At 38.2% G+C, this 215,307-nt stretch overlaps 3 protein-coding genes across 19 annotated transcripts; 2 read left to right on the forward strand and 1 right to left on the reverse strand.

Annotated features, from left to right (window-relative positions):
• The first annotated feature begins 504 nt into the window (after positions 1-504).
• Positions 505-50,855, forward strand: BTAF1 (B-TFIID TATA-box binding protein associated factor 1). Of its 7 annotated transcripts, none has more exons than XM_080620635.1 (38): positions 505-842; positions 9,080-9,203; positions 10,183-10,297; positions 10,797-10,943; positions 15,191-15,354; positions 15,626-15,762; positions 16,407-16,518; positions 17,759-17,827; positions 21,967-22,056; positions 23,472-23,567; positions 23,804-23,980; positions 24,519-24,659; positions 24,778-24,902; positions 25,875-25,995; positions 26,081-26,185; positions 26,781-26,930; positions 27,537-27,679; positions 27,851-28,025; positions 28,516-28,719; positions 30,826-31,255; positions 32,279-32,469; positions 33,467-33,620; positions 33,713-33,822; positions 35,831-36,032; positions 36,421-36,569; positions 39,231-39,383; positions 39,903-40,024; positions 40,108-40,275; positions 40,461-40,538; positions 40,619-40,748; positions 41,377-41,518; positions 41,685-41,815; positions 42,215-42,340; positions 43,121-43,273; positions 46,676-46,887; positions 47,045-47,204; positions 49,983-50,153; positions 50,396-50,855. In XM_080620635.1, exons 1-38 carry the CDS (start codon positions 829-831, stop codon positions 50,540-50,542), a joined length of 5,538 nt encoding a protein of 1,845 aa, XP_080476761.1. In that variant the 5' UTR covers positions 505-828; the 3' UTR covers positions 50,543-50,855. The 7 variants fall into 7 exon arrangements, with proteins under 7 accessions (XP_080476761.1, XP_080476762.1, XP_080476763.1 ...); XM_080620636.1 differs by having other exon boundaries at positions 35,831-36,011; XM_080620637.1 differs by lacking the exons at positions 46,676-46,887; positions 47,045-47,204.
• Positions 50,856-73,919: 23,064 nt separating this feature from the next.
• Positions 73,920-165,978, reverse strand: CPEB3 (cytoplasmic polyadenylation element binding protein 3). 9 transcript variants are annotated; one of them, XM_080620313.1, is made up of 10 exons: positions 165,916-165,978; positions 157,134-158,038; positions 133,471-133,630; positions 121,335-121,391; positions 105,250-105,417; positions 103,339-103,428; positions 84,701-84,819; positions 83,282-83,396; positions 80,424-80,605; positions 73,920-77,684 (listed from the first exon to the last, which is right to left on the reverse strand). In XM_080620313.1, the coding sequence occupies exons 2-10, from the start codon at positions 158,025-158,027 to the stop codon at positions 77,457-77,459; spliced, it is 2,013 nt and encodes a 670-aa protein (XP_080476439.1). In that variant the 5' UTR covers positions 158,028-158,038; positions 165,916-165,978; the 3' UTR covers positions 73,920-77,456. The 9 variants fall into 9 exon arrangements, with proteins under 9 accessions (XP_080476439.1, XP_080476438.1, XP_080476435.1 ...); XM_080620312.1 differs by having other exon boundaries at positions 165,807-165,920; XM_080620309.1 differs by lacking the exon at positions 165,916-165,978 and adding an exon at positions 165,269-165,892.
• Positions 165,979-166,049: 71 nt separating this feature from the next.
• MARCHF5 (membrane associated ring-CH-type finger 5) lies at positions 166,050-198,486 on the forward strand. 3 transcript variants are annotated; one of them, XM_080620319.1, is made up of 7 exons: positions 166,050-166,326; positions 166,551-166,716; positions 185,664-185,866; positions 190,355-190,455; positions 194,203-194,386; positions 194,822-194,988; positions 196,153-198,486. In XM_080620319.1, exons 2-7 carry the CDS (start codon positions 166,661-166,663, stop codon positions 196,267-196,269), a joined length of 828 nt encoding a protein of 275 aa, XP_080476445.1. In that variant the 5' UTR covers positions 166,050-166,326; positions 166,551-166,660; the 3' UTR covers positions 196,270-198,486. The 3 variants fall into 3 exon arrangements, with proteins under 3 accessions (XP_080476445.1, XP_080476443.1, XP_080476444.1); XM_080620317.1 differs by having other exon boundaries at positions 166,054-166,326; positions 190,325-190,455; XM_080620318.1 differs by lacking the exon at positions 166,551-166,716 and having other exon boundaries at positions 166,057-166,326; positions 190,325-190,455.
• Positions 198,487-215,307: the final 16,821 nt, after the last annotated feature.

Below are 215,307 nucleotides of genomic sequence, written 5' to 3' on the forward strand. Positions count from 1 at the left end.
GCCGGCGGCGTGGCGGATGCGTCCCCTCGCAGGAGGCGCGGCGCTGGGCGTACTGCACGCCGGGAGCTGTAGTCTCCTCGATCCAGGCGTGCGTGCTGCAGCACTGGGCGTAAACTGAGGCGCAGCGCACCTCTCCAAGTGGGGAGTGCCGCTTGAGTTCTCCGAGTTCTCCGTCCCCTCTCCCGCCATGCTGGTGGGGGAGAAGCACTACCACACTGCAGACTTTTAAGGAAAAGCGTATACTTTGCGTTCTGATGCCTCTCCTCTTCCCTTGGGATGAGGGACTGGAGCGCTCTCCTTTGACTGCCCCCCATCCTTGCAGATGGTACGCCCCACTGAAGGCTGGCGCGCCCCCTCAGCCGGCTCGGCAGGCTCCATGGCCGGTCCTGCTCAGTCCAGGCGCTGCGTGAGCCCGCCCTCTTTGCTCTTAGAAGCTCTCTCTCCATTGGCTGCGGGTGGACGCTGTTGCCAATCAGAAAGCCGCTATCATGGAGGAAGGGAATAAATACAAGATGGCTGCTCATATAAAGCCAGGCACTGGGCTTCGCCCTGGCGATGGGGGAATAGAGGGTTTAACTCGCGCTCTGAGGCTTGTGCACCGCTCCTGCCCGCGCCGCTGCTGCCCCGCTGGGGGAAGAGAGACTCTGACCGTTGCCGGCCACAGCTGCGCTCAGCCGCTCCCCGCGGGTCACCGGCGGGGCCGAGGCTGGGTGCGGCGCCCGAGAGGCCTGAGCTAGGCCCTGCGCCCTTCTTCCTGGGAGAGCGGCGCCGGCCCCCCCGCTCACTGTCCCGCCGCTCGCCTCCAGCGAGTCCTAGCTTCTGGCGGCCATGGCCGTCTCCAGGTCGGTAGGAGCCGGGGAGGGTGGGGGAAGGAGGGCCGGCAGCGGCAGCCCGGAGGCCCAGGCCTTCCGTGTGGCCCGGATTCGGGGGGGTGGGAGTGAAGAGGTTCTCCCTCTTCTCGTCTCGGGAGCCTTCCAAGGCCTCGCCGGGGCCTTCACGCTCCTAGGCGGCATGGGCCGCCTCGGTGAGATTTGGAGTGGCTGCGTGCTTCGGTGCCTGGCTTGCTTCCTGGCCTGGTCCTTCCCGGACCTGGCGCGCAAGGAAGCCCCCTCCCTTTCTCAGGCCGCAGGGGCTCTGTCTGGGGCGCCTCGGGCTCTCTGTTGAGCTCGACGCCTTCGTTTTGTTGGGCAGTGCTTCTTTCGGCTTAAGCTGCTAGGGAATAGGCGGTAATGATACCGAGTCTCAAGAACTGTTAAGAAACCGTTTCGCTTTTCAGAGCCCTTAGTTGTAAAGTAACCGAAATAAAATAGGCTTCCATGGAGAAAAGTGATTACTCTGTTCTGGCTCTGTCTCAAGATGTTGGGTAGTATCTGCTTACACACATGTGCGCTGGGGTGTGCCAGCGTTTTAAGTGTTCACAGATAGAGGTATGGCTTAATAGAGCTGTTTTATAAAAAATGCTGAGCACAAATTCCTGCCATCTCTTTTTTTGTGCGTGTCTGAAATGGGCACGTTAAGCTTTCTGACAGGATAGTTGAAAGGAAACAATGAATCCAAATTAACCTTGTGATAGATAAGCTTCAAGTCATGTGTTAATAGTATCTCTGTAGTTCGAAGTACTCTACCAAAAGTAAATTCTGTTTCTGAAGCTGTGTAGGAATAACTTTACAGTTATGTAAAGTAAAAAGTAAAGGTGTGCACACTTTTACTGGAAATCCATTGTTAATCAAAATTTATAGCAGCAATACACCTTTTAAGACTTCTAGTAGCAGGTGTTTTAGCTTTGTAGTTTCTACAGAGTGTCCTTCATCTTATTTTACTCTTTATTTTTTATCAGCTTGTTCTATATTAATTGGGTTTGGGTCTAGAAAAAAGTTGGCTCTGGTTTCTTTAAGGCTTTTTTGTTTGCTTGTTTGGGATTTTTTTCTTTTTTTTCCTTTATTCTTCCCCAAAGCTGTCCATAAGAATCTGGAAGTAGTAAGGATTGCTGTGACAAGACTACCATGTATGTTAAAATACTACTGTAAGCCACCATGTAAAATAGAGTAGCATTGTAATTACACTAGGTGTGGGGCAGTCTGCTTAAGTAATTGTGCTAACATACATGTGATATGGGGGCTAACTGGAATATCAAGATACAGCTTTCAGCTGTATGCTCAGGTGGTGTCTACTGTAAAGATTTGTTTCAGATTCAGTTACCAGTCTTTCTGTAAAGCCACATGGCCTTAGTGAAAAGCAGCAGTGCACTATGCAAAGATTCTGTAATGCCTGTTTGGTCTGGTGACCAGCAGGACAAAAACCTGTTTTGGGTAAGACCCAAGGTTCGGTGTAGAGCACTAAAAAAGTTGGTGTGTTAACCATGATAACATGACACATTGCTTTAGAGTACAGTTTTAAGATCAAAATGTATATAAGTTGAATACAAGGGATAGAACTTTAATAAAGATGTTGTAATACCTGTGAGTTTATAAAGAATGGTTCCAATTCCACATGTAAATTAGGTAAAAGAATTACACATTTTGGAGTGTTCTAACATCTTGGTTACTCCTGGCAAACTGTATTGTTTCTGTAATTGTAAGAAGTGATACTGTGTAAATGTGGCCTTACACATGTTTTTTAACAGACACAGCAAAACCAGCTCTTATCCCTTTGAAGTTACACAGCAACTGGACCAATGAACCTTTTGGCTGATGGACCATAGGAATGCTGATTATATAATGTCAGTGTTGCTTTTGTAAAATAAAAGTTATCTTCCCCTTTTGCTTCAGCATTGAATTTCCAAGGTCCTTTCCTTCAGACATACCACAGATAATTTTGTACGCTTACATACTACATATCTGTGTTTTTGTGGAGGGTGTAGTTGTTCCAGCTTCTGTGCCAGCTCCACTTAACTGTCGAGATCTGCACTTGTCCTTTAGGAAGTTAGTTACATTTTATGTTTTTGAAGGTCCAACGTAATACTTCATTGTTGTAGAATGATTCTTAACTATACAAGTGTGGAGAGCGTGGAAGAAGATGGTTCAAATTAAATCTTTCTCCAGGGACCATAGGCTTTGCTGAGTGCGTACTAAGCCTTGATATTAATAAAAAGCTTCATTAGGGTTAGTTCTGTATAGTAACCATCTTAAATAAAAGCCATTTATTGAGGGGTATTTCTGTATCTCAAAATAGTAAATTCAGGGGTTGCTTTCCCAGTAAAGTTTAGTTTCTGCTGTTTGACCAATTTAAAACCTTTCTTAAACCCCTATTCTGTTCAGGAAGATCTAACCAAATATAGGGAATGCTTTGAAATACCTCAAAATCGGATTGAGAATTTGAAGCTTTGCTGTTAATAAGGGCATCTTAAAAATAATTGTCATTGATCTATAATCTGTTGACAAAGCAGAGTCTATTTTATTCTGCATTATATGTATACATGTTTGTTTTAGCAGATTCTGCTTTTACATGTATCAGCCTGACTGAAGACCTGCTTTTATGTACCACTTCGGTGATGATACACTAGAAAACAGACCCAAAAGCAGAATAGTAGATACTTCATACCAAAAGATGTTGCAAAATAGTTGCTCTGTATATGCTCATCTCTATGGTAGTTCTATGCTGAAAAGGTTAGCTAATGAGCACCGTCCTCCAGAAGTATGTATAGGTGTGTGGGAAGGTTGGTGTTCTTTCTGCGAGTGCACAAGCTGATTTGGTAGGCTTTATCTCCTGTCTCTGATCTTGAAAGTATGAAGTAGTACAGTGTTTGCATAGCTAATTAAAAAAAAAAAAATAGAACTGAGAAGGAAAAAGGGAAGTGAAGAGTTTTGCTTCAGCTTCATTCCTACAAGGTATATGATCCAAGTGAATACAGTGGCTCACAAGTGATCTCTTGAGATGCTTTAGATGAAAAAGTTATACTGCCAAGAAAATGACAACACTCATGGATTACTCAGAGTGATTAAGTTTCAGTAGATAATAAAGTGTTGATTGTCCCTTTCAATATCTAATAAAACTTTTTGTCCAGTTTCTTTAATGTGGTCAGAGGCACCTCATGTATTGTTATACCACCAAGGCTGTTAATATCTTTCCTCTATTTTTGAGCACCTTCAAGTATGAAGGAGAATAAATCTTTTAAAATGTGATTAAATGCACAAAGCTGGTAAGATGCATTAAGAATAAATTATTTCAGTAATATTTCAATAGTTTATCTTGAAGTTCACCTTGGAAGACCTTAAAGACAACCTCTTCTGGGTATTTTCAAGACAGTTCCTTAAGGAAGTATAGGAGAGCATAACAACTGTCTGCTCTTGCAAGCTTTCTTGATTTGGTGCTTGTAATTTTAGTACTAGTTTCTAGAGTCCTCAGTGTTTTCATTTAATTGGATTTCTGTATAATTGGCAATATGTAGATAAGAACCTAGTTTTTAGTTTAAATAAGGTCAGAAGGTTGTGATAGTAAAGCTCCTGGGAAATAATTTGGCCTCATGTTCTTGGATTTTGACATGGAGGGCTGTGACTTCTCAAGAACAAATGGCTGCACTGGCTGGCATCATTACATTATAAAACATATAAAACATTTCAAGTTTATTACTGCATCATTGGGAAGTTGAGGTTCTTACCAAGATACCAGAATTATCCAAACATCTCTTTTATGGGCCCTGTGTACCTTTTGGAAATGTTCTTTTGGGGTTATCCCAAGCTTTCTGAAGAAAGAATTTAGCTTCTGACCTGTTGGAAGCTAGTGCTTCATGGCTGCTCTTGCATGAAAAACAGGAGTTAAACTGAGCAAGAAGTGTGTTTCAGTACTATTTAAAGGCATATGCCTGTATCATTAGAATAACTAGATGTTCTATAACCAGTGTGATTACAGCAGTTCTGACTCAAAAGAGGGGAAGAAAAGTGTAACTCTTCCCTGGTTGATGGAGATGAACTTGCAGACCAGGACAGTGGGCTGCCTGCCCTTTTGCTGTTTGTGGGACGGAGCACTGGCACAGTCATGGGGAGAGGGAGAGCCGAAGTAGTATGTGCAGTACTGCCCAAATGAGGTAGAGATGTAGAATTTCTCAGACACCTAACAGACTGAAATGAAATTTGAAAGTCAGGTTTGCATTTTGATGAGAAGCTTAACCTGATTCAGCAGCTAGAACCTGAATGCTCACCAAGGTGTTCCCCATATAACTTGTTAATACATTTCTTGTATTAGTATGTCTTTACAGCTATTTTAATTTTCTACTCTTTCTCACCGTTTTTGTAATGTGATTGGTTGTATGCTTTTGGGCTGCTGTGTTTGATGTAGATACACATGTAATAATTTACAAATAAAGCTTGTACTGCCTAATATATTATGTGATTATATGATATGAAATATGCTAAGTTTAGCATTCCGTTAGCTTCTGTGTGCAGCATACAATACTGTGAGCAGTGTGGTCATGGAGGTCTTATTTTACTCAAGATGTCCCTTCCACTGCTCTGTAGGAAACAAGATTATTTCTCTTGCCCACAGCCCCACCTTCATAACTACTTTGAAGTCTCCCACCTATGAGAAGTAAAATAATCCATTCTTTGTGTTTTATCACACTTTTTTTTTTTTGTTCTGAATTCTGTTCAGTGATTTTTCTCCTGCTTTTTGATTGTATGTTGGGAAGTTGTTTACTTGATTATTTTAATGATTTGTGTATGCTTTATTAGGGGTTTGATTTTTTTGAGCTGTGAAGCTGATCAAACTGGGATTTGACCAAATGATAAACCACCACTGAAGGACTATCAGGTCAAGAAGAAAAGCTGAGGCATCTCCTTTTGTACTTATGTTTAATTTCACCATGGTTGTCAACCCTTGTCAAGTCTAAATTTTGATTTATCAATGTTTTCTATATTTCCAGGCTATTTATGTACCTAGAAACCATGCCTGGAAGGAAGCTCCTGGGTGTTGAAATATGATTTATACTGTAAATACCAAAGAGTGTTCCCTTGCCTTCTAATGGGTGCTAGATAACAGTTTTCCAAAGCACTCTAGGCAGAGTTTGACATTAGAGTGTGTTGGGGACTATGCTACTGAGGGTTTTTTGACAATTGCACAATTCTCATGGGTTATAGGATATGCTGGGGTAATTGTGAGCTGTTCTGTACCAGTTGGCATTTACTGTCAGTGACTGCTCCCTGGCCACCTGAACATACTGGCGCACACACGGAGAGTCCAAACAAATCACTTCATTGGCAGCAGTGATCGGTTCATAGTCCCTTTCAAGCCTCAGCTCCCTGAAATCAATAAACTGGAAGCTTCTCCATCTGAAGTTCTGTGGGGACCCAATCCAGTCAGAATGCTTACAGTGAGATGATGAGGATCTTTATACAATTCAACTGTACACGTCTTCTTTTGGAAACATTTTGGAGATACTGATGACAACTTCTGTATCCTGACCTGGTAGTTAACTATCCAGGTACTAGCTTTCTAATGCCTCTATTAGAGCGCTTCACTCTGCCACACTGATTTGCACTTCAGTGTTAGGTTTGTGAACTGTGTGAGCCACACAGTGCTCTGCATGTAGCACTGTCTAGCATGAGAGGCAGAGAACCACATGCCATTAGAAAAGTCTTAGTTCTCTTTGGCTTTAATTACTAGTTTAGAGATTGTTAGTCTATTCTGAAAATGAAAACCTTGTCAGAACTTAAGAAATTTCTTTCCAAGCTGCGGGTCCTCAAAATTAATCTGTTTAGCATTTTGAGTATTCTTCATTTGTAATGAAGCTAAGAATCAAAACTTTAAATTAAAAAAGCGCTAGTGCTGCTTATCACTGGCAGCTTCGCAGTGGTACCCTTCCAACACTGAAACCTTCCTATAGTGATATGAGACACCAGATTTTTTTGTTCTATTTTGCATTTGTGTGTCAGTTAAGCATATTACAATTTAAAACCACAAATTACGAACCAAGCATACTGCAGGTTAAAGAAACCCAAAGGAAGTAAACAGCTGTATTTTGTAGGTAATACAGCCTCAAAAAGTTGTGTGTTTTAGGAGTGAAGATCTAGTGTTGTAATAAAGATTGTAATTAAACTAGAGGTTTTTTGAGGGTAGGCAGTCATAGTGGTTTCCTCCTGTTTCGAAACGTGAGGAATTCCAGGTGAGGAAGTGGTCTAAATTGCACTTTCTGCTTGAGTTTGGAGATGGGGAAAAAAACACACCACCCAACTTTGATAGTTGAAGGAGTGGGTGGTGCTAAATGGCAAATGAGTATGGAACATTGAAGTTTCACGGGGAGATGAAGAATGAAAGGGGTGAGAACAAGCAAGTTGGAGCAAGCTGTGGTTGCTCTGCAAGCTGGCGTATTTTGTACTGAATAATACTGAATGCTGCAAATCAGGCTGGGTTATTACTGTCAAGTGTACTAAAGAAAAAATGCTGGTAAGTAAGTATCTGGTATGTTCCTCCTGACTAGCCCACTCTCAGTGTTTTGGAAGAGTTGGATCTGTAAAGCTTTTGCTTTTCTTCTTGACTGTCTAATCACACAGAACAACTGGGGTAGATATGTTTAGATTTTCATCTTTATGTAACTCGAGAACAATTTACAAATTAGTAAATCACAGCAATTTGAAACTCCATTTTTATCTACAGGAATTGAAATGGGTTCACCTGTTTTAGTAGTAGGAAGAAAATTAGTTCAAAGCTGGCACTTACCAAAAGTGTGTCTAAGATAATAGAATAATTTAAAATACTGTCAGGTTGGAGTTTTTTAATCTAATGATAATATTTAGCCTAGTACCTTCCATTGTGAGAGCATTTGGGGTTTGAAACTGTATTTCTGACATTACTGCCTTGGCTGTGTAGCACTGTTGTTTCTAATGCATTGTAGCACATTACAAGATATTCTCAGGAGTAAGTGCAGCTTAAGTGTGTCAAAGCAAATAAAAAATCCAGTGTTGTTGGAAAGACTTATTTTTGGGTTTGGTTGCTTTGGTTTTTTTAATGATCGGAACTGATGTTTAAGACAATTTTGGTAAAATATAATTAGTAGCAGCACACTAACAATCAAAACATTTGTGCTTTCCTATATTTGCTCAAACCTAGGGTATGTGTTTATGAGGAAGGTTTGTTGTTCAGGGAAACTATCCCTATTTCATTAGCCTGTGATATAGGTGAGCCTCACTGCTGTGTAAATTCCAGCTTTGTATTGCAATATTTGGAGGAGTAGTTTTATGATTAAGGCTGGAAGGAATAATTCTGATTGTGAGTTTAGAATCTGTCCACATAGTACATTCAGTAATAACCTCATACTGCCCAATAACTAATAGATAAACTAGGCACCCTATGGAGAGAGTTCTGTCCCACTTAAGTGGGGGTAGTAATGAGCGTTTGTTTGTTACTGCCATCATTGATTTGATTAGGTAGGCTCTATTTTTACATGCTTTTTATATGATGAAGAGTAGTTAGCTATTTCTCATTTAATGCTTCTGAAAATACGTGATTAAGATCTCTTTCACCGAATACAGAGTTACTGTGAAAAAAGATCTGCTGGTTAAATTCCTGTATTTCCTGGAAAGGCCAGAGGTGTTGGATTCTCTCAAAGCTCTAAATACAACAGCAGGTTTGGTCTTTTATATTTCAGGTAGTTAGGGAGAAAATATGTGAAAAGTAAAAATTTGTGGTATAATGGAAAAGCAGAGTTTGATATTATAAATGACTAAGTCTTCAAAAGAAATTATAGTGCACAACATGAGCAGTTGAGCCTTTTGCTTTCTCTGTCAGTCAGAATTTGATGAAGATCATTTGCAGCTTAACAGTATTTAAGATGGAAAATGTTCTATCACAGAGCAAAGAAGGGAACAAGTTAAATTTTCCTTGTAACTGCAGATTTTTAAAAACTAATGTTTCTGACAGTTTCTATAATTTTTTTTTTTTTTTGCTTACCAAATTAAATATTCTTTTAGAACAGCTATGCTTACTATTAGAAAGAAGTAAGTTTGCCACCCTGTCAGTTGACAGTGTTCATGCCAACATTTCTTCTGTTTGCATGAGATAAACTGAAAAATGTGGGGGAATATTAATAGAAATGGGCAGCTGAACTATGAATAGCATAACATTTTGGGGTTTTGTCAATCATATTTAGGCTTGATCGTCTCTTCATTTTACTGGACACCGGTACAACACCAGTAACAAGAAAAGCAGCTGCACAGCAACTTGGGGAAGTAGTGAAACTGCATCCTCATGAACTGAATAATCTCTTATCTAAGGTAAGCATCTCTTTTGTTTAATTTTTCTAGTACTTTAATGGTGAGAATAAAACTAGTTTAAAGGTGTGTGGGTTCTGTGGGAAGGAGAAAAAGCATAGTAATTGAAGAAAATTAAGAGAGTAATTCTGTTAAACTTGCTGTTTGATTAGCCTCCAAAATAGTTACGTAAGTGAGGTTTCTGTTATTAAGTGTTTGCTGTAAGTTCAGATTTTCTTCTATAAAGAGAAACTTTACTGCCTTATAAAAATTCCTGATTCTGCCTTTAAAGATTGTTATTTGTGTGAAACAGCATTAAAAATATAGGAGGCTGCATATCTTTAAAAGGGCTGGAAAATGGAAAGAGATTTCCATTAGACTGAGACTTCAATCTGGCCAAGTCTAGTAAAAACAAAAATAGCCTGTGGCTGACAGCTGGAGATGGGTGAGTGACCTTAATTCTACTCTTATTGAACAGATGCCCTCACCACAATTGATGGTGCCAACAGAGTCACCAAGAAATCATGAATAGAAAACCACTTTCAGAGAAAGAAAGGGTTTTTCTGGATTTGAGCTAGTGCTGAATTAGTTTAGAAGAGCATATATTGCTTCAAGTGACCCATGTTGTCCCTCTTCTTGGGTTAAATGACTTCAGAGTTTTAAGGTCTATTAAATCTCTTTTTGAACACTTCCTTTTAGAAAGAAACAAAGAAAAAAAAAAGTCTTGTTCAGTAACTGGAGGAAATCAAAGTCAAGTTTGACTGAGGAGAAGAAGTATATCTTATAAATTCTTAATGTCTGGCTATGGCAAGATTTCTCCTAAGCAGTGAGCAATAGAGAAGGCTGCTTGCATTTCTTTGGCTTTATTCCTTGTACTTTTTTGTTGTTGTTTTGAGTGTTGTCTTAATCCATAGCATAAAAAGTGAGTGTATTTTAATAGAGCATAATAGCTGGTGGATTTTGTGAGAGTATATTTTAAACATTTATTAATCTCTCCTTAAAGGTGTTAGTGTATTTAAGAAGTACGAATTGGGATACCCGTATTGCAGCTGGCCAGGCTGTTGAAGCAATAGTGAAAAATGTACCTGAGTGGAATCCAACACCAAGATCAAAACAAGGTATTTCTTAAAGGAATTATATACCATTCATTGTTCATCTGATATGAAGCTTTTTAAGGCAGCTCTGTCATTCGGTTTCTTTATGAGCATAGACTTTTTTTATATGCATGGACTGTAGTAAACCTCTTTAGCTTTAGAAGTTCGTACTCAGTTACAATGATATGCCTGACCATTGTGGCATTGTGAGCCATATGCAGTTCAAACTGCAGGTTCGCCATATGTACAGAGAAGGCCTAGTGGTGTGTTAATGTACAGGACTTAGAAAAGCTAGATTTATCAAGGAAAAAAATTCTACTCAGTTAAGTGCATTAAGTGAGCTTTTTCAGTCTGTGTTTGTGAAACGAAGCCTTTGAACTTCATGAATCAAAATGCTCTATGTCCGATTCCTTTAGAGGAGAGAAATTACTTCTTCCTCTTTCTCTCACTTAATCTTCTGCCAGAACTTTGTACAAAAATTTCTGCAGGTTGTCCTTAATATTGTTTTCAATGTCCTATCTAGAACCAGGCTCAGAAAGTCCCATGGAAGATTCACCTTCAACGGATCGGTTGCGTTTTGACAGATTTGATATATGTCGGTTGTTAAAACATGGTGCATCTCTTCTTGGATCTGCTGGTGCAGAATTTGAAGTCCAAGATGATAAATCAGGTACATCTTTATATTTTACTTGCAGACAAGACTGATTTGAAAAAGTTTGTTGTGGCAGTACTATGAGTTTAGTTATCCATAGTTTCTCAGAATGCTAGGAAATAACAGAAGAGAGTACTCTCCAGCATGACTGATTTGTATCATCTTAAGTTAAACAGCAATTTTGGGGGATGGGTGTTATCATAGAATCATAGAATAGTTAGGGTTGGAAATGGACCTTAAGATCATCTAGTTCCAACCCCCCTGCCATGGGCAGGAACACCTCACACTAAACCATGTCACCCAATGCCTCATCCAACCTGGCCTTGAACACCGCCAAGGATGGAGCACTCACAGCCTCCCTGGGCAACCCATTCCAGTGCCTCACCACCCTCACAGTAAAGAATTTCTCCGCTATATCCAATCTAAACTTTCCCTGTTTAAGTTTTAACCCGTTACCCCTTGTCCTGTCACTACAGTCCCTGATGAATAGTCCATCCCCATCATCCTTGTAGGCCCCCTTCAGATACTGGAAGGCTGCTATGAGGTCTCCACGCAGCCTTCTCTTCTCCAGGCTGAACAGCCCCAACTTTCTCAGCGTGTCTTCATACGAGAAGTGCTCCAGTCCCCTCATCATCCTCGTGGCCCTCCTCTGGACTTGTTCCAACAGTTCCATCTGTTCCACCAAAACTGCACACAATACTCCAAGTGAGGTCTCACGAGAGCAGAGTAGAGGGGCAGGATCACCTCCTTCGACCTCCTGGTCACGCTCCTCTTGATGCAGCCCAGGATACGGTTGGCTTTCTGGGCTGCAAATGCACACTGCCAGCTCATGTTAAGTTTCTCATCGACCAACAACCCCAAGTCCTCTGCAGGGCTGCTCTGAATCTCTTCTCTGCCCAACCTATAGCTGTGCCTGGGATTGCTCCGACCCAGGTGTAGGACCTTGCACTTGGCATGGTTAAACTTCATGAGGTTGGCATCAGCCCACCTCACAAGCGTATCGAGGTCCCTCTGGATGGCATCCCTTCCCTCCGGCGTACCAACTGAACCACACAGCTTGGTGTCATCGGCAAACTTGCTGAGGGCGCACTCCATCCCACTGTCCGTGTCACTGACAAAGATGTTGAACAAGACCGGTCCCAACACTGATCCCTGAGGGACACCACTCATTACCGGTCTCCAGCCGGACATCGAGCCATTGACAACTCTTTGCGTGCGGCCATCCAGCCAGTTCTTTATCCACTGAGTGGTCCACCCATCAAATTGATGTTTCTCCAATTTAGAGACAAGGATGTCATTTGGGACTGTGTCGAACGCTTTGCACAAGTCCAGGTAGATGACGTCAACTGCTATGCCCCTGTCCATCAGTTTTGTAGCCCCACAATAGAAGGCCACCAAATTGGTCAGACAGGATTTCCCCTTAGTGAAGCCATGCTGGCTGTCATCAAGCACCTCCTTGTTTTTCATATGCCTTAGCATGCCTTCCAGGAGAATCTGCTCCAAGGTTTTGCCAGGCAGAGAGGTGAGACTGACTGGTCTGTAATTCCCCGGGTCATCCATTTTCCCCTTCTTGAAAATGGGGGTTCTATTTCCCTTTTTCCAGGTGTCGGGAACTTCACCTGACTGCCATGATTTTTCAAATATGATGGACAGTGGCTTAGCAACTTCATTTGCCAGCTCCTTCAGGACCTGCGGATGGATTTCATCATGTTCCATGGACTTGTGCATGTTCAGGTTTTTAAGACGGTCTCGAACCAGATCCTCTCCTACAGTGGGCTTAGGGTCTTCATTCTCACAGTCCCTGCGTTCGCCTTCGAAGACTTGGGTGGTGCAGTCAGAGCCTTTGCCAGTGAAGACCGAGGCAAAGAACCTCAGCCTTCTCTTGTTTGTTCATGTGTTCTCTCATTAATTAGTATGTGTAGAGTGGGAAGAGGAGAGTGTAAACCCAAGAGAGGGAGCAGAAAAAGCAGTATTAAGGACTCCTGTAGGACTTCTGTAGAACTTCTGTAGACTTTTAAGAGATGCAGGAACTATCACCACTTACTCTTCATTAAAACAGCATTTCCATATACAGTAGTATGAAACCTTCAGAGTATAGAAAGATTGAATGAGAAATACTATGATAAAACTGTCAGAGTTGGAAGGTCAAATATCAGTGCCTGTTTGATGTCTTCAGTTTCAAGTGATTTGTCTGAAATATTTCTGCAACTTTTAGCTTAGTGTTGGTTTATATCATTGTAATAGCATTTTAATCTAAGGGGTTTTTTTGCTATTACTGTACTTCTTAGCTCTAATTCCAGTCCATCATCCAGTTTCTGCACCAAATGAAATTATGCTATAGATAAGAATCATCTCTGACTGCATAGCCGCCCTGATTTACTTGTTCCCTGTGTGTGATGCGTTCTGTCCAGTGTACACAGATCACTAGCTCAGTGAGGAACAGAACCTATGGCTGCTGACTCTTAAGCAGTATCCTGTCTGTTAATCCTGGCTGCTGTTTTATTGCTTGCCATATTTTATGCTAAGGTGGTGTACAAGTTTCATCTCTTCTAATGAAACTCTCTCTGTCATCTAACCCTGCCTGGTTGCTTCCCCCAGTGAGTCCAGCAGAAGAAAATGTAAGCTTCCAGCTCAGGTTATCTGTTCAGAAATCAAGTAGATGGACTAGGACACTTTAGCTCATAGAAGTCTGACATTTATCCCAGTGTCATACGATTGCACATAAATAATTTTATGAATTAAAATAAATGAAAAAATATAATACAGAAAACTAAGGAAATGAAACAAAAATTAGATTCAGTTGCTGCATTTTGGAAGTAGGTGATCTTTAAGGTCCCTTCCAACCTTAACCATTCAATGATCTTTTTTTAACTGGTGGGAAAATGTATATTCTCTTCATTTTGTAGCAGCTTTCCTTTTCAAGTAAGTAGCCAACATAATTGCACATAAAGCAAGTTAAATAACCTTTAGAGTTAGTAGTCTTTGACACTTTTTCCTAAGATGAACTTGTGAAGGATAAAATATTTTTTTAGAGAGTGGAAGTTGTTTGTATTTCCCTGCTTGCCAGTTAAATGTTATTAAAAAAAAACAAACCAAAGCTAAAAAAACCCCAAAACAACTTATTGGTGTAGATATAATTAAGTACTAATTACTGCTCCACCTGGTGTGTACCCCAAAACTCTGCCAGTATTGTTCACCTGCTTGCAAGTTTATGTGTACATATTTGCCCCGAGCCTCCCCTTCCTCCCCCCAAAATCTCTTGACTGGCTTCTGTACCACACGTGTAAAAAGAGAGTAAAGTCTGAGAGCCCTACAAGCCATGAGTTTTGGTTTACTTGAAGGGTTTATTCTACTCAGGCACTTAAAATATTTTTTTATGTAAATGTAAGTGCTCCTTAGTCTAGGTGTTCAGTAATGACAGTGTTGAAGCTTCACAGCATTCTTGAGGTAGCTTCTATTAACTTCCTAAATGAGCCTTGCTTGACACAGGAAGATTGAGGACAGGATTGTAAATAGGCTCCAGCATCCTAGGAAAATCATGCTTATGCTTCAGTCTACATTGCAACCAGGAGTTAGTGTGAGTAGAAGGAAAGGAGACACCTGGGTCTGGTCCATTTTATGAGGAAGAACATCCTAAGAAAACAAGTTCCGACTCATCTTAATACAGGGTATTGGACTGAATATTATTTGAGGGTTTTATTGGTGGTTGTTATTTAAATCTATGTTTCCCAACAGAAGATAAAGGTTAGGAGGAAAAGAAACCTTAAAAAAAAACCAAACACCCAACCAAACCAAGCACCCCCCCCAAAAAAAACACCCCAGAAACTGCCAAAATCAGCTGATCCACAGTGATACATGTGCTCAGTAAAAAAGTGCTAGCTCTTGAATCAGTTTCTGGACTTAGGTTTTTAGTGTGTTCATTACTTTCACAATACACTTTCTTAAAAATGCAGGGAAAACTGAAGTTTTTTACTTCTGTCGAACAAGCGTTATTTAATGAACTGCAGGGGAGCTATTGCTTAAAAAATGACCACTGTTTAAGTACTAGTGTAGCTATAGCAGCAGAAAAGATCTTCCTAGAAGACAGCATGATTCAATTTAAGAGATTGTAGATGTATTAGCCAAGTACAGTGTAATTCTATAACCTTGGGCTTTATGTTACTTCATTGAGCAAATCTTCAATAATACATCTGGTTGGAAATATGACACATCTTCCTTTTTAAAAAACACTATGGGTTTTTTTTGTTTTGTTTTGGTTTTTTTAGGTGAAATTGATCCTAAAGAGAGGATAGCAAGACAGAGGAAACTGTTACAAAAGAAACTTGGCTTAGATATGGGTGCTGCAATTGGAATGAATACTGAAGACCTGTTCAACGATGAAGATCTGGACTACTCTCCTTCTTCAGTTTCACTAGTAAACAAACAACCTGTAGGTAAAACCTCTGGCTGCAAGGAATAATACAATGGGTTTGCTTTATTTGTGCTTCTGCGGTTATAATCTTTATATTTGAAGTATGACGGTCAACATCTGGTATGGTTTGCTTTGGTTTTCTGAATTCTTACACCCCATGGTTGCGTGTTAGTATTATTTGATGTCAAACTGTTACTCCTGAGTGTCAAGTGGAGGTTGAGAGCAGTGTGGGTTTGAGAATTTTTAAGGACCTTCATTGTAAGATAGTTGACAATGAGTTTTCTTTCAGACTCTTCAGGCTGCCGAGTTAATTGACTCAGAATTTCGAGCTGGTATGAGCAGTAGACAAAAGAATAAAGCCAAAAGAATGGCTAAGCTATTTGCAAAGCAAAGATCCAGAGATGCAGTGGAAGCTAATGAGAAGAGGTATAATAACGAATTGGTTTGCTTTTATTTCTGTTAAATCACAATTCAAGCTTATCTGTTGAAAAACTTCTTACAGTCTTTGTATCTTAATCTTTTACATGCTAACTGTGCTGATGGTAAAAAGCTGTACTTTTTCCGCAGTGGAGCTTTGTTAAGGACCTGGCTTCAGAGAGATCTTGAAATGGGTTGCTACTATTAGTTTGTGATTTCCCCCTGTTGTTAAATAGGGCTTGAGAATAATGCATGAAAAGAAGGGACTTAAGAAGATAATAACTAAAAATTAAATACAACATTCTGATGTATGCTGTGTTTCTCACTGTAGTTTATAGTGATGTTTTACCTACTGTGTTTATAACAAGCAGTAAACAAAATTCTTTCCTTGATTTTACTACGACTTTCTATGTTTCTTGGAAAAGGCTGAGAATAATTGCCAATCTTGGACAGCATTCTGCTGTCTCCTACCAGTAGATTTTATATTTTTTTTTTTTACATGTAGACTTATCTACTTTATGTATTTCAGTGTTAAACCTCTTGGGTGTGTATTCTTGCCACACTCTATTGTATTTGAACACTTCAGCTGTAGAAGTAATTACTTCCCCATAAGCATACTTTCCCTTCCTAAAGTTATACTTGTTCCTTCTTAGCAATGATAGCACTGATGGGGAACCAGAAGAAAAGAGAAGAAAAGTTGCAAATGTTGTCATTAACCAGCCTCCCACAGACTCAAAAGCATTGGTAGAAAATGCTCCAGAAGAGGTATGATGTGTTGTTCTGCTGTTTGCAGGAATGATCAAGCAGTTTATCAGTGATGGAAATGGAAACTTATTTGTGCTCCCAAATTCTTTAGTCATTTTTACATTAATAGAAATGGAATAAAGAATGCTGTTGCCAGCTTTCATGTAATGAAACAAATAAGCTTCAAACTGTGTATAGTATTCATATTTAATCCATTGGTGGCAGTTTGTGACACAAATGAACCTAAGCAGATGGATTACAGGTGTCAGACCTGGGTATTAAGCTGTAAAACTGCACTAAACGCTTAGACGATGGGATTACACTGAGCCATAAATAATTTGATCTAAATATTCATGTACACTTTAAATAATCTTTGCCTTACTTTAATTTTGCTTAAGTTAGAATTAAGTTCTATCTTTAGTAGTTGAAGATTTAAATAATTACCTTAGTCTTAGAAAATCTTGCATTTGTTTCAATAGGCTGAAAAACTGAAAAATTGAGAAGTGCTAAACCAGAGTGCAAATGGTACATGGAAGCTTATTTATCTTGTTCAATCTGTATGCTACAAAAATAAGGGCTTTTTCCAATAATTAAAATTCTTAGTAGTTAAATTTTCATTTGATAAACGATGACTGGAAAATGAATTTGAGAGAGGAATGATAACTGCAGGCTGAATAGCTGATGGTTGCTACCCCTTCAAATGCTGTGAGTGTGTGAACTTACTCATGTTAGTATCATAATTTCCTTTCCACGGCCATACAGTTCCCTTGTAGGAATTTTTGAAATAGTGGATATGCTTTTGGTTTTCAAAAATGTGGAATGTGTTTTGAGAGAGGGTGTTTATTACTGCGTTAGTTGACACAATTTGATTATGTAGTGTAATTTCAAACTGAGACCTGGCCATTATATTCTTTATAGGCAAAGTTCTTAAACTTACAGAATCACAGGGGAGCATAAGAAACTTTGCTTAATATTCTGTCTTAGCATGGTTCCTAAAAGGAGACTGGATTCAGAACATAAAAATTAATTACGATAGAGAAGAGGTTTTACACTACTAACAGACAAACTTCATAAGCTTTTTAAAAGATCCATTGCCAATCAGCAAAGCTTCTGAAGTGTGGAAGAGAGTTGTTAGGTTTTGGGGGAAAATACTTAATCTGTTGGAAGTCTTTGTCACCTTCACATATCTAGTGTCATACAATATAAGAAGTGCTTGCCTGGTGCCTTTCTCTTTTAATCTTATTTTTTTTATGATTTTTAGCCAAATGAATGGCCTCTGGAAAGCTTCTGTGAAGAAGTGTGCAATGATCTCTTTAACCCTTCTTGGGAGGTAAGATGTATGTGCAGTATCTACGGTGTAACTGTAGATTAAAAAAAAGGCTGCAGCAGAAGCACAAAAATTGTACGTGTAGGACTTCAGAGCATTTTGTTAGATACCAAAAATTACATCAATAAATACACATTACATAGCTGAGAGACAAGTCTGCTTTTAGAGAATTTACAGAGTTTTTAAAGACTCATTTAAAGTATAAATGAAAACAGATGTGTAATGTAGACTCGAATGGACAGTGGGAGATATGGAAAAGCAGTGATTATAAAGTGAGAATTCTGGAAGTATTGAAGTTCAAGCAAAATAAAAGGACATGAATCTGTGGTCATCAGATTAAGCAATTAAAAGAGGTTTAGATTCATCAATAGTTTGAGGAATATTGTACAAGTGTTGCTGATGACAGCGACATGTTCGTCTAATGCTAAGCGAGTAGAAACGGTAGGGGAATCATTCCTTTTGTAGCAGAGGGCAGGCTACAAATCATTAGTTGTTCTCTTCATTTATAAAAGAACTTTTGATTTTTTTTTTTCTAATGATAGTAAATACCAACGGCAAAAACTTATGTATTTGGTTGCCTAGAAAACTGATTTTCAAGATTCAAAACCTGTTCTGCTCAGCCTTCTATTCAGTCCTTATACTATTTTCCACAAACCTTGATACCCGTTCCAAGCAAAAATAGGAGGTAGCTGCCACTAGCTTCTCTTCCTTGAGCAGAAGATAGAAATAACAGTTGTCAACTAACTTCAATTTTTAAATTAAAAAGTTGATCTTTTGAATGACCAAATGTTAGCACTAACTGTAACATACTTTGGTATATCTGTAGCAGAGTTTCAGTGATGGGCTCTGCCCACGTGGACATGAAACTTGGAAACACAGAGGTAGGTCGTATGCAGCCAGCCCAGTTATTTTGGGCACAGAAAAAGGATAATTGTATTTGTTTGGCACATCTCCTGCATCTGAGCTAATAATCCTCCCCTTATTTGAAATCTGGCTGTTTGCAGTTGAAGCCAAAGTCCACTTGTCTTCTGGAATGTAGATATATTTGCACAGCTTTCTTAGTAAATTTGATGTAGAGTGAACTCATCTTAATTAAGGAAGTAGTTCAATCTAGAATCATTATTATGGTATGTTCTGGATGGAAACCAGGTTAAACTACCTCAAAATACATGTTTATAAAATTGCCCTCTGGCATCTTCTTGCAATGTCTTGAGGCAGTCTGAATGACTAATTCACATTGCTTGCCTCGCTTATAGGCAGATGAAGTCAAGAAAGATGAATCCTACTACTGGTATTTCCGTCATTTGTCTTGCTGTTGTTTTGTGTTTGCAGAAGCTGAGAAGTTAAATAATGAACTGTTCCTCTTTTGGCTTGTAAAATCTAGCTCATAAGCAGTCTTGGACCAAATAAACAAATGATTGGTGTATTATGAGCAATTAAGACCTAAGACTAGGCTTTGTGACTGTTTTTACTGGCTTACAGCTTTTACTAACAGCCACTGAGCAGTACATGTAGGATGTATAGGCTCACATTTTATCTAAAATACTCTAAGGAAGGACCTACCAACTACTTAGTTCTGGTTGTTATTATCATGAAATGACATACAATAATTTTCTGCTAGCAACAAGCATGTATGTGAAGTGTCCTTAAAAAAGAAAAGAAGAGTAAGTTCTGCTATAACCTATGTAAAGGCCTCTCATTGAAAACCCAGTCCAGAATTCTGCTTTTGCAACTTCTGTAACTATTGAGTGAGCTTTTCTTGATGAGCCAATTACTAGTGCAGGTGTGTATCAAAAGTACCAGCAATGGGTGCCTCTGTAGCACAGACCTTCTGGTCTCCTGCCATTTCTAAAACTTCTTAGTGTGTTCAACTGTCCATGTGTGGTGGGAACACAAAAGTGGCTATAATTTGCCTTCTCGTATCACTTGTTCACTTCTAATATTTAGGCAAACAAGGAAGGTTTGTAAGCTGTGCAGGATAGTGATTCTCAGAAGTTTGTTTGGCAGATCCCAAAATATTCAGTGGGGATCCAGACTCTCTTTAAAAAATATGAAGAGCTGTAGAGAAACAGAAATGTAACACATAATACAAAGAGAATACAGAGTGTTTAAGAAATATAAGAATATTGCTTTTCTTATAAACTGACTAAAAATATAATACCTGCTAGTTGCTCTTTCTGAAAAATAATGTCTTATAGTGAGATAAAACTAAATGACAACTCTTCATTGGTTACATTGCTACAAATTACATTACCACCCAAGTTCTGGAAGGCAGACGCGGGGACTGTGAGAATGAAGACCCTAAGCCCACTGTAGGAGAGGATCTGGTTCGAGACCGTCTTAAAAACCTGAACATGCACAAGTCCATGGGACCTGATGAAATCCATCCGCAGGTCCTGAAGGAGCTGGCAAATGAAGTTGCTAAGCCACTGTCCATCATATTTGAAAAATCATGGCAGTCAGGTGAAGTTCCCGACACCTGGAAAAAGGGAAATAGAACCCCCATTTTCAAGAAGGGGAAAATGGATGACCCGGGGAATTACAGACCAGTCAGTCTCACCTCTCTGCCTGGCAAAACCTTGGAGCAGATTCTCCTGGAAGGCATGCTAAGGCACATGAAAAACAAGGAGGTGCTTGATGACAGCCAGCATGGCTTCACTAAGGGGAAATCCTGTCTGACCAATTTGGTGGCCTTTTATGATGGGGCTACGGAACTCATGGACAGGGGTAGAGCAGCTGACGTCATCTACCTGGACTTGTGCAAAGCCTTTGACACTGTCCCACATGACATCCTTGTCTCTAAATTGGAGAGACATCAATTTGATGGGTGGACCACTCAGTGGATAAAGAACTGGCTGGATGGCCGCACGCAAAGAGTTGTGGTCAATGGCTCGATGTCCGGCTGGAGACCGGTAATGAGTGGTGTCCCTCAGGGATCGGTGTTGGGACTGATCCTGTTCAACATCTTTGTCGGTGACATGGACAGTGGGATTGAGTGCACAATCAGCAAGTTTGCCGATGACACCAAGCTGTGTGGTTTGGTTGGTACGCCGGAGGGAAGGAATGCCATCCAGAGGGACCTTGACACGCTTGTGAGGTGGGCTGATGCCAACCTCATGAAGTTTAACCATGCCAAGTGCAAGGTCCTACACCTGGGTCGGAGCAATCCCAGGCACAGCTATAAGTTGGGCAGAGAAGAGATTCAGAGCAGCCCTGCAGAGAAGGACTTTGGGGTGCTCGGCGATGAAAAACTTAACATGAGCCGGCAGCGTGAGCTCGCAGCCCAGAAAGCCAACTGTATCCTGGGCTGCATCAAGAGGAGCGTGACCAGCAGGTCGAAGGAGGTGATCCTGCCCCTCTACTCTGCTCTTGTGAGACCTCACTTGGCGTATTGTGTGCAGTTTTGGTGTCCTCAACATAAAAAGGACATGGAACTGTTGGAACAAGTCCAGAGGAGGGCCACGAGGATGATGAGGGGACTGGAGCACTTCTCGTATGAAGACAGGCTGAGAAAGTTGGGGCTGTTCAGCCTGGAGAAGAGAAGGCTGCGTGGAGACCTCATAGCAGCCTTCCAGTATCTGAAGGGGGCCTACAAGGATGATGGGGATGGACTATTCATCAGGGACTGTAGTGACAGGACAAGGGGTAACGGGTTCAAACTTAAACAGGGGAAGTTTAGATTGGATATAAGGAAGAAATTTTTTACTGTGAGGGTGGTGAGGCACTGGAGTGGGCTGCCCAGGGAGGTTGTGAATGCTCCATCCTTGGCGGTGTTCAAGGCCAGGTTGGATGAGGCCTTGGGTGACATGGTTTAGTGTGAGGTGTCCCTGCCCATGGCAGGGGGATTGGAACTAGATGATCTTAAGGTCCTTTCCAACCCTAACTGTTCTATGATTCTAAATATGATAACAATATCTTCTGTGCTAGAAAATAGAAGCAGTTCTTAATTGTTTCGTCCGCAAGCTGGGACCTAAATAGGAAAAAATGGGTTTGTTTTGGATGGATTAATTTTTAAGTATATCAGTTGGTCTAATCTTGAAACATTTCTATGAAGACTAAAGTAGAAGTGTTTTAGTTACCCAGTGTGGCTTTTATCTTTGTTCCTAAATATTTAAATTTTTACTTTCGATTTCACTTCCTAGGTTCGACATGGTGCAGGTACTGGACTGAGAGAGATACTTAAAGCTCATGGTAAAAGTGGCGGTAAAATGGGAGATAGCTCTTTAGAAGAGGTAAGTTTCCAATCATGTAGACTTAATATGTTTACTTAAATGAAGTTTAGAAAACAGACTTCTTTAAAATACTTAACCTCTACTGGAGGTGGCTGATCAGGGAGAATATAAGCCATGAGATTTGTCTGCTCAAAACAATCTGGATGAAATCATTGTATGCACTATTGTATGCACAGTCATTAAGATGTCGACTGTGTGTAAAGTTACTAAACACTAGCTTCCATACTAGAAAATACTGGTTTTGAGCACACCCTTACCATGACTGAAAGTTAATCATGTCACTCTCGTGAAGTGTCTCAGGCCATCTTAAGTAGTTAGGTGACTCATAATCAATCTGCTTGCTTTGTTATTATGAGAAAAGTTATTTAAACAGCCTATTTAAAAGGAAAACACTTTTTCAAAATATCCCAACAGTAACAGCTTGTTTATTAATAGTGAATCTCATGAGATTCATACTGACTTCCCTGCTGTAAAAGCAGCTTGGAGAGCTTGTGTTTTAGAGTGTGAAAGAATGAGGAGATACATTTATCAAATGTAAATCAAGCTACCTCAGCATACTATATATATAGGTAAAGCAAAAGCTACTATCTCTCCTTGCTTCCACATGGTTAAGTAGTTGTTACATGGAGATTGCAGGGTAATAACACATGCTACAATGGTAAGATACTTTAAACATTTTCTCACCTATTTATGGGAAGAGTATGCGTACTCCAGGCTAGTTTCAAAGGCTGCTGTGCATGCTGTATGCAGGCTGTAATTCTTTGACATATATGGGAATATGAAATCCACAATATGATTAAAGTTTTGTTTATTAAAGCAATAGCTTTCAAAGGAACTGGTGGTCTAGTAGGCAAACAGTGGAGATGAGAAGGATAATGTCTGAGCAGTTGCTTCTATGGGCTTTTACTCCAAGATTCAGAGTTACAGAACTATTGGGTCTCTTAACAGATTGCAGACAAGCTTGGTCTAAATTGTTTGTTAAATCTGGAGGAGACATGGCTGAAAAGCAAGTTCCTTTCACTGGGTCTTCCACAGCGATGTACTGCTTCATAGTTCATGTTTATTTGTAAATTTTCTTCAAGCATATTAGTTGACTTGCCTTGGATGTATTGACATTAGTCAGTATGGATTAGCTGAATGACTCTTACCTTTGAGTGCTGTGTATGTTAAATACTTATCTGTCTACCTTACAGGGTGCTCTCTAGCCTTTTGATAAAGCTACCTTGTTAAATAAGATGTTTATTTAAGCCAGGTGAGCTGAATTAGTGCTATTTTGCTTTGACTATCTGAGATGGCTATACTTAATCAACTTAAACATGTTGCCACTTCTCTTATAAATTTTAGCTAAAGCAAAAATATCAGCAATCCTTTATGAGTAAATACATTCAAGGTGTTCAATTTTTCTCTTTTTACAGATGGTTCAGCAGCATCAGGAGTGGCTGGAAGACCTGGTTATTAGACTCCTTTGTGTGTTTGCATTAGACAGATTTGGAGACTTTGTTTCAGATGAAGTAAGTTGTCTCTGAACAGGTAGATCAGCAGGTTTCTTTGGGAGACAATACTGCAGCAGGTCAGCTACGCTTTGTACAGTGCTACTACTTGTAACTGCTCACAGATGCTTATTACAAAGTAGCTGAGAGATTTTATCTTGTCTGTATAGCAGTTTTGGTCATCTGACTCTACTCTTACTGATTTCTAAGTCAGATTTCATACAGAAGTAACCGTTTTATGATTTACTTTATCCTAGGTGGTGGCACCAGTACGTGAGACTTGTGCTCAGACTTTGGGAGTAGTATTGAAACATATGAATGAGACTGGAGTTCACAAAACTGTGGATGTTCTCCTGAAGCTGCTAACACAAGAACAATGGGAAGTGAGACATGGTGGTCTCCTAGGAATAAAGTATGCTTTGGCAGTACGTCAGGTAATAACCCTCATGACAAATTGCTGAGAGCTTTGGAACAAAAAGCCCTACTTGAAGTAGAGGATGTGGCTGAACAGTACATAGATATGATAAAGCAAACTTGCTTGCACTGCAGTCTCATGCGAGTTATAAGATGTGTGACTGCATTTTTATGTCCAGGCTGCAGAAATCTTCACATATATAGCAAAATTGTATTGTTGTAATGTGCCAAGTTACATTACAAATATGCTTGTCTCGTTTTGGTGATGCTTTCATGTGTGAGGTTAACACTGCTACAAAGTTTTAGTGTGTTCATGCTACTATTTTGCAAACACTGAGCTTTGTTTATATACAAACAGAGCCAGGTTACAGTTCATTCGAATTTATAACCTAGGTTTTAGGATATGAGTGGTAACTTAAAATATTTAGATTGTTGTCTTGGACCTGTAGCTTCTGTTTTATGCAACAAATGGATTTATTCCCACACTTAGAGTACATCTTAATTGTTTCGGGTGTTACATGCTTTTAAGTTCAAAAAAGCTTTTGATCTTTTTGGCAGGACTTGATTAGCACTTTACTGCCTAAAGTGCTGCCTGCAATAATTGAAGGTCTCCAAGATCTGGATGATGATGTCCGAGCTGTTGCTGCAGCATCTTTGGTACCAGTAGTGGAAAGCCTGGTCCAACTTCAGTCTCAGAAGGTGACTGAATTGTTTTCCATCAGTTCTAATGGAAAAGTTCGCTTTTGGTCTGAATGAAGAAAATAATGCTTAGAGCCAGCACTTTTTTTAAGATTACCTCCTCTGCTTATTTGTGTAGGTGCCTTTTATTCTTAATACCTTGTGGGATGCACTTCTGGAGTTAGATGACTTGACAGCTTCCACAAACAGTATCATGATCCTTCTTTCTTCCCTCCTGACTTATCCTCAGGTCCGCAAATGCAGGTAACTTTTTCATTAGTATTGCTTCACTATTGCACGTTTGACTGTCCGGTTATTTTCAGATTGGAATGATCAAAGTTGCTTTCAAATTGCATACTAAGGAGATGCTTGATTTAAATCAGCTTTGGAATTTTACTCTTGCTTTTCCTTAAAGTGAAGGACAGCACTTCTATATTCATTACGTCAGTAAAAGGCAACAAAATAATTAAAAGGTACTAGACATTGTTTATGTATGTTGTGTTTTTTCTTCCTCTCTCCATTCATCTTGAGTATTTTAGTAAAGGATATCAGCTCCACTCATAGTTATCCTGCCCACAGACTTTGTTTGTCTGCTTCATGTTGACAGACTCCAAACTGCATACTTTAAAACACACACATGTATCTATAGGACTTTGTTATTTGAATAGTTCTAAAGGAGCTACAAATGTGAAAATTCACATCAATAGGACAACCAGTAATTCTGTGACTGGTAGAAGATAATGCCTAGTTCATATCTGTTTGGGACTCTGTCAAATTAGAGGAATTGCTTGTTGGTATGTTAACAGTTTTCATAATCCACATGGTAAGCTCACAGCATCTGCACTTAAAGGTAGATACTTTACACATCTACCTTTATCATTCTGTATGATTGCCACTGCTCAAGCTGGTTTTTGCCCAAATCCAAAATTAAGAATGAAGTTGTCACTAACGCCATCTTTAACTCAGCGTGTCCTGCTTGCATTAGTTGAGGTGCAAGCTCCTGCAAAAAAGATCCAAGCTTGGTTTTAATTATTTCTAAAATCATAACAAAACCAAAACCCTCATTTTTTGCCTGAATACTTTAACAAAGCCCAAAGTATAATCTGAGAAACAACATGGTAAAAAATACATGCTTGAACTGTGTATCTGAAGATAAACAAAATTAACTTAGCTCTGTGTGTTTATTTTTGGGGGTTTTCCCTCTTATGGCTTCTACGTCTCCACTTCATGTACTAGTATTCAGCAGTCACTCACAGTTTTGGTCCCACGTGTGTGGCCGTTCCTGCATCATACTATATCTTCCGTACGAAAAGCAGCCCTGGAGACATTATTCACACTGCTGTCCACCCAAGACCAGGTAAGAATTTAGTGTTACTGGTGGTTTACTATGATATGTATTGGAATCTGCTTGATCATATGATAATATGATATCCTTGTTTCAGAGCTCTTCAACATGGCTGACTCCAATTCTGCAAGACATGTTGAGGCACATATTTCAGTTTTGTATCTTAGAAAGCAATCAAGAAATTCTGGATCTTATTCACAAGGTATTTGCATGACTTACGACCTTCTTGTATATTGATGATGTATCCTGCTCTTTCATGTCCTCTGCACTTTTGTACAGATAAAGAATAGTGTGTTCATGTTAATTATTTTGTAGTTAGCCTAAGTGATGTTTTACTATATAGTGAAGGAGGATAGAATCATTGAATGGCTAGGGCTGGAAAGGACCTTAAGATCATCTAGTTCCAACCTCCCTGCCATGAGCAGGGGCACCTCAAACTAGATCATGTTGCCCAAGGCTCTGTCCAACCTGGCTTTAAGGGATGCAGCGTTCACCACTTCTTTGGGCAGCCTGTTCCAGTGCCTCACCACCCTCACAGTAAAGAACTTCTTCCTTATATCTAACCTGAACTTCCCTTCTTTTCACTTGAACCTGTTACCCCTTGTCCTGTCATTACAGTCCCTGATGAAGAGTCCCTCTCCAGCACCCTTGTAGGCCCCCTTCAGATATTGGAAGGTTGCTAATGAGGTCTCTGAGCAGCCTTCTCTTGTATGGTTCCTACAGTTTATCAGCACATATATGATATTATGTAGACCCATACAAATTTGTCATGATTTCCACTATCGTTCTTTCCCAAGGTATGGCTGGAACTGTTAAACAAGGCATCTGTACAGTATGTGGTTGCAGCTGCTTGTCCGTGGATGGGAGCCTGGCTCTGTTTAATGATGCAACCATCTCATTTGCCCATTGACTTAAACATGTTGCTAGAAGTAAAAACCAGGTCAAAAGTAAGTGAAATGTGACCTCTCTAACTATTCTGGGGAAAGTGGGAAATTGATAATTGATTAGCTGTATATAAAGGTGCTCTAAATGTGTTAGAGGGGAGTGGTGGTACCTTTTTACAACTCTAAATGTAGCCTGTCTTGCAAACCTCGAGTTTGTAGAGCAAAATGGTTCTTGTCAGGTTATCCATGAGAACTCAAAGTTCTATCATGCAGCATGTTCCCTGTGAATCTTTCAGTTGTTCCATATAACCATCATGGTTTCAAACCCATCTGTTTGAAGGACTGAGTTAAGTCTGAAAGCATTGTGTTATTTCTGAAAACGTGCTGAAAAAGTTTTCCTTTTTCTTCTATGTGGACTCAGTTTATCAGCCAAATGTTGAGTGTTAATTTTAATATTATCTTGAAGGAACCATAACATGCATTTAATAGAACGACAGAAACTACTAGTGGAGAAGTGATTTACAGCGGTCAACTACTTTATGTAGAGTCTGTTATCCCAGAAATGTTCTGGCTTAGTCCAACTTCTGCAGAGAATGTTACGGAATATGAATTCATCTTTTCTATCACAAACACATTTTACTTCCACTCTCTCCCAAATTTATTCCATAGGAAAAGGCAGGTGCTAAACTGCGTCAAGGTCAAACCCAGAATAAGGAGGTGATTCAGGAATATATTGCTGGGGCAGACAGCATCGCAGAAGATCCAGCAACCAGGGATTATGTTGTCATGCGAGCTCGGATGATGGCAGCAAAGTCAGTTTACTCTAAATCTTAAAAAAAGTATTTTAAAACAATTTATCTTTTTGGTTCTGTGGTGCTTTTGCTAAAATCTAATTATGTAGACATATTTGGCATCTTCATTTTGAATCGTTAATTGCAGGGTAATTGTAACACCGACGTGACTTTTCTTTCTCTTTCTGTCAGGTTGCTGGGAGCACTTTGTTGCTGCATTTGTGACCCAGGTGTAAATACAGTTACTCAAGAAATAAAGCCAGCTGAATCATTAGCTCAGCTACTGCTCTTCCACTTGAATTCTAAGTCTGCCTTGCAGAGGATTAGTGTTGCATTAGTAATCTGTGAGTGGGCAGCCTTGCAAAAGGTAGGGTGTTTCTGCAGCAAAATTAAATTTTACTCACTATGCACAGCTTGTCGTCCGCTACTTAGCTTGAAATGAAATTTCAGTTAATAAGCTATAATCGTACTTACACATCTAAATACTAAAATCTTGATTGTAGGCAATGGGGGAATTCATTACTCGATAGCTGAACAGCAACTGTTGGAACTATGAATCAGTAAATATGCTCACATTTCTTCTACAAATGTCTGTTCTCAAGAAGCATGTTATTTAAGGTCAAGGCTTTCTTTTAACATGACTGTCTTCCCTGTTTTCAGTGTCTCTCCTTTTCTAGTGGCAGACTTAAGGTTTTGTTTGTAAGTTTTCATATCTGGATTACAAATATTAATGGCCCCTCTGGAAACGGGATTTTTTTTTTTTTTTTGGTAGATAGATTGCCCTTTTTAGTGCCCAAAACTGAACAACAGAAGTTGTGATTACTCTGAAATAAAAATGACATCTTTTCCTGTTATAGGAATGTAGAACTGTGGCCGTTTGTGTGCAGCCTCGCTTACTTGGGGTGCTTTCTGAGCATCTCTATTATGATGAAATTGCTGTTCCTTTTACACGAATGCAGAACGAATGTAAACAGCTCATCTCATTGTTAGCCGATTCACACGTTGACATTGGAAACAGAGTAAACTGCAGTGTATTTACAATAGATCAAGCTAATGAGCTGGTAAGTAGAGGCATGCCTGCCCTTCCTTCAGATTCTGTTCGTGTCTTCAAATACATCTTCAGCATAATTATTACACAGATGGCAACTTTCAGAAATAATGTAGTGACTTTACACATCCTTTGACATGAAATATGTAATGGATACTTAACTACTTCCTCCGTGGTGTTAGAGATGTGCTGAAAACTGAGTACAATGCAGGTAGATACTAGAGAAGAAACTGACAGTGTCCTGATCCCAGGTTGTAGATTCACCATTGAAATCTACACAGAAGAAAAAGCAGGCTGGAACTCCTTCAAAAAATGCTGTCAAAAGACTAGTAAATGAACTGTGTAAATTCTAGACCTTCTCCCCACCAACTCCCAAGCGTGTGGTTTAATGTGTGGGGTTTGTTTGTTTGTTTTTATTTTTTTCTTTTTCCTGGCTGTTCAATTGTTTTGTCTTTTCTTAATCTGAAAACATCAGTGTTAGATGTGCTAATGAAAGGTAGCTCTTGACATTAAAAGCTCAGTAAACAAAAATAGATCTGATAATGTTGGGGCAACAAATTAAAAGGTTTTTCTTCCAACCAAAACCTGACCTCTTAAGCAGAGAGAAAGATGGGTACAGACAGATGAGGATGTAAATGAAGAGCTTGTGGATTTGAGAGCCTGCGAAGTAAAAGGAGACTGGGGTGGGAGAGGTGTGTGGATGTAGGAGGAATGAAGGAATGCTGATAGATGTAGTGCATCTTGGAGAGGGGGATTAGGATCCTGGATGTGTTCGTGTATGCAGCTTGGATGCTAAGAGTAAGGGAAGGTGTGAGTTCCTACAGTTACGGCCATGACGACATGACTATAGCATGATAGATCTTGAAATTCTCAGAGGGTAGTATTTATGTATACCATGCAGTAGCTTAACTTGGAAATCTCAACATACCTCTAAAGTTACAGACAATTGTGTATATGGGCTGAGCGTATTTTGGCAGCCAGTCTGATTGTGACTCCATCTACAGTGAATAAATTTGCAAGGTAGGGACAGACAGAATAATGTGAGCTCGTAGTCTGTGAAGTACAGGAGTCTTCATGTACCTCAGTTGTTTGCTCTGGAGTCTAGTGATAGGGCTGCTTGACCAATGCATGGGTATTTTTCAAGAGATCTGCATTCTGAATTAGAAGACTTATTCCATAGCCATAGGAAATAGCAAATAGTTATCTTCTGCGCTCTTTCAGCTCTTCAAGTTTTCTTGCAATATGAACACCAAACCTACTCTGCATTGTAGTATGGGTCTTCGTGCACTAGATGGAAAAACTCTGTGCTCTTCCTTCCTATTCATACTTTTTGCATCCTTTGGTCATTTCAGTCATCAAGGTCATGTGGAGTAGAACCTGAGGTATCTATAGAACAAAGCAGTACAAGTCCTGTTGTTGAAAGACCTGACCTGAACATTTAAAAGTAAAAGGCAAAAACAGAAAAAACCTCTCAGACCAACCCTCTCAACAGCTGCTGTCATCTTTCCTGTACTTAGAGGCCTAACCATCCTATCAGCAGAAGAAGTTTAGCATTTCCATGATTCCATGTTGCTTTTAACTTGTTTCCTGTGAAAGATTTGAGTAACAGTAGTCAGCCAGTAGTCAGAGGGTATGGCAAGTCCTGCAACTACTGGGGTTTGCTGCGTTTTTCCTTACATTTTTATCCAAGTTTCTCTTTCCTCAAAAAGAGCATAGAAACAACTTTTTCACACAGGGGCCCTTGCACATCCTTTCTGGCCTTATGAATCCATAGCATATTCTACTTTGCTTATCTGTCATGTGCTTATGTGTTGCCAGAGTATCTGGATATATCTGGCAGAAATAGGACAGTCTAAATTTGGAGGAGAACATCTCTTTTAGCTTTCAGAATCTAGACTCAAAATGTTCATAATATGCCTAATTTTTTTTCCCCTTGAGCTGCAGTTGAAGATTCCAGAAACTACTTTTTGCAGCATTTCCTGATATTTGTTGGAAAAATAGAAATGATAATACCTGGTAAAGTGACTCGTGTTCTGCCAAGAAAACCATGGTTTTCAGAGGATATCCCTGTTTACAATAAATGAAATGGATTTGTAAGTTTTTTCTTCATTTTTGTTAGGTTACTTCTGTTTTCAATGAAGCGACATCATCCTTTACTTTGAATCCTAAAATTCTACAGCAGTTGGATAGTAAACGGCAACAAGTCCAAATGACTGTTACAGAAACAAATCAAGAATGGCAAGTGATGCATCTGCGAGTCCATACATTTGCTGCATGTGCAGTTGTGAACTTGCAGCAACTTCCAGAAAAACTAAATCCTGTTATAAAGCCCTTAATGGAAGCTATCAAAAAAGAGGAGAATACACTTGTACAAAACTATGTGGCTTCGTGTATAGCAAAGTTACTTCAGCAGTGTACAACAAGATCTCCTTGTCCCAACTCAAAGATTATAAAAAATCTCTGCAACTCCCTCTGTGTGGATCCACATCTGACCCCTTTAGCAGCATGTCCTGCACAGCCTCAGAGCGGCAGCTATGAAAACTCAAAAGGTATGATACCTGAGACTGCCAAGATTCCTAAAAATGCTCGTGCTTTTCTCTGAACTGTTAAAATGGGTATTTGAGTGCTTCTTGTTTTCAGTGTTTTTGAAATGCCAGCAACTGAGCCTTCATTTCTTAGTAATTATTTCATTTAGGTATCTTAAACTACACGCTGTGTGCAACTAACGATGTGTATGGTTTTCAGAAAATTTATGTTAAAAACCACCTTTGTCCCAGTTTTCGGTTACTTGCTGTTATTATCCACTTACGATTACATTTCATTTACATACATTATGAAGCTTTTCATTGAAATTGAATAAGTATGGAAATTAGAGTAGCCTGTTAGAAAAAAACCCTTGACTTGTGTTACGTTCCATGGGCTAATACTAAGATAACAAAAGATGAGTACAGTCTTTGAATTAACAAATAGTTCTATGCACCCTGTTCCTGCTGTTCCTTGCTGAAAACATATAGATTGAATGAACAATACTAAGACCTTAATACTGTCAAAGATTCTAACGTGCTTTAAGGTTTGACCATTATACATAGTACTTTTTTGTAAAGTCAGAGTAGGGTAATATCCATGTCTGATTGAAAATTAAGCTCATTAGCATAAATGGAAACATCAACACATCCAAAGATACTGATAGCATGCTCTTGTATCATGGTAGAAGTCATAAACTATTTGTAAAGGACACAGAAGATAAGGGTTTTTTTAAACTTTAGAATGTAACATATTGTCTTACACAAAAAAATCTTGTGCGAACTTTTTATATTTGACTGCAGTTTTGTTACCTGTGTTTCCTGCTAAGTAATTTGTGTAGCAGTTTACACACTTCAGTTTTGATGCCAAGGCTGTAAATGAGCTCTGAACAGAGTAACTCTGTACTTGAATTTTCCATCCTTGAGAATGATGACATGTTTTAGTTTTTAAGGACATTGAGATCTGCAGATGGCTTGTAGCTAGCTATCACTTCTTCCTATGTTTTAAACTGCATCTTAAATTGTCAGCTCTTCTTTCTCTTCCTTCAGGGCCCAACTCTGATAAAGATGGGATGCATCATACAGTTACTAAGCATAAGGGAATAATTACACTTTACAGGCATCAGAAAGCTGCTTTTGCCATCACAAGTCGGCGAGGTCCTACTCCAAAAGCTCCAAAAGCCCCAGTTGTAGATCTCCCTCCTGGCAGTAGTGGAAGCATTCCTACAGAACTTGATGAGGTAAAGTTCAACAACTTGCATTGGCAACTTACATATCTACACACACACCCCCTCACATTATTTTTGAATTCACTGGAGTTGACAGCATTATAATAGGGATGTCCAGGATTTATTCATGAGAGAAAAGAGTTGACATAAAGTTTCGATGCAAGCAGCATATGTTTGTTGATAATGATGTTTTAAATCTTCAGTATGTCAGTAAGAATGTTAGTAACTCTTGAAATATTTCACATTTAGTACAATTTATTAATATCTCAGTACAAATCCATGCAAATGGATTTCCCCAAACTGTGCTGGGTCCTTACCCATGTTAGTGCTGATCATCTTGATGCACAATAGGTGCTCTGAAGCATTAAGAAACGGTATTTGAAGTATGACTGGTTTTAGGATGTATGTATGTGTGACTTCCACACTTGATATGCTAAATTTTTTGTTACTTTTTCATCATATAAAATGTCAGCATGTTTTAATAAGATGCTAGTCAGGACTGTGATTCCTCAGCAGTGTTGTGAAGTTTCTTCCTAATTGTTGAAGTGATTTTTATCCATTCCATTTTCTGAAGAGGGTGGGAGAAAGAGAAAGGGCTTAACAAAACAAATACTGCTTTTGGGAAGTCTTGCTAGTGTGTTACTGTTTGTGGTGTCCCTATATTGGCAATATCTGAGGTTCTGAAGCTGGAACCAGTTGGAAAACCTCCTGCTGAAATGGGCCTGAGTCAGCACAAGCCAAATCCCAAGATTTACAGGATTTAAATAATCTGCTACAAAAAACCTTTTTTTTTGTCTGTTTGGTTTTACCTGTATAGGTAAATAAGTAAAGAAATAAAATAAAGAATAAAGTAAATAACTTGCAAAGAAAAAAAATGGACCAGCAAATGTGTTGTAAATAGCTATAAACACAGTCAGAATAGAATGCCTATGTAACAATGGGAGCCTGTTTGAAAGTAATTGCTATTCCTAAATCTGTCCTTCCTGTGTTTTAAATTGTTTAATTCTAGGCTCAGAAACCTTATGTTGTACAGAGAAGAGGAGCTGAATTTGCCTTATCTACTATAGCTAAACATTTTGGTGCTGAAATGGCAACGGGATTGCCACATCTCTGGGATGCTATGGTTGGTTCATTAAGGAACAACATTCACATAAATAATTTTGGTAATTACCCTTCTGATTTAAGCTGGGGGAGGGCTGGGAGGCTGGGGGCAGTATGTCAGTCTTGAACTGAACACCTTTTCTGTTTTTAACAGACCGAAAGTCCTTACTGGAAAAAGGAGATGCTCCTGCCCAGGAGCTAGTAAATTCTTTGCAGGTCTTTGAAACAACAGCAGCTGCAATGGATACTCAGCTACATCCTCTGGTAATTATATTTCAAAGCAGCTTTTTTGTAGGAAGCAATTCAGTCTGTTCATTGCCACTGTTTTAAATCTTTGTTTTGTAAGGCTTCTTTTTAGATGTTTTCTTGATTTTGCTTAATTAGTGTTCTTATTCATTTGCTAGCCTGCCTGTATCCTAGTCTTGATGAACTGAAGACGTAGCCTTCTGTCCTCAGCAGTTCAGCTGTTATGTTCTAAAGCTGTTTTTTCCCTGTGTTCTGTAGGATGTTAAATTCTGTATTTATTTGTCTAGGGTTGTAGAATAAGCCCACACATAAATAAAATCAAGCATCTACCAACAACTTAGCCTTGGCCTACCTTCTTCAGATGGTCAGATGCCCAAACAAGATTGTGTCTGAAGCCTGAGTTAGGATAATACTTACGCTATTTTATTACATTGAAACCAGCATCTTGACTCTGCTTTGTTCTAATTCCAGATTTCCTAAACCTGAGGAACAGAGTGATAATATGATGCCTTCTCTTTGTTAGTGAAGTACAGATAAAAATGGTGTTAAGCTACATTATGTGGCTGACTGAAACAGGTTGACTTCTAATAGACTGACATGTAGTTTATGTGGCCAGAGTAGGGGGCGAAATGGTGGTAATAAAACTGCCCAGTTTACTGCCTGACTACTGTGGAAAAGGCTGAAGGTTGTCAGAAAGGCTCCCTGTGCAGCGAATGAAAAAGTCATGGGAAACTTCAGTTTACCCCCAGGAAGACTGGATCTCAGGGGTTTTTAAATTATTTATTTTTACACACCTCTCAATGTGAAAGACTTGTCATCTTGCATGCAGTAATAAGCTTTGAACTGCCTATTTCTGCTCAAGAGAGAGATTGTGGAGTTAGGAGAGTTTTACGAAAGTATCAGTAAAATACTGGTAAAAAAAATAATAGAAAATTAGAAAGAAACAGAGCAAGAGGGACATCATTATGCCTGCATCTGAACACAATTTTCAGTATTAGCTTATCTGCAGTACTATATTTCAGAATAAATATAGTAGCAGTGGAAGAGGCATAAAAGGAGAGCAACAGGGTAATAAAAATACATGGAAAGACTCTCATGGAAGGAGTAAGTAGACCAGAACTTTCGAAAGGACATGATGGGAAAGGATGCGTGTAAGGAATGGATGTAGCGTTCTGAGCAGATGGAGGAGATTCATGTGGAACATATGGAATTGTTTGTTATCTATTTAAATACTGAAGTGATTTTGAGTGAATTTAGCTTATAAAATAGAAAGGGTTTTCTAATACATCTACATACTTTATACATATATATGGTCTGTAGTTAATGTGTAGGTTGTTTTGGGGGCTGCTAATACTGTATACATATTTAAAAAGAAAAAACTTCCATAGGAATTAAAAGAGGGTGGAATTGGCTCATCAAAGCTAATATTTAAGGACTTCCATGCTAGGAAAAAACTGACCATCTCTTTAAGATATCTGACATAAAAATGTGTTTGTGCTGATGAAAAAGATATGTACATATCCACGTGCTTCCTTGGGAAGGTGGGAATTTCTTTCTGGGTGTCTTCTTGTCACACAGAGTTAATAAGACTCCCAACACAGAGCTCATCTCCCTAAACATAAATGGGAGGAGGCCAGGATGAATTTGCAAGCTGGAAATTTTTTAATCTGTGTATCTGTATTTAAGCAATGACTTTTTTTATGAAGCTCTGAGTACTTAGTACTGTATTTTTCCAGTGTAAAAAAATTCCTTAATTACCAAGGACGACTTTAATTTTCATTTTGTCTAAAACCCTAAATATTTTGTTACTCAGAATTTTAACTGTACTGGGGAGTAATACTTGTTGAAAGTTCAGTTGTCATCTTCCACAAGAATTTTTCAGTTCAAACAATTAAACCTTGTGAAGGAGCCATTTCAGGCATTCTTTGGGAGGCAGCAGAGACTGTAAGACTGCTTAATTGAAAATTACTCAGTAATTTCTTTATAATTCATATTAATCTTTTCTCCATCCTTTTCTTCTCTTCAGTTAATACAGCACTTGACTCATCTTTATATGTGCCTTCAACATCCCAGCACTGCAGTGAGACACATGGCTGCTCGTTGTGTAGGTGTTATGAGCAAAATAGCTACCATGGAAACCATGAATATCTTTCTAGAGAAAGTTCTGCCGTGGTTGGGAGCAATAGATGACAACACCAAACAAGAAGGTGCAATTGAAGCACTTGCATGTATCCTTGTGTGAGCATTCAAAAATGTGGAAACTTTGCTTAAGTTTAACAAAAACTGCCTGAAAAAATGGGAGGAGGAATTCAATAAAATCATAAACTATGTTCCTCCTGTAAGCAAGAAATAGAAGAAGCTTTCATTTCTATTGCCTTTAATCAAATTTTGGTGGAGATAATTCTGTGCCTCAAACCATGGAATTCACTGGGCCAAGTCTGGGTGGATGAGACCTCTTGCTCTCTCCTCTCCCCACCCCATTGCTTTGTTAGTAGAAATCTTGTTCATGTAATGTATTAATGACTTTTACCTGTTGAGTGGGAAATCTGCTAGGTATATATTCATGTCAGACAATCCTGAACTGGTGAAAACTTATTTCCTTAATAACTGATTCAGGTGTAATGGAGCAGCTGGATGTTGGTATTGTTCCATACATTGTTCTTCTAGTGGTTCCAGTTCTGGGTAGAATGAGTGATCAGACGAACAGTGTACGTTTTATGGCTACTCAGTGCTTTGCAACACTAATTAGACTAATGCCTCTTGAGGTAAGCTGAAATTGTAAGTATATTGCGTATGTGAACTGTCCTCTATCCACTGTTCCACCAGCCCAAAAGTCCAAGCTTCTGGCTTACTAAATGCTGAGCAAGTAGCTTTTTATAGATGTTGAGTCTATATCAGATATTTGAAGATGTCCTTTATAATGTAAAATGAGTAAAATTGGACCCTTTGTTAGTAATTTTCTAAATAAATGTTGAAGTAAAATTTCTCTTTATAAGAAACTGTGTACATGAAGTTAAAGTGTATACTCATTTATCTTCTATGTAATGCTGCTTTTGCTAGTTTTATCTCAAAAGTCTCACGAGTTACGTGTGTGCTCACTATGCGTGCTTGGTGTTGTGTCAAGTCCCCCTCTGGGGACTACAAGGCTTCCAAGTAACTTATTTTCACCACCAGATGGTAATAGAAGACAGTTCAGAATTTGTTTGCATGTTTCTAATGAGGAAAAAAAAAACTTTTGGTTTAATAGGTTCAGTATCTTCTGTTATCACAATTTTAAATTTAGTATAATAACCTTAGAATCTGATAACTAGCAATCTGCATTAAATGAGCACTTTCTGTATGCTTACACTGAAATGTCAAAAAAAGTTAAAAGTGAGCAAAGTAGAAATTAATTTCTGGCATGCTGCTGTTTATTCCAGTACTGTTCACACCAGTGCTCTTCATATGCATCTGGGTACTGACTTATGGGATACATATAACTTAGGTTATTAGATTTTTTTTTTTAAGCTATTTTAATAGAATTTAGTGAGCATCTCTTAGAAATGTAGAATACTTGTTTTATTAATTGCATACGTGTGCATGATCAGTTCATGTTTCTTTTGCATAGTCATTCAAGAACTCCCTTAAGTCTTCACTTTCCAGTTAAGGAAGTTCAGTATTAGATATTGAAATTTATTTAATGTCCAGTCTGTGAGTGAAATAGGCTAATAATGAGTGAAAATACCAGTACTGTTGTGGAACAGTCTTTTGAATGCCAGCAATGTTAAATGTTAGGCCAAACAAGGAATATAAATTGGTAACTGTAGAGGGGTTGGAGTCACCTTGGTGGAAAGAGTAGGGGGTGGACTGACAGGGACTGGGGAAATATATGTTTTATGAGACAATACCTTATGAAGGCATCCTTTTTTGAGGTTGAAATAACCTTATTACTAAGTTTTCATAGTCAAAATGTCATGAATGCTTTGTGTCAAAAAAAAACTTACAGAGTGGTGTTTTATGGATACTGTTTTACTTTCTTAAATGTGAAGACTTTTTAGGGTAGCCTTGCAGATATTTTGTAAGACAAACTCTTAACAGCTTTCTGTAGTTATAGTGGTGGTATATAAGAAAAGAAAAAAAGAGACTCTTTCAATTTCATTTCCTTGAAGCATGACTTTTAGTTCCGTAACAAAACAAAAGAGTCTAGTCTTCTGTGTTTATTGCTGGCATTTTATATACTGCCTAAAATGCATGACCTGAATTCAGCTCCTGGATAAGTAAAAGTGATAGAGGTCTGAATAAGCTTTGAGTTCCTAATCTGTATCTTTGTGTTGGTTTCTCACTCTGAGGAATTGGAAACAATAGCAGTTAAATGGTTGGGAGAGCTTAGTTTGCTCAGTTTCCTGTACCTTTATTATCAATTTCATTATTCATTCAACCATAAAGGTGAAAATATGACTCAGAGAAGGACTGCAAGATAAATGGTTCAGCTTAATCTGTCCTGTTTTATTGATAAGCAATCATACTGCAAGTTGACAATATACTTGAACAAAATTAACTGGCATGGTATTCACATTTCAGACATGTTATTTTCAAAGAGAGGGTAGGAAGAGAAGTTGAACAATAAGCTGTTGCCCATGTGTATGTGCATCTTAAATACCTTATTGGAGCCCTTCCAACATCTGAAATCTGGGTTAGTTTTCCACCTTCCTTATTAACCACGTACATGGTGGAATGATAGAGTTTTTCTTCTCAGCCAGGAGTGCTCCCCAAGTGATTAGTAACTTGGGTTTTGAAGTAAAGCTAACTGAAGATGGAGGTGGCCCAGAAAACTGAGATGACAGATGTGATGATGGGAGAATATTACTGTCTTTTTTGCTGTGATATGTTATTAGCAAGCAAGAATGTCTGAGCATATTTGCTGTCCATATACCCTCCCACAACAGATGGGTGTCTGGCCTGGTAGCGGAAGTACATAGGAAGCCAGTGTCTGCTGCTGCAAATCTGGAGGAGTTTAGGTTTTTCTTTTTCCCAGGAGTTTCCAACTGCCTGAATTCATTCTATGGCTTCCAGTATCACTTTAGATCTAATTCTGCTAATATCTGTGGGAGAAAAATACATCTCACTTGGAATAGTAGATTTTGGCAAAGAGAAATGGGTGTCAAAGAATTCTTTAGCCAGCCAGATAAACTCCCTGATTAGAGGTAGAATAGCTCAATCTTTGTAAAATCTTACAGGCATAACCAAGATTTCCCATCTTCTGTGTGATTCCATCAAGCTTTTCAGTATGTCCTTTGGAGCACTGAGCTTGGATTTACACAACTGAGAAGACTGCAGATCTTTGCCACCTGTTCATTTAAAATGTCTAAGCTAGTATGACTTTTTCTCACTCTCTGTGAATTAAGTACTGTAGCCTCTACATTACTGCTTTAAAAATACTTTCCTAGGCTGGTATACCAGATCCACCAAACATGTCTGAAGAATTAATCCGAATGAAAGCTAAAGAGCGTCACTTTCTGGAACAATTACTGGATGGAAAAAAACTGGAAAACTATAAAATTCCAGTACCAATCAAAGCAGAACTCAGAAAATATCAGCAGGTACTAACTTATACTTTTATTTTAAAAAAGCAATATGTTCCAGTCCGATATGATTTTATGGAAGGGGAGGAGTTGTTTGGGTACTGGGGTATTTTGCTTGTGGGTTTCGGGGAGGGAGAGGTGTTTTGGTTTTAGCTGTGCAGTATGTATCTTGCATTCTTGGGTAAGGAAGAGCAAATCAAGTAATACATACCATTTATACAGTTTTTCTTTTCATGATACAGTTTTTTCCCCTCTCTCATCTTTCTCAAGGAATGGCCAATGTGCTGTGCCTTGCTTAGACTGATTGTAGCTGCTCTCCACTGCAAAGCCAGGTCCCCTTGTGCTGTTCAGTCACTTCTGTTTCTCCCTTTATTCCCCTCTGCTGTGAGTGAAGAGGCTGTAATGGATGCATTTATGGTGGGAAACAAGCTTCTAGTTTGACAGTGATGTATGATAGAACATACAGCTGTTTGAACTGAAGATGAACTAGCCAAAAGCCAGTTCTTCTGAAGTGCTCTTTCTGTTTTCCAATTTCAGGATGGAGTGAACTGGCTGGCATTTCTCAATAAATACAAACTTCATGGAATTCTTTGTGATGACATGGGCTTAGGGAAAACTTTGCAGTCCATTTGCATTCTTGCAGGTGATCATTGCCTCAGGTAAGTGTAAACAAATAGCATTCTATCTTAAAGATACTCTATGAAAAACGATTTTTTTCAAACTTGTTTTTATATTCTTTAAGGGCTCAGGAATACGCAAGAACAAAACTGGTGGACAGTGTCCCTCTTCCCTCCTTGGTGGTGTGCCCTCCTACACTCACAGGACACTGGGTGGATGAAGTGGGCAAATTTTGCTCAAAAGAATATCTTAATCCTTTGCACTATACAGGACCTCCTACTGAGAGAGCAAGGTAGTGTATTTTGCATTTATGACTTGGGTAGAGTAAAATACAACACAATTCTACACTTTACTGCTGCTACTGAAGCATAGTTTGTGGCATGGTAAAGCTTGTGATGGTACCTTTAAAATCTGAAATAATAACACGTGTAAGGGACATTTTATTATCTCCTCTATTTTATTTTATTTTTTCGTAAGATTACAGCACCAGGTGAAAAGACACAATCTCATAGTGGCTTCATACGATGTTGTGAGAAATGACATTGACTTCTTCAGGTAAGAATTGGTTTGTTTTCTGAGGTTTTTAATAGCTTAGAATTTTAAATGGTACTTAAGTCTGTATTCTTCTTTTCCAGAAATATTAAGTTTAATTACTGCATTCTTGATGAAGGCCATGTAATAAAAAATGGAAAAACAAAACTGTCAAAAGCAGTAAAACAGCTGACTGCCAATTACAGGATTATTCTTTCTGGGACACCAATCCAGGTAACTGCTTCTCTTTTCCTAAGGAGTTGGGTGAGTGGTAGGAAACAAGTGAGACAGATACATTTTGCAGTCTGATTGTGCTTTTTATTAATCATCTTGTTTGAAGTGTATACATTTTATTAAAAAAGAAAAAAGAAAAGCATTTCACTGCTGAATACTTGAAACTGCATCTTTTCCTTTCCTAGTATACCCATGTATCAGGGAATAGGTGCAGGATCCATGGTACTAATGGGAGCTCAAAAGTTCGCAACAAGACTTTCTCTATCACTTGTTCTATAAGCAGCAGGCAAGGAAGGGAACCCCAGGCCTTGGGCTTTCTCCTAATGACTTGTTTGTGGAGTATCTGTCTAAGGCCACTCATGTCTCCTGGGGTTTGTTGTTGAGTGTGGCTTAATACATCAGATGCAGTAGAAAGTCTTATGTGCCAAAGTGTAGGTGGAGGTCTTCTGTAACTTAGTTTGATGAAAAAGCCACCAATTTCCAAGAACTCAAAAGTACATCTCAAAGTGTTCTGTTTGTAGTTTTATAGGCAGTGTTAAATAGTTAAATAGGCATGGAAATGTTTGTGATAACTTGTAACAACTCTTTACTTCTGAAAATAATTAAAAAAATGTTTTGTCTATGTCAGAACAATGTCTTAGAGTTGTGGTCATTGTTTGACTTCCTCATGCCGGGATTTTTGGGTACTGAACGCCAATTTGCAGCTCGTTATGGCAAACCAATACTGGCAAGTAGAGATGCTCGAAGCTCCAGTCGAGAACAAGAGGCTGGTAAGGATCAAATGTTAAATTTTCGTTTTCTTGTTTTCTTCCTTTAAATGAGAATTGCACATGAAAAGAGAAAGTGTGATCAGTTGCAGTGTAAGAAATAGGAGGTGAGAGGTGGACATTTCAAATTTTTTTTCCCCTAAAATGCGGCTTCTGTTGTCTCCTCCAGGGGTTCTTGCAATGGAAGCACTGCACCGCCAGGTTCTGCCATTCCTCCTGAGGAGGATGAAAGAGGATGTACTGCAGGATCTTCCACCCAAAATTATTCAAGATTATTACTGTATTCTCAGTCCTCTGCAGGTATGCTTAAAAAGTGGCTGGAAGCTTAGTGTTTCCAGCACAGTTAAGACCACAAAGGAACCACTTCTGTATTCCTGGGTCAGTCTGATGTCACCTCTGACATTCTTTGGGACCATGGGACTAAAAGGTTTTTTGAAGTATGTGTTTTAAAACTAATATCAGTCCAGTTACAATAGAGTATTTCTTTAGCTTAATTTCTGTCATTGTTCTATAATAACATCTTTCCAAGCTGAAAGAAAATTGCAAGAGATTGGACTGTTAATATTGATCATGTGCTCCGTGTATAGTTTTCTTGATTTATGGTAGTTCAGAACTTTAACTTGGAACTAAAATCAAAAACTGGCTGTTTCTCTTATTTCTGTCTGGGAAAACATACTCATTCTCTTGTCTGCTGTACAGGTTCAGCTTTACGAAGATTTTGCCAAGTCTCGTGCCAAATGTGATATTGATGAAACAGTTTCTTCAATTTCACTGAATGAAGAAACTGAAAAACCAAAGCTTAAAGCTACAGGTCATGTGTTTCAGGTACAGATGTCTTTTTAATTTTTACTACGTACTTCATTTATCTCTGGTTACTATTTCTAGGTTAATAAAAAATGAAAATCAAATTTCTAACTTGTACATTTATGGCCATATGATCCAAGTAAAATATTTAGGGTTTGGATCAGATTGTCTGAAAGTGATGTACAGCTATTATGCTTTAATTATGTTCTTGGGTTTTAAGTAATATAAAACTGTCTTACTTCTTAATATGTTGCGTTTCACTGGTGTTCAGCTGTTTGTGGATCTTAGATACTACTTTTGATTAAAAACTGATTACCAGAAGTGCAAAACCTCGAAAAGAGAGGGAACTAATTTTGGTTTTATTAGTTGTTACAGTACAAAATTAAGATACTAAACCATGAACAAAATAAGTTTCCTTAAGGTTAGATCTGAGTTTATGAAGGTTCATGATCTTATGGAATTGCAGGTTAAGTCTTGGCTACTTGGAAACAATCATTCTCAAAGCCTCAGCTCCCAAACCCAGCTACTGTATCCCACACTCACATGATGGTGTGGGAAATGGTAGTATGTGTACTTTTCTTGCAACAGGAACCAAGATCATGACACACTTAATAGTTATTTGATACTGGTCTAGTTAACATAAATGTGTAACGTTATTGTAATGAAAATATATCCTGAAGTCCAAATTGTGGAATGTAGCTGAGTAGCCCCTATACTTTATAATCAATTTTGTTCATCATTTTTTTGTAACTACATTATTACTAACTATTTCTTTGAACTTCATTTCCTAAACAATTCAAGGCACTGCAATACTTAAGGAAGCTATGCAACCACCCAGCATTAGTGTTAACAACCCAACACCCAGAATATAAAAGAATTACAGAGCAACTCGCAACTCATAGTTCATCCCTTCGAGACATCCAACATGCACCTAAGCTTTCTGCTTTAAAACAAGTAAGTAGATGTGCATGTTGTGCCTTAATTTCTAAAATGTATCTTTACTGATGTTACAATTTTAAAAGTTTAAGACTTCATCAATATGAAAATTATCTTAAAGCTCAGTTAACTATCAAATGAAATAGAGTACAAGGGTTTTTTAGACATATATCCTATTTTTTTCTGTTTAATTCAAGGGGGAGGAGGAAGCACAAGCTTGCTTCAAGATGATGTTCACATAATTTTTGCTGCTTTGCCAAAAAACTTACTTTTACTGTTTCTTACTCCTACCCCTCTTATTACAGAAAAACATTTATTATATGGGAGACTGTTAGCTCAGAAATGTTAGATTGCTTTACATACTTACGTTCTAGTTTAAGTAAAACAAAATGAAGAAAGTGACTATTCTGTTGACTCTTAATTTTTCACTTTGACAGGAAAGCCAAACTTTGCAATATCATTTAAGTGACTGCCCCAGACTTCCTCTAAAGTTTGTTTCTCTTATTTCTACTTTTAACAGTTCATCAGTGTCAATGTTTACATAGAATCATAGAATCATACAATAGTTAGGGTTGGAAAGGACCTTAAGATCATCTAGTTACAACCCACCTGCCATGGGCAGGGACACCTCACACTAAACCATGCCACCCAAGGCCTCATCCAACCTGGCCTTGAACACCGCCAAGGATGGAGCATTCACAACCTCCCTGGGCAACCCATTCCAGTGCCTCACCACCCTCACAGTAAAGAATTTCTTCCTTATATCCAATCTAAACTTCCCCTGTTTAAGTTTTAACCCGTTACCCCTTGTCCTGTCACTACAGTCCCTGATGAATAGTCCATCCCCATCATCCTTGTAGGCCCCCTTCAGATACTGGAAGGCTGCTATGAGGTCTCCACATAGCCTTCTCTTCTCCAGGCTGAGCAGCCCCAACTTTTCTCAGCCTGTCTTCATATGGGAGGTGCTCCAGTCCCCTGATCATCCTCATGGCCCTCCTCTGGACTTGTTCCAACAGTTCCATGTCCTTTTTATGTTTAGGACACCAGAACTGCACACAATACGCCAAGTGAGGGCTCACAAGAGCAGAGTAGAGGGGCAGGATCACCTCCTTCGACCTGCTGGTCATGCTCCTCTTGATGCAGCCCAGGATACAGTTGGCTTTCTGGGCTGCGAGCGCACACTGCCAGCTCATGTTCATTTTTTCATCGCCGAGCACCCCAAAGTCCTTCTCTGCAGGGCTGCTCTGAATCTCTCCTCTGCCCAACTTGTAGCTGTGCCTGGGATTGCTCCGACCCAGGTGTAGGACCTTGTACTTGGCATGGGTAAACTTCATAAGGTTGGCATCAGCCCACCTCACAGGTGTGTCGAGGTTCCTCTGGATGGCATCCCTTCCCTCCGGCGTACCAACCAAACCACACAGCTTGGTGTCATCGGCAAACTTGCTGATTGTGCACTCAATCCCACTGTCCATGTCACCGACAAAGATGTTGAACAGGATCAGTCCCAACACCGATCCCTGAGGGACACCACTCATTACCGGTCTCCAGCCGGACATGGAGCCATTGACCACAACTCTTTGCGTGCAGCCATCCAGCCAGTTCTTTATCCACCGAGTGGTCCACCCATCAAATTGATGTCTCTCCAATTTAGAGACAAGGATGTCATGTGGGACAGTGTCAAAGGCTTTGCACAAGTCCAGATAGATGACGTCAGCTGCTCTACCCCTGTCCATCAGTTTTGTAGCCCCATCATAGGAGGCCACCAAATTGGATAGGCAGGATTTCCCCTTAGTGAAGCCATGCTGGCTGTCACCAGCCACCTCCTTGTTTTTCATGTGCCTTAGCATGCCTTCCAGGAGAATCTGCTCCAAGAGTTTGCCAGGCACAGAGGTGAGACTGACTGGTCTGTAATTCCCCGGGTCATCCATTTTCCCCTTCTTGAAAATGGGGGTTCTATTTCCCTTTTTCCAGTTGTCAGGAACTTCACCTGACTGCCATGATTTTTCAAATATGATGGACAGTGGCTTAGCAACTTCATCCGTCAGCTCCTTCAGGACCCGCGGATGGATGTTGTCAGGTCCGATAGACTTGTGTACGTTTAGGTTTTTAAGATGGTCTCGAACCAGATCCTCTCCTACAGTGGGCTTAGGGTCTTCATTCTCACAGTCCTTGCGTCCACCTTCCAAGACTTGGGTGGTGCAGTCAGAGCCTTTGCCAGTGAAGACAGAGGCAAAGAAGTCATTAAGAACCTCAGCCTTCTCCAAATCCAGGGTAGCCAGTTCTCCTGATATCTTCCGGAGGGGGCCTACGTTGTCCCTAGTCTGTGTTTTATTTGCTACATACCTGTAGAATCCCTTCCTGTTATCCTTAACATCCCTAGCCAAGTTTAATTCTAACTGGGCTTTAGCTTTCCTAACCTGGTCCCTAGCTTCCTGGACAACATCCCTGTATTCTTCCTAGGCCGCCTGTCCCTGCTTCCACCTTCTATAAGCCTCTTTTTTCCTTTGAATTTTCCTGAGCAGCTCCTTATCCATCCAAGGAGGTCTCCTGGCCCTCCTGCTGCACTTCCTTCCAGTTGGGATGCAACACTCCTGAACTTGTAGCAGGTGATCCTTCAATAACAACCAACAGTCTTGGGCCCCCCTGCCCTCTAGGGCTATATCCCATGGAACCTTACTAAGCAGGTTCCTGAAGAGGCCAAAGTCTGCTCTCTTGAAGTCCAGGGCAGTGAGCTTGCTGCACGCTCTTCTCACTGTCCTGAGGATCTCGAATTCGGCCTGTAACCTTCCATTCCAACACTCCAGTCGTAGGAGCCATCCCACCGTGTTTCTGTGTTGCCTACTATATCATACTCCTGCAGTTGTGCACACATCTCTAATTCCTCTTGTTTGTTCCCCATGCTACGGGCGTTTATATAGAGGCATCTGAGCTAAGCTCCAAATGAAGCCGGCTCATTGGCTGGAGCGGCTGGAATATCTCTGCATTGCTCCAAGCATTTATTGTAGGTGCTGGCAACTGACTGTGTTGGGATGGAATGATGCCCCCCTCCCCCAACACATCTAGTTTAAAGAAACCTTGACCATTCTGGCAAGCCTCCTACCAAAACCACTCTTCTTTGCCAGACTAGCTCCACCAGCCCCCAGTAGACCTGGCCTACTAACTTGGGTCCCATGTTCAAGACACCCAAACCCCTGACTATGACACCACCCTTTTAACCATTTATTAATCTGGCCAATCCTCCTAGCTTTTTTAAGGTCCTCCCTTGTATCCTGGAGAATTGACGAAAAGACAATCTGAGCTTCAGAGCCCCTAACCACCTCTCCCAGGGCTCTGTAGTCCTTCTTTATGTTCTCCATAGTAGATCTCCATGAGATCTACTGTCATTTTGATGATATGCTTTAATGCTCTTTTACTTTTAAGCTGCTGCTAGACTGTGGTTTGGGGAATGGTGGATCTTCAGAAAGCGGTACAGAAGCTGTTGTGGCCCAGCACAGAGTACTTATCTTCTGTCAACTTAAAAGCATGCTGGATATAGTGGAGCACGACCTTCTTCGACCTCAGTTACCTTCAGTTACTTATTTACGACTAGATGGCAGCATTCCTGCTGGTCAGAGGCATTCCATTGTTTCCCGGTAAGCATATCCCTTCACAAGCAATACGAGGAACTATAGTGAGCTAAATTATTTATATGGTATGAAATTGTTCTTCAGTCTGCCTCAGAGCAGTTGAGGTTCACAAGTTCATCATTTATATGAAATTTACCATACTTAACTTTTTTTGTGTGTGCAGGTTTAATAATGACCCATCTATAGATGTTCTTTTGCTCACAACTCATGTTGGTGGACTGGGACTTAACTTAACAGGGGCTGATACAGTAGTGTTTGTGGAACATGACTGGAACCCGATGAGAGACCTGCAAGCCATGGATCGGGCACATCGCATTGGGCAGGTGAACAACATTTTAATTTCCCATAAGATTCTTCCCTTGCTGAACTCCTGTTTTTTGAATTGGGATAAGGTTGTAGCATATGAGAACTGATGTCTGAAAAGCTTCCATTCATACTGCTTCCTTGCAAGTATGCCAGATGAAGTGTGTACTTTCTTATCCTATCCTGAACTTGGTATGCCTTCTAATTCTGTACTATCTGAGCTGCTGAGGAGGGCGCAGGGACTGTGAGAATGAAGACCCTAAGCCCACTGTAGGAGAGGATCTGGTTCGAGACCGTCTTAAAAACCTGAACATGCACAAGTCCATGGGACCTGATGAAATCCATCCGCAGGTCCTGAAGGAGCTGGCAAATGAAGTTGCTAAGCCACTGTCCATCATATTTGAAAAATCATGGCAGTCAGGTGAAGTTCCCGACAACTGGAAAAAGGGAAATAGAACCCCCATTTTCAAGACGGGGAAAATGGATGACCCGGGGAATTACAGACCAGTCAGTCTCACCTCTCTGCCTGGCAAAACCTTGGAGCAGATTCTCCTGGAAGGCATGCTAAGGCACATGAAAAACAAGGAGGTGCTTGGTGACAGCCAGCATGGCTTCACTAAGGGGAAATCCTGTCTGACCAAATTGGTGGCCTTCTATTGTGGGGCTACAAAACTGATGGACAGGGGCAGAGCAGCTGATGTCATCTACCTGGACTTGTGCAAAGCCTTTGACACTGTCCCACATGACATCCTTGTCTCTAAATTGGAGAGACATCAATTTGATGGGTGGACCACTCGGTGGATAAAGAACTGGCTGGATGGCTGCACGCAAAGAGTTGTGGTCAATGGCTCCATGTCCGGCTGGAGACTGGTAACGAGTGGTGTCTGTCAGGGATCGGTGTTGGGACCGGTCTTGTTCAACATCTTTGTCGGTGACATGGACAGTGGGATTGAGTGCACAATCAGCAAGTTTGCCGATGACACCAAGCTGTGTGGTTTGGTTGGTACGCCGGAGGGAAGGAATGCCATCCAGAGGGACCTCGACACACCTGTGAGGTGGGCTGATGCCAACCTTATGAAGTTTACCCATGCCAAGTACAAGGTCCTACACCTGGGTCGGAGCAATCCCAGGCACAGCTACAGGTTGGGCAGAGAAGAGATTCAGAGCAGCCCTGCAGAGAAGGACTTTGGGGTGCTCGGCGATGAGAAAATGAGCATGAGCTGGCAGTGTGCGCTCGCAGCCCAGAAAGCCAACTGTATCCTGGGCTGCATCAAGAGGAGCATGACCAGCAGGTCGAAGGAGGTGATCCTGCCCCTCTACTCTGCTCTTGTGAGACCTCACTTGGCGTATTTTGTGCAGTTCTGGTGTCCTAAACATAAAAAGGACATGGAACTGTTGGAACAAGTCCAGAGGAGGGCCATGAGGATGATCAGGGGACTGGAGCACCTCCCATATGAAGACAGGCTGAGAAAAGTTGGGGCTGCTCAGCCTGGAGAAGAGAAGGCTGCATGGAGACCTCATAGCAGCCTTCCAGTATCTGAAGGGGGCCTACAAGGATGCTGGGGATGGACTGTTCATCAGGGACTGTAGTGACAGGACAAGGGGTAACGGGTTAAAACTTAAACAGGGGAAGTTTAGATTGGATATAAGGAAGAAATTCTTTGCTGAGAGGGTGGTGAGGCACTGGAATGGGTTGCCCAGGGAGGTTGTGAATGCTCCATCCTTGGCGGTGTTCAAGACCAGGTTGGATGCGGCCTTGGGTGACATTGTTTAGTGTGGGGTGTCCCTGCCCATGGCAGGTGGGTTGTAACTAGATGATCTCAAGGTCCTTTCCAACCCTAACTATTCTATGATTCTATGAATCGCCCTTCAGGGGCGGAAGATATTCAACTGAGACAAGAAACTTGAAGAAAAGCCCCCAGAGGGTTGTCCTTCTTTGATGCCTGGACAGGTGTCCTGGGTTCAGCAGCAGCAGTCAGTTTTTCTTCTTTTTAGTAGCTGGTGCAGCGCTGTGGTTTTGACTTTCGGCCTGGGAAAATTATTGATAAAGCTGATGTTTTCAGTTACTGGTCAGAATGTTTATCCTGACCAAGGACTTTGTGAGTCTCATGCTCTGCCAGGGAGGAGGAGAAGCTGGGAGGAAGCAGGGACGGGACACCTGACCCAAACTAGCCAAAGAGGTATTCCATACCACAGCACGTCATGCCCAGGATGTAGAACTGAGAGTTCCCGGAAGGGCTGGATCATGGCAGGGTGGGGGTGAGGTACCAGTTGGTGGGCGGTTGTATTCTCTTCGTTATTTCCTTTATCATTATTACTATTAGTGGTAGCAGTAGTGATTTGTGTTATACCTTAGTTATTAAACTGTTCTTATCTCAACCCGTGGGAGCTGCATTCTTTTGATTCTCCTCCCCGTCCCTCCAGGAGCGGAGGGAAGAAAGGTGGGGGGGGGGAAGTGGACTTCGTGGTTCTGATTTACGGCCTGGGCTTAAACCACGACAACAGGGAAAGAGTGACTGCTGTTAGTCTCCCTCTACAGCTGTAAAAAGCAGTGAATTCTTAACTTCCTGAGTACAGATGCAATTGCAGGTGCCTCTACTGTATGCTGGCATAGTCTCATTCTTTTAATCTGACATCAGACTTACTGAGTAAAATTACTGAAGGGTAACTTCAAGCCAGACTGCTTCCAGACTCTCCATGATGCATACTAAAAAGTTATGCTGTCTTGAATACCTAAATACCTATGATATTTTTATCTTTTTAATTTTGTGTGTGTGTGCTTTTTTTTTTCCTTTCAGAAACGTGTTGTTAATGTATATCGCCTGATAACCAGGGGAACTCTGGAGGAAAAGATCATGGGTCTTCAGAAGTTCAAAATGAATATTGCAAATACAGTGATCAGTCAAGAAAACACAAGCCTGCAGAGCATGGGAACAGAACAGCTTCTTGATCTGTTCACTCTTGACAAGGTAAAAAGCCATTTTACAAATGCCTACCAAAAATAAGAGTAAGCTTAGAGAAAAGCTGTGCTTTGAAATGTAAAATTTGATCACACATACACTAGAGGTTGGAATGATGGATAGTAGATAGCTCTCTGAAAAACAGAAGGATGTGCTGTTTCCCTGAAAGAACTGTAAGATTTTGAAGATTTTTGCATATTCCTGAAAATATTATTTGATATATTAATTGACTTCTTTTTTTTTTGGTGAAGGATGAAAAAACTGAAAAGGCAGATACCTCTACCTCTTCTGGGAAAGCATCAATGAAATCAGTCCTTGAAAACCTTGGAGAGCTATGGGATCAAGAACAGTATGACACTGAATACAGTCTTGAAAACTTTATGCATTCATTAAAGTAACCATCATATATTCATAATTCAACTGCTGCTAGTTCACATTCTTCTGCTGATATTCAGCAAACTTCAAAGCATATATAGTGAACCTTTAGCTTAATGTGTAAATAGACTTACTGAAAGAAGAATCTTCAGAAGAGTGGCACTGAGTACTGTCACCTGTTTCACTGGGGAGTTACTCTGTCTTAAACATTTGCACTGTATAAAAACTTTAAATGTAAACATCGTGAGGTGGTTTGAATTTTACTTGTTCTGAACAGCTACAAATTCTTTCTTGGTAGAAGAATAAAACAAAGTAAGTTTTTACATATGTTAACAAGTGTTCCTTCTGTTTGAAGTTGAGTCCACCATTATTTGTTTCTGTATCTATAATAGTTTTGTACAGTTGTTTCAGTGAGTACTTCAGGTTGTTCAGTGTATATTTTTCTTTTAAACACAACTTGCTTTTATGATGTATTAAAGAACAGTTTTCAACTTAAAACTTTTCAGATCATTTCAGGACTTACATCACCAGAGGCAAAGTCTAGAAGCCTTGAAAGTATTGAATAATTATCTGGCGCTAGGTGTGTGCACCCACCTTTGTATATTGAGTATAAATATATTATGCTCTTCAGTCTTTTGACACCATCTTGAGAGAACAGCTGACTTGAACTTTTTAATGTAATGAGCTATATGAAATACAGGTAATGGCCTATTTGAGGCCATGTTTGCATCCTGTTAGCAGGGGTGTACTTTTTTAATTTATCTATAAGGCTAGAGTATAGCCACTTTGAGAGATGCATGTATTCAGTATGTTTCAATCCTATATATTTTTTTGTAACTAAAAGAAGAAATGAAATATACAGATAGACATTTTCCAGAAGTAGATTTTACACTGTCTAGGATTCTGAAATCCATGCTAAAGTGACTGTTTACTAAACTGATGCATGATTTAAAGCTTCTTAAAGGAATAGGGAATACTTTTTTTTCTTTAGGAGAAAACATACATAGAGGATACCTACATTCAGTTTGAGGTAATTGAATAGTTTAAATGGTGTAATAAAGATAGTAAGGGACTTTAATAGCAGTGAGTGAGAATAATATGGCTGTATGTTACACAGCTTTTTATATAAAGGGAGGCAGTAGTAAAAGTGTGTTTCTAGATGTGCATATGTACCAGTATATGCACTTTTTATAAATATTAAATTATAGATAACTTACAGCAGTTGTCTGGATACATAGAATATATGTATAAATATAAAACCTAAGGTTTGTAGCTTGCTGTGTGCTTAAGCATCAGAGCTTAAAAACCACCAGAGACCTCAACTATGTAAAATAAGATTGTTTTAAAACAATATATATAAATCAAGACTGTTCTGCAGCATTGGAGATGAATTTATGTCACATTTCAGTAGTTCTGAACTGCCATATTGTAACTAAATTAGCATTCCATGAAAATAAACAAAACTGGGAATATGTAACTTGTATGTTGTGTATGTCCACATTTAAGTTTATTCTGTAGTGAAGACTTTCACTGTAGCTGACTAGGTGTAAATACTGATGCTTTGGGAAATTACAGTTGGATTACTAGTAGTATTCTTAGTCATTTCTGCCTTCATACATAAACATTTCTGTTGTGCTTTCAACTGATAATGCAAGCAGGGGGAGAGACAAGATGGGTTTGGAGTTCTGTTGCAGAGAAATTATAATGCTGGAATACTGGGTACTTTTAAGATAGCCTGGAGCAGTATTCTGGTGATAGTGTCCAGAAATAATGTTTGAATAAAGAAACCTCTTATTTAGTTATAAAACACTGCATATGTTTTTCTTCAAGAGCTTTATTAGTTGCAGTGGTAGGAAACTGTGTGGCTCCTGTTGGAAAAGAAATACACAGCCAAGGACTGCTTTAAAGCAGTCATCACATTGAGGTCACTATGCAACTATAATACTCGTAGTGATGGCTCTCTTGGATATGACATCAAAAAGACTTCTGCACCTGGAAAATGAGGGGAGCAAAACCTAGAATAAATTGTTTCAAGATTATTACATGTACTGACTGATCATAAGTGTTCTGTGAATTAACACTTTCAAAATGAAAACCAGCAGGAACACTGCACCAAGTATATAAAGAAAAACATTTCCAGTTAGTTACCTTAATATTTAACTATGAGCATTTTTATATTTTTCAAGCTGGCAGACCATTTACCAGGATCTGGCTTGTTAGTGCATTTTTCTCACTGGATTCACTTACAGCAAAACCCAAGAAAGAAACATGCTCTTGGAATGCCTCTGACTCGCACTGACCTGTTAAATGGGTATCCAACTGGACTGGACCAGGATCTGGGCTGAAATAGAAGTGTTTTATTTCTAGGTTGAAATACAATCTTCAAAGATGATAGTACAGGGATGTCAGGTTGTCAGCGCCAACAATTTCATTCTAGAGCTCTGCCCCTGCTGCAGTGTATTACTTGATGACAACTGCAGTTCAGTCATCGCAGGCCCCAAAAAACATGACCTGTGAATAGAACCATGCACACCCAAGGCTTGATGAATTGTGTGTAATTTGCACTGAATTACTACTCCGTCTCCTTTATTTTAATGGTATCAAAAGAACACCAAAGCCATACCTCCAAATTAATGTGGTCCCAGATTCAAAGTGTGCTAATTTGTGAAAACTAAGTACCTCTGACTGGTGGGCTGGAAGAAGTTCTTTGAAACAACTATTCATAATGGTGCTTTTCAACCAAATTTTTAAGGATGCTTGAAGTCCTACTTGAAACTAAATGGAAAACTACGTTCTTCAAGTCATGCCTTTTGAAGTGTCTTTTAAACTAAGAATTCAATGTGACAAGTCTGTCTTTCTCCATGTATTGCATCTTTGGAATTCATTTAAGCAGAAAGCTGGTTTTCTGCAAATGTTTTTTTTTGTTTGTTGGGTTTTTTGGGGGGCTTTTTTTTGGTTTTGTTTTTTTTTTTTTATCCTACTCCCTAATGCTTTTGGAGGAGACTGGTGCACCACTGACCTCTCATTAAAAAAACTGGATGGATGTCCAGCTGAATGAAGTGAGAGGCTGGTTTTCAGAATCTGTAGCTTCTGCACAGATGGAAGAGTCCAAGAGCCTGTGAAAAAATGAGCAGATCTGCTGCTTAGCACAAACAGGGCTAAGACTGAATTTACACCGACTAAAAAGTTGCCACTTTAAATCCATTTTACTGTGTGTGTATATATATGTGTGTGTGTGAAAGACTAAACAAACTAATGCTAAACTGCCAAATCTTGAATATTTTAAACAGAAGAAACAAAGTGCTTAATAGCATATAACACTAGGGAACATAAACATGGATTTAAGAACCTTCTTAGGTTATCTTTCCCTTTCCTTCCCCCAAATCTTAAGGAAGTCACACATTCAAAACCTGTGCTGCTTTCTTAGCTTATATTGTATCAATAGCTAACTTAGTGGTTGGGTGTCTGTCATTAATTTATCAAGTAATCAATAAACATATGCTCTTACAGACGATGACCTGCAGTTAGTTTCTTTTAAATTCAGACCAGGATTTGCTAATTCGTAAGAGGAAAATTCCACATACAAAAGGAAAATGTTTGCTCCTCTATTTCCCTTTTTAGATGACGGAAGGAAGTCAATCCAGAGAGCAACAACTTCAATGCCATAAATTCAGACTCGGGTACAAAAACTGCAGCAAAAGTAGGGAGGGGTGAAGTGCAGATATGGGGACAAAGGAAGAATAATAATCCTGCCAAAGGGCTGTTCCAGGAATGTGGCAAATTGAACTAATCTGCAGTTTAGTCAGAGGCTCAGAAATAGCTGAGCTATCAACACACTCGCCATGTCTCCGATGAACTCTGAGTCCCGGGGCCTTTGCAGGGTGATGCTGTGCTGTCTATGCCAAGTCTGTGCCTGCCAGAGATTTCCCATATGTCAGAGTAATTACATTTCATAGTTTATGCAGGCTGGCTGCTTAGATATTCCTTCAAGAAAACAGGAATACTTCCCAGTATACTGACAGCAAGTGATTTGAGTGCTAGCTGTGGTATGCCCTTTACTACTGTTTCTCTGTTATTCCTCTTTGAATAAATATTGTTCTCTGCAGATACACTTTTATGTATTCTGACCCTGTTTCACATGACTCATGCTGCACTTATGGCGATTTAATTATCAATCACAGCCTGGCATCCCAGAAATAAAGACTTCAAGTAGAAATCTGTTAGAAGCCAAGGAAACGGCTACTGCAGATGTTCAAATCTAATTGCTTTTGCAAGTTAATAAAGAGAACTTGAAAAAGTCAGTTTAATTGTGCACAATCTCTCCCACAGCCAGAGAAGGAAGCCATTAAAAAGACATCAACCCCAGAAAACAAAGCAATCTGCTTCCTGCCTCTCTTCTCAATCAGAGCTGTTTCACGTAGGAGAAAACAGACTTTTGACTCTGTGCTACCAAAACAATGTGGCTTTAGGAAAATGCTGCCCCCATCTCCACTTAGTCCAAATTATAAAACACTTCTGAGACATTTGCAACTGTTAAACTTTGGTGCCTCTATCTCACAAGTATCATCACCCAGAACACAACAATCTTGCCAATCAAACTAAAAGTACTGACATGCTATTTCCTGTTCTTTGGAATCTTTGGATACACCTATATAAACATTGTTCCTATGCGTGCATAGTGTCAAAATACTGCTCATACTCATTCTCCTAGGAGAATGTATTTTCAAGAGGCTGCAGACAAAAAGCATGATGCACACTAACCAAACCAACAGTCAGTGCCAGCCCATCAGTATTTGTTTACGATTAATTTAATGCTCACCCACTCAGGCATCATATCAGTTAAATTATCAGTTCATCTGCAAGCCTGAAAGGAAAATGTGGCAGAATTCAGAGTTGATACTTCTGTTGATACTTCCTTTGCTGCCCTATGAAGAGCTGCAAGATGTGATCAGCATTTCAGGCTTCTCAGGGCCGGCACAGTCAGCAGTAGTTAATTATTGTTTATAAAATGCAGAACTGTGTGTTCTCGCAGTTACATCACTCTTTGGCTGTGCCTATTATTTCCCAGACGAAGAGCAAAGCAGCAAACAAAGCAAGAAGAGTGGGGAAAAAATACCATGACAGTTCACATGGGCTGCGCGGCGTAAGGGGAAGCAAAAGAGGAGGAAGGGACATGAGCTGCACTTGCCATCAGCCCATCTTCCAAGACACATTCTGGTCTATTTCTCCCAAGTTCCTACCGTTCAGCATTTTTTGCCTCCAATACAGACGTGGTCAGAGATCCCGAAGCCACCACAGAACCACTGTGTAGAAGACTGGAATGCCTTACCTCTGGGAGCCTGATGAACCGTAGTCCTCTTCCCTCTTGAGCAGGAAGAGTAGCTCCAACCACCAGTGCAGGCGCCTGGTGTGCCAGCACCAAATAAGATGCAAGTTTAAGCTTAAATGGCAGAGAGCTTCTTCTTGCATCTGCACAGAAACCTGGAGAAACCACACCACTTACACACAGACTGCAAGGCCTGAGGCTGGCTGTGAGGGTGCAGCAGGCAGGACTGCCGTCATATCTTCACCACCCCTCATGCTCCAGCGAAAATAAAAGTAGCAATGGAGTAAAAGGCCGCAAAGCCGCGGTCTCTCACTCGCCCTCCCCCGGTGTGCCCTGCGGCCCTCACAGGCGGGAGCACGAGCCGGCAGCGGCGACACGGTCGGCGCGGCCGTTAGTTTGCGTTGGGCGGCACGCGAAGCCCGCCCTGCCTGTTGATCTTTCCCGAAGCCGCCGGCCCAGCTCCAGCCCCGCTGCCTGCCCAGGTAACGCCACGTTCCTCAGGGACAGCGGAGGGGTGGGGCAGGGTCCCCCCGCCAGCCCGTGCCGCTCTCTGAGGCACCAGCAGTCGCCGCCGCTCGGGGCGAGCTGGCCTCGAACCACCGCAACAAAACCCAAACCACCTCAGAATCCAGGGCAAGGCGGGTAAGCTGCAATACTGCTCTGCTGCAGCTAGAAAACCCAGGGAGCGGCTAGCACTCCAGTGGGTTTTCCAGTGTTTTTGCAGCCCTGCTGGTAAAACAGGGGTGCTTGGCCCGAGGATGTGGCCTGTGTGCTGTTGAAGTGTTTGTAGATCAGCAAAAATGGCCATTTTCTTGTGTATTTCATCTGTTTCCTCACAAGTGAGGATCAGTCACAGTTTGGGGATGTGCTGTATGCTTTGAGTTTATTTTTCTATTCAAAGTCTCTAGAGGTAGGGAGACTTCCTCCCTGTTTCGTTAGCCTGCTGCTGATCTGTCATCAGCCCATAAGACTTGCATCGGTGGTAGAGATGTATTCAAGGCACTAAATGGCTTTTGCAATTATTAGATGCCTTTATCAGTTTTGCTTCGGCATTTAATCAGCCACAAAAGCTATTTATTGCCTCATAAACTCCTCTGCACAAACATTATCCTTTAATTAATCCCTGAAAATTACAAAGGCTGGTAAAGTAACCTGGTTTTCACACCACACAATGACGCTTAGGAGAGTTTGTCGCTGTTTTCCCTTTCACTTTGTTTTCTGATAGTTGCCAGCTGACCCAGTCAGACAGCTTGTTAGGCCAGCTAGTAGCAATTTAGCAGCATGGCACAGGTAACAAATACCAGCCAGATCACTGAGCTGTGAGCATTATTCACAGCTGAGAAGCTTCAGAGATGAATAAAAGTTAAACCCTAATTTAACTCACATTAAAATTGGAAGAGCAATCTGAACAGCATGTGGCTTCAGATCTAAATGATGTTACAGACTCATTAAAAGATTGGAGGACAGCTGCTAATTAGGAGTATTTGAAGCTAAGGACACTGACAGAAGTAGGTCTCTTGCATACTGAAGGATTTCAGATGCATGCTTGCTTTGTATATAATGAATTTTTGTATATCAGCACTCAGAGATTCAAAGCAGCTGAAAAGCATCCATATCTATGGCTAGAATAACTCAATATCTTAAGATGTCCGCAGAAAAATGTTTTCTAGCAGGAATAGAGGGTTTTTTTACAGCACACACACAAAGTTTTGCTATTTCCACATACCTCAACCCATACCTCTAGCAGAATCAGGTTAGTTTTAAACTCAAGCAGTTCACAACAGAACAAAAATGTTAGGCGTTGAGTTTTCAGACTACTATCTGGCCATATGAGGACTACATATAGCTAGAAATTCAACAATCTTTTTTAAACTCACTGATTCTATCAGAGAGCTTTACTGGGGAAGAAGGAAGCTAGAAATATTCCCCTTAGGTATTTGGGAGTTTGCAGTGCTGAGGCCTACCTTCCCATGAAGCTGCTACAAATTCTTCTGGAATTAGAATCATAGGATCATAGAATAGTTAGGGTTGGAAAGGACATAAAGATCATCTAGTTCCAACCTAGGAATTGCCATTGCCTGCTTGGAAACGTGATATCAAGAAAGAAGATATTTTCATACATTTATCAGGGTTAGTTAGTGAGTTGCAAAAAGGTGTTTGGATCATGTAATCAGCCTCTACTCTGCAGACCTACAGCAAATGTTTCATTAGTTGTGAATTATATTTTAGGAAGTAGTTAAGTGATGCAGGGTATAGAGTTTGTAGCTAAAGTAGTATAAATTTGATAGAACAGATGAAGTACAGGAAGGGAGGTTGCTGCAAAAAATGTTACAACAAATTTCCCCATCAGCATTTAAAGTTTCAAAAGAAAATTCGAAAAGGAAAAAAAAATATCCCTTGTGTTTGGCAAATGGGAAAAAAGAAAGATAAGTGGAAAAAAAAATTGTTGCCTCCTGTGTCTCTTATGGCTTTTTATTTTTCATCACTGGAAGGAAAAAAAAACCCAACAAACACAAAACCCCTTGACCTTGCTCTAATGCTAGCTCCCAGCTGCTAGGGAATTTACATCTCCTGTGGCAGGTGCTAATCATGGTGAGACTAAAGAGCAGTTCCACTTTGGTGACTCTTTCTTTGTGTTAGTAGGTGGTAGCATGGTCAGGACTTAAATTATAAGAGATTATGTTTTCAGAGACGTATTGAAAACTCCAACCCAGTAATTATGTTTTCCAAAGTAGTCCACTTGTGCTGTGTTACTGCTGGAGACATTCTGCGACCTGAGTGATGTGTTCTTGGCTGCCTGAGTTTCTGAAACATAAGTATAAAAAAAAAAGTAGGTGGATCCTGTTGTGTCTCTGCAGTGGTGAGTACAGCAGCAGTTCAGGTCCCAGGCTAGTTTGGTCTCAAGAGCAAATACACAGGCAGTTTTACACATCCCACAGTGCAGTAGCACCTTGGTTTGTATAGTCCACAGCTCATTGAAAAGAAAATAACAATAGTAAAAAACAGAAGTGGGACTTGGGGAGTTTGTGGGGAGTTTGTTGGGAGTTAATGTAGGTAACCAAGTTACTCAGTTCTAATTCAAGATACAGCTAGACAAAGTGTGATAGTGAGGACAGTCAGGAACAGCAGTGTTGACCATTCACAAGCCTGTACCTTGCCCTTTGGCTAGAGATGAGGGCAAAAGTCCAAAACCTGTGAGCTAACCTCACCTAAGAAATGCTGGCAGAGGTCCCTCATTACGCCAGCTTTGGTGTTTCTAGGCATCTAATTTCTGCTTTCTCATATGCCTGTGACTTTTCTGAGCAGGTTGTTATTTTTGTCTTGCCTTAACCAAAGCTAGATTCAGAAATAAGTGCTCCTCCTCCTTGTTGTATAACAGGACACAAATACCTGGTAACAGCTGCTATTCTTTTCTTTGAGACTGCAGCTGAAGTACCACGGGGAAATAGCTGTGCTGGTCTCCCTATTTGTCTTTTTACTGACTACAGTGCTTGTTCAGCAATGTTAAGGTAAAGGCAAGCAACCCACTAGTGTAAGAGTGGATCCATGTGGGATTCCTTTCTACACTGGAACTCTGCCACAATGCAAAACAAATTCAAGTATCATAAGAAGCAGAGAGGGATCTCAGACTGCTCTCTGTAGTCTGGCATTTTATGTGCTTCTCAGGGGAGAGACTATAGTTGTGTCTCTGCATCATGAACGGTTCAGTTTAAGCACATTAAGCGAAGCTAAAAAAGGCCTGGTAGTGCAACTGCTACTTACGTATAGTTAAAAAATCTCCTGACTGTCTAGTGGACACAGAAACAAAACAAACATAAGGAAGTTTGTTTCCTTCAAAGTACATCACATCACTCAAATTTCTATTAAGCTTCTTTTAAGTGTAAATTAAGACTATTTCTATTGTTTCAAAAAGATGACAGCATCCTGCCCAGTCGGCCAAAGAAATGATAATGCACTCTTACAGCCATTTGGCCTGCAATGAGGAAATCAGTCTTGTTAACTCTCCTGCTAAGAATAAAGCAAGACAAAAAGTTAACACAGGGGTCAGAGTTACATCCTTTAGAATGTAATTCATCAAACACGCTAATAAAAACACCACTTCGTTATCATATCATTAATATGCTGGTTGGATCAAAAGAGCTTGAAGAATAGGAGCAATCTCACCATATTAACCCTAGGACTTGGCAAGATAAAGAGGAGCTGAGCGGTACTTGAACAGTCTTCATCGCTGAACTCGGCCTGCCCCACCATAAAACCTCTCATGAGCAGGAAGCTGAAGGTAGTCTCTTTGTGAGTACCACCAGCAGGGGGGATTGTCTCCTACAGCTCTAGCAGCAGTGTGGTGCAAGAGGCCGACAAAGGCAATACTATTATTCATGTTTTATTTGCTACAAACAATGCATTTTAATCTGTCTACCAGAAATCAAGCCATACTGAGTCATAACTTGTGAAGCTGGATCCCTGAATTATTCCTAATGTCTGAGCAAGCCTTTTTTTCCTACTTCTGCCAATCTGATTTGCAATCCAAAGGGGTTCGTAGTGTTAACATAAGTATATTGAATAGGTTTTGACTAATTCAGTCTCAGTTGAAAATGAGTGTGTATGTATTTCTGAGAAGAAGCCTGTTGTATTGTTCTCTTCTGTGTACAAGGTTTGTTTGAATACTGTCATAGTCTTTATTGGACATCATAACTTTGTTTTTGAAGCATAGTCCTAATAAAATCTAGTGCTGGGGGTTGGGAGCCAGTTAAATGTGAAACAAGCATAACCTCTTTACCCAACCTAAGTGATTATTACAAGTGAGACCAGCACATTCCTGGCTTGCTGAATGATCTCAGACAAGTAATTTATTTTTGGTACTTCAGTTCCTTCTATGTGCTCTGTTTGTTTTGCCTACTTAGACTGAAAGCACTTCAGGACAGAATCTGACTCTGCTTTATTTAATGCCAGACCCAACAAAGCTCTCTTTTACTCTGAGGACTTCAGACACTGATGAAGCATTAATACTTTAAAAGACAATTACCTTTAAATGGGAATTTATAGCTTGGCCTGAGAAGGAAGAAATTTTACTGCTCTTCCCTATCTGCTGATTAATATGGTCTTGGAAAGGAGGAGAATGAGAATTTTTCAAACATTGTAAATGTTCAAAATACTTGCAAAGTTGTGGCAGACTCTGAAAAAGGTGGATTGTGAGTGGTTAGTTTGCATTTGGCTGAAAATCAAATTAGCTTCATTGATACCTGTATGCCTCAATAACAGAAAAAGCTCAGGAGAGGTTTAGTAAAATTTAAAGAACTCTCTGCCCTAAACAGATGCTCAGGATTACTTGTAAAATTTAACCATCAAGTGCCTCAAGGGAGAGGAGTGGTAATATTTAGGCTGTAAACTAACTAAGCAAATCAAAATAGGCTTTACTTTGAAGAATTACATAAATCTTTCATTCCTTCCTTTATATTTTTGGTTTTGTTGGGTTTGGTTTTTTTTCACAATAGCACCTGAGAGTCCCACTCAACATAAAGGTCAATGTACAACCCTGACACAAAAAGACTGTTGTTCCTCCAAAAAGTAGTTGATCTCAGGGCACAGTGAGGGGGCAAATCATGTGGTTTAGAGATGCCTGGTCTGACTACAGGTTCAAACCTTTTTGTCTCCAAAAGTTCTTGTCATCTCAGTTCTGTCAGTTGATCTACTTCTTAAATTTATTTATTTATTTTTAAACTTGACTCTTTTAATAGAGTCAGGTGCCTTCTGTAGTAGTTAGATGAATAGCTGAGATGGGTGGAACTCTGGCAGAGATGTGGGATTAAGTATCCAAGGAGTGGAAGCCTCTCAACATGATAAGCAGCAGAAGACACAGCAAATGAACATGCACTGATTAAGTCAGCCGTGATCTCATGGGCATGGGAAAATAAATGCAGTCAAAAATTCCTTCTCACTGATTTGGTGCCAGGCTGTGATGAGGAGGAGCACCTGCGAAGATAGTCACTGTTGAGATTATGTTGGCCTTTAATTTCTTTTAAAAGCTAAAGGAAGTCCCACCAAAATTATTTTAATTAACAGAGTGACTGATGTAATCACAGAAGGGCACTTTTAAGTGCTTCATCCCACTTGTGGTGTACAAGGAGCTTTTAATGTAGGTGGTGCTCAGAAGATTTGTGGCTGCCAAAATGTCCTCCATAAGCAGAAAATATTTCTGTCGTGGGAGTGGTCCAGGTGTAGATAATCTGTTGGTATCATCATGGTGGATTGTTGTAATTCACCTTCTAGTTCACTAACATGCATTCCTAGTAATTGTAATTATTTGAGAAATAGTACTAGGTCATTAGACCTCCTGATCTTCAAGGCAGGTTCACTGTTCACTTGCCTACAGTAGATGACCTTTGAAGGTCCCTTCCAACCCAAACTGTTCTATGATTCTGTGTAGAAAAAGGTAATACCTCATAAATCCAGTAAGTTAGGACCTTTAGTGGGCTGTTAGATACATGTTAGATAGTTGGAGAATCCTGAACCTGTACAGTGTCAAGGGCAGTTAGACGTTTTCATACTTGGCAATGCAGCTTCACTAGCTAACTAGCAAGTGGACAGCACACTCCTGAGATCTTGCCCTTCTTTAGCATGTGAGGGTATCACTTGGAATTCACACTTGTGTGTCCTTGCAATCATCTAATTTTTTTTCTTTTTTCCTAAATATGTCTATATAACTGAAACTGTTCTCATGAATTGTGAGAAAAGGCAGAAGGTGCAGCTTCTGGGTTGGTGGAGTGAAATGAAAGTGTGCAGAGGAGATCTACAAAAGGACTTGCTCTTTGGATTTTGGTACTGTTAAGGCAGGTACTATATACTGACCTGTTCTGCTTTGCCAGGACGGGTAATTCTGGGTCTGTGCAGAAGCAGCTTTAGGCAACTTAGTCAGCCAGAGAGTGCAGACATCTTCAAGGTTATACAGCAGCTGAGTAGGAGTTTTCAAGAACAGGTTTGGACTTTAATTTTTAATTACATCCTTTTTTTATTTTTTTCAGTTTGGCCCTACAGTGAAATTTGATTAAGGCAGTATTAAAGGTTTTCCACACCAACAGTTTCACCTTCAAAGGCATTTGCAGTTGTGACCTCAGACACTGTCTCTGTGTTTCACTTATTTTTCGTTTGCTGACGGAGGGAGGAATTCATGTTCGCTGTTCATAAATAGGATCATGCCAGAGAACATCCTGATTCTTTGTGCAGTCTCTCTACCTGCAGTCTGTCTGCTTGATCTACCAACCCTGAATTTTCACCTACCCACATGATTTGATAAGGGGCAGGTTCTAAATTTCTTTCTGAAATTAGCTACTGAATTAACAACTCTCTCTTTTAAGTGCCGCAAATGGAAATGAAGGGCTAATTCCCTGTGCTGTGGTGCTCAGACCCGAATTATGTGGCAGGCAGTCTAAGTAATGCGCATGATATTCTTAGAAACCATTTTGATGAGGTGTCACTACATCAGCCAGGAGCAAATGCAGATGAAAAGCTCAATAGATAACAAACTGGAATTCCCTTCAGTCTGAGGTTCATGTCCTCATTCAGGAGTTAGATTTGGAATCTGCTTGTCCCGGATATCATCAGGTATATTTGGAAAGCACGGACACAGCTGTCCAGAAAATCTGAAAGGATTGCTGGCCAGTTCCTTTTTTTTTTTTTTTTTTTTTTTTTTAACAAGGTGCATCTGGCTTTGATGTGCTGCAAATACACCTATTTGGTCTACATCCAGGTCAACAAATGCCTAGTTTAATGTTTAGCACTAGGTCCTTGATAGCCTCTCAGTCAGGGGCTTCAGTTGCATCTTAATGGTACAGGTCTTTGTGCAGGTTCAATAGCAGAAACATTGGTACACAGTGGGGTAGTGACTATTTTGGCTCACCATGTCAGATATAGCCATTGGCCCCAGTTTGGCAATTACTTCAGTGTGCATGTAATTCTAAGCACATAAGTAATTCCAGTCAGTCAGGCTTGTGTTTAAAAGTTCATTGCTGACTGGGGAATTGCTGGCTCCTATTGCTCTTCAGATCTTGGCTCCCAGGAGTCTTCCTCCAGATGTAACAGCGTTTCTGCTTTACTCTCTTGTGGTAGAAAACTGGTAGCCTGCTTTGCTCTGTCAGCACAGACAGTGAATCTGCTTTAGGTACCATCCCGTGAGGATCTATCATTTATGCATTGAACAGATAACTTGATGGGAATAAACACCCTATGGTTAATTTTGAGAGGCTAAGCAGTATGTATTGCTAAAGCTGATGCTCTTTAACTAGTGTGCATGAAAGTGCACCTTAGCAAATTGGCAAAAATTTTACACAAGCATTTTTGGGAGCTTACTCTTCAAAGTTCAGAAGTTTACAGAGCCTAAATAGGACAGTACAGAATAAGAACCAAGAGACATGTTAGAAATGGAATTCTCTTACACTGGGATTGGGAAAGAAATGTGTAAGCTCCTTTGAACTAGTTGAACCAGAACATGAATCTACATCACCTCCATGCTATATATGACATAGATATTGTTTAAGGCTGTAAAGGAGAAGATATAGCAGAAGATATAGCAGCTTAACCCTTTGGGAAGAGGAATGACTTTTGGGGGCATTTGTAGGGAAGAGACATGTATTTAAAGCTATGTTGCTATTCCTTGTCCTGATTAAAAATATAAATAAATAAAATAATGGATCATTCACTTTACCCTAACCTACATGAATGAGGGAGTTTCTCCTTTCCTCTGGGCAGTGATGTGTCAATCATCTTTCTTTTGTACTCAGTTGTGCTAGGAAATGTCACCAGGCTTTCTGCCACTGGCTGTTAACCTGAGATGGGATGTAGAATAACAAGGCTCATTGGCTGTACAGGCAGCACAGGCAGCTCCTAAGCTCCTACAGTACTCCCTATGCCTTTCAGTTGTTTGTAACTACAGAAGGCAACTTCATATCAGAGGTGGTCTGCCTAGATTGAGCACCTAGTAGCCTGTGCACCAACCTTCCCGTTACATTCTAGCTTCAGCTCTTCCTCCAGGCACTGGGAAACACCACAAGTAGCTGGGGAGTTCTGGCAGCTGTAGCTAGTGTCTTCTCTACCAGAAAATCCATACTTGTTCCCAGGTGCAGCCCAAATATCTCCAAGCAAAGCAGGAAAAAGCGGGGAACAGTTTATGACAGTGTTTTCATGGCTTCTGTTTGGACTTGATGATCTTAAAGGTCTTTTCTAACCTAGCTGATACTGTGATTGTAAAATCAGAACATGTAGCTCTAAGGGTTGCATCATACTGGTATTGCTCTCTCATTTCCTCAGCTGTGCAGTCCTGCAGTTGAATCTTCTGTTCATACTTAAGAGTGAGAATGGTCTGAGGAGACATGTGTGCAAGGGTCTAGATCATAGCTGGGACTTTGCTCACAGGGAGAGAACTGACAGATGATTTTGGTCATCTTCCGGTGCCTCAGAAGGGATCTCATGTTCTTCAGATCCAGAGAGAAGCACAGTCTTCACTGATTGCCTTGTCCCACTGCCAGGATGAGGCTATAACAAGTAAATGGCTTGGTAATAGGAGGAGTTGCAAAAGGGCCCCAGGAGTCCAAGCAGGTGGTACAGCTGGTGATGACAGGTTTAGTCTGTGGGAACAGTATGTGTGCTTGTGCTGGAGATAGCCAGGGAGAGCTCATTTTAGCAGGAGCTAGGCAGACTCACAGTCACATGGGCCCTGGCTCAGCTGTAGAGCCCAAGCCTTAGGAAGCTGAGAGGGCAAAGTTTTCAGAACTTGCGTATTACAGCTGAGTGACTCTACAGCCCACTGACTCCCTTTCCCATGGGGTCTATGGTGTTCTTCTCATAGCCCTATTTCTGCAAGGATCAAAAAAAAAAAAAAAAGGATAAAACCCACCAAAACTTATAATCTGACCGTGTATTTCTTATTGGCTCAGGAACTGGGCAAAGATTCAGTTTGAGTATTTGATATGAAGTGTTCACTTCTGGCTAATGCTATTTCTGTTACATCCTTTCTTCAGAGCTTGATTTAGGAGAACTCTGATAGAAAGGCACTGGCACTTGCTGACTTCGCATTAGCTCATGCAGGATTTTGAATGCAGCTTAATTCCTCTGTGAAAAGAACTGACACAAACAATCCCCATGAACTCTTCACACTTCACAGAAACACAAGTGAAGAGATTGATCCATAATAATTAGGAAATTGGGATCAAAAGCAGCCAGGCTTAGCCCAAACTGGTTTGCTCAAAGGCAATACTGCAGCTTATAATATGCAACTTAATTACTAGAGAACATCATTTCTGCAAGTGAAGACAGTTTCCAGAGTGGAAAAGCTGCTATAAATACAGTTCTAAATTCTACTCAAATTAGGTTAGCAGACCATGAGTTTGGATACTATTTAAAAGAGCGAAATGAGAATCTCATGTAGTGATCTCCTATTTCAGGCATCACTCCTCTGTGGAAAGGCCATTGTGACCTTTCTGGCCTCATATGTCATTCAGAAACAAGAAATCAAGAGCAAGACAGAAATGGTGTTCCTTAAACTCATTTCCCAAACAGAAATCTTTGTGTTAATTTAGAGCAGTGGCAGGCATCTTGTGTTCAGAGCCAAGGTTGCTCTGTCAAAGGCACACTGAACTATGCTTTCTATGAACAGTTTTTATGCCTTAGATACTGTGTTAACAAAAGGCTGGACTGCAAGACAGATTCATCCTCTTCCACACTTTGCCGCTTTTACTCTTCATACACTTAATCTACACTATGTATTCTGTATAGGGGAGCCCAATCTCATAGGATGGATGTGACTTTAAGATTTAGGGGGTTTATATATTCTATGGGAATAGTCTGACAAATGCAGGGGATTCCATGTATCTTAGCATTTGTTTTCATCTGTCTCTTACAGCCCCTAGCTTCACTGAGGATTAGCTATCAACAGCCATTACACAGCACTGAGTTAGATGCTAAGAGTTACTGAGTTATATAATGGTGTAAAGATTTGCAGACTCAGTAAGTCATGTCTCATCATGACTAGGGTTTTTTTTTTGGCCGTCTGGCTATGTAGTCTATATTAAACTTTTTTCAGGGCAGTGATTGAAGTAGTATTGCTGAAGGTATTTTAGCACTGAAATTTCCTGCTACCTTAGAGAATTTTCCAGAGCAAAACATTACCAATTTGCTGGCTGATTGTTGGAAAAGTGTGTCACAACTGTGGGCTTTTACTTTGTTTTAACCAGAGAGAAAGAGACCGTTACAGTTTGTCATGTTTATGTCCTATGTGCTGGTGGGGTAGTGCTTTCATTACATGCACATAAAATAATAGTAATTCTCTGCCTCTGAACTCTATTGCCAGAAAAGAACATTCTAGCTCTGCATTTGCTTTTTTTTTTTTTTTTTTTACTTGTTCTTTTCAGGGTTGTGTGCATGGTTTACATTATCACTTGTTTCATATTTTACCCCATAGGATGCAGGTTCCTCAGCACTTTGAGGCTTTACTGTCATTTTCCTCTGTATGGCACATGTTTTTTCAGTGCTGCTTGGAGTAAATTTTTTCTGCTGTGGTCAAGCATCAATAATTAGCATCTTTGACTAGAACAATATAAGCACCTCAGTTGAGAAGAGGAAAAAAGGGTCAATGTCACAAAGCCAAATCCACAGTTACGTTGGTGATGTGAATTTGAGCATCACTGGGTCTAATTGTTTAGTTTGTAGTGGCCAGAGCATAATCACTGTCCTTGAGTTAGGCACTTGCACAGTGATTGTGATGTAGAGGTACCCCAGGTGCTTTAGCATCGGCTAATGAAGTTGCTTTTCAGGGTGCACTATCATGCAGAGCATTTCATGCTCATGACAGTAGAGCTAGCTTGTGTTATGCTGCCTGAAGCTGGAGAAAGGCTATTGCTTTCTGTTGTTCCACTTTATGTAGAACAAATCAAGACTCTGTGGGCTAAGAGGGTGAAGCAAAGGAATGACTTACTAATTGAAAGGCTTGAACACCCACTTGGGAGGGAGAAGTTCCCTTCTACCCTATTCCTAAGTGTCATAATGGGTATCAAATTCTCATACTTACTTCTGCCAGAGTCACTGACTTTTTTCTAGGTAAAACATTGATTAAACTACAGATAAAATGAACTGTTTAACCTTTCTCCATTCCTCCTCACCTCACCTTCACTAGTGTGCACTTGCAGGTCACCAAGTTCAGTTAAGTAAGTGATTTCTTAAGCTAGAACATGTTTAGGTAGCCTGTAACACAAGAAAGTGGCCAGAGTAACATTAATGTTTTGTCTAAAGCTGGAATCTAAGAGAACTAGGTGAAAGTTGAAATATTTTCTTGTGAAGTGGTATCCCACTGAAGTCTGTAAGACAGAATTCTGTCTTCAAATGAATGGGAACAATATTCTATCCCTGATGTTATATGCATTCTTTTGGCCTTGGTATTGCATACCATTTTGATGAGCAAGTGATTTCACATCAATGTGTTCAGAATATAAAGGGCTTTGTTATACAGAGGTAACCTTGGTTGCATATTGTCTAAAAGTATATTTTGTAACATATAGCAAGTTCTTAAGAGAGGGAAATGCTTTTGGTTTTGTTCATTCACGGTTGATATTTTCCTTTTGTCATTGCAAGCAGCAGATGAAGGGATGTAAATGTACATGCTCAGAGGTGAAACTGTCCAGGTTGGAGCTGTGAAAAATAATAACAAAAGGTAGTGATCAGGGGTCAAGCTCCCTCCTCCCCAGCCAGCAACAATCCACAACCTAGAATATGCATCATGGTAGCACCATCTTTTAAATGAGAATTCAGTTGCCTTCTAGAGTAAGTTATAGCTATGCTGAGTTTTATCCCTTATGAATGATTGCTTTAGGCAGAATCCTCCCCATTGTGCAACATTATCCTAACTAACATTCAGGTATCACTTTGATGCTCTGTGATAGGTTAAACCTTGTGGAAATGGCTCAAAGAAATGTTACTATTGCTTTTCATCCATTCATAAACTGGTGACAAATGATGAAATTAGAGGAAAACCCAAACAACAGCATGCAATCTAGTCAGGAGTAAGAAAAGTAGAGGCAGAATGAGTAGCAGGATGTTTCTAGCATGTGTGTATGCTCTGATTCTGTGATGTGGGCTCTGACTACAATAATATGCACAAGGGACAGTCAGAGGGATTAGTTACATTATGAACAAGATTTTGCCCATCTATCTCTTAGAATTTCATGTATTTTTTATTTGATTCAAACTGTGCTCTGTAGTCTGACAATGAGATTAGAGGTCTGTTTGTAACTTTGAAAGAAAAGATCTTGCAGGAAAGATGAGATCATGAGTTGCATCTTTGCTACATTTTCTGTCAGTGTTTTGCAGTATTATTTTGAATATGAACTGTACCAACTCTCTCTTACAAGCTCTTGTGTCAATGAGAAGCTGGCAAGGAAGTCAAGGTGTATCAGAGGGCACTATCTTCTTACATGTAACTATATGAACTACTATTTTGATTATTTATCTTAGTGGTGATGCTTATGCTGTTGCAGAGACCAAAGTATGTGTCACAAAATAGTTAGAGAAGTTGCTACAAATAATGAAAAAGGTTTAGTCCTTGCTCCATAGTCCAGGAAATTTGGAAAAAGGAAATTGTAAAAATAAAAAAACCCCATCCTCAAGTGTTTTAACTACTCAGGCTATTGGATAGAGGAGAAATATACCTCTACACCTCTGTCTCCTTTATGTGAAACTGGGCCCAACAAATATGTTTGCAAGTGTTTTCTGTGTTTAGGCTTGCAGGTAAAAAAAATTTGCAGGGAACTACCCAGAGAATCTTGGGTTACCAAACAATTCAGAAGTGTTAAACAGTTTTGCATATTCCTGCTTACAAAACATAGACCCAAGCAATGCTAAGCAGGAGCTCAAAGGGGATTTTAGGAAGTTGGTAGCAAATAAATATCACTCAGACACCTAAAAGTAGCAAATGGATGCCTGGGTTTACTGATTCAGCTCTAAGTGCCTCCAGTGCCATGGTTGGCTTGGCCACACTGGAAAGTGCTAATGTGCCGTGAGTGAGGTGGCAGGCGACATGCATTCTGGCTTAACTAACTGTAGCCAGGGGTCTGCCATATGACCTTATACTTGCTGATAGTTTTATTTCTTCTTCCAAAACAGGAAAAGGGATAAACTGGACTTCTATCGTGTTTTCTTCTCAAATTACTCTAGGTACAGTTTGTTATCCCAAAGTAAACTTTGCGAAACCTTGCTTGCCACTGGGGAGAGAGAGAGAATTCATTTGAACAGACATAGTTTGTGTGTGCATCTGGTGCATGGAACTTTGTCCTACATTTGTAATAGAACTGAGTGGCATAAGGTTTTTTTGCAAGTCACTAGTATAGTTTTTATGAAAACAGATTAAATATGTTGCTTGCTTTAAACCCCATGCTCTTGTTGATCCCTAGGAGAGAATGCAGCATTTCTTTCCCCATGCTCATGCCATTTAGCTTTTGCCAGACATGAGGAAAACAGATTATGGCTTTTAAGAGCTAACCTTTGGCTTTTCTGCAGGTCTGTATGAGAGGTGACATGTTGTTTGGGTGCCTTGAGTACAAAACAGTTTAGCTTAGCAGCATAGAAGCCTAAATAGATTTAATACACAAGCTTCAGGAGTCATATAGGTAGCTATTTTTGTTCATTTTAAGCCTAGCAAAAATTACACATACAAACCAGAAGCAAAAGAGGTCATGCAGCTTTTTGGACTTAAGTGCATTGGTCTAAATTAAATTGGTGCAACCTTTTCTTTAATGCAAGCAATGGCTGAGTTAAATGCTGCTATCAGCTGGAGAAGGCAAATTCTCAGTATCAGCATCCTACAAGTGGCATAGCTTACTTTATCAGTAATGTAGTAATGGAAGGATTTTGGATTAGCAGTTCCAGCTTCCTCCCACAATTGTTCTCTGTTACAGAGGATGGGGGTAAACCCAGACTGAACTTGTCCAGATGGACCTGAACCACTGTATGGTGACAGGCTACAATAAGCAGTTTGACATTCATTAATGGAAGGTGTTTATAAGAACTCCCTTCTCAAATTTAACTCTGAAGTAACCTATAAGTAGCCTACAAGTTCTCACACATTTATTTACTATTAGAGTTCCTATTAGAGATCCTTGTCTTGTAAAACCACTTGTCCAGGAAGAACAGTCAGTGGACCATTCTCCTAAGAGTTATTGTTCTTCACTAGCAGTGCCATCAATTTTTCTTGCACAGGGTAATGTTAGGATAAAGTAGCATAACACAAGCCACAGGGCTCTTCTGCACACTAGGAAAGCATGCACACTACTTAGCACACAGCCTCATCAGCTTTTCATATTGTTTCCAAAGGGCGTTTAATTTCTAGCGTAACAACTGGGCAGTTCCTGTTTAAGTGCAACATGCACATTGAAATCAGCCTGTAATTTCAAGTGCTGACAGTTCCAGCAGGGTCGTTGAGCTGCAATTATGTAGCCGCTGAAAGCAAGCAGCAGTGTACAACATGTGTTGTTCCTGTGGTCTTCACTTGCCCTGACAGGGCAGAAGTCACATTTTTCAAGGAAACATTCTGTAGGGTTCTGAACAGCTGTAACACTGAGCTTTGTCTCCTTATTCTAAAACTAGAAACCATCAGAAACCAGTGCTGCAGTGCTTTTTTCTTTTTCAGGGGCTCAGTCTAATCCGTAACCTGCAGCCATTGCTGAACTGCTAATACAGGCTCAGTTAGCCAGCAATTCTTCTTAAATTCAGAGAAAGTAATGTAAAAGCTCCTTTGTTCAAGGCACATGATGCTGCATTTGGTGGGGAAAACCGCATTCTCAGAAATATTTCCACAGTATATATTTTTGTATTTACCTTCGGCTTAGCATAATGAACGCCTTATCTGGGGTGGCTTTTTCATTTTAGAAAACTTAAGTAAGTGGACCATATACTTGTATTCTAAAATAACCAGAAAAGACAGTTAGTGTGCATGTAAGGTGTGCATTTGCTTAACCTTATCTAGTACAAAGAGTTTTTCAGTAGAAGATATGGGGGGTTGGTTGTAGCTTGTTTACATTCCCATAAGGCATATCCCAAGATTTCCTTAGCATGTGCAAAGGATGACAAATATCAGTACTTCATACAACTATATTTAATAAGTTATTACAGAAAAAAATAAAGTCCAAACTACAAAGTTTAAGCAGTTGTAAGCAATAGCAGCATTGAGCTCCATGTTTAGTCACAGTACTGCAGTTCCATACAAGCATTAGTCCAAGCCAAAAAGGAAGAAGCCTTGTTAGAGTTACTAGCAAAAACAATCTAAGAGAACATGTAATAAAAGATACAGTACATTTAAAATTAGTTGAAAAACAAGTACAGAGATCTTAGCTGTGAATGCTCTAAAAGTTATGTCCATTATTTTGACAGTAAAATTACAAATATCTAATACTTTATACCCCAACAGAACTACGTCCAGGAAAAAAGAAAAGAAAACAAAAAAAAGCCCAAATTACCTCCTGTTAGCACCCTGGTTTTCTATTTACTGCTAAACGTTTGCTCCTGAAAATTTAAGTGTGTCAGAATTGTGTGACCAATGTGATTTCTGACCTGCTACCCATTTGGGGTATAGAGTAGTCACTAACATGAATATAAAATACTCTGTGGTATGATAGAACACTATAGCAGCAGAGATTAAGAAGTTTGGTTTAAAAAAAGGCAGGCAGGAAAAGAAAAAGGGGTTAGCTGACATCATACAAACTAGCATAAAAGCAACTACATACAAGCCAGGTTAAACAAAAGAGACATTTCTACAAATCTGTGACTAATCTTTCACTCATACCTTGCAAGTAGAGATGTCACAATACTGAAATAGTAACATGGGAGCTTTTCCCACTTAAGCGCCTTTTTTTTTTTTTCTTTTTTTTTTCTTTTTTTTTGACTACTCTAACAGATAGTGAAATCAGCAAAGTTATTTGCTAACTGCAGAGTTGCAATACAATTTGTTTTAGCCCATGCCTTGCTAGCAGGCTATAAAATACAAGCATGTAGGCAGAAATATAAGCATAAACATTGTACCACTTAGCAGGAATTTTTTATTCCCTTTTCATTCCTTAATCTCCTTTGTTTGCAATTTGTGTACATTCCAACCAGTAGTACCTAATTTGAGTCTAAATTTTACTTCACTATTTGATCTAGTCTATACATTACTTACAGAACTGAACACACAGAGGATACGCAATAGACCAACTCTGGACACATTTCCGCAAGTTACAGATGAGCCACTCTAACACTCTAGCATATGTTGGTCTAAAAGGTCATCGATAACTTGTCCAAGTAATTGTTTTGTCTAGAGAAAGTCATTGTATGCCCTGTTTACGCAACACCAGTTTTAGTCTGGATTGTTCAAGGTGCCAGAACAGAGAGTTGCTGGCTTCAGAAAGGGGTTTCTGCTGGCTGCAAGGGAAACAAAGGTGATGGAAATGGAAGTGAAGTGAAAGGTGTTTCCATACTGGCACACTTGGTGTTGCCAGCACAAAAGAAAAATAAAGGACAAAGACACAAGAGAGGCAGAGAAGAACGGAGAAAGACAAAGAAGCTGAACAGATGTTCAGAAGTGGTGGCAATATGGGTTACTGCATTGCTACCAGGAAATGGCCATACTATATTTTGCATTAAGTGGGCAGCTACCGACACGATGTGGTAACTTCCTTAGAAAATGATGTGGGTACCTACAGTCTGCTCCATGCTGCCACCGATAAACGTATGCAGGAACAAAGTTGTGCAGGAAAGGGTCAATTCAATAAATAACACGGTGGCAAAATACAATGAAGAATATATATTTTAGGAGGTTCAATCTAAGACTATTGAAAAGAGAGTCAAGTTCATGACAAGAAAAGAAATGGAGCATTATGCTGAATGGGCAGGGTCAAAACCCCGTTGTTTCAATAGATTTAGTTCCTTCTAATGGCAATAGTATTTCATCAACACTGGTGGTGTATAAATCTAGACAGCGAACTGGTACTGTGACATCCCTATTATCTCCCTAAATCATTTTGATAAAGGAAAAGGCTTTTCAAAATATCACATTTTTTCTGCTTCATTCTGTCATTTTATTGCCCAATTCTTTGTTACAATTTTCCAATCACTTTACATAACCATTTTCATCATTGCCACACTATTGTAAACCACATCAGCAAGTTAATACATAAAGCTTTGCATTTCAAAAAACTAGACACTTTAGTAACAATATTACAAAGATTTTAGCTTCAAAAATAACTGAAAATGAAAAAAATAAACTTTTAAAGAATTAGCATCATAAAATTAATTTATTCCAAGTAAAAATACAAAATAATATTAATGACATTGACCAGATATGAAAGTCTCTCCCAGAAACAACTATATTAATGGTTGAGAAAGCACTCCTTAAAGAAAATACGAAATAAAAATGAAAAATATGTAAATATGTTTAATTTTTTTCTTAGCAAAAAATCTTTCTAAAAATAACAATGAAAATTTGTCTCAGTACAAAGGCTACATTACTATTGAAAAAATACCAGCATGAAGAAAAGGTACATATTTGACAGTAGAAAAATGATTTTAGTGAATCACAATGTCTAAAGTCTGCAATGAAAATAAATCTGCAATAAAGATTTATGCCATTTTTCTTTTCATTTTTCTTTTTTTTTTATACAAACAGTACAAACAGTATTGCACATAACAACAAATAGTCGAGGTTAGGTTAGCCTTCAAAAAAATCGACTAGTTCAAGTCTCACATCAGAAAAGGCCACAATAGGACCTGTTGTACCCAGGGGCTTCTTAGTCAAGTTGCAGTTCAGAACTCCATATTTTAAAAAATAACTTTTTTTGAAGGACCCTCTTTTAATATAACATATTAACAACTTGGGGCACATTCATTTACAAAAGAAAAGGGAGCATGTCATAATTTAATAAACTAAAAAAAGTTCTCTTTAAAAAAATACAAACAGAAGAACTCTCACAACTCTGGTCAGTCGTGCATAATCACACTTGATTATAAATATACAAATTAAGGGAAAATAGTTTTTCACCTTCTATTCACAACTTTCAGCACCAAATGGAGTTTGTGTTTACACCTGTTCTTTATGATGATTTCATTTAGATTTAATCCAACATTACGGTATATTGTACATTTTCCAGCTTCTCTCTCTCTCTCTCTTTCTCTCTGGGGGTATTTTTCTACATGAAAGAGGGGGATTTCTTCAAAAAGGTTTAGTTCTTTCACATAATTAGGTAGATTTCTGTAGGTTAGCTATGATCTTTAATATTACAGTTATAAAGCTCTAACTTCTTCATTTTCAAAAAAACTCAAATAAGCATGAAAAAAATAAAGTTACCCATCTGTTAAATCATTTTTCTTGCAGAATTAAATTAATATATATTTTTCTGAATAAACTTACTTAGAAAATATCATTTTCTTTCCTATATTTCAAAATTGAGGTATTGCAAAAGATCATGTCAGTCAGAAAGCATGCCTTTTTCTTTAAAAAAAAAAATCATCAGCCGACTGTTGAAAACTGTCTAGATACAAAAAGTAGTGCATAACAAAATGTCTTGTACAGATGAAAAAAAACAACAGAAAAGACACCTGGGCTGGGAAAAGCAATATCACAAAACCGCCCAGAAGTAACTTCAAAAGGGATAATTATAATAAGCATTTTAAACCAGTAAAAAACTATTTTTCTTTTTTTTTTTTTTTTTTTTTTTTTTTCCAAAAACAGAAAAAATCCTTTCAAAGCCAATACTCGCAACTAAACATTGGGAAAAACAAATTACTAAATTAGACACAAACAAGGACATCACAACAAACAAAACCCAGAACATATAAATCTACTATGCGGTGTCATCCAGTCAGATTGTCCCCAGAACTGCAAAACCAAAGGAGGAAAAAGAAAATAATAGTGTACACATTCTCACAATCATTAGTATATACCAAGTGTGTTTGTAGTTTTATGCTATCTGCAGCCCCATAGTTCATGCTAAAAAAATGTCCACTGTGTTAGCAGGTCTTAATTGTGTTCAAGCTTCACAGGATACATCCAGGGATTAGAGAGAGAACGCCACATCCACAGAGCAGACATCTCATGTTACTTTTATATGCAGACATTTCTTTAGCACCACTTTGTTTCCTAACTTTCTTAAATGTGCCTAGTTTATTAGTTTGACAGACTATATAATCGGTAGTGTATGTATGCTAGCATGAGCTCTTTGGTTTTCTGGACAAGGTCTGCAGCTACGTAAATGATGCAAGCATTAGGAGAGAGATTGTAACTAAGAGCTCATTTCTGTTTATGTACCTGTTATGAACTGTCAAAAACGTGTTAATGTTGGATACAGAGGCTTTAACAGTTAAGTTTGATCACAGTACTAGACATAATCACTTTACTATATAAAATAAATTGCACGATATATAACAGAGCACCGCAAAGTACTTCATCTACCATCCACAAATTTGTTTTAAGAATATCCTACAGCTAGTTTTATATTGGTTGTAATATAGGTCATTCTGTAATGGGCTGATCCTAATTTCAGAAGCATTACATTTACTGAGGCATGCCTTCCTCCAGTCAGTAATCAATTCGTTTTGTTACTGAGTATTTTGTAGCCTACGTAAATTCATAATTTGTGCATTGTGGGCAGGTTTTATATTAGACATATATAAAATTTATTGCATGCAGCAACCTGATTAAGTAAACATGCAGTCAAAAAATATTGACCTTCCTTGGAAGCTTTTCTGTATGCTATACTGATCTCCTTTCAGCAGCCATCACTATTTTAATCACATATCCATTTTTTAATTGATACCCTAGCCTGAATAGAGTATTATGGTATTAGTAATACCATTTTAATAGCAGCACAAGCTATTGCAGCATACATTTACATAACACTAAAAGACCTAACAAAAAAAACCAAAAACAAAAACCCCCAACAAAACAAAAACAAACAAACAAACAAAAAACCCTCAGCAAAACAAAAGAAAAAAGTCTGATCCAGCTTATGAGGTATCATCCTTACAAGTCAAAATGGAGAGCAACTAAAGGCTTATTTTCTTTAAGGGTTATTACTATTCTAAATGACCCAAACTAATGATTGCTGAATATCTGTTTAAGTTTTTGCTACATCTGCCACCTACTTGTGAATATTACCTTTGGTAAGTCATCTGCTAGGGGCAAGTCTAAATTTCTGAAAATAAGTGCATGCTCCAGTTTAAAAATAAAAATAATTGTAATTATAATAAAAAAAAAATCTTTATCATATACACATCAGCCCAGTGAAGGCTGATGAGAATGGCAGTCTACATAATGTCACTAGTGACAAGTCTTGTGTAGGAAATTAAGGTACCAAGCAGATGTTTGTGTGAATCAAAGTGCAAAATCAGTACAGTTACACTCTGCCGGTTTGTATTATACTGGACGCTGAGTTCAGTAATGTGACTGTAAATAATTATTATAATAGTAATAGTAATAAAAAGACCCATATCTTCATTAAAGTCGCGGACGAATGCACAGATTTCCAGAACACTAAGCCCTGAGGCAGCGCTCTCTTTTCACACAATTTTATCTACTCCAGTACTTGTTGCTGGGGGAGGCCTGGGGTTCAGCTCCAGCGGAATGGGACGTGGCGGGGCCGGTCACCTCCCTCCTTTACCAGTGGTTTGTGGAACTCACGCCCAGCACGAGAATGTATGCTTGCCCAGCAGTATTCACAGTAATACTGCAAACAGGTAACGTTGGCACAAAAGAATGGAGCAAATTTTCCACCACAGCGAGTGCCCTGGCATTCATCACACATCTGATCATCCAGCACGTATGGCTTCACTTCCACCTGCACCAGGAAGAAGAAGAGCTGTCAGAAGATTACAGAGTTTTGCTAAGTATGAAAAGAAGGAATGGTATTTTAATTCATTTGACTTTTTTGACATCAGTTGAAGGTTTTCAGCTGATGCTGGATTAACCCAAAGGCTGGTAGTTAAATTTTCATACCACTTTACTTGTAAGAAAACCTCAAGAAAAAAGGATGTGTTTTGGTAACCATTCAACATTTCTTGGAAAATTTAGGCATGCAAAAGTACTAAGATGGAAGTACAGTAAAAATAGCATCTCTAAAGATTTTGCTGCTGTCTAAGAAGCCTCCTGGAATGTGAATACAGTTGTGACGGGGCAGGGTGTGAGAGAGCAGCATTTAGGAGATTTAGCAATTTAGGAAAGAAAAATTATGAAGAACAAAATTATACTTCTAAAGTTCAGCTGTCTGGTGAGTTTCAGAGGCTTTTCCCAGAGAGTGTTTAGGGGGCTTTTTCCTCCTCCCCCCACCTTTTTTTTTTTCTTCTTGTTATGAACTGCACAATTTGGGACAAGACTAATAAATGAAGATTCCATTAAACAAGATTAAATGCACTTGTATTAAATACTCTGCCTTATGCGGACAAAAATCCATCTGTGGCATTGTCACCAATTATAAATAGACTGGAGAGCTGCTGACTTTTGTCCTACACTCAGTTGTAAACATCTTAGGACTGGAATTTTTCTTGTTTTTAAAGCGCTTGTGCCAAACCCAGCAGTATTCTGATACCTGACTCGGCATTTGGAATAGTACTATTACAGAAGCTGACAACATATGAGTTCTCTCCTATGTGCCTGCTCCTAAGAATCAAGCCTACACATTCAAATTGAGCATTTATTCATTCTGGGGAAATCATTAGTTTATGCATGCGTAATTCTTATGCTATTAAGGAAAAACAGAATGAGCTATTAAGGAAAAACAAGAAACATATTATACAAAAAAGCTTTATGCAGAATTTTACTTCAGCATATCCTGACCCCATTTCAGTAAATGTAACTCATTTGAAGTAAAGCTTATAGAGGGAATTCTATTTCTTGCCTATGGAAGAGCTAGAATCACTACTTCATTTTATTTTATGTTATTTTATGTTATTTTTTATTTAATTTTTTGTTAAATTACATTATACCACTAGTGCTGCATGGAGCAAGTCTGAGTAACTGCCATTTTGCATATCAGATGCCATACCACTAAAATTAGAAGCATCACATAAAGTAAGACGGCACTGTTTCAAATGAAATTTCCAAAGCATGAATTGTGAAGGTCTGAAATAGATTCTCTTTCTCACACCTTTTCTAGTTTTGGTGACTAGTGACACGATTTTAAGAAAGTATGCTGTACAGCTCAGGGTTTTTGATCTATTGGATTTAAAAACTAATATTTAAGGACTGATTAAGGGATTTCATACTTCTTCTAACTCACAGATAAACCTGTTTTAAATATAGATAAAAAGATAATGAAACAGAAATTATCAATCAGTAACTGGGAAAAGTACTGATGGATGGAAAAAAACTACCAGCCAGCATCATTTGTGGCTCTACCCTAAAGCTTAGAAAAAACCCTAAGTTTTTAAGCATGGCTGATATATAAATCTCAAAGGGTTCAACACCGTGATTAAGATTCCAAAATTAATCTTCGTCTCTCTGTAAATTTTTTTCAGAAGCCAACAGATGAGAAATACTTCAGAACAGCCTTGTCTTAGTTACAGTCATGACGTAGAGTAGCACCATAGAAAGTTTGAAGACTTAAAAGTCATGACCTCACCTAATCTGACAAAAAGTTCAGATTTTTAAAGAGAAAGTAAAAATAGCCAGGACTTTACAGCTGTGTGATTTTATCTGTACACTGCACATAACAGACACAGCCAATACTTGTCAATACTATTTTTTAAGAGTTTTCTATCAGATTAAGCAGAAAACAAGCCACCCCTATTGTAAAAATCCATAGCAGCAGTGCATGCTGTGTGTTCTTTGAATAATTCTAAATGCTGAGTCCCCCAAATAATAGGTGTTATTTGTACAAGTAATAGAGAGATGAAGAAAGAAGGTCTAACGGAAAAAAGTATCTTGGAAATTAAGGAGTGTTTTCTTCTAATGTCTTCAAATTCAGATTTCAGTACGTAATTTCACTTGGTACTTGAAAAGCCCTTTAGAAACCAGGATTTCATACTGAACAATCCCTTCTCATTTCCTCCCCTTTTACCTATCAAGCATCTCTTGGCATTTGGGTTTGGTTAAATAATTTTCAAAACTTCTGAGGTCAGCATTACCTATTATATGTATGATAAAGCTGTGATTTAGGCACCTCAAGTCTAGATGTACATTGTTGAGAAAAAAATGTTGCCTAATAGCAGAAGTGTCAGAAGCTGTGTAAGTAGCCACCAAGTAAAAGCTGTTGATGTACAGTCAGCAAACATCCAAAGGAGGAGGAAAAAAAGCTGGGAAATTCTATGGCATTTAACCTTCAGAATTCAAAACAAAATGAGAATAAATGAGCTTACAACCAAATATTTTCTGGTTTTAGGGCTCAATGTTATTTCAAGATGCTTAAGGTGCATTTTTTCCACTCTGCTTTAGCTGCTTAAATAAGCTTCTAAGTAATTAGCAAATGTCATCTGAAGAACAGAGGTTAGTGTTCTCCAACACAATATTAATGTAAAGATGTTTTTCATTTCTGTACAGTTTTGTGAGTAACAACCATTCTGTTCCATGCCATTTTACTTACCCGTTTATCAATGTCATTATGTTGGAGCTGGACAAAGCGAGCGCTGATAGCAGCAATATAGCTCTGCTGATTGGAGAAAGCCACTCTACCAGCACCTTTTGGATACTTCAGCTCTGGGTCTGTATCAATGCCAGCATAGCAAACACCTCCATATAAACGGTCCATAATCATTGCCAATTCAACTGCAAGAAGTCAAGTGTTAAATAGTATAGATTTAACATAAATAATAGTGTTGCATTTGCTTTGTTGCATAAAAAAATCCCCCACTGTTTGCCTTAGCTACTTGTCTTCCAAAACCTAAAATAACAAATCCAAACCCTGGTTCTAACAGAATGAACCAATCCTACACAAACTATGGTAAAATATAAAAGCGAAAAGCAGAATCTGTAAAAACAAACTTAGTATGACTGAAGTGCGGGGAAAAAATGCAGAGTTACATTGTTAAAGTAATTATCAGGTCAACTGGTTTAGAATTTATCATATTGAAAATTAAAACTCTGGTATCTGGGATTAGATATTCAGGATGTCCCCAAGCTTCAGCCAGGCTTGTTAATGCTAGTTTACATATAAGATCACTCAAAGATATTCCTGTATTTAGAACCTGGTACATTGCCCTAGCTACTAAGATTGAAAAAGACATTAGGGAAGTGTTTTACATTTGCAACAAAAAGCAAGCCTACATTTTAGGTGCAACTTAGTATTTTTGTAGAACATTAACTTGATGGTGGATCTTTTAAAATGGTTTGGTGCTTTTTCTGACACTTAAGAATAACTCCAAAGAAGTTATAATTCAGAAAATAAGACAGGCTGAATGCATGGTTGAGGAAACATACAGGAGGAAAGTTAAGGGAAAAAACTGAAGGAAGTGGAGAAGAGGCAGGTAAACTATGCCAAGATGTGTGATCACCATACCAAGTTCTCTGTAAAACTTGACAGGCAAACAAATTTGTCAGATGGGTGAGGGACATACCCTCACAAAGCAAAGACCTGGGACCTGTACAGGCTCTGCCAAGTCAGCCTTATGCCAGTGTGTGAAAACACTTTCAGTAGCAAGTAAAAATTGAGCTACCCAAGATAAAATGAAAAGGATATACTAAATATTGAAATCCTTTCAGTTCTCACAGAATTCTCACTAGTTCGCTATATATAGAGACAGTTTTTAAACAGAGTATGTATGTGTGTTTGCATAAATGTGTGTGTCACATTAAGGGAAGAACATATGCACATTTGTCCATTTGCAACAAGCAAACAAATGTCTAACTCATTCTACCAAACTAGGTAATATTCTTGCTGTAACCAGGAAGGGAAAACTATCAGCATAATGTAGTGACTAGTAGATTCTTCTACTTTCTAATGAGTTGGAATCACACTTTAGGTGGTGATCTCAAAAAAGTGACAGGATGGAATAAACATCAGGAACATCTAAACACCTGGTAGTTCCGGTAAGTCACTCTTGCCAATAGACAAAGACTATACAGGATTCCAGGGCAAGGAAACCACGTAGTGTTCAGACATCTTAGGAAAAACTTCTGTGTCAGGTCTTTAAAGTTGCAAACAAGAAAAACTGGAAACTATTTGTCTGATTTGGAGAAGTTAACTAAAGACATCATTTATCAAATATAATGCATTTCAAATGTAATCTATGATGGGACAAATGACATACAGGTTTATAAAGACTATAATTAGAAATGAGCTAATGTTTAATTGTTACTATTTACATAATTACTGTCTTATAATTATGCCTTATTTTAACATGGTGAGGAAAGTGAAGTCTGCCAAGAAACCTGGGCTGGGAGAAATCTTACTGACAGCAATGGCTGGGGGACTTTGTGCACAGCTTTCCAAAAGGATTTGAATTAGAAGAAACATCAAGTGAGGAGCTGAAGTTCTAGTGGGGTGAAAAGTGGCTACCAGAGGAAAGAGGAGTACTGGCAAATCCAATCCAGAAGTCTTTCTTCCAGACAATGACTGAGGGGCCTTGTCTACCACAGCCCTGAAAAAATAGGATTAGATTTGAGAGGATGAAAAAGAGAAACCATGCGGCTGACTTGGAGTGAGGATGGAGAGGGACTACTAACAAGCGACGGCTGACAAAGGATGGAGCTAGGAGAAATGTTTCAACTTGCTTCATGACCTTGTCATTAGCTCACCAAGAATATAAAAGTTAGGAAGAAAGAGTGTTGGCAGCAGTACTGAAAAGGGGCTTTCAAAACAAACTGGAGGCTGCCAGGACTGAGATACATCTTTCCTCTGGCCAAAAGCTAAGGGGTCTTGTCTACGGCTCTGCAAATGAAAGTGAATAAAAAAGGTAAAGGGTGAAGAAAAAAAGATACAGAAAAAGAACTGCATCAGGAGCAGGTCTGGAAAGTGGTCTTCAGAAGAGTGGGGCCACCAAGAGGCAGGGGCTGGGAGAAATTTTTCTCTGGACAGTGGCTAAGAGGCCTTATCTGTAGCTCCAAGGGAAAATTAGGCTTAGGGTTGAATAAAAGGGAAAGAGAAATCATAGAACTGCCATTGGAATTGGATTGGAATGGGGCTAGGAGAAGTTTGTCTTGTAGTCAAACGAAAGGAGGACTTGTCTGCATCTCAGCAAGTCAATCAGGTTTAGGATTAAGATGGTATGTTACAAAAACAGCCAAGTTCTAGGATATTATGCAAACTTGGGAAACTGTGTCTACTGGAAATCCTAATTAGTAACCTATCTTAAAGATAAAAATTGTTCACAGTTTGTATTTTGTAGACAGGAAGACTTAGCAAGTGATAAATATTTGGAAGAGACATACAATATGTACATTTTCTCATCTTTTCTGCTAGCCTGGAACTCCCTACTACATGCCCTATGTTTTCCTTCTACTCACCAGCTCGGAGGGGCCGTGGAACTCCTCCAACAAAGATAGTTTTTCTTGGATCCAAAGGCTGAGACCCATCCATCACAAAGTCACTGTCACTTAGGTTCCAAGGTCGAATTTGCACCTGTATTAAGGATTGGTTTTAGTAGAGAAATCTGGCAACTCCATTAAAATGAAAAAAACAACTGCCAAATCTTTCTATGATTAAAGATACAATTTTAACTTAGCAACAGCAGTAAATTGGTGGTATAGGTACCAAAATTAAATTTGAGAACACAGTATATCTAAAGTGTTTGAAAGAAAGTGACAGTTCATTTATCACCTCTAGAGGCCAGACTTGAGTTAAATCTCATCACTACAAACTCCTACCTCATTAACTCCCTGCCCCTGATCGCCATTATAATAAGAAATCTGTGAAAGGACTTTCAGAACATTTTGCTGTGTATGTGTAATTGCAGTTTGGGCTTCCGGCTTTCCTGACATCACACACAGTGATCCAAAAATTTTAAAGCACTGATAGAAGTGGAGGTAAAACTAATTTCTGTGCTTGGATACAAAAGGAGTTTTTATAATGTGTGAATGCTCACTTCTGTTAAGCAGCAACACAGTTGATAAGAAATGCTTAGTTTACAGAGAAAAAATAGTGTTCCTAAGTTATTTGGATAAAGCTGTTCATCCATCCATTTTTTGATCCTAGAAATCATATAAGCACGCTCACTGTGCTATAATACTGGGTTGTTCATTCATCTGTACTAGCTTTGTAATAGTGTTTTTTAAAGGCAGCATTTTTTTATCTAATCATATTTCTCTGTAGTTTTCATCTAATCTGATGTATTCATAGCCACAAAGAAGACCAGCATTAAAGAGTGTTAGAGTTGGTATTCTATTGTTTCTACTGTTCATGTCATCTATTCTGCTATAGCTGTCTGCATTACTTGTTTTTATGCTGCAGTTTATATAAGGTAAATGAGACCTAAATTATAATTTGATTAGCTATTGCATGCAGAAAAAATACTAAGTAAGAAAACTAATGATGTACAGGGGTATTTGAAGCTATCTGTATTTTAACTGGGGGAGGAGGGGAGTTCCTTAATTTCATTCATAAGGCTTTCTTTTCTTTCAAATAATACAGAGGAAAAAAATTATAATCCAATTGTTTTACAGCTAATATTTTAAAAGGATGCATGCTCCTGGGAGATACCAGAAGTATCAAATATAAATGTTAATTGAACATGACATTTATCAGAGAGTAGCAAATGTTAAAACCATGTTACGCTGATATAGAAAGTCAAATCAATGTAACAGCAAGGACAGCAACAGGAAATGGACAAGTCAATTAACTGTATGTATTTCTTTATTTATTAACTGAAAAGACTAACAGCAAATGGGTTAGCAAGCAGCATAAGTGCCACGGCATGAGCTACTTACTGGTTTATCCTTGATTGTGGGACTTGACACACACAGGTAAAGTTTCCCATCTTCTTCCAGGCAGGCATCTATCAGAGCTTGTACAGAGCTTTCTTCCTGGAACAGCAGAAAGGCATAACCTTGGAAAGGATAAAGGCACAAGAAAGAAAAAGATCAGATTAATTTATCAAGCATTTTTTTAAATAAAGAAAACCCCAAGAACTGAGTAAGATACACAAATTACAAATGACTGATAAGGCTGTTAGTCTGTTTTCATAAATTAAATGCAGTGAGTACCCACATACAGTATTCATTTCAGAATGGAGACAAGAATGTTTGCAGCATAAAAGTGTGTTTATTTGATTAATTAAGGATTTTGAGCAGTGAAAATACAGGCTAGTGAATAAGGGGTTCTTATTATCCAGCAACTGTATCTGAGCTGCTTAGCAGCAGTATCTGCTGGTATCAGTGATTACCATCTTACAATGGAGGCACCAAGTTTCTGTTTATTCTATACAATGAATAAATACTAAAAGAAAGTGGACAGGTAAACAGATAAATAAACTTCTATGCTTACGTACTTAATTATGAAAAAAATGCTTACCTAAAAACAGTAAGCATGAGCAAAAAAGAATGGCATGCATTGTGCTTTATTCTGTGCTTTTTATTTAAATATAAATAGCAACCTGCTGTTGCAGTTCAAAGGAAAGAAAGAAGTCCAGTAAAAATTGCTCTTAGTGACTTAGAATTTTAGGACTTTAAATTAGCCAGTAAAACTGTGTGTGGCATTCAGTGCTCTTCTGAGTGCAGCTGGCAAGAAAGCTTGCTTCACTTTTACTTAATGTTGTTAAGTTTGAATGAAGATTTGACCCAAGCAGTCCATGCTTTTGCTACCTCCGAAGTGAAACTAATATAGCACACTCTATATACTAAGCAGAGCCATCTAAAGACTGGCTGCTAGACTTGAATACAATCTTAAGAGGGCTTTCTGTCGAGCATGCATTGATTGCTCTTTTGCCCCATAATCAGTACAACTCAGTTTTCTCACTGAATGTGAACATGTTGGCTTTGACCTTTATAATTTGGCATTTAGGTGTTTTACAGGCTAATTCTTTTCTGTAAACCTGCAGCAATTAGAGGCAGCTGGGTTTTGAGCAGGGACTGCTAGACTTCTTTTGCTTGATAGACTTTCTCTGCCTAAGACTCTTGACAGTGCCTAAGACTCTTGACAGTGGCTCCATGATGATATATAGTATTTAAATTATGACAAACTTTGATATAGCTTTACACAGTCTATTTGCTATTATTATTGTAGTGACTTACCCTAATTTTTCAGAATATTGAGTGAATACTATTTTACCTGTCCTTTTTAGATAAATAATACACAGCCAAGATTTATGAAAAAAAAAAAAATAAAATAAATTTAAATTAAGACAGACATTGAAAAAGCATTTTCCTCTGTTATTATCTACCAAATTACCTCTTCCCCTGCTATCTCTAGTCTTGTGTAACTTCTCAAAGAATGTTAAATTCTATGCAGCTGTTTTCAGAGACAAGAAAAGGTTTGCGTTAACAACACAGGCATAGCCCAGAACACTTCTAGAAAGGTTTGCCCAAGAAAACAAAATAGTTTGATCATTACTCTTGATAGCAAACAAGGAACCTGCATACCTAGAGTTGGAGTGAGTTAAAGATGCTAGTCCCAATGAAAAGTGACTTTTTAAGTAAAACCACTGGTTCCCCCTCTAGCAGATGTAAGTATCTTAAAACAGGCCCTAAAGATATAAACACACTTCAACATTTTAGTTTTAGATTTTATGAAACTGACTACATTAATTGAGTATGAAAATAGTTAGCTCACAGTCACTATTACTTTTAGCGTTAGTTTATTTTCCATCTAGGCACTTGTTATTCCTCACTCCATACTGTCCCTTCTGATTACGTTCAAAAACAAGAGCAAAAAACTTTATACAAATTAAAGTATCCTTAGTTTAGCAGTTCTTTCAACCTTATAAAATGCTCCAGTCTGAAAAATAAATGCTTGGAAAAGACTACCACAGCAACTACACCTCCAAAGCCAACTGATCATACTTTATGGTTCAGCCCAATCCTTGCTTTGTATTTTATATAAAAATGCCTTGTAAGACATATTCGCAGAAAATGCAGTGCCAGAACTATGAGTAAGAGTACATGTACATTCTTGAATACTTTAAAATAATGTTTTACAATATATTTAAATGAATTTAAACATTTAGGATTTATCTTCTGACCAGACCATAAGATTTGAACTCTAAAAAAAATTGAATTCTGTCTATTTCAGACTTCTGTAATCTTAAAACAGCAAAATATTGGAAATCTCTTTAACAAAATGAAAATTGGAAAATGCTCATTGTGTCTTAATGACTTAGCAAAAATCTGGGCAACAGCTTGGGATGCTTCTTTCTTCTGTGAAGCTTTTTCAGGTTTTTCTGGGTCATGCTAAGAGGTTACATCTGTGGAAACTGGAGTTGATAGTCATTTGAGGGTACAGTAAATGGTATGACTGTAATTTCCCAAACCAGTTTAACCAGGTACTTGTTAATTTTCTCTGGCTGCTAGATTACAAGAGCAGTCCATGTTAGTAAGAATTTAGTTTTCTAACCTGGAGCTAGCGCCTAGCATGAAGTTTAATAAGCGAACATTTCCTCAATTCTCTAGACCTCAGTGGCTGTAACACTGCTGCCTGCTATGGAGTCAGTGTGGCCCCTCTAAAGACATACAGGTCTTTAGACACAGCAGCAGTCTTCAATTAATCTAGACAAGTAAGGAGGCTGGACTAGTATGACATGATGTCCAGCATTAATTCAAAACCTGGTGACTGCACATCTATCTCCCAATTATTCAAGAACTTTTGATACTCAAGATTAATGAAGATTACACTGAAACACAAAATAAGTAACAGAAGCTCAAGATAACATAAGGATCATGTAGAAGCTGATATTGACATGAAAGATATCTGCCAAAGTTAAAGGCATCTTTACTGATCTTCTAGAAGCACATAGGGATGCAAAAACCTCAAATTCAGAAAGGTACTCTGAACTCAGATTCTAGCATAAAAAATTAAATTGGAAAATACCAAGGTCAGAACTGACATTGCATGAAGAATTATCTCACACTAGATACAATGTAATAATGAAATAACTTTTTTGCACAGGAACAAAACACTATTTTTAATATCTTCAGCCACAAATTAAAGAAAACCCAGCACACTAATCTGTGAATTAACAGTAATTAATTTTATTTTTCTGTCAGTTATGTTTAAATGCTATGTTTGGCTATAACTTTATAAAGCTCTGACAGTATTCCTTCCTGAAGAGATTCTCAAAAATGTCTACTTTAGTCATTATATCCTGTTCTAACTGGTATTTCTATTCCTATTTGAACTACAATATGAGATGAGCCTAATTCCCCAATCTAATCCCCAAAGTTTTACTGAAGTCGGTTCACTTCCAACATTCAGAATATTGGAGAATTATAGGGACATCTAGGTTTAGAAGAAAGTTAATCCATGTTTAAAGACAGTAGGTGAGGTAGAGTTAGTAAATTTCCAAAACAAAAGTGGATTAATTCAAAAAAGTTCAATTATTTAGCAGAGAGTTGCTTCAAATTCCTCAGCATTGTATGCTTCAGCACATTGTCCTCTCTGTGCATCACAGGTATCATGTGACTTAAAACATACTTTTCTTTCCAAGAAGTAAAGACAGTTTGATGAACTTTAGAACTTTAATCCTCTGCAGCAGAGTCTTGGTAGCATGCAGTGGTAGTATGCTGCAGACAAACTTCAGCTGTGATCCTTTCTTACCTGGCCAGACATTTTAAAGATTGGAGGGCTCAAAGGACTGGTCCTGACTTAGGTTCCACAAAGTAAAACAGGCGAGATAATTAAAGCCCCAGAAAATAGCAAGGTACTTGACAACAGCTGACTATTCTATATACACACACATATGGCCTCTTGGCAGAGCAAAGGCAACGCAGCTCCCTCTTGGCTGTTGGTACATCACGGTAGTGCTGACAGTAAACACTGCACTTGTAATTCACTGGAAAACGGTAACAACCTATTTTGCTGTAAGAAAAGTCACCACATCTTTTTAAAAGGGTACAGCAGAGGGAAAGTGAGAAGAAGGTTAATCTCCCTGTATTCTGAAGCACAGTGTAGGAGCTCCTCAACCTTGAGCTCAAGGATTCATTATTTGATGGAAAGCAGTACAAGAACTAAGCTCCTTTGTACACGTCTCATTCTGACATCTAAACAGTGACACAATTTCCATACGAAAGGATAATTTAGCCCAGTTGGTCTAATTTCACTTAACCTTGCTGAGAACGAACTGGAACATCAGGCATACACACTGTGTCCCACAAGCTTGTAGCAAGGTTGTCATTTGAAATTCAAGATACACTCAGACCTACCATATAATGTTGCTATAATCTGAAAAGTACATTTTTGCCAGCCTAAACTGTCTGGAAGATCTCCAATTCAATTAATATCAACATAGGCCTACCTTCCCTAATGATGGGACCTTTCTGTATTACTGAAGGCCTACTTTGTAATAATGCTTCAGTGACCTCTTAAAAAAAACATGCTAGATGGGAAGTTTATTTAGGCACCTGTACTGCCTGTTCTTACAATAGCAGAATCTTGATATTCATACTTTTATGTTAAAACCTGGCATGTTAGTACAAATTACAGACAATCACAGAATAGTTAGGGTTGGAAAGGACCTTAAGACCATCTAGTTCTAACCCCCCTGCCATGGGCAGGGACATACTGGAGTTTTGGCCATAAGTGCATCACGCATGTGTTCTACCCATTCTTCCTCAACGTAATTAGAGCAAAAACTACTTGTGAACCTTTATTAGGGCAGAATGCATATTAAGTCTATCAGGCAAAGGAGAAAATTAACTTATGGGCCTTGTAGACACCATTCAACTTAGCAAGACATATTGATAGAATTTATAAGAGAAGAGTACCTCTTGTCTAGACCAAAATATTTCTCAAGAGTTAAAGATGACCCAACTTCATGCTTTTCATGGCTCACCAGTGTTTCAGAGCATTCATGAATAAAAGATTGGGGGGGGGGGATGCTGGGGGAGAAAGTAAGAGATTAAAAAAAGGTTTTATTCTGTTAAACCTGGTAACACCTTCCTTGTACAGCTTCATCGTTAGGCACAAAGTTTGGTGGTGTGAAATAAAATCATTGACTGTGTTCTGTAACCCATGGGAGAAGGCAGGAAAGAAGATCCATATACTAGAATTTTTGCACTCCTTTCAGTTGCAGTGATTAATTACTAATGTTACAAGTGCTAAGGTTGTCTGAACAGTCTCTAGTTACTCAAGTGGTATAGGAATATTTCAGAACGGTGCTAATGGAGTAGCCACACAGATCTCTCCCTTAATGAAGTCCAGAGTGGACTGAATTCAATTAGAAGTTTTTCTTAGAAGTTTCAGTTAATTGTGAGTTAGTTACATCTCCTTATAGTAACTGAAGTTAATGCTCATTTTATGCTCACCTTGTGAATACTAAAACTAATTCATAAGTTAAGATCTTGCATATGTACGGCTCTTCAGCAATACATAAATTGCTGTTGAAATACATCCACCATGAGCTGTGCCTTCTGGTACAAAGCCAGCATTTTGGCATTCAAATGTTATATAATCAGTAGGGAAAGATTAACCTATTTCTGGCTCTTAGAAGAGCTACTTAGAGGGGCTACTTTAAATAAAGAAAAAAACGTCGTGAAGACTTACATACAAAATCTAAGCGTATTTGAATATCTATGTCAGAAGTCTGCATATCATCTATTATTTCTTATGTAACTGACCTCAAATCCGTAATTCCAAAAATTCCCAAAAACACACTTACAAAATCAGATATAGAAATCATATTCTAAGGGTCATGTGTTTTCAGTTTTCAAGCACTGATGTTGGGTGACAGGAGAATGAAGAGGACTTTCTCTTCTCTTTACATACTGCATAGCAGGTCAGAACAGTGTTCGAGTCATCGCACATACTCATTTCATATGCAAAATGGAAGAATTACTTGAAAAAATTTAAACTACCTTTGAAGGACATTTTCTTTCATTCTGTCTTTTTAAAGCTCAGACAGTGTCTTCTCTGATGGTTTTATAGGCTCAAAAGTTACAATAAAATCGACCATCCACCTAAGTTCTCTCATGAAAGTATTTCTACATATATATATCTACTTTGTATTATTATGTAACAAACAATATGGAGTTAAACTGGCAAAGAAGACGAATGTTCTAGTCTCATGTTATTGGGTTTATTGTTAGATGGTTGAGATGGCTACCTCCAAAAAGTAGAATTAAACAGACTTAATTTTTTCCATGAAATAGAAGTAGCACTTTTTTTTAGCCCCTGGATTTTTAAAAATAGTTTTGCATTTAATTGTGGTTGTATTTACTAGAACTTTTAGAATAAATTTGGTTTAGAAGCCCGCACCAAAGGAACATCTAGAAACAGTGTGAACCAGATTTCTAAATCAGTTAATGTGACGACGCAAGATCATTGCTCAAAGTTGCCCTTAGTAATCTTATTACAAGATGCTTTGAACACGAATAAAACACATTTCTAAACCTGAAGATGAAACAACTATTAAAAATGAAACTCATTTTTGAAAAATAAAACAATCTGAAGTGTTAAAAAATGCAGACTTTCTTTAAAACATTGCAGTGACATGACCGGAGTCTCAAAAAACATCAAAAGGCTTTAAATACTTTAGAAACCTCAAAATAGAAAGGGCTGTAATCTCACTTAGCTACTGCAGAAGAGTGAAATTATGTATTAGTCAGGGCTGCAAAGATTAATTTCTTTTAGTCAGTCTAATTTTAAATAGCAGTGTATGCCCCAGTCAGCTGATTCCTTTCTCTAAAAAACAAAAGGTGTATAAAAAATTTGAACAGTTTTTTGCATCTCAGTGAGACTCCTATTCATTTTTACGTGTTTTCTCATGAGTACCAGACTGAATAGTCCAAAATGTAAGAAATTCTCCATATGCCACATTAAAGACAGGTTTTTGGTGGGTTTTGTTTGTTCTTAATTAAAGGTATGTACCATATATCCTCAGTCCCATTGAAAAATAATTGGATTGTGAATCTAAATAGCAATTACATGAAGTGTACATAATTAAGTGGAACACAAGATACATATCCAGAAAATTAGCAAGCAAGGAGCTCATATGGAAGAGTCGAATGAAAACTGAGGTTCTCAGGTTATCAGTAGCTTCTGTAAAATAAACTGCATGTCTTCATAATCTCAATTTTACCATTAAATACTCCCCTCAATGAGAATACTAGAAGAATGGAAATTAACATTTAACTCTTACTACTAATGATCTTACCATATTACAAACAACAGAGAAGTCAGAAACCTCCTAACATTGTCATAAATATTATGGAGAATTTTTCCCCACATCTTCAATTTAAATGAAACAAACAAACTAAAAAATCCACAACAAAACCCCCCACCACAGAATGGCTGCTGGCTCCATGAGGATGTCTGCTTTATGATGACATGGTATTATTTCTGGGACATGGGAGAGGTGCCCCAGTGTTTCCTCTGCACTTCTGTGATGCATAGAAAGGACAACATTCTGATAGTGCTGTAGTGAATACATACAGCTAAAGATTCATGAAGTTCTTTCAATTCCAAAACACATCAAGAAGCAGAAAGGATTTGCTTGTCATCTCTACTTCAAGTCTTTCTCTGCTTATGGGGAAAAACCAGTATACACACACCATCTCAGCCTGTCCTGTAGTAAAAATATTCCTACCCACCCGTATTGAAAAAGAAAACATTGAAATGCTTTTCCCTCTCCCCACTAAAAGAATATTCAACAAGTGTACAAAAGCTTCTCCTTTTTATCCAGCATTTTACTTCTACACTACTGTGAAACACTGCAACAGTAAATTTACAGGGTTGTCTCCTCTTTCAAAGGTCACAGGAATTTAAAACTTAAGACTGCAACATGATCTATAGCAGCTATAAACCAGAATTAAAGGGTATAAAAGCATAAAAGAAAGGCTGTAACATATAATTTGGTTTATTGTAGTTATAAGAGTAGTCACATGAATTAATCATATGACAAAGACTAAATTTCTGATGAGGCAAGAGCTATCTTTGTCTCTGGGTCAGCATGTGAATGTTGTTATAAATGTGAATACATGTTTTTTCATGTACTCACATTCATAACAAAAAAACCCAACTAAATTCAGAATTTAATTTTTCAATTCTAGTTTTCAAGGGCAATAGGAAATGGTGACTGCTCTGGGCAGAGAAGCTTATTGTCATCATCTGGAGGGGGTTAGGTCTGCTGCTGCTGCTTTTGCGCTGAACAGATGGCTGAAAAGAGATCCATTTCCAAGTCTGAACAAAACCTGTTACTCTTCTTCACAAATAAGCCAATTGCCAATCCTACTCCAAGCAACCTTAACATAGAAGAATTCTAGATAACTATAAATCTGCTTGATTCCAGCTTCTGTCATGCATAGTGTCAGCATAAGGTAAAATAAATTCAACACAAAGATTTTTATTGGGAAAAAGCAAAGGTCCAAACATCAAGGCTACATTTTAGCTGAAATCAGTTAATTTTAATTAATAAAATTGGATTTGGGGTTTTCAATACCAATGGTTTTAATTTTAAATGATAAATTTTTCTTTAAAATTATTTTTAAAGAAGAAAGGAAACAGCACTTACTAGAGCTGTGATGCACAAAACACTTGGGACTGTTGACAAGAGCTTCATTCAAAGTAAAGGACTTCACTAAGAAAGAGAAGCTACCCAATGTCATTTACATAGACCAAGGCAGGAACATATTTTCTTATTTTGTATGATTCTAACTCTCCTGTGAGCAGATAAATAATCTGTGCTTCACAGTGAGTGACTCATGCCCAGAGAGGAACTGAAGTTGTAAGACATTTCATAAGACCAAATGCAGAGCTTTGGTACTAGGCTGTGACTTTCAGTCAAGTAGTCAATTTGTCAGTTGCTGCTGGGATGCATTTATGGTTAATAGCTTAACCATCAGGTTAAGTTTTCAGGTTCTAGTTGCTCAAGTTTCTTTCTATATAGAAAAGATGTAGCTTGAAAAGCCTGCCTTAATAATGGGAGGGTTTTCCAAAGCTTGATTATTCATAGCTACAGAACAAACTTCTCTGCCTCAAAACAAAACCAAGTTTCTGGTTAGTGAGAGTTTCATTTTCCTGGGACAGCAGAATTAAAAACAAAAAAAATCACAACAACAACAAAACAACTACTGGACTTACCAAATCCTCTAAGACATGATGGTTTTCATTTTTTACAATGAAAATAGCACAACTGCCATTGGTAGACAGCAAGCTACTGATGATACTATATCAGTATAATCAGTGGTATAACCACATCAGTGGTACCAAAACTAGGCAGAATTTTCATGATATAATGCAGATAAAAACTGCCAACCACAGCACCGAGACATCAGAGACACCAGTTCTTGGCTGCTCCCAGTTTTTGGGATTGGAAAGAAGCATATACACTGCCTTGGACAGAGGCATCCACAGCATCATTCTAGTACCTGATGCATTCCCACTGCCAGTCCTAACCTCTGATCTGAGAGAAGAGAGATATAATTTGGGATATTGCATTTACTAAATTGCTGATTTATATATTCAGATGATCTCACACTGATTTTATATTACTGTATCATTATCTTAGGGGTAGAATTGTGTGATCACTGTAGTGATCCTAAGAATGGAATATTATAAATTTGGAAGAAGAATTTGGTGCTTCATTAATTATTAGCATAACAAGACACAGCACAAGCTATTAGGAGAGCACAAAATATTCTCGAGTCCTAGTTATCACTATTCAAAGCACTGCTTTTATCCTGGAGCCCCACAGATCAATTCATACATTTCAATTCACAAAATGAAATAAAATGCAACATTTAATGAAGTTAGTATTTAGATGGGGTGTAGGGACACAAACCACAGTAAAATTGCCTTGGCTTTAAAAGTGCTTCCATTTGACAGCAGTGGTCTGGTTACTTCCTATAGGTAAGTGACAGAAAGCTTTTTCTGTACTTCGATATGTTCAAATTCCAGGTAGTGCTTTCACTGCTGCCTTAAACCTCTTTTTTTTAGTGTCTTAGGCATTAGTGGGTTTTGAAAGAAAACTTAGCTAGATATTGTGAACTGACAGTCATTCAAATGAAAATTAGCAGCATTTTCTTTAATTTGTGTACTATGAAGTGACAATAACAAAGGGACATATTTTCAGTGTGCTTAAGTCTTTTAGTCATTATCCAATACAAAAATTCAGTATAAACAGTAGCTGTATGGAATTATTTAATATACTTCATTTTACCTTAAATATCCATTCACTGTTTAAATGTATCATTAATAACAGACTTCAATATCAGAATTCGTATTTTCTTCCCCATACAAACATTTCAGAGTAGCTACAAATCCAACAGGAATCCATGCCAGACCATATTTTTACCTTCTGAGTAGGTCATGCGAGATGTATATTATAATGCTTATGTCAAACTGACTCACTGATTAGCTTGCACAAGTATGTTCAATTAGTATAGCATTTATCAAACTAATATTTCTTTACCATCCACAGAAATGACAGAATTCAGAAATGAATGCATGATTCAGTACTCTCATTTAGGAAATGAGATGAAGTCAGTCATCAAGCTCTATGAGCTTGTTTCACTAAGTATTTTGTGAAACTAAGCTTTCCTTAAAGCACCTGCATCTCCTGAAGTAAAGAGCTAAAACAGTTAACAGTTTGAACTTGACCCTGTTCCTGATTTGGATAGCTGGTGATTTATAAGATTCATCTTTGATAAGATAAATTCATAGGGCTCCCCATTTCTCTTTGAGATCATCTTTAAGACCATTAAGATTTAAAACCTGTGATCACAACCAAGTCCAGCTTTATTAAAATTAATTGCCCAACAAATAAAAAATTCAATTTGATGTAAGTCAGCGTCAGTTACCTACATACTACAGAATACCCAAGACATACTCCCGAAATGCATCCTTTTATGAATTCAAAAGATGATGTCCAAAAGAGGCATTGGTAAATTTGTCTGAAATGGTTTTGGGTTTTCTTTGGCAAGCATCAGTTCATCAGATGACTGCATCATTGAAGCAAACACTTGTATAGTTTCCATTTAAGCCAGAGGTATATTTAGACTAAATAAGTCAGAATTTCAGGAAGTTCTGCAGCAGGTAACAGCTGCACAACAATGAAGAAAAACCCATGGGCACTATACACAGCTAAGTCACAGTGACACATCCCAGTCAATTATTTCAGCATCTGCCCAAGCAAATTTACTGCAATGGGTAGTCCAGGAAGTGGATGCTTGGAATTGCTATTTAGACAGAACCTACTGAATTAGGCATTTGACAGAAAGCTTGTGATGATGAGTAGTGACTAGTAGATGCATGAACCAGACTCTAATCAACTGGGGTTAGATTTTGGAAGCAGCAATCCCATTGAGAGAAGCCTTAAATATCAGCTATGACTTAACTCAATGTACTCTTAATAACATAGACAGTTCGTGTAAAATATAAGAAATGCCACTGCAACCTTAATGCTTCCAGGCAGTGAGAGAGAGAAACCAGCCTGCTTCGATGGCATATGACCAACAGAAAAGCATACAGATGATTTATGGAAACCCTGTTCTGGAAAAAGAATATTATGCAACTCCAGCATGTGGCCTTTAGTTTTGCCTAGAGTCAGGAGGCTTATGAAAAAAACCCCACCTATCAGCAGGTACAGATGCAATGCATACAAACTTCAAAACTGGCCTTTCTGGAAGCAATGGATGTTGCCCAAGTATCTGTCCTCATGTAACATACTACCTAGCACATCAGGCCAAGCAAAACTGAGAGACATTAGATACAATTTAATAGAAAAGGGATACATAATACTGCTGGCCAGGATAGGGGCTCCCAAAGTGCATCTCCTTTAATTGCCACCAGATAACCAATTGGGTCTTTTAGAAACCTGTATTTTTTATGTGGGAAATTCAAGGCCTTTTGCTGAGACTGCTGACTGAGTTATGAGACACCCCATCTTCTTCCAATGATCACAGAGTCCAGCAAAAGTATCTAGAATGTAATAATGTAATATAGCAAAACAACCTTCTGTATTGACTTCCGGCTGGCTCTGTCAAAAACTTCTGAACAGCCTCTGAACAGTTACAACTACAAAACTCTTCTAGCGATTTATTACTAATGCTGTAAAATGAAGTTACGTGGTTAATTGCAGTCAACCCCCTGATTACATAAAAAACTTTCCAATACAGTCAGCTAAGAATGAGGCTCCCTGACAGATCCCAGACACATCCAGGCTGAATTTGAAAACATCACATGGGATTGTCTTCACAGGTTTTTTCTGGAAACTCTGAGGACTAGCACATTAATGAGGAAGACTGTAAAAACAAGGTGTTTCTCTAGCAAATCGGAAGTGCAGCCACGAGAAACTAGACTTCTCTTCATCTTCAGAAACCAAATACTAAACTCTCCATTTCATGTGGCTAACAAGCAAGTCTGACAGTAAAATTAATCATATTAGTAAACTTTATCATATTAGCACTGGTAAAGCTACTCTAGGACTATCACAAGCTGTGAACTCTCAACTTTTGAGGCAACATAACTTTTCCTACTTAAATAATCTACTTGAGCAATAGCAGAACGTAGGTGATGGACAGCTATTGAAATTATGTCCTGTATGACACATTGGCCCCAAATGCGTATTACTTATTCAAAAACCCAGAAAAGTTAGTATTTTATTTGTCTGTTGTACACATACAACATAATACAGTACACAGACATCATATTATCCATTGCGATTTGACTGTTCATCCTAAAAATGTTATTCATCTGAACAAAAGAACTACCAAAAATGGTGGGACGCTGGTGGATGAGTGTCCTGTAGACTGAAAGTCAACTTGAGGACAACTAAAAAAACCCCAAACATAAGAGAGGGATAAATTTCTTTATAGAACAGAGATCTAAATCTGGACAACAGCTGCCTTTTGTGTTGTAGCCAGAAAATTATTTGCTTTGGGCCTGTTACATAAAATCTCACAAGAGACTATTCCACTTAGGAGAACGTTTACCTCTAGAAAAAGAAATTGCAGATGGCATAGTTTTAGGAACAAAGATTCTCTTACATGAAGCAACATAAGAAAATTCTATGCAAAACCAATCGACCTTATGTTGCACGGCTACAGAAGAGCAGATCAGTGTGCACTGCATTTTGCTACCACACCTTTCGTGAACAGCACTGATATGAGATTGTACTGCCCTACTGTGGGAACGCACAGGGACTACAGATTACATACACAGCCCCAGATGTCAATGGGTGAAAGACCGATATTGCACACATGTGTTGGAAAAAACGTAAACAAAGCTTAAGAATTATCTTGCATCACTATTTGCCACGTAATTTATTTCTGGAAAAGGAGTATCAGCTTCCATTCTCACAAATGTTTTGTATGGTTTTTACCATACAAAAATTGGCTAAGCATTTTATGCTGGACTTTGGTGGTAAATTAAGCCAAAGCAATTAGTTTCAGTGCAATAGATTACTGTCTTTGGACAAACCACACCCCTTCTTTTTAACATGGCTGATAAAATTAGAATTATGACTCCATGTTCCTGTTGCCACTGCAGTGGCAATGGAATTAACAATGCAAATGGTCCTCATCCATGAAATCAACATCAGTCAGAAGACTACCAGCAATGGTGTTCCCATCTAGCGTTCCCTTAGAGATCATCAAGAAGCCTCATGCAGTTTGTCCCACCAGTTGTTTTAAATTTAAGTATGAGAATCATTTCATAATGTTACTCTGTGAAACTCTGCACACACTATTCTCTTCTTGTGATTCATTCACCTTTACTGTCCCCTGGAGCAATAGGGACAGGAGTGCTTATTTTTACCAAACAGCAGGGTAACTAACCAGAGAACATGGGAAACGCAAGAGGATGAGGCTGCTGCATCACACACCTAAACCAGCTGCAAGGCCAAAGCATTCCTCCTGCTCCAAACCCATCCTATCTCCAAGCTCTGCCACGCTTCATTTTCTCAGTCTAAATCTCATGCTTATCCAGACATCAGTTCTCCTAAATTCAAAGGAACAGTGAAAGACTTTTGCATAATTTTTGTCATTTTAAAATACATTGTGCAGCTTTTATTGACTGCTAGAAAAATCACAGTTATCACAAAGCAAAACTAGTAAAGACTTTTTTTAAAGTAATTTTAAAGCTGGCAATCTATTAAAAAAATTAAAAGAATGGTTTTGAAACAGTTGGTACCATTTGTTTAATAAAAAAAAGAGGAAAAAAGGACTGCAGTTAGCATAAGCATTGCTTAACTCAGACCAGCAAATAAGTTAAAACCCCATCAATTTCTTTTTCAGTAAAATATGATTTTTCTGCATTTTGCCAGAGAGAAATAGGCTGTGCCATGGTAACGTGTAACTCCATCTGATAACATTCTTTACTGCATATTTCATTATTTCTCAACATCTCATAGGTACTCAAAAAATACTTAGCCACAAACCACATTTAATTCCCCAAACCATATGGTGAAAGCCAAGTAAACACATCACAAACTGGGCATTTGCTTACATAAGACCAACACATGGCAGTTATAATTTTGCCAGTTCCGTTCCGAACATATTTTCAAGAAGGGGATAATGGATGACCCGGGGAATTACAGACCAGTCAGTCTCACCTCTGTGCCTGGCAAACTCTTGGAGCAGATTCTCCTGGAAGGCATGCTAAGGCACATGAAAAACAAGGAGGTGCTTGGTGACAGCCAGCATGGCTTCACTAAGGGGAAATCCTGCCTATCCAATTTGGTGGCCTCCTATGATGGGGCTACGGAACTCATGGACAGGGGTAGAGCAGTTGACATCATCTACCTGGACTTGTGCAAAGCCTTCGACACTGTCCCACATGACATCCTTGTCTCTAAATTGGAGAGACATCAATTTGATGGGTGGACCACTCGGTGGATAAAGAACTGGCTGGATGGCTGCACGCAAAGAGTTGTGGTCAATGGCTCGATGTCCGGCTGGAGACCGGTAACGAGTGGTGTCCCTCAGGGATCGGTGTTGGGACCGGTCTTGTTCAACATCTTTGTCGGTGACATGGACAGTGGGATTGAGTGCACAATCAGCAAGTTTGCCGATGACACCAAACTGTGTGGTTCGGTTGATACTCCAGAGGGAAGGGATGCCATCCAGAGGGACCTCGACACACTTGTGAGGTGGGCTGATGCCAACCTTATGAAATTTAACCATGCCAAGTGCAAGGTCCTACACCTGGGTTGGAGCAATCCCAGGCATGGCTACAGGTTGGGCAGAGAAGAGATTCAGAGCAGCCCTGCAGAGAAGGACTTGGGGGTGTTGGTCGATGAGAGAATGAACATGAGCCGGCTTCAGTGTGCGCTCGCAGCCCAGAAAGTGAAATGTATCCTGGGCTGCATCAAAAGGAGCGTGACCAGCAGGTCAAAGGAGGTGATCCTGCCCCTCTACTCTGCTCTTGTGAGCCCTCACTTGGAGTATTGTGTGCAGTTTTGGTGTCCTCAACATAAAAAGGACATGGAACTGTTGGAACAAGTCATCAGGACTGTAGTGACAGGACAAGGGGTAATGGGTTAAAACTTAAACCGGGGAAGTTTAGATTGGATATAAGGAAGAAATTTTTTACTGTGAGGGTGGTGAGGCACTGGAATGGGTTGCCCAGGGAGGTTGTGAATGCTCCATCCTTGGCGGTGTTCAAGGCCAGGTTGGATGAGGCCTTGGGTGACATGGTTTAGTGTGGGGTGTCCCTGCCCATGGCAGGGGGGTTGGAACTAGATGATCTTAAGGTCCTTTCCAACCCTAACTATTGTATGATTCTATGAAACAAGAAAATACTGAACTTTGCTGTAAGTCCAGACACTGCCCACTGGCTTGACCCTACAGACACGAAGGAGTAAGGAAACAGGCTGTCCATCAAAAGGGCACAGATGTCTGTCTGGAGGTGATGGCATATTTTCAGAAAGAGCAGGGCTCGCTTTTATTGCCAGTGGGCACATTCAAGTAGGTGGGAGAAGCCTTGGAGGCCAGGCTTTATTAATGTGTGAACAAAGATTAGCCTCCACATAATCTCCCCTGCATTTCAACAATCCATTTTTTCTCTTGTTTCCCTTTGAGATTGCTAGCACACAAAAACCAACTCATTCTCTCCTCTATAATTTGTCTTTTTCTTTTTCTTTTTTTTTTTTTTGGGTCATATTTTTCACTTGAATCATATTCAAAATGTCAGAGAATTTACAGATTAGCAATGCAACATGGAAATAAAGTATCTAGAAAAAGGTAGGGAGAAAACATGAAAAAGGTAGGGAGAAAAAATTCATGAGTATTTGACAGCTGAATAAGCCATGTCACTGAATTTTGCACCAAGCATAATTTCAGGTATCTCTTTTCATTTCATTGTATTTTTTAAAGACATGCCTGATAATGCATCAAACCAGCTTAAAATAAAAAAGGTTGTTAAGACAATTTTAGTTCTAAAGTAACTTCTAACGAAAACCAGCAGTGGAGACATTTTATTGTGGTGCTTCTTCAATGACTCCATAACAACTTTGGAAAATAAGTGCTCCTTATAAATATATAATAGACTAAAGCGCTGGGAAAAAAATTATAACACACATTCAAGCTTTACCCTTTGACTGCTGGTCAAAGACATTCTGTCTTCTACAGTGATGCTGCCTCTATGGGATTCAAGTAAATCAAGTACATTTGACCTACGAAGCTTAACATGACTGTAAGTGAATCCCAAAGACAGGAATGCAGGACGTATGATGCTGCAGCCCTGACTGATAACTAAGAAGTAAGTTATAAATAAATCTGGAACAGTTGGGATTGACTGTTGTTTAGCACTTTCAGACAGCCGTTCAGGACAACTGGCAGGGGCTTTGAAAGTTGTTTCCTATATTAGAATCACGACAAAAATAGATGTGAGGCTGCATTCCCTTGTCTTCTGCTAAAATAGATCTTGCTCAAAAACATTTTTACATGTTTGGTGAGGTATAACTAGTCTCCTGTCAGATACAGAACTAGATCATAACTGGATGTCCCATGTTGACCTACCATGAATAGTTACTTACTGAATTAATAAGAAAAGAAGTGGAGATTACTAGGAGATATCAGGGACAAGAAGAAGCTGGGTTTACTGGTTTGGTTAGGTTTTTTTAACTTTTAAGTGCAAGTATAATCCAAACTCATGAGCCAGGAAGACCCTAAAGACCTCTAAAAATAAAATTAAAAGGGAAAATCATACATTTTACCAATTTTCCTTAGGAATATATGTGGGTTTTTTGAAGTTTGGGGTGTTGCTGGTTTGGGGTTCCTTTTTGCTTCTTCTGTTTTTAAATTCAAGAAGAGATTATGCATAATAACTACTCTCAGCAAAGCTGAGTTGTGAGAAAAGAACAGGAAAGAAGCAGCATGGATGCGGTTTTGTTCTGGTTTTAAGTGCCTCAAATACTGTTTGCAGGGGAAGAGTTTGTCACAGTTATCTTGCCTCCAGCCCTCCAGTTTCCAGATAAATTAAGATGGCTTTTATTTGTGTGGGTTTTACAGTCAAAATACATCTATCAAAATACTGTAGTATTAGCTAGTCCACTAACTGAACAGCTCATTGTTCTGCCAAAATATGCAGTGCCCTTAATGAGCAATCAGGAGCTTTCAGGGTCAGTGAGAACAGAAAATCTTAACATATAGATCATAAATTCTGATTAACTTCATGTCACAGTTTCAGATCACAAGTGAACTCCCAAACTATATGCAAGAGGCACATGTGACTGAGAACAGAATGTCTATAGTGTAACACAAAATCGTAGGAGAGACTAGGATACAGTAAGAACAATCTGATCTTGCATGTATCAAGATCTCCCAAACAGGTTTCCCATAAACTGTTCCTTCTCAACCAGAACAAGTCTGCATAGTATTTTGCTGACACATGCGAAATTGCCTCACCTGTACACACACTCTAAACCACCCTGAAACAAATCAGCTCCAGCCTACAAACTCTGTGACTGTGGTGCACAATGCCATCTCTCTCAGCAGAGTTCCTTGCTGCAGTTCAGCTCCCTGTTGCAGACCTTGAGCCTTGTTGCAGACCTTGTGATTCTGAGCAGCATCACAGCTTCTTGGGCCAGAGCACATACAAGGCGGACTCATACTTCTCTACAAAATACTGCATACCCAATTCACCAGTGACTTCCAGCTACTATGCCTATAGTTTCTACAGTATGCAAACTGCAACAGAATCTGCACTAGGAAATTTGTGCAACTTGCCTTCTAAAATAAGCCTAATATAAGTTAAGGCATGATTCGAAGACTCCAGGCTTGCTAAAAAGTACACATGCAGGACTACATTTCAGTCACCGAATTGTGTTTTTTTCCGTCACTACAACTGCTGAAAAACATGCTTATTGAAAGAGATAAAATTCGTCATGAAGAGTCAAATCTTTTCTTTGTAATGGATTGCCACATTGCAGATGTTTCCTTTCACCAGAAGAGCCTGCATAAAAGTATCTTAAACTAATTACCTTTAGGTGGAAAATACGACTTGCTTTCAGCTTTGTGAGGCCAGTCCACCACAAGAGGTCCAAACCTACGAAAGCTGGCAGTGATCTCATCTACAAAAAACAAATGAGGCACCTTAGAGAATCTGAAGACTGACAGTGGCAAGTAAAAATTCTTACTTTCAAAAATCCCCAAAACCAAACAGACTATTTTCTACACCTATGAAGAAAAAGTAATAACTGCAGTAGTGCACATAGAGGATTGCCTAAATATTCTTCCATCTTCATGCTATACACAGCTGCTTAAGTAATCTTACATTCCACTAATGCAAGCTTGCAGCAGGATTAAAAGCAAACATGATCTATCAGAAGTGAAAATGCTTCAGCTGCAATATATTTCTAATTATAGTCACAAAGCAGGGTCAGATGCAGCCACATGAAACTGACAGAGGAGCTACATATCAGCATGGCCACTCTTTGCAGCATGCCTAGAAAGCAAACTGTGTCAGGTCATGTGACTGTGTGGACCTCATCCCCTCTGGAAATCTGCCTTGAATTACCAAGTTATTTCTTTGCATTTTAAACATCAATTTAGTAACACTGAGGGACACACATCTCAAACTATCCTGTAGGACAATTCTGTTCTACATGCAAATGCTTGAGAAAAAAAGAAGTGGTGTTCTTTTTTAAAAATCTTTTTTTCCATCAATGTATTTCTTTATGTACTTTAAAGAAAGAATTACTTTAGAACTGTCTCTAATGTGACGCTAGAGAGATCAGAGCAACAATCTGTCAGAAGAGTTTGAAGACTAAGGCAGTGGTTTTCTAATTCTTTGCTTGCTGTTTGAGTTGCGTTCAGTTTATCTCACCCCATGAGCTGTTCATCAGATTTTCCAAGTGACTACAGCCACAAATCACATATTGTGAAACGCAGGAGCTGAAGGAAAAAAGGCATTACTGGAGTAGACCTCTACTACTAATGGAGTAGACCTGCTGCCAGAGGCCCACGTTACTTCCTTGCAGGGTAGTTTGGGCATGTATTTTTATTCTGAGTGACCCAGCAACCAACATTCACATCAATTGTACCTGTTGGCCTCCTGCTTCTTACAGCTGGGGATCCAGATTACCCAGCAGTCCCTGTTATCAACAGTCCTGTAACTCGTGATGTGACATGGGAACTGTATTTGAGCTGTTTGTAAACCACAGATTGGCGACTCATACAATTTATTTATGAAAATTGCATGTCACTTAGGATTCAATTTAGTAGATCAGACTCAGAGATCCCTCTCTCCATTATAAGGCCTCCTCAAATTCCCTATATATGCCAACTGAAGCCAGATAATGGTGAATTCCAGCTGTACTATGAAAAATACAACAAAACCTGTCATTTTGGTCTGGGAGTCAGTGTGGGTGGGGGCACACACAAATAGAGCAGAAATTGACTGGGATGGAGAAAAAACGTGACCATACCTACTAAGCTCGTTATTATTTTGTAACCATATTAAGTGCACTACATGTGTCAACTGAACACTGCCTATATGCTGGATATAAGAGCTGATTAAAACCTGGTTTATTTTGGTAAGGACTGTATTAACAAAGTCCTTAAAGTCAAACACATCTTTTTAAAGAAACTGGGAAACACTAGAGTGACAGTAACCAAAAAGTTCCCTTTTTCAGCTTTCCCACTTTACATACATGGGAACGCTTGCTGCTATTGCAGATTAAATGACCTGCTATGAAGGCATTTCTGTCTCCATCTCCTCTGATCTACAGCAGAAAAGAATGTCAGTTAAATTCTGAGGTGTTGCAGGTGGTGGTGTTTGCTTTAAATAATGCCATGAGCACTACATTTGTTTTTAGGAAAATCGGACCTTTTTAAAGTAACTGTATGAAAGCCAATTCCCACACCTCACCGATGTAACTTGTTCACAGTACCTTCATCAATGTCAGGAGGAAGACCTCCAACAAACACCTTTCTAGAATAGCGTTCCACTCTTTCACCATTCTGACAGCGTGTTGGTGAGCTGAGACCCGATGATAAAGACTGATCACCATGACTGTCATCGAGGAAGCCATCTTCAAAAGGAAAGAGTGAAGACCGACCTGTAACAGATTTTGTAGTATCTATAGTTAACGCTGTTTCCTGGAGAATTAAATATTTCAGTAAAAATTGTTATTATTTTACTTTTAATGTTTTGCTTTAACAGAATTTACATAAATGGGCCCAGCTAAGTGGTCCAGTTATCCAGATGATGTCCATTAGTATTGCTTCTATTTTTCCAAGACTATATTATTCTTACAAGACAATAAACCTAATATAGCTTTAAAACAAACACTTGCAAATGACTAACAGTGAAAACCAGACAGTTATCTGATGCAATTGTATGTCATAACTATGGAAACAACTTTTGTAAGATTTAAATTTCAAAATAGTTCTTAGGGATTTAAATCTTCCATAACAGATCTTGAAGGAATGATCTTTAAGTGCACGACAATTTCCTTCAGAGTGCTTTACAGGATCCTAACCACAAGGGCTGCATCACTTCCTCCTTAAGTGAATAGAGGACCAGTCTGAATAGGGGGAGAAACGGCAAAATAAACACAGAAGAGCTTTGTGTTGTGGATATTAAACATGTAGGTGAAGCAAGATGCTTATATAACAAGAAAAAAAAATCTTTAAAATCTTGTTTAATAAATTGCACTTGAAGATGAAAGTTGTCTAGGACAGCCTGTCAAGCGTTAAAACACCCTTTCAGTAATGAATTAGCAAAAAGCAATATAAATGGCTGCTACTCAGTTTGTTAATGAAAATTTATTTAACTTGTGATCATCTGATGCAATTAACTTGTTGCTTACTACCAAAGTACACATACATTACCTTAAAAACAGATTTATTAACCAGAAGATTAAGAAATATTCGAAGTTTCTATATAAGCAACACTAGAACATGCCAACTTCAGAATGCAATAATTCCTTATAGCAGAGTTGAAAATTAAATCCTGCAATGTAGAGAGATGTCTAAATGGGAACACCATCTCAGCTCTGTGAATGCCAATTGTCCCCTCATGTCATGTAGGATTGCTCTCAGGGATGCAATTATGATTATTTGATACAAATAGTTTATAGGGGGCACATAATTTAATTCAAAGGTAATGGATCACATGAAACTGACTTCCAGCAAGACCTAAGGAAGAATTAACGCCATACTCCTATCAACAGCAAGGGGCAAGAAGAAAAATCAAAACATGCAAAGGGACAGTATTCAGAAAAATGTATACACTGAAAATATCAGTAATGGAGTCTCCAGCAGTAAAGGACAGATTACAAAAAGCAGCAGCAATCCCAGCAATCCACCATATGGAAAAGAAGCTAACAACAAAAACAAGCGAAAATGTGATTGACACAGAACATCAGTCTGATTTTTTATGAGCATCAAGCACTAGAAAAGTCTTGATTAGAAAGAGTATATAAAATGCACAACATTGAGAGAGATCTCAGATACAAACATCCACTGAAGCAAAAAATCCTACTGTGCTTTTAAATCCTACTGTGCTTTTAAGCACCAACATTAAAAAAGGGTAAATGCCACAATCAGAGAAGGATCTACACTTTAAAGTCTAGTATAACTAGCTCTCAAAAATGGTGGGGTTAGAGCATAAACCAGGAAAGACTATTTGATGAATATCCCATTAATGGACAAACAGGTCATGCACAGATATAAACATGAGCATTTCAGCTTAAAAGAGAACACATGCGTGAGAGAAATAATAATTAGGAAGGCTACAACTGCGTAAAAATATTGAATCAGAAAACCCATTGAAAAGTAAGAAACGAGAAAATATCCATAAAAGACTGACGTTACTAAGAAGCTAAATAATCTTTTAATTCCCACGCACCCCCCAACCTACCTTCTTGTAAATAAAACAAACATGAGCCATTAGTGGAAACTGACATACGAAATTAATAGATGCCAGAACGATGTGTTCAACTAAAACACAGGTGCACAGAGGAGGCTGAACAAGTGCTGAGTTCTGAAGGAAATAATAAAAATGCACAGCAGCTTAAAAACGTTAATTTCTCCTCTTATGCCAAATGACTGACAGCCTGCAAGCACTGTACTCAAGTAAATGCAAAAGATGACCTAAAAATTTATAATCACATGTATGAAGTATATATTTAAAATAATGGAAAACATACAGACAAGGGAATAGGGAATAACTGTTCACTGTCTCTTCCAGTAAGGGGAAAATAAAGTGCATTGCATACAATCAGCACGTGGCAAGACTGAAAGCAAGTCAAGCTGTGGAACCCCCTGCCATAGGCTTCTTAGGATGCTGGAAAGTTTATGTAAGTTCAAAAAGGGAATGAGCAAGAACATTAGAAAAACCCATTCTGAAGCAATTAATATTGAAACATCACATCAAGAAACCCTCAGAGGCAAATCTCTGGGAGAATATTATGGGAAAACCACTAGATGCCTTATGTTTTAGTCCTGTGCCCTTGTCAGTGCAGCAGAATAGATTTTGCGTTGATTTCCCATAGCTGTGCTGATATCTATACCTGAAAAACTGGTTGTAAAAGTTAAAAACCAGGTACCTAAAGCAACATGACTCAACAGCTCTAACCACGATACCTACAAGGAAATGCTCACTCTACTCAAAGAAAGCTGGGGATCAAGCAAAGAACTGATAGGTTATGGCAAGCCCCAAGAAATTTCTGACAAAACCTTCCCACTGAAGATGCTTAGTCACAGTGACATAATTAAATGCTAAGTACAATATCCACATATAATAAACATGACTCCCTGCACAGATATGCCTCTGAGTACTCTGCATATTACAACAACAATGCAAATGGAAAAAACAATAGTAGAAAGAGATATGAGAATATTTGATATACAATGCATCATGTTTTTAATAGACTGTTGTATAATTTCATGTTTCTTAATGTTAAGAAAGCTCAAAACAGCATTCTAAAATTCAAGGTAATGAAAAAGTATGAGTATTGCAGACTTTCATATTGTATGAATAAGGCAAGTCACAAAACCCCTAACATGAATGACAAGACACACACACACACACACATAAATCTACTTATTACTACAGAAAAGCCTGACTTTCACACAGGAAACTTATTATGGAGTGAAACATGCTTTTTGGTAGAGTGAAAAAAAGAGTATCTGAAAGCCCAGCACATTCAGAACTTGTTTGCCCTGTTTTGTCATCACTGTAATTCCTATAAAACAGCCTACACTGTATTCATCACAATTACTGCCACACCACTCTATTTCACTTCTACATGTAAACATGCACTGCAAGCAGGTAATAGTGTCCTATTCCCACCTCCTTCCCTACTTTGGTGCCATTTGATTAAGCTGGAAAAGCTTGCCACAACCTTAAAACGAAATTAAACTGTTTACATGCACAGGGAGTATACAAAATTATATACTCCACATACTTGCCAATTTGTTTCAGTGCCATAAGACCACTGAAAAAGTATGAGTTTTAGGATGCTTTCAACATCTAATCTGTTATCATCAACATCAACATCTGTTAACAATAGCCTGTTCTATGGAGGCAGGGAAAAATAGGAAGGTAAGTTAATGGGGAAAACCTGACTATTTTCTTTTTGTTTAGCTGTCAAACACTAAAACCAGCTTTGACCAAAACCACCTCAAATTCTACATTATTATCTGTGCTAGTGTAGCTTTTATAGCCTACTACCATCCATACAGATGTGTGAACTGCAAGTTACTTGTATGCTATTGGTTTGCTTGTACGGCTAGGTTTGTCTCTAGGTTTCTGCACAAACCCGGTGCAAATTGTACATTTTAAAAAGGCAGCAATGTCACATGCACAGCTGTCACAGAACGCACATGAAAAAAGATGATAAAATGAAGTTTAATGCCAAAGTAGCCCAGACAGATGGCACTGCCCAACTCTAATTGTTAGAAGCTGCAATCTTCACTGTTATTTTCTCAATTAAAAATCTGCTTGTGTAACCAATGGCACATAAATGTAAGCTATATTAGTAGCTTTCTTGGTAGTCAGCAAGCTTGCTATTGTCCATGTTTATTAATCTCTCAGAATAAACTTCTATGCAGCACTGAACGTTTGTAAATGTTTTCAGTCTGCTTTTATTTTTTAAGGCTTGTCTATGATAAAATAAAGTAAAATGTGCTCAAATGTTGTATCTTTTATTATCATCATCATCAATATTCACTCTTGAGGACAGTTACTAGTATTGGTATTCACAAGGTTGTATTCTAAGGCTGATTCTACCTCCAATGTAATACTCAGGTGTGATATTCAGTGAAAGATGTTCCATCTAAGAAGAGAAGTATTTTTGAAATGTTCAATACACTAAATATTGCACTTACACCAAAAATACAAAGCTGAGAATAATCTTTTTTGACCACTATGCATTTCAAGTCATAAATGTGTGTCATGAAAGAATTTTTACGTTGTCATCCTCCAGTTCACTAGTAATAGCAACACACTTGAAGTTATCAGCTCAAGATCACCATTGCTTTAAGCTATTAAAAGGGAGATGTTTTGCAAATGAAAAACATGAGATTGATTTATACAAAGCAACTGATCAAATAATGTTAAAATTGGTAACATGTTATCATAAGAGAACTAGATATTTATTTCTCCCACTATTCAGCAAACAAAACATTTAGTAAATACTTTTACCTCTTCTCCGCCCATAGCTCCTGGCTGCATGTAAACACAGAAGAAAATTGTCGGTACAGCTGTCATTAGATTTAGCTCCAAAAGCAAAGAAAATGTAACTTCTACCTCTTCTCTTTCCCCTCCCACCATAAAGAAGGAGAAGACATTCAAGAAGTGCAAGATGAAAATCAAACAACCCAAGACAAAAGTCTGAAGATGACACAGCCAGGGGGAGGAAGAAAAAAAAAAAAGGAAACATACCTGCTGTGCAAGTTTTCTACATAGCAAAGGTATTTAAAAAATCAGGCATATCAGGCTTACAGTACTATAAAATAATAATTTAGGATTATGGTTTTAAGAGGCAATAAACATAATAAACAGTAATCCTAATTAGAAAAATTCATTTTGGATTTTATTAATTAGTTGTGGAGAGCATATCTTTTGATTATGTTTCAATTTAATTAATTAACAATCTGTAAATACCAAAATCCTACGAAAGCAATATGAACTCAATAGTCACAGTGTTCAGACGGGTAAAAACAGATTGACAAAACATCTTTGTCACTACCAGAGTTAATACAGCATTTCAATGAAACATGCATCAAAGGCAAAATCCACAGCATTGTCATAAGTGCAGAAACTATTTTGTGGTTTCAGGGGAAATGAAAAAAAAGCAGCATTTTTTATCTGAAATTTCAGAACACTAAAAAATAATCTGGAAAACTGTGTCTTCTACACAAGGACCTTGTTCTGTTACAAAAGGTATCTGTGGCCTTCCAAGGTAATCAAATGTGGAAGGCTAGGGATCAGGTAGAGTTAGTTTTTCAACAGAAAGTGGTCTTAGGCAATAGCTAACAACAGAGCCTTTGTTTCTTTCTTTCTCTCTTCATTACAATACTATTTGTGGTGCTTCTCCTTCCCAACCCCATCTCTTACTTACAAAACTAACACCACGCCTTCTGGTCTTACACGGGTTTTAGGTGTGATTCCTTTAGCTCTCCCTGCAATCCCCCTTAGTCTACTTCATCTCGTTCCTGCTCCCTCCTTCTATATCATAAGTGTTCTTCACCATGAAACTTTCCATTTTTCTACATCCATCTTCAAAACCATGTCTTGTGGTGTCCCACCATACCCCTCAGCTTTCCCTATCCACTTTTCTTTGGCGAGCAATTACATGATGGATCAATTGCAGATAGTTGAGAACTACTCATCTGCTGACTGGAACCCTGGCTGTCACAGCTGAGTGACCCCAGAGGCTACCCAGAGCAAGGCTGAACCTCCTTCAGCACAAGCATTAGTAACCTCTCGCCTACCCAAGCAGCTTCTTCTTCAAGCCCTGAAGAAACACTGTCTCAGACACCATACACCTGCATCTTTTCATCCCCCCACTGAAAGAGCAAATACATGAGTATTTCGTTAGGGGGATTAAAAACTTTAAATGGCTATTAAGTTAAACATGATGCAGTAGAAGCTGCTTGTGTGAACAACTATTCAGCCACAGTGTAGTTCGTAAGTCCTGAAACAGACTCTGCCTCTTGCACAGCAAGCAGTAGGGAGAATTAGTACTAGAGCTGGCATTGCATCAAGAATAAAACAATCCTCCTCCTTTATAGTCACTGCTAAAGCCATATGACTTATTATGAAGGCAAAGAATCACTGTCAGGCATCACATAGTAAGTCCTTGTCTTGATGACTGCCCATATACCAAAACACAAGCATGTATCAAGGTATAGCTATCAGCATGTTTTCAGAGTAATTTATTTGAAGGAGGTCTCTCAAACAGAATGCTACCAATCTAAAAATCAAATATAGATGCATTACTTCAGTATGAAGATGACTTCTATGTTTCTGTTTAAGAAAAGGAAACTATATGCTGAATGTAAACATTCAGGTCTGAACAAGAGAACAGTACATGTTGGCAGAAATCTACCACAGCCTTCTGTATATTTTAGAATAAACTTTTGCCACTGATGTATTATAACACCTCTATATGTTATACTGCACTGTATAATATTACTTTTACCTTATTTATGCACTCACACACATAATCTTTATGTTCATAAAAGAAGTTTTACTGAAGGTATATTTACAAGTGCCTGTAAATTCTAGAGGGAAAATATTGCAATCCACTTAAGCAGGAAAACAGCCTAGTCACAGCTTTTCCTGATTTAAAATGACATCACATTTAAACACCAAAAGAACGTCATTTTCACAGAAAACGATCTCCTGAAATGTTTAGAAACCTAACATAAAAGTGATTCCTTCCTATACCTCACAGGGCATGATGGTATTAATGAAAACATAAGCTGCTGTAAGAAGTGATATGCACATTTTCCCATGTAAGCTGTGAAATTGCTGCAAGCAGGCACTGATCAGTTGTGCAACTCCCAGGAGGATCACCACCCTGTTAGTGTTTCTCCATCCCTTTGCAACTTTCTTTAACTGACAGGTAGAAAGTTACATAACCAATGTCCCAGATTGCATGTACTCAAATACAAAGGAACAATACACTCTTTTCTACCCTCTGATAACTCTCCCAAAACTATTAACTCATTTCATCCCAGAGACTGAGTTAATTTTTATAAACAAGAAAAAAGCCTCCCCAAGCCCCAAATCTTGCAATGCAATTAAGTAAATTTAGTGCTAATGTTACTGGAATTTCCAAAAGCCTGCAGCTAAGATTACCCATTTCTGCAGTAAATCAAAACACACTGAACTGCAATGCTCATATTTTAACTGTCTCAAAGTTATATGAAACTGATGAAATTTTTCTTTTCCTTTTTTTTTTTTTCTTTTTATATTGCTTTATTATAATATGGGATTGGATTTGCCCATTGTATATGAGTCAAATAGCATTTCAAGGTAATATTAAATTTGTTTCCACATCACAGCTAAAAGTGAATCTGATCAGGGAATTTCAAATACAGAAATAAGGGACACCACTTATTTGTATTATCACATTTTATGGAAGGCTTAATAGAAAGCATTTTGAAATTTTTAAAAACATTCTTTCTTCACTGATAGTACTTATCTTGTTCACACAATAATGTGTCCACAATATCAAATACACACATTTCAAGGAAATCTTAAAGACATATCTTAAATTGACTTAAAATAGCATTAGATTTGCAATTTTGGAGCTAGAACGGCTAAAGGAAAGTTTGTTTGACAAGACTGAGAACCGCCTTGATTTATGAGGTACCAGAATCCTATTTCTAACTTGGAAACCTCATTTGCAATCCTGAAGCAATCGGCAGTTCAGAACAATACTTGCTTTAGGACACTGAGTTGTCCAATTATTTCCTAAGATCAAAAAGGAAAAATACGTCAAGCTTTTTCTTTTGAATACTGGGTCTCTGAAATTCCTAAGAGATTTGGAAGTTTACAAGTGAATTGCAATGCCAGTGAAAATGAATTAATGAACGGAGAGGTGATAAAATCAAATATAACTATGCAATGTATCTTTGCTGTAACAGTATTTCTGTAGCACACACCTTGAACTCATTGAAGAACTCTTTTTGCTAAAGTAATGAAAAGCAAATTACCAGAATAAACTAGGAACTCTTTTTATATCATTCAATTACATTGACTGAGACCAGGTATTCATGTGCATACAGCAAGAAACACAAATGCAATAACTGCATGCAACATAATCAGAATTTTTATCAACTGATTTGAAGATTTCCTTCGGGTCATAACAAAATTTTGAGATGAGACATAGGAATATTGTATCTTTGTAAAGTACTTGACTGCTTTTAAACTTTGGGCCACATATTCAATTAGGAAACATATTAGGAATATGTTAGGAAACATTCTTTACTTTGTTCATTTCAGTCAATTCATTTGCTATAATGTACATAAAGTTTATTTACATCTTTATGATTTTAAAAGTATCTGCCATTCACCAAGTTGTCTTACAGTACTCATGTGGAAGAATTATAATTGCAATTCCAGCAGAACAAATCAAAAGGTTTATCTTTGATCACACTGTCAGTCCATGCTACCCTGTCTAAATGGTCAAGGTTATCTGACAAACTGTCAAAACTTGGTGGGGGTGAGAAAAAACACTGAATAACAACTAGGTAAAGAAAATTTTCTTTACAAAGTGGCTTTTTGTAGTTGGAGGTATATGAAAGGAAGTAGCTAAAGCAGAAGCAGTTTGAGTAACTTAATTTGTAGCAGTCAACCTAAAAATTATGTGCACATGACAATAAATCCAACATTTTTACTAATTAAACTAGGAATCAAGCTTGACAAGAACTGTTTGCATACAAACATGAGGCCAATGTTTTGACCAGCATGAATTTACTGCATATAAAACACTATTTATTGAATAATAATTTCTGGATTTATCTACATAAGAGACAGGCTGATAAATGAACATGATATGCTAAAACTCATTAAGTCATGTGCATACAAGTATGGGGAAAATTAAGACCTACATTTGAGAGAATAAAGAATTAAACTTGGTTCACTATATTAACTTTTGGGTTCCTTGCCATGGTATGTATGTGCCGAGATTTATGTACACAGAAATCCATTTGCTTCTGAAGAAAGTTTTCTATATATTATTCAACTGTTTGCAGAAAACTAACCCCTCTTTTTCAGGGTGTAAAAATAATTTTATTATTTTATTTTAAAATAATAATAATATATAATTCTAAAATAATTTTATTTTAAAATAATTTTATTATTTTATTTTATTATTTAATTTTATTATTTTTACTTCATGTTTCAGCTTTTGAGATTTGAGGGGCTCTTTTTCATGATGAGCAGTGCAATAGAATAGCTTAAGAAAATGCTCTTTCTTACCCATTTTCTGCAGCTAGAAAAACTGTCCACAAAGAACAAGACTTCTATTCTCCACTCTTTTTAAAGAGGTCTTTGAAAGAAAACATATAATCCAATAATTTGGATTGGGATGAATTATTGCTCATCTAAGAGTGGCTGAAAAGGTGGTTCTCAATTTCCACTGATTGATGGGCCCTGTGATAACCTGGTGATATTAGCCTCAACAGTCCCTTCTGGTTCACCTTTTTTTCAATGCTAGCAATGCATTACAACAATCCCCCTGATAACATATGCTGACATACATATACAAGTGAACCTCATCATCAGAAAAATCTACATGCAAGCTGTATGCAGTTAAGGCGCACACACTGGACCTCAAAACACTTGATCAAACATGTGAATTGCATTCAATACTCAAAACTATTGCTTAAACACCTTAGGCCTTCCTTCCTTGGGCATACTGAGCACACAAGCATCTGTGCAGGAGGGAAGGCTTGTCTATTTCCATTTTTATGTTTTAGTCTAAAAAATAGTTAAAGATAACAGATTTCTAACAGCCAGGTAGATAGGAACTACCTTAATATTGCTTCCTATCTACCAAACCTAATTCTGGACTGCTGTCTCATCTCTTCCAGCATCATATATAATGCTTGTGGAACAGCCTGGCAAATCTTGTTCTTAAAATTCTGCAGAAACAGATGGCACTCAGCCACAATAGAGAGCATCACATAGACGAAAGGAAGGCACATTCACTGGTGAGGTTATGAGGCAGAAAAAGTGGTGGCAAAAAAAACCCCATAAACAAAACCAACAAACAAGAAGGTAATACAAAGATTAAAAGGAAGACAATTTAAGAAATCTTCCTCTGCTAGGAAAAGACTTCAGCAGTGACTGATAAGAGATACTGTTACTTAAGGTAACAGTCAGAGCTTACCTCAGAAAGTGCAGGCACTTGCATAAAAAAACTGAAGGGAGGAAAAAGCATGTTTTATTGCCCCTCTGCCCTCCTCCCTGCCCCCATTTATTTTAATTGAACAGGTATAGAAGGGACTCAGTGATATCAGCTAGCCTGCTTCACAGTTCCCAAGGCAGCATCAATCCTAATTGCTTGTATAGCTGGCTCTGAAAAACTTAACAAGGTTATGTGTGAAGTGACAGTTCACACATGCTGAGACTCTCATGAACACAGCTGCCTTAGCTATGTCATGCTTTGTATCATTTTTTCCCTCCAGTTAAATACTCTGATCTCTTCACAATTAAATTAGGTGTAGTTTTGAAAGCCTTATTAGCTCTCTCAGTGCCTTTTATTCCTTTCTGTTACTCCTTATATATTAATAAGCTAGTAATACATTAACAAAAGAACTTGGGAATTGGGCTAAAGAGCTCAGCAAATTTCTATAGGCAGTTACCAAACTATTAGAAGATACTGATGCCTCTTTAAATTTAGCCACTCCTTTTCCCAGAATATTACCACTTTTATTTGCTTTTATTAGCTATTAAACTGTCAGCCCAAGATTTTGCAAGACAAAAATAATTTAATAAACCTTCTATTTGGAGCAGTTCATTTCAAGGTATAACAATAGCACTGGCAAAAACTTAACTATAAAATGCTACTTCAGCAGCTTCATTATATCTAAACACTGTATGTGTTTGAAAGCAATACATCAGAATATAGGAAGAGCCAAGCACAACCACTCTTAAGAAGACAAGGCAATTTTAAGACAAACAGAAGCATGAAAATAAAAAATTAAATTGTTTTGCTGCCACTACCTTTTCCATCATGGCATAATGACTTCCCCACGTAATTATTACCTCTATTACTAAAACATAGTAATGTTTTAGTATTTTGGTTTGAAAAAATGTCTACACAAACATCTAACAAGGTGCCCCAAACCCTTGTATTAATGTATTTTTCAAATTATTTTACCCAGAACAAACAGAACTAAATCAAAAGGAGCATGACCAGCAGGTCGAAGGAGGTGATCCTGCCCCTCTACTCTGCTCTTGTGAGACCTCACTTGGAGTCTTGTGTGCAGTTCTGGTGTCCTCAACATAAAAAGGACATGGAACTGTTGGAACAAGTCCAGAGGAGGGCCACGAGGATGATCAGGGGACTGGAGCACCTCCCGTATGAAGACAGGCTGAGAAAGTTGGGGCTGTTCAGCCTGGAGAAGAGAAGGCTGCGTGGAGACCTCATAGCAGCCTTCCAGTATCTGAAGGGGGCCTACAAGGATGCTGGGGAGGGACTCTTCATTAGGGACTGTAGTGATAGGACAAGGGTAACAGGTTCAAACTTAAACAGGGGAAGTTTAAATTGGATATAGGGAAGAAGTTCTTTACTGTGAGGGTGGTGAGGCACTGGAATGGGTTGCCCAGGGAGGTTGTGAATGCTTCATCCTTGGTGGTGTTCAAGGCCAGGTTGGATGAGGTCTTGGGTGACATGGTTTAGTGAGAGGTGTCCCTGCCCATGGCAGAGGGGTTGGAACTAGATGATCTTAAGGTCCTTTCCAACCCTAATTATTCTATGATACTAATGAAAAGATGAAAAGACAGTCAGATGGCGAGCAAATAGTACCAGACCTCCCAGATGACACATTTTCACATGAGACAAGAATGAACATTGGAAGTAGATGGAACATTTGAAGCCAAACAGCAGTGCAAAATCACAGTACAGAGAAGCTTTAGGAAAAACAAAACTCCAGCATTTCACAAAGGGGTTTTTTTTTTTCTCATTTCTTGGTTTAACTACCTTTAGAATAAAATATTTTTTACACAAGTTTGGTTTACAATCCCAGCACTACAGTTCAGCACTTTCTTAGAGAGATCACACACCCTGGTTTATTTCCTATTTTTTCACCTGCTATAATTCTCTCCCACTGAAGTTTATAATTGATTTTCTGGAGTTCACAAGAAGCATTAACAATAACTCACTACCTAGCACATATGTCACTGTCTACATGCTGATCATTTCATCTGCTTCATATAACTAATTAAAAAGGAGCGCATACTAACTCAAGAGAACCTTCAGTGTTCCCCAAATAGAAGCAATAGCTGTAAGAATATGACTGCAAATACAAGTCAATACTAGCAAGACAAAAGGATGTACAACACCTTTGCATTAATTTTGGCAAGCAAATTATTTTATTTTCAGGTTTTGCTTAGTACTGTGAATATAACTCCTAATTTGTACTGCAAACCTCTACTAAAAGCATCATCAATAGCTGGCTTCTCTTTAAGTTTAGACCTGAATTTACATAAACAAAATCAATAGTTCAATTTATGCCACATTTCCCTAGAAATTACAGCCTCAATTGTGTTTAATAAGGTGCTGTAGATTAAGATTTATAAAAATTCTTCTACTGTTTAGCTCAGTATGAATAGCATTATTAAAAAGTTAAACTGATGGTGATTGAACACGCTATTTCAAGTAGAGAAATTTCTATTAGAGGTAATACAGACAAAAGCTATAGCTTTTTCCCTTTGCACACTGTTTCAAATTTAAGTATCTGCATCTTCCTTCTGCTTAAATGCTCTTTAGGATTATGCTCAGATCTCTCTGAATATTATAATATTGCATTCCTCAGTAGAAGCCTAATTCTGATAGAGAACTTCAAGTGCCTCTATAATAAAAACATGCTTATGCACATGTGCAACAGTTTGCATACGTACACAAGCATAATGCCATTAACGGCAAGAAGAGATTCATCATAATTACGCATTTTAAAGTAATCTCCTCTACCTCACTAATTTTATTATTTCAGAAGTCAGTGCTTTGAGATGGTGATGATTTACAGCTTTGCACAATAATGAACAAAATGGTGGTGGTATGCTCCACATTAAGCCCTGCCAACTAAGCAACAGCTTCCAAACCAAACAATCCCCTTCAACTTTTATTGACTGTAGCTCAATGAATGTCAGGAAACTTGCCAGTTTCAAAAGGCTATAATCAGTAAATAAGAATACCAGCTGAAATATAGGTGAAAGTGTTGCCATAAAGGATGAGACATAGCTAGAGATGAACACGCCTCAGAAATCATCCCCTCTCCCTACAACACATGTAGTAAAGTTTTGCGTTGCTATTGGCTTGAGCCTATGTTGCCTTCCAGCTCCAAAAATCTGTATACATTGTTAGCAAGAAACTAAGCTTTAAGTAATAAATCTTAAAGATTATTACAGTGCCTTTGCAGGAAAGGAGAAAAATGCTTATGTAGCAATGACTATAAATAGAATGCAAAGGCTGTATTTGCAAATTCAGCAGTGTTTGATTTCACAGAAATTATATATAGATGTAACAAGTATTATGATTTAAAGAAGTTAAGTTCTTCAAATTGTTAAAAAAAATGACTGGGATGAATTATCTTTGTTAAATCTTATTTTTGTTTTGTATTTTTAAAACCAAATCACAACCATTCCAGCACAGGAAAGAATATTTCTTCTTGGACTAACTTTCCTTAGTGTATTTCCTTGTGACAAAGGTAATGGATCACACGGGAATTACATAGTTCTAAATTCCTCAGTTTTAGGCATACAAAAGAGGATTTAAATCACAGAGAGTAATTTTTAAGCTTATGTACTTGAATACTTGCTTTAACTCTCAAATCTTCAAAGATTTAAGAGCAAAATCCAACATGTTTCACAGTATAACAATTCTAGCTTCTGGGCTCTTAGTAATGGCCAAAAATGGTGTGGCTTCATCTAGCCACATCTTCACCATAGATGGAGGGAATAAGAGATGCAAGAAAGGGAAAATACATGGGAACTTATCCAAGACTTTTGGTTTATGCTGAATTTCATTCAAAAGAAAAATAAGTACTATATTCTGCTTATGCCCCTCATACAGCTATACTAGTATCTTAATCATGACCAGGACTATAAGTGCAAAGGATCATTATTTTTCATAAACAACTGGATTACATAACTGTGCAAAAATTTCAAAGGAATTAGGAAGAAATATCTTCTGGGATTTTATTTCCATTAAAAAGGCAACATTATTTTTTTTTCCCCCTTAGGTTTATCTAGCAGCAACAGCAACCACAATAGAATATATTCATCCATTTAGGACAAAAGTGAGTTGTCCCCAAATGAAACAACTCTGATTTGATATAGTGCAGTACACATATGGAGCATTGCTTTTTGGACCACTTTTTCATTTCTGTCTTTCAAAAATCTTGGTAAGACTTTGTAAGAAGTACTCCTGTATCCTCCATAGTAACTGTCAATTTTTAAAAATAACTCAAAATTCAATCATAATTTCCAACCTTCACAATCATATTACTGTTACAATCAGCTTATTGAATTCCCCAGCTTAGAACAACAAACACATTCAGAGGCCAGAATACATGTCAAACAGCAAGTGACTGTACTGTGTAGATCTTATTTACACACACGCACACTCACATGAACACATAAAGTCGTTAATTGAAAGGAACACTTCTCCCAGTTGATTACTTATTTCCCATAATCTCATGCCCATAAGAAAATGGGGTACATATGCTTTACTGTCACAACAGAAACTGCAAAATATCTCCTCATTATTAAGTGTATAACTATGAAAAAGAGCACAAGCAAAGTCTCATAGGTTCCAAAAGCTGGCATCTAAAGCCAGATCTTAAAACCCTTGCATCTTGCCTATTACAAGGTTTCAGATCTTCATATTTATAAATTATCTTTTAATTCTGTTTGGTACTACACAAAAGAAGGTAGTTTTCAACTATATGCAGTATCATTTATATAAACGGTGCAAAGGCAAAAAAAAAAAGAGGTTAGACAATTAATCCTAACACCTCTGATACAACACTGCAAGCAAAACCAGACATTTCAAAATAGTTAGCATTTTTTAGGATTAGATGGACAAAAACAATGCTTTGATTTGCAGAGTTCACTTCTACATTATGCTGGTGATGCCTAACACCCACTCCCGCCCTCTACATGCTACAAGGCTGTCTCTAGATCTTTCAGAACCATTCTGGCAGGTTTTCTGAATCTGCATGTTCATGGCTGGATTTTTCATTTATTTTCCAACACAAACAAAAGCAATAATCTTTCAGTGAAATTCAGCCCCACACTTTTTTTCTCATTATTTAGATGTCTAAACATTCTGCCCAGTGGTGTCTACATAACGTTTTAGGGAAACCAACAAAGTAAACTCCATCAGTCAGTGTAATTGTATGCAAAACTTGTAACAACTCATCCCATCAAGAAGAAATACATCTGGAGAGATATAAAAAAATCAAAATTACAGATTTAACACACATACATGCCCACAAAAGAGGGAACAGAGACTGCTTTGCAATGTTATCTATAGCAAGCATTATGAAAATTCCATTGGAATGCAAAACTATTATAAAGTTGATATAAAGAATTACCAAAGCTACGAATAAAATCAAAGATGCTTGATTTATGAAAACAATTTTGAGAATGTACATAAACTTCTATGCAAATATTACTACATATTTATGTTGACTGCACGGCTACATAATAAGTCTAAAATAATATTCAACATTACAATATTAGTCATTAGATATTAATATCAGTCATTAGATATTAACTACTTACTATTAAGAGCCATGATATTGTCTGTTCCTGGATGATGGAAGTTTATTCCCATACGCCCTGCAATGTAAATAAAAGGTATTTTTCAATGTTTTTCTTTCAAAACTGAAATTCAATAATATGAAAAACTGCTAAAAGGGATGAATAATCAAGATAGCTCAATCTTCCATCTACCAAAGACAACCTTCCAAGAATACACATTTACAATATTTAACACTGCAGTACCTTTATTATTATGTACTTAAGATATTGAAAATCACAAAATGAACTACGAAAATGATTTTTTTTTTTTTTTTTAATACAACCCTTTGCTTTGTACTAGGAAAGTATTATGCTTACCCTTTCAAAACAAGGCCTCAAAGTTCAACCTTGCTGCAGTTATGCCAGTTATAGTACACTTCAAATAACAAATACAGTATTTCAAAACCTCCACTTAATTGGTAAAAATAAATCAGTGTTTTCCATACTACCTGTGATACCAGGAGCTCCCAAGTTAATGGATCACTGGAGACAGAGTGCTTACACTGGTTTTGTATTATTTCCCTAAGAATGTGCTATTGCTTACTATTTGAGGTAAGACATTGGGTTGGAGGGACCATTGTCATGGAGTACATTCATATGTACTATGAAAAATACTGATTCTTGACCCATAATACGGGACTATCATATACAGAAGGTCCACCATGACATCCAAATAAATTCTGCCGGTGCCAGTTTCCAGGAAGCTGGAGAGATGCAAAATAGTACTTATTTTCTCAGGTGAGATCTAACAATGGAAAAGATGGCTTAACAAGATCTCTGATGACTTCAGGAACTGGAAGTAGGAACAAATTCACACATGGTTACTTTGTTTCAAGGAAGACGGTCCCCAGAAATCTACTTTTACCATCAAGCCAAGAAATGGGCCAACTGTATTAACTGTTCAGATTAGTTTTAGATACTATTTAACTGAGCTGAACTATTCAAAACTTCACCTAAAGAAACTTTGTAACAGGACTTTAAGTAAACCACCCTCACCCCTCTGTAAACCGATCTGAAGTCTTTAACTGGTGTTAGTCCTTGTTTTGAAAAAGATACAGAAGGATCATTATAGCCACATAAAAATTATTTCAATTAAGTAGCATAAGTAACTTCAGTTACTTACAAATGTTGTAATCCATTTCATATGCTGTCTGTATCTCTAGATTTGTGGCTAAATTTGGGAGCTAAGGAAGAAGGCAGTTTACATTGGCACTCAAATATGGGAGCTCAAGACCCACAAACAATACTGAAGAACCAATATACAAGTGAAGTTCCTGTACTTCTGCAAAACCCAGTTTTAGCAAAAAAACTTCTGGAAAGCAGAACTAAAGCAAATCTTCTCAAATTAGTTCCTATCAATAAGTGAAAGCCTTCTATTCCCAGTCACAGAGACTGCTGTGTTAATATTCTTTCTGAACACATTCAACATGAAGTTTCAGTACAATTGTGGAACTAAGTCACAAGCAGTTTAAGAAAAACAAATATGCATTTTCTTCACATTATAATTTTCTCATTCTTTTAGAAAAAAGTCCCACCACAATAAGACTATGAAGCAAACAGCACCTCCAGAAAGAAGTGGTGGCAGAAGGAAGGTAAATAAAACCTCAATTGTTACTTTCCAATTCCTTGAACAGAGCTTTTTAAAGACATCTTCATTAACTACTTCAGATTTCCTAATGACAGACAAAATTCTCCTATACACATTTTCACATTAATCTGGCAGAAACATTAAAGCTGCTATTATTTCAGTTTATATAAGCTTGTGCTAAAATATTTCCAAAATCTTGCCATATGGACATTAATTTCCTTTTCCTTAATAGCATATTAATAAGCATAAGGTTCCAGGCATTACTTGTAAAGAGAAAAGGTGTATATATAATAATCTATACTTGTAACTTATACTTGTAAAAGGAAAAAAAGGAACTTCCATAAAAAAAAAAGAGTAAAATTTGAATGCCTAATGCTTGGATGGGCTCTTCTATTTTCCTTTGCTGAAGCTGAAATTCTGCTGTTTTGACCAGCTTCAGAAATAGAATCATATCTGTGACATCTGGGTTTGGTTTTTTATCTCCCTCCAGGCTGTCACTGGACCAGGTGCTGCTTGTGTGACATTTTGTCACCTGCCCTTGGCCTGCTATTTTTAAACAGTTCTTGTCAGCTATCTTTTAAGAGGAGCAGAAAATACAGAGCAGCACAAGCAGAAGGACATGTTGTCACACTGAGCTAAGCAACAGTGTGGGATAATTCTGTGCATCTTCAGAGGTTCCCCAAAGCAATTACATAGAAACAAATTAATGGGATGCTTTCAAAACACACCTGCATTAAAAGCATTCAAAACAGACTGGTAATGCACCAATCATAAGACATTTAGTTACCAATAATTACATAGCCTTTCATATTAACTACATTTTAATATCTTGCTGTTTGAAGCAAATTCTTTCATTGAAAAAGAGGTCATATGCAGATTACAGAAGTGCATAATTATCTAAGGAACAACAAGAGAGCACAAAAAGGAAACTATGAGTTTATCCATTTAGAGTTGCAATGTAAAACTGTGAAATGTAATTAAGAATATGAACTTTCAAGGACATATTTGGGTTAAAAACAGCAATTATTATCAGAAAATAATTTTAAGAAAAGCGCATGTATGTTACCTGGACCTTTACAAAGTCTATATAAGCACACATTTCTAATTATAGCTCTAAAATAGAATCTCTTCTTGAAATTTCTGCTTTTTAAGAATCTTAGACACAATAAGCAGAAACACAGAGTTAGAGCACGGAAGTTATGGACTCCAGCACTTCACTGAAGTCATAAATAGGAACTCTTCCAGGAACAACATCCCAGTACTTGTATTCAGTGTACATCTGCCGTTTTCAGTTTGTTATCTTGGTTTCATAACTACCTACTGAGTATATTTTCAATTACATGCTTTGGCAACACACACTGATATTACTGCAGTTGGGCTGCAATAATAATCACTCTTTTACTTATGTCTTCTCAATTCCCAATTTAAAAAAAAAAATAAATTATTCCAGTTGTATAATTCTTGATCTTTAAATGTTTCAGAATATAAATAAGAGCTTAACGATTCTTGTATAGACCAAGCCGCTCTTTTGCATATCTTATGTCATTAAATTCCTTAAATTCTCTCTCGTAGCAGCATTTGGAGAGACTTTTCTTGCTGGACTGCCTAAGTGCTCTGCTGCATGTCCAATATCATGCTTGTCATGGCAGACAGCCTGGCTCCTTAAAGCACATGTCAAACATGTGCATCTTCTTTTCTGTATTATACTGGAAATAAAATGATGTTAAATGGAATTTAATTTCACCTCATTCATTGTAGAAGAGAGTAATGATTTTGAAACAATTCTGAAATCTTTCCAATAACTTAAGGAGGTACGCCCTTTCCACATAAGAATCTCTTTATTACATCTTTTACAAATAGATAACCTGATTTCTTTTAATTGCTTAGATTATTTCAAGTTACATGAACACTTCTGAGAAAGAATGTTATTCCAGAAACAACAAATCTGGATATCAGCACACTTCTACCACTATTCAGTTTCTTAACAATGTCTAGAGCCAGGCTTGTCTATAGTGGTCTCCCTAATCTCAACTTTAAAATCCACTATTTTTAGCAGATCTTGAACCTTATGTGCACAATCTGTTTACAACTAAATATAAAACTTATCTTTGACTTAATCCTTCTATATGTATGCTGGTATTACCATTATTTTCCCATGTCTGAAGCAAACACCAGTGATTAATCAGTTCTAGATTTATAACTAGTGTTTTCTCTTTCAGAGATTTCTCAATTAATTTACTCTTTTTATTCATTTTCTCAAATGCTCTACAGTTTGTTGAAATCAGACTTGTGAAATCCTAATCAGCTCCCAGACATGAACACTCAGTGAAGGATTTTTAAGATTACAGTTACCTATTCTCATCATTTTCATGTCACAATCAACATTCCAAGAAACAATGTTCCTTGGTTATATATTGAGTAAAACTTCTGGCACTGTTATACCTCATGCCCTTCTCCAAGACAGACCACTCACCAATTCAGCAACTGGCATTTGGCATGAGATTTGCTAGAAAATGTCTTGAACTTAGTGGGAATGAGAACTTCCTCTCACATATTCCTTAAGATCATTGTTGGTATCAATTACAAGTTATGACTACAGACTCCAGTGGCAAGGTCAAATTAAACTGCTAACAGGGCTAGATCCTTCCCTAGTAATAATACCTCCTTTATCATTCTTGTCTACCTAATTATTTCAAAGTTGGTGCCAACAAAATGCATTACAAAACAACAACAGTTATTTCCATGGATAGGTAGCAAGTGGAGTAGTGCAAAGATTAGACACACAAAAATGTGCAAATATCCAAGCAAGACCAGTATTCCCTCAAGCATCTGAAAGAAGAAGATTATTTTGACCCATACATGTTTGGGGGTCTAGTTTACAGCACAACCTAACACCTCCACACACACACCCCCATACCTTAAACCATGAGTCTTGGCTCCATGATTCACAAATGGCACAAGATTCAGGAGCATGAAGCATGTGTGTGTATATGCATGGATATCTGTATATAGGAATTTTAACCACTTTTACATGACTAGACCTCAGACCATTCTCTCTCCTATCCTTTCAAAAACAGACACCTGAAAGTGATGCTACATTAACTCAACATAAATGCCCACACATGCTTCTCAAAACATCTGAAAAGCAAGAACTGTGTAAGCAAGCGTCTGTGTAAAGAATTATAAAAATAAAAGGTAACTCCCTGAAGAACTTTGTTAGTTCCCTCCCTTCCTGCTTATTTTTAAGTCTATCTCCCATATGTTCATATCCATAATTTAAATACCTACTTGGGACTTAAATATTTTTTACACCTTACCATACTCAGCAGAATAAAAACACTATTGTTTGCCAGAAGGAAAATACGAAGCACTATTACTGTGTTTACACATATATATTTTTACTGTGCAAGCACATATTGTGACAATGTGAATAAAAGTGTATAATCATCAGCTAGAATAACAGCTGAGAGCAATAAAGTTTGCTGATACTTCTTCCTATCAGGACTAAACAAATATATGCCATCAGTAGAGAAAACAACCTATAAAACGTAACAACAAATACACTACTATGAAATGCACTCTTCATAAGTAAATTACATTGCTCCAATAAAACACAAAGTTCTTGCATATATTTGAGTAGTGCAAACATTTTCAGCTTGAAAACAGTTACATTTCCAAAATATTAGTACTTTAAATGCAACACCTGATGAACATGAAAAGAAAACTGGCTTTACTTGTAAGGGGTAGACAAGTATATGTACACATATTCCAATACTACATATAGTTCTTAATCTTTACTCAAAAGAGCAATATTGATATTCTTATTGGCCAGTTTGGGGGGAATAAACCAACCCAATATGATAAGAGTTTTTCGTTAGCAATCCATTCTAAAACATACAAACCCTCAAACAGTAGAGAAGTGAGAAGGAAAAAGTATATAAATACATGAAAAAGAAAAAAAGGAAAGAAAAAGAAGAGAAAGAAAAATTAGTATCTGTTACCACCACTCCTTAAACTAAACAAAGCAAGCACAAATTCCCCAACAATCTTGTCCAAAACAGATTCAGCAGGTCAAAGACAAGGACAAGCTGGGTGCCAGCAGCACATTAAGAAGTATGATCATACTACATGATCACAGAAGAAAGCACTTAAGAAATATGAACCATTTAATGGCCATTTTGCACTGAATTTAAAAAAAAACCAAACAAACAACAAACACACAACCCCAAAACAAAAAACTAAGGAGAATTTTCTTAAATAAGCAGAGTTTCAAACTGATAGAAAACAGAATATGTTTCCTGTAAAAGGATTAGCTTGAGTGGCCTAATTTAACACACAGAGATGTGCAAACACATCTGTCTGCTCATGCTGGCTTTCATGTGCATTTACAGAAGGGTGTCTGATGAGCACTGAGATCCTCAGAAACAGTGTCACAGTGCACTTTTTTCTAATGAGAGTGTTGCAAAAAGCTCTGACTGGGGAGCACCATTTCTAGGCCTGAGATGACAACATTTGTTCTATTTGCACGACCTTTGTGTTCAGCTGCGGACTGCAAATACAAATACAACCTGTTCACCTTCACTTTTCTCAGGTCACATCGCAAACCTACTGCTTTGCTTACGAAGAGTTTATGAACAATTAGAGCTGAACAAAATCTGTTGGCATGCATTGAAGTTAACTGAAGATAAAGATGAAAAAGTAAAGTTCCATTCTATATGTATTACATGTATTATATGTATCTATATGTATTATAATATTGTCTAAACTGCATACAATCTTCAAACACTGCTGTATAAACAATATACAAACATATTGTATAAACAATACAATTAAGTTAAAGGTAAAAAGGACATATTAAATTTCACTTAGTTTTCATATGACCTGATACGGTCTTTACGATAGTTAAAAAGTAGTAACCCCAGTAAACTCAGTTTCCTGCTGTGCAAATATATGGGTGTCCTTCTTATTAAGTATCGAAAATTTAGATAAAAAGCTTCCCCACAGATGCTGTTTCCACGTCTGAACTCTTGTATATTTATATTCAAAGTCTCAAACAACCTCAGAATAACAAATACTAATATAGTCAGGGAGTACGTACATTCTACTGAAATGACATAATTAACAGATATTTTATGTATTCTTCTACAGTAAAACATCCATTAGTTTTAATAAAGCCTGCTCTTGAAATTCTTGTACCTGTGTTGTCTCCAAATATTCGTACTTGAAGATGTGTCACATTGATACTTTACGAAAACCTCAGATTTTTTTGTTCGTTGGGGATTTGCACATTATGAAGTTTGTTTCAATTCTGATTTAGAATAAACCCCAAATATTAGTTACCTTCTGTAACAGTAAATTTCAAATAAATATTTCAAGGGGATGTGATTTCTCTCGTCAATTTAATTTCAATTCAGTTTCATGACATATCAGTAGCACATGTGCATAACATATGATCTAACACAGCTGAAATATTTTATTTGATTATTTAAAAATAGAAGAAAGGCAGCTGCTACTTACTACTGATCAAAATATTTTTTAGAGATCAGAATGCCTCTGTTTGTGTTGTAATGCAATACTTTGACATGGATAAACATATTGCAACACTGACATATTACACCATAGACAGGAGACACTTTGATGTAGGAAAGAAATGTTTTAGTCAGTAATAAGTAGCATGTACCCAAAGTTATTCTGATAATTCAGTTCTGCCCTACAGCATTAGGTAGAAGTAATACATACATACCAACAAGTTATAAAATACACCCTTCCCTTGCTAAAGCAAAACCCTCTCCCATGTTTTTGTAGTGTGTGATATATATTACTGGTAACTCAGAAAATAAATAGGACAGTTCAGGAAAACATCTCAGAAGACACTGCACTGTTCTGTCACACAGGCCTGGTTATGTGACAGGGAACACCGGGAAAAACCAGATACCTTGGCCATATACAGTAATTTGCCTTTAATAAGAAGTTTAACAATTCCCTTACTGCACTTTTTTCCTCCTTTTGAAAGGAGAAAAGGATTTATGAGTATTGCCTCAAGGAAAAGAAAGATGTTGAAGCTGGTTTTGATGGCAGAGAACGCAAGTAAGGAAGTCTGCCTAACTGTCTTTGGAGAAAAGAAAATGAGGCTTCCTTTTTAATGGGTTTACATTCTTTAGATCTCAAAGAATGAAAATGGCAAACAGTTTATGAAGTCACACAGTTCCCTGACTACAAGGACAGAAAGATAGAAACCTACACCAGGGTACCCCTATCTTGCAGAAAAAGATGAGAAAAAGAAATTGGTTTTAGACAAACAAAATAAGAGCTGACACTGAACAGCTTCTCCCAAGATGGCACTCAAGATAAAATGCAACATGGATGGATAAGCTGGTAATTTATCCAAGTCCAGAAGCCCCAGAGCTAGGTATCAAATCTCTCTTACTGCAAGAAACACACAAAAAAACCTAAGTGACCCTAGCTTTCCCAGTTGGAGAGCACCACTCCAGCCTGCCAATCAGACTGAGTTAACACTCACTCAATGTTAGTAATTCAATATTGCAAGACTGAGGATCAGTTAGTTTCTGCTGCACTAACAATCCATCAGCCTTTCTCTTGCTCCACACTTGAAAGTAACACCCCAAAAAAAGTTGCTTAATCACATGCCCTCTCAAGGCCAAGTGGATCATGCTTTAAAAAAAGTGACCTACTCTGGTGACCTTGAAATAAACTGAATTTCCATAGCCTTCAGGACAAAGTCTGATCACACCTCAGATTCAGAGAAAGTATGAAGCTTCAACTACTAAGAACAAGAGGATAGACTCTTGTCACCCCTGAGCTTCTTCACTACCTCCACTGAACAATGCAGAGCATGAGGAACTTATATCCCACAATCAGATGAAACACATCACAGAAACATTTTAATTTGGTCTTCACATTAGAGTATGTTACTGTTAACCCCCATACACATTCTAATTTAAAGCCCTTGTTCTACATCCAAGATAATTACTTTTTGTTTCAAATATCTGCCGAGATGTGAGTAGGCACATATGCCAAGAGGGACTATGTTCCAAGCAAAGTTTCAACCCTCAGATAAACCACCTGCAATAATTTTACTAATGAATACATATGCAACAGTACTTCTAAAAATACTCATTTGCTGAAGACTTTGTCACCAGCAGCAGGCTGAAATGATCCCAAAATAGCTGCACTGGCTTTGTAACATGCATTGGAGGCTCCAAAACATGTATAGCTTTTCTAGAATTAAATCTTCCTGTGTTCTCAAGATCAGAGGCTTTTCATACTGATCTTTTCACCCCTTTTGCTTAAAAATTTGGATAGTAAATACAAGGTCAACTGACATGCAAGTGCTGTTACCTAAAATTGTTCGACAAAACAAGACTTGTTTACCAAAAGGTGAACAATTTAAAAAGTCATTTGAAAGCCATCTCATTTTATCTGATCACTTGTTAAACCAGGACTTTTGTGGTTCTTTTACCTTCCATCTACACAATAAAAAGCTGCACAAAACCTGAGAGACGACAGTCACAGATGCCAGCAGAAGGAAGGATTTAAAGGAAAAAACCCCATACCTAGTTTACTATGAAAGACAAAGAAGGTTAAATGAAGAGGAAGTAGCTCTGAGAGTTGGTTAAGTTAGTAAGATCCCAGAAAGAGCAGCTGAAATTTTGCACAAGATGCATCCACAGAGGAATGTCTAGAAGGAACTGAAAAAAGAAAAATTAAGCTGAAGTACGTAACAATTACTTAAGAAACAAGCAAAAGCAAGCAGAGGCAATCACTTACTTTCACAAGGTGACTGCAAACTAAAACGAGCTACTACTTTAAGGAGGAGAGCCAGAGCAGAGTGGGATAAGTAAGAAAAAAGCAAGAGAGCTTAGAAGACAAGATTAAGTGAAATCTGAGGAAGGTACAGAGAAGGACAGCAGTTGAAAACCTTCTGCATCTTCAGCAGAGAAAATTGGAGGTACAGGGAAAGAGTCAAGATCAATTTTCATGGAAAAGGCAACAATAAAAATGCAAAAGAAAACAATTGGACAAGTGTATCAATGTTTGCAGAAAAAATAGGTTTTTCTGAAAAGGATTCTGTTGAAATAGTAACTCTGTTTAATACAGAGGAAGACAACACATCTTGGAAGGGAGAATTAATATCCTGGAACAGTCGCTGCTATGAATGTTGCCAGTCATGCTGCATAGTGTGAAAACAGGAGGAGAGGAAACTGCACAGCAGGTCAAGGCAAAGCTGGAGGTTAGCAAAGTAAGCTCTGTAGTCAGAGGGAGGAGGAAAAGAAAGCAAGACAGGGAATTAACTGTATCAATGGGAAAAAAAGACAGCTGGGGCAAAACAGAGAGAGGTAACTAACAGTAAACAGTATTTCTCCAACAGTTACTGGACTGGAAGCTGGAGGAGAGCTAAGTAACAAGGCCAGAAGGCCAAAACAGGTGAACAGCACTGAGTGAGAAAATGAGATAGTTAAAAAAAGCACACCTAGTAAGTGACAGAAGTGTTTGTTAGAGCAAAAATAAAGCTAACAGGTCCACTGGCAAATGGAACAAATAACTCAAACTTTCAATTAACATCCAACTCTTTGGTTTTACTTTTTGAGCACAAACAGTTCCTACTTCCCTCAAATATCCATGTAAGGTAGGCAGTTTCCTATATAAATTGTTAACCTAGTAGAGATGAAAATATTAAGTGTGTTTTGGAAAGGATACTTTTCTCAAAAATTAAGAAGATACTTTATGAAACCAAGAACTTCATTTCTACCTCATGCAAAACACCAACATTAAATAGCATTATGATCCTCAGGTGCAGCTGTGGAATATGCCACTTGCAACACTTACACAGGTTAGCTCAGCTGAGTACTGGAAAGTATTCTTGATAGAATGACCCAACAACATAGAAGAATTAAATATTTTCACCCATTATTATTTTATGTGCTAATATTCCTATTAAAAAGATAAATGGTTTTAAGGAAACAAAATTGCACTTATATGATGTTAAAGTCTTTTTCTAGAGTGCTACTTTTCTAATCCTATCTTTCTCATTTTCTCCCACATTCATGTTCATATGAAAATTCAGTCTTTAAAAAAATAGTCTCTATTTGTATATTTAAATAAATATTGATTTAAAAACATGGGAGTTTTAGCTAGAATTAATAGGTTACAATAAATGCTTAAATCTGCTTACAAGAAATTGGGATTTTTTTATTTTTTTATTTTTAAATATCAGCTATATGAAAGATATGCAGCAGAAATCTCAGTTTTGTTTTTTGTATGTTTTAGGTAAACATTATTTTGCAGAACTAAGGTCAGAATAGACATGAGACAGTATTTCTTGCCATTTCAGACATCTGAATAATGGCTAAAGACAGATGAAGGATACAGCACAGCAAATTTCAAGATAACAGTGGAGAGCACCAGCTTAAAAGCACTGAGAGCACAGAATCCAGTTTGGTATGGTTGTAGGAAAGAAAAAAAAGAAAAAAATCTGTATCCAGAAAGACAGTGAAAAAGGCACAAAACCTTAGACCAATAAAAAAATATTTTTCCACATGTAATATGTAACCAGGGAGGTGAGCAAATGATCTTAAGGTCCTTTCCAACCCTAACTATTCTATGATTCTATGACATCGGGACAGTGTGTATATAAGCATTACCATAGCCACACACAACTGGATTTCTTCTCCATCAATTCCAGTGTCCTGACTTCTCAGTGTTTCGTAATCATATCTATTTCCTTTGTATACGGCTAAGTATTAGCTACCGTCTTCAAAGTGAGCAAGAATGCATGTAAGCAAGAATGTGTACCTATTTTTAAACTTAACCAATGAAAGAATAAGAAGAGGAGTGTGCAGGTCAATCAGGAATATTCGTTCATTGAAATGTTGCCACCATTTTTCACTATTCAATATCAGCTAAGTATTAGAAATGGTTTCATCTCCGATGCCACAGCTGGTAGAACAAACGCAGTTTAGTAGCATAAATAATCAAAACTTTCCCACCATTTAACAACATCCTAATAGCTTTTGGTTCCCCTAACAATTTGAAATCCAAATTAAGATACTTAAAAAAAAAAAGGAAAAATAAAAAAAACCCACAACACGTCAACAAAACCTGAAACATCTGTAGAGAGTGACTGTTTTAGAACCCTGTATACTACCTGATGATCCAAAAATAAGAGTCACATTAACTTTGAACAAGATATTGAAGAAACAATTGGACTTCAGTTTCACTACACCTTTTCTGAACTGAGTGACTGCAGCAGGAGACCCAACTATGCAATTTGCTGATACACAAAACCAAGTTTCAGAAATTCCAGTTAGCTGTTACGATGCTTGTGCATTCACAAGAAATGTATGCAGATTTCACCTGCTCTTCCTACAGTACAGATGATTATCTTAAGATGGGAAAACAGAAGCTTTTCATAACTGACAACTCATTCATTAGCAGAAAGTTTATAGCGAAACTGAAAAGCTGATTTTTGTTTAAACACCAAGCAAGCATGGACATATGAATATTCCTAACCTGTAAAATGATTCCTCCACATTATATCAGCGAAACTCATTGGTGGGCCACTGGGAGGGTAGTGTTTACCTTTCAGAGGCTCATGATCAGTCCTTATCATATCCATTAAGGAATTTTCCAAAGAGTGCAAGTTAAAAGTGTCATAGGGCCTATTCCGGTCCTAGAAGAGAAGAAAAAGAAAAAAAAAAAAAAAAAAACAAAAAAAGAACAAAAAGAAAAATGGTTTTAGAAAAAATCATTTTCTAACACAGGCTCATTTCTTATTTTATAAAACTTCAGCATCCAATTCTACATTTCTTCTTGATAGAACTTTTTGTATTACAAAAATAATTGATAAATACAAGCCTACAGTTGTGAAACTGATATCCTTTCATTTTGCAATTTTCACCAGTACAGCTAAGCAGGAGGCTTTTTAATAGTCTTCAAAATACACATACAAACAACAGTTAATTCTAAACATTGTAATTTAATCAGGAACTTAGACATAAAGCAGTAATAATGTTTACATTTGAGAAGTTAAATTGTTTCAGAGTTCAGAGATTTCTGTTTTGCAGCTTCATCGTCTGCATCACAGGGCTACCTCCAGATCAGAGCAAAAGCAAGCAATGCTCAAGATGCCAGCAGGCACTTTTATTCCAGAAAGCACCAAGCAATTTTTCAAACATCTAAAATGAATCTCACAGAATTAAATTTTTACACCAGATGCAAAACAAAAAAAAAAGCAAGCTAGGATATGCAACACTTTCATACTAGGGCACTCAAAAACCTGAGCAAGGGTTGATTCGTAATAAATTTTCTCATTTTAAATTCACTGTAGTTCTGCTTCTAGTTTTTAAGAAAAAGCAAAACAGAAAAAGAACAAACAAAACCAACACCAACAAAACACCCTAACAGAACACAACAGAGCAAAAAAAAAACCCCAACAAACAAACAAAAAGCAACAAACCAACCTACCCACAACCAACCTTTAGCAAGCCTATGAAAATAACCAGTTTCAAAGGTCAGGAACAATATTATAGAGGGAGTAATCTTTTCATGCTCATGTATCCACAGTACTGTACACAACGGGGGAACATAACAGAACAGCCCCTTGTAGTCAGCCAGTTTCTAAAAAACATTAATTTTCTTATTCTTCTCACTACTATTAAAAAAAACCAGTAAAGAACAAGTATCTAAAAGAGCAGTTTTTCTTTGTATGCTGTAGTAGGCTACAATTAATCAAGAGTGGAATAACATTCTACTGCGCAAATTGAAGCCTTCATTGTAAAATGCTCCCAAAATTATGGAAAAATGTTTTCCACATACTGCTTTCTGCAAGATAATCTTCCTGCTTTAAAGAATACAATTTAAAAATCCTCTGACAAAAAGCAGCAATATCCACCAAACGTGTAACAAAATTTTTGTCTTAGTATAATTTCTCTTGAGCCCTCTTAGATTGTCTTTAAATAAAACTAAAGAAGATAATAAGTTCACTGGTATAATTAAGCTTTCTTTTAATACTCCTGTTCTGGAATTCAAATAAATGCACATGTTATTAAGTTAGCTGCTACAGAAAGCTCCAAAATAGAGATCATCTTACCACAAAAACCTCATGTTCCCACAGTCTGCCTACTCTAAACTGAAGATTCAACTTCCCTTCTCCAACATGTCAATTTTCTACAAGTGAACTAGCACTATACTCTTCACACATTTATTTCATCTATTTAGCATTTTTTTGGCAGTCAAATATGATGTACAAAGAATAATACTTGATTTCTGTTAGAAGCTATACTGCGCATTAAAGTTGAAATGAGTTCACTGATTCTCAGTTTTCATTGTTGATGATTTTTAAGTTTTCTTCAGCTGCTTAGAATGCCAGCACTTGGATGCTGTATTTAAAAGTGTACTTGTTCATCTATCCAAGCACATCAATACATACCGAATATAAAGTCAAACTGATGCCCAGGAAATCTAAAACAGATATTGAGGAAAGAGCCTTCCAAAAGAAACAAAGCAATGTGTAGTATAAGGGTTTGTTTTATTTCATATTCACTTCCTTAACAAAAATGCAAGGCTAGATAGAAAAGAAAAAGTATAACTTAGATGTAAAAACATGCCATTCTTGTGCCATATTAATGACTTGATCAAATAGGATCTGCGTTACTCCCTCAAAGCAAGAATTTTAGTTGTCTTTTTCTATTTGTTTTTTATAAATACATTTTATATACTTGTGCTGTGAATACAGGAGGTCAGGTGTTACAGTACTGAAGTAGGGCACCTTTCTGAAGAAAAAGTATGAAAGTAAACATACAGTTTATATCCTAAATAGGGGTGGGGAAGTATTTTTCAGTTAGATCAGTTCCCTGATCTGGTTTACTATACAGCTATAGCAGAGCTGAGCTGGCAAAACCAACACTTGCTGGAGAGCAAAAGGGCAGGATTGCTACTTTTGCCACAATGATAGTTTGTTCCAGCATCAAACATTCCAGAAATTACAGTCTTAGAGGTCAGAAGGAGTGAGTTCAGAAGAGGACACAGCCTGCAAATTGAATGCAATTGTCCTTTATTAACATATGTATGTTATATTTTAAGTATGCTACTATAGCAGCAAATCCCTGGGAAATCCTACTTTGTTCTAAAACTTCCAGCGGAACTGTGCACATGCACACATATGAAAAAAGGGACAAAAAAACCACAGCAACGAAGGCAAGGTTATACGGGACAGGTTTGCTAGAATGCAGGATCTTTCTAACCTTGTAAGGGTTATACAAACCTGCAACATTATTAAATTAGACCCACATTGGCCACAGGAAGATCAACTGAATCAATCCCCCTTTACTTAGGCAATTGGAACACTTCCCACTATAGTACTTGAGCAAAGAAGTACATAAATTTAGTAAATGAAAAGAAACGTAATAAAAGAAATTCAGTAAACAGAAATTTAAACAAGAAATTTAGACAACAGATTTTTACAAATATGTTGTGGCACATGCAAGTATAATGCATGCTGACTACAGATTTTGTAGGGTGGATGACAAAATGAACAAGTCAGAACTAACATTCTAGCTCCTAAGTAAAAGGGCTACTACAATTATTCTTAGTAGCTTTCATTTCAGTAGGAACTCATTTGTACTCGGCAGATTTCAAGATTGTTTCCTAAATTCAGCAATTTCTTCCAAGAAGGCTGGTGCTTCAGCACACACATGCACAGGATGATGCCTCCTTATTTCTTCACATGAACAGGTTCTCCTGGTTTTGTGAACTGATACTGTTCCTTTTCCCAGATCTGCCTTTTGCATTGTTTCCACAGGCTACCGATATACTGCCAAACAATCCCAGCTACAGAAATGATTCATAAAGAGAACTTTGCAAGGAAGTTCTTCAACACCATGAATGGAAATCAAAATATAAAATACAGGATGATAAAGCAGAATAAAAAACCTTGGGAAGAAGTTTAAAAATCCAGCAAGTCCGGAAAATCTGCTGGGATCATCTAGAGAAGACCAAGATCCTAAGACCTACTTAGATAAACTACATTATGAATAAAAGAGACATTTCTAGCTACAAGGCACTGCCTTTGGCTACACAGCAATCACTAAATTAGCAAAAGATTAAGCCCAGTCCATCCATGTTGGACTGTACTTTTGCTGTGTATAGACAACAGCTCCTTCCTTGTTAGCTGCTAGTGTAATATGGCAGCATATTTTAGTTCTTATGATACTCTAGTCTCGAAAAACAGCTTAGTAATAATAACTCTTAGAGAATATATGGGTCCCAGAACTTTAAATCCCAGGCCTTTGGCCTGTATGTTAATCCATGACACAGACTTCCTCAAGTGCAAAGTTAAGCATAGCGGAAAATCACAAATGCATATGCAGGATCAGATTTTTGAAGGATCACAAAACAAAATGGAGCTTTAGTTGAAGTTTACCTTTAAATACCTTACTTGTAAAAATGTCACAAAATACAGTGTCTATAATCTGTTAATTTAAAAACTCCCAAACAGTAACTCTGCCAAAAAAGTTTAGAGTCAATACACTAAAGTACAATGAGAAAATACAGTAATTTGCATTTTACACTGTTATGCATAAGTATTATGCAAGTCTTTAATTACACAACCATAGTAATTTTCCAGAGGTCTCCAGTCTCCATTCAATACACATAATGAAGCAGCTCCAGGAATGAATCAGAACAGTGCTTTGAAGAGGTCTGTTTATCTCTAGGCTTATTCCAGGAGATAGCTGAGGTGTAATCAGTGTGTCAGCAAATCCCAGGAGGAGAAAAGACATTCTTAAAGTTAACTTACTTATGAAACAAAGACTACTTAGCAGTACCTTAAGTATGTAATTGACATGTATGTGTATCATTTGAAATCAAAATAACTTTTTTTTCTTTTTCATACCCTGTAATGTGGTGTGCTTTGTCCTGCCCCCTTTAGACTCACAGCACGGGCATGTAAGGGCAAGGCATACCTAGCATTACTTCATTTCCGTCCCAGTAGATACACAAACCATGTCTTTACTGGTAAGAGGGACAGGTAAAAAATGAGAAAATAATATGACTACATTATGAATGATAAAGCCAAGACCAGATCTATAGCTAGGGCCATAAAAGGTATTAAATGGACCTTAATACAGCCTGCATTCCTCACTACTTTTTTCAGCTTGAACAGATAGCCCAAAGTAATTGGAGTTTATGAACTAAAACAGGAAACGACCAACATATCCCATAGCAGAGACATTGCAGAACAAGCACCTTGCTCTAAAAACTGAAGCTGTATTTGTGTTTTGTCTCTGCAGAGGACTACGGCAGCAGAGACATCTGACCATTAATTAACTTAGCTGCAGGTACACAGTGAAAAGTCTTACTCTGAGAAGGCATGTCAGGAATCTAACACGTTGCCCAAGCCTAGCTATTGTCCATCTTCAAAATCCTTAACCATGTATTTTTTAATTCATTGAATCTTTGTTGGCATGGTCATCTGCAGCATAAAATAGGCATTGAGCTGAGATACACCTGATTTACCTATTTTTCAGTATGCAAACAGCAAGACCTCTGATAGCTAGACCCTTCCATAAGATACATTTTCCTGTGTCTATGTATTTCAGTCCATCTGCTAACTGACTTCCTATTAACTTTCCAAGCATCCTACATTCTTAACAATATCTCAGTTTCAGTAATTTATTCCAGTGCTCTCAATTTTCATGCTGCCCTACATTTAAGCTTCCTGCACCAGTGTGTGGCACAACACAACCCAACTCTGCCAAGCAACAAGATGGCCTCCACTCACTGAATATTAACTGTTTCCAGCAGGATAACAAAAACTCCAGTTAGGCTCGGAGATGTCTCAGCTTTTTTTACTTACTAGGTTCTAGGATATTTTATGTAGTATTTCAACCTGAAGAAAGAGATGACATCCTGGGGAACAGCTAAAATTCTTATGGCTTAACTTTCCTATGACTACAAACTTCTTCACTGTGGTCACTGCTGCGTTTCATTCTTCTGGGCCTCATATAAGCCTGGATTTAGCTGCACAGGATTGCTAAGCATAGCCAACTAAAGCTGAAGTCAATGGAAGCACAGCTTTGAATAAATAGAAGGTAAAACGCCAGCACTGTTTTAAACTGGGCTCACTCACTCTGTTCCAGCACCTGCAGCACAGGTCAGCACTAAGAACACAAGGAAAACCAGTTTGTCTTGCTCCAACACCCCAATCCGCAGTAAAAACAGCAACTGCAAGAAAAGTATTATGGAAGTTTGGCTTGGGACATGCTCAATCTGCCATGATGGTGCACATCAATGACCACATACAGCAAGCTCTAATTACTCCCTGAGCAGCCTTTAGCTCCTAGCAGCTTTAGCTGTGATGCAATCTCACTTGCATTCTCGGTAAATTATGAAAAAATAATCTTTCAAAAAACAGGAAATCTGAGGAGTACGGTCACATGGCAAAGTAAAATGATCACTTTGCAAAAGAACTGAAAACCTGTAAATAGCAAGAGTTACTTCCTTTGCAGCTTGGGGCTGGAATGCTGCCAACAGCAACATGACTGACAACACAGATGCATGCAGAACTAGAATAACCAGAAATTTCAGTAATTTTTTCTTTGTATTGGACTTCATAAAAATATAAAATAAAATTACACAAATAAGAAGGCATAAAATGTAGATAGAAGAGAAAAAAAACAGTAAATTTGTCTATGCCCATGATAATGATTATTACAGCAGTTACCAAGTCTTAAGGGAATTTTATTTTAATTCCACTTTCTTTTTTGATCTTTCCAGTTAATTTTGGATAGTATTAAAACTAAGCTGGATTTATTATGTTCCTTTACTGGAACAAAAAGGGTTATGTTCTCTCATGTTCTCATTGCTCCTGGAATGCCCATAGAAGAAACACATCAACTTCTCACAGGTTTGTTCCTCCTCACTACTGACTGTAGCACATTTTACTTTCACAGGTGTTCACAAGTTCAGTGGGCAAAAAGTGAATTTTTTTAACCTTGTTCAAAGAGCTCTTAAGAAAAACAAGGAAGTCTAATACAAATATAAAACCATATCTAATTGTGTATGGAAGAGTACAGAAGCATCATAATTTGAAGAACAACATTTCAGAACTCTAGTTAACAATATTTAATAATCTTTTCTGTGCTAGAAGATCTTTTACAGCTAACATGCAAGAACTCAGATTGAATCCAAAAGCCTTGAAAATTACCTACTCAAGCAATTTTTTCACAAAGAAAGGTAAAGGTCGAATTCAAACTTCATCTCCTTATAAACTCTGATTTCTAAAATGTTACAAGAAAACTAAAATCTTTCAGAGAAAAGTTTGCAATTTTTATTTCCAAATGAACTAAAAAGCACAGAAATAGGAAGAGATATAACAGGCTTTGTAATTCTATATATTATTCAGTTTATGGTTGTTTTACTTTGCAGTTAAAGACGAGATTCCCTTTTTGTACACACTTAATATATGCTCCAAATCTTAATATATGCTCCAAAACTAAAAATGCTAATGCTTTATAGCCTTAAGATTTGGCATCATAATTGCTTAAACAGAATATCCTGACTAGTTACTGAATATTCAATATTTGCTGGCAAACTGCAGCAAAGAAAGTAATAGAATTTGCATTGCCTTTTCCTAAATAAAGATGGTAGCTACATGGCAGACTGAGAGGAAGACATTAATTTTTTCCCTGATTTAGGCAATTCACGTTCTGGAGTTGCAGACACCAAGCCACAATATGGCCCTAATGAGTACAAAAGGGGGGGGGGGGGGGGGGGGAGAGAAGAAATGGATATGAATTTCTGTATTATATTGTTCATTTCTTTCATGAGAGCCTTACTGAGCAATATTCAACTTACTGCGTTCTTTGAAACACCCATAGCTGTTCTTCCAATACAGACTTTTATAATATGCCAAGCACACTCCTTACATTAGTGTTCTTTCTCCACCTCAGATTCAAAGAAGTAAAGCACCTAGTCAAATGCTTAAATCACCTAACATAATGCTCAAATAGGGAACAGTTTATTACCAGCAAAGAAAAATAATATTTCAAACATCTTCCTTTTGCCATCAAAACAGTTAGACAATGTGTTTAGAAAAACCCTCAACAAACAAAAACTCCACAACAACCAGAAAGTCAAAAGAATCTGCAAAACAGCTATTATTCTTACACCTATCACACTACTGTAGGGAATGATCTGATGACATTACAACTGACTGAGCACTCAATGACAGGATTTATGTTTAGTCATATTTTGTACAATGTGATGCTCTAGATAAAAATCTGCTCATCAGTCCTGCTGCTGAATGCATCTCAAAAAGCTGATGTATCCACTTTCTATTATAGTTACTGATTCCAACAATAAATTATTCTAACACTTGTAAAATACAGGATTAAAGTAGTTACACCCAAGATGATCATCAATTCACAAAAACAAGCAAGTGGAAAAAAAAATATGTCCGCAGCAGAATTTACAAGGCCATTCATTATACCCTTCAGCTATTACAATGACATAATTTAACTGGTTCATTGGCCTGCTGTGCAAGAGTTCAACACCGGTAAGTTACCTTTGGGCTTCTACCTTTGAGGCCTTGGGTGGCATGGTTTAGTGTGGGTGTCCCTGCCCATGGCAGGGGGGTTGGAACTAGATGATCTTAAGGTCCTTTCCAACCCTATTCTATGATTCTACCACTCTGTTCAGTAAATGATGCCTGTGTCCCATAGCAAGGAAAAACTGACACTGACCTAAGAACACCTCGCCAGCTAAATCAGCCCGAGTTAAGGGCAAACCTCAAATCACAAGATGAAAGCACTACAAAGATGCAAAAACTGTGCACAGAGGAGAAGGGAGTATTGGGGACACTAGAGCATAAAAGGGTCTGAATGATTATGCTTTGCAGTCTGGACCACATAATGTAAAAGACAGTAAAGACATATTGTATATAAGGTAGCTACTGTCTCAGATTTATAATAGAAGCAGTCTGTCTCATAATATTATAGGACAATGAGACAAAATGGGAGATAGAAGAGAATACAACTAATAAGTGTCAAATAGATGTCTGAGCACCACTGTCCGCTGCCATTTACTATAGCCACCACAGTGAAGGAATCTCAAGGATTTCTCTGAAACAGAAACAGTGGTTTTGTGTACAGTTACTGTACATCGGTGACACAGGATATAGGTAAGCTTAAAAAAACAAAAAGTGTCACAGGAATATTCAAGCCTTATGACAAACAAAATATTGTCCTGCCCCCAAACTCACTGTGCTTTTAAGAACAACTTGACCAAAATAGTATTTAACTGGCATATTTCAAGTCAGGCTCCTGTTCCATTACTGTTGTGCTCAGGAAATAGTGCCTTCTCAGAAAAAAAACTTGTGGGTGCCAGAAATCCAAATACCTATTTCAACAGAAAAGGGGCAAAACATTTCATCTGTTCATACAGGACAGGAGCTTCACCTATTGGTTTGGAGAACTACCCTCAGAAAGGACAGTAATTTTGCCATTTCAATGCCAATACAACCCTTTACCTTTAAAAGAAAATCAAGATAATGTAAAGTATAGTGGGAATAGTTGGTCAGTAAGGGGGGGCGGCAAGATGAAAAGTAGGGTCCTTTACCAGTATCTACATACATCCCTAAATCAGGCCACGAACACTCTCAACGAAAAACAGCTCCCAGAGAAGACAAGGAGGTGATCTTTACAATGTAATGTCACTTGGCATCCAGCAGGATTTAAAGAAAATGTTTAACCTATTAGCTGCCATATACTTTTAATTACTAAAATTACTAAGTTGTCCAAGTCATAACTTCATATTATTACAGAATTATTAATATGCATGACAAATTGTGGCACAAGAATTGTACCTTTAAAGAGGTACACACAAAATTCCACTTTGACACCTTCTTCCTAATGAGGATTGAGAATAGTTAGGCAGCAAACCTTCTGCATCTTGAGACTTTACCAAGAACATAATCTAACATAGAATCCCAAGCATTATAAGAGCTAAACTGATTAGCACAGGGCAGATTTAGTAAAGATTGCTCCAGACATGAAAAATGTCCGGAAAGAAAAGCCTGCCTAACTTGCAATAGAGTTTCCCTTTTCTGCACAATAAAGATTGATAGGCACCTTAAGAAATGTTGCAAGAAGCAAAGAACCAGGATGATCAGCCACTTAAGTACATTCAGGAAAACCGTAAGAAGTCAGCACAAATATGTTCAACAATGAATGTCCAGGGAAAAGTCTATCAGGTGGGATGAAAATAAACAAAAACATTTTGGAAGAAGTCAGGAAAAATAATGTAGCCTCCATAATCAGTCTTCACATAAGGGGAAATCAGGTAAACAGGGGTAAATAGTAAAGACAGGTAAACAGTAAGAGACAAAGCAGTATCATCTATCCAATTCAATAATATCAGGTACATTTGAAGACTGTAATCAAAAGGAGCCAGAGCCAGTAAGGCACAGTTAGTGGAAGAACTAAAGCTAGTCCAAGAATGTCAGTACTGTGTATATCTGACCAGCAAAAACAAAACAAAAAAATAAACATAAAACTAGAACTGCAATAACTAAGGCAGGATATGGAACTATATATGACAAACACTGTTTCTAGTTTTTGTGACTGAAATTCAAGGATTGCTTCTCTAAGAAATACAAAGCAGAGATAATGCAGCATTTATGACGCAATACACTGGATTTCTGTTTCTTGAAAGAATATGATACAGTTGCTTTAACAAGGACTTCAATACAGCATTTCACAGTGCTACAAACAAACTAACTACATAAATGGGGAAAAATGGTAATGAGTGCAATTGAGGTAAGGAAAATGACAAAAAGCGAAAGAACTGATAGCACTAAATGAGAAATCTGCTGAAGAAAAGTTACTAATGGAGTTTGCCTTTAGGCAAATCGTAAGACCAACTTTATCAGTAAGGTTGGTCATTAAAGTAGGAACACATTAATAATATTTACAACATATGTATCATCAAGACAGAGGAGATCAGCTCATCACACAGAAAGAATTGAATTAATCTGAAGAACTGCAGCAAAGCAGGATGATACTTAATAGCAATGACTACAACGTCATGACCTCAACGACTCAATTTTCACTATAAACTGGGACCTCATTAACCAGAAAAAAAAAAAAAAAAAAAAAAGGCAAAAAACACAGAAAGCAGACAGACAAGAATCAGTTAATTTCTGGAAAATTATAAACCACAAGTATAAATGTTAGGTGTGAAAAGGTAAACAAAATTGCAGGTTGTGTGAAACCTGATACTTCTGTTTGGGGGACTTTTGCACCTATCTACATCCGTATTCATTCAAAAAAAACCCAACCAAACAACAACAACAACAACCACCTCACACCAACTATTTTCATTATACTTATTTTTTTAAATTATTCCACTTCCTCTACATGCCCAATGGAGCCAAGGACCAAGAGAGCTGTATTTTGAAACACTGACCAGTTCAATTTTATATTCAAACAAGGCTGCTACGTAAGCAAAATAGCAAGAAAATTTTCCACTTTCTCTAGAAAGTGAAGCCGTTCAAACAAACTGTAAAACCTAATACAATCCACTTTCAAATCACAGGTACAGCTTCATTTATTACCAGCCAAAAGTAATAGGAACCACCAAGCTGGGGACCCTTACTGTCAAAACGTCAAACCCAACCTAAAGTTCACAAGATTTTATTTGCAGAAATTCTCATCCACAGAAAGTCAATGGGCATATTGCCATCTTGGATTATTGCATATGAAAATGCCACAGCTTCATCCTACTTTTTCCTATCCCCGACTTCTGTTTCCTCCACCCTCGTGTTCTGCTTTAGTCTTCTTACTGCTGCTACTTAGGGCTTTGCGTGTTTTAAGAAAAGCCCTTGCAGTTAGTGTGAGAGGTTTCACTGTTTGTGTGGGAGGATTTTGTTGTTTGGTATTTTCTGTTGTTGTTGGGTTTGGTTTGGTTTTTGGCTGGTTGGTTGGTTTTGGGTTTTTTTGTTTGGTTTGCTGGGGTTTTTGTTTGTTTGTTTGTTTTAAGTGTGGCAGGAAGAAACAATATGATCCCAGAAAGAATACATGAGTAAGAGAGTTATTGAGTGAGATGAAATATTAGGTTAGACTATTACAGCAATCATAATTTAAAACTAAAAGGTATCCTTATGAGTAGCTGAAAGAAAATTTCAAAACCACAAAGTATGTTATAAACATTTGACAGACTTGGTTATTATACATCTTAATGGTTACTAAGCATATCAATAGCTGGCATTAGATTTGGTTATAAACCATCTGTTAATGTGCTGGACCTTTACAGCTACTGTAAAGGTCACACAGTAAATAGTAGTAACAATAGCTAGCTACATGTTAATTCATTTATGCTTTTAACAAATTTCCTTCACAAAAAGTAAAACTATGTATTAAGGATATGCCTAAAAAAGCTCTAGTAGTACTCTGGAAAACACTTCCTTGGGAGACCAGAGAGAACATGGGAGTTCAGTAGATTTAAGGTTTCTGAAGTATGATGTAAGGTCATATAACATTTCATGATTGTCTGTCACATGCTGCTAACTCTCTACCTAGTTTCCAGCTGCTTAACTCATGCTTAACTTGACAAAGAAGTTCAGATCTCTTTTACATTCTAGGTATCTGCCTGAAAAACTAAGCAGATAAAAGCTCCCTTGGACATCAATCAATGCGCTACCAGTAAATATATAAACAGGAATTGCTCAGAGCAATTCAAGAAGACCTTGTCACACCTGCATATGAGATTAAAAACCAAAGATATTACTCAACATGAGAAAAAAAATGTGTTACTTGAACTAAAGCACAAGTACTTTCTTACAAATAAGGGTTAAATTTTCCAGTCAAATTATCTTCATCTTAGCACTGCCTTTTTAATACTTAATTTGGTGGTCTGAAAAGATCGATTTGTATCTTTTTTTAGGTTAATAGGAAAGAAATAGCAAAATTTGAAAGTTAGAAATAGAACAGAGAAAAAGAATGACTGGATAATCTTGGTCATGTCAGTGGAAGCTGAGGCTTGAAAAACTGAGATTATCTAAAATTTCATGGAGCATCTTGCAAAGCACTGTTCTTTGATACTCTAATTTAACAGAATGAATGTGTAACCCAAACTAAATGTATTTTTTAATACTGTCTTAAATATCATCACAAAAAGCAATTGTAAAATAGGGCATAAAGAAAAAAAACAAATTCCATAAAACACCATCCTGGGGGAAAGTAAAAATATCTCTATAAAGTATAACATTCAGTATTGCTGAGCTAAGAAGATGGTCCAACAATACCTGGCACAAGCTCCAAAACTATTCACCCATTCCATGCCTTTTTTTTTTTCCTGCTGTTTAACAGTCTAAATTCTTTCACGGTAAGAATTGTTTGATACGTACATTGTATGTGATATAATTAAAATTAAATAGCATTTCACAGTTAGATACCAGTGAGAAGGTTTTAATAAAAAATGATTACTGAATTTACCAGGAAAGTAAAAGAACTGTCAACCTGGGTTTAATTTTTTATTTATTATTATCTGGGGTTAAAGAGAAAAGCATTATAAGTTTAAGGTTGAAGAAACATCTAGGAGACCTTTAAAGACGTTAAGACTTTGTAAGAAGTAAAAACCCTACAATTCACATTTTAACACACACCCACCATTGTATCAAGAATTTAGAACATACACAAAAATACTTAAATTGCGTTTTTAACCATGTAAAAGACTAAGCATAACCACTAAGACCTTTGAAAATTAAAGAAATAACTGGGGGGAAACACACACTGATTTGAAAAAATAATAAAAAATTGGAGGAAAATTAGTTCGGCAGTTCTAGTTCTTGGTTCCTTAATTTAGTTTATCTACACATACAGTGTAAACAAACTAGTCAGTAGTGATAATGTAGTAGTATTGATGGTATAGTGATGATTTAAACTTTACCCTTCAAAATCAAGTCAAAATCACTGGGTTGGCCTTTTTAAGACTTATCAGGTAGGAATTACATAATTGTTCAAGAACATATGGCAAGTCCTTCCCTTTATTTTTAACCTTGCTGATAATTACCAGACAAAGGAAGTAACAGCCGAAAACATTCCCACTGCTTCAAGCAGAATGAAGCAACTACTTCCAGCACGAAATTATGACCTTTAATTTAATCCAAAAGAATATTTTACTATTAAATATATCTTCTTTAAATAAACATTTGTTGTTTTTTATTTTTAGCTATTTCCTAAGAAGCCATAATTCCTTTAGAAAATAAACCTTACTCGCAACAAAAAAAACCATTTCCCACTTGGAGAACAAAACAAGAATGCATCAATGGGTGATTTTCTTTGTTTTGAAGAGCCATTCCTCTATATAGAGGAGATTAATTCAGAAATGTAACACATTACAGATAGTATCACTTTCTCAAGTTCCCTGACATTTCTTATGAAAAGGTCAGCTTTAAGTTGCTTACAGTGCTGCCAAAAATAACTTTTTAGGGTGAATTTTTTTTAAGATGAGCACATTCACAATAATTCTTCCATGTAGGAATGATGAATTTCATTGGAACATCCACTTGACAATTATGACATAAAAGAAAATTACATATATGCAAAATGTCCACATTAATGCCATAGTGCTTTTCTCATGTTATATCAGAAGCAGTTTTCTGTCAACCCACGTGAAAATCCATCCCAAGTCATACATTCTGAAAGCAGGGTGTGGGGATGGGGAAAGAAAGTCAGTTCAGCATGTTCAGACTTAGTTATCACATGATTAAAATTCCTAAATTTTAGAAATGTATAACTTCTAGATAATATTTCTGAACACTCTCCTGAATTTATTTAAACCTACTTAAAACCCCTAATGCTATTAAGTTTGCCCAGGAGTAATTCCCACAGAGTAAGTGAACACGATTCAGCTGATGACTACAGGGGTTTATTGGGCCTTCCCCTGTAACTTGAAGCTTTGAGATAAGAAGCGGAATAGGGAAGGCCAACTCAAATGGGAAGCCTGAGTAAAAAAGGGGATCAAAAAGCAGGAACAGAAAGAACTAGAAGGGAAGTTTGAAAGGAGTGGAATTGAACAGCTCAAGGCTGGACAAAACAAACAAACAAAAGGAGCCATGCCCACAAAATAATGCTTCACCCAAACCTGAATCCCATTGACAGTATGTGCTGTGTACATACTACTTTCGTAAACTTTGTTAAATCAAGAACAACATGTAGAGTTGATTAAAAGAATCCAACTTGGCTGATGAATCATGTGAAGGTCATCATCCTAACATGTAATAGAATCTGTAGTTTTGCTTAAGTATTTTCCTTAAGGTCTTTGAATTCATAAGAAAGAAACAATTCTTCCAAGTTTTGCAAAGACATGCAGAAAAACAAAAATTAGGAAGTGCAGAAGTAAGGCTGCCTGTGCAATTTTAATTCTACCATATGCTCAAGTGAGCCCAGAGGAGGGCCATGAATATGATCAGAGGGCTGCAGCACCTCTCCAGAGAAATTGTGGATGCCTCATCCCTGGCAGTTTTCAAGACAGAGCTTTTTTGAGCAACCTGGTCTAGTGGAAAGTGTCCCTGCCCATGGCAGGAGGTTGGAACTGGATGCTGCTATTGAGACCAGTTGGAACTGGTCTCTTCCAACCCAAACCATTCTATGATTCTTCAAATATAACTATAGCTGTCTAAGTTTCAAACCCATTTTCTTGACAAAACCCTATCTCATCCAGTACCCACCAGTGATGTTTTTGAACAGTTAAGGTGCTGTTTGTTACAGAAGTTGTACATTGTTTCTTGCAGGATTTGGAAGATGTACAGAGAACACCACAGTTGAAAGTAACATTGGTCTCAGTTAAGGAAATAAAATATTTTGCTTCTTTTCTCTGATGAGAAGTTCTTAATTCCTGAACAATTGGCACACAACTTGAACTAAAACTTTTCACAAATGACAATTTGTTTTCTTCACTTTTTGGTGCCTAATTTAAGATCCACACAACAAACTTACAGACAGCAAATGGATGTTCTGTTTTCAAAGAGCTATCTATGAATGCTAAATATTTCATAAAACCCCCAAATTTTTAGTCTTCTCAGACTGAACATTGAGAAGAAAATGAATTCCTGAAACTTCATGCCTCATATTTACATTCATAGGATGGAGATCATACCACCTTCTCCTAACACCGCTGTAATATAGAAGATCAGTATCTATCACAATAAGCACAATGCTTCTTTTCTACATGATCTTAGAAAAATCGCCCATTTTACCTCTGAGATGAGTTTCAAAAGTAAAGAGACAAAACCACATTAAATGATGGAGAAAAGAAAGGTTTCAATTAGCTGTGGTTTATAAATGCTACTGGGAACTTGCAGGAAAAGACAGAATCATATAATTGAAACTTAGGAAAATGAAAATGTTGACAAAGGTTCTGTGACATTTCAGAACTTGCATTTTTAAAATTCTAAAATTTACAATAATAAAAAGATTACACAAGTGAAGACCTGTTTCTATACACAAAAATAGTAGTTATCTAACTGCTGAGACACCTGCTTATTATTATCAGTATGTACAATATTCTAATAATTGCTTAAAAGCAATGCTTTGGCATGTCTCAAATTTTCTACTTAACGAAAGAAGAATTAAATAAAGAATAAATAATGAAATAAAACATGGTACCCTAAATTTAGTTACAGAATGTATAAAATGTCACAATAGCATAAAAACTGTGAAGTCTAAACATGCTGTTAGAAAATGAGAATGGAAAACTATTAGATTTCAACTCACAGAGCTGCTGACAAAATAGATTTAGCTGAAGTATGGTTAAAAGGCAAATAATCTTAAATTATCTCAATAGCAGCCAAAACTACTTTGTCAAATTAGTTGTAAAGCAGGTGTTATGGTTAATTACAATTCTTTCCTGAAGAAAAACTGCTTCTACACAGATATAGATTATAAATGTACATACCTATTTTGCCTTTATATTCAAAATGCTACTATTACTAGGAATGGATAATTTGCCTACAGTTTTGAAATATGCACAGTTTATTTCTCTCATACTATGTGTTTTCTTCACTCTTGTTGCTGACTAGGGGAGGAAAAAAAAAAATCTCTAAACACATCTGAACACTTAGGAAATTTCCCTATAGAAGGGAAGTTATTAGCCCACACAGCACCAGAAAGAGTCCGAAGGGAAAGTTAGCTGACTTTATACCGAGTAAACAGAAATTAAAAAAACTTTGGTTTATGCCCTTTCTGAAATTTTATTTCCACCTCACCATACCAAACAAGTAGGTTGAGATGAGAAATTGTAAGAACTACTTGAGGCAGCATCTTGCTAAATTAAGCACTTAACTGGGTTTCCAACAGGTTAGAAGAGCACACCACCTCTGAGAGAAGGCAGTAACTTCCACCTACTTCTGTTGTTCCTCCCATTTGAAGATCATACAGAATTTCTTCACCTACTTTTGACACCTTCTGACAATAAAACATGATTTTTCTGAAAATATGGAATATGAGTAAACAGTCCTCATTCATGCATAAAGAATAGAGTGTTCTATTTTCAGCAATTAATTGCAACCAACAATTATACACAAAAAGCTTTCAATATTGGCTTCTGGAAGTTAAGAAAACAGAGTTGGGGGAAATAAGGAAAATAAAGAGAAAGGAGATACTTTTTCTATCTAAATTCTGCTAACTGCCATTATGCTAATGGTCTTGAACAGATCCTTTTCCTTAAATAACACGACATCTTACTATGATAAAAAAATATGACGAGAAAAACAGTGAAGTTTGTAAAGGCCTTTATTTCTTATGTGAGTTTATGCAATAATGTGGAATAATGTTTTGAGTAAATTTCTAGAAGCATCTTTTATTTATTAATAATATATTCAAATTTACACCACTATCTCAAGTGATCAGTAGGAAAAAGTAAAAGAAATAAAGACCAGAGAGCCTTAGGGCCTCTCTTAAAGGTCATCACTGGATAGTTTTGGTATGATGTTTTGCTTTTCAGAATAATTTAAAAGTTTTTTAAAGCACAGAGTCTTCTTAAAGACTCTACCCAGGCCAAGCAAAACTCAGATAAAACATACACATTTTAAGATCACTACATAACTTTAAATGAAGCAGTGCTATGTTTTAGCTTCCCCTTGGTATGCTTCAGCCAGGAATCACTCATAAGTGATGTTAATGAAAGGAGAGCTATTTTATAAACTTCTAAGAAATGGAAATGTCCAACATCCATTCAGCAAACGCATATTTTCTACTTTAAAATCACCTGGAACAGGAAAACAATACTTTTCCAGGTCTCTCTTCCTCTTACATTTAGTAATGCCCCTAGGCAAAAAAAAATTAAAATTGAGGAAGATGATCCAAGGAGGGAAATATTAAAATAAATTGCTATGCCCATCATCATCTCTTCTTCCTTACCTCCCAAAAGCAGATAATTACTTTATCAAACCTTTAAGAAAAATTATTAATTTATTGTTCTATATATTTTATATTATATAATTTATATATTTATATTTATTTTATTTTGTTTTTAAGGAAGTCCTGCCTATATATGGAATTGCTCAGAATACCAACTGCATACTAAACTTACACCTTAGCTCCACCTTCACTGCTTTCAAGGGCTTATCTATGATTCGGTATAGTGGTAGGACAAGGGGTAATGGCTTTACTCTGAGAAAAGGTAGATTTAGCTTAGCTATCAGCAAGAAATCCATTACTGTGAGGGTGCTGAGACACTGGAGCAGGTTGCACAGAGAAGCTGTGGCTGCCCCGTGCCTGAAGTGCTCAAGGGCATGTTGCACCGGGCTTGGAGCAATCAGGTATAGTAGAATGCATCCCTGTCCATGACAAAGGGGTTGGAACTAGGTGGTCTTTATGGTCTCTTCCAACCCAAACCATTCTATGATTCTATGGTTACTTAAAATCAAGACACTAATCAATAAGTAATTAGTGCTCAAATTACCATAATTTAAATATGAAAGTTATATGCTTTTTCTTCTGTATTGTTACTGCATTTTCATTAATTTGAAAATACAAACATTTAGAAGCTCAAATTTAAGTTCTAATACAAACTGTAAAATACTTCACAACCCCTAAGGCTAGAACATCATGTATTGCTTGTATCTGCTATACTGCATGACTACTGAGATACCATGACACGAATTCTCACGTTACTATTAACTATCACAGTAAGTAGCAAGAGAAGCATGTAAGAAAGAAGGAAAATAGCAGACTAAGAGCAGACTAAACTATTTCCATACCAACCAGGTCCTTTTTTGTTGTTTTTGTTCATAAAGTTGCAGGCTGCCAGTACTTGGGTGTCACTATGTAAGAAAAATTAAGATTATGCTACACATTAAGAAACAGTTTTCAAGATACCAGTAACGCTACTAAGTATGGTTACCTGATGAACAGTCAAGAAGCCAGAGCCCAGAATGGCAAATTTAGACTAAAGAAATACAGTGCTTTTAAAAAAAAAAAAAAAAAAAAAAATATCAAATATTGCATACAACTACTTCTGGTTGAAGAAAATACAAAAATCTAAAATTAAACATAGGTTTTGAAATGACAGTCACCAGAGTGTATTAGCCAGTAAAACTCCTTTACTCATAAATCTAAAACCAAATGTCATGCTTGTGAATGTTCCAGTACTTGAACTCATTCTAATTCAGTCATCATTTTAATAAACACACACATATATATGAAATAACATGCATTTCAGGTTACTTGCAGTGTTAAGAAACAGAACTACAACAAATAAGCTACAGCCAATTCATTGCCTATGAAGAAATGTGTATATTTGTAGTATGCGCACGTATGCACATAATTTGAGTATCTGTATTAGCATGGAGCAAGCTAAGTATGAACTAGCATCACAGGCCTGAAGAACTTCAAAGGTTTAAAGAAAGCAGCTTCTTAAGGTAAGAAGCTGTCTGTTAATGATAAACCAAAAGTCACACTGGAATTATAAATACAGTGGCCATTCCCTTGCCCTTCATTTCACTCAACAAACAACACAGTGTGCTTAGTACAACACTCAGTACTTTGTGCCTGCTAATGTGTATCCTTAGCTAAGTGCATACATATATATTCATGCAAGCATGTATTTATGCATATATACTTAATACACAAACACACTGTGTGTTTGGGTTTGCATTTTGTTTACGTATGAAATATTGAGGTTACATATAATTTCTAAATTTAGCTTGTAATTTTACCTGGGCCCAAACTAATTCTTATTGAAATCAGTGAGGAAAAAAAAGAAACACCAAAACACCTCCCTGCAAATAACAGCATGTTAAAACTATCTTTATACACAATAAATACCACCTTACTTATTTCTGCTAAAGAATTATCAGCTTTACGCTGCCAAGAATGACTTGATGCATGCCAGATGCATAGCACAAAACTGCTATTCATTTTTTTTTAATCAAAAATTCGCAATTGTGCATTTTTTCCTTGTTTCTAAGGAATGTTAATCAGAAAGCAGCAAAACTTGGAACAATTTCTGGGAAACTGTTATAGTGTTATTATTATTAAAAATCAACAGGGTAGGCTTTCTTAATTAGCAAACTGGTATCCAGACATTTAATTCCTTTTTATCTTCTCCACCATTAAGAGAATTTCTCATCCATGCTTCCAAGTGTCTATTTCAGGCACTATCAATCCTCCTAACCCCACAAGCTGTGTCCCAGTATCTTCACATGGCCAAAAGAAACACACTATATACCTGAGACAAGTGAAGGGAAAAGAGAATTCTGGGAGCAGCTCAGAAGCACAAGATGATGATAGCTCTCTTCAAGCCCCACCACTCTGCTGTAAAAAAAGAGCTGAACCATTCCCCAGGTCTCAGGGACAATCAGGTCATACCACTCAACCTCAAATACCAGAAATGAGGATCACCTAGCATAATGGCATAGCACTACTGCTTGTCACATGACAATCGCAACAGAGGACCTTCACCTGAACCACTCAGAAGCCAAAGAATGTTAAAAACAATGAACTGGCCACGCTTCTATATTTCATATCAGGCCTTACTCCGTATCTGAGATCTTCTCTCCAACTCTTACATGCTACATCACATTTCATTCCAGGCTGATTGCTTCTTTTCTTTTCCCTTTCAATCACCAGATTTGTATCTTCATTTAGTGCTATTTTCCTAAGTATATGAAAACTGTGTCCTTCAAAGCATTTTTAGTTGCCTTTCAACACCAATCACAACGCAGATGCCAACAGAATTTCCATCAATTTATATTTTAAGTGTTCTGATATGCTCTGCAGAGAGCTGAACAGAGAGCAGAGAGCTCTCCTTGGGAGAGCTGCCGATTGGGTTTGACATGCAAGGTACACTAATGTATTACTCAAATTCAGGGAAGAAGACATTCAGCATACTGCTTTATGTGCATGCTCTTATATGAAATATTTTTCCAATTCAACATTCTTTCCTAGAACTGGATCTATCAGTAGGTGAGTATCAGCTGTCTTTGATTATTACTTACTCAGATAACAAATTTTGATTATACAATTTTTCTGCTTAAAATTTTTTATCACTGTAAAGACCTGAATTAAAAAATAAGTATCACTGATGTTAGTATGCTCACTGGTTGAATTAACATCTTCTTTTTATTTAGAACATCTTGAGCTTCCTATCTTCTTAACAAATTAATTAAATATAAAACAATTTTTTAAGTCTCATAATCGCAACATAAAAGAATGGGTTAGCACAAAGAATTTGCTGATGACTTGCTAGCCAGTTTGAGAGGAATTTCTGAAACAGATCAAAAATGCTCAGTTATGAAGGGTGGCAGATGTACATGGATAAACCTGCCAGAATTTCTTGATAGTGCTGACAAGCAGAAGTTACTGTGTCAACATATTGCCCAATATCTGAGGGGAAAGGATGGGAGGAGGAGGGGAAGGAGGCATTTAAAAAGAAGGGGAAAAAAAAAAAAGAAAAAAAAAAAAAGGCAGCCAGAACCCAGGCAGCACTAAAGCCTGATATGAACTTGAATTTCATTTTTATCAATGTAACTAAACAATTGCCTCCTATTGATAGCACAGTTTCAAGACTTCTTTGGCAATTTGTTAAGTATACAAGCAATCAACATCACCATATTACAACCTTGTATGCAAAATTTGGCAGCTTGCATTAAAAACAGCCTAACAGGAAAAAAATTACAAATTTTCAGTGTCTGAAAGCAGACTGTTATTCCAGCTGGTGCTGAGAGTAGTCTAACTATTGATTTCAGTTGAACAGGAAAATACCAGGTAAAATTCACAGAGAAGAAAACAAGTTTCTGGACGTACATGTTGGTTAATACCTTAGCTTTTCAAAACCTTAGTTTTAAACTCAAAAGAACTTTTCTTTAAAAACATTTATCTATTATTTTTTCCCTAGTGATAAGTATCTGCTAGTTGAATTTGTGACTATTTAGTCACAATAATAAAGTTGTGTATTCCTTAAAGATGCATCTCAGCAAGCAAACCACAGAAATAAGACCATTTACTGTTGTTTTCCCTACTAATTCTATCAGAATTTGTAATGTCTTACATGTAGACAATTTAAATAAAAGAATAATTGTAAATTGAAACACATTTCCGACTCTTAAAAAATTACTGGGAGCCATACTAATTAGCTTTTGCATTGCTGTGCAGCATAGCAGCTTTACTAGGCATATTGTGTCTAAAGTATAATCTTTCTCCAAACTCCAGTGCTTCAGAGACATTGACCAGCAATTCACCAGAAGCCACTCCACCTTCATTTAGGGTAGCCAATAAAAAATTAGCAACTCTCCCTTTAACCAGAATGAAGCAGCAAAATGAAATTTCAAGGCTGACTATAAGGTGCCCTCTTTGAATGGGACTGGAAAGTGCACAGGAATGCATATATTTTACTTCAACAATCTCATAAAGTAAGATGGGGGTGGTGCTTGATTTTTATTTTCTTTGTTTCTTATACTGTCAACCTATATTCTATTCTTAGCATACTGATAAGTAGAAAATGTTTGAGAGTTAATACTTTGTTGAGAAAGTGGTTACCTAAAGAGAAAGCATACACAAATGATTTCACTGTATTTCAAACCACAAAATTTAGATCTGAGACTAAAAATAGTAACTTAGAAGAAATCTGATATTCCCTTCACCTTGTATAGACAGAACTGCAAGTGCATGCTCTGCTTATTTCAACTTAAAATGGATTTCACACCATGACAGGTTTCATTCTGCATTAAAATTGCAAATCTTCTACGTGGCCCAGTTTCAGCTGCAATTGATCTGCTTTGTCGTCATAGATAAAAACAGCAAAGGGCACTGCAGCTTTAAATATTTCAGAGCTATGTAGCTAGTAAATAGACTCCATTGCAATATGGCTCTGAAGGTCGTGTCCTATTGTCTCTTTTCTGTGCAAATATTTTGAACAGCATAAAATGCTTTATTTTATACAATACCTCCCTGCTGTTTCTAAATCACGTCAATTGTATTAGGCATTTCCTTACTGGAAAGGACAGATACGCCACTCTTTCCATACACACCCACGCTCCTTCTAGATGTATTCAAAACCTCCACCGTGAATATAACAGCAGGGTGTACATATCAGACATACACAGCTTTTCATATGTATACCTTATGCTACCAGACTCCCCGTTAAATCCCACCACAACATAAGGACAACTTGTTTTTTCAATGGTGGTAAAATAATTAACTGGATTTCAGGTAAAGAAGCATCTTTAGTGAAAAATAACAGATCTGTTAGAAAACCAAAGCTAGCAATTTTAGTATCTCCTGTTTCTTACCTATGGGAGAATATGAATTAAAAAAAAAAAATATAGCACATAGCACCAAGAGAACATAGTCTGCCAAACCTGGCTTTCACAAAAGAAGGCTACTACCTTTCAGATGCTAAAAAAAGCAGCAAAAAAAAAAAAAAAAACAACCAAAAACCCCACCCCAAAAACCAAAAGCCCTGTTACATCTAAGTTACAAGAAAAATAAGGCTATAAACCTTGAGCCCACATTTGAAATCTTTGTGTATCCACTCCCTAGGATCAAACCCACTTCTTTCATATTTGATGCAAATACGAGGTATGGAGATGCCTCTCAGAATATGAAATACACCCCTGTAAAAAATACAACTTTGCAATAGCTGTCACCATGTAGAAGATGCATGTGGTCATTTACCTGAAAGGGCAACAGATTGTTGCCATTGTCCGTCCTGAACGCGTTGTCTTCCATCCAGGATTTGGGGGTTAAGGGTGCAGCCCGTGGGAACTTCGGAGGGGCAATGACATTGCTGGAGAACGGTTTCTTAAGGGGTGAAATGGGATTGAGGGGAGAGGGTACACCGACCCCCACTCCCACGCCGACCCCCACTCCAACTGCCCTTCGAGGGTCCCTACCAGCCTGCAGCCCACCCCAAGGATTGGAAGGTGTACTCCAAGCCGCATTTTGATGGTTATTCCAGCTGGAGGAAGAAGAAGAGGAGACAGAGGAGGAAGACGGTTTGCTGGTCATGATAGGCTGATGGCTGTAAGCAGCATTTCTCTGGGCGAAAGGTGCCTGATTAGGGCTTACAGGTGACCTCCGCTGCTGCTGCTGCTGAGCTTGCTGCTGCTGCTGCTGATGTTGGTGGTGTTGAGTCTGAGCTAGGCCAATTTGAGGTGAGAAAGTGCCACCAAATACAGGGTTGACATGGTGTGGAAAATTCTGGAAAAGCATTGTCCCATTGACTGGAGTAATCCCTTGGAAAAAGCTATCATCCACCGTGTTTGTGGTCCCTGTAGACCAGGTGTTGCCGAAGGAGGGAGACAAGGAGGTGCCGGCTGCAGGTTCTTGTTGAGGCTGGTGAAAGCTTAAGCCAGGCAAAATGGGAGACTCCATCTGCATCTTCTCCTTGCTATTTTGTGAAGGAGCTGATGTGCCGATACTAGTCACTGAACTGCTGTCTTCTGGTTTCGGTGTCTCCGAGGAGATGGGTGTAGAGGGGGCTTCTGCTGAGTTTGGATCTTGCTGCTGCTGCTGCCGCTGCTGCTGGGGCTGGGCTTTGCTTTTGTCCATCAGTAAATCATCCTGCATGGTTTGCGCAGCTGAAACAGTAGGGGAAAAAGCCACAAAGACAGATTATTAACGTTGTCATTCATACCACAAACCAGGCTGTTTTAATCATTTGCCAGCCAAAAATCTCGTCCTATTGCTAGTGCTATGCTACAGCAAATTGCAAGGCAAAACCCGTAATCCTCCCCCTCCCCCATTTAGGAATATGTAACCTTTGATCGTGCTAGATTGCCTTTAAAATATTTTTTAAGATGCTTCACCCTTTTTGATGCCTTGTTTCCCTTCAGTCTAAATGAGATGTGCTTATAGGGCAGAGATATACAGCAATTTCGCCACGTCTCTTTTCTCTTACACCGGAACTCAGAGCTCTCACCCTGCAATGAGAAACTGATTCTGGTTCCTGTTTTTCCAAGCACCCTCCTCCTCCTCCACCTCCTCCCCCTGGTTATTTGCATACGTCAATAAATACTGCTGCGTCCTTCAACAAGGTTAAAAAGACACCAGTCTTCACTCTTCTCCACCCCCTTTTCTATTAAGGGACCTTTAAAGGAGCCGGGTACCGATTTTCCCTAATTAACAAACAAGCTTTCAGTTACTGAAATTTATCAGAGAAAAAGCACACACGAGATCTCGCACTGATGCTGGAGCGGTTCTGAGCTGCACAATCGTTTTCCAGCCTATTTCTGCCGCACAGCTCGCTGCCGGCTTAGGGCATGAGAAGCGATCACAACGGCGGGGAGGAGGTTGTGGGGGGGGAAGACGCTCCATGTACAAAGCCACCGACGGGTGTTACATTTGCCTTCAGCGACCTTACGATCTTCCCGTATAAAACATCAAAGCACTCCTTTGCTTAAAGGTATTTCTACTCGCTGTACTTCTACATATATTAAATCATTAGTAATTTGTTAATTGGAAAAAAAGAAAAGGTCCAAATGCACAGATACTGGAGGTATTATCATACTATGCTGTTTCTGATGCTTTCACAATGAAAAATAAAAAAATGGGGCAAACTGAAATACTTAAAATACAGACATTCCACATGTTAAAAGCCATCTTTATATGCATGACAAAGACTAGTGATGCAAATTATTTGCTAAATCAATACATAAGTTTAAACTCAAAAAAAAAAAAAAAAAGTATGTAGAATGGTTGAGTTGTATCTGCTAGAAAAGGAGCTTCATATGAAATAGGACAGATCATATAATTTGATTTTTGAAACACGGTGATACTAATGCATACGTAGACAGCAATGAACAGCAATTGTATAAACTAGAATGGGAACCTCCACATTTTGCAAACTTTTAGTCAATTGAAGAGATCATTTTCAATCTCACAAGTATTTTAAATGAGACAAAAATCACTTCAATTAACTATGTCAAAAATAGTAATGGCTGCATACCTAATTGCATTTGAGTTAATCATATGACATGTACATTCCTAAGAGTGCCTTATTTTAGGGTGGTTGTTTCACAAAGTAAAGCCAAATCAATTAACTGTTTAAGAAAGGTGTCGAAGACTGAAATCAATAACCCTCTCCTTTCTGACATCAACAGTTTTCAGATGGTTCATGTGTACCTTTAACATTTTTTGGTTTTGGTTTTGTTGTTTTTTTTTTCTTTTAAATCTCCTGAGCCCTACACACACTTTCTAGTTAAAATGAATGTCAGGACAGGTTTCTACTACTAATTAAGTTACTGCTCATGTACCCTCTTATTTACCTATTCAATATGTAAACTGAACAGCAAGGGCTCATGAACAGACTACACAGTGAGACAACATGAAGGCAAGTTCCTATGCAGAATGGAGCAAACTATTGTATCTGTAACAAGAAGCTCTGCTGGTGCTGGGGGTGCAGAAAACCTTGCGAGGCAGTTTAAAGCAGTACTGCAGTAAGCCATAATATACCAAGCTCTGTGTAGCCTTTCGTTAGCTTCATTTCTATCAAAATCACTATTACTCCTAAGGTTACATAAAATTACTGATGATTCCACATATGAGAGAGAGAAAAAGATTATATGTATCTGTTCCCTGGTTCTGAGCTATCAGCATAAAAATATATTTAGTGAGAAAAGCATAGCAGCTGAAATGCAAAAAATCTGTCGTCAATAAAGTATATTTAAATCAGTTAGTCACCAGGTTATCTATAGTGGCAAGCACAGCACTAGTTTCAAACATGTACCTTGACTTAGCTAGCTGGTTCTGAACTTTATCCTAAGGATTGTAATCCACATTATTTTCATATTATTTCTTAAAGGTAAAAATCATTGCACAATTCAACTCTCTTGTCAAGGTCAAGACCTACCTTTAATGAATGAAGCCAGTCTGAATGGAAAAACACTGGATAATAAATGACTTTGAAAGACAGGCCAGCCAATGTCTAATGTTGGACTAATGCAGTACCTCCTGATTATTTGCTGGTGTAAGTATTTGTACAAATTTAAAATCCAGTACAGGAAATCTCTATCCCCATAACAATAGCAGCTCTGTTTGCATGCAGTAACCCACGCAGGCAACACAAAAATTTGTAAGGAATGTTTACCTTTGGATTTTCTGTATTTAAAGATCAACAAAATGACAGTATATTTGTTTTCTTCTTTCAGGTTTGGTATATGACAAATAGTCGACCACTCTGGCAAGAGCACTTTGACAACTGGAAGCTTTCAGCGCATGCTCTCCCAAGGAATCCTGGGGGTTGAAGTCTTAGCTATAGATGGCATTTCTCTGCTGCCTATCCTGAAAGGAAGAGGGCTCTAAGGGGAAAAAAGTACGCAAACACTCTCTCCATGGAAAATTGCTGCAATCTGAATCACCAGCTCTAAGAAAATAAATATCTGTCAGATTGAGCTGAACCTGAGTAACTAAATAAGAGCTTTTAACAGTTTAATTTATTAACCCTGATCAAATAGCTACGTATTCGGAAGAGCAAGGCTGTACAAGAAATAGTACTACTGTTTCCAAACTTCCAGTATAAGAAGTTAATTATAAGCTCATACCAGCTATAAATTATACAGCTATTACAAAGGAGATTGCATCATGTTGCTTAGCTGAAGAAAATATTAAATAATAACCTGCCATAATACAATTCCTAACAATATTCTGAAACTCAAATAGGTAGAACATGAAAATTTAAACCAAATCAAAATCAGCACACAGCCAAAATGTTGTATTATTTGAATAGTTTCCAATTTCCAAGTTACCACTTTTTCGTTACTGAGTTAGTTACCACACTGAAAATTCTACAAAAAAAAAAAAAAAAAAAAAAAACACAACCCAAAACCCAACACAAACCAAAAAACAACTAAATGGGAAAAAAAGGAAGGTGCAAATTTTACTATTTAACGTTCCATCTGCTCTGTCCACCCTGGTTCTGCATTTCAGCTGCCTCCCTTCCACTACCCACATATGTCCAACCTCCACATCAATACACGGCCTGACAGGCATTCCTCTCATATTAATATTTTGATGATTAATGTAGGTCAAGTAAAGTTTTCAGAATTCCATTCACTGGCATTTGTGTTCTGTCTTGTACTGTTGCATGAATTATTCTGGATATTTATTATGGATAATTATTCATAATACTAAGTATGCAGGAGTAAATACAAATGCTTGTATAGAAATTATATAGTTGAAATCAGAAGTGTGAAAATATCAATATTTAATAAAAGTGCAAGCTGATTGTTCAAATGATGAAATATGCTTAGCTTTATGGATGAAAAGACATGACTAAGCTGAGGAAGGTAAATTAGGGCAGTTGAAAATGGGCTGTTAAACACTTACATGTTACTTTCTACCTTCTGTTTATGTTGGACTGTATGGTCTGCCTGCCTTATATCAATGCTGTAATTAAGAGTTTCTCAACACTTGCTCTAACCTGTTTGTGCTACTCTGAATCATTATAGGAAGGAAAACTGCTTTATTACAGCAGTTGAAAAACCCTCATTTGTTGAAATATCCCAGCTATCACAGGGGTAGCTCTAGGCATTCTATGCCCCCTTTACATTCCTATTTACTTCTGGGTTATTGCTTTTCAGATGATTTGAAGATTCATGTGGAAGGGACCGCACCCTTACTGTCAGTTCTTCCCAGGAGACAGCTTCACTTTATAGATCAATGAGGAAGATAAGGAGAATGCTTTTTACGATATTCACAAATGGAGCAGCGCTCCAGAAGCAAAGAATATCAGGACATAAAGACAGTTTTTTATCAATTGGCCACTAGAAGAAAAGCATTTTTTGTTTCTACCAGGCAATTCTTTCATAACTGGAAGTTAAAAGATAGTAACAACAGCTGTATCAGAACACAGGAGCTTAATTCTATCTGGTACCTGCATTACTTGACCAGGGCCAATTCCAAAGAAACAACTGTAATAAAGGCCCAAGTAAGCCCAGCTAACTCAGTTAACATTGTATTGTGTTTTATTTTATGAAATTCATTATTAAGCAATTTAAGCCCACTTTGACTAACAAACCATGCTAGTGTTTTTGCCAGAAGTGAATATTCCGACTAGGTTGAAGATGAAAATGAAGTAGTGTGTTACTGAAAAAAAAATAGTTTTATTGTAGAAATATTTTCCTCAGTTTAGATTTGTTTCATTTTAGTTTAATTGAGGGCTTTTTTTTTTTTTTTTTTTAGGAAGGAATCAACTAGATAGAAAATGACTAACTGATCTTGTAATTTAATTTTACACATTACTATCATAGCAGTTAAAAATGCAGTTTTGCCAAAATAGAATATCCATATTGCGAGGGTACTTAGCTTTACTGAAAACAGTGAATAATTCCTGTCAACTTCTCTCTTAAGTTTAAATCTGTATAAATTTGTTAGGAAACGATTTAGTATTTTCAATGTTGATCTTTTGACTAAATCTGATAGCCAAATTTAGGGCTCAAGCTTAAACCCTAAATAGCTGATACTTGTTTTGGTGATTTTCATTAAGATCTATACTTGCGTCCAGATGTGCAGTTTTATTCAATCCAAAATGTCTGCCACCTCCAGTTAGCATCAGTGAAGCTGAGCCTTGTCAAATCTCAACTAACAGCAACCCTTTTTCCTCACTTTGCATTGGAAAAAGGGAGCCTTCCTAGGAGAGTTCTCTCTGGGCTCAAATGCAGCTACCATCAGGTGAAGGTAAGAGAGGACAGAGTAAGACAGTGCAATGAACAGCATGGAGACAGAAGGAAGGAACAAAGAAGAATCTATTAAGGGATGATATAGGAAACAATAGTTTTAAAAAAATGAAAAAACTGCCAGAAGCAATATGAAATTTATAGTGGAAATTGCCAATGAAAAAAAAGGAAGCATAAAGAACAAAAACTTGAAAGAAAAAGAAGAGACAAAGGGGATGAGGGAGAGTGAATTGAAGGAGGAGATTATTAGGCAGAATAAACCAAGTATTTGAATAAAGCAGCTGCATATCTGGTCTTGTTGAGGGGAAGAGATGAGGATGGAATGACAACTCGTGCCCTGTCAGGGAATAAGGATTTTTTTCCTTAAATTTAGAAATGGTTATATATGTATTTTAGGACTTTGATTCTCAGAAGTGCAGACAAATGGAGGACATACACCCCAAGCTGTCCAACAGGCACAAATCAGTTTGTAGATTTCAGGATCTTTAAGCTTTTTATGGAATGTTAAGAGGTCTGCCATTATAGAGTCATAGAATTACAGAATCTTTGGGTTGGAAGGGATTGTTAGAGGTCATCTAAGTCCAATCACGTTGCAATAAGCAGGGACATCTTCAACTAGATCAGGTCCCTCAGAACCCTGACCTTTAATATTTTCAGGGATGGTGCATCTACCACCTCTCTCTCTGGGCAACCTGTTCCAGGGTTTCATCACCCTCACAGTAAAAAATGTCTTCCTTATCCAGTTTAAATCTACCCTCTTTTTGTTTAAAACTGTTACCCCTTCTCATGTCACATAAACCTAAGGATAAAACCAGCTTCCCTATTTCCATTTGTAACATTTTAGAATAAATACATAAAACCTAAGCATTTGGCAAGTCTAGCTGATCGGTGCTCTGGCTAATAGACAATGCACTTATTCCAGACCAAGATTAGGAACCAGAAACTCTGGTATATAATATTGCTCTTATGTTTCACAAACAGCTGTAATTGGGACAGTATGTATTAGGTTCTCTTCCAGGAAATCATGCCCACACGGTTTACTCAGGCCACTGTACATCCAAGACTGCTTAGCAGTACAAGCAAAACTGAATTTTACAGTCCTAAGAATACGTACTTAATAAATAAGTTTTCTGGGACAGGATGTCAGCATGACACCTTCTTCCTACTTGCTTCTATACATACTTCTTGTACGGAGCATTTACATCACTGTAATTACTTTAGCATTCCTGTTTATGATATTTGTAGCAACTAGAAAATAAAACAACACCCTCCCTACTCCATAGGTGTAATATAGCTGTTAAGCCCAAGTCCTGATATTCACACACATTTTTACAATACATTTTTCTTAATAAAGTCTCCGAAAACCAGACTGATTTTCACCTAAGGCAGCACAGCCGAAGAATCCAGTATATTCATTAAAGTCTTCTTTCTATTCTACCTGATCTCAATAGTCATGTATATCCACCATGCAAATACTACTTGTCCTAACCAAGAACAGATGCAGGTTGATGTAGTTGTACAGTTGTGGGGTTTGCCCTGTAAATTACTACCTTGTACAGTAACTACAGTACAACAAAGTTGCATTTTACACGAGGTATCCAGGACCAGTTACATGCAACAAAAATTACTAAAAGAGCTACTAAAAAATACTTTTAGGTATATCACGTGAAAAGGAAAATTCAAAGTTGATCTTCATTAATCAACCTTCCCAAGAATTTGGAATGTCACAAATGCCTTTAAAAAGTAAGATACCAGCCTTTGCTAGGGGCATGTGACATTATACAGAACCTTTACATGCAAACATACACTCAGATTGAAAAATAAGAGTGGGAGACAAACACCCAGAATGGAAATAAATAGAAAGGCAACTTCTCTTCAGGTGCTATCCACCCCTTTCTTCTATAAAGGATTTTCAGCTTCTAAATTTCCAAGCCTCACAGAGTGATGGGATGTTCTGACTTCAGAACATACAGCAAATTTTAAAAGCACTTCAAAAGGATATTTTTTCATTAGGAAGCACGCCCACAAACCGAAACGAGAGCAGCGTCATTACCACCAGCCGTCCCACGCCTCACCCCATTTGCGTACAGAAGCAAGTGGCCACCAGACCTCCATCGAGCACGACGGGCCACTTACAAGGGCGCCAGGTGCTTGTGCCTGTCATTGCCAGCAAGCCCACAAAACCGGATTAATTTCCCTGCTGCAGTGCCAGTCCCCGCCCGTCTCGGCAGCCAGCTGGGGCAGGCACTTGGCAGGGTCACCTCTTCCCCCGGGCCTCTCCGCCCCAAGGGCAGGTCCCGAGACGCCGACCGGCTGAGCAGGGTGCTGGAGCTGCCTGCACCTGCTTGGCAGACGAAGGAATGGCGGGGGTGCTGCTCCTGCCCCGAAAGCGTCCCCCGAGGGCACAGAGGAGGCGGCGGCCCGACCCTTCCCCACTTCTCTCCTCCCGTGAGGCGGGACCCGTACTGCGCCTCTCGCCTCACCGCCGCGGAGGGCAACGGTCGCTGCGTGAGAAAGGCCATGGCCGCTCCCACTGCCCCATCCCTTCAGGCCCTCAGAAGAGCTGGAGCAGCGGCGAACACTGTGTGTTCAGGAGTGGCAGCCACCACAGCGGGAGCGGGGCCGGGTGCTGACCTTCCCCCGCGTATCCCAGCTATCCTGCTGCGTTCCCTACCTGCCCGCGCGCGGTGCCGGGCAGCGACTACGTGGCAGCAGGAAAGAGAGTCATAGGGCAGGGAGAGGTACCGCGAAAAGAAGAGAAAGCAGGGTGCGCCCAGCCGGACCTTTAAACTCCCGGCGGCGGCAGAACTACACTTCCCAGCGTGTCGCAGCACGGCCGCCCGTTCCTTGGCGCAGGCGCGCTGTGGCGGGTGGGCGGTGGTGACGGACCGACGCTTACCTCACAGAGGCTGCGCTGCGTGTCTTACTCCGACAGCGCGGCGGCCTGGGCCGCGGAGCTTCGGCGACCGGCTGACCGCTTCGTCCCCGACTGCGGAGGGAGGGCAGCCCCACAGGACGGTGGTTTCGCTGCCCTTCCTCTCGCTTCCCTTTCTCCACCTTCACGTGTGTGACGTGCTGCTTTGTCGTCGCCAGGGCCGCCTTTGTCAGGCTCCAGGCCTTCGGCTAGGCCCGCTCTTTCTCCTGGGAGCCATGTCCGAGCAGACAGGCTTGGCCCTGCCGCAGTCCATGGACAGGTACGGGGAGGGTTCAGCGGGAGGGGAACCTTCGGGGCAGGTGTGTGAGCCACCTGCGTTTCCTGGGCTGCGGGAGACTTGGGGTGGGCCGCTTGGGCGCGGGGCTCCCGCAGCTGCGCTGGCGGGAGTCCGGGTCGCGATGGTAGTGGGACAGGGCCTGGGCCAGTGGCACTTTGTCTGAGTTCACTTTGTGTTCTCTGGGAAATTTGGTGGTTGGAGCGAAGTCGTGCAAGCTCTTTCGTGAAGTGGCGCAAGGTGCCGCGGTCACCGGCGTGCTCTCCGCTGGGTTTGTGCGGGAGGAGGTGTGTCTGGGCTGGAACGAGTTCTGGGGAGAATGGTGGAGGTCTACAGAAGGCTGTCCGGTTTCTGTGGGCCTGGGAGATACTGCGGGTATGGAAAGCACTGATACGTACGTAAAATAAAGCACCAAAAGATGACCAAAGCTTAACAGGCCCTGTCTGTTTTGTTGCTGGTCTTATGTTTAATGGGGAAAGGCTATAATTGGTTTTTGGAGTGATGTTAAAAAGTGCAACCTAAAAACTATTTTGACTGGAATGTAGGGGAGGAAGGATGATTGTTAACTCTTAAATTATTTTTATCTTTATGCTTTAGTTTGAATATGTAGTGCTTTCACCTTGTTCCACTGAGAGTTTAAAATACTTAGCTGTAATTTTGAGTCATTCAGGAAGTCCTCAAGACCTGTCCCTATAAACAGCAAAAACAGATAGCCTGTTATTGCTGTGTTTGTGGTAGGTTGGTATCTCCAATGGTGGGTGGGCACACAAACAGAATCAGGCTCCTATTGATGAACTTGTCATGCTTTCATCATAAAGAAGAAAAAAACAAAACAAAAAAACAACCAACAAAACCACCCAAAACAAGCCAACAAAAAAAAAACCCTGCAAACCACCAACAACAACCAAACAATCAACACCCACCCCTGAAACCCTGGTGGCTTTCTTTCCATGTCACCTCTAAGGAAAGAGGATTTAGTGAAATACAGGCTGTCATCAGGCATGTGAGGCAGGGGCAGAGCTTGTGCAGCCTGGAAGGTGAAGATGAGAAATTTCAGCTTGATGTAGAAAGAGGATAAAAGTGAGTTGGGAAGGAATGAAAACGTTGTGTGTGTGTTTTAAAAAAACCTGAAGAAGTAAGAGATGACAAGGGAATGATTTAGGTTATAATTTACAAAGATGCCTGTCAAGGAGGCTAGCAGCCAGGAACCATTAGTGCATTTCCAAGAAGTAACTGGAAGGAGATAGGCTTTTGGAAATACTATCAGGAAAATATTCAGTTTGATATGCTTCCTGTGAATGTAGAGAATAAAAGGGAAGAGTTAAGGAAGACAAAAGGAGTTGGGAGAAGGATGACAGGACTAACGAGGGATGGAAAAGATCTGGAAGAGTGTTAAGAATCAACTCCTCTGAAACTAAAAATAGAAAAAAATAAATCTCCATCCTGACATTTGTAGTCCAATAATATGTCATATTTTGGTTTGGAGTTCTAGGAAACCTTGATATTCAGAGCGGATTCTCCACTCTCTGTGGCTGTTATACCATGAAGTCCTAGTTTATCTTTTTGGGAAATTGTTTTAAGGTTCTTTCTATAATCTGTGTTGTGAACAACTGTTAAATTAAACAGTTAATTAAAAAAGGGAAATAACTACTGGCCAAACCAGTTTACTGTTCTTCAGTTGTTATGTGTAATGGATATGTAGGTTTGATGTACATTTAATATTCATATCCTTGCAGCTTTGTGAAATTGTAATTTGTATCTCTGGCCCTTCTAAAAGACTTTTTCCGGTAAACGTTGAGTACCAGAGTTGATACAATCTGAAACAATTGGAAAGTGTTCCTGACTTCTTAATAACAAGGAACAGTGGGGGGAAAAGTTTTAAGTAGCTAGGTAGTGTAAAAGGAGGTATGAAGAAAGACTGTGGCTTTCATGTAAGAATTTACAGGGCTTAGTATAGGAAACTTTAGCAACAGTAGTGTGAGAAGTGGTGAATGGAGTGGTAAGAAGGAGCCAAGTATTTAGGATCTCAATTCAGAGCGTAGTACAATACCAACAGAAGGATCTTGGGAGTAACCGAGCCCTCAAAATCCAGTCAGTGTAAATAATTTTTCTGTTACATATGAGGTTTACGGAGGAGTGTTACACTGGTAGGAATTAATTTTCATTCATCTGGTATTTCTGAATGTTATACATAACTATTTTCATATTGTATGTAGTGATGATCAAAATAAACTTTTGCTGTTTTACCTTAAGGGATGCAACCCATGGATGAATCATCTGTAGAGATTCTGAGGGTTGAAATGCCTCTTCTACCCTGTTATCTTTATTGCTAATGACAGATGGTTGTTTTCCTGGGTAAGAGGAAAAAAAAATATGCAAAAGCATAAGAGCAGCTGTTAATGCATTATAATGTAACAAAAAGCGCATACTTTGAAATCAAATTTGGATTGTTTAGTGAAAGATGAGAATTGATTCTAATTGTTAAAAAGGGGAAAAAATAGGGTGGTGGGTTTTGTTTGGTTTTTTTTTTTTTTTTGTTTGTTTCCAATACCTAGATGATCACACAGACAGTAGTGATGTACTTGTTACTTGTTTCTACCAGGAGTAGAACCAGGTTCTACCAGGTGCAGCAACACCTAAATTCTGTTTTATCAGGAGTAAGGTGTTGCTGCAAATCTGAGTGTATGCACTGTTTTGTATACAAGAGTCAGAGCTCTAACAGCAAGTTGTTTAGTTATGTATTTGTGAGAGAACAGTTGACTGCTTCTCTTGACTCTTGCATTCTGCATCTGTATGGCTTACAGTTGTTTTTATATTTCCCTTAATAAAGCAATTTGGATTTCTCCAGTGTAAGGAGTGGCTTGATAGGATCTCAGCATCGTTGCTTGGGGTTCATTTTTCTTTTATACATTTTGAGCTTTATCATCCTTTATTTTCCCTGCATAATTTCAGACTGGAAGCTAACCATGCATTTGTAACAAAGAAGGTAAATAGCTGTTAAGGTATTTAAGAAGTTTGTAGTTCGATTTTTCTAGCCAAGGGTTTTATACTTGCCTGAAGGACTGGCTACAGCATAAAGAAGCATGAGAAGTAGCTGTAACCATGAAATGACACTACATTCTGGATTTCTCTTGTCTGCAGCATTTAGGAAACTAATCCAGATTATTATAATGATCCTTTCTGGCCTCAAAATTGGAACTGAAATTGAAATTTGAATTTCCATCCCTCTTGTAATTTTTTTCTTCCAGCTCATGTTTAAATAACAGACCTGGATAACAGTCATAAGGACTTTTCTGCATTCAGAATTGTTTGCAGTTTTTGGTAAAGGGCTGTATTCCTGGACTAATGTGTGCATTTGAAGGCAGTGGTTAGTGGTCAAAATAGTGAGGTTTTATTATTTTTAATCCCTTAATTTGTGTTGGCTTAATGCATAAGTGACACAATGATAGAATTTCCAATTAAAAAAAAAAAAAAATTGAGGCAGTGGGGTTTGGTTTTTTTTTTTTTTCATTTTTATATGCTGTTAATGATTGTAAAATAATTTTTCAGGATTAATTTAAATAAAATTGCCAGATTATGTTAAAATGTCTTGAAATTATAGCTATTACACTATTGAGTGCACACGGCAAACTTTACTTGAAGTCAATCCTAATGCATTTGTCAAATTTTAACAGGCAGAGGCCATTCGATACACTATACATACTTTCAGTGTAAAAGCATTTTTTAAGGAAATACTCAGAAATATTCTGAATGGTATTAGGATGTTGAACCTTTACAGTGAAAGTCTTGTGCTTACTATGCTGGGACTGTGAACTGAGTCAGTCCTCCCTGTAATTTCAATTATAATTTTGGAGATGCACAAGAACCCCTCAAGCCTTTTGTGGGCTTTCTTGATTTCTATTCCATTAGGTCCTATAAATTTTCTGTCTCTCGGAGCTCTTTGACAATAGTACTTCCAACTGAACATGTTTCTCCTAACTACCCTGTGTACCACATGTCATAACAGGTATTCTGGCCTCTTAAAAAATTTTCAAACATTTTCCTTCTTCCGGGTAACTTTCTTAGCATGTTTTGGGTTGGAAGGGATCATCTAGTTCCAACCTCACTGCCACAGGCAGGGACACCTTACACTAGACCAGGTTGTTCCAAGCCCCAACCAACCTGGCCTTAAACACTGCCAGGGGTGGGGCAGCCACAACTACTCTGGGCAACCTGTGCCAGGGCTTCACCATCCTCATAGTAAAGAATTTTTTTCTCATATCTAATCTAAATCTACCCTCTGTCAGTTTAAAGCCATTCCGCCTTATCCTATCACTATATGTCCTTATAAAAAAAGTCCCTCTCCAGATTTCTCATAGACCTCCTTTAGGTACTGAAATACTGTTTGCTCTAAGGTCTCCCTGGGGCCTACTCTTACTCAGGCTGAACAAGCCCAGCTCTCTCAGCCTGTCTCCATCGGAGACGTTCCAGCTCTGCTAATTTTTGTGGCCTCCTCTGAACTTGCTCCGACAGGTCTGTGTCCCTCTTGTGTTGGGGGCCCCTGAGCTGAGTACAGTACTCCAGGTGGGGACTGAGGATAGTAGAGTAACCACCCTTGACCTGCTGGTTATGCCCCTTTTGATGCAGCCCACATACAGTTACCTTCCTGGGCTGCAAGCACACATTGGTGGGTCATATTGAGCTTCTCATCAGCACCACCACCACCAAATCCTTCTCCTCAAGGCTGTTCTTAATCCAGTTTCCACTCAGCCTGTATTTGCGCTTTGGATTGCCCCAGCCCAGGCGCAAGACCTTGCACTTGAACTTTCTAGCATTTCTTGGTGCTCTACTTGATAAAAAAATTAATCCTTTAAGTACTGAGTATTTTTTTGGTGTCATTTGCTTGTCAAATACTGTTTGACTTCTATTTTTTTTATAGTTATGTTTTTAAGCGAACTAATGTGTAAATTTAGTTTGGTTTTAAGTTATGTCTATAGGTATGTCTTACCAGTTTGCTATTTTATAGCTTTATGTAATAGCCTGTATGTTATTGCCAGGACATCAGCTGGCTGTGATCCTGTACAACTAACCCTTCTTACAGAAAGAACACTTAACAGCAACTCTGGCAAGACCCAGTTAGAGTACATATGAGAAAACAAAACTAGTAACTGTTTATTTTACTATGTGATCTTTTTGCTGTGTTGGTTGAGCAGTTGCTTTCTGAAGTGGTAAGATTTTTTGAAGAGTAGTTATTAAACATGTACGTGCCATACTGAAGTCAGTGGCAAGCCCATGTTGATAGAAAACCCAGATAATGTAAATATTTGATTAAAAAAAAATCTTCAATGTGGTCAAATTAAAGATATTTTATTTGTTTGTGAAGATAATCTGGTCAATCTGTTGTTTTCAAAACAACAAATGCTTAGCCACACACTAGCTTTTTCCTAGTTGTGTCACTATGTATATTTACCTTAATGTGAGCTGGAATGCTAAAATGTATTTGTACTTCTAAGCTATATTCTCTTGACTTTAGCTGGATTAGGTGCAGATTGCTCTTGCTTATACTGAGGCTTCAGAATGGTGGGGTTTGTTTTGTAGGGTTTTTTAAATGCATGTTCTGAGGTAGTAATCTGTGGTAATCCTTTTACTATCTAAATTAAAACTAACTCCTGCTCCTTCCATCCCATTTATTTGCCAGCTGACGAGACTGTGGTCACTTTTGCCTTCTGTTTTTTCAAGTATACAAAGACGCTAGTCAAGTCAGAATGTGATAAATAATCTGTTGAAGGCTTGTGCAGGTACATGCTGAAGAACCAGTGTAGTGGCAACTTTAGCATGGTTTAGCTTTTGAATTGGCATGTTTGGTTTTCTGAATGGATAGTAGTTGGTTCAACTGTAGTTGATACGTAATTCCCCTTGATAGAAACTAGAGCAATGTCATGTGACTGTTTTGTCCCTTGCCATTCTTTATTTAAAGGAGACAAGAGAGCTGAAATTGCAGGTAGACTTAAAAAGCAATTAGAAGATAAAATGCAGAATTGTAGTTATCTTAACAAATTACTTACTCCATCAAGAGAGGAATATTCTTACAACAAATTTTCTCTTTGCCAGAGCACTGGTTTGTCAGAAAAATGCTGGCAATTAAAGGTCAGAAGTTGCAAAATAGCAAATGTGTAGGCTATTTCAGTTTTCTGAAGTGTCATCTGATTATTATCTGGTAATTTTCTTTTTTGTTTTTAAAGAAAAAAGCATATGCAGTGCTTTTGTACCTAATTTTCAGTTGTTCTTTTCATTCCAGTTAGCATGTGTGGTGATATTTGTGTTGGTATGAATCTTTCTGCTCTTTGGAAGTGTGGGCACTGGTTTAGGTCTGTTCTCACAATTAACTGTTGCTACTTCAATAACCGAAGACATAGTTTGAGATTAAGACTTTAAAATGCTACAACCTGGACAACTCAATTAGTGCAGTGAGGTCCTTGATTAAAGACCTTTGTCCTGGACTACTTAAACTTGGGCTGGATATTGTGTGCTGTGAGTAATCTCACTGACTAAAGTTGACATGAGTAAATCTTTGTAGGAGTGGAGTGAACTCCGTAAGATATGCAGAGTAATAAACAACATAAAACACAGGATTTGTGTAGTATTTTTACTTTTCAAAAGCTATTTACTGTCTTTGCAGTTACTCATTCTGTGTGTTCTACTTGTGCTGATTAAGCACACCTTTCTTCATTGCCCTACCTGAAGGAATTGTTTTCTTTATTTCTTAAACACAGTTAAACTCTTTTGAAAGAGGACTTTCCCTGGCCTGTGGTTGAAATCGATTGGCAGCTGGAAGTATCTGGCTTACTGTTGTTCCTCTAAAGCAGGATAAGCATTCTTAGAAGAGAATATTAGAATAAAGAATAGGCTGTGCTGGCTTAACCTCTACTAGAAAGGAAAAAAAGGTGTTCCTTGTTCTTCCCAGCTGATTGGAAGCTGATATTGATACAGGACAGAAAACCAAAGTTACGTGTATCTTGAACTGGGTTTGAAGAATAAAAGTTTGAAACAGTAGTAACTTTCTAATAGCTCTACTTTTTCATTATTGCTTAATCCCAAGTACATCCCTTGCTATTTTGGTTCTCTTTATGCCGAAGGTTCTGCATAGATTGAGTTCTTCCTGTGTTTTATCAGTAGAAATGATTAGTGGAGATACTGCAGACCTACAGAATGCCCATCTGTAGTATGGAAGTGTCAGCATGTTATTTATAAGCCTTTGACCATCATCTTCTGCGCACTGTATTTCTATCTTTGACGCCTACTTTGATATGCTTAGGAACAAACATACATGCTTTAATTGCTGCTTAACTGTTAACTTCTGCCTGCAGACAGGAGGCAATTATTCCTCCTGCTCAAGTGTGGGGAAACTGCTGGGAGACTATTTATCATTTTTGTACTAAGTATCTTGTTATTCCATGTATTATCAAGGAATTCAAATAATATTTTCAGCCATTGTATCTGTTTCGTCTGAAAAAGCTATACAAAAACCTGTTCATTGATAGCTGAAACATAAAAGTGCTCAGACCTCTGTAGTAGTGCTTAACTGAGATTGTTTCCTGTGGCATGGTGCCTCAAGTGTTTGCTGAAGTTAAAATTTTTGACAATTAATGCAAATGACTTGAATAATTATATGCATAATTTACAGAGAAAGATCAATTAAAAGGTTCCGGTGTTAATTTTGGAACATCTTTTTAAGTAATACTTCAAGTGGTAATGAACATGCCAGCTGTTTAGGATCTGTTTGCTTGGTGCTTCTGACATCTTAACCTGCTTTTGGACTTACTGTTCTGCAGAGTGGGTGGGGAGTTCTTTCTGTGAAAGCGTAAGAGCTTTTTTGATGCATTTTACTATCCTCTCAGCAACAAAATGACTTGGGTACTAGCTTGTTACAGGATGTTAATGCCTGTCTTTATCAAAAGTGTGCATGACTTGCTGATTTTTTAATGGCATATGTGTTTTACACAAGTAGCAAATCCAGCTTTAGTGCAGAAGAATAAGACGACCCAATCTGAAGTGGTTAAGTTCTTTAAAGCAAACTGCTTCTGGCTAATGTTTCTAAATGAAATTGATGTTATAGTTGCAGAAGGAAGATGGTCAAGGAGCTGGAGCCCATGACTTGCTAGGAAAAGTGAGAGGGAACTGGGCCTGCTTAGCTTGAAGAGATGACTTGAGGGAGACGTAATAACCTTCTAGTACCTACCAAGGAGGTTATTCAAAAGACAGTCTGACTCTTTGTGGAGGTTGTTAGCAAGATGGTGAGAAACAACAACTGTAAAAATGAACAGAAGGTTTCTGCATGTGGGGATGGAGAGGGAAGTAATTGAGCTTTAGAACTAGGGCAGCTGTGGATCTCTGTCCATGGGACGTTTCAACACCCAGCTGGAGAAAGCTCTGACAGTCTGGTCTGAATTCAGTGTTGCGTTTGCCTTGTCTGACTAGAGACCTGTGGTCCCTTCCAACCCAAATAATTTTATGATACCAGGTCTAGATGCAATCCCAATTTAAATAGCACAGTGGTAAGGATTTATTCACTGCATGATGAACATGCTGTGATGGAGATGCCAATACAGGAAGTACGGTCCATTAATACCTTCTGGCAAATCTGTACTTAGCTCCAAAATCTGTACCTAAAAGTTAAGATGAATTCTTTTCAAGTTGGACTAGGATCTTATTTTTTCATTTTCTCAGAAATCTTTTTCTTTCCTGTTATTTTAATGCTACTATGAGTGCTTTTCTTCAGTAGCTTTCTACTGTTCAATGGAAGTGCTTAGGCTCAGGATTTTTGTGTGAGTGATTCTGAAGCAAGGGTTATACACCTCCTGCCTAACACTAGTATGGGATAAGGAAAATTCCAATCAAAAGCTCTACTTCTGAACGTTGGGTTTAAAAAAAAAAGGTTTGTACTCAAGTTGTGTTATATCTGGGACTAGCTGTTCATTTGTTTGTAACTTTAAATCTTAATTATCTGAACTAATTATGATAAAAATGAAAATTAAACTGGCCTGTTTATATGAGTTTCCTGATAATAAGTAAATTCCAATTGATTTAAGGGCCAACCATGGAATCTTGGCATATGTTTGGAGGCAACTCTCATAGGAAACAAAGCTTTTGGGTAAGTGTAAGTTAGTGCTTCTAGGCTTTATGGTGATTGTTGGTGAGTGTTCTCAGTTTATGTATCTGTGCTGCTTCTCCCTTTGGTCATGCATCTCTTGAAGGTGTATGTATTAAAAGAAAGTGTTACCACAGTGTGAAGGTAGTGAGTAATAGTGATTGTAGACAAGAGGAGCTGGCATTCAGTAATTTACCTATTTTTTAACAGCCATTTTAGTATAGTAGTCATTTCTTCACAGTCTTGCTAGAAAATGATTAGACCCTCTATTTTAAAGCTGCAGTGTTGTCTTTGTATACTTTTCTGGTCTCCCCTCATTTGTTTCTCCTGTTATAAATGTCTCCTCCTGGGATCTAAGTACTTCTATTTAGAAGTGGTTATTTTATATTGGACTAGAACATGCCTTCTGTGAAGGCTATAATTACAGCAGGCCATGTGCTGGATGCTTGTGACTGTTCTGCTGGTGAGTCATGCCATCAGTTCTACAGAGTGCTGAGGAGAGTTAATGTGATCAGACACCTTGGAGTTTTGTTTACATTCATTCAGAGTAAAGACATTTCCAAATCTTCAATGTCTGCTGTATTTGAGGGGTTGGTTTTGTTGTTCTTGAGGTATTAATGTCCCAAGAATATATCTGCTGGGCACTTTATTTTTTAGCAGTAATTTTTAGGATTCAAATTGTTCCAGTTTTATTATGTATATTAGGAGGATACAAGATGGCTGGCTTCAGCAGAGCTTTTTGGTTTGCTCTCTTTATACTGTAAATTATCTGTTAAAAATAGAAGTTATAAAATGAGAATAACTTGAGTAATAGTGGCTGTTATATAAACTCTTGAGTTCAAAGCAGTTTGCTTGCTTTGTAGTCTTCCTGCCAATTTTTGCAGCTTTAGGATTACACTTCTTATCTTTCTTCTCTCTTGGAATAACATAAAAAAAAAAATGCTTACCCTGTATGGTCAGTTTAACTCTGAAACTCTCTCTGCACACATTGTACAAAAGTTGAACTGTTATTTCACAGTTACCTTGCCTATTAATGGAATGTGAAGTGAGTAGCCATAACTTTGGTTTCTAACAGATTTAAGTCTATGCTAATGTGTTTACTTTTGTAAGTAAAGACATGGTGTCTAAAGATTAACTTGGTTTTTTTTATATTACCTGGATATGATACTGGAAAATTGCTGCTGGACATGGAGTGAATCTCTGTGAATGAAACATAATTTTGCATTTCTTGTCTTTTATCTTTTGTTTGTCACAGTAACCATTTAGTGTCAAGACAGTTAGAGTTTTAGACAAGTCAAAGTTGGTCTATTCTGTATGTATGCTGCTCCTGATATTTGTAACATCTGTCATCTACTCTCTACACATACCACAAATACCAGTACTGCTATTTTTCTGATGCAACTCTCTTCCAATTTCCTCCAGTGCAAAATAACTTTGTTTCATGCTCGTTTAATAGAAACTATGTATTTTTATCTTCTTTTTGAGACTGGGAATTGTATTTAACATTCCAGTTTAAAATGGCAGATTAGAAACATCTTGATACCAATCTTTGAAAACACAGATATGGTTAGTGTTTGATTAAGGAAGCTAGTAAGTACATGTTAATCTTCTGCTATGGAAAAGTAAATCTTCCAGGAGATATGAAGGACTAATAATGCTTGTTATCCCTTGCTTTGGAATTCAAAGGATTTGAAGGTTAAAGCTGAATTCCTTTAAGTCAACCAAACACTTGCTTTAACTTGCACCTTGGTTAATAGAGGAAAAATGGATGTAATTTTGCTCATCGAATGGCACAGCTAATTACAGAATTCCTGACAAAGCACTAAAGCAGTTGTGCAGCAGTTCCTGATCTTGGTCCATGAGCAGCATTTTGAAGCGGGCAGTATGCTGTAACCAGAATTGGTCTGATGTCAACGTTAGCCTCCATACTAGTAATTTTAAATTCTTAAATAATGTTGGGAAGTTGTTTTCTGAGAACATTGACTGGAGAATCTTTTGTATATGTAATTAAACTATCTCATACTTTGAGTCTCTTTTTACTAAGAAGCAACGTCCCGTTTTCTAGAGCTTTGGATCAATTTGCCAATGCCTGAATTGATACTTTTCACAACTCTTCTGTCCTCTATTTAATTGTCATCATTTAACATTAATACGTTGGAGAGCCAAATAAATAATTTTCTGTGCACAGTTCTTGATTAAATGTTTTTGGTTTGTTGTGTTTTGTTGCTTTCTTGTTTATTTTCACCAGCATTTTGTATGCCTGGGTTTAACTTAAGTGTCACTGTCTTAACTGGAGAAGGTATTGACAGAGCTACTGAAAAGTGTCCTTGCATCATTGTTCCTCTTTCACAAAAGAGTAAAGTTCTGGTTGCAGTGACTGAGATCAAAGGTGTAGTTGAAGATGCTTTTTCCATGAGGCCTCAAATGACTCAAGTTTTATACTTCTATTGTCTGGCAAGTAAATCTGGTGTATTAGAAACCATGGAGACACACAAAATGGAAAGTTTTAGCACATGGTGAAACGTGTAATCACAGTATCACAGTATGCTAGAGATTGGAAGGGACGTCAAAAGATCATCTAGTCCAATCCCCCTGCCAGAGCAGGAACACCTAGATAAGGTTACACAGGAATGTGTCCAGGCGGGTTTTGAATGTCTCCAGAGAAGGAGACTCCACAACCCCCCTGGGCAGCCTGTTCCAGTGTTCTGTCACCCTCACTGAGAAGAAGTTTCTTCTCAAGTTTAAGTGGAACTTCTTGTGTTCCAGTTTGTACCCATTACCCCTTGTCCTATCATTGTTTGCCACTGAGAAGAGCCTGGCTCCATCCTCGTGACACTCCCCCTTCATATATTTATATACACTAATAAGGTCCCCCCTCAGTCTCCTCTTCTCCAAACTATAGAGGCCCAGCTCCCTCAACCTTTCCTCATAAGGGAGATGCTCCACTCCCTTAATCATCTTAGTCGCCCTGCGCTGGACTCTCTCCAGCAGGTCCCTGTCCTTCTTGAACTGAGGGGCCCAGAACTGGACACAATATTCCAGATGCGGTCTCACCAGTAATATCCCTAGAGAGTTGAGGACTGCTGCAAGGATTTAATACAATAGATTACAAATGAATTACAGCAAGAGGTTTGAAGCTGTCTTCTTTTGCTGAAGCTGACAGTGTTGAGAGAACTAAGACAATTTTTTTAGCCTTGACTAATAATCCATCCTCCTTTACATCTTATTTGTGTATAAATCAGATAGTTCAGTTTGTCAGTAGCTGGATGTCCTACTGCTAGATCATGTTACCTCTTAGGGAAGGCTGTGTATGGTCTTCTTGCCATCTAGAGTTCTTGCATTATCTTGGAACATGCTAGCAGCTTTTCTTTCTTCAGCCAGCATAAATATTAGTATATGAATTCTAACTAATTGAGCCTCAGTTATAACTTCAGTTATACCTTCACCTTATGCTGCTTTGCAATTGGATATTGAGAGAAGCTAAGCCTTAAAGGAAATTCTTGTTTTCATTTTCCTCATCAGGAGGAGCTTTCAGACACCCTGCTATATATACAATTTCATGAATATTGCAGGCAATTAATATGTTTAAGATCTTCAAAGGAACATTCAAGGAAGTAACTTTAAATAGCCTTTAAAATAAAATTTGCTACTTGCTTTGTATCTGTTGCTTTCTATGTTTGTGATTATTGACAGCTTTGTCAAAAAATGTTCACCCTGCACAGTATGCTAGCTGCATTATAAAAAAATCCATGAAATGTTTAAGGCATTAACTTCATGCTGTTAGAGTTCTTCAGTGTCTGTTTTGTATGTATATATTTGACTACTTGTTCGACTGTCCTTTTCAAATCATGTTGTTCAAGGTATAATTCAGTTTTGGAAGTAAACTGTTTGTGTGCGTATGGGGTTCTTGGTTCTGTTGTTTGGTTGGTTTTTCTTTTTATGCTTGATTTTTAGTCACTTCTATTTTGTTTCCTAAACATGATGGTAAGAATCGGTGGTATTGCCCCCTAGGAGGCACTCGGTAGATGAAATGTTTACAATTGTATGCCAGGCTGCTAATACAGAACAACAGTTCTATTAGCAAAACGTGTCATGTTTTCACAACATGGTGCTTACTGTATGTGTAATCATTTTACCTGACTTGTCCTTTGCACATTTTTAGGAGGACTCTGTTTTCCCTCCCTTAAGAAACAAAACAGATGTTTGTAACAGCAGAGGTTTTTTTGTATATTTGGGGGCTTACAGGAAGGCCACTGAGCCTTGGTGACTTTCAGATTTTCCTTTTGAAAAAGTGAGAGTATGGTAATATTAAACAAAGCCTTTAAGAGAACAAAACTTGTAAGTCTTTTGCAAAAAAGGATATTCCTGAGTAACTGGTTGCAAAAATTTAATTTGTGCAGAATGAAAGGCAGATCTGTAACTAATAGTTACAAATGAGAAAGCTAAATCCAGGGGAGGATTTCTTATTCTAAGTTGGATAGAATAATGTTGTGCCTTGTAAGGCACAATAGGTGGTGGCTGGCAGTCAAAGGTTTCATTTTATCCATAAGCTAGAAAGTTGCCAGCAGGATTCTGTGAACTGTCTTTTACTCATATGTCTGCCTTTATATAGTGTGGTTAACTCAAGTGTAAAATATTTCTCCTTCATTGGAGCTATAACTGAGAATATATAAATAAATTTAACTTTTAGTAATGGTTGGATCTTTCTGGTACATATTCTAATTCATTATGGTTTGTTTTAATTTATTTGCTTATTGGGTTTTAGTCATCCATGGGCTTTCATTTAAAGCTTTTTTTAAACAGTTCGAATAATGCTGTCCTGTGGTTAGAGGAAGTCAGAACCTATGTATAGATACCATGTGTGTGCCTATATGGTCACACCAGCAATTAACTTGATAATCCTTTTAACCTTTCCCTGCTGTTTTTAATGAAAGCACTACTTCTCTAGTAAAGCCTAGTTACTCTTGTTTCTAGAGTCTCAATCAACTTCTTAAGTCAGCATTGGACCCTGTCCTTGATGACTGGGCAGAGCAGGATTGGGTATTAGGTCAGGTGACTTTCACGACTTCTTTGAATATTTTGGACTTTGAGGTGACAGCATGTCTTCTAGTTGATCACTCCAGTCTGGCAAAGGGCTGCTGTGCCATGCTGACCTAAAAAGGATCTACAGAAATCATGATGGGGCATCTAGGAGTACCATTTTGCACTAGTATCACTGTTCCTTACTCTGTCTAGTTTTTTCCCTTTAGGATAGTGTAAGGACTTTTTCAATTTGATAGGCAGAGCTTGGGTTGAAGACAGAAATATTTTCTGTGTGCGTGATAGCCAGGAAGATACTGGGGAAGGAGTGGTGCTCCCTCTATATAATCCTGTTGCAGTCTTCCTTTGCTAACAAACTTCCACCATTGGGGTACATTGGTCTGTATGCATTCTCCTATTGAAGTCTTCATGATGCTTTAGGCTTTGCTATTGCATTCATCTCTTATAGTGCTAAACCTCCTCTGTGAAGCGTGACAGAAGCTAGCATTTCTTGGGTTAGGTGGCATTTGTCTCTGTAACCTTTACCAGGGATATGTAGGCTGGGCTTGCCTTCTATTGTGACCAGTTGGTGGCCCTCTAGCATGCTGGTTCCTTTAGATTCAGGAAAAGGAAGTGCTTGGCAGTAGTACTTGCAATGCATTGCTTCTCATGCTTTTTGAGAGAACACATTGCTGTGCTCCCCTACTAAAATTGTAGCCAGCTCCAAAGCAGCCCACCTGTGTTGTATGCTGCTAGGTATACACTTGACTTTTCCTACATCCTAGTCTTCCCACTTAAACATGATCTTACAGTATTTAAAGTGTAGTTGGCAGGTTTAATGGAAGCTTATCACAATTCTTTATCAAAGATATTTTATCTGTCAGCGTAGACTATGCATAAAAATGTTACAGAAGCTTATGAAAAATTGCCTCTTCCAAACAGCAGACTTGTGGGTCATCCTTTGGAACAGTGCCTTTTTGCAGCCAGTTATTGGAGGGATTTCAGTCATTTCTTCCAAGGCATGTTTTCACTCCTTGCTGTGTTGGCTCTCTGTGCTATCGTTGCTATCAGTTATGTTTCAGCCTTTTAACTGTTTTTGGTTTTGGATGTGAAATTCAGTTGCAGTAGGCCACCTAGTTACTTACCACCCAGCAGAACAAAGATGCTTTACTCAGATAGCAAGATATCAGCAAATTCCTGCTGATTTAGGGGAAAGTGGTGTGCTGTGATATGGGAGAAATGCAGAAAAGTTTTCTTAAAAAGATTTTGCAGAAGAGAGTGATGGCTTTAGAGCATGTCATGCATGTTCAAATTTGCATTTTCCATGGTAAGGGTTAGGTCCTGCTAAAAGCTAGCTGCTGGGGAACTGAATTGAGAAGGCAATTGTAACCCTATATTCAGAGCCAAAATAATGATATTGGTCTGGGGTTTGTGTATGTTCTATTTGGATTTTTTTTTTTTCCAGCCAAGGAAGTGTGGAAAAATACATCAGTGTTATTGACTTGTCTCTGTAGAAAGTCATCAAGGAAAAAGGCTTGAGTTTCTATCAGAAACAATGCTTTGTTCCATCTTGTCAGCCTTTTCTATTTCAGGTTATCTGAGCAGCAGTCTGATTCAGTGGTAAGAATCAAGGTCATATTTTATTCAGTACAAGAAGATGGAAAATCTGGCAAGAGCCAAGATACTTGTTTTGAAATGGTTTTATTTAGCCCTTTCTGCTACAGCTGCTGTCAATGGAAAGAGATAAAGCTGATGACAGACTACAAGGAATTTATTGTTCATTATTCATGACTTGATAAAGGTTTAAGTCTGAAAAGGTTTTTGTTATTTTTTTCATGTGTCTTTCAGGTTTTCAGATATGAATACCTGGCAAAAAATTGGATGAAGCAGTTAAAGAAAAGATGCATATTTTTCTTGACTTATTAACCTTAACAGAAAACTTGAATGGAATTTAATCCGTGGAGATTACATGGGGAAAAAAACACTAATTAAAACTGCTGTGCAGCAAGATTATGCTCATGCTTAAATCTGTTGTTACTTGAATAAGTTTTAGACTTCTGTGGTGTGGTGGCATCTGACCTTACTGGCTCCCACAGACCTAACTAGCTCTATTGTGAAGCCTTTACTTTACAAATAAAAATCTAAGTCACAAAGCCAGAGCAGTTCTAGACCATGCAGGTAGTCTATAATTGCTCTAAATTTGTAACTTGGACTTTTATTTTCCAACTAAAGGCTTCACAATAGAGCTAGTTGGGATGTGGAATAACTGAACGTTTACCTTTAATGCAGGAAAACAAATCGTCAAAGACAAACAATTATCAGTAATGTTTATTCTTACAGTAAATTTGGGGTTTCTTGGTGTGAATTATAGAATGGTTTGTGTTGGAAGGGACCTTAAAGATGATCTAGTTCCAACCCCACTGCCATGGCAGGGACGCCTTCCACTAGACCAGGTTGCTCGAAGCCCTGTCCAGCCTGGCCTTGAATGCTTGAAAAGAGAGAACAGAATTTTAATAAACATTGCAAGAACTTGTGTTCATTAAGAGCGCCTTGATACTAAGTGCGGTCAATCAAAATGTCTGCCGTACTCTGTAATACTTTCAAATCTTTGTGGTGATCTCAGCATTTTTATCTAGATTCTACTAACTTGTTGCTTAGCTGTCTTTCCTCCTCCTCCTGCTTAGGAAGGTTAATGTGTCCTTTCATTTAGGACTGCTACAAGTGCATAGCAGGAATATGAAGGTGAGAAGAGGGATGGTGTTACAGCAATGCATAACATCACCATTCTGATTTGAACAGATGTTGTGGGGAAGGACAGAAATAAGCCGAGTCTGACTTTGCTATTACCTTGCCTTTAAGGTGAACGGAAGAAACCGCAGTTCTTATTCAAGATGTCAGTCTTCTTAAGTGCAACTGATGCAGTTCTAGTTCTAGAGCACCAATGCTAAAAAGCTAATCTGTACCTACTGTAGTATTTTCTGTACTTAAAACTGGACATAGGCATGAGAGTTATATCTGTTACACCTGTCATTCAATATTAAATTGCTTTTCCTGCAGTCTTGTTTGAAGCTTGTATCTTAAATTGTGTTCCTTTTCACAAGTATGCCAGTAATAAGTTGCTGTTACATACTTGCAGCTCAATTTCAGTATACTTCCACCACTATAAATCAGAAGAAGATGCAGTGTTTTAAAGGACTCTGGCAAATATTTTATAGGCACAGTTATTCCTATAAAGAAAACATGGTTGTTACTCAGTAGAGAAATGTTTTCAGTTTTCAAATAAAACACTACTCAAAATAGTGAGGCCTTTAAAGGAAGCTGTGAGACAACAATATTTTTCATTACTTCAAGTCTGAACATGTCAAAATTCAAGTTTCCCATGGTAGGTTTACCTCCCTTTTTCCTCATAAGGGAATTTAAAAACAAAACCAAACCAGACCCCCCCAACTGTTTGCAGGTCACATGCTAGGGAGAAAATACTGACCTTTTAAAGGCATAACTGTGGCTTTGCTGCCTTGGAAGTGGCTCTAGAAAGTTGGCCCTTGGTGTGCATATAACTCTCTTCTAAATTTTGCCTGATGAGCTTTTGTTAGTTACAGCTGTTGTGTGGGGTTTTTTGGTTTTGGTGGCTTGTTTGTTTGTTTGGTTTTGTGTTTGTTTTTTTAGTTGGTTGTCTTTGGTTTGGGTTTCTTTTTATGGATGCAGAGGAAAGATGTTCAGTATGTATATGTTCAAGTATAAACTTGTCAAGATTTCTATTTAGTACTGATTTCTGTAGGAGATGGAGGGGACTTCTAAACTGCTATTTCTCTAAATTTGTCTAAGAGAGGGGAGGTGAGGAGTAGTTGAGAAGCTGAAACAAGGGAAGACTTTGATTGAAGAGTATAAAAGGCAAGGAAGAAGGTTTTTTTTTCAAACATCAGAAGCTAGGGGAGGGAGAGGAAAAGCATCATGAACCACTGTAACATCCCCATGCAGAGGCTGAAGTCGTGATTTTTTAATCTTAATGTTGTTTTGTTTAGCAGTGCCAGAGCATTTATTGGCTTATTACTATCTCAGTTAATATTCGTGGTTACATGTAAGAAGCCTTTTACTGTTTCATCTTAGTATTGTTACTGAGTCTAACAGAACAGAACTTAAGCATCAAAATAGTGCTGCTCAGTGTACAGTCTCTAATTAGATTGTGTTTTGATAGGTAAATTATAGGGATGCTGTTGCCATACACTCTTAAAAGTTTAACTATCACTGCAGTAGTTTGTAAAATATTTCTTAAAAAAAATACATCAAACCAGGTTGTAGTTGCAGTAAGATCCTTATTTTGTTAGATTCTGGTTTATTAGCTAAACTTCAGTATCTTCATTATGGGAATTAGGAAATTGTTTCACAGCAAAAACTAAATTACTGGGCCAACTGCATTTTAGTATCTCTTGCATGTTGTAAGGTGACCAAGGGGTCTGGCCTAATCATCAGATCCCAGATCCCATCATCTAGGAATTACAAGATGTGTGCTCTCTTCGGGTCAGGTCCTGTAGCCTGTTAGTCTTGTATTTTCTCCTTATAGAATTAATATTTGAATTTTATATATCCAGAAAATTCTTCAGTGGAGAAATTTCCTCCTCTAATATAGTACTTTGTAAAATCCATTGACCTGCATGAAGTACTTTCTCTTTTCAAAGAAAGGGAATGAATTTAATCATTTACAGGTTCTTTTTTTTAATATGTTGTATTATTCGTGTTATTTTGCCATTTAAGTATATTGGAATTAGTTTCCCAAGTAGCAGACTGCTGTATTGATCTTATATTTTTAATGTTAAAAACTTACAGCAATGTCTGCTGCAGAAAGTGAGAGAACACATTTAAAAATATACGGAGTTTTCACATGTTGAATTATTCAAAAGTTGAACTATAGTCTCAGTGATTTTTAGTTCATAGATTATCTAAAAGTTAAATTAGTAATCAAAATGTGTTAAAGGCAGTTCTTTAGCTGTCTGTAGTGTTACGTTAATACCAGAACAAGACCGTGATACAAAATACTTACATTTTTGATGATTAAGAATGAAGCAGCAAGCATCATCTCCCCTAGGCATGTGTTTTCTGAAAGTAACACATTTTCACATGGAGGTTTATTTTTAAGCATGTAAAAGTAGGAAAAAATATCATCTTCTTGTCATTACAGAAGCTGCTGGGTTTGTTTTGCTACTGATGAAGATGATCGGACAGCAGAGTGGGTGAGACCTTGCAGGTGCAGGGGCTCCACGAAATGGGTTCATCAGACTTGTCTGCAGCGCTGGGTGGATGAAAAGCAAAGAGGAAACAGTACTGCTAGAGTTGCTTGTCCTCAGTGCAATGCAGAATATTTAATAGTATTTCCAAAGCTAGGTAAGATACATCATTTAAATTTTAAACACAATATAACTGGCTGTTTCTTTATATTGTTCCTATTTCCTTTTCTGTGCTTGGAACATCAGTTCTGTTGAGAACTTGTCTATTCCCTTTTCCAGACATTAAAAAATAGCTTTATATTCTGCTCGGATTTTATTTGGTGGCTTAGTTAAATACCTTCTGAAAATTTTGGATGTGTTCCACTTAGGTATATTGATAAGTCTTATAAGTGATTAACCTATAATTAATTCATGGTTAATGTGTTGGGGTTTTTTTTTCCGGTTAAGCAGTGGGTGACTTATCTTGGCAATTGCCAGGTAAATAAACACATCCTTTATTTTTAACTCATCTTGCAGAGAAACTGTTATCAAAGGAAATTCAGAGAAAAGAACCTGAGTGACCTGTTGCGTTGTCTGAAAAATACATTTTTACTTTGTTTGGGAGCTGTTCATTAATTAATATTGCCCTGTATTCAAAAGGCAGAGTATCTGTGGTTGCTGGGCACTGCTGTAGTTCTGGTTGTCAAGGTGAAAGAAAAATGTTGGAGATGGTCTTCCATAGTCTACTCTTGAGTAGCTGAGTGGGACATTGCACCGTATGTGGCACATATTAGCAGTGGTTGCTGTTATTCCAGCCCTTATTTGCCTGTATGTTCTGTGGGGTATAATAAGTAGGACAAGAAAATGAAATGTTGCCATGGAAACTTAAATTTTTTTTTAAAGTAAAACTGCTTGTTAAAAAACTGCTGATACAGCATGTGAGTACAGGAATTTGGAGCGTCCTAAGATTTTTTTTTTTAAATACCTGATTTCTGTAATGAAACAGCTGAAAATAACATGCTGTCAGTTCTTTGGGATGGGACCTCTTTTCTGTTAGTATAAGGGCTGACAAAATTAAGGTGTGAAGGGAATTTTATATAGGTGATAACGTATTTCCATGGTAGAACACTGAGTAGTGGGAGAGAAAATATGGAGTAATGTATTGTTGATATTCCAGAAAACAAACCAGCATGGAACTTACTACCAAGTTATTTATATATCAACCACAATTCAGCTTTGCTATAAGGGTAAAGTAGAAGGGAATCTTAATCTCCATTACAAGGAGGGCATCAAACTGTAACACTTAGCATTGGCTTTGAGGGAAGAAATTGGTTTGATATCTGGACACTTATAATGTACCACAAAACTTAAAGCTTAAAATCCTTACCTGTGTCTTGAATGATAAAATTGTAGTGTGAGCTGCATTTGCATTTTATTTTGGCAATGGGGAAAAAGGGGAAGTAACTATAGTTTGGAGAACACTTTCATTTGTTCTTGCAGTGTGTGGCACCTTTATTTGAAAGCTAAGATTCCTAAATTCCAACATTCTTAGCTTCTGAAACTGGCCTAAAATTCTTGCGTGAGATTGTGCAGCTCTTACATGCAAGAATATTCTGATATATTTTCCCTCACATTACCATCTTTTTCTATTTTTAAGCATGAGAAGGGTATAAAAATTCAGAGTAAGAGTACACAAGATCAGGGAAATGAGTTTGTGTCCATCAAACATCAGTCATGAGCTTACAGTGCCTTAAACTAGTGAGACAGTCTTGCCCTTTTGTAGCTCTTGTTATAGAACAGTTTTGGGTACTAGAAAAACTCAACTGGAAGTCAGTCAAGGGCACACCAAGCAGAGTGAGGACAGGAAGATGTTTTCAAGCAGTTTGCCAGTAGCCCCATCATTGCTGCAGCAGCAGCTGTCTTTTGAAGACATTACTAGTCATATCATTCAAGAACTAGAATTACCTGAGCAGGGAAGAAGTAACAATTGTAGTTTCCCTGAGGTATCACAGTTCAGAAACTTCTTTACATTAAGACTTCGCTCATGTACTGCTGGAAACTTTTTTTCTAAAACCAGATTTCTGGGAAAGGGTATTCCCTACACAACTTTTTATTTACAGTTATAGTTCTGAAGTAATATCAACTTCAGGAGATACCAGCAAATATCTCTTTAAGTAACAGAGGGGGTCTTTGAATATATTTGCCATCCAAAGCAACCTCCCTAGTGATGTTTCATCTTAAAATGATAATTCTACTTCAAATTTGATAGTGCATCTTGGTTTTAAATGATCACTAGTAACTATATTCTTATTAGCTGTTTTCCTCTGAGATTTTTTTATTAAATAGAAAAATATTATTACCACTTTGAAAGTAACTGAAATCTCTTTTAGGTTATTTCAGTTTAATGAATAGAAAATGGAGTTTGGCAGAAAAAGCTGTTAAAGCATGACAGCCTTTACAAAATGAAAATTATTTTGTTTCCCCTCTTTGTGTGTCAGTTACATGTGTCTTTATTTCCCATTACTACCTGAAGGTCTAATAAAAAAAAAAAACCAAACCAAAAACAAACTGAAATTGTTTTTCTAGTCTTTTCTCAAGATTCTACACCTAATTCTGTAGCTTCCTTTTTGTAATGATTATTATTAGTAGATGCAATTTGTTAGTACATTTAGTGTTAGACTTCTGCTGTTGCCATATCACCTTGCCAAGATGTAGTGGGCAAGCTTCAGAGCTGTGCGTTGCCCTTTAGGACTCACCAAATAGAATGTTTTTGAGTTTCTTGTCTTCACCTTCTTTGAACAAATGTAAGTTTTAAAAATGATACAAGTGAACAACTTTTTCAATGACTCTGGGGGAACAGTTAAGATATGTAAACTACTGTGCATTTAGTACTTGCAGTTATGACCTTATTTGCAGCACACTAATGAACATCCCAGCACTTTAAGTCTGTTCTGGAAAGTTAAACATAACTTAATACAGTTAAACTGCTTGTTCCAGTTTGTATTTGGAGTAGAGTGTTCCTTCTTCAGAAACCCTTTAATTCTGGTACCTAATCAACTCAACTTGAGAATAAATTAACTCCATAGTTACAGTGCTGGTGAGGTGTTCACTGTCTTACAAGTTACATAGGAAGATATTTCCTGCTGTTAAAACTAGAGCTCATTACTAAAACAGAGAATGCGTGCTAGAAGATGCACACAGAGATAGCTAATTTGAAGTATGTGAGTAGTAGGTGAAGAACTAGATGCTCCAGCAGAGCTACAGTAGAGAGTGCATTCTGCCCAAGTGGCTTAGGACTGCCCACAAGTCTGATACATAACTTGGCAATATTTACAGTGACATCTGTTAAGGCTGCGTATAAGCTAAGAGATGTGGAGAATTAATTACTTGACAAATGTGTGCAGAAATCATAGAATCATAGAATAGTTAGGGTTGGAAAGGACCTTGATATCATCTAGTTCCAACCCCCCTGCTATGGGCAGGGACACCTCGCACTATATCGTGTCACCCAAGGCTCTGTCCAACCTGGCCTTGAACGCTGCCAGGGATGGAGCATTCACAACGTCCCTGGGCAGCCTATTCCAGTGCCTCAGCACCCTCACAGTAAAGAGCTTCTTCCTTATATCTAACCTGGACTTCCCCTGTTTAAGTTTGAACATATTACCCCTTGCCCTATCACTACAGTCCCTAATGAAGAATCCATCTCCAGCATCCTTGTAGGCCCCCTTAACTTTAATATTTTCACTGATTTTGGTAGGAGAAAGTAGTAGGGAGCTAACAATAATATTCATGCATATGAGCTGCAGGAGGACAGTCTGTGTAGAATTTATTGACAAATACAAAAATAATCTGCAATCTGACCATGGTGATGACATTTTTCACTTCAGTACGTACATTTCGGACTTCAGCTTCTAGCTTCTGCTTTGTTGGTGCTCTTGCAGTATCACAAAGAAAAGACGCAAGCATGCCCTTGTTTACTTCATCAAAGCAGGGTGGTGTCTTGCTCTGTGTAAGTCTGGAAAGTGCAGTTGTCCTTAGAACAATGAAATTATTGATGTATTGTTGTCAAAGGCATTAAATAGCCTGAGTAGGAGGGCGTTTTCCTCCAACATTCGAGAGGTAATCGATTTCTAATACTGAATGCAGCTTCTTCCAGTGGAAAGAATTTTTCATATTGACTGTGCTACATTTTATTGTAGAGCAGGATAGTTTAGTGACAGTCCTCAGGTGGAGCTATCAAAGGTAAGCACATAAAGTCCATTACAACTTTCCTTTTAAAAACTAAAATATCTAACAGATAAAAAAGTCACTAATCTTAAAATGGTTTCTGCAACAGAACAATTCAGATCCAACGTAAATGAAGCTAGTAAGCTTTAGTGGGTAAATTAGTCAGTGCTCCAACCAGTATATTAATCTCTCAGAAAGACATTGTGGTGAATGAAAAGGTAGACAGAAGTAAGTTACAAGCTTAGCTTGGTAGCTTTTTAATAATATGTTCTCATTTAAACAGCATGTGTGGGATGACAGACTTGTATTTTGCCAAGTTCTCTCCTTCTTATCAGTGATAGATGCTGACAGCTTTCTTCAGTATGCTTATATATATGTATCTTGAAACCTTACTTTTCCTTTATCATAGGTCCAGTTGTTTACGTTTTGGATCTTGCAGATCGACTGATCTCAAAGGCATGTCCATTTGCTGCGGCTGGAATAATGGTGGGCTCTATATACTGGACAGCTGTTACATATGGAGCTGTGACAGTGATGCAGGTACACATGTATTTCTTCCTCTTACCAGCTTTTGCAGCAAGTCTTTTAAAGAAAAAAAGTCAAGTAATTAAGACTCCTCTTTGGTTGGCTTAAAACATGCTTCTGCTGCTTTCAGCGCTTCCAGTGTAGTTACCAAGTGAATTCAAGATGGGTGGATAGAAAGCTTTTTCCTTTTAACTGATCATACTACATAAACCCAAGTATGCTTGTTCAAATGTGGTTCAGTCTGCAGCTAACAAAATTCCTACTGTGCTAGGTGGCTACCCTTTCTGTGGCAGGCTGGTGAACCCACTTCTGTTCTTACAGAAAAGGTTCCAGGACCACCTAACTGCTAATAATAGGTAGTCTGTTTCTTCAGAAAAGACGTGAGACTTTTCTGAATCTCTTCTTTTACTTAGAGATAGATTTTGCTGGTAACATTCAGAGGGTTGAGGCACTGTGAATTTTTCAGTCCTACCACTTTTTATTGTATAAAGGAAAATGCATGCACTGAATAGTGCAATCCATTCATAAACAACAAGTGCAGAACATTGCAAATTAATAGTATGGTTTTTTAATTACTTCAGACTGTGTGGTTAATTGAAAGGGGGAAAAATACTTATTTTTCCTACTTCTGTTCTTGTAAGCTTGCTGTTTAAATACAGAAATACTGTTGACTTAACTGTGGAAAGACTTGTTCATTGCTGTGCAACTGAGACAAGAATTTTCATAGACAATTCAACTACAAGAACCTCTGTTAATATCTGTTGTTGATTTCTGTATCAAGTCCATAACCTTTGTTTTGCTTGAAAGCATGAAGTATTTTTGATGCTAATTCAGTTGTAGATAGAATTAACAAATCTATATGCTAGTAAGTATTCCTCCACACAGTTGTTACATAAATATGCAGTCTAGTCCTTACCCATGTAAATGATATGACACTACTTTTTCCTGACTTGTGTGGTACTGCTCTACTGTTCTACAAGTCACTCCGTCTCCTGTTATAGTTCTGTTTGTATGTGCGTTCATAGGAGAAATGTATGTAATAACTGCTTGAAGTAGAGCCCACATGGGCAGATGCAGGCTCCCTGGTACCAGTATGGCCAGGGTGATGTGTAATGAGTTTCAGTACCTCCTCCAGTCCAGTGGATAGTTCTGTTTATTACAGAATCTTATACTTGAGCATTTCTTTATCTGGTATTTTGTGTGGCCCTTACAGGAATATTGTAACCTTGTGTAATACTGTGACTAGACTTCATGAAATGTACCAGTCCTTAGCTCCTTGCTCACTGCTACACTGAGCCTTTTCCTGTAGGAACTTGTGTGCTTCTTAGCTTCTCTAGAACTACATAACTAAATGGAAAAATAAATGTTCCTTTCTGTAGTTGTTTCACTTTTGAAGTAAACGTATCTAAACATACAGTTTAGGCAGCTAGTCAAATCGCAGGTATGGAGAATTAGCTATTTTCCTCTGATTTAATGGGGGGTTTAATCATATGGATGGTACACTGGATAAGAGAATAATTATTTTTGCTTGTAATAGAAGTGATTAAACTGGGAGTGGATGGAAATGTTCCACCCCTTTCCCCACCCCAGATTTGCTAGGTTTAATACAACTTGTTTCCTGATGCATTTCAGACTCCTTCAGTTGAAAGGCCAGAGAAGCACAAAAGCTGTTTTTAAAGGTTAAGCTTCAGATGGAGAAAAATAAATACAGAATTGACATTGTGACTCCAGAGGTAGCTAAGTCAATAACAAATCATGTAAGGTTACTGAAAACAGACAGAAACCATAATCTAAAGCAGAAGACAAGATAGGCTTTTTTTTTAATGGACAGGGACTGTAAGGAAAAAAAGGATAGTAACAGACATCACAATTTGGGTGGAAGACAGTGAAGAAGCTGGAAGACAAATGCCAGGCACAGCTACAGGTTGGGCAAAGAAGAGATTCAAAGCAGCCCTGCAGAGGAGGACTTGAGAGTGTTGGTCGATGAGAAAATGAACATGAGCCAGCAGTGTGCGCTCACAGCCTAGAAAGCCAACTGTATCCGGGGCTGCATCAAAAGGAGCGTGGCCAGCAGGTTGATGGAGGTGATCCTGCCCCTCTACTCTGCTCTCGTGAGACCTCACTTGGAGTCTTGTGTGCAGTTCTGGTGTCCTCAACATAAAAAGGACATGGAACTGTTGGAACAAGTCCAGAGGAGGGCCACGAGGATGATCAGGCGAGTGGAGCGCCTCCTGTATGAAGGCAGACTGAGAAAGTTGGGGCTGTTCAGCCTAGAGAAGAGAAAGCTGCGTGGAGACCTCATAGCAGCCTTCCAGTATCTGAAGGGGGCCTACAAGGATGATGGGGATGGACTATTCATCAGGGACTGTAGTGACAGGACAAGGGGTAACGGGTTCAAACTTAAACAGGGGAAGTTTAGATTGGATATAAGGAAGAAATTCTTTACTGTGAGGGTGGTGAGGCGCTGGAATGGGTTGCCCAGGGAGGTTGTGAATGCTCCATCCTTGGCGGTGTTCAAGGCCAGGTTGGACAAAGCCTTGGATGGCATGGTTTAGTGTGAGGTGTCCCTGCCCATGGCAGAGGGGTTGTAACTAGATGATCTTAAGGTCCTTTCCAACCCTAACTATTCTATGATTCTATGAATTTTTTTTCTTTTTTTTTTTCAGGAATAAGGTTTTGGTGACAACAATATTAGTTATGCTTACTTTTTGAGGCTGTAGTATATAATGTAAGTTCCTGTTCTAGAAGAATAAATGGGAATGGTTTTTAAAGCAAGGCTAAAAAGTACAATTAGAAGGTACTGTTGTGGTATGTTAACTCAGCTTCTTCCCTGTGTCCTACCTACTCCAAAAGTACTGGGTTTTGTTGGCGTGGGGGGGTGGTATTTTGTTTTAATTTTGCTATGGCTGCATGTTTTTACCACTTAATTCTAAGTTTTGTGCAAGTGAAAACTAGATAGCTTTTTGCATTTGTGGGGAAAAGAAGAAGTCAGGGAAATACATGAGGAAATCCAGTGCCAGACAAGCAAAATAACTTAGTGATTTTAGTCTTCCTGGATTGTTATGAACGTCACAGATAGACATTTTATAAACTGCAAAGTCTGATTATTGTTTTATGTGCCAGTAGAAAGCTTTAGGCACATTAGTAATGACTGTCCTTTTAACATCATAGCACTCACCACATTTAAAAATACGGTGCAATTGAAGAAATGCTGCTATTTCCACTACAGTTGAAAATAATGCACCTCTTCCTGCATTGTGTAGAGAAGCAATACTTCTTAATACTGTTGCATAAGGTATTCCTAAATAACAGAAAACTTTGATTAAAATATCCTGAGATACTTGCTGTCAATTTATCCTTTAAAGAGTAGTATCTAATCAATTCCTGAGTGTAGAATTAATGATGCTGAAATTGTAAATTCTATGCATTTTGAAAGCATGCTGTTTTGATGCTTCAGATGTTTAGGCTTTTACTTACACAGAACCATATGAAACTTTTCTTGAGATGGTAAGGAATTGTGTTACAGCTCTCTGCAAAATTTCTGACTTGCAAAATAGGGCTGGTAGCTTGCCTGCATTACCCTTGATAAGCAATCAAGGATGCAAAGGGAAAACCAAGTATGTTAGGGTACAACAGTATTCTTTTTTCTTCTTTAATTTAAAATGTGTGGGCAGCCCCAAACGAACTAGACGTTTAAAAATTTATGTTCTGTGTTCAGTTATGGCTTTTGCTATGTTTGCCAACTGTATACATATTTACCAGGTTGTGGGTCACAAAGAAGGTCTTGATGTCATGGAGAGAGCTGATCCTTTATTTCTTTTGATTGGACTTCCCACTATCCCAGTCATGCTAATACTGGGCAAGATGATTCGTTGGGAGGACTATGTGCTCAGACTGTGGCGCAAATACTCTAATAAGCTACAAATTTTGAACAGCATATTTCCAGGTAATGTGATAAAATTTAAAAGGAGTTATCAAGCTTGAATTTGTTCCTGTAGGAGATGGGGATAGGCAAGTAGTTTTTTGCCATTATTAAGTAAAGGTGGCTAACACCTTCCCTGTATTTTAAGTTCAGTCTATTTAGATTGTGTGTGTATAGTACATGATGAGAACGGTGGGACAAGAGGAGCAGGAGCATGGTTTCAGTTAAGGCCTTGGTAACAGAACAAGCTACTGAAAATCATGGGTCTTATTTGAAACTAAAAATGAGTACAGTAATTTAATGGAAACAGAGTATTCACTGAGAAGAGAGTTCTCGAAAAAGTAGTTGGGCTACAGAATTGCAATGGAGTGGGGGTGGGCACTAATGACTAATGTGCTTTCTATGCTCCTTTTGAGCTAGTGGCTGTGTAACCTTTTCTTCCCACACTTATCCCTTCAGGCATTGGATGTCCTGTTCCTCGTATTCCAGCAGAGGCCAACCCTTTGGCAGATCATGTGTCTGCTACACGTATTCTATGTGGAGCTCTAGTTTTCCCTACTATTGCCACAATAGTTGGCAAGCTGATGTTCAGCAGCGTTAACTCAAATTTACAAAGGACAATCTTGGTAAGATCCAGTATTGCTTGTGTCATGAATGATCATAAGATGTGAATATGAAGGGTTGTGGGGAAGGGAAGTAAAAAGAACATGAGTTGATCTAGTACTTGGGAGTGGCATTTGATAAGGCAAAGGGTTTTTTTTAAGGTTGCCTATCTTGCCAGTGGACAAGTGTCAGGTGTGTGAGATGTTGTCCCTATGACTGAAACTAACCTCAGTTCAAGGCAAGGCTGAACATTTTACAGTGATAGGCAGACCTCAGCATTAATTAAGGGTGATAAAGATGATGAGGAACTAGCATCTTCTAAGAGTGATCTCTGCAAGGGAAGGGTAGTGTTTATATTATGAACCTTTCCATATTAGCTTCTGTTCTTTGAGATAATCCCTTTGTTACTTATTTTAATAAGGAGATAAAAATAAACTCTCCATAGAAGTTGAATGGAGGGGGGGGGCAAAGTGAGGAGACATTTGTGAGTAACCTCTGGCTTGCAGCCTTTCAAGGGGAATCACACTGAGTTTAGTCGGATGGTGTTCCTGGTCATCTGTCACTTCAGCCCCTCTTTTCAATTCCAACATGTTTATGCATCCCTCTCTTCCATATGCAAGAAACAGTGGTAATGCAACCGTTCATGCAGACTAAAGGCTTGTTAGTGTCTCTTATTTGAATGCATTTTGAAGACTTGAGATAAACTTATTGTAAAAGTTCTGGAAAGGAAAAAATGTTGGTTTTACAAAACCCAGATTTTATTCCACCCTTGTGAAAAAGTGGCCTTTCTCACAGCCTAATACTGCTAATGGTAATTGGCATTATTCCTTGGGCCATATATAGTGCATATTCAGAGAAGGGACGAAAGCAGATGCATATCTACATTTTGCTTTGTTCTTTAAATAAGATGTATTTTAATTTTATTAGAATATTTGTCAAACTTCAAGCAAGTAAAAGCTTTCAAAGGATTTTTACTGTAATCCCTTTAAGTAACATTAACCCCTGTAATAGTGCATTGTGACAGAAAACCTTGAGATACTCATTTGGATTGTTAATTAGCTAAACTTCAAGAGAAAGTGCTATGTAATTGGAAAAATATCTTCTTTGACCAGAAACTTTTAAAAAGAACGTTTGCAATGCTGTGACACTGAACTGTGTGGGGCTTTCAAAATATCTTTTTATTTCAGGGTGGAATTGCTTTTGTTGCTATAAAAGGAGCTTTTAAGGTTTACTTCAAACAGCAGCAGTATCTGCGTCAGGCGCACCGCAAGATTTTGAATTACCCTGAGCAAGAAGGAGCGTAAGGCTGTGATCTCTGGAGCTCGGACAGTCTCACCAAACAGGTTTCCATGTTGTGTTGGTTCCATCTTATTGCACACTACTGGAGAATTGTGATAACTTGCTGCTCCTATTTTTTTTCTTTAAATCTAATAAAGCACTGTCTTGTGGCAGGGTAAATCCTTTCAGCAACCACTGAACCTAAGAATGTGACCTGGCTTTCATTATTTTTGGGTATTTCTCTTGGGCAACAGGCTTCTGAATTATTTTGAGCCAATATGCTGGATGGAAAAAGCATCAACTACAGAACAAGAACTTTTTAAGTTGTGTAGTTAATGTAGTCTGTTTCCAAATGCCTTTTCTTATGCGTGTGTGCTCATACCGGCACTAGCATTCAGTTCAGCATTTCACACAATGAAGGGGTTTTTTTGGGGTTTGTTGTTTTTTTTTTTTTTTGTTTGTTTGTTTGTTTTCAGAAAGGAAATGTGAGTCATTACCAAGGAGAAGTAATTGTGGGACATCAGTCAATAAAGATTTCCTTGGTTTTCGCTGGTAGCAAACAAGGAATGTAAAATGCTCAAATGACTGGTCAGAGAAAGCAGAAGACAGATCGCTCTCTCCAGGACTTGTGTGTCAGCTTTAGCCACCTAAGTAGTAGGTGTTGAAATCAGGATGGCTTCCAGGTGACTGCTTTATTACTGGTAATTTTTACTGTCCTGTTGTATCTTCTGCAGTGCCTAGTGTTACTTTCTCATGGCTCTTTTACTGGTTTGTGACTGGTGCTGGATAGCATTTTTTTTTTTTCCTCCACAATAAACTAATTACATGGGGGGAAGTAAATTTTAGTTGCTTATTTTGTAGCGAAGTATTTCAGCACTTGTTTAGTTTTCATGTCCCTTTTGATTATGTAAATATCCATACAATACAAAGAGCAGAAGTGTGAGGAAAACAACATTGGACACTAAAGTTACATTTAAACTGACAGATTAGAACATCCTTCTGAACTTCCAGACCTGGGTGTGTAACTCAGCTCTGTACTAGGACTGGGTTCTCTTCTGCCCACACTGGCCTCAGTGGAAGGACTGGCTGGAAGGGGTGACACTACACTTTGGATACCTTATCTGAGCATGATACACACCAGTGGGCTTGACACTCTCAAGACACCTTGGCTCTCATCTGTAAAGAACTAAAGGATAAATCCTCAATGTATAATAAACTAAGTTTATTTGTAAAGTAAGCTTTATTGTTACAGTATGTTCCAAGTAGCCAGCTGAGGGAGACACTAGCACTTCAGTTACCTGATATATTTACAAACTTAATTTCAACAGAAGTTAACTGTTTTGTGAAATTATATTTTGACAAATGTAATACAGCCAGTTAATATTCATACCAGACCTAACCTAGCTTTACTGCTTGAAGATTTTTCTTAACAACAATTTGTTTTTCTCAACGTTGGTGGTTGTTTAGGGTTTTTTCTTTTTTCCTTGCTCATATTAGTACATCAAATGCATGGAGAAAGGATTAAAAAAAAAATTGTTTAGTGGAAGTATTCATAAGTAAATATTTCTTTTCACCACAAATGAAGTAAATGCAGAATGAATTTTGTATTTGACTGCAATAACATATGTTAGGGAAATTCAAAATACGGTACCTTTTCTATAGTATCTTTATCTTAATTACTGAGATGTAATATTTTAGAACTGTACAGACATGTATATATTGGCCAACTAGTATTCATTATACATTCAGTCAATACCAAATACTTTTGAGGTTCTTGCTGTAGCTGAAGAACTACTATAATCTTTTAAGTCTGCTGATTATATTTGAGTGGGCTCACTTTTATATAAAACTCTAAACAGAGTCACAACCTCTCATGGTTGCTGCTTTCTGTAAGATAGTCTGAAACAATGCAATATGTATTTCTTACAGAATTCCTCATTTCGAGAAAACAGCTTTTCAGTGGTCTTCACTGTATATATTTCCAACCAATTTATTACTGTTTTTTAAAGTTTCATTAGTTGAATAATGCAAATTAGCGGGTTTGAAACTTGTTCCAATGGAAAGCTCAATGTCTCCTTGGGAAGTTAAAGCTCTTGTAAAAATGCAATTATAAAAATATTGTATGGACTGTGAAATGATTTCACCTGAGTGTCAGAAGGTCGTTATTCTGTTGTAAATTTTGTTTTTAAGTATTGCAAATTATAGTTATGTTGAATTAGGTTGAATAAATATTTTTTACAGTCCCTGGTGTATTTTGTCAGTTGAACTACAGGCCTGCAGCAAAACTTCTGAGTTTCTGAGTGAAAAATGTGTTTTAATGCCTATCTAAAGATTTTAGATAAGCAATTTTAGGGTGATAGCATAAAGAAATACCTTTGGGATGAAGGAGGACTTATTATTAAGACTTTAAACTTACATTTACTTTCTCTGCCCCCCCTCTATAGTGATCAATAAATGTAGGGGAATGCATTTCTCAAACACATAAAGTAAAGGAATTACTGCAACATGACCAACTGCTGGTAATACAGAATTAGGATTGGGAGTTACTATGTATCTCTGGGGTTGGCTGATACGCAGCCTTTATTTGGGGAATACACAGATCTGTTTTCACTGAGAAAGATCATACTGGCTGTAGGAAGTATTTTTTTCCCCACTAATGGCCAATTTACATCCCATTGCTTTCAGAACAAGAAATACGGAATGTTATCTAGCATTTCTCAGCATACTTTCTTATCAGCAACTTGGTTTCTCTTAGCCTTCTATTACACCAACAAAAAGGCTTAAATCTGAGCCCTGATTATGAAATACATAGGACACACTTCTCCCATTCTTTCTCCCTGCCTATCTTAAAGATTTAGATGGAGCCCTACTACACTTTTCACTATTTTTTTTTTCATTGAATGGTGGTTTGTTCTTCATTCTCTTTCCCCTGTAAAAGGTTTTGTTTGTAACAATTTACATGAGTTGCCTAGTTTGAAGTGTATTAACTCCCTCCTCATCTGGAGTTGTTTTTCAAAGGTTACTGTCTCCTGTGGTTATCAGAGCAGGATCCAACCATGCTGCTATTTAAAGCCCCTCCAGCATTTAGAGCAGTTCTGTGCTTGTGAGAAAAGATATGCTTAGCTGTTGTGGCTGCAGTCAGAATTACCTTTTTTAACTGAGGCCCACAATTTTTACTTCAATTTCAGCTGCAGAATGTTTACCATGGCAGCTGTTAGGATTCCCCTTTTTTAAAGGCATACTGTGGAACTTGGACAAGTTTATGGCGTAGGTGTTTGAGGGTTGTTTGGAGCAGCTTTTTTACTAGCTGCTTTTTGCAAAAGTTTTTAACCACCACCACCAAGTATGTCTGTTTGCCTAGCGGTTTTTACTGATGGAGAGAACTGAGATGAGTTGAACTACAAAGGTCATGGACCCGTTGCTGTTGCAGCAGTCATCTTCCTTGTGGAACCCTGTATTTAATGTGCCATGTCTGTGAGTTTCTCTTCGTGTATGTTTTCTGTTCTCATAAGAAATGCTGGGCTAACAATTCCTGCTTCCCCTTTTAAAGTACACATGCCAGTTTCACTAAGAAGTCTGCTTTTGGAATTCTTTTCTACTAGGCAGCTGCCTCTGAAACTTGTGTTGATGTGAGGTTTGGATGTTGGTTTAGTTTTTGTGTTTGGTTTTTTTTGTTGTTTGGTTTGTGCTTTGGGTTTGTTTTTTTTTAAGCATGCTGGACTGGGAGTTGGTAGAGGGAAGCATGAGATAGGATCACATCTAGGAAATTCTGATAAACAGTCTCACCACTCGTCCTGTCATTAACAGGCCCCTTCCTCTGCACCCTTGCAGAGTCAAAGGGTCAGCACTCTGTTGTACCTGGTGCGAAATAGAACTCATGCCCCACATACCTCAAAAAGGCTTGAAGATCTGTGGCCTCTTTGTCCATTCTTGCCTGTTAGTTATTCACGTGCTCTGGATATCTAATAGACAAGTTCCATTCCAGCACCACTACAAGCAGACATGACTCGAAACTGCCTCAACCTAAACAGCTAAGCAGCACCTGTCAAAACATATCATGCAGGCACCTCATTGAATGCTGGATGACTAAGCCATGGAAAAGCAGTTGCTGAAGCAGTGGGCCTCCATGGGAAGTCTTATGCTTGTTTAAAAAAAAATAAATTGTTCAACTTCCTTCTACCTTCAGAGCACTCAGTGACACAGTATGCACAGCTTTGTAATGCTGGGTATTTTACAATTGCTCCTCCACTCTTATTACAACTCAGTAACGCTTGGCTGCAGCTACTGGGAGCTGATGAAGGAACGCGCTGATCTGCGTATTTACTGTATGTCAAAGGACTGTTTGGTGAGTCATTGTCATTTCTCTCACATGAATCATTACATGAAGCTAATGCTCTTACTACCTCTGGAAGAGCCTCTTCCTACCAATTGCCCCAGTACTTCCCATGCGCTGAAGACAGAATATGTAAGAGAGCACAGAATCAGAAAGTTTTTATTTTGATTAAAATCAAGTGTGTGGTTTGTTCTGCAGCAAAATGGTAACTGGCTCAAAGGACTAGATAGAAGAAAGTCTCTACCACCTTATCTCCCCTGCATAGTTCTAAGTTAAGGTCCCATGTGTAGTTCTGAGTTAACCAGTCATAGCTTGCAGCATTACTGTTTCAAACAAGACCCACCCAGTGCAGGAGGACAAAGAGGACAGTCCTGCTTCTCTAGTACCCCTGTGTTCTAACTTCAGGGATGAGTTTTTTTATTTTAATTTTTTTTAATTATTTTTTATTTTTTAAAATCTGTTTAATCCAAGACAGGCGTTGGTTAAAGATCCATAATGTTATCGTAACTCCCCTGGATGAGAAGCACTGCAGAAGCTTTATGGAATTCAAGTTATACAATGAAAGCTTCTTGGACAGGGGAGATTGAAGGAATAAAAACTCTTAATGAAAATCATTTCAGAAGCAGAAAAAAGTGCCATTGTGACAGACTGAATCTGAGACTTGGACCAAATTCCCTCGGTTCCAGGCTCGGAAAGGCTAGTGGGATTTCTCATAACCAGCGCACTAGCAGTTCTTCTGACTGCTGGGAGGGGCATAGAAAATTGTTGCTAACCTATAAGGATAATTCAGCCTGGACTTTGTTAAACAAAAGTTTTGTTTTCCTCTTAAAATCTTTGGTACCTTTTAAATGCAATGCAGTGGGGTTTTTTTGTTCTGCTGGTGGTTTCTTTTGAAAAAGCAATGTTCTCTTTAACTGCAGGGCTCTCTACCCTAGAGTCTTGTTAAATTTCAAGGTACTGCAAGAATTAAAGTGCTTTCCACTTAGCATCAATTAAATGTCCTGCAATGCAACTGACCTTCCCACAGCACCAAGCCCTGTGTCACAGACAGAATTGTTGTATGTTTTTAAGCTGCACAGCACCTTACTGGGATCTAGGCTGCTTTTCCCATCTCATTTCAAGGATGAACAAAAATGCAAATTAACTTAAGGAGTAAGTTCACAAATGATTTCAAAAGTACAGGTGCTTGCATTTCTTTATTCGGTTCCAGTTTCTTGATGAACAGAGTTCTATTTTCCTTTATAAATAAAGGGGCTCAAAAGTGAAAGCTCTTTTGGTCAATAGGTGGTAAGACTCCTTACCTAAATTTATTATTTGAAATATATTTATAACATTTACATATAGCTACTTATATGCTTGATGTCAGAAAATCGGTGTCCATTCCTGAGCCTTCGGGTCTTAAGCTATTTTGGATAGAGTCAGGGTAGGTGATCAAAGGCTGTCTGTAATATTCCTCTCAGCATCTCCTGCCAAAAGCATTTTAGTTCTTGCTGAGCTAAATCACGCACACTGTGTGTTGGAATCCCTGTATGTAACACCACTTTTACAGAGTAGAGTCTGTAGCAGCCCACAGAAATATTTTGACCTGATCTACAGATTAGGAACAAGAAAAACAAAAACCAGCTTTACTAGTGGCATCTGTGGAGACATTTTGGAGATGATTCCAGCAATACACCATGGAAATTGTCCCAAATGTCAGAGGTCATCTTGTCTCTAAAAATCTGAGCATCATGGGGCCTTTCTTGACCAAGCATGAATCCTGAGTACATTCTCTGCAAAGGGCAATACCATGTGGCTTTTAGCACTGAGCTCTCTGTGCCTCAGCCTTTTTAACTAAGTACCAAGATGGGAAAAAAATCTCTGTATGGAAAACTGTAATTGCAGATAGTGTAATTATAGGGGGTTGTTAGAATGGAAAACAATCCTGCCTGCACCTCCCAGAACTTCATGAGATGCAGGTACTAACTTTACTAGCTTCTTACTGTCAAAAAGGTGGCCAAAGTCTGTCCTTACTGCAGCTGGCAGTCAGATGTGATGTAAGTAACTATTTTCAAACCTGCAGCTGACCAGCAGAATGCATCTTCCATAGCTATTGTATTTGTCCTAGTTGTCACATTAATTAAATCCCATAAACCTCCCTCTCTTAATTGAGGAATACAGGCAGTATGAAGAGCTTAAAGAAAGTCAAATAATTCTGTATAATAAGTTGGACACCTTCAAAAGTCTGTTAGTCAGTTTTAGGAACCTCATTACAGGGTAATTAGTTGTGTCTAGATAGTCCTTAGAAGCAAATTAACAGTGTTTTAAAAAGCAGTGCACAGGACTTGAAGTCATTCCTTTTGGCAGCTGCATAATCACCACGTAGGATTGCCATATAATCCTTTTCTTGCACCTAAAATATGTTCTCATGACTGGCAGCCACTGAGCCCATTAAAACACATCTGCATGCATATGAATGTGACCAAGAGAAACTGAGTATTTATGTGTCAGCCACTCTGTGCAGCCTGGATGGTGGGGTTTAGTTTGTTTTGGTGCTATTCTGTTTTTTAAAGAACAAAGCTTGTGATACTGTGCACCATGGGAAAGGCAAAAAAGGCATAAGGAAGCTGAATTGAGTGTGCAGCAGTTCTGCTCCTGTCTGAAAGCAAATAAATATACTGAAATGTAATCAGGATAAATTAAGTACGCAAGACAATTACATGGCACATGGTAAGCAGACTCCAAAAGTGAGTGGTGTATTTTTACATCCTCACATTTCCTGTATTCCCAAAGCAGATTCTTTCCTTATTATTGCATTTTTGAGATGTAATTAGACGGTCTCAAAATATCTTTTTTTCTGTAACGAGCCTTTTTTGAAAGTCAGGTCTCTTTCTTTACTAATTGACTTGCAGAGGAACTGCACAGTAACACCATCAAAAACGTCTGATAAGTAAGAAAGCAGAAGGATGGGGAGACTGTACCATGAAGTTAAATTCTGGTACTATTCACTACTACTATAACTTGGTGCTATGCCTGGAGTAGTACATTTTGTCTGTTAAAATACATTAGCATTAAAAAAGGAAACATCTAATCAGTTTATACCACCCCCTCATGCACAGACAGAAAACAAAATTTGCCTTTTTTGCTCAATACTGATGCCAAAACAAAAGTGAGATACTAGGGGTGGCAGCCTATGGTTTTGGCCATCCTGTTCTCTTCATCCTGTGCTGGGGCCTCACCTGGCTGGAGATGGCACTGCATGCTGAAAAGCTAGAAGATATGAAGAATCACTTGATGAAACAAAACCAGCCAATGACTGAAGTGTGATGGATGCTACAGGCAATGACCACAGGGTCATTTTTTATCTTCATGACCTGATTTTTCAGTCCCAGAAGTCCTATGAAGAAATTCACTTTTCCATCTATAGAAACACAGCAACTACTTGACAACACAAGCTGTTAATCCCAGTGGAGGAGTGGGGTTTCTCAAGCATTATTTGACAAACCTGTCACAGCTTGCAGATCAAAGTGCAAGTTAAGGTGCAGTTACACAGCTCAGGTACCTGCAGTCCACAGCAGATGCCCCTGTCCTGGCTCCCAGCAGCACTGGTATGAAGACTGCTGGGAGAAAGATGAGGGCTGGGCTGAGACCCTCCTTTCCTTACTCTCATTTAATGATACATACAAGAAAGGGATCTGCAGACCTGAGACGGTGCCAACTTACTGCACCCTATGACCAAGACAGGGCTCCATCTTGGGATACTGAGCAAGTAGAGAGCTTTCAGCTGACCTGAAAGGCATTTCTTTGTATTGGAGTCAGGCTGGCAGAATAGTACCTCTCTCTTCCTCTGGGAGGGAAGCCAAGCCCAGTTCTAGAACATGTGAAAGGCCCATGAGTCAAAGGCATAAAGGGCACTGTGTGCCTTCTGCCATCCCTGTACAGTGAAAGCACAGCTATATGCAGCAAGCTGAGTTAGCTGTTCCTTGCTTCAAGAAAGGATGGGGTTGAGATTACTCTGCTCTGCTGAACCAGATTTGTGCACTTTTTCTTCCCCAGCAGGTACAATATTTTTATTTAATAATCCTCTAGTGGTGCATTATAAGGCTCTGACACCAAAATGCAGACAGACCACAGTACAACAACCTTCCAGAGGCCAGGTCAGCCTCAGAGTCTGCAAAATAACAAAAAGAGTATTGTGGCAGGATTCAGGAACCATACCAACTGCTGGGAGAAAAGAGATACAGATTTCCTAACATGTCTAGAACAAGATCGTCCCTCTTTACCACTGCTGTGGTTGCAATATAAGCCTAGAGCAGATGCTGGAATTCTAAAATTGTGCCTTATCTGAAAGCAGATGTAGGCCCCAGCAAGTAAAATACTGTGACTTGCCAGCACTTTTTTATTCTTCCTGCTTCTGCTGCTCCTGCCAGTACATGCAGTGGTACTGAAAAGTTTCTTTTACAGGTCTCAGATAAAGATAGTTGGATATGGATTCTCAATCCTCAACAGTATTTGAGAAGATGATCTGATCTCATATTCTGGTTTGGTCCTTTTATAGTTAATCTCCCCATTTTCCAACTGTGTCAGAATTGCAGATTTTGGCTAATCTGTTTATGTCTCTGGTGGTTGGAGCTTTTTCCATTGACAGCAGTTCATCAGTACAGCTAAACAGAATCACTGTAACCTGTCAAACAGACGACAAATGAGAGCTCACAAAATAGAATACTCGCTGAACTGAGACAAAACTTCCAGCACCAACAATGATGATGGCAAGGGAGCAGAGACTATCTGGTTTTAATTGCCAATTTAGACACAGCTGAGCCTCTACTTATCTGAATTAGTACTTCTGCTAAATTCATGGTTTTGCCCTGTGCTAAGCCTTGACCTTAGCAGACACAATGCAAATGCAGTGTTCCAGGGATAACTCCTCTCTCAAACACCAGCAGGTGGTGGTTAGTCTGAGGACTGACTCCTCAGGGAAGATTGCTTTTTCCCTCATGTGGGCACCTCCTGCTGAGCTGAGATTTTTTTTGACCCTGCCTGCAAGCATCAAGGTGATGAGCATGCAGTGTTTTTTTCAGTAGATGTTTGTGATTATTCTCAATTCCAGCCTTCCCCTTTTTTTCTAAGCCCAAAATATAAATTAACTTTCCTTTTTATTTAAAGCTTGCTTCAATTGCTCTTGAAGTTCTGTCTAGATAACAGCTTATCTTCGTATTGTTCCTCAGAAAACCAGCATTCCATTTTATCATGAAGTGGTTGCCACCAAACACTGGTGAATAAACTGTCAATATGCCTTATTCTATCAAGGATAGGTGATTTGTGGGGGATAATTCCTGTTTAGCCTGTTGATTTGCTCTCTTATCAAAAGATATTTCAAGTAAATGAACAGCATACAAAATGATATATAAAAATACGCGAGAAGCATTTGTCTGACATAAATTTTGCTCCAATGCAGTGAAGTGCAGACAAGACTGCAGTAACAAATGCTCTTGCCCTTTTAAATGAAAACCAGTGTTTCAGGGGGATTTATACACCACCAATAACTCTCTCATAATCTAAAAATAATCACCAACTATAACATCAGGCATAGGCAGTCCAAGTAAAAAAAGAGCATGTTTAGCGTACTTCCAATGTGTAGGTCAAGGGCATAACTTTAACGGAGCCAACATAATGGCTTGTACTGCCCTTCCTGTTAGGAGTTGTTTCAGTTCCCTGCTCGCAGCTCTTGACAGGGGCCCAACAGTGTAAGGTGGGTGGCTGTGAAGGAGGATGTAGATAGATACATACCTGCTCCCTTCCAGCCAGCCATGAGACTGATGTGATCACCTCATAAAACTCACCTTCACACTCACCTCTACTTGACTACATGAATTTACCTTTTTCTTTTCTGCTAGATTTAGATTTATATTTATTACAGTGCTACATATGTGAATCTGACCTGATCTCCATGAATGACTGTAGCAGAGGGGACCAGAATAACAGAGTTTAGCAAGGAAGTTCCAGCTTTCTCAGTCTTGCTCTTTAATATGCAAGTAACATCACTTCAGACTTGCCAACACAGTGGTTAGTAGGCCTAAGTAGGTCTAAGGCCATTCAAGCTGACAAATCTCTGACTCATCTCTCCTCTGCATCGGGGTAATATGCTTTCTGCATTAGCTGAGGTCTTTGAAATAAAAAACTGACAAACGGAAGACAAAAGGAAACTTAACAAAATGTCATAATTAATTCAACAACATTTTAAATCACCAACTGCAATGTTATTCAATTTTGGTGAATGGGAAATTAAATAATTCAAACCATTTCAAATCTCACAGAGCAATTATTCAATTGAAAGCTCAAAAGTTCACATCAGTCTTCAGAGGGGTAAATTTCTAATGGACAGGACTTCTCTGAAGCCAAGAGCATGCATTATCTCTGCAATGTTCTTTTCAACCTTAAAGCTCTGCAGAGTTCAATTTATTCATCTGTCAGACTTTATGCACTTCTTGCCAGGGAATCATTTATATATTATTTCTCCAAACCATAAAATGAAAATATTTTTTAGAAAGAGAGAGCAAGCAGAATAAAGCCTTTAAATAAAAATCAGCTGATTCAGAGTCCCTTCCCCATTTTCTGTCTCCTTCAACCACATTGCCTTGTATTTACCCTTAAGTTAAATCAGTCAGATGAGCTTTTGCTCTCTGTGACATTATTACAGAAAACAGGATAAGCAGGTTATCCTTTCAATGTGCAAAGCCAGCATCTCTTCCAAGCAGATGCATTAGCAAGCCACCACAGCAGGTGCAGCCCAGGGATGCTCACACCCAGCAGTAAGCCTGACTCAGGGGGAAGGGAAGCTCCTGCTGTACAGCAAAGAACAGAGAAAAGGGCAGACAATTCCTGTATTGCTGCGTAATTCTGGTCTTCATCCACTGTGCAAAGTATGCAGTTCATGAGTTACCTACTGGTGCCAAAGCAATCTCTCTTTTTCTCTGTAATGAAGGCTTATGCTGTTCTTCTTTCCCCAGCACTCATGTGCCTTCACATACCCCCACCTCGAAAGTCTAGGGACAAGGGGAGACTATCGGAAGTCCTGGAAGGCTAATACGCATGATCCTTTCTGTTCAAGGATATGCCAGCCTTAAGCTGCAAAGCTCTGCAAGGAAGTGTTTCTTCCTTCTCCATTCCTACGTGACACAGGAAGGCTGCTACCACCACCAGGTTGCCTGATACTTCCTTTAGTATGACTGTGTTTCCAGTTTCTAAGAACCTTATCAAATTTTAAGCACCATGCTATGTGCACCACAGTGAATAACTATGGAAGATTTCTTCTGTGATTAAGTTTGGTCACTTAATGGGAAATTGCAGCAGGTCTCCAATAGTCTTAAAGTTTGAAGCAGGGAACTGAAAATTAGGTGGACCTCAGGTGGTTGAGGTGGTGGCTTTTGTGACTTTATAAAGAATCCTCATAAACACCTTGAAAATTTGAAGATTGAAGCTGCTTAGTTGGGATTTGATTAAACTGAACTGGAATTTCCCACAGGTTTTTTCGTGCAAGGGCCACGCTAAGTGAAGAAATGGGTCTTGGCACCTCATGGCTACCTGCAGTACTGTAAAACCCGGCCTAAAAAAAGAAAAGCCTGTCCTCCAGAGCTCTCAATTTCCATGCTTAGCCTATCCTATTCAAAGGCAAAAAGGTAAAATGTGGATTCAGCCATAGGTGTAGTGAATGACAGACAAAGAGGCTGGGGACTGAGAGGTAACTGAGAAAAATGGGTAAGAGATTGTGGCATTAATCTGTGACACAAAGCCCAGGAGCTGCAGAAGGGCTTGGGTGCAGGGGGCTGTGGGTCACAGATTGGGTGAAGGCAGCAGGTGACAATGGGTGACGAGATGAGGACTGAGACTGGCCAGGGGAGAAGGATGTGGATCCAAAGACAGGAGGTCAGGAAGAAGGTCTGTCACCATCAGAAGCGAGAGCAGAGTGTGTGCGTCAGCTCCTTCCCTGCTCTCCAGCACCTGGAAATGCTAGTGATGGGGCTTATCGCACAGACACACATGTCCTCACTGCTGGTACATCGAACACGTGACAGATCTGGTGGCTCTACCCCACGAGATAACGCGTGTCCATGTCACTAAGGTGACACATACAGAAAGCTGCCCTGCTCCCCTCATTTTCCCTTTTGTTTGCACAGTTGTCAATTACACCCCAAGTCTGCACTATCAGCAGTTCACTGTCAAGCCCTCCATTGTGTCAAATGCTAGAAATACCAGAACCACAGTGGCCTATGCAACCTTATTTCTTCCCTCTTTTGTGAAAGGATCTGTCTGCGATGAGACCATTCACCCTCTGAGTCTCCTGCACGACGCTTTCTCTGAACCTTGCTCCAAAGGCAAAATTGCCATTTTTCTGAGTTTCCCTGTGGTGCCTGTTGTTAAAGTGCCAAGCACACCACAAGTACAGCCTTCCCCATGGCTGGGTGGGAAATGGGCAGTGTCAGGAGTCTACAGTGCTGATGGATTCAGATCACCTCAGGTGTGATGCCTGTGACCTGATACATGTAATCTTTTTCCCTCAGAATAAGGAGGGCCGCATCACTCACATGTGCCATGCACAGCAAAACCTCGGTTCCACTTGCAGAGCCCGGTGCTGCTGCAAATTAACCCCCTCTTAATTCATGGACATCACCCCCTTAATAAAAACAATCCAACAAACAAACCCTAACACCAAACCAAACCAAAAGGTGCTGCTGTGATGTAACGCGCAGCCTGCGGCACCCACCGCCCGCAGGGGCCCTGCCAGAGGCCCCCGGCTCCCCACCGCCATATTGCCCCGCTGTCCCCACCTCCACGGCACCAGAGGAGGCGGCACTCACGGCCCCAGCCAGCGGGACACAGGGTCGGACATTCGGTCTCATCCCCCTCCCTTCACCGAGTCCTCTCATCATTCTCCGCCGACCCGCTGCCTGCCCACCCCCAGCACAGTCCGGGCCCCGCTCACCGCCTCACGGCGCCTGAGCTCGGAGGCACCTCCCCGCGGCTGCTGCCGCCGCCGGGTTCACCGCCCCGGGGAAGCTCTGGGCAGGAAACCCTCGGAAAGCCGTCGGTTTTGGGACACAGCCCACCTAACTATACTGAACTTGTAAAGGTAAAGACCACATGCAGTCTTGTTCCTTACAAAACACACACCCAGGCGATTCCAGCGATGTAAAAGTGATTTATTTTCTCCGATTAAGCATTTAAAGTTTTATTATCCGTAGAATTGTACAAACAGGATTTTCCTCAGCAGAACAAAGAAAATAATTTTCATGCACAAAGATGAGGTGCATAACTCTTCACATTGTTATAGGGAATAACAGTAAATGTTGTCTTATACAGCACCGAGAAGAATTTTAATTACAGTGTGAAGGAAAGACACCATGAAAGCTGCTTTTTTTTTTTTTTTTGTGGTGAATCGTTTTAGGCTGACATTTTTATTCTGAAGTAGATGGTGTTTTTCAAGCAATGAAAATTAAACTTTACATTAAAAAATAAAATATACCTGTTTGTTTAAAAAAATTCACACTCCTACAACTTAAACCATGAAATTTGATTTATTTTCTTGCATAGCAAATTCTCTTTAAAACTTTGAAACAGATAAAAACCCAAACAAAAATGTAGTTCTTCCTTTCCTGGTCCTCTCTTATCCCAACCTGGTCAAACAGAAGGAAGTAATCATTGAATATGCATGACTGCATCATGAACCTGAACATTCCTCAGCAAATTAAACATACAGGCCTACTCTTAAATTTATTACTGTGGAAATGGCACTAAAGAGTTGGCACTGAAGAGTTCAGTTTTTATTGTCAATTAAGTCACTTCTACTTGACTTTCCAGATAAGAAACTATTTTGATAAGTGCCAGCTCTAAATACTCAACAAGGGACCGTAAATCACCATAAATAAAACACCCAGTTCTGCTGTTCATTCCAAAGATGAGGGACTAGATGCGACAGGTAATCTCAAATACATATGCATATCCATTAACTGGAGGCCCAGGTAACTGGTTGGAAACACCACTGATTAGCATAGCATAAATACTACCAAAGAGGAGATGTAATCAAACTTCCTTTCTGACATGGAAAAGATGATAGTAACATTTAGTATTAAAACCAAAGGAAAGACCAGTTGAGTAAGCAAATTTGATTGATGTAGCTGCTTTCAAGAACAGAACTTCACTGTTTGCCCAAGGCATCCAAGAATGCAAGGGACCAACAAAGACGGGACCACTCTCCTTTCCCAATGCGTTTTAACCATTCGTGCTTTCAGGACCCGGAAGAAACATTACGAAGTCAGCTTTTTATATTGCCAAGCTGCTGGTGGTGTGTGGATACTGCAGTGTCATCCATTCTCACTGCACCTCTCAAATTGTGCAGTCTCTCTCCTCCACCACCAGCCTACCACAACTGTGCACGTTGTTGCCCATACATTTCTGGTTCACTTATAAGGACACCTCAGTATGTTCAATGAGCCAGAAATTACCAATAGAATAAGTAAAAGAGTTTTTAACCTTACTAACTGCGCTACCCTGTATAGTCTTATTTAATCATACATACAAATTTACGCTCAGTTTTGATTTTGTGTTGCAGTCCATTTTCTGAACAACTGCCTCTTCCCGAGCTGCTGGACAACCATATTAAATTTTCCACACAGTTTTGAGAAAGTATATTATTTACTTCAGCTTAAAAAAAGTATTGGGTTGATTACAATGCAAATGCATACTTTACAAATGCAGATATCCATTATCTTGGGGTTTATCTTTTTGCTTGCATGGTGTATGAGGACTTCTGGTAAACACTGAAGCAGCTCTTCCAGCACCTTTGTAACAGATCTCTCTCACAAAAGATCTCTGTAACACCATCGCCAAATTAAAGCTCAGTCCAACCAGCTATGAAACTACAGGACTCTGTTTATTTCTATACAAGACTGAGACCCTCTATCTGGATCTCAAATTAAACACAAAACATGAATGTTACAAGACTTTCAGGACTATGAAGCTATTCCAGTAGTATTTAAGATTATTTTAAATGACTAGTCAGAATTTATGCCAAAACCATTAAGATGTATGTTTTAGAATCTGGGGCTATCAATAATTCTACAAGGCAACACATTTACTCCAGAAGTCAGGCCAGGTTAAGTATTTAGTTATTAATTATCTCAAATGCCTGTTTTCGTGTCCGTTTGGTAAAGAACATAGAGGTAATAAATTCATGAGACATTCTGCTACTTTATGCTGTTGCTTTCAACGCTCAAAGAAACCTAGACTGTTCAGACACTACAAGATGTCTGAAACTAAGGTCTTATATTTATTACTCTTTATTACTCACAATTCAACATTTAAAAAAGCCTAACACATATTACTAGCTATACAGCGCCACATTTGTGCACTGGAAGTTTACAGACATTAACACATCACCCTTTTTCACAGGAATTTATAATTTATACACAATGACACAACAGGTAAGACATGATTATCAGACAAGAAGTGCAAAATGACATACAACTAGTTGGTTTCAACTCATATGCATTATCTTCCATGTCCGCATTAAGTGGCTCATGAGCACCGCAGCTCACACTTACATTGAGCTTAATACAATCTTCCGTAGTTTCACATTCATAACATCTTTAAACTAACAATTACTGACATTTAAATTCAAGTGTAAAATCCAAACTACAAGCATTCTTTGTATATGCATTCTTCAAGTTACACAAAACCTACAAGTTATGCCACTCTTAAATATGCCTACTTCCAGGAAAAGGCTGCATAAGGTACATTTTTATTAGATTATTCACAGCAATAAAATCATATTGTGCATACAACAGCAGAGCAGTCTCCTGCTGCGGTTCAGTAGCACCTGTTTTTAAATTATTTCTGAAATAGTTCTACTTGCTTAAATCTCCCACTGGGCTGAGCCTCAGCAGCAGTCCAGTGTGGCTCTCCAGGCTTAGCCATACTGTAGATGCCATTTTGTTTAATTTTATGGATACAGCTCACCATGATTAGAAGGTAAATTCTAATCACAGAAAAAACATCCTAGAACATCCAGTGCTAAAGGGACATCAATGACACTTCTGGCTGATGTGACAATGGGAGTTATGTGGTCAGCTCGCTTTGGTAAGAGAGACATGATGCAATGCGTGATGAACAGTGGGTAACTCTGCCCTTGAACATGACATGTGACGTGTCAGAACTAAACAATCAGCTTGTGGAGATGCCAGATCCAGTTATACATACAGATTCCTGCATTTCTAGAATACACCTGATGCTGCAGAATGGTCACAATTACTTTCTCTTCCTACAATTCGACTTGGAAATGAGTATTAATCAAATCTGTGAACAGAATTATCTTCGTAAATCTTTTTTTCAGATTCCTGAAGCTTCATCCTTAACCGGTTTGTGCCAGTGAATGACACTGGTATCTTGCAGTCAAAACACAGAACTTCACTTGCAGTAAGTGGTCCTAAGAAACAATTCTGCTCCCTACCCAGCCACCCCCCCCCTTTCCCGGTACTGCAGGTTTGGAATGCACAAGTATTAGCAGACTAAAAGTTACTGTAATGACAAAGAGAGAAAGTGGGGAAATGTTGAACTGTTTGACAGCTTACTGACTCTAGAGCACTGACGGGCACTAAGCTGTGAACTTCCCTGGCTTTTACACACATATGCAAATAATCATTTGGGTTGAAACCTGTCCTGCTAAACTTACTTCCTTCCAAAGCAAGTTGGAAAGTTTGAAAAATACCAACTGAACTCATTTTTGAGCACTACTGCTGTGAAATGTTTATGTATTTCTGGTGTTTTACACTAGTTCCAGCATTGCCTTATCAAATGCACCACTTTTAATACTATTCAGCAAATTTTTAAGACCCCTGTCCACTAAAAAGCATCACATCCAAGATCTAGATCTTCAAAGTCTCAGTCTCAGCTTTCACTAACATTCGTACACACCCCCATTTTCTACATACCATCTTTGTGCCTCCTCTGAAATGACTCAGACTTAGCCATGAAAAATACATTAATATTGATCTGCATCTCCCTGGAGTTCACAAGCAGGTTGTTTTTTAGCTCTCTCATCACAGGAGTTCATCCTTTACAGCAGACTTCACATAAAAAGCACGTTTTCCTATGCCACAACTCAGTGCTTAGTGCAAGTTATCAAAAAATCAACCTCGTTTCCATCTTCTCTTAGAATTCCTCTAGGCTATTTTTCCCACTTAACAGGAGGTCTGTAAGGTAGGTGGGGACCTCCTCGTTCCCTTCTGTTGAACGTGTTCTGATTTTGTAGAATTTAAGCTTAAAATTCTAATTTTAAGCATTCACCATCAGAACATGCACATGTATGAGCCCACATGTACCACGGGACAGGGGGGAGGGGAGGGCTAGAAGGGGGTCTTGAGTTCCAGCTGCTTTCCAGTGGAAAATTTTCTAGTAACTGCCAAAGATATGTAAAGTACTATGATTCCTTACTCCCCTTCCTGAAATGGAAGCTGAGCAGGCAGTCAAAAGCTGTAATGGAATCTGAAGCTGAAGAAAGCACATCTAACACAGAGTAAGGTGGTGGTAAATCCTTAGAAAAATGTAGGATTTAAACTTGGATGCCTTGCACTAGTCTCCTACTAGCTAAGCTTAGTCACTTCCTCACTCAGTGCAACAGCAACCTGAAGTCCACTCAGAGCTGTGTTGCTTCTCTCATCCACTGCACAAACAGTCCAGAAATTTAATCCAGGATTTTTCACTGCATCACTGAAAAGGGAGTCCTGAAAGTTAACAGCAGCAAAAGCTCAGCAGTGTGGTGTCCACATCCTTTAATGCTGCACTTAGAGTTAACAGCCTAAGGGTGGCTTTGAAATAATAATTTAAGAATCCATACATATTTCCAATCTTAAATTCCCTTTAGATGCTAGAGTTCAAGTAAGTGGATTTAATTGTGACATTTCCCATTCTGCTGAGCCTCTGCCCTTACACACTTTCTTCCTTTGAACTGCAATTCAGATTTCACATACCATTAGCATTTATATTCCACCAACAGCACATACTGTAACTTATGGGTATATTCTTTGAATGGTAAATAGCGACTGAAATGTTTCAAATAGAAACCTTTCAGCAGAGTCTACATAGGCCAAGCTTCTTTTGATATTACATGAAAGGTAAGAAAGGCGCCTGACTTTCTTATCTCTTCTGCCTTTAAAATAGCACAGAGGTGCCCTGTATTGTGCAGCATGCGGCAACAGTATTAAAAACTCACTTGAAATGTAAGTATTTCAGAATTGTATTTGAGTATCAAATTAGGGATCAGCTCAAAAGAAGGGCCCAGGTGTCACTGTAGATGACCATATCAGTTCAATGGTCAGCTATTGAAAAAATACAGAAAAAAAAAAAACCCCACATGAAGAAAGGTGTAGAACATAACGATTTTTCACTTTACAGCACACCTGCAGCAAAAGCATTCAAACCAGTTAAATGGCAGAGAGAAGACAGACTACAATTCTGCTGACCCTGTGTTAAAACAAGAGCTAGAAAATAATAAATTAAAAAGGTGTGTAATGCTTTCTCCACACATTACAATTACCCCATGCAACACATTATGGGTAAGGGCTGTTCATGTCCAAGTGTCTAAACAATGTTCTGAAAAAGCTCTAACAGGAATAATTTTATTCAGATAGCTTGATTTTTTTGATAAAAAACAATAAAGGCAGTGTATCAAGATTTACACCGATCCCTAATTACTGGG

This window comes from Psittacula echo (genome assembly GCF_963264785.1).
Source record: "Psittacula echo genome assembly, chromosome: 6".
Taxonomy (NCBI): domain Eukaryota; kingdom Metazoa; phylum Chordata; class Aves; order Psittaciformes; family Psittacidae; genus Psittacula; species Psittacula echo.

Excerpts from the sequence above, each read along its gene's own strand:
- BTAF1 (XM_080620635.1), top strand. Across the intron at positions 17,828-21,966 it reads TCTTTAACCCTTCTTGGGAG|GTTCGACATGGTGCAGGTAC; the intron begins GTAAGATGTATG and ends TTCACTTCCTAG. Across the intron at positions 40,276-40,460 it reads CCTCCTACTGAGAGAGCAAG|ATTACAGCACCAGGTGAAAA; the intron begins GTAGTGTATTTT and ends TTTTTTCGTAAG.
- CPEB3 (XM_080620307.1), bottom strand. The coding sequence starts at position 165,296 with ATGACAGGCACAAGCACCTGGCGCCCTTGTAAGTGGCCCGTCGTGCTC. Across the intron at positions 133,631-157,133 it reads ACAATCTGTTGCCCTTTCAG|GACCGGAATAGGCCCTATGA; the intron begins GTAAATGACCAC and ends CTTCTCTTCTAG. Across the intron at positions 77,685-80,423 it reads ATAATGACATTGATAAACGG|GTGGAAGTGAAGCCATACGT; the intron begins GTAAGTAAAATG and ends TTCCTGGTGCAG.
- MARCHF5 (XM_080620317.1), top strand. The coding sequence starts at position 166,661 with ATGGTGGAGGTCTACAGAAGGCTGTCCGGTTTCTGTGGGCCTGGGAGA. Across the intron at positions 185,867-190,324 it reads AATAGTATTTCCAAAGCTAG|GTCCAGTTGTTTACGTTTTG; the intron begins GTAAGATACATC and ends CCTTTATCATAG. Across the intron at positions 194,989-196,152 it reads ATTTACAAAGGACAATCTTG|GGTGGAATTGCTTTTGTTGC; the intron begins GTAAGATCCAGT and ends TTTTTATTTCAG.